A 288358-nucleotide genomic window follows, 5' to 3' on the forward strand; every position below is an offset into this window, starting at 1 on the left:
ATCCGCAACCTCATCAGGAGCATGCCCAGGCGTTGTAGGGAGGTCATACGGGCACGTGGAGGCCACACACACTACTGAGCCTCATTGTGACTTGCTTTACATTACATCAAAGCTGGATCAGCCTGTAGTGTGGTTTTTCATTTAGATTTTGAGTGTGACTCCATATCCAGACCTCCATGGGTTGATAAATTTGATTTCCATTGAGAATTTTACTGTGATTTTGTTGTCAGCACATTCAACTATTTAAAAACGAAAGCATGTCATACGATTAGTTCATTCATTCAGATCTAGTTTGTGTAATCTTAGTGTTCCCTTTATTATTTTGAGCAGTGTATATATATATATATATATATATATATATATATATATATATAATTTGAGTGGTTACCCTAAACAAGACAAATGTCAGTTGAAGAAATACAAGTGTAAAAAAAGCCCTGGTACTTTAGGGGTTAAAACAAGTTGAATGTATTCAACAATTCTAGGGAAACAATGTTACCAGATTACTTTATAAAAAAGTAATTATCAGGTATACTATTTAGGGGTACGGTGTATAGAAGACTAAGGCATCCTTAAAGATGTTTTCAGATAAACAATGTCTTATTTTCAGGAATGGTACAGCTACATCATACAGACACCATCCAGAAGGAACTATGTAATGACGCATATTTATGTTGGGTGAAATATAGCCCTCTAGTCATGCCTTTTTCATATATGTACTGACAAGTGACGCAATTCTTAACAGCACATTGTAAACACAAAAGATTATATGCAACGTTGCATACCGGTCTCCGGGAAAATGGCCGTCTCCATCAACGTTGGGAGTATTCGCCACACTAGCTACGTCCAGGTTCGGTGTCGCGTGTTTAGAGCTCGTGTAGCCTCACGTCGTCCTTTCGTAAACACGTCACAGCGCGCCAATTCAAGCAGCATAAACTGAGAGGAATGGAAATATTGGAGTGAAGCGCAAGCTGAGGGACCCGTGTGGGAAATATTGTCAGTGACCCTATATTGTCACTGTGTTCGGTAAGAAACAAGAGAAATCTAATCAAATTAAAAACGTAGAGCCTAGTGGAAGAAACCATGCATCTATCAAATGGGTGTTTTATTTTGACAGGGACTCTGAACACATTCATTCTACCACTTACGACTTTAGTTGCAATTATTCATTAATTGTGTTCAACAAAAAACAAGTATATTTTTTATTCCTGTGACAAAACCCACTCAGTATTCTCAGTAAAGATATGAACAGGACCAATTTTGATTGATTTACCCCTTTGTGACAGGGATGATTTTTTTTTTGCTGTAATTTTTTTTTATTAGTAGTTTTACTCACACAAATTTATATAATGTTTTTTTTTTCCTCAGGAAAAAGAGCGGCTTTCTTTAGATACTGTTCATTTTATCATATCTACTGTAATTTAGTATTAAAAACGTTTTTAACGTGGAAAATATTTAATGCATCTACAAACTAATGAAAAAACCTGCTCAATAGATTCCAGCGTTTGTCCTGAGTTTAGAAATACCTGATTTTTTTTTTTTATAGGGCAATACGTTCAAGTATACCTGTGCTGCATCATACTATAAAGTTTCGAGAAAAAGTGGGTGAAAAGAGTGCACTAAGCAGAAAATAGTTATTTGATCCTCTATTATTAATTTGATTTCTTTATATGCGTTTTTTTTTATTTTGTAGGCTCATTGGGGATCGTAGTACTGTGAGCGTAGTACCTGTGATCAACTTGAAGGGAGAGCAGTCTTGGAGCCTTTTCACCTTGTTTGCAGTAAGCAGACGGGTGCTGCCTTTCACTGTGGTGATTGTGCTCACTTCGTAGAGCAATCACACAGAGTCCTTTTTTTATTTTGGTACGTTACCACATTACCTTTACGCTTTATTAAACCATGTAGATAAAAAAGACCATTTTTGTTAAGTACTACCACCACCTACTGGTCGACTGATGCCCATGCCCTGAAAGTAAGAGTTTTGAAACATTCTAGGAGACATGATGGCATTATGCCTGCAATGTATTAAGCTGGAGTGGCAGAAGCTAATTAATGAAAGGTGCACTAAAGCCATCATATCCACTTTAATACAAATTATAGCGGAGTGGTCCTTTTTAAATGTATGTTGAGTACCCCTTAAAATGCACGAGGAGGATTCTGCTCTACGTAAATGCATTTGCCCAACCTCACTTATTTTTATTTTCTGTACAGGAAATGTTTCTGTCCAAACAGATCTCCGTGCACATCAATCACTTACTTACTGCCATGGCAGCTCCAACTTTGGCATGGTGAATGTCATGGGCGGGGGGGGGCAGTCTTCTGAGAGCCCCCTGTGCAAATTTCTCAATTTAGAATGAACAAGTCCAAATAAAGATATATTTTGTTTAATCACTTCAGTTAAAAAAAAAACCCACTGATGTTTAAGCAAATACTAGAATATATGCTATAATGTTATTGTGTGTTAAAACAATTTAAGTAGTTCTCCAAATATCAGTGATTAACCTAGTAAAATAACATTTCTGAGACAGCTGTTTTACGAATCTGACATGTTGTAATTCTAAATATGAAATCTAGGGCTGCAACAACTAATCGATAAAATCGATAATAATCGATAATGAAATTCGTTGCCAACGAATTTCATTATCGATTAGTTGAAGTTGAATCGATTATTATCGATTATAAAATGAGGGTTTTTTCAGAGCAAACGCTCTGAAAATCCCCCTCATTATATAATCCGTTTAGTCTGACTCACCGTCTCACAGCAGCAGCTCCTACTTACTCCCCCTCCCTGTAATCACTGTGACAACTGGCCCCGCCCCCTTCCTTCTCCCAGTAAGTATAACATTAATATTTGGGCTGCTGAAAGTTAGGGGAGGTGGGGGTTAATTTAGGGGCAGTTATGGTTAATGGGGTGTTTAGGGTTAATTTAGGGGCAGTTATGGTTAATGGGGTGTTTAGGGGCAGCTATGGTTAATGGGGTGTTTTGGGGCAGTTATGGTTAATAGGGTGTTTAGGGTTAATTTAGGGGCAGCTATGGTTAATGGGGTGTTTAGGGTTAATTTAGGAGCAGCTGTGGTTAATGGGGTGTTTGAGGTTAATTTGAGGCAGTTGTGGTTAATGGTGTGTTTAGGGTTAATTTAGGGGCTGTTGTAGTTGACAGGGTCTTTAGGGTTAATTTAGGGGATGCTGTGGTTACTGGGGTGTTTAGGGTTAATTTAGGGTAGTTGTTTTGATGGGGTATTTAGAGTTAATTTAGGGGTAGTTATGGTTAATGGGGTGTTTAGGGTTAATTTAATGATGAGGACTGAGGGTTAATTTGATTAATTTAATGAAGTTAACTTAAGGTGCAGTTAGAGGTAAAGGGGGGCAGACTAAGGGGAATCTAAATCCTGGGGGCAGTGAAGATTAACCCAGTACTTATTTATAAAAGTATGGTGTCAGTGTGCTGTGAACGGGTCTGTGACTCTATGAGGGGACTATGAGATATCTGGGGGGTATGAGGCATATCTGGGGAGGACGGAGTGACATATCTGGGGGTATAAGGCATATACGGTATATAAGGCATATGTGGGGAGGGCAGTGTGGCATGTCTGGGGAGGACAGAGTGGTGTATCAGGGTGTATAAGGTATATCTGGGGCCACAGCGGCATATCTGGGGGTAGAGTGGAGTGGCATATGTGGTGAGGGCAGCGTGGCATGTCTGGGAGGCAGTGTGGCATGTCTGGGGAGGATGGAGTGGTGTATCGGGGTATCAGGCACAGTGGCATATGTGGGGGTGGAGTGGCATATGTGGGAGGCAGCGTGGAGTGGCATATGTGGGTGGCATATGTGGGAGGCAGCGTGGAGTGGCATATGTGGGAGGCAGCGTGGAGTGGCATGTCTGGGAGGCAGCGTGGAGTGGCATGTCTGGGAGGCAGCGTGGAGTGGCATGTCTGGGAGGCAGCGTGGAGTGGCATGTCTGGGAGGCAGCGTGGAGTGGCATGTCTGGGAGGCAGCGTGGCATGTCTGGGCTCAAATGTGCATCAATTGGGGGGCTGGTTGGTAAATAAAGACAAGAAATGCATTTTATCAAAGTTTTTTTTTATTCTGCTGTTTGTATTTAACATCATTTGTTTATTAAATTATTTTAAATAAATGAAAAATTTACATTCATTTTTTTTATCCGATTAATCGATTAATCGACAAAATAATCGGCCAACTAATCGATTATGAAAATAATCTTCACCTGGTTGCAAATATTAAAGCTTATTACTGCCAGTAATATTGAGTGTTTACATTTAAAAATCATGCTTTAAATCAAATCCACCCTGAACACATTCAAATAATGGTGCAAACATAAAAAAAAATAATAATTACAATATCTTACATCCCATTGTTGTAGCTCTATATGTATAAAGAACATTAATAAAATGAATGTCTGTAATCCGGGGATGTTGCCGAACATACATTTGGTCATTATTCAACAGTGGCACCTAAAGTGTAGCAGTTTCTAAATTCTTAAAAGGAGAGGGGACTATATATTTTAGGGTTTTTACATACTAGTATTTTTTTTTTTTTTTTTTTTTTTTTTTTGCATGTTTCTGTTTCAAATCGCAACCCACGTTGTGGGTACATCAAACACGGAAAAGGAGACTCTTAATGAAACCCGTGTATGGAAAAAATGGCAAAAAAATGAAGGGGTTAATATATTTTAAAATCACATAAGTATATAATTGCGCACACTCATGTAATACCATTCCAGTTCCATGCAATTTCTACTTTGTTCGCAGAAAAACGGATTGGAAAGGTGACATAAGATTTTTCTTTTTTTCTTCCTTGAATGATAATGTTTAATGGCTTGTTCTGTCCCTTAAATTGTATCTCTTATAAGTGTCTCTTATCTCTTCACTCAGGAAGGTGCATGGAGCCGGCCCTTAACTCGGATGTGGCTATCACAGCTGCAGCATGTTGGCATGTGCTGAGTGCCCGCAAGTTTTCTTACTTCCCTAAAATCCTGGATTTCTTGGAATGTATTTATCGAACAGCACCAGATCTGTTTCATTATCGGCACTATGCGAAACTCAGCCTTGGGCTTCGTGCTAGGGTGTGTAGAGCAATACAAGAGAAAATTAACTGCCTGTATGGTTGACTCTACAAGGAAAGGGAGCAAGGGACTGTCTTAACAAAGGCAATGTGTGTAGATCATTAATACAATTTTATTTTATATAGCGCCATCATACTCCGTAGTGCTGATATATGCATGCATATCTGGTTCAATGACAGAGGACAACTATCCATGTGAATATGTGTAATACAAACATATTTAAATCCAAGAGAAAAAAGTTGTGTGTATGTGCAGTATGTTTCATTATTGTCAACTATATATCATTTGAGTATGCTTGTAGTATGTATGTCCATTACACTTTGTTTTATAGATTCTACTAGATCTCATTGCTCAAAATGGGACCGATGATGAAACCTGGAAAACCTTTCAGAAATTATTTCCTAAGACACCATCAGATGCAGTATCGTACGCAGTAAGTTGAAACTATTAACGACCAATGACATGCCTGGCCCCGTGTGATCGCTTTCGCTTTAGCAGCGGCAGGCTGCTTATAAAGAACTTTGAAAGCCATCAGCAATTACCTCCTAAGCTCAGTCGATGTTGCAGCAAGATTGGCGGTGCCTATCCCGGGGGGAGGGATCTGTGCAGCCATCCATGCAGGTCAATAGAGCCCAGCTTACCAATCACTATGTGATCAGTAAAAATTAGAGCTCACGCTACTCGGGCTGTCTCGACATCTTGTCTAGATGCAGCTGGGGTTTCCATAGACCAAATCCACAGAGGAACAGTTTGGAAGATTCCAAGCTTGGTAGACAGGTTTTGCAAGCTGCAGTTTGTGAGCCCACTCATTTGCTTTGCTGTATCTGCCACTCTATGTCCCACCCTATTTTTTATTTTTATTTTGCTTAATCAGTCTTTTGAATTCACTGAGCACAAAGTTTTGAGGATTTTGTAATTTCCTGCCCTACCTGCATAGGCAGATCCATCTCTTACTATTCTAGAAATTCTCAGGTAACAGAAGAAAAAAAAATATATATATACCGTATTGGCTCGGATATAGGCCGCCCCCGTATATAGGCCGCACCCTAAAAGTTTGGTGCTTTTTTAAAGAAAAAGTTTTTTTTCTTTAAAAAAGCACCAAAAAAAAAACATGCTGCCACTCTGTCCCCCCCCGATATGCTGCCACTGTCCTCCCTCCCCGAGATACGCTGCCGCTGTCCTCCCTCCCCGCGATACGCTGCCGCTGTCCTCCCTCCCCGAGATCCGCTGCCGCTGTCCTCCCTCCCCGAGATCCGCTGCCGCTGTCCTCCCTCCCCGCGATACGCTGCCGCTGTCCTCCCTCCCCGCGATACGCTGCCGCTGTCCTCCCTCCCCGCGATACGCTGCCGCTGTCGCTGTCCTCCTCTGCCCCCCCCTCCTCGACTTACCGGAGCAGACTCCCGGGTGTCTTGCGGGGCCGGCGAGGGACATCTACGCAATACGCGTATGCAACTTCCGGTACCGGAAGTTGCATGCGCGTATTGCGTAAATGTCTCCCGCCGGCCCCGCAAGACACCCGGGAGTCTGCTCCGGTAAGTCGGGGGTGGGCAGAGGTAAAACGCTTAGATAACCTCCCGTGCCGGCACCCCCCCCGTGGGAAGTGCTGGCAGGGGAGGCTGTCTGAGCGTATCGGGGAGTAGGATACAGGTCCCCTGCACCGCTGCGGGGGATCTGTATCTTAACCCCGCTGCCTGCCCGGCGCCCGGGACTGCATGTCCCGGGCGTCGGGCGCTAGAGCCCGAATATAGGCCGCACCCCCACTTTAAAAACTTAAAGTGGGGGAAAAAAGTGCGGCCTATATTCGAGCCAATACGGTATTTAAATGTTAAATTTTTAACCTAATAAAATGCTATATAATCACTTAATGACCTTTTTAGGTTACTGATTAATTGCTCAGTCTTTACCCATCAATAGCCAGTGACCTAATCTGATCATCCCTAATGCACTATATACTAACTGTAACCTAACCCTATTGTCTAACCGCACCTAACACTTGCACAATCAACTAACAGGACCCCAGTGCTACTCATGCTGTCCCCTAACCCTTATAATAATAGCTTGGTATATTCACTAAGCTGTTATGTTAGTTATTTGCGTGCTTGAAAGTTCCAAGACGCTAAAATCACATTTAAGAAGTTAGCCCCAAACACAGGGAGGGAACTACGGCAAACACCATACCATGTGTGGAAGAAGGGAAAAACTGAATCTCCTGTGGTTGTGGCAGTCTACTTAGAGAGGTAAGTAGGGTGTCTTTGAGGTCCACAGGCAATGTGCTTTCAGGGGATATATATATATATATATATATATATATATATATATATATATATATATATATATATATATATATATATATATATATATATATATATATATATATATATATACATACATACATACCGTATTGGCTCGAACATAGGCCGCACCCTAAAAGTTAGGTGCTTTTTTAAAGAAAAAAGTTTCTGCCCCCCCGAGATATGCTGCCACTCTGTCCCGAAGATGTACCCCCCCCGAGATATGCTGCCACTCTGTCCCCAAGATGTCCCCCCCATCAGACTTACTGGTGCAGACTCCACGGGGTCTTGCGGGGCCGGCAGGGGACACCTACACATAACGCGTATTCAACTTCCGGTGCCGGCACTTCCGCCGTGGGAAGCGAGCATAAACAACGTCCGCTGCCGGCACATCGGCGCGATGCGCTTAGACAATCTCCCATGCCGGCACTCCCCCCGTGGGAAGTGCCAGCAGGGGAGGCTGTCAGAGCGTATTAGAGTACGATACCGGTCCCCTGCACCGCTGCGGGGGATCTGTATCCTAACCCCGCTGCCTGCCCGGCGCCCGGGACTGCATGTCCTGGGCATCGGGCGCTAGACCCCGAATATAGGCCGCACTTAGTCTTTAAAGTGGGGGAAAAAAGTGCAGCCTATATTCGGGCCAATACAGTATGTATGTGTTTTGAGGTTACATTGAAATATGGGACCTCTACTGTGCCTCAAACGAAATGTGATCCTAACATGCACGTTTTCCAAATTTGACTTGCATGCATATGTTAACCTCTACTGGGGTCGAAGGACCAAAATATTTCTCATCGTTGTTACCATGTGTTTGTTAAACAATGATTCCCCTTTTCCGTATTTGGTGAACCTGCACAAGTTGTACATGATTTTGTTCACGAGAAGAAGGGCCTTCTTTTAAAATTGTATAAATACAGAAAATAATTTAGTGATATTTCATTTTAAAAAAACCTATAGTAAATTAGAAGTCTTGCTTAAATTTTCTTCTATACTGTAAGCGCTACTGTTGAACATTGACCCAATTTATGTTCAGCGACATCTCCTGTCATACCCCCACATACAAATTGTTTTATGTTCAAGGGGGCCACTGTTAATTTATGGGGCATTTTCCATAATATTTTTTCTTCAATGTTCCCAGTGCAGTATAGATTGTGATCCCTTTGGGAATCTGTCGTACAATTATTATTTTTATTTATTTTTTTGCTAGTGGTGTCATAGTGAAAGTATTTTTCTCCCTCTCCTCTGCTGTACAAGAAGCTGAAGCAAGTCACTTTGCAAAAATTGTGATCTGCCAGCAGGGGGAGCAATAGGGGAGTCCAGCAGCCCTGCTGAGGCTCTAATGTCCTCAAGTGAACTTCTGGTGGCAGTCACTTGGCATTCCTTGAATGACTGTGTACTGGCGCTCGCAGTGAGTGACATTACACACAATCAGCCAGTGCCAACAGGGGAGAATCCAGGCTGTCGATAGAAGTCAGGACGTGCCTATACGTCCTAATGGGCTTCATGCCGCAGGCTTTAAGGATGTACATGTACGTCCTAAGGGCAACGAAGGGCTTAAAATGCCCCTAGTAAAATGTTTTGGGATATCAAAAATATATACTTTTGTTCAGCAGTTTTGCTTTTTATAGCCGCTACTGGGGCCCAACTCCCAGTACTTGTTTTTTTACAAAAATCTGGGAATAGTGTATAGTTATTGTAGTTGGATCTTTCGCTCTTTTTTGTTTTCATGCTAATAATTTATATAAAACAAGTGGGTGTAAAGAAATGAGTTAGTGGGAAATCAGTTGAATAAAGACACGGCAAAAACAAAATGCTTAAGCACATTTAGAAAACCATTAACTAACCCTGGTCCTGAAGGGGTAAATTATATTTAATGTTAGATCACAGTTAATTCTGTGATTTACAAGCTAAGCCATCATACTACGGCATAATATCCCTTCTCCTAACATACATAACCTCTGGCTCCTTTTGCCAAACTTCTGTTCTGTCAGACGCATCGTGATATCCATAAGGTGCAGTCGGCTAATGCTAGCTTTCGAAGCATGGTGAAGCGGCTTTTTGAAGATGATGAGTTCCGCAAAAACTACATGAAGGTGAAATGCCTTTATATAATTCTACAGTTTTGTGATTTATTTGCATTATGACATTTTTCACAATGTTTTTGGTCCGATCATTTTGTTGTAGTAGCAGAAGTATATAGAGCGTCCAAATGATCAATATCTTGAACTTGTTTAATGTGCTGGGTAATCGAACATGCTATCTTAAAATGTTAATGCCTTTCCCCCACCTAATTAAATAAAATGTATTATGTTAACGTTTCTTTGGTTATTGCCTTGGTAATAAATCAGGCCTGGTTTGTACTAGCCCTGACCAAGTAAATTTGGCTCTCACCGGGAGTGCTGTGCCCGACCTGAGAAAATTGCAAAGGACCATTGAATAACATCTATAGTTGAGGTTTTAATATACTTGTGCTAAAAATATACAGCAATACAGAAAATCAAGCCGGGCAACTTGATTCTGCCGTTAGTGATTCATTAGCAGGATTTGCGGCTTGCTGCTGATTGACGTATCATATACCTTGCAGGAGCAAGTTGCCTTGGAATATGGAGAACCGTTTGTCGCTATGCTGGAGAAGCTCCTACGAGAATTGTTGGTCAGACTCAACACTGCATTATCTAAAAACAATAGCAAACAGGTACTTCTACAAAATACACCCATTTTTTTAAAGTCTTGACTACATCTGACTAGACTTTTACATTTTTTTCCAGCTTATGATTGCCTTAGAACGATATTTGCCATGTACCCAAGTGGATGACTCTATAGGTATGCATTAAAAGTTTGAGTAAGATCAGGGTAACTATTAGTAACTTAGTTACTGTGTTGATGCACTTTGCTTCCACATAGCATTCAACTGTGGCCTTCTTTGCAGATATGTCCCTGTAAACCTTTATGGTTGTCAAGCTTCAGTATTTCAAGATCTGAGAACTCTTACTCTGCTGTGTGGCGTCTCAACTGCACAAATATACCTCCTAGGTGCTTTCCTGTATTTCCAATATTGCAGTATTATAATGCAAACTCTGTTTACACAAATTATTTGTTACTGCATGAAGTGGTTGCTATTTCTATAGCAAGGCTATGAAAATTGCATAAACGGGTCATACAAATTAAGGGTTGTTGAAAAATGTATTTAACTTATTATTAAAATACATTATTGTTAAAACGATTTTTTAATAGAGAGCTACTTCTAATATACATAAACAATACCCTCACCCCGCAGTAGATTTTGGTCCTTTTGCTGGAATGCCAGTATAGTAAAGATAACAAGTGAGCTACGCAGTGTTGCCAGATAACATACACCTAAACTAGAGGGTTATTCACAAAAATCAGTTCTGGTATAAAGTGGCCAAAGTGGAGCAATGAACAGGAATATTCCACTGGCTGCTATGGTGACTGTACCACTTTGCACATAAATAGGTAGGTAGGCATTAACTTGGCACCAGTAGAGTTCTTGGCACAGGTCAAATGAACACACCCCTAAATATGGTTTCTTCCATTCTTAATTCATTGTAACTTTAATAATGAGGCAGCTTTTGTGTGGGTTTTTCATATCAAGAACAAGTGGCCCTTGCAGGGGGTGGTTCTGCTAGATCCACTTGTGGCCGCAGAAAAAGAAAGTCAGTAGTATACCAATCTAGAAACAAAATGAGCTTAAGACTCACTATCCTGCCATATAGTCTGCTTTCTGTGAATAAAAGCAGAAACTGTTGATTTTACTACATATACCATAGAGCTACGTGGTTTTTGTAAGCACTACATTCAAAACCTGGAAAGTAACCGCTTCAAAGGGATATGCCTTCAGTGAACAGTGCGGTTAAAGTAACTGAATGCACTTAAAGCGTTTAGCTCTATGGGTTGCTGAACACAGGGTTAAGTTGCTGGGTAACTCTAATGAAGGTGGTTCTACGACTCAGCTCCTTCAACTTGGCAGCACCTACGTAGGTGCAGGTAGAACGGATTCCTCCAAGTATGTCTCTGATGGTTCCTTCCACATCACCTCTGTAAGGAACCTCAACAGTTTTTCCTTCAGAAGCCCTAGAAGTGTAAAAGAGATTTATGCAATAGGTTAACAACTCGATGGTGGAGATTTTTATATAAAACCAGTAATATTCAGTAACTGAAGACTAATAATTTCTCCTTAAATCTGACATGCATAGGAAAGGCAATTGTAAGTGGCTGCCTTCCTCTTGAACCATGTAGTGGGTATTTTAATCTCTGAATTGATACAGAAAGGATTAATTATATGCAACCTTTACATTATCTGTTTAGGGGGAAAAGTCAGAGTATGCCTTTTGTGCAACAACTTGCTACGACTTGAAAAGGATTGGAGGTTGATATGTAACTTAGTTATGTTCTCTGAAACTTGTTCTATTAAGGCGTAAAAGTTTTTCTAAATGTGTATAAAATTATGATCTCTGATGCCATTCCCTAATAATTGTAGCATATGCAGTAAATGCGCTCAAAACTTGATTTTCCTTGAAGGAATAGTCCTGTATTTTTATTTTTTTGTCTAATTTTATAGTAAATATACAAATTCCCCAAGACTCCCAATGTCTGCACAATGTTTCTATTTGCAACACTCTACAGTGCAACTTCGTTTCAGCCTCTTCACGTTGGCAAATTAGCCAATTAGGTAATTGTGTATTGTACCTGCTTGGTGCTGATCAAATGTAATTCTAGTTCTAGCGGTGTCAAGCATACAATAAAGGACAAGACTGAAAACCATTGGTCCAAGGTCCGTGCATCAGTTAGGGCATTTGGAGCACAAACAAAAGAATTGCTCTTCCAAGCTGATTATCCATGCTTCCAAGCATGTTTACCCAAACATCCTCTTATTGTTTGATATATTTGGTAGAGGAAAACTGATTAACCAGATGGACATATCATTTATACGTGTTTTTCCTAAGGTACTTAATGAGGAGAAAGATGTTTCATTAAATGTGCTTTATAGCAAAATATGCCGTTTTGGCTTTTGTTTTGTACATGAATACAATTTATATACATTTATTACAGATGGTATGGTATTGTAGGACTTTGAATACTTATTAAGTTGATGTAGGATTATTATGCATTTCCTCGGTTGTAGGATTTGGGTGTGCGTCCAAATCCAGAGTGTGGGTGTGGGTGCAGGGCAGAGTGGGAGACGGGGTGCGGGGCAGAGTGGGAGATGGGGTGCTGGGGCAGAGTGTGGGTGCCGGGGGCAGGGCAAACTGCTGGGGTAAACTGTAAAGCTTTTTTTGGTATTAAAACTTAGTTTAAGAAATAATGTGTTTATAATTACACTTGTACCTTTTTAAAATTTAGCTTTAATTATGTCAGTAAAATAAGAAGGCGGATAGAGAAATGCCATTGTGATAAAGAGATAAGTGTTAATGACACATCTTAATGTAAATTATACGTCTTTATTTTAAGTAAACGGAAAATTAGCATGTTGATTATTTTTATCTGATTATTCGAAAAATTAATCGGCCAACTAATCGATTATGAAAATAATCGTTAGTTGCAGTCCTACACTTATGTGTCAGGTTATGTATATGTTGGTATGGAGTTTATTTTCTTTAGATTTGTACTTGGATGGAGTATGCTCTTGTTTGTTGGAATTGATTCCTAGCAACTAATGAGATTGTTCTGTACACTTACAGGGTGGAAAATCACCATTTTCTTGGGGTTCAGAGAGAATTAAATCTTTACTTGACACAAGCTTACATGCACTTAGATGTTGGGATGGGACCACAACAAATTTGTGTCAAATGCTATGTCTTTCCATACTTCATGGAGGTGCCCAAGCAAAGTTTCTTGTGAATATCTTGCTACCTTTCTTCAAACATGAGTCTCAACCATATCTTTTAGTCACGATCCAAGTTGTTCAGTGACATTCAAATCTGGTCACTTTTTCCCCACTTTTTTTTTTTTTTTTATACCTTTTCTTGTGGGGTAGGATATGGTCTATATATTTTATTATGTTGAATGGTAGTTTCTTTTTTTGAAAGGTTCAGCTACTTGTTTACATTGATTGCACCAGTCTCTGGCTTCTTTTTATAGCATTTACATGTTATGCATTTGTGATCACACATCCTGGATGTTTTGTTACTTTTGTGAGTTGAGAAACCGTTCCAGTATAATTACCTGTATTCAGCCACTCCTCCTGCATGTTTCTTCATTGCTGTCTCTGAACTCATCCCATAGAAGATTTTATATTTTTGTCCGTTCTTCTCGATTATTTCCCCTCCAGATTCTGTGTGTCCAGACAACATTCCTCCTAGCATTACAAAGTCCGCACCAGCTCCTAAAATGAAACACCCGCTGTAAGGCTCTTGGAAAACCAAAAAAAAAAAGCCTCTTGCCACAAAAGTAATACATTTGGTCCAACTGAGTACAATTTGGTGTATTACCTCATGGGGAGGGTTTGTGAGAGAGTTTAACATTTATTTTTTTTAGTGCTGATGACTTTGACCGAGCTGCATCATAGGTTGCTAAATCAGAGAGGAAAGTACTATGTTATCCAGGAATAACTTGGTCCCTCATGCTGCTGAAATATTTTGTTATTTTACAACCTCCCGGACTATTGAGTTCTCTTATTTGAAGTACAGGTTTAGCAGAATGTAAATATATTGCTTGCACGCTAGCGCTCCCTGCTCTGAAATCTCATGCGCTCAAAAGGACATTGCCAAAGAAAATAGTTTTAGTTTACGAAGGCAGAACTTGACCTCTACACTGAGCTCATGTGAACAGCTTGCGATAGATGACAAGAGAATTAAAATGTTTTAAGCTTTTCGGCACCCCTTCTGTAAAACGTCTTGCAGTTATAGGTGTGCAATACTTAAGTCCTGAGGGTGGGGCTGGAAATTAGTTCCAAATCCTCAAATTGACACAGATAAAGCCACCTCATGGATGTGGAGTTCCTTAACATGAGTTCATGTAGGACACCTTTATAAAAGATGTTAAAATCTGTTAATACTGTATACCAGGGTGTAATAAAGTGGGGGGCTTCTAGGTGTTTGCAGTTAACTTTCTGTTATGGTTTCTTTATCCCCTCTGCAAGGGCTGCTTGAAACCACCATATGGCAACCTAATTTCTAGTTATTTTTGAAAAGTCAAAGCTTACCAAATGCTTTGGCTACATCTCCTGGGCAACAGCAGCCCCCATCCTGTGAAGATAACATAAATACAATGATGTGTATAGGCAAACACACAGTGATGAATAAGAAGCACATAAAGTGTTAATATAAATGTAGTACTTCATGGTGCTTACTGAGATAATATGTCCATTCAGTCCATGAGCTGCATCTGCACACTCAATGACGGCGCTCAGCTGTGGGTAGCCGACCCCAGTCTTTTTGCGGGTGGTGCAGACGGACCCTGGGGCGACAAAAGGAAAATGACCATGACAGAGTGAAAAGAGGGCATTCATAACACCCGCTGGTAGAAGTGTGTGATCTCCACGGACATGTAATACTATGGAGCACGTTGAGTGCAGATGTAAGTGAATTTACTACCGTTAAGAAGCTTTATAAGGAATACCAGTACCTGGCCCAATTCCAACCTTGATGATATCTGCCCCTGATAAGATCAATTCCTCCACCATTTCCCCAGTGACAACATTTCCAGCCTAGGGACACAAAGGGATTGGGTAATTTTTTTGTGTAAAGTTTTATTGTAGAAAGGAGAGATTAAGCCAAATTGATATATTATAATAGAATAAGCAACAGAAGGAGACCTGTTTCTCTCCATCTCACCATGATTGTGTGTTCTGGAAATCTGGCTCTGACATCTTTCACGTGTTGAACAAACTGCTCTGAGTATCCATTAGCAACATCCAAACAGATGTAACGAACTTTAGGAACAGCAGACAGTACTGCCTCCAAATGCTGGAAATCAGACTGTCCTGTACCTGAGCTCACGGCCACGTGCTGCAAAACACAAGCTAAATGTGTAAGTTTTAACATGACACAAGCAAGCTGAAAATGTCTTAACAAAAAGCAATGGATTTCATATTTAGCAGGGTTAGAGCAAGCAAAATGAATCGCTCACCTCCAGACAATCAGGGGAACTAGTGGCAAACTCTTTCCATTCGTCAACTGAGTAGTGTTTATGGATCGCTGTGAACAGAGAAAACTGAAAAAAGACAGAAAAGAAACAATGGGAGGATTGGCAAGTGAAATATTTGATTGTTAAATGTAAGACACATAAAAATTTAAAATAAATAAAAATTTAGCCAGATCACAGGATATAGCAATATATGTCAATGCTCCTTCTATAAACAAGCCAAGTGATGATTCCAGGTAGACTTACACACTCTAGTTGCATTACAAGCAATTCATTCTCCAGTTGAATTTACATTAAATAGCACCATGTCTTAAAATATTGGCAACACTCACTGCCTTCTTTCAAACTACCACTTAAACAGTCACTGTGTGCTTATTTTTCTCCACAATAGTTGTCGTTATTTGACATACATTTCCAAAGGCTTATAGGAATTTGGCTGACCTTGCAGATAGCTCGAGCCATATCAAAGGTCCCCACTGTGTCCATGTTGGCTGCAATAATAGGGATACCTCTGTAAGTCTGACCAGAGTTTCGGAATGTAAAGGAACGAAATAGGTCCACCTGAGAAAAAGAATCCGAGACTGTGAAACCTGTCTAAATGCAAAACATTCATAGATGTTAACAAATATTAAAACACCTTGCCATTCGAGTCACTTTGATCTAGTCTCCTTGATGTGCAACAGAACCTGAGGTTCTCCTATCCGTGACTGAGGTCTGAGATTAAAACTGTGACCTATAAGTTAACATAATAGCTCAGCTGCAATGTAAATAATTATGTAAGATGTTGCTATATAGCTGCTGGCAATACTATGGTTTCTACTTTATTTTTACATATATTCCTAATTTCTTTTCTGGGTTCTTTCCTCCTATGCCTTATCTAACTGTCCTTCCTCCATGACATTCCACACAACCCTTGTTATATCTCATTAACTATTTCATTACGGTGGCTTCCTCCTTTCATTATAATGGTAAATGACCTGGCTCTCCAAAGTGATGACGTTAGCGAGAACATTAAACCGCTGCAGAAAAGGATAAGCCCCACTAGGCAACCTTTGGTGTTCTGTTGGGTGAGAGATACTGTATATAAGCTATATGAATAGGAAACTAAACTGACTGCTGTCCAACAGAAGATAAGCTGAAAATACAATAAAGAAAGCAACAGCAATGTGTTATGCTATAATGTTTTAAATCAAAAATACAGAAAAACTACTTAGTACCATTTCAAAATGCCCTTAATTAATGATCATTTTCAGTGCCGATATTAATAAATATTTGTTACTTGAATAATACCAGAGAATGACTATTTTTCTGCTGCTGACAGCCAGTTAAAGTTGCTGTTTCACCTTCTGTTTTTTAGACATTATTAAAAAAGACAAAACTTTGACACACTTTATGATGGAAATGAGTATGGATTGGGACATTTGCAGAACCTTGTGATCTGAAATAATGTTGAGATCACACATAATAGGGAGGAAAAAAAATCTAAGAAGCAGCAATCATAGCATGAATTCATTTGAAAATCCATTCCTAAGCCTCTTAGAAAACCAAAATGACAATTTCAGTTAAAAAATTGTGTGTGTGTGTATATATATATGTATACACACACACACACACACACACACACACACACACACACACACACACACACACACACACACACACACACACCCCCCCCCCCCTTTTTATATGTATATATACACATCGCTCAGATCCTGGCAGTTAAAGTCAATGGGCATATACGCAGGATCTTTTGTTTAGGTTTATAGGTATACTAGCTATGTAAACAAGTAACATCAGAGTGTGTGCGTGGGTTTGTTCTATTGGGTTACAGCCTTTGCAGTACCTGATAGTCTTGTTTTCAACCCCAATTGTGACTACTTTTAATAATGCACAAAATGCAGAAAGGGGAGCCCACCCTAACAAGCGTACACAATCAGATTCCAGGGTGCTGCTGAAATAACCAACACGTGCCCATAACAAAGCAAGCAATCAGTGTACACCCAGCAAATACTTTTTAAAAGCACCTATGTGATGCATAAATATTGGGTCAAAGGGCATTGTAGTCCCACTGGTTCAGCTCCTTGGTCAGCAATATAGCCATGTAAACATGAGATAAGATTCACCTAACTTGGGGTACTTTGACGCAGTGGCAGGCTAAGCAATATATGTCCTTATAGTGTGACGAAATCCCCTTTAATAATGTCTACTGTTTCCTAGCAACCAGGCTTTTCCAAGCAAACATAATACATGCTTTTGTACATAAACATGAGACGGTGAGAATTGCACACCCTACACCCTAAATAGTGTATTGAAGGTCACCTCCAAAATAAAAAAATCTATACTGCAAATAAAATAAAAAATACTTCATTTCATACTAAATACTGGGAAACAAATGTACTATCTTTTCAAGGTTAGAAAATCGCATTCAACTGAGTTATGCCATTGCATGCTCCGCTGTAGGTGGCCACGAGAAAGATATCTTCTGCCTTGAAATTTGCATTATGATTTTTGGTTGGCTTAGCGCAGGCAGTATATCATATCTATATATCTATATATTCTCAAGTTAGCCTCCTAGAAAGTAATCCACTTACAAAAGCATTAGAATTATTATTATTTATATATATATAGCGCTATCGTAATCCAAAGCACCATGTAATGGGCAAACAATCTAAATTCACAAGAGCATATTTAAGTGACTATTATAAATGGCATGATATTCTGAAGCAAGTGCCTGTGGCAAGGCGACTTAAAATGATTATTCTAATAAATGTGCTCACCTCACTGCGAGACTTTAAGGTACTTCTCTTCGGTCTCAGCAAAACATCCTTAAAGTCCAGCTTGATGTCGTTGTCTATGCGTGGCATCTTGGCACCTGGATGAATGGAGAGCGCTGAAGGGGAACTACAGCAAAAAAAGAGACAGAAAAGGCGGTTTGACAAGAGGGAAAGCAATAGGCGGGGGGTATGTGTACTATGCTGATTTTACTATACCCCACTGCACAATAGTGTAGTTCCAAGCCAACTCAACTCAAACCACCGTTACCCGGCTCAAAGTAAGGGCCCAGAATCATAATCGGGCGCTTGTATAATACGGTGCCCGCGTTTTACTGAACGCAGAAAATCGAGTGAATGGAAAAATACAGAGTGATCGGCGGTATATGAGAGAAATTGGCGTGGGAGCATAAAGGGTTAAAGAATAGGAAGAAGCTTAGAAGCGCGTACATTTATTGACAGGCGCCTGAATATATAGATATATATTACATACAACACACTTGCAATAGTATGTCGGCTATACAATGTGTCACGCAGTCCTTGGTCCCAAAGGAATCCTTGGCGGACCAACGTCACATCAGCTGTCACAAGCGACTTCCGGTTCCATGTAGCCCGGCACCGGAAGCTTTTTGAGTGCTCAGGGAGGCGGTGAGGAAAAAAAGAGCACTAGCGGTAGAGATTCAGGCCGGCATCATGCTCATTAAAGTAAAGGTACATAATGATGTCGAAGGAATTTGTGAATATGTCGCGTTAGCCGTAAGGATACGACAGGACGGATAAAAGGATCCGTGCCACGGCAGAGTGAATGTGGCGTGTTAATGACACCGTGTATTTATTATTTCAGACGCTGACCGGCAAGGAGATAGAAATCGATATTGAGCCGACAGACAAGGTAATAGGCCCTGGGTGAAGGCGTGCGGATAATGGCTTCTGTATAGGGCTTCACACGAAGGGATGGGCGCACATTTGCATCTTGGTGCTTTGTGATAGACTGGGGTACGTGCATTAGTACCTGGGCGGGTTGTACGCTACTGTGTAACTAAGCGAAAATAGGCCTTCCTGTCCCCAAAACCGGGGTGTACACGCACACGCTATGATAAAGTATGTGCTTACTGATGGCATACGGAACGCCATAGGAATATATCTGTTAAGCACTTATACTAGCACAAAGTATTTTGATGATAAAAGTGCAAAGGGTATTTTGACCAAAGTGATCTCAGAGCTGCACCTTAAACAATGGCTTTTTTGTTAAAATGTTTTATCAATGTACGTATGTTAAGTTTATTGGCTTTATTTAAGGTGGAGAGGATAAAGGAGCGAGTGGAGGAAAAGGAGGGGATCCCACCACAGCAGCAAAGACTGATCTACAGTGGAAAACAAATGTAAGTGGGAGAACGTATCACACCACTATGTCCAGAATGTTTTTTTGAAGGCATCATTAATAAGTGGTGTTTCACTGCGAGATACCCTTTGTTTACTTGGACTTTGTGTACACACAATACTATCGTGCCTGCTTACATGTTTCAGTACGACATCCTTCCAACTTGATGATGCGGTTGCCTACTAGACCCCCCCCCCCCCAGAATCAATGAATCTGGCTTTGTTTACCTACAAAAAGTGTTTCTGGTGCCATGTTTTAAAAGTGGTTAGGGATTTTCCTTCTGTTGGATGCTGTGTTGAGAACCCTTTTTTTCCCCCCCTAAACTTTGATGATTTGAAGATTAATGTCTGCCAATACTAACAATGCTGGTCAGCACATGAGCCCTCATCGAATCATTATTGATCCAAAATAGTGCAAAATAAAAAAAATAATGCTAAATTAAAAAAAAACACACAATATAACGTTTAATGTGTTCATCATCGATGGAGCTTGGTCGTAGCTGTAACCTAAAGCGGATCAGTGCCACAAATACAACCCTGCAAACTCTATTTCTTTACAGAGGAGGCCCTCATACAAAGGATAAGTGGTCATTTTTGGTATAAATGACATTGCAAAGTCAGTCACTAATACAACTTAAGTGGGAAGGATCAGTTACATCAAAATTAAATTAATTTTTATGTGTTTAATCGTCATTAACAATAGCTATAAATCAATTTCAATGCTTATTCTGAAGAATCCAACAATTGAAATATTTTATCTCCATAAAAATCTCAATAGATAAAATGTAATCATGAAGCCAAAATGTCCTTTAGTCACCATGAATTGTCAAGTACAAGTAGGAGAGAATTCATGGGCATCAGCAGAATGTATACCATTAAGGGACCTTTTTAATGTCCTCTTGTTTCCTATTAAAGAAATTAAGCTCTCCCAATAGGTAATGCCCATGAATAAGTGTCATTGTTGTAAATAATGTTAGGCTTTTTATATGTATTTTTTTTTTACATCTTCCCATATATTTTGTTGTTGAATGCTTTTGGATAAAGAATAGTGGTTTGAAGATTGAGTAAAGCCTGCTGATGCCTGCCAGAGTTACTCGATATTTGGAAGGCGGGGAGTATTGGCATCAAAATCGGGTTGTCCTTTTGCTCGTTTCCGGATTATGTGAAATCATCCTACAGAGTTCTTGAGTATCCCTTCTCTCAAAAGATACACCTCACACTTTCCTTCTCATTTTGTTACATATAGCCCTATTTATTTATACTTTATCTTATTCCTTTAACCACCTTCTCTAGTCCATTTACATTTTTGTATTCTCTTATTCTTCTAGGAATGACGAGAAGACAGCAGCTGACTACAAGATACAAGGTGGTTCAGTGCTACATTTGGTCCTTGCGTTGAGAGGGGGCTGCTGAAGTCGACTAATGCTGCAAGCCCAAGCCATTGGTATAACTTGGATGAGGAGCTGCATGATATGAGGGGTTTGCAGCACCGGGTGTCGAGCCCCCTCATAATTTGCTTGTAAGATATTATTATGCTGTTATGTTCATTAAAATGTTCCCTTCCCTAAATAAATGTTTACCTCACTTCTATACCTTTTTTGTTCCATGATTTATTGCATTGAGTAAATTGATGGCTTAGACCGGGTAAGTGTCTGGAGTTTAAGCATACCAACATGATGGAGAGGTTTCATCATATAAGTCTACCAGAGAGTTTGTTTCAAATGATTGATTTATCTATGCGTTTCAAAGGGCCTGTCCAATTGAGCTTCTCCTGCGAACAGGGCTGAGCTGCTCTATAATGCATGGTTAATTCAGTGACTTCACTTTGGAAAACATGACATATTCAGTGCATTATAAAGGACCTGCTTAGGACCTTTTTGAAGAATTTCACCAGGCTAAAGTGTGGAAGTTGAGAGAGCAACTCTTGCGAAATTTGAATATGGCTGGCGGAAAATCAAGGCCTGAAGATGTGTGAGATGAAGTATGTACTATAGGTAGACATTGAAAAGAACAATAAGGATAGTATCTGATAAAGAGTGAAAAGTTCAGAAGCTCCATTAATGCAATATTTCATGGGGTTCTCCTCTAAGCCTTGTATATGTGGGCCATGCTGCCACCTGCATTCAGTAAATGGACAGCACCACCCTGGGCATTGGATGTTGACGGTAGGTTGGGAGGCAATAAGTAAGAGGCAAAGGACTGTGTTGGGAGAGAATTTTAAAAGTAATACAATGGGTCGTTTACTTATGGGACTGAATATTATTTGAAATCATCAAATCAAATATAAAATGAGTATATGTGACACGGGTTTTGTATATAGAAGTAACCACTTTACACCATAACATAGGATTTTTGTGCTAGTTTGTATGGTGATTATCATACCTGGGATCATCCAGGCTCCAGCTTCCCTTTTGGGGATGCAGGTTGGCGGTCCTGCTGAAGTTGCATGCGGAGCTAGCCCCAGATGCAGGAAACTGCAGTGGTTTTAGGAGATGCGGGTAGGGAGTGGTTCGTGCGACTTTGTGGTGACCCAAAGAACACAGAGCGCTCCCAGGTATGGTGATGATCCCTTGAAACACTGAAAGTGTCACCTTCTCCATGCTGCATCTTACACTTACATTGAAATTTAAAATATTTTTTCCACTACTAATGTGATTTAAAAGTGATTTTTATTAATATGTATTAATGACACCTTGATGTATTTCCCTTTTCATATAGAATTTGATGGAATGATAAGAGCCATTTGGCCCATCCAGTATGCCCATCTTATCTTAGGCTCAGGATAGCTTTTCCATTAATCTGCCACCCTTCTCTGTAAAATAAAAACACGCTTACTTTTTTTACATGTGTGCTGGAGGTCTCATTAGACCACCTGGAACTCTTGTGCGAGAGAGCGCTGGAGCCAACGTACGAGTATAATACACATGAGACATGGCCAAACACCTCTTCCATAGACTGGGGGGGACAGAGAAAGAAGAAAACGCATACCTCCAAGAATTGTATAATCATCCACATTACATTGTTACACTTAAAAGCTGTCCTACAGATCACTGGCTGCTACTTACCCAAAAAGGAAAATATAAAATGATCAAATAGTTGCAGCAATTTAAGAGTACTAAAAAGATATAAAGCATCTTGGCTTCAGTTGAGACTTTGTAATGTTATGGTCACCCTGAGGAGGCACTGTTGCTTTGTGTTTCAAATAAATTCTGTTTTATTACACCAAGGGTGATAGTGATGACTGTCTCTGAACAGCAGATGGCGGTAGAGACTGTTTTCTTTGGTCGTAGTTATAAAACAACTTGTGCGAAAGGTGCTGCTAGATTACTTCCTTGAGGTTACTTGGAACAGTAAGATGGTGTGGGGCGGGCAACAAAAAATGTTATTGATATTTTTATCATAAAAATAAAAAAGGAAACATTAAGCATGAAAACAAATTAATGAAGGTAGAGAAAAAATACTCTGCCACATGAACAGTGTTTCAACACAGGTATCGGTGAGTAGTGGTCCACCAGTCATGCCAGGATTGGAACCATAGTCAATCCCCTCCATCATTTTACTTCTGTTTGATATAGATTGTATGTACCAAGTAATTGTAATAATGTAATATTTTTTAAGCCCCAAGGTTCAATGGCTCCACCGTGAAAAAAAAGACACAAAAAAAATGCCCAGTGCCAGTCGTGTCCTAAGGTTACGGTGAAGACCAGGTCCCTTCTTTGTTTCTTCATCAAGTGCCACTTCTCTGGGTAACGGCAGGGAAACTCGAGCGGTGTTGAGGCATGCACTCCTTCTCCAAAGGTGGCATGTGTCCTGCATCATTAATGGAACCACCTGCCCGCATCCTGCAAGGAGGGGCTCCAGGTAGCCAGAGAGTTCCCAGGTATGTCTAGCCATTCTTCAGTGATATTTGTTAGGGCTCATCATACCGACTAGATACTGACAATCATTTGTAGCTTAATTAGGGTTTTTTTTTTTTTGGCTTAATTAGGGTTTTTTTGCCTTCTTTTGGCTCAAGAATAGGAAGGTTAGGTAGAAGGGTTGAACTTAGTGGACTTAGGTTTTTCAACCTTATGAACTATGTTTGCTGGCTTTCTCTCCAATACATTCCCTTGTATTAGGCTGTATATAGGCTGTATTAGGAGATTGAGGTTATGTATAAATAGTAATTCTAATGCAAAATTCAAAAATACGTTTTACACAGAAAGCTAAAGAATGGGCCAATCAGAAAGACTTGGTCTAATATTGTTTGTTTTTTACTATGGGTATTCATTTGTTAATGTCATGAGGTTGCATAGGTATCTATCACTTCAAGTATTTTTATACAATAGGTAGGTGCAGATCTGTATGTCTGTATGTATCTTTCATCTATCCACCGATTCAAGATTGCCCTTTTAAGTTGCACTTTCGCCAAATGTGGAGGACAGGACTGTGGAGGCAGGACAGGACTGTGAATTTTGTAAGAAATCCTAAACAACAGCTTTTGGCCATTTTATTATTAAGCCGCTTGTCTTAGCAGGGGCGTAACTAGACCCCTCAGGGCCCGGGTGCGAGAATCTGTTAAGGGCCCCCCACCCCCCCAAAAAAACATGATTTTTACCCAACAATTTTTTTTCAACAAATTCAATTTACATATTGAATCATTTCTGTAAAAAAATCAAAGAAAAAGGGGCGCATGTTCAAAGGGCATAATCAAAGAAAAAGGGGCGCATGTACATAGGGCCCTTTTTGTACATGCGCCCCTTTTTCTTTGAATACATAAATAATCTTTCCACCAAAACAGCCTGACTGTGGCATTTTTGCCACCAAAACAGCCCGCCTGTGGCATCTTTGCCACCAAAACACCCCGCCTGTGGCATCTTTGGCCCCATAACAGCCCGCCTGTGGCATCTTTGGCCCCATAACAGCCCTCCTGTGGCATCTTTGCCACCATAACAGCCCTCCTGTGGCATCTTTGGCCCCATAACAGCCCGCCTGTGGCATCTTTGGCCCCATAACAGCCCGCCTGTGGCATCTTTGCCACCATAACAGCCCTCCTGTGGCATCTTTGGCCCCAAAACAGCCCTCCTGTGGCATCTTTGGCCCCAAAACAGCACTCCTGTGGCATCTTTGGCCCCAAAACAGCCCGCCTGTGGCATCTTTGCCACCAAAACAGCCCGCCTGTGGCATCTTTGGCCCCATAACAGCCCGCCTGTGGCATCTTTGGCCCCATAACAGCCCACCTGTGGCATCTTTGCCACCATAACAGCCCTCCTGTGGCATCTTTGCCACCGTAACAGCCCTCCTGTGGCATCTTTGGCCCCATAACAGCCCGCCTTTGGCATCTTTGGCCCCATAACAGCCCTCCTGTGGCATCTTTGCCACCAAAACAGCCCGTCTGTGGCATCTTTGCCACCAAAACAGCCCGCCTGTGGCATCTTCGGCCCCATAACAGCCCGCCTGTGGCATCTTTGGCCCCATAGCAGCCCGCCTGTGGCATTTTTGGCCCCATAACAGCCCGCCTGTGGCATCTTTGGCCCCATAACAGCCCGCCTGTGGCATCTTTGCCACCATAACAGCCCTCCTGTGGCATCTTTGCCACCATAACAGCCCTCCTGTGGCATCTTTGGCCCCATAACAGCCCGCCTGTGGCATCTTTGGCCCCATAACAGCCCGCCTGTGGCATCTTTGCCACCATAACAGCCCTCCTGTGGCATTTTTGGCCCCAAAACAGCCCTCCTGTGGCATCTTTCCACCAAAACAGCCTGACTGTGGTATCTTTGCCCCCCCCTTACACATCCATGCTATCTCTCACACACACACACACACACACATATATTAATTCACAAATATTTACTCACTAATTCACAGATAATCCATTCAATCATTCAGATATTCATACATTGATACTCATTAATTCCCTCATTCAGATACTCATTTACATATACTCATTCACAAACATTCATTCACTCACTCCTTCACAGATATTCATTAATTCTCTCACTCAATCTCAAATACTCCTTCATGCAGCCTCCCCTTACCTGAACAACCGAAGATGTAAAAAGTATGTGCCGCTCGGCGCTCGCAGACCAACTTGTTCAGTGCATAGGGGGAAGCAGATGCGCAGCAGGGTCATGTGACGTACGTCACGTACGTCACGTGACTGTTGGATTCCTGCGTCCCCCGGCATCCTCGTCTGCCAGTAAGTAGCGGCCCCCCGCGGAATTAATCGTGGGGGTTGCCCGGGCCCCCTAGAGTGGCGGGCCCGGTAGCAGCTGCTGCAGGGTTAAGGGGCAAGTGCCCCTTTTGCCCTGAGTTATAGACGGCCGTAGAGGCCGCATAGGCCCAGTCAGTCCGGTCCTGACTGGGCCTATGCGGCCTCTACGGCCGTCTATAACTCATAGACCTTGGGGCCCCTTGCCGCCGGGGCCCGATTTCGGGCGGCCCCTTGGCTTGGGCCCCCCTGCCACCGGGGCCCGGTCGCAGTCGCGACCCCTGCGACCCCGGTAGTTCCGCCACAGGTGCGTTGAGGTTTACACATCCACTGCAGAGGAGGGCTAGTGAAGTGGGAAGCCTAAGACAGTCTTAGGCTTCCCACTTCACTAGCCCTCCTCTGCAGTGGATGTGTAAACCTCAACGCACCTTGGTTTCCATGTGAATGTGTATCATAATACGCGAAATGGAGACAATTTATCAATCATGATAATGTGGTTTTCTATCTTAGTGTTGAGAACTCTAAGAGCGTTAGAGGACTATACAGAAAGTATCTAGCGATGTGGAGCGATACACTGCGCGTCCTGGAACGTCTTGCTGACGTGTCCTTGGTGCCTACTGAGCTGCCTGAAAGACTCAGTGTATCGTACCGGTCTATTCCATAGAATCAAATCCGGAGACTAAAAAGAAGCACAAACCCTGACGAAACCAAAACCCCACTTTAGGTTTAGGCGTGGTAGCGTTTTGTTGAACTCGGGGACCCCAGGTCCGGTTAAGTCAGGCGGGGCGGGGCAACCATATGACGTCAGGAGCGAGGAGGGCCTTGGTAACTGTCAGAGGAAACCTGGAAACAGCGAGCAGGTAGGAAGCGAATGGTGGGGGAGAGATAGAAGCAGAATAATGGAACACAGCGGGGGACGTTCCGATACAGTTATATAGGACGACGAGGGTGATGCTATATAATACAATCGGGATACCGCGCTGTACGGCCACTGGTTACCCGGAAACCGCACACAGGAAGTGGTTAATGAGTGTTGTAGAGTATTGCAGTCCCCACCAGAATCTGATATTGACAACGGAAATGGGTGCTAATCAAGGCTTTAGTTAATACTGACCGTTATGGGCAGAAAACAGAAGGAAGGCAGATATGTTGTAGCGATTTTATGGAAACGTTGTTTTAATGGACAGTTCCTCATACGTGTAAGACGTGCCTCTGTATAAACAAGTCACTTTTCACTTAAAGTAAGATGTGTGAAATGAGTTAATAATACTTGGCTTGAAGCTACAAGTCGTCTGTTACAAAAAATACACAAGACAGGGAAATGATGCATCAATTGATCTAATTTCTATCCTTTTTATACCAGCTACCCGTGGAATTCTTAAATATGCAGAATGTAACATACAATTCTCATATGCACCTTCATTTGCATAAATATGTCTCTGTAGGTTGCTTCACTCTAAGGCTTTAGCTTCATTTAAATATACTACCCCTCATACAGACGCCAACCAGTTACACAACGGCCACAAATATTTTTGATTTCAACTTAGGTATGTAACACTGAATTAATGCTTAGATGCGTGTTGCCACAATCATTATTTTATTATTCTCATTTGTTTTATATAGCGCCGTCATATACTGCAGCGCTGTACAGCGGGTAATCACATAACAATTAGTGCCTAATATAACAATTTGACCTACAGAAACAAGACATACAAGCGTGTTAGCGTTTATTACACAAATGTGCCACGCTAGTTGAGAAATAATAATAATATTGTTGGAGTATTGTCCGAAAGCAGACAAGGGACTAGGAAAGGTGACCTGATGGGGGAAGGGAGTTAATGTGTAAGCTCCTAAAGAAGTGGGTCTTGAGGCAGATGAAGCACGATTGTTGAACAAAATCGAACTTCTGTTTCCTGAATTTCCAGTATTCACCCACTGGGCGATGCAGTCCCCCCCCCTTACCTTTTCAAACCGAAACACCACACCGCAACACAAACAATATTAACTTTCACACAGATGGTCATTTAGTACAATTAGAAAGGCTTGTTTTATAATGATATAAAGGTTGTAAGCCTTAAGCTGTTTTAAAATACTGGTTAAGTAAAGTAGACATGCATTTTTGTACAGTTTTTATTGAAACATCTCTGTATAAATAATCAAAGACAACTCATTTGAGATTCTAAACTACTCCTTTAATAAAGTAATAGCGAATTCATACAAAACAGTTATACTTAAACACAGAAATCTAAATGGTGCGTTCTTCATCATTTTTCTGCTCGTTTCAACAGCTTTGTGTGTTTATATTGCTCGCGACTTCCAAAATATTGTCGCTGCAGAGGTTTCCTTACATGGATCTTGCCTTCTCTTTTTCTCACAGAAATGTGTGTTCTGCTGCCACTCACGCTGTTGTGTTTGTGGCATGTGGTCCCATATGCAACGGCGGCAGAGAGTCGATACAAGCCGGGGGATCCAGTAATGCTGTATGTAAATAAGGTGGGGCCGTATCACAACCCGCAAGAGACTTATCATTTTTACCAGTTGCCCGTGTGTGCCCCTCAACAAATCGTCCATAAGAGTCTGTCCCTGGGAGAAGTGCTGGATGGAGATCGCATGGCAGAGTCTATGTATCGGATCAAGTTCCGGCAAAATGTTGAGAGAGACACTTTGTGTGAACTTAAGCTATCCCTGAGTCAGGTAAGAGACCGCAACTGGGGAAGCAGAGATGGGATGAATGACTCCTGTCCTGGTGTGGTACAGCATCACTTTGTGAGTTAACTTTGGCATGAGAATTTGAGCTGACTGCTCAGTGCAACAAGCTTAAGAGTTTTGTATAGAATGTTTTTCCTCTAAGTGGAAGTGTGGTCTCATTCCTGGCTCCTTCCTTCTTTCTTTTACTGCAGGTAGAAGAGCTGCGCCAAGCCATTGAAGAACTGTACTACTTTGAATTTGTGCTTGATGACATCCCAATTCGTGGTTTTGTGGGCTACATGGAAGAGAGTGGTTTCCTGCCGCACACTCATAAAATTGGCTTGTGGTCTCACCTGGACTTTAATATCGAGTATAATGAAGATCGGATTATCTTTGCCAACGTTAGTGTACGAGATGTGAAACCTTTCAGTTTGGATGATGTGAGAGAGCCCCTCAGCCTAACACATACATACAGTGTTCGCTGGTTTCCAAGCACTGTACCATATGGGAATCGTGGAGACCGCTTACGGGATTCCAGTTTCTTTCCGAAAAGCCTTGAAATTCACTGGCTTTCAATAATCAATTCTATGGTTTTGGTTTTTCTGCTTCTTGGTTTTGTTGTTATCATCCTTATGCGTGTCCTAAAGAGTGATCTTGCACGGTACAATCTAGATGAGGAAGGAGCAGATGAAATGGACCAAGGAGACAATGGATGGAAGATTATTCACACAGATGTATTCCGTTTTCCTCCATACAGAAGCCTCCTATGTGCTGTATTGGGCGTAGGCTCTCAGTTCCTAGCCTTGGGAACAGGTGACAAGTGGGAAGGGGGGTAGTACTTTTTCACCAACGTATAAAACATAAGTACACATTTTTGACTTTTTTTCTTTCTTTCTTTTATCTGTTTGTTCACCAGGTATTATTGTCATGGTTCTTCTGGGTCTTTTTAACGTGCACAGACATGGTGCCATCAATTCAGCAGCTATTCTTCTTTATGCATTCACTTGCTGTATATCTGGCTATGTGTCGAGTAATTTCTACAGGCAGATGGGAGGAGATCGATGGGTTTGGAACATCATACTCACTACTAGCCTCTTCTCAGGTAAGAGAATCACCTACACAAACGAAACCCTCTATCGTTATCTCTTTCATGCTACGACCTTATATTCTTGTTTTCTGTCTCACACCTCTCTATTTTCCATGAATTAGACATGGATAGTAATTTATATATTGGCATAACGTCTTAGTTCCCTCTTGAGACTCCCAGCATTTCCCTATAATAAATTCACATTAGTATTTACCTTTGCATCAGTGTGTGTGTGTGTGTATGTATGCTATCCCTGAAAGTAAACTCTTCCACCACCCGTATCCTTTGTTTTAATGGAATGTGTAACTGTTAACCTTCTTGTACCCAAATGACACATGTCTATATGCGTACAGCTCCATTTTTCCTGACTTGGAGTGTGGTGAATTCAGTGCATTGGGCCAACGGTTCTACTCAAGCCCTTCCTGCTACCACCATCTTGCTCCTGCTCACGGTATGGCTGCTGGTTGGTTTCCCACTAACTGTGATCGGGGGTATCTTTGGAAAGAACAGCGCAGGAAACTTTGAGGCTCCTTGTCGGACTAAGAATATTGCACGAGAAATCCCTCGTCAACCCTGGTACAAGTCTGCGCCAGTGCACATGGCCATTGGAGGCTTCCTACCTTTCAGGTATTAGAGCCTGAAAATGTTCTTCCTCTTACCTCCTTTTTTGGATTCTTCCTTAATGCCCACTTCACTTACCATTTTTATAAGTGACTTCTGTTGGTCCATTCTCATTTTCTAAAAGAAATCTTATTGTCAATGTCTCGTTTGAATGATTCACTAGTTGAGTAAGAAGCGCGGAAGTTTGTGGCAGCTGCAATTCAGTGTTGATAGATGTAAAATAATGCACTCAGGACATAACAATCCAAAGGAAAAATATAATAAGATTGGTTAGTGGCAGTGACAACCGAGGAAAGGGACTTGCAAGTAATTTCTGAGGACTTTAAGGTTGGCAGTGAATAAAAGCATGGTGCTGGGTTGTATAGCTAGAGCCACCAGTAGCAGGCAAGGAGCAGGCTATGTAGGAGTATTGAGAGAGGATACTGGAAGGCGTGCCAAGAAGGGCTACTGCAATGGCGAATTGTTTGCAGGATAAAAATGATCAGCAGACACTAAGGGGATCCTATATGTATAGCTTGGAGGAAAGGATTTAACGTAGTACAAGAGTCTTCATTTCAAAGGAGGAGAAATGTTAGGACAAAGTGCCATGGCCTAATGCTAGAGGTCAGAGCATACATGCGTGGCATAGGCATACTCCAGACTTATATTAAGAATTGCTTTAAGAAAAATGGTGGGCCAAATGGTTCTTATGAATTTCTGATTCTTATTTTTTATACATTGGTCCTCTTTCTCTTATCTCTCATTTGCCTTTTACATGATGTATTCTTTGACGTACTCTCTCTGTACATTTCTTTCTTGACAAAGTTATAACCGTTCATTCTTTCAATCTTGTGTTTAGATCATACTCTTTCCCAGCGTAATACAAATCCTACTTTTCGTGTGTTGTCTTCACATTCGTTCACCAATTTCCAATTCTGACAAGTGCACTAGTCAGAATGTTATAGGGCCATCTATTCCATTCCTTCTACTTTAATTTATGTTTTTTTAATGTACTTATTTGTTTTACTAAGAACCTGAACTTTCTCTTTGCAGTGCAATTTCAGTGGAACTGTATTACATATTTGCAACTGTCTGGGGCCGTGAGCAATACACTTTGTATGGAATCCTGTTCATTGTCTTTGCCATCTTGCTGAGCGTCGGGGCCTGTATCTCTGTTGCGCTGACATACTTCCAGTTGTCGGGGGAAGATTACCGCTGGTGGTGGAGGTCAGTCATGAGCACCGGATCCACAGGAGCCTTTATCTTTCTTTACTCCGTCTTCTACTACTGGAGACGTTCCAACATGTCGGGAGTGGTTCAGAGTGTGGAATTTTTCGGTTATTCATTCCTCACAGCTTATGTTTTCTTCCTCATGCTTGGAACAGTCAGTTTCACTGCATCGCTTCGATTCATACGCTATATATACGTCAACCTCAAGATGGATTAAGAGCAAGCCATGGACCATCCTTGTACTTTATATGCTACGTATGAATAATGGACTTGGAAAAGACAGGGAAATATTGATTTAAACCTTGCTGCTGTTGGTCGATGAAGACACAGGGCAAGCACATATATGTAGAGGTTGGGAGAGACGGAAGGAATGGCCAGAGAATTATCCAGAAGCTGCAAAGATTATAAAACATAACCAAACAATAAAACTGACAGTTTATTCTCTCGTATGACGTGACAAGGTTTACTGTAGTATTTACTCAAGTCCGTGCACCATCAGGCAGCAAGGTGTTCCAGGCAGCTGCCTCGTTTCTTTCACATTTCTGCCTTTCAGATGACTCCCTGAAACTTGCTGTTAGATCTAGAACATGATTTGCTTTCTCTGAGTGTCAGTCAGTATACGGGCTCTCAGTGCTTTGCTCTGTATTGTCCAGCAATCTTTATGTAAATGAGAAAGAGAATTGGTTTGGTTTACTCAGATGTGTGTTCTGGACACAACCAGTGCCCTTCAGATAGTGGTCTTCTGGCCCATCCATTCTGGAAGGTACTCTCCTGCTCTCTATCTCTGTATGGACTCCTGGAAAATATATTTATATCTTTTGATTTTCTTTTTACAAAATAAAAAAAAAATGTTACAAAAAACTTGGTGTATAATTTAGTACATACCAGAGGTGTGTTACATAATTGACTTATTCATTAAAGCTGCTGTGCAGCCGTATGCAATGAATGGCACCTTATATTTTAAAGCTGTCTGTATAATTGTTCTGTTTTCTCCTATTCATCTTGCAGGAGATGCATGCATATATGGTGTATGTATACTTGTTGCCAACCAGCTCCAGCATTGGCTTGTGTGAGATTTCCAGTGGGGTCTAGTTACCCCCCCTACCCCCAGAAAGTGCTGCCATTGATTTAAATGGGAGCTTTTTCTTTTGACAGTGAACAGGCAGAGAGCAGAGGGTGCATCTTCTACAAGTCAGGTTATTTTCAGGTTCTAAAGAAAATGTATTTTCAGGTTCTAAATGCATAGTTACTGTTTCTTTAATTGAGGGATGCCCTAAAAGTGAGTGTAGATAACAAAACACAACTGTGCAGTTAACCATAGCAACCTAAGTTGGTGAGAAAAGTTTCTTTTGTTCACAGCCAGACCCAATGAAAGTGCTATGGGCTCAATTTAACAAAACTTCTAAACAGTTGGCAAGGTAATAGGTGATGGTAAACATTTTCTCCGATACACAAATGCTCTATTAAGCTCGAGCAACAGGTTAAACCAGTCTGTTGGGTGACGTGGTGTTGAATAGGGGTCATTCTGTAAAACATTACCTGAGTAATGAGTATTATAACTGCTTCTACTCACCTGTGACCAGAATGTCAAACCTGACAAGTTTAGTGATGCTGTAAAAATAGTATAGAAGAGATTATCTGTAAATTTAAGCAGTATTGAAATGTTTCTACCACTTAATATAAGCAGGTGAAAATATGGCGGCAGGTCTGGGATACACTAGTTGAGAAGCATGTCAGAAATAACATTTTAACTGGTAAAGTCTGATCTGTCCTGCTGACAGACTTATTAGCAAGGCAGTAGAGTGTGTAGGTAATTTGGGTTTTCGTTACAATCCTAGGGTCTTCAACGTAATGAGCAGTATTTTCAAGTAGTGGTATTTCAACACTCATGGGAAGCTGTGTAGCTCCGTGACTGTCCATATGGTCTCAGTGCGTTCTTGTTTATGGCTGTTTTTATGCCTCCAATAAAAATAAAGTAGTAGCTCGGAGACACACTGCACAGAAGCCAGGAAAGACTCTTAATTTAAGGATTGTACTAAACCTTTTTTTTCTCGTTTTTCTCAATGCATATTTAAATACTAAAAAAGATCCACTTGGGGGCGCTCATATAAGACAAAAGGAAAGAAAAACAACCATAATGGTGTAGACCAGGGGCGTCCAACATGCGGCCCGCGGGCCAAATGCGGCAATCGTGACCTCGAGGTGCGGCCCGCGTGAGATCGGCAGCCAAGATCACAAGCCCTGCTACTTACTTGTGGGAGGGTCTATTCACTGCTCCAGTTCTGCTTCCTCTGTGGGGAGAACGAGGGAGGCCGCGCCCCCTGCTGAAGGCTGTGAGCGGCATCGAGAGCTGTAGTGAAGGTAAGGTGGTGGGGGAGGTTGTTTGAATGAGTACGCCTGTGAGGGAATGAATCTGTGAATGAATGAATTTGTGTGTGTGATAGCATGGATGTGTAAGTGCTGGAACCTAGGCATGATGTGACTGTGATTGCTGTTAGCGATCACACTCCTATCATGCCAAGTCAGCCAGTACATGCTGAAACCTGGCTAGCTGCCCCCTTGTGTATTGATGCTACCAGCAGTATGGGGTCTGCACTTACAGCCACCCTGTACCAGCATGTACTGGCTGACTTGGCATGATAGGAGTGTGATTGCTAACAGCTACCAGCAATCTAACAGCAATCACAGTCCCATCATGCCTAGGTTCCAGCATTTACTGGTTGTCTGGGTATAAAAAGAGTGTGTTTGCTGTTAGCAATCACACTCCTATCATGCCAAGTCAGCCAGTATATGCTGAAACCTGGCTAGCTGCCCCCCTTGTGTATTGATGCTGCCAGCAGTATGGGGTCTGCACTTACAGCCACCCTGTACCAGCATGTACTGGCTGACTTGGGATGATAGGAGTGTGATTGCTAGCAGCAATCACAGTCCCATCATGCCTAGGTTCCAGCATTTACTGGTTGTCTGGGTATAAAAAGAGTGTGTTTGCTGTTAGCAATCACACTCCTATCATGCCAAGTCAGCCAGTATATGCTGAAACCTGGCTAGCTGCCCCCTTGTGTATTGATGCTGCCAGCAGTATGGGGTCTGCACTTACAGCCAGCCTGTACCAGCATGTACTGGCTGACTTGGGATGATAGGAGTGTGATTGCTAGCAGCAATCACAGTTTCATCATGCCTAGGTTCCAGCATTTACTGGTTGCCTGGGTATAAAAAGAGTGTGTTTGCTGTTAGCAATCACACTCCTATCATGTCAAGTCATATTGTTGATTTTGTTATCCAATTGTGGTGTGTTACTTAACTTACTTTTAATAAAAGTGTGGTTAACCCTAAAATTGGATAAAAAATACAATGCCCAGCCAACCAGTACATGCTGGAATCTGGGTATGCCTGAGATTGCTGTTAACAATCATAATATATAATTTTTTTGTACAATTTTGGTGTGTGAACCCTGAATTTTCAGTTTTGGTCCAGAATTTTTAATTTCAGTGTATCCCTAAAATAAATAAACTATTTCATTTTAACTTATCCAGAATCCTGAATTTGTAGTCACAAAACTTTCTAGGCCCAGAAATCAGTGAGAGGAAAAGTAAAGGTTTTGTGTCATTTACTTTACTTTAATCTGCATATCTTATTAAAGGCCATATTTTCTCACAGTGAGAAAAGAGTGCGGCCCTCGCACATCTACAATTCTGATGAAGTGGCCCACTGCAGAAAAAACTTGGACGCCCCTGGTGTAGGGCCCAATGTATTTGGGACCCAAAGTCTTGGAATTCTGACGCAGGCGAAGATTCTTGGTGGAAAGCCACACTTAATCACCAGGCCGAAGAGACGGAGCTGGAGAGCGATGCAGATCAGCTGCCCTCTGTTGTTTCCGTTTGGCAGCAGCGAGAAGCTGTCGCGTAGATTGCCATCTTTGAACAATGTCTCATGCCGAAGAGTCAGCCGCAGGTAAGTTGGATGGCGTCAGAGCAGAGGGCCACAAATAAGGATTAAACCCGTATGCCACAAAGAACGGAGAGTTCTTTAGAGATTCGTGGAACGAATTATTATAGGAGAACTCCGCCAAATGCAGCAAGTATGACCAATCGGAGCGATCTTCGGATACGTAGGAGCGGAGGTAGTGTTTGAGGATTTGGTTGCTCCTCTTGGTCTGACCATTGGATTGCGGATACCACGATGTCCTGCCACGGGAGAAGCGTGGAACTGGGCGAGTAAAGGTCTGATGAACCGAGGCTGGACGAACAGGCATTGACTAGGTACTCGAAGGGACATGGGTCGTGGGTATTGAGAACCGGCGATCAGTCGGGTAATATCGGCGTTGATGGTCCCTATGATGAGATCTCTGGGGATGATAGGTTCGTTGGTGGTTCCAACATTGGAGTCCTCGAACTGCCGGGAGAGGGCATCTGCTTTTACATTCTTTGACCCAGGACGATACGTGATTCTGAAGTTAAAACGGGTAAAGAATAATGCCCACCGAGCTTGTCTTGGGTTGAGGCGTTTAGCATTCTCGAGGTCCATGAGGTTCTTATGGTCGGTGTAGACCACAATAGGAGTTTCTGAACCCTCCAAGAGGTGACGCCACTCTTCGAATGCCAATTTGATGGCTAACAACTCTCTGTTACCAATGTCATAATTACGCTCTGCGGGAGTAAAACGTCTGGAAAAATAGGCGCAGGGATGAATCTTATTGGAAGATGGATGTCTCTGTGACAGCACAGCCCCTATGCCCAATTCAGAAGCATCCACTTCTAAGATAAATGGTTTGGTCGGATCCGGACGCTTCAGGATAGGTGCGGATGCAAAAGCGGCTTTGAGAAGGCGGAAAGCTCCAAGGGCTTCCGGAGACCAAGTCCGAGGATCTGAGCCTTTCTTAGTTAGGGCGGCGATGGGTGCAATGATGTTAGAGAAATTTCTAATGAATCGTCTGTAGTAGTTGGCGAAACCAACAAAGCGCTGGATCCCCTTTAGATCAGTAGGAAGGGGCCATTGAGTCACAGCGGCCAGCTTATTGGGATCCATCTCCGGATGACCCTCAGAGATGATAAAGCCCAAAAAGGAGGTACGTGATCGCTCAAATTCGCATTTCTCTGCCTTGGCGAATAAGTTGTTCTCCCTGAGCCGTTGGAGCACTGATCGGACCTGTGCGCGGTGTTCCTGCAGAGTCTTGGAATAGATCAAGATGCTGTCGAGATAAACGATCACATGAGACAGCAGCATATCACGAAATATGTCATTAACAAAACTCTGGAATACGGCAGATGCATTGCATAACCCAAATGGCATCACGAGGTACTCATAGTGACCAGACCGGATATTGAATGCAGTCATCCATTCGTCTCCCTGGCGAATCCGGATTAAATTGTAGGCCCCGCGGAGATCTAGTTTAGTGAAAATGGTTGCATCCTTGAGTTGGTCGTACAATTCAGTGATCAGGGTTATAGGATATTTGTTCTTTATGGTGATGCTATTCAACCCCCTATAATCGATGCACGGACGGAGGGAGCCGTCTTTCTTCTTAACAAAGAAGAATCCTGCGCCAGCTGGAGAGCGAGATGACCGGATGAACCCCTTCTGGAGAGTCTCCTCAATGTATTGAGCAAGAGTGCGGTTCTCTGGTTCGGACAAGGGATACGTTCTTCCAGAGGGTGGTGAAGTACCAGGCAGCAGTTGGATGGCACAGTCATATGGACGGTGTGTCGGTAACCTCTCCGCCCTCTGTTTAGAAAAGACATCTAGGAAGTCATGATATTGCAGGGGAACGAGTAGTCAGGGATTCATTCCAGGAGCTTCGAGCACAGCGTGGGCCGCACGGTAACTTCGGAGGCAAGAGGTTTGGCAGGAGGCACTCCACACAGATATCTGTCTAGCTTCCCAATCAATCCTAGGATTATGGATTGACAGCCAAGGTAGCCCTAGGATTAACGGAATGTGGGGACTGTGAAGGACGTTGAGAGAGATGGACTCTTTGTGGAGAACACCAATGGTCATCAGAATTCGGATGGTAGAATGGGACACCACTCCAGAACCGAGGGGGGAGCCATCCAATGCAGAGATCGGAATAGAGCGGATGCAAGGAGTCAGCGGAATGCCCATGTTCTTGGCCCAGGTGGAGTCTATGAAATTTCCAGCAGCCCCTGAGTCTATGAAGGCTTGCGTGACCACCCGTTAGCCTGACCATTGGAGCGTGGCAGGAACTAAAAGTCTATTCTGGACAGGGGGTGTAATGGTAAAGATGCTCAGTGGACAACCTCCAAACGCCGCTAAGCTTAGGCGTTTCTGCTTCTGAGGGCAGGAGATGACTTTGTGGCCCTTCCGGCCACAATACATACATAGTCCCAGAATCCTACAGCGTCTTTTCTCCTCCTCGAACAGATGTAGAATAGGGCAAATGTCCATGGGTTCCTCTGCAGAGGCTGTCGCGCTGACAGATGGAGGAGGTGTGCACACAAAAGGATGGAATGGACAAGGTTTTCCACCCCGTTCTCTCTCCAACTTACGCTCTTGTCCTCGGGCATCCAGTTTGAGACAAAGGGCTATAAGATCCTCTACGTCCTCGGGAATGTCTCGATAGGTCAGAGCATCCTTCAAGTGGTTATTAAGTCCCTTGCGAAATGCTGCTCTCAATGCCTCATTATTCCATTTTGTTTCATACGCTAAGGTACGGAATTCCACAGCATACTGAGCAACAGTTCTTTTACCTTGCTGCAAGTTCATCATAGACGTATCTGCATTGTCACGGCGTCCTGGAGCATCAAAAACAACCCGCAAGAGTACAATAAAGGAATCAGCGTTATCCAATAATGGAGAGTGCTGCTCCATGAGTGGTGAGGCCCAGGCCAGAGCCTCCCCTCTTAATAGATTGATGATGAAGGCAACCTTGGTAGCATGTGAGGAGAAGGTTTGAGGCTGGGTCCTGAAATTTTATTTCTTTTTGATTAAATAAAGCTGTTAATTATTAATTAAGCAGTTAGTCTGTATAGGAAAATGCTACTGTGATGTCACAGCCAGAGGTACCTGGTTACCCCAGCCTATAATATCAACTTGAGCTGTGGTGTAGTGGTTAAGGTGCGTGATTTCCATGGGCAAGTTCATGAGTTCGATTCCAGACTGTTCTCATGATATGAGAGGTAAGTATTATATGGGAGGTGTTGTAAAACTACTACAATATATAAGTTGAAGCGGATCCATAACAAAGGAGAAGCGATGTTGGAAAAGGAATCGTATCGATAGGCATGGGCTGCTATGGGAATCTTGGGGGAGAAGGTGGACACTGGATTTAAAGAGGAGGAGCACCAGTAGGGTTAAAAGGAGGAGTGAGAATGAGAACAGTGGTTGCAAAAGATAGAATCATGGGAGTGGGTTGGAAGCGGATGCGTCACAAAAAGAAAGAGTCATAATGTAGAAGGTTGAGCTATAGGCATGGTGATGGGGTGGACCCACAGTAAGGCGGAAAAAAAAAGGTGGAAAAAAAAAAAGAGGTTGGAAGAGGAGGGGAGACATTAGGCAGAAGATGGACACTTAGCTGGGGTGAAAAAAGAGGGGGAAGGAGTGAAAAGGAGGAGACTGAATTAAGGCAAAGGTTGGAGCCACAGGAAAGAGTCTTGAGAGAGGAGGGGGGACAGGAGGAGTCATGAAGAGTAAGGCATACTGAAAAGGGTGGAAGCTAAAAGTGGAGACTAGGTTGGAAGAGGAGGAGACATTAGGGAGAAGATGGACACTTAGCTGGAAGAGGAGGAGACATTAGGGAGAAGATGGACACTTAGCTGGGGTGAAAAAAAGAGTCAGGATGAGGAAGGAGTAGCAATAGGCATGGGCTGCTGTGGGAATCTTGGGGGAGAAGGGGGACACTGGATTTTAAGAGGAGGAGCACCAGTAGGGTTAAAAGGAGGACACTGGTGGAAGGTGGACACTGAAGAGGAGGAGTCATGGGGGTGAAGGTGGACACCTGGTTGCAAAAGATAGAATCATGGGAGTGGGTTGGAAGAGGATGCGTCACAAAAAGAGAGTCATAATGAAGAAGGTTGAGCTATAGGCATGGTGATGGGGTGGACCCACAGTAGTGGGATGGAAAAGTCGGGGAAGGTGGGGGAAAAAAAAAAAAAGGATTCATGAAAAGGTGGCATAACAATGTTGGAGGGGGGAGTCATGAGGGAAAAGGTTGAGACTGAGCTAGAGGGGGTGGATTGGAAAAGGAAGAGTGCTGAGGGAAAAGGAGGCGACAGAATTAAGGCAAAGGGTTAGAGCCCTGGGAAAGAGACTGAGTTGTGACAGGAGGAGTCATGAAGAGCAAGGCATACTGAAAAGGTTGGAACCACTGGAGCGAGACTGACTGTTCAAAGGAGGGGTCAGGAAGCTGAAAGTGGAGACTAGGTTGGAAGAGGAGGAGACATTAGGGAGAAGATGGTCACTTAGCTGGGGTAAAAAAAAGTCAGGAGGGAGATAGGGAAGGAGTGGCACCTGAGCAGGGGAGAATTCAGTGCTGATGGAGTCATGAGGGAGTAGAAGTTGGAGCAATAGGCATGGGCTGCTGTGGGAATCTTGGGGGACAAGTGAGAGTTCTGAGGGAAAAGGAGGAGACTGAATTAAGGCAAAGGGTTGGAGCCACAGGAAAGAGTCATGTGAGAGGAGGGGGGGACTGAGTTGTGACAGGAGGAGGGGTCAGGAAGCTAAAAGTGGTGACTAGGTTGGAAGAGGAGGAGACATTAGGCAGAAGATGGACACTTACCTGGGGTGAAAAAAGAGGGGGGAGGAGTGGCACCTCAGCAGGGGAGAATTCAGTGCTGAGGGAGTAGAAGTTGGAACAACTGGCATGGGCTGCTGTGGGAATCTTGGGGGGGGAAGGGGGACACTGGATTTGAAGAGGAGGAGCACCAGTAGGGTTAAAAGGAGGAGTGAGAATGAGAACAGCGAGACTGGGAGAGAAAAGAAGTGTCATGAGGGAGATGTTGGAACTCTAGGCAAGGTAAAGGGGTGGGGCTCCAGCAGGGGAGAATTGAGAAATTAGTAGAAGATGGAGCTTGGGGGAGAAGGTGGACACTGGATTTGAAGAGGAGGAGTCATGGGGGTGAAGGGGGACACCTGGTTGCAAAAGATAGAATCATGGGAGTGGGTTGGAAGAGGATGCGTCACAAAAAGAGAGAGTCATAATGAAGAAGGTTGAGCTATAGGCATGGTGATGGGGTGGACCCACAGTAAGGCAGAGTGGGATGGAAGAGTCGGGGAAGGTGGAAAAAAAAAAGGTTGGAAGAGGAGACATTAGGCAGAAGATGGACACTTAGCTGGGGTGAAAAAAGAGGGGGAAGGAGTGGCACCTCAGGAGGGGAGAATTCAGTGCTGAGGGAGTCATGAGGGAGTAGAAGTTGGAGCAATAGGCATGGGCTGCTGTGGGAATCTTGGGGGAGAAGAAAGAGTGCTGAGGGAAACGGAGGAGACTGAATTAAGGCAAAGGGTTGGAGCCACAGGAAAGAGTCATGAGAGAGGAGGGGGAGACTGAGTTGTGACAGGAAGAGCACCAGTTAATCCTCATGACAAAAAGCTACGTTAATGCCACAGCTAGAAATATCCAGTTATATAAACATTTCTTGATATACAGATGATTGGGGCGCAGGTACATATAGGGAAGAAAACAAATATATATAGTGTAAATCGTATAAACACTAAAAAGTGTGTGAAAATATGAATGCACTCGCAAACGAAAAGAATGCTTCAGGCCTCTCAAGAGTTGTTAAAAGTGAAATCTTTAATTGATCTTCATGTAAGATCTAGAAAATAAAACTGAACATAGTGCAGTATCTTAGTAAAACAGAATTACTTCTTTAGATTGCACTCACAGTTCATCCATGCACGGAGTGCATTTAAAAACGAAGTCCACCGGGGGGGGGGAGGGGAGTCCCGTGTGGTGTTTTCCTCGTAGAAAAAAGACCACACGGGACTCCCCTTCTTTTTCACCATTCTTATTTTTATTCACGCACACGTGATATAGCATATTATCTTTATTATATAAACATTTCTTCCCTCATGCGTGTAATCGACTTGAGCTGTGTGGCGTAATGGTTGAATTGTGTGGGTTTAATAGAGAAAGTCTTGAATTTGTTTCTTCCCAACATCCTGTGTCTGACTTGGCATTCTTCTGATTGGTATGAGCGGTAAATAATACAGCTAATTGCACTTTAAGTTTTAATATGAGTGATTCCTAACCGTCAGACAGTTTTCTTTCCATTGAAGAATAATTTTCTGGCCTTGTTGATTAAAGCGTTGCAGCCACCAGCTACTCTCTATAAGAAAAAGATATGGGGATGTCACAGCTGGCGGTACCTAGTTACCTCAGCGTTTTTTCTAACGATAGGATATGATATAGTATATAAGGGACACAGTGGGGTCTCTTTGGGAGGGATCATGGAGGTGGAGCTATAGGCATGGTGACAGGGTGGGGCCCCAGCAAAGGAGACTGTGTTCTAAGATGAGGAGTCGAAAGGCAGTAGGTGGATGAAGTGGAGCAGCAATTGAGATAGCACAGTAGGTGGGTTGAAGGGGTGGACCTTTAGAAAGGTAGAGTTGGCTCTTGTGGGAAGAGTCATGAGGGAGATATAGGAGCTATAGGTAGGGTGAAGGGGTGAAGCCATAGCCGGGGAGATTGAGTTGAGGAGTCGTGAGGGAAAAGATGGTGCTATAGACAGGATGAAGAGTTGAGGCAACAGCAGGGGAGAGTGGGCTGCTGCTGGAGTTATGACAACATTGGAAATGGTAAGAGGCATTGTGAAGGGGTGAGGTCACAGCAGTGAAGCGTAGGTTAAAACTGGAGGGGTCATGAGAGAGAGGGTAGGGCTATAGATATAATGAAGGGGCTGAGCTACAGTAGCGAACAGTGGGATGCAAGAGGAGGAGTCATGGGGAGAAGGTGGAGACTATCGAAAAGAAGGAGGAGTTATAAGGAGAAGGTGGTTATTGGTTAGGAAAAGGAGGAGTCATGAAGGAGAAGGTCGAGCTTTAGGCAGGCAGGGTAAAGAGGCGGGGCTCCAGCAGGGCAGGGTTGGGTGCGGAGAATGTGGAGCAATAGGCATGGTAAAGAAGTGAAGCCACAATAGTGGAGAGTGGGCTGCTGTGGGAATCTTGGGGGAGAAGGTGGACACTGGATTGGAGAAAGAGAAGTCATGAGGGTTAAACAGTTAATCCGGATAAGTGAAACCTACGGTCATGTCACAGCTTGAGGTACCCATTTAGCCAAGTCCGCTGTATCAACTTGGTGGAGTAATGGTTACGTTCTGTGCCTTTGGAGAGGAAGGTCCTGAGTTCACTTCCTGGAAGCACCTTGTGTCTGACTCAGTCTTCTGATTGATATAGATGCTACTAGTTGAAACTTACTTGATGGCAAGTTTTGATACCTGTTGTGAACACCCATAACATTGTTTTCTTCATTATGAAGATTAATTTCCTCATTTTTTTGCTTTATCAAATAAAGCAGTTAATTATTACCGTATTTGCTCGATTATAAGACAAGGTTTTTTTCAGAGCAAATGGTCTGAAAAATACCCCTTGTCTTATAATCGTGGTCGTCTTATAATCAGACCTCAAATAGGTCTGACTATGAGACTAAGATCCAGTTCCCCGGCAGAAGATGGACACTTGGCTGGGGTGAAAAAAAGAGTCAGGAGGGAGATGGTGAAGAGACACCTCAGCAGGGGAGAATTCAGTGCTGAGGTAGTCATGAGTAGAAGTTGGCGCAATAGGCATGGTAAGGGAGTGAAGCCATAGTAGTGGAGAGTGGGCTGCTGTGGGAATCTTGGGGGAGAAGGTGGACACTGGATTGGAAGAGGAGGAGCACCAGTAGGGTTAAAACAAAGAGCAAAAGCTAATAGTGGAGGAAGAAGAAAAACGTCATAGGTGGTAGATGAGTTTGTTGGCCAAGAAAGACTGTTTCTTTAGGGTGAAGAAGCTGGCTATCTAGACTTTGTGAAGGTGTAAAAAGTTTTAAGCTTCTTTAAATTTACCACATCCCCTGAGAATTAAAGCCCACCTTTTCCTCACTCCTATGACCGCACCCTTTCACTATGTCTCTAGGGGCTCTAAGCCTTAGTGCTTACCTTCTCCCTCAAGAATCCACAAAAATGGAAGACAACCAGCAACAAAAAAACCTAAAAAGGTTGCCACAAATGCTCTTGTTTTGGAGGAATGTTTGGAAAGTGAAAAGTTGTGGTCAAATTCGATTAGAGAAGGAAAACAGAAGAAAAAAAAAAAAAAAAAAAAAAAAAAAAAACTTTACTTGGACCAGAGAGCGATTCAATATATACTGTTCTTTTGTATGTAATAAATTAATAATCCTGAGAAAAAAAAAATATATGTGTGGTAAAAGTTTAAAACATATTGGAGGAGCATGAACTGACTGTACCGAGTGTAAAATGAGACAGACAGATGCCAAAGAAATAGGGAGAAAAAGTATGCTGAGCCGTTCTGTTCTGTCGGCCACGCGGCAAACTGATATCACCGTGTGGTCAAGACCGGGTATTGCGCGTTCCACCTGTAACTCACTTTTCTGCCTGCGCGTGTTTTCTTTGACTAATTTCTTCGTTTTGACCCGGCTTGTTGACTTCTCTCCTGTTTTGCTGATTTGGCTCCTGTTATCTGAACTTCTGGTATTGACTCGGCTAGTTGACTACGCTCCTGAATTCCGACTTGGCTTGTCCTGCTTTTCTGGTTTGACCCGGCTTGTTCCCTGATGTGCTTCTCGGTACCCTGTTCTCCTGGCACGCTCCGCTCTCCCCGCTGCCCTTTTTTACCAACACTTTTTAGTATTTTGTAGAATTCGTAGGATTTTTTGCACAGGATATGTTTTATGGCAGAGAAATCCAGCCTAAATTGGTCAGCTGCATCTCCTCATTATGGCAATACCACATCACAGAGCACAAGTTGGACCATGCGCGTTATAGATTCCACATTTCACATTTCGCTTTAGTGGCCCTAGGTCTCATTTGGGCCTGTCTAGCACCCCCTAATTCTAGATGGCGGTGTGTCCTTTAAAAAAGAATAACCAATTTGTTGAGAACTCTGGCTCCACGTGCAGGTTGCAAAATAAAAAAATAAAAAAAAAAAGTGGTAACATTTAAAATAAATATGCAGTGATGTCACCATAAGAGCAACCATCCAGTTACAGCAAAATGTAAAAAAAAGTCCAAAAAGAATAAAATAAATAAAGTTTATTATTATGAGCAAATTCTAAAATTAGCACTGTAACTTCCCCAAAATCTTGACATGGAGATAAAAGCATTTCAATTACCCAAGGGTTAAAAAAACAAATGATTGGTTTGATGGGGTAAATAGGAGTGGCCAGCTTCAAAGATGGCGCAAAGGCACAGACTGGCCAAAATTGGGAAAAAAAAAAAGCTTCCCAAATCTGGCCTTTTAGCCCTCAAACATCAGACAAACCCATGCATGGGTGGTATCACCTCAAACAAAAGATGTTGCTGAACATATATTGGTGTGTTGTTTCACAGTGACATGTACCAGGAGTTGTAAAATCACACCTGAAGTGCAATTTGTGTGATAAAATGCAAATACTACAAATTTTGACAAAGGCTGGTGGTAAAATTTGTACATGGAAAGGGTAAATATGCCATCATTTGAAATACCTTGGGGCGTCTAGTTTTCAGAAATATATGGTTTGATGGGATTAACTGAATAAGCCGGCTTCAAAGATGGTCCTATTAGGACATGGGGGCAGTAGGACCAGATGTTAAAGATACAATTTAAAAAAGCGCACTTCCCAAATGTGGAATTCTATCTCCCAACCGGACAAAACCATGCATGTGGGTATCACTGTACTCGGGAGATGTTGCTAAAGATATATTGGGGTCTTGTTTGACAGTGACATACACCAGGAGCTGTAAATCCAACCTGAAATGCAATTTTTGTGATAAAAAATAAAAAAAATAAAAAAAAAAACACACAAAATATATTACTACCACAAAGTTTGACAAAGGGTGGTAGTAGAATTAGTGCATGGAAAGGGTTAAAGTACTAGGATTTGAAATACCTTGAGGTGTCTAGTTTTCAAACATATATGGTTTGAATGGGTACATTGCATTGGCCACCTTTAAAGATACTCGAAATAGCACATGGGGAGAACGACCAGATTTGGAAAAAAAAAAGGTTTTGAAATAGCAACATGCTACTTGTACTTATTGCCCAATAGCTTGTAGAAAGAAGAAAAAAAAAACATAAAAACATTGGGTATTTTTAAACTCAGGACAAATAGTAGAATCTATTTAGCAGGTTTTATCATTTTTTGGATGAGTAAAATATTTTTCAAATAAAAGTGAGAAAAAGTCTTTTTTCACATTGTCATCATATTTTAATTTTTTATAGGAAATTAGATGGTATGATCAAAAAATAGTATCTGAAGAAAGCCCTTCTTGTCCAGAGGAAAGTAAAGAGGACATAGGAGAAGCGATCTCTAACACCATCATTCCAGAGTACGTTGCTAAGGCTAATGAAGAAACTAGATCTGATAACACCATCTCCTCCTCTGAAGCAGATCATAACAGATCACCTACTCTAACACCAAAGGTGAGCAGATGACAGAATGTGTTGGAGAGGCTGGCAATTTTTTTCTTAAAGAAGACCAAAAATGGTAGAGAACCAGCCACAGAAAAACTTACAAAAAGTTCCCACAAATAATCTTGTTTTGGAGGAATGTTTTGTGATCCTGCACCCACACAGGGTACCAAACAGCTAGGGTATTTACGCCACATCTCAGTTAGATAATCAACCACGATTTATTTGTAGTCCACGTATGAAGATATTTACAGGATTACATAGTACACAAATTCCCTACAAACAAAAGCCTAGCTTGTCTGAGCACTTCTGCATAGATGATGTCCGGATCATGAACGAATCGTTCATTTGATCCGGTTCTTTTTAGTGATCCGGATGAATCGGTTCAGTAGACTGAACTATTCATTTGTAGGGGTTCAGTCTGTGAATCATTCAGCTGTAACCTGATCCTAGAGCTGTGAGTCATCTGCAGAGCACTCAGACACAGACTCTGGGGTCAGGTTACAGCTCATTAATTCACAGAGGAACGATGACTCATAGAGTCAGAGAGTCGTTCAAAGAGTCGAATGATCCGAAGAGTCGAATGATCCGAAGAGTCGAATGATCCGAAGAGTCGAATGATTCGAATCTTACAGGGATCCGGATCTTACAAGGATCCGAATCTTACAGAGATTCGAATCATTCAGAGAATATTACTGATACCATACTTTTATAAATAAATACATTCATAATGTTCACACTGCCTCCAGGATTTAGATTTCCCTAAGTTTGCCCCCCTTTACCTATAAGTGCACCTACAGTTAACTTTATTAAATTAATTAAATTAACCCTCAGTCATCAGCATAAAATTAACCCTTAAATCCCATCAACCATAACTGCCCCTGAAATTAACCGTAAAGATACCATTAACCATAACAGCCCCTGAAATTAACCCTAAAGACCCCATTACCCATAACGGCCCCTGAAATTAACCCTAAATACTCCATTAACCATAACTGCCCCTAAATTAATTGCATGTACTCCAGATAAATTACCTAATAAATTGGTATGGTTGTTGGGGTCTTTAGTGTTAATTTAGGGGCAGTTATGCTTAATGGGGTGTTTAGGGTTAATTTAGGGGCAGTTATGCTTAATGGGGTCTTTAGTGTTAATTTAGGGGCAGTTATGCTTAATGAGGTGTTTAGGGTTAATTTAGGGGCAGTTATGCTTAATGGGGTCTTTAGTGTTAATTTAGGGGCAGTTATGCTTAATGAGGTGTTAAGGGTTAATTTGGGGGCAGTTATGCTTAATGGGGTGTTTAGGGTTAATTTGGGGGCAGTTATGCTTAATGGGGTCTTTAGTGTTAATTTGGTGGCAGTTATGCTTAATGGGGTGTTTAGGGTTAATTTGGGGGCAGTTATGCTTAATGGGGTGTTTAGGGTTAATTTGGGGGCAGTTATGCTTAATGGGGTGTTAAGGGTTAATTTTAGGAGCAGTCATGGTTGATGGGGTGTTAAGGGTTAATTTTAGGGGCAGACATGGTTGATGGGGTGTTTAGGGTTAATTTAATGGTGAGGGTTAATTTAATTAATTTAATAAAGTTAGCTTAAGGTGCAGTTGCAGGTAAAGGGGAATGTAAATCCTGGGGGCAGTGATTATTAAAGTATTATTTATAACAGTATGGTGATATTCTCTGAATGATTAGAATCCCAATGAAGGCAGAGAGTCGTTCAAAGATCCGGATCTTACAATGATTCGGATCTTACAATGATCCGGATCTTACAGTGATCCGGATCACTGTAAGATTCGGATCCCTGTAAGATCCGAATCTTTAAACGACTCTCTGCCTTCATTGACATCACTGGAGGCAGGGGGGAGGATTCATAATGAAAGGGGCGGGGCCAATCGTTAGTGTGCCTGCACGGAGTTACTGGAAAACAGTAACTCCTGTGAGTCACACTGAGTGATCCGAAGATTGGGATCATGAATCGGATCATTTCAGTGAACGAATCGAAATGATCCGATTCACTTTAATGATCCGAACTTCCCATCACTAGTTCTGCATCGAGCCCTAGTACATACCAATTCATCCAGACAGTTTTTGATTAACATCTTTGTAACAGGTTCACCAAGAGAGATGCAGTAACTCCCAGAGATCACCCACATGTATCCTCTTGTTGTCTCCGGAATCACTTCCAGGACCAGCCAGCATGCACACCTTGGAACCCTGCTATGTGTACCCAATAAGTAGACACAACTACCTTGAATTGAGTACAGCAGGAATGAACAGTTTATTGTTGTAAAACATAGACTCATATAGCCACAGAACTTCATTAACATAAATCAACATTGATAAACAGGCACATGTAGACAACCCAACCTTTAATCCCCTTTAGCTACTGAATATCCCTCTGGCAGCCATCCTGTTAATGGGATTAGTTTACACAATGGAGTTCCTGCCTGCTTGGCAGCCAGGCTGGAGCCATCTCTGATTATCTTGGGGCCTTGTATGACAGCTCATTCTGTCACAATCTTATCTGGATTTTTTAAAAAAATATAGGTCATGGAGCCACTGTGCATGTTGTGCTTTAATTCAACTATTCCTGTAACATTGTTCATGATTCATTATACCTTTACATAAATGTGTATGTGTAAGTACGTATGAGCATAAATGTGTATGTAAAAGGGGATGTTTTAGCATGAGTGAGTATCTATAGGTGTGTGTTAGTGTGTGTGCATTTGTGTGCCAGTACATATGTGAGTGACGGAGGGGGGCAAGGTGCTAGTTGGGCCACTTTGCTTTACATCTGACCTGGAGGTCCCAGCACTCCCCTGATGCTAGACCTCTTGCAGGAACAAAAGCACCAATGTCATATTTTTTGTAAGACTTTTTCCCCACAGAAGATTGTGAAATAAAGATAATGTTCTCCAAATTCTTCAGAATTTCAACCTGAGAAAGACAGAAATTAAACTCTTCCCTGGTGCCGCGGGAAATGCAGCAACATAGTTAGTAGAAATACACACAGAATCCTGTTTTTCAGAGCACTGTGGGTTGTTGTAGCAGAGATTATATCCTATTCTATAAAAACGTAATCCCACACAATTGTGAAATCAATAGTTTTTTGTTTTAACATTCCCTAATCTATCTCAGCTACAAAAATTAATGTTCCTAAGGCTCCTTTTGCCTGACATTGGTGACCAAATAGTTGCATGATAAGTGTCCAATGGCCTTTGTGAAATATTCTGGGTTGTCTTCTCCAAAAAGATGTACTTTTGTGGGGGTATTTTAAGATGTAGGCTGCTAAAGTGTGCCAACAGAAAATAACATTTGAATATTTGAAGTTTGGAAAAAAAAATGAATAGGCATGTCAAGGAGGTTCGCTAGTTGGAGGCTACTGGGGCTTAAGTCTCCACTTCATAGCCCCAAATAGAGACTCTGGGGCTAAAGCATACTTTAGCACAAGAGTCCTTGTTAGGGGCTATAGGCCATCTGGGGAGATCATACATCTTCCTCTAACCGGACCCAGACTAATGCTAAGCGTTAAAGAAGAGGAGAGATAATGATGAGGAGAAAGGGGAAGGGTGGGGAGAAAGGGAAGAGATAATGAGAAGTAGGGAAGATAGGGAGAAAGGGGAGAGATAAAGTGAAAAGGGGGTCAAATGAAAGAGGGAGAGATAAAAGAAAAGGGAGAGGAAGGGAGCAAAGGGAGAAAGAAGAAGGGAGATATACAGAAAAGGGAAAGATGGGGAAAAGGGTTGTCGTCTTGAGTACTCCCGGCCAGCAGGTGGCGCTTAGTTTAGGACCTTTTCGGTCTGCCTGCCTATCAGACAACCCACGTGGAGGAGGCAGTGAGTGGCGGATGCCGGTTGCTGTGTCTTAGGCTGCCTGTATCTGCTCCCACCTGGCTCTAATGGCTGAAATTTTGGAAACCATTCTAACCAGTCTGCTACAGCCGGACAATGCTGTTATACAGCAGGTACATGCCGTGGGCTCTCGGAAAGACTATTATCCTCTTCGTGTGCTGTACACCCATCCGCATTCCTCATATAGATAGTGAGGCGTTAGGATTTCTGGAAAGTAGTACTTAGTTACCTCAGGCAGGAGGGAGTTAACTGTCAGCTCAGGAGACGCTGTAACAGTTAGCCAGAGCTTTACAAGGTGTTATTTACAAGAGAGCTGGCGGGGTATGCCATCAATGGCGCCATGCAGCCTGTTATTAGTTTTAGTTGCCTTTTTTTAAAAAGCTTTTTTTTTTTAGCCATAATTAGGCTTATTTTACGGCGCACGTCACCTTTATCCCGACAGCCATCAAGCTGATGACGGGAACGCTCGCTAGCTTACTGTGTTTACTAAAGGGTTAAAGGGATGCAGAATGTAGGCCCCACATGAAATGTACGTTTCCTTTCACTCTCCACATTCCTATCCCGTCATGTATCTCCCATTCCTCAAAGTGCTGCCAGGTTAGGGATAGTTGTTCGGATGTCATTACTTGTGGCAGTGATTGTCCCAGCTCTCGCTTCCATTTACCGTAGTAATCAGTAACATATATGTACAGCGGGGATTAACATCAGTTCCTCATATTCAAAAAATATATATATTACTGGTATTTCTGATTGTTCAAGTTCATGACTTGTGTCGTGCGTTTTAAGCCATAAGTCGAGCTGGTGTGTGTGTATATATGTATATATATATATATATATATATATATATATATATATATATATATATATATATATACAAACACAGAGTGCACATTATATGCGGGTGTATATATATATATATGTATATATATATATGTATGTGTATATATATACATATACAGAATTTGCACAGCAGCTTGTGTGCTTTATGAAATAGTCGACTTATGGTTTAAAATGCACAATGCAAGTCATGAAACTTGAACCAGCTTCACTCTGAATACTCACTGCATACAGTCATGGGCTAAAGACCTCAATTAAAAAATACATTTCAATACATGTTGTGGCAGACTTGCATCTCCTCCAGTGGTTTAAAGTAGTTGAGGGATGAAAGTCACGCGCACGGATTGAGTGATTTTAAAGTGTGTACACTTTCCACACTATTGTGAGAGTATAAATAGTGTTGTGACACACGTCTTCAAGTTGTATTGATGCCTAAATATGTAAACGAAGAGGCACACAAGCCATACAAAGTCATGCTGTTTGTCGACACATCCCAAGTAACACAATTAGTTACATCCACAGCTAATGTGTATAAAGGCTTTTTTTCCATTTTTATTGAAACTAAATCACATTGGGTCTTTCTTCCCTTCAAAATGGGTAAGGGCATTATTATTAATTACTAAGTGGTAAATATTCCACAGCATTGTAATATGAGAATAACAACAAATACATAACAAAGAGTGCATATAGTTGAAGACCCTGTCCGCCAGCTTTTCACTTAGCTTTAAGGCACTTTCATACGTACAAGAATTGTAGGCCTCTGAGCTTACTATCTAAAATCGCTGCCCTGGGTGACAGTCGGTTTCTCCACTTCATTTTCTCATTTCAGTTTGTTATGTTTTGTTAATTTAGTTTCTTTTTATCTACCAGGCCACAGCGCAGCTGAAAGAAGCAGTTAAGGATCCACGGATTATTCCAGCATTGTGTGATGTGCTGAGAGGAGCACAAGATTTACAGGTATTGACAGCACACCGTGTGAAGTTACTGCTGGCACGGCAGGGGGAGCTATTACTGTAGCACATTTCTATATGATAATTATTTGTAATGTGAAGAAGAAGAAATTGAAATTTGCATATCTATCGCCTAAAGAGTAATACACCTTAATTATATTAAGTTCACCCGTAACTGGAAAACCTGTGTTTAACTGGTTCTCTTTTGGGGCCACTTGGAATCTATTAGGTAAGAGGTTAAGGGAGAAAGAGGTTGCTATCAGGAACCGTTTACCTACAATAATGTAGAGCAAGAACAACTTAAGTGGTTCAGTGGGCTCTTAATTTGTAGGACATTTATTGTTTTTCTTCCTTGTGGTATGGCGTTAAACATAATAACATGTATAGATGGAAATCTATTTTGGGGCACGGTTGATTTTCTTTCCGTCATTTATGCATATATTTCATTTGCATCAACTTGTGCAGTCAGCGTGCCATTAATGTGATTTTATTATTGTGGCTAATCATATTGATTATCACGATATCTTTTTATGGAGCTAGCATTGTGGCATACCTATATATGTGCACAGGCGCATCACCATTCGTTACTTTTTTCTGTCACATACATACTCATTTGTGTTAATCACTACATTGCAAGTGATAAGTATCTTAATAATGCTTTTTTTTTTATACGTGCACATGGTCGTTAGCTAAAATTTACCCCTTTACTATGTTGTGTTTTTTGATGGGTCATAGCTCAAATCAATATACTCTGTGAGTAAGGGTGGTTCAGCGGTTTGTACAGTGGCATGACTATTTTGTCTGTTTAGAAGTGAATAAAGACGATTTTTAGTGCCTGTTCTGGTGTCAATTGGCCTGACTATTTGTGGAGTGAAGTGGCGCTTATCTTTTTGATTTGTGTAAAAATTAAGGTGTGCCCAGCTCAAACAAGCTTACTGTTCTTTCTGTACATTGGTTTTTGGTGTACATCTTACAATACAGAACCAACCATATTTATTTATGCTAGTCTTTGTGGATCCTTTCAGATAAATGAACTCTACCTTTTTGTATATCTTTTTCAGATCCGACAGTTTGCTGCAGTTCTGTTACGCAGGCGTCTCGCCAAACACTGGAAATCAATTCCTAAAGAGCAGCAGGAGAAGTGAGTATAAGAGCTGCTGCCTTTTGTGTCACATGTTGTTCTTTATATGAAGCCCTTTGACTTCGACTATTTATCAGACTTGTGCATTCAGAATCATACAAATAAAAATTTTAATGACATTTGCCAATTTCGTCAATTGGTACAAGTCAGTGAAAACGAGGAAGCATCCTCAACGAAACAAAGCAAAAAGCTCAGAATTTTTGTTTGAATTTGGTTGGTTTCTCACTCACCTTCATTCACACTCTCATGCTGTTTCACACTGTTACGCTTTCACTCTCGCTCACGTTCTCTCAAAATGTCTCCCTATCTCCTTCTGTGTCCCTGTCTCCTTGCTGCACAGCACTGCTTCTTCTCTTGCATCTTTTTGTTCTTTTGTCTCCAAAAAACAGCAGAACGGTGCGGTATGTCAGTTCAGCTATTATTCCCCTTTCCTGCGAATAGTGTATCTATGTAAACTATATATATATATATATATGTATGTATGTATAGATATGTGTATACCGTGTTTGCCCGAATATAGGCTGCACTTTTTCCCCCCACCAGGGAGACTGCATTGGTAAGTCTGGGTGGGGGGCATGTCTAGGGTGCAGAGTGGCAGCATATTTCGGGGGGGGGCAGAGTGACAACATATCTCGGGAGGGCAGAGTGGCAGCATATCTCGGGGGGGCAGAGTGGCAGCATATCTCGGGAAGGGCAGAGTGGCAGCATATCTCGGGAAGGGCAGAGTGGCAGCAAATCTCGGGGGGGGCAGAGTGGCAGCATATCTCGGGGGGGCAGAGTGGCAGCATATCTCGGGGGGGGCAGAGTGGCAGCATATCTCGGGGGGCAGAGTGGCAGCATATCTCGAGGGGGGCAGAGTGGCAGCATATCTCGAGGGGGGCAGAGTGGCAGCATATCTCGAGGGGGGCAGAGTGGCAGCATATCTGCTGGAGGCAGAGTGGCAGCATATCTGCTGGAGGCAGAGTGGCAGCATATCTGCTGGAGGCAGAGTGGCAGCATATCTGCTGGAGGCAAGGTAATCTATAAGTAAGGTGCATTAAAATGGCTATTGGTTTTCTGTTTGTATGTAACATATGTTGACTAACTGCATAATAGATACCAAAAATTTTAAAATACAGTGTGTTAGTAAGAATACTGTTTTACTATTCCAATAATGTGTATTTTTTCTAAAAATCTAAATTTTTCTTTAAAAAAAAGCCCCTAACTTTTAGGGTGCGGCCAATACGGTATATCAATATATATTGTTTTTTCAAGTTTTCTTTTGATACCGTAGATAATTAGCTGAAAATTTAGGATGAGAAATTTAGTAAAAACAAAATTTTTTTTTTTTTTTTATATAGTTTCGCCTTTGAATCCTCACAAAAGTAGGTAAAGTGACAAAAAATCAATTCAGGTGTCCTGATTTCAGAAGTTGCTAATTTTTATAGAATTTCCATACTTTCCCAGCACTTATAAGGTGTACATTATTTTTTACAAAGCCGTAGAATTTTTGCATTAGGTATGATGGGATTACAACTCTAATTTAAAACAAATAAACCAAAAATACCCACAAAAGTATATATTTCTGTAAAGCAGACAACCCAGACTATCCGATGAGGTCATGCAGCTATTTGGTTACCAATCACTGTCAAAGGTGGCCGCAGAAATTATTTCCTGCGCTTTTTTTCACCAACACTTCTGTACAAGGTATGTGTTACAGCAGAGAAACCCGGTCAAAATTGTTTAGCTGCATCCCCTGATTACAGAAATACCCAACATCCTTAGTTTTCTCTCTCTCTCTCTAAAGGGCCATAATCATCCCTTACATATAGTACGCTATAGGGTAGTATTTTTTAGACTTATGGCTTCGGTGGTTGTGAACGGGGCAGGAGGGTTGTACCTTTTAGGTGTATGGTATGTAAAGGGTTTTTATTTTTTTTTATATTTTTTTATTTATTTTGTGTAAATAGTTTTTGCACTGTTATCAGTGTAGTATGGTTAGAGGTCCTCTAAGGGACCATTTGAACATGTTATTAATGCCAGTGATGTCACAATGACATCACTTAGCTCTCTTTATTGTTAATTTTTTTTGTATTTTATCTAACCTTTTTTTTGGTTTTGTTTACTTTTTCAGCTTGTGAGAAGAGTGAGAAACATGGTTTCTCCCTCCCTCCCTCCCTGTGATCCCCCTGCGATCCCCCTGCATCGTTCACACTGTCATCTCCATGCAAGTCTCCTCAGACGTGCATTGGGGATCACAGTGTCTGTAATCGGTGCGTCATCGGGGCAATCGGATATCCCATCAGGCATTTTAAATGTAACGGCTTTCCAGCACTCGCGCGGGCAGTCGTTACAAGCGATCGGGCAGCAGAAAGCCAGTGATGCTGTCTTCTGCTGACAGGGGGGAGTCCAGGCTGTCAAATGTCCCTGCCGCTGCAAGAAAGTCAGGCTGTACCGGTACGTCCTAAAGGGCTTTACTAGATGCCTTTTCAGGATGTACAGGTATATCTATAGGGGACTGAAGGGGTTTATATTTAATATATTTTTTAGCCATTGATATGACTGTTTTGTTCATCTGTTGTTCTTTGTTGTAAGTGTTCAAGGTCATGTAAGAGCCTGGCGATATCGGTAGATGAATATCTACTGCGTTTACAGTTGTAGATATTTCAGGTCTTTTGGTACGACTAAACCTCCAACACTGGCCTCCTTATTTATTAAATCCCTTTTTTTCATTCACTACAGCCTAAAGAGTCTTCTGTTAGAAGCTATACAAAGGGAACCAGAGTAAGTAAACCCTGCATTTGTTCTTCTCTCCGTTTGTGTTCACTTCTGAATGTTATTTGATTCTCTGTGGTTGTACCATGTCTAATGGCATGAACCTTAATATCTCTTTTAGCTGTAATTTTTTTCTCTGTTAATATTGGCCCTTCCCTTATCTCAGATTTTGTACATCTGTATTTGACTTAGGCACAAGGTCCGTTACGCTCTTGCCCAGCTATCTGCAGTGATCCTGAGGAATGTGAAGCTGGAAGGCTGGCCGCAGTTCATCCAGTTTGTACTGCAGATGTCCCATAGTGACGTCCCTGAGCAGCGACAGGTGTGTGGCTGTACCAGGTTCATTCAACAAACATTCTTTGTTTTCCCTGCAATTTGAGTTTATTGGTTTTCATGAGATTTATAGGGGGCCTTCAGTACCTGGTTCAAATAGCGCCTTGATTGGTCGTGGGGCCCGGAGATAGTCTGTTTCATGGCTGACTTCCGACCCGATGAAGCGTTTCAGGGCTCTTGGATGTTTTCCCATAGTTGTGAAAAGGTGGAGTTCCCTGTTGAGTGCTCACTCAACCAGGGTTAGATGGCTCAGACGCACTGAGCATTTTCGGCTTCCCTGAGCTCTAATAACCGATCAGCTTCTGGAAGTTTGTCTGGGAAGCTTAACCTGGGTTCTGGTTTGGTCACCCTGTTGCCAGGGGTACAAGGTGACTCAAACATAAATCCACCAAAGGGGAAATGATGTTGGCAATCCACACAATGATAATAGTCTTTTGTAGGAAATAGTGGATCCGGCAAGCCTAGTCCGAGCAGGGGGCTCTTCCAGGAGTCCAGGGCACAGAAGTTTCCGTGACAATGTTTAATATTTCTCTGCATGTAATTTTTTAAGAATAGCTTTATGTAATAATAATAATATACACTCAACATCTTTTGTTAAACCCCTTAGCTAAAGATGATGTGCCAGGTATGTCATGAAATGATGGCTCTACAGAATCCATAAAATACCTAGTACAGGAAAGGTTAAAATTGCAGAGACATTGGTGTCTTGACTGCTCCATGACCTGAGTGGTCAGTCTATAGCAGATCCCTGCAGTTTCATGCATGTGATCGCTTCTATATTATAGAATATTCTATATCATATGCATGGATACCATCAGATAACAGAGATAATGCTTGTAAGCACTGTCTTTGTCTCTGTTCATTGTCTCTCTTGCTCTCACTGTGATCATGAGCTGGAGAGAGAGACAGAGAAAAGCAAGAAACAGTGCTTCCCCGAGTCTCTAGATCCAGGATTTTGGAGTTTTTAAATACATTGGTTTTAAGGGTTTTTTTTTTTTAAATATATATATTTAATTGTTAGTTTGTATTGTGGTGGTTTGCATTGTTAGTAGGGATTAGGTAGTCATCCATAAAATCTAAAAAACTAAATAAACTCATATAGGGGTATAGGATGGTTTTGAAACCAGATGGTTTTGTTATTCATTCCCCATTTTTATACTAGCTATGTAAAATTTAAATACTTGTAATCCTGTGAATAAATGGGTATTGAAAGAAATCCCCAATTTTTTATATATACACTGTACACCACTAAAATGTGCTTTTTTCAATGAAAAGGGTATTTCGCTTTACAGAGAGAGGGTGCAAAGCTGTACAATCTAGAAGGACCCGATAATGTACTGTCAACTACTTTGACATTTAAAGTTTTCATCATGTAAACAGCGGCCCTTAAGTACCAATGCAAAGTCATCAGACATAACTCACCTCCATACTCACTTGCTCCTGTTGTTTTTTTTGGTATACAAAAAACACAAACTGTCTGCGCTTTTCATCCTAATAAAGTTGGCAACAAATATATAAACATAATATAAATGAGAGGTTTTGGTTATATGAATTGGCCAAAGTATAATTAAGCTCACCCACCATGTCAAGGCACACTCTCAATAGGGTGAGAACCTACTCTCACCTCCTACATAGTAGGCACACAAAGCAGTTTATACTGCTACCAAAACCATATAAATGTGTTGGGGAAGTGCAAATAAACCTCCTCCCAATTAACCCTTGGACAGCAAGCTGCAACCAGACAAATGTGGAAGCACCTAAATAGCGCACTGACATTTTTCTTTTCTCTGCTTTTTTGGTAACCTGGGTGTTTTTTTTGTGGAGGTCTTATGTAAGTGAGTTTTAGAAAACTTGTAAGAAAATAATTAAATGTGTGTGTGTATATATATATATATATATATATATATATATATATATATATAATTTTCTTACAAGTTTTATAAAACCAACTGAAACACTCTAGAATTACATATGACGATTCTGGAGGCACATTTAACTGGCTGAATCTTTTGAAAAAAGCGCCAGACTGGCGTCCCCAGATGACATCATATGTAATGGCGAAACTTGTGTCCGGTTAATTCTGTGGCCGGCAGTGGTTTGTCTCAGTCGAGTGAAAAAAACTTAGAGTAGGTGAGCTGTGGATAATAAATCACTAAATCAATATGTAAAACATGTTGTTCACACCCTGTGATATAAAAAATAATATAAAAAATAGATACATATACTTATATCCGAATGTGGAAGGATCTTCTGTCTCAGTCGAGTGAATTAGAAATCGTGTGTCTGTACTATTGTCCGCGGAGAAACAGGTGAAGAACAAAGACTTTTTGTAGCAGCGGAAGAAGACAGAAGAAAGGAGATAGTCGCACAAATCTACATGTTCATTAATAGGTTAAATAAACACTAATAAAATGGGGTACTAACTAATATTTATATTCAGTTACATTCTGTTTCCTTTCCAGTTTGTGTGTGATCCTTTGTAAATCTTAGTTGTCATATTTGTTGACTGTTTTGTAATTTAAAATCATCTTAAAATTTCCTTCTTTTTTTTTTTTATCCGTACCTTCTCTTATTTCATTCACTGTTGTGGTTCTTACTTCTCATACAGTCCCTGTATGTCACATGTAACTATTTGTTATTTTACAAATCTTCCCCGTCCGGCAGATTGGTCTCCTGGTCCTCAGGTGTGCTCTGGACTTAAGTGCTGACTTGTTCCGAAGCCATTTCTCTGACCTCATTAAGCTGTTTCACCATACATTGAATGATCTTCAGAATGCTCCTCTGCTCTTCTATACCATACAGTCTCTCACCAGTATTATACCAGAAATGGCTGGTCACGAAATTGTGAGTGTCTTCTTCTGGATTCCTGTTTGCATTTATCTTTTTCCTGTCTTGTTTCTATCTGAACACATGCTGACTTTTTTTAATCTAAATTTTTTTTACAGAATCTGTTAAAGTCTTTTATTCCCAAATTGCTAACAGCCATCAGACATCTTATCCAGAGCAATGAGGTATTTTTTTGTATTTTTTTTTTTTTTTTGCTTCTCTGGTCCCACAACCCTTTGTGTTATATCTTTATTATTTTTTATCTTTCAGGTTCAAGCATGTGAGGCAATGGAAGTTTTTGATGAGATGATGGAAGGAGAAGTTTCTGTTATAGTACATTACCTAGCTGAGGTCATTCCCTTCTGTTTGGAGGTATGGTTTTGTGTAGCCACCAGCTGTTCTCTCTGGAATGTGAAAACAAAATACTATGAACTGATTTTATACCAGGAGAGTCAGCAGCGATTTACAAAATTGCTGCTTAGACTAGAAATCTGGGTTTATTTGCTTTGCAGTGCGTTGTAAATAGCGTATTTGCTCGATTATAAGACGAGTTTTTTTTCAGAGCAAACGCTCTGAAAAATACCCCTCATCTTATAATCGGGGTCGTCTTATAATCAGACCTCAAAGTCTGACTATGAGACGCCTAAGTCTCAACTCCCCCGCCCCACTTACTGGTACTTCAGAGTCCCCGGTGTGCAGCTGGGGCAGCGTGTAGATGTCTACGCGATTCGCGTAGACAACTTCCGCTGCAGCCGGAAGGAGGTGTGGCTAGCAGCGGGGGTTGTCTGCGTGCATCACGCAGACCTTCCCCGGCTGTCAAAGATCAGAGTTCCCCACATCGGCGCGGGGAACGCTGATCTCTGACAGCCGGGGAAGGTCTGCGCGATGCACGCGGACAACCCCCGCTGCTAGCCACGCCTCCTTCCGGCTGCAGCATAAGTCTACACGCTGCCCCAGCTACATGAGAGGAGACTCAGAAGTACCGGTAAGTGGGACAGAGGGGGGGAGTGTTAAATGGGGGGCATAAGGCGTTTCTGGAGGCAGAGTGCTCTGTGAAATGCCTTTTAACCCCCTTAATGCCACTCTGCCTCCAGAAATGCCTTTTTAACCCTCTTTATGCCACTCTGCCTCCTGAAATGCCTTAAACCTCCCTATATGCCACTCTTCCCCATAATATGCCTTTTAACCCTCTAAGTGCCAGAGTGGCATATAGGGTTAAAAGGCATATCATGGGGCACAGTGGTATTTAGAGGGTTAAAAGGCATATCATGGGGCACAGTGGCATATAGGGGGTATAAGGCATTTCTGGGGCAGATGTGCATAACTGGGGGGCAGGTTGGAAAATAGAAGGAAATAAAACCAAAATATTTTTCTCAATCATAGCTTTTATTAAAAAAAATAGTTTAAATGAATTAACATTTACTGGTAAAACTTTTTTCCTATAAGGTCGTCATATATTCAGGCTTTTTCTTTTTTTCCTAAATTAATATTAAGATTTGGGGGGTCGTCTTATAATCAGGGTCGTCTTATAATCGAGCAAATATGGTAGGTCTGGTCTGTCTTTCATTATGGATAGCTCCATTAAAATCTCAAGTAAGTATGACACTATATAAGATATACAGATCAGCAATAACATTATGACCTCTGTCACAGAAGCCTCTGTCCTGAGGTCCTGAGGCCGGGCAGACTATGCGCCCTGGCCTTGGAAGGCGTTCTGTTTTTGGTAAGGGTGAGTACAGGGGGTCCGTTTGGACTGCTTTTTCCCCATGGTACAGAGTGCCATGTTTCCCTAATTATCAGAGACTGTTTTTCAGCAATTTGAGCTACAGCAGCTCACCTGTTCTATTTGACCTCATGGGCCAGCCTTTGCTCCCCACGTGCTTCAAGGAGCCTTGGCCACGCATCACCATGTCGTGGGTTCATCGTATAGTGCGTGTATATAAAATTTCTAGTTCCCTGATCCATTCTTTTCTATCTCAGAATGCATTATGTGGACAGCATTCTGTGACACAAAGCAGAGGTGTGTGTTCATGACATAGTCCTTATCTCCATGCAGTCAGTATCTCATAACGTGGAGATAATAAGGTAATTTATAAGTCACAACTTCCTTCATAGTTAGGAGAAATAACACAATCAAATGTGATCTCTAAATATATGGGGTTGATTTTCTAAAGAAAAAAATCTTTGCAGGTTAATCTGATCACTTACTATATATTTGCAATTATACTGCCAAATAATAGTCTGTGTATGTATTTATGTATCATATATAATCTATCTATGGGGGAAAGTTGATGATGCACTCTCTGCCCCTCTCGTCCAGGTGGCAGTTAACACATCTCTGTCTGATAATCTTCGCGTCAAGTCACTTTCATGTATCAGCTTCCTCATCAAACTCAAAAGCAAGGTATGTAAGAATAAGAGAACTAACATGATTTTAAAATGAAGAAAAAGTAAACTTATTCATGCAGACAGGAAGCAGTTGTTCCTGAAACATAACAAAATTTAGTATTAATTGTGGATGCCTCTCAAAGTGTCATCAATTGTAACTGCTGTGATTGGGGAGATACCTTTCCCCATGTGTGCCTGAGATGCGTAAACCATTAGTGCTTGTATAGTAATTAACTTAGCATGTCTCTAAGCACCTCCAAATACACTGCTCAAAATAAAAAAGGGAACACTTAAACAACACAATGTAACTCAAAGTCAATCACACTTCTGTGAAATCACACTGTCCACTCAGGAAGCAACACTGATGGACAATCGATTTCACATGCTGTTGTGCAAATGGAACAGACAACAGGTGGAAATTATAGGCAATTAGCAAGACATCCCCAATAAAGGAGTGGTTCTGCAGGTGGTGACCACAGACCACTTCTCAGTTGCTATGCTTCCTGTCTGATGTTTTGGTCTCTTTTGAATGCTGGCGGTGCTTTCACTCTAATGGTAGCATGAGACGGAGTCTACAACCCACACAAGTGGCTCAGGTAGTGCAGCTCATCCAGGATGGCACATCAATGCGAGCTGTGGCATGAAAGTTTGCTGTGTCTGTCAGCGTAGTGTCCAGAGCATGGAGGCGCTACCAGGAGACAGGCCAGTACACCAGGAGACGTGGAGGAGGCCGTAGGAGGGCAACAACCCAGCAGCAGGACCGCTACCTCCGCCTTTGTGTAAGGAGGAGCACTGCCAGAGCCCTGCAAAATGACCTCCAGCAGGCCACAAATGTGCATGTGTCCACTCAAACGGTCAGAAACAGACTCCATGAGGGTGGTATGAAGGCCCGACATCCACAGGTGGGAGTTGTGCTTACAGCCCAACACCGTGCAGGACGTTTGGCATTTGCCAGAGAACACCAGGATTGGCATATTTGCCACTGGCGTTCTGTGCTCTTCACAGATGAAAGCAGGTTCACACTGAGCACATGTGACAGAGGTTAGAGTCTGGAGACGCCGTGGAGAACGTTCTGCTGCCTGCAACATCCTCCAGCATGACCGGTTTGGCGGTGGGTCAGTAATGGTGTAGGGTGGCATTTCTTTGGGAGGCCTCACAGCCCTCCATGTGCTTGCCAGAGGTAGCCTGGCTGCCATTCGGTACCGAGATGAGATCCTCAGACCCCTTGTGAGACCATATGCTGGTGCTGTTGGCCCTGGGTTCCTCCTAATACAAGACAATGCTAGACCTCATGTGGCTGGGGTGTGTCAGCAGTTCCTGCAAGAGGAAGGCATTGATGCTATGGACCGGCCCACCCGTTCCCCAGACCTGAATCTGATTGAGCACATCTGGGACATCATGTTTCGCTCCATCCACCAACACCACGTTGCACCACAGACTGTCCAGGAGTTGGCGGATGCTTTAGTCCAGGTCTGGGAGGACATCCCTCAGGAGACCATCCGCAACCTCATCAGGAGCATGCCCAGGCGTTGTAGGGAGGTCATACGGGCACGTGGAGGCCACACACACTACTGAGCCTCGTTGTGACTTGTTTTAAGGACATTACATCAAAGTTGGATCAGCCTGTAGTGTGGTTTTCCATTTTGATTTTGAGTGTGACTCCATATCCAGACCTCCATGGGTTGATAAATTTGATTTCCATTGAGAATTTTTGTGTGATTTTGTTGTCAGCACATTCAACTATGTAAAGACTAAAGTATGTCATACGATTAGGTCATTCATTCAGATCTAGGATGTGTAATCTTAGTGTTTCCTTTATTATTTTGAGCAGTGTATAAGGTTGGAGATCAATGCATATTATGGGTCGCCTTCCAGTTTTTGTGTTTCTCTAACCTTATGTGGCTTGTCCCAGACTGGAGACGACACTTTTTTTTATTTTACATTGCTTGCATCTACAGAAATTGTGGCCTTAGAATGAAGCTGCCTAGGAGAAGCATTATTACCTGTAATGTGAATGGACAGGTCTCATTGTAAAGTATATAACGAGTATATTTTAATATATTATTGTATCAACTTTGTTCTTTAGTCCATTCTGAAGCAGAAGCTGCTGGCTCCAATTCTCAATGGTCTTTTCCCAATCATGTGTGCGGAGCCACCTTCTGGACAGATGGATCCTGAAGACCAGGAAGACGATGACGAGTTGCTGGAGGAGGAGGCTGAAGTGCAGACTCCCAAACACTATGCAGTGCAGGTGGGTGTTTGCTTGTACTTGAGAGAGATAAAAAGGTATTTTTATAAGAATTCCAAATGTTATCTTTTGTATTTCAGGTGATTGACATGTTGGCTCTCCATCTACCTCCTGTGAAGCTCCTGTCTCAACTGGTACATCGATAAGTTCCTAAACCAATCTCTTGGCTGTGTACCCAAATACACAAATATATGTCCTCTATGATTTTAAATGATTCCAGGTTTATCTGGCTGACGCTTCATTAACCCCTTCAGGACCGGGTTTTTGTTACTAAGGTGGCGCTAAAAGACCGGAGCCATTTTTGTGTTTTTGCTATGTCTTTCTTCAACTGTAAATTCTCTCTTCTTAATAATTATATATATACAAACCATCATTAAGTATGAAAAATATCTAAAAATGTGGGGGAAATTAGGAAAAAAAGGAAATATTTTCACAGTTTCACCTATAAAAACTTAATATAACCAGTGCAAATGGGAAAAAACTCCAAAAATGTATCTGGGTATTTGTCCTGTTTTTGGAAACACCTGATATGCCTGGTATTTTCATTTATTTTGGCACTTACAGGGTTAAATATCGCATTGCTGTTTCTGAACAAGATTTTTTTTAAATGTGCTATCCTGGGAGCTGCGCCCCAATAGCGGCCAGAAAAAGAAAAACTGCTCAACAAAAGTATATATTTTTTGAAAGATGACATCCCAAAGTATTTTACTTGGGGCATTTTAACACTTTTTATTTAACCATTTTAGTGCCAGTTTTTTCATTTTTAACAAACCCATTTAATCCACAGTATTTTTTTTCCTGGGTACATAAAATGACTGAAACAACTTGTGATTTGTATTTAGAAACACCCCCCGAGTACAGGATTACCCCATATACATGGGTAGGGCATGTCTCTTTGGCGCTGCGGGTTCAAAATTGGAACATGCACATTTCAGTTTTCAAACATGGAATTTTGACAGATCAGTTTGTTGTGGCTAGGTCTCATCTGGAACACAGTAGATATTTTTTTAACCCCCTAAAACTATATATTTCCTTAAACTAGATAGCTCAGGGAATCTAGTTAGGGGCGTATTGGCCTGTCCCATGCAGCTGATTTCACACCGGCACCTTCCAAATTTAGTCTAACAAAAAAAGAAAAACATTTTCACATCCACTTTCACCATGATTTTTTTTCTGAGTAGATTAAAAAACAAAACAAAATAGGTCTTTATTTGTGTTCAGTAATACACCCTGAGTACAGCGATACCTCATGCATAGATAAGTCATGTTTCTCAGACGTTGTCGAGTCAAAACTGGAACATGTGCATTTCAATTTTTAAACTTTTTAAAATATTTTTTTATTAGATTACTTGTAAGTGACAAGTTTAGGCCGCTGACATTGATCAGGGAGACCGATCAATAATCAGCGACTTAAAATGTCACCGACAAGTGATCAGGTAATAATTATGTATTTTTTTTTACATAATTTGTGTTTTTTCATAATTACCCTAGATGACCCCTCTCTCTTTGTAGGGCAGGGTCATCCAGGGGCTGCCATAATGATCAGATCACTCCTATTGGCCAGGAGTGATCTGATCATCATCAGCCTAGCCCAGCATTTGACCTGGAAGCACCCTGGACTTTTAAATTTTTTTTTTTTTTTTTTTTTTTTTTTATTATAACTCTTTCAATGACTACAGGACTGATCAAAGGGCTTGTGGGGGCTCGTTTTTGCTGTTGCTGATCTGCCTCCTTCAATGCCACGATTTTTATGAAAAGCGGATTTTGAACCGACAAAATCACTCCGTGGGAGTGATCTAAGGCTCAGGGCAGGCTCTGGGTGGCTGTGCTGTCTGCTCAGACACCTGGGCAGACAGCAGCAGCAGCAACGTGGGGGCATTTTTTTTAGATGACGTACCTGGTACGTCCCGGTCTGATGGTGACATGTGATCAGGAAGTACCAGGTACGTCCCGGTCCGGAAGGGGTTAAAATATGAATATTGCGCCATGCTATCTCACTAACTGGAACTGGAACCTTTTTCTATGACCTTTTTCTCATTTGCCTCTCTATACTCTGTCAGGCTTTTAACCTTCCAATACAGTTACCAGGATATCTTACCTTTTTTTTTAACCAGTTGCTTTTACATTGTTCCCAAATTCTTCTCTTGTTTTAGACACCCCTCATGGAACCCTGTCTTCTAAGTTTGAATCCATACCAACGGAAGGCCGGTCTTATGTGTCTAGCTGTACTCAGTGAAGGTTGTGCTGACAACATTCGCAACAAGTACGTGTTATAAATTTTCTGCCATGGCTAGGCGTACGAGGCATTTTGTTTTTCTTCTTTTATCAGAGAGTTTTTTTTATTGTTTGTTTTGATTTTACTACCAGGTCCAGCCAATAAAGATTGAATAGTTTAATTGTTTTGTTTCTGCTCCTTGCTGTGTGGGACTACATGTAAGTTTCTCAACCCAACCACTTGACTTTTTTTTGACCCCCTCTTGTGAGGACTTTCCATACGTGACAAGCAAGTAATGCTGCCACAGCTAATTGATAACATTGATAATCGATAATGAAAATCGTAGCCAACGAATTTCATTATCGATTAGTTGAATTGATTTTTATCGATTATAAAATGAGGGGTTTTTTTTAGAGTAAATGCTCTGGAAAAATGCCCCTCGTTTTAGAATCTGTTTCATTCAGTGAGACTCACAGCAGTTACTACTTACAGTCCCTCCCTGCAATCACTCTGACGATTGGCACCGCCCCTTTCTTTCCTCCCAGTCCCTCCCTGCAGTCACTTTGACGATTAGGGTTCACTTAGGGACAGTTATGGTTGATGGCGTGTTTAGGGTTAATTTAGGGGCAGTTATGGTTAATGGGATGTTTAGGGTGAATTTAGGGGCAGTTATGGTTGATGGAGTCATTAGGGTTAACTTAGGGGCAGTTATGGTTGATGGGGTAGTTAGGGTTAATTTAAGGGCAGTTATGGTTAATAAAGTCATTAGGGTTAATTTAGGGGCAGTTGTGGTTGATGGGGCCTTTAGGGTTAATTTAATGCTGAGGACTGAGGGTTAATTTAATTAATTTAATAAGGTTAATTTAAGGAGTTAGAGGTAAAAGGGGGCAGACTAAGGGGAATCTAAATCCTGGAGACAGTGAAGATTAACCCAGTACTTATTTATAAAAGTATGGTGTCAGTGTGCTGTGAATTGGTCTGTGAATCTATGAGGGCACTATGACATATCTGGGGGTATAAGGCATATCTGGGGAGGACGGAGTGACATATCTGGAGGTATAAGGCATATCAGTGGGTAAAGGCATATAGGGTATATAAGGCATATGTGGGGAGGGCGGAGTGGCATGTCTGGGAGGCAGTGTGCGAAGCCTGGGCTCAAATGTGCATAACTGGAGGGGCAGGTTGGGAAATAAAAACAAGAAATGTATTTTTATCAAAGTTTTTTTTATTCTGCTGTTTGTTTTTAGCATCCTGTTTGTTTATTAAATTATTTTAAATAAATTAAAAATTTTATCCGATGAATCGAAAAAATAAATCGGCCTACCAATGGATTATGAAAATAATCGTTAACTCGTTAGCTGCAGCCCTACAAGCATATCTAGTATGGCTCATGCCCACGGCCGGATTAAGACATTGTAGGCCCCTGAGCTACAGGTACTGTGAGGCCCCTAGTAATATCGAATTGGGCATTATTCGCTTGACAAATGTTCATTTTGTATATGCACGGGGCATCCGGAAATATATTTGTATATTTGGCTGCTTCCCAGAGACCCTGCTGCAAAAAAAACATACTGGGTATTGCTGATTTGCAGGGCCAGACTGGGAATGAAAAGCAGCACTGGGAACATTTGGACACCAGCCCCATATATTTTATCTCATAGTCGAGCCCTTGTACCCACACGCAGCCCTCATACGTATCTGAGTCACACTATTTGCCATCCACATCACTATAAATCATTCACTTTTATCACATTATTTGTATTAAAATCCCAGAAACCAAAAATGTTAAAAGGCCCAAATTAGTTACAGAGATTAGACATAATGGAATCAAAACATTTGTTACTGCAAAAACTTTTAGATGAAAAAGTTCCGGTTCTGCCAGAGTGTGTAAAATGTTCTCCCTTAAGGGGGAAGGACAGGGAATTGTCCCCTGTAGAGCAGAATGAAATCAGGCCTTAAAATTAAATTGGGTTTCACAGAGTCTGAAAATCCACCATCCAAGTTTCTGCAACTATACTTTTGTGATAAGATCTGCATATTGAAATAGAGCCTGCCCCCTTGAGCCCTTCTGTGAGCCCGCCCCCTTGAGCATCACGTCTTCAAAGGGGCGGGGCGAGGAGCCTCACTTCGGCACTGCCACTGTGCGGCACAGTTAGCCATGCTATTAGGTGGCTGGCGGAGGTGGTCGCGGCCGCTCTGAACCTCGCGGCCACATGAAGGCCACTCTGAATGTTGGTCTGCTGGCCCACCATGAAATTTCCCGGTTTCCTGGTGGGCTAGTCCGGGGTGGGAGGCCTCCCAGCTGGTCGATGCCCCTGGGCTGCAGTCCCGCCAGCCCATGTCTTAATTCGGCCCTAGTCATGCCTAGCTTGGTGAGTTGGGCCTTGGTTTTGATGGGCTTCAGCTGCACCGCTGGTCAGTTTTCCCACTTGTATTTTATGTCCTATTAAAAAGTTAGTTAGTGCCTGCTATATTAGGTGTTCTTTTGCTTATACGCAGTCCTAGACTGACGGTCGCATAGCATTTCACATGATATTTGCTGTCTGTCTTAGGCATCTGCAGTCAATGCTGAAGGTGGTGTGTGAAGCTCTCTCAGATGAAAGTCAGATTGTTCGTAATGCAGCTCTTTTTGCTTTGGGGCAGTTTTCTGAAAATTTGCAGGTAAGTGTGTTCTGCATCTCTAATTCTTACCACTCCATTTTTTCATCTTTTCTCATGCTCACTATATATTTGGCTCTTTCTCACCATCTTTTTTTTTCTTCTTCTATTTGTTAAATATAAGTTCAGTGTCCCATATTCTTTCTTGTGTGTCGCCCCACTGTTTTGTTTGCTAATTTCTCCAATACTTGCGTGCTAGAGTGCTTTTCCCTTTTTGCCATGCCTGCTGTTTTCCTGTTCTTTCCTTTCCGTCAGTTGAACCTTTGTTTATAGTTTTTTTTCTATTTTTCTTAGCCGGAAATTAGTGAATATTCAGATACAGTCCTCCCTCTTCTGCTGGAATATATCTCACGTGTGGATCCTTCTAACACGTCTCACCTCACTAAAGCCTACTATGCCCTTGAAAACTTTGTGGAGAATCTTGGTAAGGTTTCAGCCTGCAACCTGGTTTGGAGCTATAAGGCATACTGGGTGGCATTATTTTTTTCGTCATTAGTTAGGAACCATCTTTTCGGGAAAATTTACTTAGAATCGATTTCTAATAATTGTCTGAGTTAAAAGGAACCCCTCACCTCCCACCATATTTCTTTTTATGACATAGTTATATTGTCAATAGTTCCAGCCTTTTCCTAAGTGAATAACATGCTGTAAATCCAGTGTTAACTACAGTTTAGCGTTGCCTTTTCAAAAAGTACCCCAGACCTCAACAGACGGTTTTGGCTTGTGCTGATGCGTCAAGCCGGCATATTGTCGAAAATGAAAGCTGCATTTTTTGACAATTTATGGCTTGCAAAAGGACAAGAACGTTGGATGGCATTTACTACATCAATATTGTGTAATGACATTGCATTGGGGCAGTATTACAATCTCCAGGAGGCTTCTAGGTTGAATGGACAAGCTTCACAAGTTGAAGTGGATTAGTGGGTAGTTGAGTACTAATATAAAACACATTTTAGTGATAGTTTCAATTTATAAGAATCTTGGTGAAAACATTAAAACTATTCCTTACGTTCTTTGTTAAAAACCATTATATCCTAAATATTAAAATACAGTTTTAAGTATTTGCAGGCTAAATAAGGCAACTCTAATTATCAAATGTAGCTTACAAATATCAGTTGCTAGGTGGGGAATGTTTGTAAAGGGCCAGAAATGTCAAGATTGGGAAATGTTCTGATAGTTTCAGGTAGCTCATTGTAGATTAGGTTTAACTCAACCAGTATTTGTGAGAGTTAATGTTATTTGGCATGATGGTCGTTTAGTGAAACTCTGTTCTTCCACAGGCTGTAAGATTGAACCATACCTTCCCAACCTGATGGAGCAAATACTGATGTCTCTAAACAACTCCAATAACAACAGAGTGAAAGAGCTGTCCGTGAGTGCTATGGGTGCCATTGGTGAGAAAACAAACTGCTTTGTTATTTTTACATCTTTTGTTTCTCATCCTACCAACCCCCATCCTTTCCAACTCGCTAACTTGCCCTTTTTTCTTATGATAATTCCACTCAATTGGCTTTTATCAACTTCCTCTGACCATGGATGAATTTGTGCTTTCTCTGTAGCCAATGGTGCTGAGATGCTGCTGATGCCATACTTCTCTTCTGTGATGGAATCGTTGAAAGTTCATCTGACACAGACCAGAGAAGAGGGAAGACCCATACAAATACAGTGTCTAGGTGAGACCATTACTCCTTGGGCATATCATTATCTAAGCTGCTACTATTTAAAGGTTGTAAGATTACAGTGCTCACGGGTACTCTCAAACGATCAGTGCTCTGTTCATTATCAACAGAATAGTAGGTTGCAAGAAATTGGAAGGAGCAGGACTGCATAGTGAGTGCGCTTACTGCACTAACATGATCCAAAGACTGCAGATACGAACATGATTTAGTCGGTTAATTTCATAGCCATTTGATTAGATGGAATTATATTTTTACTTAACTTACTCATTTGTGAGGTGGCAGATCTGCTGTTAACACTTGTGCTTCAGTCTTTCCTCGGTCTCACATTGCGTGTTTTTCTAGAAACACTTGGCGTTTTGGCCCGCACCCTAGGAAAAGATGCCTTCCTTTCCTTGGCACAGGACTGCTGTCTTCTGGGACTCGGGCTTTGTGATAGAGTTGATGATCCAGACATGAGACGCTGCGCGTGAGTTAATCTTGTCTAAATACGGGTTTGTAGTTTGTGTAGGTCTTCAGATAGTGTTGTAGAAAGTTCCACAGTGTCTTTTACTTTTGGCTTTTGTTACTGTTAAGTGTATTTGACCGAAAAAAAAGTTAAGAATCATACTGAATACCACTCTCTCTGTTACCTTGCGTTGTGCAAATGTGATCTTATCGCATAGTGTATCAGAACCTAAAAGAATGCATCTTGTAAGTGATCATGTTTCTTAACATTCCACTATACCCTATCATTCCTTAGCAGATGCTGCAGAGGGGAGGTTTTATGGAAATAAAGCCTATTTTCTCCCACACACACAGGGATTAAAGAGTATAAACCTCCTGTCATTCAGAGACTTATGGTAGAGACTAATATGCATAAATACTGTATTTGCTCGATTATAAAAAGACCCTAATTATAAGACCCCCCCCCAATTTAAATATCAATTTAGGAAAAAAAGAAAAAGCTAATTCACATGTAAACTATTTTTTCATATTTAATAAAAACTATGATTGAGAAAAATGATACATTTTTTTGGTTTTTATTTGTCACTCTCCCCCCAGATATACCTTTTAACCCTCTATTTGCCACTCTGCCCCACAGATATGCCTTATACACCCCTACTTGCCACTCTGCCTCCCTGACATGCCTTTTAACCCCCTATTTCCCACTCTGCCCCAGGTATTCCTTAAACACTCCCTATATGCCACTCTGCCGCCAGAAAACTATTATACCCCCCCATGCCACTCTTACTTACCCCACCCCCGCATGCCCCCACTTACCAGTGCATCCCTAGACTTGTCCCCCATGCTTCAGACTCTCTGGTGTCTAGTAGGGGCAGCCAGTGGAGTTCTGTGCGATGTGCACAGACAACCTCCGCTGTTGGTCGGTACTTCCGCCGGGGCTTCTATAACTGAGCACCGGAAAGTCATGTCATGCCAATGCTCTGTCATAGAAGCCCCAGACGAAGTGCCGGCAGTAGCGGGCTATATGTGCGCACATCGTACAGACGTCCGCCGGCTGCCAGAGAGGAGGATCCAGGTCCCCTGCGGCGCTGCAGAGAATCTGGATCTTAGTCTTGTAGTCAGGCGACCTTGAAAATAAGACGAGGTACCTTGTCTTATAATCGAGCAAATACGGTAAATACATTGCGCTACTTCCATCCTTTAGTAGAAATAATGTATTATAAAGTGATTCTGGGGTTTTGTTGGAAAGGTGGAACAGAATAGTTCATTATACATATTCCCTTGAATATGAATTTTTTAAATCTATGTAGAAAATGAAAATTATGAATTTTAAATAAAAAAAATTACTCCAAACACCGTTACAGGTACAGCCTGTTTGCTGCTCTCTCTGGGGTTATGGAAGATACAATCTCTGTGCATCTGGAGAAAATTACCACTTTGATGCTTCTGTCTCTAAAGTCAAGGGAGGGAATAGTGGTGAGTATAATGTTAGTGTAAAAAAAAAAGAATAAAGGCCATTTTGTAGTACTGCAACTGGAGAACTGGGAGTGCTTTTTATTGATGACATACCAGTGTCTTTTAATCATATCTAAATTGAATTTCCATAAAAAACAATGACATAATGCAGCCATAGTTTTGCATGCATTGATAATGTGAAAGGGTGCATATCCCTAAGAGCATATCTGGTAGTTAAAATTGTTTAGTTTGGCCAGCTCTTTATGGGTAAAGTTCATGGAACAAGTTGTGTGATCTGTTATTGCCTATGCAGAATGCAGTCTGCTATTGTATTAACCGCATCAAACAATCAATAAAGTGTATAACAAAACCAAAAATACATCAAAAAAGGGCCTGCGACCCTTATAATAAGTAAAAAAAATAAAAGGTAATATAACCTTAAATGGGAAATCCAGTATATATATATAAATAGACCAGTCCAGGTGAAAAAAACAAAAAATAAATATAGTGTAATATGTAATGAAATAGGCTGGTAGAAGTAAAATATGAAGAGAGCTCCTTACAGTGTAAAGGGCATTAAAATACCCATAAAGAAGAGCGTAGAAAAAATTCCTCTGTGTCAGCAAAGACCTCTTCGAATGCAACCCCCTCTCAGTTGGTAACGCATGATATGGCTCAAATCCCAAAGGAGAAAAAACAGAAGGTAAGTAAAAATAAATATACTTTAATCACATAAAAACATAATCCATTCTTACAAATAGTAACTTGGATTAGGCTGTCCTCGTGGTTGCTGCAGTTGTGGATCCACGGCGAGAGTACTCCTCAACACAGTCCCTGTATGCAGTCCGTGTGTATAACATCCTTTCCGTATCCTCTGATGTCAACACGCATTTTATTTGCATTTGCCTGAGCATATAGATAAATATTAAAAGTGGAAAATTGCTTAAAGGCAGGTTTCCATAATCCACTGCCTGTATTTGCTCAATTATAAAACAAGGTTTTTTCAGAGCAAATGCTCTGAAAAATACCCCTCGTCTTATAATCAGATCTCAAATAAAGATATGACCATCCAGTGTTCAGTCATAGAAGCCCCAGCGGAAGTCTTGGGTAGTAGTGAAGGTTGTCTGCGTGCATCGCGCAAACGTCCACTGGCTGCCCCCAATTGACACCAGGAAGTCTTGAGCACGGGGGACAAGTCTAGGGATGCATCAGTAAGTCGGGGGGAAGAGGCATATAGAGGGGTATAAGGCATAGGGGGGCAGAAGGGTAAATAGGGAGTATAAGGCTTATCAGGGAGGCAGAATGGCAAATAGGGGGTGTAAGGCATATCTGGGGGGCAGTGTGGCATAAAGGAGGTATAAGGCATATAGGGGGGGCAAAGTGGCATATCAGGGAGGCAGAGAGGCATATAGGGGGATATAAGGCATATTGGGGAGGCAGAGTGGCATATAGGGAGGGTATAAGGCAAAACTGGAGGGGGCAGGTTGGCAAATAAAAGAAAATAAAAAATGCATTTTTCTTAATCATAGTTTTTATTAAATATGAAAAAATAGTTTACATGTGAATTAATATTTACTAGTAAAACATTTTTCCTATAGGGCAGTCTTATATTCAGGCTTTTTCTTTTTTTCTAAATGAATATGCAAATTTTGTGGAGCTGTCTTATAATCAGGATCGTCTTATAATACAGTATATTGGTAAAGCGATATTACATTTGTCAGTGTGCTACAATGAACGCAAGTAATCAACTCTGCTTGCAATAAAAGTATCATTTCCCTTTGGTAAATAAACAAGTACTGTGTTCTGACCTCTACCCGTCTATTTTTCCTTTGTGCACTACCCATTCTGCATCTGTGCCAGTTCTCATATCTCTATTTTATCCTTTTTCTACCCCCTCCATTTTTGTGCTGTATGTGTCAGGTTCATTATAATGAGAATCGGTCCTTCATGCTGTTTGATGATGAAGCAGACGAGGAAGATGCAGTGATTCAAGATGAAGAGGAGGAGGAGGATCCTGACATTGAAGGGTGAGTCTGAATTCTCAGATGAATCCCGGAAGGAGACAGAAGCCCAGCTGAATGAATCCAAACTTTAAAAAGTATCTTATACGCTTTGTCAGAGGACAGGAAAAATACCCATACTTTTGTGTGATCTTAAAATTAAGATTTTGCTAGAATTTACTGATTTAGACAGTTTTATGTAACAAGGTAATGGAACACCCACACTTGTAAGAACCCTTTCCCTGGCTACCGCATATACCTAATTTCACTACTGAAGTTAGTAACAAACTAGTAGAGCAACCGGTTTTCTTTCCTAGTCTCTGGCCATGACTGCTTCTTTACGGCGTTTAGATCTTGGGTCTCAAAACATGACACCCATAAACTGATAAAAGGAAATCAAACAAACTCTACTGTAATCATAAAAGCTCCTTAACCTTTGAAACCGAGGAACATATTTCAATAAAAAAAGAGCTGGATTTTAAAGCTTTATAAACTCAACCAAGCAAAATAAGGGTTCTCTAGCAATTTGTTCTCTGCTAAGGGTTCTCTAGCAGTCAGTTGACCCGGTGCTGAACACTCCATCTTCCATATACAGCTAATTAAAACTATAACATAGCCGGGTGTCTAGCAAGTGAACTTCAGTGGTCGTTGTTTTTCATAGTCTACCAAGTGGAATACTTACAGGTATCTTATATCTTATACACTGAGCAGCAGCAATTAAAGTGTATCTCCCCACATAACACAGATGTGATTAAAAAAGGAAAATAAAAGTACTTAACAAATCTAAAATAAACAATTTTAGATTTTTTTTGCACTGAATCGCACTTTAGTATGTTTCTTTTTATCTTACCTATACACTCTGTGCTTGTCTATTCCAATACGGATTTTATTTCTAGTGAGACCTAAGTAAACAGGAAATCTAAGAGCTCCAGCTTTTTTTTGTCTGTAGGTTCAGTGTGGAAAATGCATATATAGATGAGAAGGAAGATGCCTGTGAAGCTCTGGGAGAGATTGCATACAATGCCAGGTAAGGATTATCATGATAACAATTGCTCTTTCATTCCATCGCCCTCTCACTTTCTGATTTATTCGCCTGCAGTGAAATTTGTAACGTGACCAGCTGTAGAAGAATTTATTGTTTGCAATATCTGTACTTCCTCTTCAATATCCTTCTGTTACCCAGTTTATCTGCTTTCTCCATTTGCATTTATCTGTACAAACAGTTTTTATTTTACATCTCCCACAGAGATTCCTACTTCAGCTCACCTCCATTTCAGACCTGATTTCACATTCTGTCATGACAGACTCAGACTTACGTCATATTGCCTACCCATTATGTCTTTTGAATACTTAAACTGATGTTGCCCGTGTTCCCTGCCATTTTAAAAACCCCACATCAACGTGTTAACATCTTTTTTTTAATATATAATTCTGTCATGTCTCATGTAATACATTTGGTAACCGGATATCTGGAACAGATAACCCTCATGTTGTATCACTTGCTTTTCCTAACAATGTCCACCCTCTGCACCTCAATTCTCCATTAGATTGTGGTTGATTTTATATTTACTTGTAATACTTTTACTCTCTCATTTTAGCTCTTCATTTTTCCCTTATCTTGATTCATGCTTCAAGGAAGTATTCAAGCATATAGATGTAAGTGTTTAATATATCTGTAAAGCACCAACATATTACACAGAACCGTGCATGACACGAGATGACGCAGTTCTGCTGCAGCAGCAGCAGCTATCCTTCTCCTACATTGTCTGATTATTCTTGAAGCAGCCAATCAATGGCAGGAACGTCGTCCCGTTGAGATAAAAAACATAACAAGGACTGCAGCGTTCAGGTTTATGTCAGGTTTCACCAACATAAATGCGCTGCACCAAGAACAAATGCGCTGCACTCCTGGAAAACTGAAAATGGTTGATTTTTTTTTTTGAAATTATAATCCACCCCGTTGTATATTACAACAGGGGTACACCTCCTAACAAAGAAACATGAGAATAAGAGCCTAAGACATTTTGCATTAAATGTAGCGCTTATTCATAGGTTGAATAAGCAGTAAGTTTGGTGGGAAGCACGTTAGGCATTTATTCTCGTCTTTATTGGGCGTTTTAATTTCTTTTTACTGGCTTCTGCTGGGACCTCCAGCTTCTTGAGCTTGGTCCAGTCCATTGAAATCAATGTCAGCATTTTCCACACAAGTCCAATGTTTTCCCCCGAGCCAGCTCTTGAGCTAACAGGGGGTGAGTATATCACGTGCAGGGAGATGTTTAGCCGAATACATCTCCTGCACTGCATGTTGATAAATATAATGTAATGCACTTGGGAGGTAAAAGTACCAAGGCAGCATATAACATTGGGGCCACTGTTCTGTCTGAGACAAGAGAAGAGAGGGAGTTGGGAGTAATTATTTCTGAGGACTTAAAGGTAAGCAGGCAATGATGCAGTGAAGTGGTTCTGGGTTTTATACCTTAAGGCATTAGTAGCAAAAAGAGGGAGATGGTTCTGTAACTCTGGTCAGGCCTCTTAACTTAGCTACTTAAATATCTGATCTAACCTGAAGGATAAGTGTCCTGAAATAAGAAAGAAATACAAGTTTATTTTCATTTAAATTAAAGATGACAGTCTACGCCAGAGTACACGAGGCACCTGTTACTCATTGTAAACCTCCAAGTCAGATGAGAAGAGGTAGTAAAAGACAATATGAGTGTGAGCTATTCCTACAAGAGAGTGATTGTTAGTCAATCGGTGCATAAAAAAAGGGGCAAGTATTAAGCACTGGAATTGGGGGACTTAGAGATCTTCGGTATAAATACGGTAATTATACAAGTGGGAATTTGAGTATCTCCGGCACCTACCTGTTGTGACTGTCTCTGTGATTGTAACTGACTCACTGAATCCCCTTCCTCTTAGTCTCCTCATGTCAGTTTAAGGAAGGCAGCGTTCGAAGCTCTGGGACAGTTTGTACGCTCAATGAACAAGGTGTTTACAAAAAACTCCAGCGAAGACAACAAAATGGGTAAGTGGGTTGGGAAGCTGGGGGACAATGTTACAGGAGGTCTTGGAGACAGCCTGTTGTAGGTTAAAAGTAAAGAGGGAAAAGGTGATGGATAATTTGGCATCTGAGGGGGGACAATATTATACGCAAAAAAAAACAACTTGTTGCTAAATCATCATTGCACAATGTGTTGGGCTTTGCTGCCAAAATCCTTTTTTATTAGCTTACAATAGTTAAAAACGAGAAGGTCATCTGTAGTGCATAGATTGAAAAAATGTCTAGAACATGAGGCTGTGTTGTTGCCTGGGCAAAATAATTTGAGAGATTAGGAGTGTATTGATATCACAAGAATGCATATTGTATCAACAAAAGAAATTATATTTATTATGGTACTAAATTACAAATAAAAAGAAGGCACAACGGATTACTTGTTGTGAAGATAAACTGTGAAATAACCTTTTTTAAAACATTTCGTTTTTTCCTTTTTTAACCTGTACCTCAATTCCATTTTCTCATCTGTTTGTTTGTTTGCCATCTCTTCAACTCTATGCATTGTATGACCACTCACCCTTGATATTTTCCTCTCCCTTGCTATGTCCTTTCCAATCACATCCTAGTCCTGTTGAGTTTCCTGTCCATCCTGATCCCCTCCTGTCTGCAAGGCGCATTGCAAGATAAAGAGCGCACGGTGGTAATGGCCATCCTGGACACCCTGAACCAGATGCTGAGGGATGTGAAAGAGCTCTGTGTGAGGGACGCTGAGCAGTTGGAGAAACTCTGCGTAGCCATCAGAGCTGTGCTGCAGAGCAAGGTCTGACGGATCGTTACTAACAAGTACACTAGTATCCTAGACACACTTCGAGTGCCACCACAGTCAAACTCATTTAGTTCTGCATTTACAGACAATGTGTCAAGACCCTGATGGCGAAGACGAAGATGATGAGCAGCAGGTGAGTCGCATTGAAATCCATAAAGGCAGTAACTCTGTATTTCATATGTTTGAAGTTATAGTCACTTGTAGAACAGGGGCAATTTAATTACCAAGGAATGGGTAGCAATAATGTGAAATTGGTTTACTTTCGCAAAGTGCATTCTTTAGTGTCTTTTACTTATAAGGATCCCCACATGTTAGTATTGTTTCTAAGATGTCTTCACGTTCTCTATTTCTTTACCTCTACATTTTTCTGTTTGAGTTAGCTCCTGCCCTTGTACATGTCGTCTTCCCATTTTTTTGCACTGTCTCCGACTAACAATTGCCCGGTTTATTTCCTTCCCTAGTTAGATTATCTGTATAACATCTGACCATGAATTCTTGTCTTCCATACTTGTTTTTTTATGATCTTGCACGCTATGTACTGTAATCTGAGCTTCAGGGCTCTGGATTCTAAAGGTGCTACACAGACTATCTAGTGTCAGTGCTAAAAAAGAGTTGACTGCCAAAAATGGTGGCAGTGCCAAGAATGCTACTGCAGCACATAAACAAAGCAAGAGAGCCCTTGTAGAGATTAGACAGAATCGTTCTCCCATTTCCTCTTTCACCGGTGTTAGGTCTTTGTACATAATAGTGCTGCAGGACAATGTGCTCCCAAGGACCAAACCAATGCATGGAACTAGCCAGTTAGAGTGTGTAGGCTCATATAGGTATGCAAAGAGACATCTCCAGTTCAAAAGGTCACATGCTGATTCCCTTAGGGTTAGCTCACCCAAAAAATTGATTCCAAATGAGGCTGCAACCATCCAGCAAGCTAGATTGAGAAGGCTGGTCTGCAAGATGAACTTTTGCTTGGCCTCCGGAAGACAACCACGTCTGTATAAATATGAGCGTCCCAGTTCTTCATTAAGGGACACCCACGGAAGAAGCAGAGAAACACACCAGTACGTTTCATTCTGAAAACACAGGAATCGCAAAAACACCACATCCAGACCAAGAGGCAATGGCCATCCAGTATACCAGAGAAACATCAGGAAACCTGTAAGAAACAATGGTAAAATAATGTGTGAGGCACTGCCAAAGAGGAAATAAGCAAATAATTCGATTTTTCTGAGAGAGGAGCTCTTTCGATATGGCTGAAAAGTGCAGTAGTAAAAATGTTCTGCTTTTTTTGTGAAGCATCCAGTTATTGTAGGATTAGCTGGGATATTATATGTATTTATTTAATCTATAATATTTTTTTTTTTTTACTGTTTGTTGCATTTGTAATGCTTCAGTGCAATCCTTATGAGGAAATAACATGATTTGCTAGTGTCATAAAGCACCAACTACTGAGTCAACATAAATTTATGTCATCTAAAACCAAGCTGTAATCTGAACCCAAGGAATGGATTTGATGACTTGAAATACAATTTTATTTGTCACTTGTATTGGGGAAGATAACAGTCTGCACATACATAGTGTGCTTTACCTTGCCGGAAAAATACTTAGTGTGTAACGGCTGTCAAGTACCGGTGTCTTGTAGGTTGGCCTAGAAGATTATGGCATAACAAATGGTGTTGGTATCTGGTTGTCTAGTGATTCATATTGCCCCAAATCAGGGGCGTCCAACCTGCGGCCCTCCAGCTGCTACAGGACTACATCTCCCATAATGCTCTTTCAGCTAAGGGGCTGGCTGAGGAGGATGGGAGATGTAGTCCTGCAGCAGCTGGAGGGCTGCAGGTTGGACGCCACTGCCCTAAATGGTAAAATAAGAAGTATTGGAGAACTTCTCCATGGCAACTTTTATGATTGCACCCAATTTATAGTCCAAAAAATATTGTAAAGGTTTAACCCAACATGGCCAACGGTGTGCTAAAGTTTAAGGGGGATTTGTTTTGGATTTCATTTAGTGGGGTTTGAGGACCACCTGCAGGGGATTTAGATGCATTTAGCATAGTGTATAAGCGAGGGGGGGTGCTTTAACAGCAGCCATACAAAAACAAATGTCTCTCTATATGCCAGTCTGTTTGGCACCAGATAATGGATGCTAAACCCAGGATTGCAAGGGCATCATGGTATATATGCAAGTGATGCGTGGAGCCATGTTTATGATGTGCAGATGTGGGTAAAGGCTATTGGTGTAGGGCACTTATCATGGAGACCAGCTAAATGTTCAACATCTATCATGGCATTGATAATGGCATTTCATGAATATAAAATATGAGACAGAGGTCGGGTATGCACATTGAGAGACAAAACATTGCTGGGGAATAAAGTGAATATAATGCTACAAGGATGAAAACATAAATATGTGATTAGGTAAGGATGACTGAAAACCCACAAAGATCAAAAGTGCAAATCATTGAAAAATTGGACATTGGTTTTTTCGGCATGCAATAAAGATACTCATGTTAATAATTGTAGCACAACCACAGATGTAATTTACGGAAGCTCTGGATCTCTGGAGGAGGTCTCCATAAAGATATGAGGTGTGTCAAAGTCCACAGAATATGTTGCTAAGGGAAACCTTGGTTGTATGGAGCAGGGAAAATGCCATCTTCAAACAGTCGCTAATATCAGTAAATTGAACTGTTGTAAAGGTTAAGGCCAATTAGTGTTATAGAGATCATCAAATTCTCATTATATTGATTCAATTTGACACAATATATTTGTAGCATCTTTACCTGGACGCACAAGAATCCTATGTTTTTTGCCTTTCACCTCTGCAAACCAGTTTGCTAGTAACGGTACACAGCACAGTGTTTTCCCATTAAATGACTTGTGCTTCCTGTTGGGACTTCTCCCTTGACACGTATAGGTTGATTTCCCATGTATGTATGTGCTAATGATTGCAGGTGTGTTCCATGATACACGGTATATAGTATTTATTTATACTATGGCATCTAACGTGTTCACTGCTGCAACAGTAACACATACTAGTAAAGATCGCTGCCCCCCCCAAACAGAAAAGAGGTAATTTTCATTCCTAAAGACAATACGTTTTTGTTTTTTTTCATTCATTCATTTGTGTGAGTTTGAACTACAGTTTCCTACAGAGGTCACGTTACAATATTGTTTTATATACAACACACATGTACATAGTGCAAACATTCAAACACTCTCTCTGTATTAACGGCATGGCTAGAGTCACAAGCTGTTGCTCTGTGCTTTGGGGGAGGTTAACATAGTAGCCCAAGCAATTAATGTGCGTTATCTTGGTTTAAAAAAATGAGAATCTCATGAAGATAGAGCATTGAAGAACCTGCAATGCATGTTTTACTCAAATCTGTACTTTGACACTTGCCTAGTTTTTATATTGTTCGTTATATTGTTCAATCAGAATTCTGCTCATCGGCTGTTGTCTGGAAACTCCAGGAATATAATCACAATGTTATCTTAGCTTTTATTTTTATCAACTCTTTTCAACTCATTTTCTGTAAAAAGCTTACAAAAAGTGCAATGAATACAGGTTTTATAACTTGTATCCACCTATTGTTAATATTCTGTTTTAGGTAGGGGTATACTGGACGAGTCACAATCTTCAGAGATCGGCATTGATTTAAAGGCATATGGAGGATATATGGAAATAGTTGCTAGAATGTTTAACCAAAGTCCTTTTCTCGCATTTTGCCGATAAGCGGTTTGCAGCAGAGGTCCATGTCAGGCTCTGTGCAATTATTCTTTATTTGTGTCTCTTAGATTAGAGGGAAAAACAAGATGCCCTCTTTCACATGCTAAAATCCCACAGTAGTCATAGAGGTGTCCACTCAACAATGAATGCAACAGCATCTTAAAGGCATTGTGTGTATTTTCAGCAAGTAGAATTGTTTCCTTTGTGTTGACATTGTCAACAAGCCAGTTTCTCCCAGAACGGGTGGCTAGGTGGCTACCTTAGTTATTTTCATTATTTTAATTGCTAGGTTTATTTTTTAATTATTGGGTTGATATCCAGTTCAGTTTATTACTATTATTGTGCACATGTTTAGCAACTAATTTAAGTTATTTGTCAAAACTTTGGTGATTTCTGCAAATTTCCTGTCTGGGTCTTGTCTTAGTATTAGCACCAACATATTCAGCTCTTTTGTTATCTATACTATATATGTCCCTAGTAATCTGACCTTGTCCGGATCGTTATCTTTAACGGATAGGTCTCATAAACAAATCCCTTCAACTCTTCTTTTTCTGCTACGCTGACAAAACGTGTGGTAGAATTGCATAACTAGGTATTAAAGATTTCAAGGAGAACTCACAGTAGAACGTCTTTCCCGCCCGCTGGAGTACCCAGTGATACGTCCCAGAATATACCTGCTATCATACTGACTTTGCTTAGAGAGACATAACTACGATACACACAATTCTGTATGTTAGCAGGACTCTACCTTTTATGTTGTGTGTGTTTGTGTGATGGAGATTTAGTTTCAAGGACTCTTAGTATTTAACAATCTGTGAATTGCATATTGCGTATAAGGTGAGGGGTCTCAGTGCAAGACATCTTGTAGACTTACCTGTGATAGCGATATCAGTAAAGATCAGGATAAGCATAGAAGTTGCTATTGTCTGAGTCTTAATATCTCGTAAAAACAGCAAAGGCACAATATTGAGAATATTTTTTCCAACTAGGAGCGTAAGAATGGTATCTGATAAATCCATCTGTGCACTCTCCGCCATGCTTCTCTCTGCTAAATACTCCGCGAGAACGTCCTTCTTTTTGTGGGAAGGTTTGTCATCTATTTAGAATTTCCCTCCTACGATCCCGGTAACATTATATTTTAGCATCACAAATTAGAATCGTGTTCTTCATATGGACAGGCGGTTAACCGGTGTGCACAGAGTCTGTCAGCAGCCTCAGTGAAGGTGTACTGTACTGGTCCTGTGAACCCTTAGAAGTCTTTGCTTGCTGCATTCAACCAGGGTGTCACCTGCTGTTAGCCATTCTCTTTTAATGTTCCTCACACCTTGATGGGTTTTTTTTTGTCTTTGCCTTTCGTCCGTTGTGCTTTCGCCGTATATATTTGCTGTTAGGATCAGTAACCTGTAGAGCAAGTAAATCAGCCAGATCAGGTGTGGGCTGTCTTATGGTTAGAGCATGGCCCTCAGGTTGTGTGTTAGTGACGCCTACGGGTCTCATCTAATAGTGACACGCCAGCAACTGTCAGTTTTAGTCTTTTGTGTGTTTTTTTATTATTATATTTGCTGTTTCTCAACACCTTATAATTACATCAGTATTTTTCTTTTGTTCTGCCACGTGCTTATCTACCCCTCATATCTGCTCTTGCCACCAACACCTATGTCGCTATACATCCATTCTCTGGTATGCTTACTCTTTTCTAAATCTTACATGCTTACATGCACCTCATTAATATCACTATTTCTATTTTTTTTTTGGTTTTTATCTCTTATTGTTGCCTTTGTTGTTTGTGCCTTTAAGCATTCTTACAGTCCTGCATGGGCCTCGCCAACCTAATGACGGATAGTCTCACGAAGCTCGCTTGTTTTTTTGTTCAGTCGTCGTGGTAGTACCCGTTCTGACCTTTACATTCTCCCTTGCGAGTGTATTACAGGGGATTTACTTATGAAACGATTTTCTGATCGTTTGAAAAGATTGAAAAAAAAAATGTTCATTTCTCATCGTGATGGGGGTGTCCAAAGACTGCAGTCTGTTTGGCTTTGCACTAGAATTACTTCTAAATCATGCAGGCATTGTTCCTTATAGATTTATAGAAGCACCTTTGTATTCCGCAGTGCTGTGCAACTGGTAAATAGGACATAATGAGAAGTGCATCATGTAACATTTTGTATATAGAGAAACAAAAGGTGATACAAGTCTAGGTTTCAGTACATCTTGGGTCTCCTAATGGACTTTCCACGCAAAGCAGAATGCCAACACAATTTGCACGTACGTATAAAATAATCTGTGCCAAAAACGTACAGGTGACATAGCCCCACCAAAAAAATGAAAATTCGACTAGAAAGTCATGCACCATTTTTTGTTGATTTTTCCTTTATCTTGTCTTACCGTACCCTATCCATGCTATATTTTATACAGTATACAAAAATATTTTTATTCATAGCATCAGATAGATTTCAAATATAACCAAAGGGCTCATGTTTACGTCCAGAGATCTATCCTTCCCTGTCCTCTTGTTTGTGTTTCTTCTCCCCCTGTGCACTCCAGAAACGTATGCTGTACTGTAAACAAATGTATTTACGATTAATAAAATGAATGCTGTCAGGTAAGTAGACTGAAGACACCCTCATGTTGTACCCTGTTGTAAAGCACACTTTTATTGTATAGTTATTACCGAAGGAATGAGGGATTTGTCATGTATACAGCTGAAGAAGTTCTTATACCATCTGTGTTTTCCGTGTGTCTTCCCCGCAGGCAGAACTGGACTCCATGCTGATAGAGTATGCCGGGGAGGGCATCCCTCTGATTGCAGCAGCAGTTGGTGGCGACACGTTTGCTCCGTATTTTGCTGGATTTCTTCCATTACTCCTTAGTAAAGCTGTGAGTGCTGTGTTGATGTGTTTGAAGTTTTACCTACTGTGTGGGAGGTTTGAACGCACATTAGTTTGCTTTTTCAAGCTATGAATGTCACTTGGTATTGTGTGTCACATCACTGGCTGTGTGTCCATGTTGTGGTTTTTCTTGTTCTATCAATGAGACATGTTTCCTGTTTAGAAGCCCAGCTGTTCTCCAGCAGAGAAGTCCTTCTCAGTGGGCACTCTGGCTGAATCCATGATAGCGCTAGGTCCTGCAGCAATCCAGTTTGTACCACACATCCTTCCTGCATTTCTGTCCGGGGCACGGGACGAGGACGATGAAGTGCGGAGTAACTCTGTGTTTGGACTGGGTGCCTTGGCGGAACATGGAGGCCAATTCATGCATCAGTATCCTTCACTGTGTTTATATTTTTGCTCCCAGAACTCTTTCCGTTCCCATAGTGCCTTCTACCGCCTGCGCTGCCACATGCACTTATCTGCCACAGTCATGCCCTCACTACATTATCTGTGTAGCATTTCCTCATCCTGCTTGCCTTTAGTCCATGCCCTTTTTTTCCTTGATGGTCTTTCAGACATTACCCAAAGCTTCTGGCCATTCTGTCTTCTATAATAAGCTCTGAGAAAAATTCACGTGTTCTGGACAATGTGTGCGGAGCAGTAAGTCGAATGGTGCTGAGTCACCCAGCAGGAGTCCCTGTTGAACAGGTACGCGTTTCTTGACTTAGCATGCTGAGGACAGCTCTGTAGTACCACAGACACTTTGTTCATGCAGTACAGAACACCTGTTTCATATTGTCTGTTCTGTGCCTTTTTACTACACCTGCCTTCATTTCCTTTATGACCATGTAGGTGTTCCCAGTGATGCTCCGCACTTTGCCCCTGAAAGACGATTTTGAGGAGAACACCACAGTATTTAAGTGTATCACATTCCTGTATGAGAACTCTCCTTCTCAGGTAATTACAATAGCGCAAAATGATGTACCTTATGCCTTGTAAAGTGCAGCGTACGGCAAATATAGAGCTGGAATACAGAGGTTTTTCAGTACTTTGGTTGGCCTGCAATTTAACACAGATGTAAGAGCCATTAGTTGGATACAAACAAAAACCCAGTTCTGTAGCTAACAAACGAGTGCTGTGCATTGTACCAATGCGTATAATACAGTTTGCATTCTCCATTGAATACCATGCCATCTATATGTGTATTTAAAAGTTTACCACAGAAATGATCTGACCAATAAACTTTGCAACCATGAACTGTAACAAATTGACTAATCATGTGAGTCACTTACATGGTAACTTTGAAAAGAACAGTTTCATATATATCAACTTAATATTACTTGTTTGACAAAAATCCACTTATTTTATACTGTGCAAAAACAAGTTACATGTCAAGCAGTAGTCTCCAGGCTCTTGCACTCAGGTATTATTTAAAGGTACAGTGCTCGGTCCCATACAGCCTCACCAATGAAGAATGTATGAAGGTAGTTTATATGCATTCACTTAAACCTGTGAGGAAAAATACCCTGAGAGGTCCTACTTTTCTTTCCAGTCTTGACTGGTCAAACCCGCCAATGACTTGGAAGCAAGAGGTCCCATTGAAATACATTTGGGTACTTTATGCACATGCTGGAGCTACATGGCGTTGACTATACTGTGCCCGGACACGTCTCCTTCAAGCCAAGCATCTGGGGAGCTGGGAAAGGCAAACGCATAGGGGGATCTTGGGGAATCACTCTCTAAATTTACAGTTGGAAGGAGAGGGAACGTTCAGCTATGATATTCATTAAAGTACATATGATGGCTGCAGTGTCCTTTAAGCACAGTGAAATGTTAGGCCTACACTGGATACTCACTCACAAATGTATCTTTGCTGTAGGTGATTGGGAGTTTAAAGGACATTGCTAGAATCTGTAACCATGTGTTGGGAACTAAAGAAATACAACCAGGTATGGAGTTATTTTTTGCTTTCTGTTGATTATCTCAAGTATTTCTACCTCATGCAGTCTTTCTCCTTGATTCTCCTGCCCAGTCTAAAAAAAATAATGTGCTTTTCAGACACAGAGAACGCTATTATTCTCCTTCTGAGGGACATCGCTCAGAGGTTCCCACAAGATTTGCACAGTGCCTTGGTTTCTCTTCCTGCTGAGGCATCTTCTAAACTTCATACAATTCTTGGACTAGCATGAAGAGGATCTTTGCCTGTTCTTGTGAGTTTGTCTGTATTTTACCCACTTTCAGATCATATTGCTTGAATCCACTCTGCGTTTTTCTGTTGTACACCCTTCTCTCCTTTTATTCTGACAATCTCATTGGTTTATCCTAACTCTGTGTCTCTTGCTGCTTTTGTTAAACACAGAAGGCCTTGAGCGTTTAGTTGTGTTCCAGTTGCCGTTTGAAGTTGCCGTTTCACCTTTTATCCAGTGGACCGTGCCTGGCCCGTCTCCAAGTGCTATGAGTGACCTGCCACCTGGGCCACGTGCCGGTTGGTTTGTGTAATGAATTTGTACCACCACCAAACCAAAGCAATAAAGATTAAATGTTCTGTTCAGAAGCCTTATGTGTAGGAGTAATACACATATCCATATTAAGCATGATGTAGCAGGCATACAACAAAAACCCAAAAGGGTTGTTCAAACCGTGGGTTTTAGTGCGGTTACAATAATAACCTCTAAAAATTTAATCATTCTTTAGACAAAAGGGATGCATTTATTTTGTGCTAGTGGTCATTCTTATTACTATATGAACATACGCTTTCCCCAGTCACGCTTCAGGTTGGTTCAGTACGGATCGTGAGTAGTTGGTGTGTACATTGGAAATATGCAATAAACCACATGCAAAACCGAAGCGGAGCAGGCATTGTGTGCAATTTCTGAATAGGTCTAGAAACTGTACACTGTGTGTTTTTGATTTTTGCTTTGTGTATCTGTCAATGTTTGTTTATCTTTGTGCAAACCTGCTTGATCCATTTTCTGTTTTTCTACATTGTGTGTACACTTTCACAGTGAAGAAAAAAAGGATTGCATTAACCATGTGTGTCCTTCCTAATGCTGGAGGAAGAAAAACACGTCTCTTTCACTCTAGGTCTGTAAATTCTGTGTATAAAACAACATGGTACGGTGGGGCTGTGAGTGCTCGCACAGGACAGTATTGAAAAGTACAGGTTCTTCTTCTAAAATCTCTCTTTAGGAATTTCCAGCATTGTGGCATTTCAAATGTCTCGCCCTACACACACCTGACTTTTACAGACTTAGCACCAAGTTTTACAGTTTTATACACTAAATAAAATGATGTAGCGGTGTTTACTGTCAAATATATATACTTGTTAAAGGTATTCTTGATTTTCTCAGGGTCATTAGCTTATCTCTGCACTGTTCAGTTGATTATTGATTGATTCAAGCAGCTTTTACCAGGGTGGGGTTAGGGGAAGGGAAAGGACGTTGTATTAGCACATTAGTGTCATTTAATCCTCTTTCGGTTCTGATGGAATATAAAATATACATTCGATCCATGTATCTGTTCCCACAGAGACATTACTGTATTCTGGAATCGTGAGTTTCTGCAACAATCTAGAGTGGAAGATGTTCTTTGATTATTGATATGTGGTCTATGATTCTGTTGCTGGTAAATTAACACCCAGATTGAAACAAACAATTTCACTACAAAACCATTTGGTCCATTTAGTCTGCTCGGTTTCCCAGAAGGAAAGAGTCGGACCTTAATTAGTCCTTGGTCTCATTTTAGAGTTAGGATAGTCATAAGCACACCCCGTGCATGTTTACATCCCCTTACTGTATATACCTCTACCGCAGCTGCCTGGGAGGCTGTTCTACTTATCGATCAACTTCTGAGTAAAGTCAAAACTTCCTAACATCACTTCTAAGCCTCGGGATATTTGCGTTGCAAATGAGATCTGACAGCCTTATTTATCAAGGAACTCAAATCTCCCAAATCCAATCCCTCATACGAAGCCATTAAAAGGTAGGTGTACCTGGTGGAAGACGTGCCACACCTGTCAGCAGTGTAATTGTAATGGAGATAAATAATACTTTGTGAGATAAAATCTCTGTTCATTTGCATATCTTAAAATCAGGCCAAGTGGATGCGATTTCAGGTTTGGGAACATTCTTTGAAATCTTTTTCCTAACTACTGACTTTAAAAAATTGCCTTTGAGAATGTTAACTGTGGTTTGAATGCAAAATTGTGCTGAAGCTGCATCATTTATTTATGCACACGGTGTCCACACAGTTTGGGTCATTTTAACCAAAAAAGTCTTAAGTCAGTGGTAATAAAACCAACTTTAAAGGAAAATATTTATTTCTGAATAATTTCTTCCTGCTTGTAGAGGGAACCCGTTATAAACTAATGTGTCTGCTGTGACAAGTTATATACTGTGTGTGTATGTATATGTATATATATTTTAAAGACCCGTTTAAATATCTCTTCTATTCCGTCCCACCCTTGTTTTAGGACCAGTTTAAACCTGTACAGTTGTAACGAGATTTTATTTTAAAGAACTCTTTATTCGATAGATTTTATGGTTCCCCTTAACCTGCTCATGTAATAAGTTTTACTGAGTAAGTCATTAATCATAATGTTTTTTTCTTTGTTTAAAACTAGAAAATGTCAAAATCTAGAGAAAAAAAAGATCCCACACAAGTGTATGTATACTTTGGCCCTGTTTCCCCTCCCCCAGTCATCAGTGAGGCTACTCTTGACAGAACCGTGTCACTCAGAAACACTACTCTTTACTGTCCTGGTAGCTGTCGCCGGTAACCTTTTAGATCTTGTACGTGTTTTAGTACGTCCAAACCTCGTGCTTAAACGGCTTGCTGTCGCGCACAATCTTATTTCGCCTGGGATGTGCTGACATTGCAGCTTGAGAGGCTGTCACCCAGGTCTTGTGGGTAGGGAAGCCGTAACCAAGCAATAGTAGTAATCAAGCTGTATTTTGATGTTAAATGCATGTTGATTGTTGTCAGGAGTAGCCCCGTTACTAAAACCGGCAACTCACGCTATGGAATCGCTGCAAGGGTTTAAAAATTGCATTAAAATTGGTGAATTATGTCAGGGTTTCACGGTCCGTTAAATTAGGCTTTTCTCAGGATGTAAAGGTGTGTTAAGGTAAATGACATGTTTGCAACCCAAATTTTTATGCAAATTGTGCTTCCGTAGAAACAGAATAAAAGTCCATTGTCCTGCTTTCAAACCCTCAAAACTTATCCTTGCTCTTATTCAGAATAGCCTTTGGTCTTCACATACATATTTGAATGCGCTCATTGTATTAAACTCTACCACTTCTGCTGGAAGACTGTTCCATTTATTTGCCACCTTTTGTGGGAAGTAAAATGTCTTTACTAATCTCCTAATCCACCAAATTTTAGACATTTAGCCATAACACTACATACAGCAGCTGAATATAAAACATCATTGAAGTGATACAGTTCACAAGCATAACCTCGGCTATTCTTTGTATTACAGTAACTCTATAGCCCAGGCCGACTCATTTGTACTTAGTTGAGTAGCTCATAGGATGCTGTGGATGAAGAGCAAAATGGCGCTGCTCCGTTGGGACAGATACTGTACGTGTTTGTATAAGGACCCCATATCTGTGTGTGCTGTAAATCATTCATATTTCACGGGGTTCTGTTGGGATGATGTATCGGTAACCCCGCAGCCTTAATACAGCTCTGATCACCAGATGTGTGTAAAGACTTTCCGATACTGCGGGATGTGAGGATTTCGCCTCTTCCCCCGAGGCTGTTCATATATGGATACATGCAAAGAGCAACGTCTGCTTAATATATAAGTTTAAAGTTCCCACGAGATCCTTGTAAAGTTAACAGGTCGGCAAATAGGCTTATGATCCAGTTTAACGATGAAGTCTGTGTTCCTCCTCATCCAACATAACATTTTGCATGTTTCCAGGAGATTTTTTGACGTTGGCTTCACCTCCGCTCTTTGAAATAGAATATAGGGTGCTTTGCTGTATTTATTTATTGTATGCTTGCTACTGCAGAGCAAACACGTTGGCTAACATCCTGTTAGAAGGAAGCAAACAGGCACTTTAAAGGCGCACTAAGGCGAAGATATTTGTTGCATATGTGTTGATTAATTTTTTTTTAAAATGTTGTACTTTATATAGCACCCTCATATTCCGCATCACTGTACAATGGCAAGTACTATATAACAATTAGACTTACAGAAACAAGTGAAGAGGGCCTTGCTCAACAAGCTTACAATCTAATGGTAGGTATGTTGTATTGGACAGTGATGTAACACGTTACCAGCCATGAGCCCATTGCTAGTAGCTGTAAGGAATCCTTTTAAAATGTATCAAAGGGCAATACCAGCATGTGTACGTAGCAGGTGAAGTATTGGTGGTGATTCTTGAGCCCATGATAACGCACGATAACATACACATCGTACACAAACACATGTTTTATTTCATGTTCAACATCATATCGTATGTGTGATTGAAAAAGATGTCTCAAGCACATTTTTTTGTCCTTTGCACCTTTTGTCTCAATCAAATTAATAAACAAATTGTCCAAAGGGCTTTAAGCTTGAAGTAAATTAATAGCAAAGATAGAGTCCAAAAACCTCCCTTTCAGTAAACAAACTGTGTGGTTCTCTAATAGGTAAAGAAAGGACCCAGTGGCCAAGGAGAACTGGCTACAGGTTTAGTCCGTAAAACTGACTAAAAAACAGCCGAATACTCAAACAGGTTATGGCAGCTTGGTTGCGTTCTGTTCACATAGGTCAGAAAGGGTTAAAATACCTGAGGTGATTTTGCGGGGAAAGGTATTTTGGACTGGAAAGTGTCACGGTCGCTACCCCAATAATATTCCCTAACTTCTAACCTTAGGCTTGAAATCTGGTAAACTGTAGCCGGGTGTGATATTTTCCTGGGTGTGGTATTAAATGCCCCATCTCATTTCACGCTTGGGTTTCACACGGCTAAGCAGCCTCCTAAGTCTCCTACACCACTGACATGTTTAATCACTTTACACAAAGTGACGCACAGTAAAAGAGAGCTCACACCCAAGCAATTTCCCCTGTAGGAGAACGGCACTCCCCTCGCTGAGATGCCCACTGTGGAAATGTCTCTGCGCGTTTTATTTAATCCCCAGTCCATTTCTCCACCTCGCCCTCCCCTTTACTTGCTATTCAGGTTATTATCCTGTAAATATACAGCATGTTCCGCACGGCTTCATTCTATCAGCTTCTTCTACTGATGACTATGGAGCCAGGTCTACCCTGGATGGAGCCGTCTCTCCTGGCCCCATGATTGGACCGCTGCTAGTAAAGGAGAGGCAGACTGTCAATTAATACTCATCATTTTGAGCCCGTGGCAATGGTTTCCTCCATAACATAAAGATATTTTGCCCAACAAATGGAAGTTAATAGTTCATTCGTGTTCTAATGAGGCTGCAGTGTTTGGATTTCATTCAATTAGCGTTCAGTGGTCAAGTTACCTTACGTAATACAGCAAGGAGTAAGACCATTTTCTCTTTTTCACACATACGTAGAGCGTATCGTTTTTTTTTTATTCTGTAACTAAGCTGGAATAGATTTTCCTGGGGTTCTGACACCTAGCAGAACTACAAAGATGGGCTAACAGCTCTGTCGGGGCCAATGTCAGCTCAGTCTGTAGGAAACATCCTTACGTTGTCTGTTTCAGTTTGTCAAATACAATGGCGTGAATTAAGCAGGGTGTGAATGTGCATTTTATGACAGCTCATTCTCTCACTTTTATGAAGCAGTTTGCAGAAGAACTGTCCTGTGATGCATAGTCATGAACACCCCCCCCCAGGAGCAAAGATCGACCCGGACCTCTGCCTACAGCTGCCGTGCCCCAGGTGGACAAACATATGCCATAGGGCACATTTACATATTACATATTAAATGAGAAGAGAACAGTTTCAATGATTACTGTAGCTGAAATGAGATGAATGATATGATGGTGTAATGAAATAAAGGGAGGGAAATGCTTTATACCTTTGCATCCCACAGGCTGTTCCAAGACATCTGCCAGGATATCTAGAGTAACAAGGATTTCAGGTGCTCTTTACACCCTCACAGGATCCTCTCAGGAATGTAACCAAATGCTGGGCCTCATCTGTAAAGTATGCCGAGAGCCTCTATCTTCACGTTTCGACCATGTATTGGCATTTGCTGATTTAGCATTCATATAAGCCAGCCCTGCTACACTTCTGACTAATGGGTGCATCATGACAAAGGTCTCTAACAGCAGATGCCATTAAATATAGGAGTCCCTACCACAAGCTGAAGGGGCCTACAAAACACCTCTGTTACCTCCCTGTACAGACTTTATGAAGTGGTCAATTTGATGCAGAAGGTGGAACAAATTCCCATAAGAGGGGTGCGCTGAAAACAAAAAATGAGAAACCTTGGTCATTAACATGCAGAGCTGAATTTATTGCCATACAGAATGTAAACGTGCTCTTCTGAAGATGAGACTTGGTGGTTGAAGCTTGGTACAAACGTTCGGGTGGATGACATGACGCCTTCACTTGTGCGCATATTGCTCACCGGGTGTGATGAGAATCTGTCCGTACGGTTCAGCCTGCTCCAAGCGGATGATTCTCTGTGTGCAGAGCACTGCGGGAAATGTAAAGTACACAGACACGCTTTCATTACTGGAATAAACTGAATAGAAGCAGAAAAGGTAGACGATGCGGTAAAGTGTAGCAGATGCAACAAAACACTGCACTGCCACACATGCTTCCTTGCCATCCCCAGCAGTCCAACAAGACATAACATATATTAAAAGAAAATAAAGAAAGAAAAGGGAATGGGGCAACATCCACCAAAGATACAAAATCCACTTGTGAAAATATTCAAATTTTTCCAGGTAATAGGTTTATAAATTAACTCTGTGGAAACATTAACTCTCTGCCCAGGATGTTCCAACCAATCTAAAATAGTCCATAAGGCCCCAAGTAGGCTTTTTTCCATCTGAAATATACACTTTAGGGATAGCTTGTTTGATCCACCTTGGAATAGTGGTTCTGGAAGCCTTCTGCCCCTTAGTCATTACCATCTTCCCATCAGCTGTGGACGATGGTAATGACCCTGTGAACAAACTGAAGGCGGAGTAGGAGTAATCCTATCATTGAAGATGGGTCCCTCGTGGAAATAGAGTGCTTCTCATACAACCCCATAGCAATCAAAAAATTCTTCAGAAGATGCAGATGGACTTGGTATAAGTGGCATCTCCATTTACTGGTTGAAGATAGCTTTAATTGCAAGGTGGACAGAGATAAACTGATTTAAGAGAATGAAGTACCAAAGGCCGCCCAGCCAAACTTTGATCTAGAAAAACATGAACTTTTGACAGTTGAAGGACAGGGACCCTTCACAAACTCGTCCTGCAGAAAGTCCAATAATTGACAGATGGATACCGCAAAAGGGAATTTTCCAAATCCACTCATATCTCAATATAGTTTGATCCCATTTTGAGTAGCAATGACAGGGTTAAACAAGCCTTTCCTAATCGGTTAGTTCAGAGAAAGGCTATTAAAATGGTAAATGGTCAACCACATAAAAATGACCAGAAAAGACTAGGCAATGTCAGTATGTATCGCTTGGAGGAGATAAGAGAATGAAGAGAGGGAATGTGAAAGGAGAGGATAAAAGGCTTAGATGTAATGTAAGGCAGCCTCCCAGCAGAAGTGGTAGGGGTTAATACAGTAAGCAATCTTAAACAAACATGGGATATGAATACGCATATACTGACAAATCCAAGGACTAATTAAGGTCTGAGTTTTTACATCAGGAACTACATGCCGCAAATGATTCTTGTCTGTCTGCGCTATTGTATACTTTTCCAGTCCTAGCAGAGATGGGATGAAGGGAGGGCAGGGAAACAAAAAACTTTTAAAAGGTGTCTGATCATTGCTGCTATATAAATGCACAAAAGGGAACTGTCATCTTCACATCACTGAGCATATCTGGGTTAGCAATAAGATTGCTCTTACCTTAAAAGCTAATACTCGTGGCAAATGGTGGCAGGTCTATTATATAAATTAATCTGTTGTTCAGGTGCCCCCCAGCTACCAGAATAATCTGCCACCAAGGAACACTAACTCAACGAAATGGATTGAGATTTATGATGATAATTGGGAATAAATAGAAATCTGAATAGGAAGTAAAGATGGCTGCTCCCATGGTATACATATAAAGTAGATTTATGATATACTATATACTGCTTATTTGAATCATATCACACAATTGCAGAGGCTTACTTGGCGTACTGAGCTGTAAAAAGTAATATATATATATATATATATATATATATAAACCTTGAGAACCTTCTAAGGAAAGAAGAAGAAACAGCTGCTTAAATTTGTATGTGGTATGTTATTGCACTTTAGTAAAGGAACACACATATATCTGGCGTTATTAAAGCCTCCCCACCACACAGGTTTTACTGTATCAGCGGATAAACAATATACTTTGTTCCGTTTTTGTGCGCTTCATCCATAGTCTGTTTGGCATAGCAATGGCACAGTACAAAGCTGCCGAGCCCTATCACAGGTATGTAGCATATATACCCCTCTCTCGAACCAACCCCAACAGGGTACGGCTGGTCCTAGTTGCCCAGATGAGCCACATAGGGCACTGAGCCGGTGAGGCAACAGGCCGCACCTAAGCATGCATTGGGAGTATATAAACAGACAAGGTCATTATTGGCTAATTCACAGACACATATTAAGGATGGACCGAGTACACAGCATAGAATACATTTATGTATGTGCTCTACGACTAGTTAGGATGCAGAGGGAAAGGCGATGATGATGTGTGTGCGTGTGAGTGTGTGTGCGTGAGTGTGTGTTTACGCTTCAGCACTCACCGAGGCAGCTGTAAAAGAATCTGGAGACCAGCAAGCGAGACAGCGACCGAGGGGTTAGACTGAGAAACTCAGACTGTCCGAGGTTATCGATGTCAGAAAATAACTTCCTACAGAGAAAAGAAGTTTAGTCGACAAACACAAAGTAACATAAAAATAGAATTTGATGGCAGATCACAACCACTTAGCTCATCTAGTCTGCCTGTTTTTCTTGATGTAAGGACTTCTTAATCAGCCCTTGGTTTGGTTTTAGATTTGGGTTAGCCATATGCCTACCCAAAGCATGTTTACAATTCCTTCACTATATTAGCCTCTGTCACCTCTGCTGGCAGGCTATTCCACTTATCAACTACCCTCTCAGTAAAGTAAAACTTCGTCTATGACCGTGTGCACCAGCATTTGTCCTCCTTTGAAATAAACTCCCCCTGTACTTTGTTAAATCCCTTTATGTATTATGTCATCTCTCTTCTTTACTCCAAGCTATAGAATACATATTGTGCCTGGCAATTTATGGTTCGTTGTTGGCTAAAGGTTTTATATTTATTTTGCTGTTGACATAAACCAATAATTATGGCTGATGAGCAAATACGTATGTCCACACAGAATGCCAACTGTATCCACTAGAGCTTTGACAATGCAAACACCTCCAAGGCATTTTATTTCTCTGGTGTTAAATAGCTGTCTCAGCTACACCCATTGCTAACAGGTGTATAAAATCAAACACAAAGGCAGCCATCCCCACAGACAAACATTGACAGTAGAACTGATTGTACTCAAGTGCGGTGACTTTAAACATGGCAACTTTGTCAGATTGCTGCCCTGTTAGATTTGCCCTGGTCTACTGTAAGTGTTAATATTGAAAAGTGACGTAAAGCAGGAGCAGCAGCTCAGCCACAAAGTAGTAGACCACACACACTCACAGAGGGGCTGTTGAGTGTTAAGAGAGCGAAGTGAGTAAAAATAAAAAATCGCCTGTCCTCTGTAGCATCACTCATTACAGAGCCCCAAACTCCCTCTGGAAGCATCAGAACAAGCACTGCGCATCAGGATGGAAATGGGTTTCCATGGCTGAGCAGCTGCACACGGGCCATGGATCACTATGTGAAGTGCCAAGCGCCGGCTGGAGGGGTATAATGCACATCGCCACTGGGCTCCGGAGCGGTGGAAACGTGTTCTCTGGAGCAATGAATCACGCTTCACTATCTAGATGTCTGGCGGATGGAATCTGGGTTTGGCGGAATGCATAGTGCCTACTGCAAAGTTTGGTGAAAGAGGGGTTATGTTAATGCTACAGCATACCAAGTCATTTTAGACTATGCTACTCTTCCAACTTTGTGGGAACAGTTTGGGGAAGGCCCTTTTCTATGCCCACATGACTGTGCCCCAGTTCACCAAGCAAGGTCCATAAAGACATGGTTGGATGGTATGGAGGAACTTGACTGTCCGCACCTGAACTGTCCTGACCATATCAAACATGTTTGGGATGAATTTGAATGGAGATTGTGAGCCAGACCTTCTTGTCCAATATCAGTGCCTGACCTCAAAAATGCTCTACTGGAAGAACAGGCAGAAATTCCCACAGAAACAGCCCAAAATCCCAGAATAGTCAAGGCTGTCATAGACAAAAATGTAGGGGGTGGAAGATTGACTCCATATTAATGCCCATGCTTTTGGAATGGGTTGTGATGTGATGGTCAGTTGTCCATAAACATTTGCTTATATAGTGTACAAGTGAATGGCGGCTGCACTTCAGGCAAAGATCATGTCACCTTTGCAAATCTTCCATCACAACTTCATCTGTCTCAGGCAATTCCACGATGAGCTCTGGCATTTCAGAAACTATAGGAAGAAACCTTTCACCTTCGGCTGAGATAGCCCTGCAAGAAGACAGAGAGAGCACGCTGAGATGACACGGAAAATGATTATCTTTAAGCACTGGAACACTTGATCCACTGCCTTATCTCAAATGAAAACACTTGAATCAATAGATATTTACTAAAGCTTGATAAAATGAATTTAAAAATATGAATTGTCCATGGAGTCCATTTATTCCTCTTTCCTTTACCTAAGACCTGACCATTCGAGTATTAGATGGAGGATCGATGCATTCATTTTAAAGCAAAAACACTTCATTCTGTAAAATCATCATTTGGTGTAGTTATCTTTTGCAATACAAAGGGCCTCATACTGGTTCAAGGCCAAATTACTTTTAAATAAAATTATTATATATATTATATTGAATATGATGTGCAAATAATGATAAATATGTGAAACAAGCAGAAAACTATAAAATGAATCACCTTCAAACATATAAAGTGTCCTCTAGACTATAAGCTCGTTTGAGCAGGGCCCTCCTCACATGCTGTCAACTTGTTATGTTACATACTACTTGTTTATGTCCTGTCTACCCATTGTACAGCGCTACGGAATTTGATGGTGCTATATAAAAAAATAAATAATAATAAAGTAACACCAGCCCTGTCCTCCAGAAAACTTGGATCTTTCATGTAACTTTACTGTAAATAACATTCTGTATCACACACATTAAATGGCACACGCGTCTTCTCCTCTCTCACCTTCTCTCCTCAGGGGTTATGTGAAGAGGCCGAGAACGCTCCTCCTCGGACACCTCCAATGACATTTCTGTACGGGTGCAAATAAAAATGGAGACAGTATAGAGATATAAAAAACACAACTCTTTTGAAGTGATCTACTGGCCAAAATCATACGCTGCAAGAGATAGGTGAAGAGAGGCTGACCTGACGATATTAATGCGCTGATTCCCGATTCTGTGACTGCGCGGACAACCTGAGGAACAAATGCTACGGTTTAAGATCGGATTGTGCCTAGGATTACAATATTGTGATGGGCAACAGCTGCATATTGAAGTAAAATACACCATTCGGAACCTTCAACTGAAAAACTGCAGTAGAATGGGACACCCACACAGGTTTCCTTGCTGAGTTTCAGTCTAAGATGTGCCCCCTGAAGAAGGTCCCTCATTGTTGACTGAGGGAGCCCACTATTTATGGGGCTGAAGGGACGTTAACTGTACATACATAGAGTAAATATACATCCCGTGTGTTTATGGCCAGGCACAGTGGTGCATTAGCATATCCTACAGCAGTGCCATTGTAATGCCCTAAATATGACCTTGACCGCGAACACTAGTTAGCTGGCCTTTCTGCACACGTAACACCACTGTCTGAATCTATTCTGACTAAACACGGCATTAATACAATATAATGGCCTAGGTGGCCAGTTGTAACATATGTCCACTAAATTAAACCCCCGGCTCTGTATATATATGACTCTTACATGTTGGCGGCTCTTATTCCCCCAACAAGATGGAACATGTTTTAATACCAAATGGGCTAGATGTGAGGTTTGATAAAGGTTTGATAAAGGCCTGTTGAGTTAAAAACTTGCCAGACCTCACGACACACCACACAGAGTTGGGGTGTTCCATCTTTGCTGCACATGGGACTTTGAGGCACCAGTGGACCCACAGGATTATATATCCTGTGTAGTTTACACCTTCACCACTAACAGGACAGTACATACCAGGCTGGTCAAATACCTCCACGTTCAGTTCCTTTAATCTCTTACTGGCATTGTCCTATTTGGTCTGTCTCTTTCTCACTATTAATGTTGTATGTGTGCGTGTGTCTCCACCATTCTTGCCCTTTCTTGATCTCACCTCTAATTCACTCATGGTTTCCTCTTCGCTTTCCTCTGTGTAAGGTAATTGTTCTAACATGGCACCACGAGTCCACAATGCGGACAGTTCTGGAGCCATCCAGTGCGCTAGTAAAGAAAGAAACATATGGGTTACGATCCGTTTGTGAATACAAATATAATAGTCTACGGTGTTCTAATCTACAGAAAACATTACATGAAAGAGGTCAGCGGACCCAAAGGGCAGGTGAACTTACGGTAGGTTGGACGGTTGAAAAGAGTTTCTAGAGTCCTAAGGTTTTTGTGAGGAATTGCCACAGGCACCTGAAACACAGTGATACTATATAACACAATCAAAACCACACATACAGTGGTTCATTCATTATTTTTTTATGTGCTAAGATGCATCCCATAAGAATATGTTTGACTAGGTAGTACAGACTGGTGGCAATAATGTTGTGTGTGGTAACAGTTTTGAAGCGGGTATTTCTGTTCTTGGAGCAGTTTGTATGAGTTGAATAGTGTATTGTTGGTGTTTTTGTTGGAGTACCTTATGTATGTAGTCACCTACCGCTTCCTTTGTTAGTAAATGTGGCATCTTAATCTGCTCCTCCATCTTTTTACGGTCAATCTGGGTCACTTTGTCTATAATAAGATGGCTTTCTCGCACAACATGCAAGGGAACAGAGGGCTGGGAGACATCAACTTCCGGCAGCATCAGCTGGGAGAAAATGAGAGTCAGTAACAGCGGGAGACAAAATAAAGAATGGGAGCCCAGAGTGAACAGATCCAAAGAACTCAACAAAGAGTCAAAAATAAGCTACTAATTTGCTATTAAATAATCGAAAATTAGACGTTTGCTCTCCTGGAACTTTCTAGGCTATGTACCAAAGGTTAAAACATTTAAGTAAGTTTGTAAGTTTGCCGTAAATGTATGGCAACTGTGCCAGGTGAAGCACTTCCACTATAACATTATAATGAATTAAAATTATAACAGAACATTATAATCAATAAGAAATTATATATATATATATATATATATATATACACAGACACACACACATATATATATATATATATATATATATATATATATATATATATATATAAATAAAGTGGTTATAGAGGAAAAAGGTGATCATTGTTGACCTTGTTTGCATGCGCCTACCCAGAATCCCCGGTGGTTGTGGCAGGACCATGGGATTTCTGAGGGAAAAACAAGCCTTCTGGCTTGTCTGGTGTCTGTAGATGAGTGTTTAATAATGCTTCTACTACCCCCTTTATATATATATAAACAAAAGAAGTGAGAGGGTGCCACCTACTGGGCTACATTGGCTTTACGTTAATTAATTGAGACATAAATCTTGTTCCTGCTTTGGAACAGGTTATTCTACTGTACCTATCACTGCACATGCCTCGTATAAGCAAGGCCTTTGCCTCATCTTCCTCATGGGCTCCTCAGTTTCTGTATGTTGAAATAATGTGTGTTTTTATAATCCCACTACTTTAAGTATATAGTATATGGCGCCAGTCCAGCTATTTTTCCAGTAGAAGCTCACTGTGATTGTCCCTTGGTAATGCACAGTAACATAAAGGACGTGAGACCACAACTCTATAGCCCTATTTCACAGTTAGGTAACTGGTAACTAGGCGAGGATCTATCAATGCAGCCACATGGTTAATATGTTTGATAAACAATGTAATAGACTTTCATTGTAGACACTGAAGGATCCATTCACTTGGGGATACTGATGCTGAGGAAGGGTGGTAGGTGGGATATAGGAGGACAATGTTTTTTAATTATTTTTATTTACGTTTTTTTAAAAAGCTTTTTTCTTTTAATGTTGTTTTTTATAAATATAATTTTGCACATTTAAAATGAGAACATGCAGTTTGATACTCAAATATCTGCAACTGTTAAACTTTGTATATTAGGGGCATACAACCCGTCAAGTCTGATCGGCACTTAGTAAGTAGAGCAGATTGTCTTTAGGCCCTAAGTCAGCATGCCCTTGTCTAAAGGTAGGAAAACACAAATATTTTGCAGACATTTTCCATTGTGCGTGGCGGATCTTATCGTAGTACCTAAAACAACAAAGGAAGGTTTACCTGAGGACTGCTGGGACCTGTAGGGGGAAGCAGAGGCGAGACTAACAGAGGGGATCGCTCTGAGCTTATTTCTTGAAAAGGAGAAACAATATTAGATCATTAACCATAGTTTCCTCAAACGTAAGGTTATAAAGCAAAACACATTTGAGAAGACAGGCACAATATACCACCGGAAACAAAATAGGGAACAACAAACTAAATAAGTAAATTAATGAGACAGGCAGCTTGCAGCTAATCGGTGGCAGAAATTCTTTTTCGGCACACTAGGGGGGGCACAGGCAGCTGGAGATTGCCAAAATAGCCAAATCTCTCTATGTATTTGCAAGGGTACCACATAAAACCCACTCAGCTATCATATGCATTAAAGTGTCCCTATCATATGTACTTATGACTTACATCATTGGTATTATTCTGATACAAAGCAGAGCCAAGTAGCAAAGGCATTAAGCAGCCGAAAGACATTTGCTCGTAGTATAATTGTGTCCCGAACAATTTAACAATTTCATTGCTACTTCTGCAGTGTAGAAATCAGCAAGGATATTCCACTATTTGCTGTAGTAATGAGGCTACTTACAAGCAGATACTTCTTTCAGAAGAATCATTTGCTTTATTTCACCCTCTCTAGTAAATTGGACTTGAACTGAGAAAAAAATGACATTTTATCCCAAAGTCTAGAAAACATTGTGACTTGCATAAACGTTACCAACGTCAGCCATGATATGTGTTTTGGGTTCGATCCTGGAACACAAATACTCTGCTCGTATGCATCAATTATTCTACACAAACAAAGAGGAGCTTCATTTCTATAAAGACAGACTGTAAAGGACAGTTTTTCACCTGGGAAAAATAAGATTGGCTGTCCTGTAGTTTCATCCAGAAGAATAGGACCTTCAAGCTCTGGGATTGTCTCTTCTCGAAGACTACCAAGACAGAGAGTGATGCGGCTGAAAGACCGTGGCAGGAACAGATGCAGAGACAGCAACACAAACTGCCCATAATCTGAAGAGATCCTAACAATCTTGAGGTTACCTGTAGTATGCCCTTATTGCCAGAACAGGAGCCAACTGTATCCATGATGGAGGGAAGATCTGACACCGTGGCATGGACACAGTTGGCTCTTGTGCGGTCGGAGACCAGTCCTGTGCTGAAGAGCAGGGTGATGGAACGCAGGTGGACGCGAGTGTCAAAGGAAACCCTACTCGCTTATTCTCTCAAGAAGACAAGGTTTGCTTCATTGTTTCAACTGCACCTCTTGATGGTTATGGATCTTAAGACAAAGCTGCACTGTATAATGTATTTTAATAAGCAGTAGATACATTGTGCATAAAACATACAGTAATAAGTGTTACCGTGTAGTAGGAGATAGTTTGACTGTTAATGTTTCAGCTTCCATCTTGCGTACAACATCAGCAGACTCTGAGAAAACAAGATGAAAATAGATGTGTATATAGAAACAGCAATGCAGCATCCTCATATAATTGTCATGGGAACGTTTAAATAAACAAATCGCAATATATCACTGGGTGTAACAGTAGATGCCCAGTGCAATGATAACACGAAGAACCAATTTATCTAAGGCTAGTACGATAAGGGAAGCCTGAATTTGGGATTTTCTCAAATACTGAAATCCTAAAAGCCGTCCAGGAGGTAAGAACTTTATAATCTCACCACATTATATTCTCAACCTTCTCGCTATTTAAGAGCTGCTTGTGGCTTTCACTGATCCCCAGCCTCTTGCGTTCAGCACGGGGACTAGATCCTGCGTGATCATGAACTGGGCAGAAGGCAAGACGATACCTCCATCCCACGTACCCTGCGCTGACCAATGCCACGAGATGACATGTCACGCTGACATTTCTAAGAGGGTTGCCCACTTTCGCCTCTTTTATTTATTTTATACATCGAACCGTTAGCTCTGAGTATTCGTAGGAATCAGGAAATAAGAGGATTTGGTCTTAATGGTCATGAAGATAAAGTTTTATTGTATGCAGATGACTTGTTATTATTTTTGGAAGACACTGAAAAAATGCTCCCAATAGTGATAAATATGGTAGAAAACTTTGGCAGATTGTCAGGCCTTAAGATCAATTGGGATAAATCAATACTTCTTCCACTGAATCCCGTAAGAATCCCTAGGGTTGAGGGTGTTAAGATTCTGAGACAAGGTGACCCTATGGAATACTTAGGGATTAAAATCTCGAGTAAAATTGATTTGTTTATGAAACAGAATCTTATTCCGTTAGCCTCTAAGATTAAGAAGAAAGTAGCGATTTGGGCTAAACTTCCACTGTCGTTAGCAGATAGGGTGGCTCTCATTAAAATGATCGTTCTCCCTCAAGTGTTGTTTGTCCTTTCTGCCTCGCCAGTGTGGATCCCAGATAAATGGTTTAGAGGCTTAGAGGCCTCAATGAGTAAACTTTTGTGGGGCAGAGGCAGAGTTCGTATGAAATACGCTAAGTTCACGGCTCCTGAGGGTGAGGGCGGTTGGGCATTACCTTACTTTAAATTATACTTTTTAGCCTCAAAAGTTCAGAACTTGAGAGCTAATGGACCTGGACCCCTAATACAATTTCTTTTAAAATCTTCTGGGTTTTCTAATCCTATTGAAATGTTGGAGACAGATTTGTGGCTGGAAGGGGATTTGAATAATACACTTTTGGTGAAATTATATAGGAAAATATGGTACGAAATTAAATATATTTGTAAAATTGAGGGGAGCTTACCCTATACACGTCTATGGCATAATTCAAGAATTCAGGAATTTCACAAGGGATTAGGAATTGATTTTTGGTTAAAAAAAGAGATTTGTTTTGTTGACCAGTTGTTTGTTATGGGACAGATCAAGGATTTTAATATTCTTAAATCTGAATTTGAATTGGATAATAGGCACAAATTTTGGTATAACCAATTAGTACACGCATACAACTCCACGGAAAATAAGAAGATTTTTTATGTTGAAACACATGATTTGTTTGAATTCTTACAAAAAAACGTTAAGAGAAAAAAGTCACTTAGTTTTATTTATAAAATATTACTTAGAGAAATGGAAATAAGGTTCCGTGGCAACATTAAGAGGAAATGGGAAGAGGAGATTGGCCCTATTGATGAGGCTTCATGGAACCGTATTCTAAAGAACACAGGGTGTTGCACTACAAACAAACAATATCAATTTATACAACTTAAAATTATTTACCGGCTTTATTACTCCCCATTTCAGCTATGGAAAATTAACTATAGAGAAAACGCAGATTGTCCTAGATGTGGCGCTCTCGATGCGGGCCTACTACACCTTTGGTGGGAATGTGCTCTGATAAAAAACTTTTGGGATGAAGTATTTAGTTTTGTTAGAACGAAATTCAGATGTAATGGTGTAATGGTGTAATGTAAGGTCGCGATCCTAGGAGACGTGGAACATTTCGGTAGATTAAATAAACTCTTTAGAAAGATCCTCTTCTTGGGGAGATTATTGATCCTTAGGAAATGGTTTGATATTAAAGCCCCCGTCCTAGCCCAGTGGTTAAATCTGATCGATCGAATTATAAAATATGAACGATATAGAAGTTTAGAGTCGCGAAAGAAAAAGAAAGAGTTCCAACTCACTTGGAGTTTGTGGTAAAATAATTCTGCTGTGGTTTTTTTTTTTTTCTCTCAGACCTTGCCTTGAGGGGGTGGGTGATTGTACTGTAATTTTTGTTATACTTGATATATTTCTATTGGTTCTTTTTTTTTTATTGTCTTAAAAACAAAAGAATAAAGAATTAAAAAAAAAAAAAAAAAAAAAGAGGGTTGTAATACCGTATTTGCTCGATTATAAGACGACCCTGATTATAAGACGACCCCCCAAAATCTGAATATTAACTTAGGAAAAAAAGAAAAAGCCTGAATATAAGACGACCCCAAAGGAAAAAAGTTTTACCAGTAAATGTTAATTCATGTAAACTATTTTTTTTAATAAAAGCTATGATTGAGAAAAAGATTTTTTTTGTTTTTATTTCTTGTATTTTCCAACCTGTCCCCCAGTTACGCACATCTGCCCCCAGGCTTGCCACTCCAATATGGCACTGTGGCCCATGATATGCCTTTTAACCCTCTATATGCCACTGTGCCCCATGGTATGCCTTTTGACCCCCCTATGTTCCACTCTGCCTCCAGAAATGCCTTATACCCCTATATCCCATTCTGGCATTTAGGGGGTTAAAATGCATATTATGGGGCAGAGTGGCATATAGGGAGGTATAAGGCATTTCAGGAGGCAGAGTGGCATTAAGGGAGTTAAAAGGCATTGTATAGAGCACTCTGCCTCCAGAAATGCCTTATACCCCTATATGCCACTCTGCCAATTAGGGGGTTAAAAGGCATATTATGGGGCAGAGTGGCATATAGGGAGGTATAAGGCATTTCAGGAGGCAGAGTGGCATTAAGGGAGTTAAAAGGCATTGTATAGAGCACTCTGCCTCCAGAAATGCCTTATACCCCTATATGCCATTCTGGCATTTAGGGGGTTAAAATGCATATTATGGGGCAGAGTGGCATATAGGGAGGTATAAGGCATTTCAGGAGGCAGAGTGGCATTAAGGGAGTTAAAAGGCATTGTATAGAGCACTCTGCCTCCAGAAATGCCTTATACCCCTATATGCCACTCTGCCAATTAGGGGGTTAAAAGGCATATTATGGGGCAGAGTGGCATATAGGGAGGTATAAGGCATTTCAGGAGGCAGAGTGGCATTAAGGGAGTTAAAAGGCATTGTATAGAGCACTCTGCCTCCAGAAATGCCTTATACCCCTATATGCCACTCTGCCAATTAGGGGGTTAAAAGGCATATTATGGGGCAGAGTGGCATATAGGGAGGTATAAGGCATTTCAGGAGGCAGAATGCTCTATTAAATGCCCCCTTAACGCCACTCCAGAAATGCCCTATGCCCATTTAACACACACACACACACACCCTATACCCCCATTTAACTAACTAACACACACACACACACACACACACACACACACACTCTCTCTCTCTCCCCCCCTCTCTCACCCCCCTTCCCCCGCTCTCCCCCCTCTCTTACCGGTGCTTCCAGCCGGGGCAGCGGGTTGACGTCGCCTTCTGCTGCAGCCGGAAGGAGGTGTGGCTAGCAGCGGGGGTTTGTATGCGTCCGTCGCGTATACTTTCCCCGGCTGTCAGAGATCAGAGTTCCCCGCACCGGTGCGGCACCGGTGCGGGGAAGTCTGATCTCTGACAGTCGGGGAAGGTGTATGCGACGGACGCAGACAACCCCCGCTGCTAGCCACACCTCCTTCCGGCTGCAGCGGACGTTGTCTACGCGGATCGCGTAGACGTCAACCCGCTGCCCCGGCAACACATCAGGAAGCACCGGTAAGTGTGTATGATGGGGGGGGTCGGGTGAGACAGGAGGATCCAGGTCCCCTGCAGCGGTGCGGGGGATCTGGATCTTAGTCTCCTAATCAGACCTCTATTTGAGGTCTGATTAGAAGACGACCCCGATTAGAAGACGAGGGGTATTTTTCAGAGCATTTGCTCTGAAAAAAACCTCGTCTTATAATCGAGCAAATACGGTATGTTACAGACATATCTAGGAGCTGTCCCCCAATGCCACTTGATTTAAGACATATAGATTTTTTTAGCAGCCTTATATATATATATATATATATATATGCTCACATCCCTAGTTAAAAGGAACGCATCACGTGTAAGAAACACTGAAAGAGAAACGAATCACGGTGTGTTATTATGAAAATCCTTACAGATCAAAATGGAAATAAATTAGGATGGTGTGACGCGTTTCCCCCTATAGAGTTCATATGGAGTTATAGACAGTGGTCCTAACCGGTCCTAACGCTAGCGTGATTTGTGTAAGTGAGGTCCTCTTTTGGTTACCCCTCCCCAATGTTAAGTAAACTCAGGAACCCTCTTTGACAACATAATTATGTGCCATATATCAGTATAATGCAAAAATAGAGGATTTTTTTGGTAAAAAAAAATGATTGTTTAATTTGCATCCATTCACCCCCCCCATTAGAATTGCCCAAATACAGGAGGTTCTCAGTATTTTACCATCAGCTTCAAAAGGCTTCTTCTCCTGTTCTCTCTCTTCAAGGATTCTTCTAAGACGTGCAATCTCCCTTTCTGCCTCTGCTAGCCGCTCGCGATCCCGCTGTGTCTCTTGCATATGCTCTCTCTCTCTTTCACTCTCTCTGAGCTGTTCTCTTAATCTCTCAGCCTCCCATTCCTCTTTTCTTTTCTTCAGTAAATTTTTTAAACGCTCTATTTCTTTTATTTTTTCTTTCACCAATTCACTCTCGGCTCCAGCTTCCTTGAGGCGCTTTATTTCTTCTAAAGCTTTTCTCAGGCGTTCTTTGTCTCTTGCCATCATTTTTTGGTAGTCGCTTTCCCTTTTGCGCTGTATCTCTCTCATTCTTTCTCTCTCTGCTTCCCAGAGAATCTCTCTTTCTCTCAAAATTGACTTGAGGAGACGCTCTCTTTCTCGCTCTACTTCTTCCAGCTGAACATCTATTTTAACTGGTTCTTTGGGTTTCTCCTCTCTTTCCTTTGGCTTCTCTTTTGGCTCCTTATCTGGTTTGATTGTCTCTCTCAATCGTGGCTCGGGTACGACATCCTCTTGTGGGAATGGAGGGAGATCAGACATAAAAAACTCCAAATCATGGACACTCACTTCTGGGATATCAGGGACAACCTGCAAGATACCACATTGCATGCAAACTTAGACAGGATGAACAGGAAAGTAGAATGAAACTAGATACAGAACTGTACATTATCACAGGAAGAAGAGTCAGGTACTTCCCAAGAGCCAAAGCATATTTTATGACCAAAATATGCATACACCTGACCATCACATCTATATGAGCCCGGCTCGCAATTTGTGTTCAAATTCATCCCAAAGGTTTTTTAATGGGGTTACAGGCAGTTCTCTCTGCAGGGCAGTCGAGTTCCTCTACACCAAGCTCGGCAAACCTCGTCTTTATGGACATTGCTTGGTGCACAGGGGCTTGGTATTGCACATAGTGATCTTCAGATTAAGTGCAGCTTAAGTGCAGCTGGTCAGCCATAGAAACCCATTTCATGAAGCTCCTGATGCGCAGGGCTTGTGCTGATGCTTCCAGAGGCAGTTTGGGACTCTAGTGACGCATGTTACGGAGGACAGATGATTTTAAGGGCCTAATGCTTTAGCACAGAGTATTTGTTCCTCTACACCTGTTAACAATGGATATGGCTGGAGCACCTAACGTGAGTAATTAGGAGTCTCCACATACTTTTGGTTGTATAGTGTATCTATATATAAATGATAAATTATATAATTTCAAAATATTGAAAGTTTGCAATGTGACATTCTGGCCTGGGAAGGGAAAGTGTTATTGCCTAAATATGCACTATAGGCACAATACAATTGGAATAGTTATCTTGGAGCGACCATGGTAGTGGAAGTTTGACTCCAAGAAAGAACTGTCTAGAGGGGGAGTGCAATATTGCAACATGAACCTCCAGAAAAGATGCACTTGTATCCTCAATAGCTTTTCTGTGTCTCCAGAGGGTAACTATCCACACAATTAGTGACATGGACTAGTTCAAGGCAGGACCAGTACCTTTCAGTAATGGTACTTTCTTACTAGGTTTCAGTAAAACTCCCAACACAAACGAAATCCAAGAAAAGATTCTTGGCATAAGGTAACACACACACTTAACTATATATAAGACTTGTCGTTGTATACGCATTTCTATTACATTTCAGTCACTTGTGCAAGTTGTGTAACCTATTCCTGTGTCCCGTGCAGTCTAAAACAATGTTATGCTCATGGTCGAGTGTTATATTCAGAAAGTGGAGCCGAATAAATCTCTTATTTTTTGTTCTTGTTTAGAGAATGACTGCAGAAAGTCTTTGGAAAGGCTCTGCTGTTTGTTGGGAATCATTCAGTACAAGAAGAAATCTAGAATCCACAAACTAAAATCATAAACATTATATTGTATCTTCAAGGCAAATGTCCTAAAAGACATGTAGTCTACCCGAGGGAATGTGTGTTCACAGCTTTTAGCAGTCTCTTTGTTTGACCTGCTTAACCATTAACAGGCATGTTATATTCTTTCATGCAATGAACATGAAACCTGGCCTCTCTTATCTCACTATGTAAGATTATTTTTAGTTGTACCTGAGACAGGGGAAAGTAAACTCGTTGTATGGGCAAGTGGCCCTCTCTTATCTCACTATGTAAGATTATTTTTAGTTGTACCTGAGACAGGTGAAAGTAAACCCGTTGTATGGGCAAGTCGAATGTGTCTACATGATAATTGTCTAACATGTTGATCTTCAAGTGTTGCTTTTGCATTGTAGTCAGTGGCGGGACTAAACTCCTTCCTATTTGTCACAAGAGGTTCTGACCACAACTGCAGCCCTCACCTCCATTTCTGGCATGGCCACCAGTTCCACTTCTCGCAGAGTTATACTTTCTGGTGACGTCACATGGTCAACATCTAGTAAGAAGGAACAAGGACATTAAGCAAAATGTATGAAGATATTGCTTCCATGTGTTTGTGGGGAGGCACTTGTTAAAGAGAGAACAGGAATAGTAAGGCCATCACAAGCCGCTGATTGTCTTCTATAAGCAGTCAATCAGTGGCAGGACAGCACTATTATTGAGAAGGCTTTCTGTGCATGGGAGGTCTTGTTATACCCTGGCCCCCCTGCAGAGCCAGCACTAGGGCTGTCTGGTGGTAAGGTAGAACATGTGGGAAGGGGATGTGTTCGGACTCACAGCTCTCATATGAATTAGTGTATATGATGGCTGGAGTGTCACATTAATATCAATTTTCTGATGATGAAAAACAGGCAAACATGTGGCATGAAAAAAGCATCAAAATAAGGGGACTAAGATGAGAGAATTCAGAAATAAGAAGAAAGCATAAATTCTTACCAGATAATTCCTTATCCTAGTGTTTGGTTATTCATCACAATGGTAGAGAGAGTGTCTCCACCTTCCAGGGTAAGGCAGGTATCTTTTAGTCCACTTCCCTTAATATATTTGTGTAATCAATATGACATACCAGAAACTAAAGCAAAAATAAAGCCATTAGCGGGAAATAAAAGGGGCTGTCTAAGGAAGCACCAAGGGAAGGCTATTAATATGGGAGGACTACGGAATGACAAGCTACAAGACTTTCCATCCAAAAGTTGCACCACGTGATGTAAGTAGTTTATAACCTTAAGGCCTTTCCATAGACCTGAATACATGAGCAATATGTTCACAGACTTCCTACAAACCAAGGAAAGATTCACGTAGATCTCAAGACACAGTTTTCCATCCAGAAAATGCAAGTGTTTGTTTTTTTTGCTTTAAGGCGAAGGGAATAGTGTAGGAGGTAAAAATCTCCAGTGACACATGATATACTGAAAACACTTAGGTAAAATCTTGGGAGGTAAGGTGAGTACAATTACAGAAAGAAATAATTTTTGTGTTAAAAGCTCATCAAATCTTATCAAATCTTCTAGCTAGGAGGAAAACAGGCGTGATCCTAGGGAAATTCATTGAACATTTTTATAAAGATCTGAAAGGTGGTGAACTGATTCAATCCTGAACTCCCAAGAGGGTAAGCATAGATGTAAGCCAAATTTTAGAGATGGCTTTGACAAATCTGCACACCCAATGGGTGTAGGTTAAAGACCTACATCAAGTCAAACTTGCAAAACAAATGAGTGCTCCTTGTCTAATAATAATGTTGGTCTCAGAGATTCTGGATGTGGATGGTAAAAAGAGAAGAAATCCTTTCTTAGAAGTAGAGAAAAAGCATGGGAGATGAACAGCCTCATTAGATCGGGGAACTGGATTCTTTGAGACCACGCAGAGGCAGTGAGAATCAATGAAGCCTTCTCTGACTTGATCTTGTGAGTCAAGAGATCAAAGGAAAACAAAGACATAAGTCAGATGGCTGAGCAAATAAATTTTCCACTTTGCTTATCAGCTAGATGATAAAGAATCTCAGTAGCTCAGTATTTGCTATAGTGGGGCATAAGATCTATAACTGAAGTTTTTCTGCAAAGAAAAAAATCAGATGCAGGGCCCGGTTAGCAAAATTACAAGGTGAATTGTGAAATCCAGCATACAATTTAGAGACCATCTCAGGTAAACAGCCAACAATTAGGGTTTGGAAAACAAGTTGTAAATGACTTGTATAAGGAAACATGCAAAAACAATTCCCTATGCGGCTAGTGCCACTAAGGTAAAATCGCCTACAATTTGCTTCATTGATCTGAGGTGGAAGAGACACCTAGGACTAGGGTTTCCCAAGGGCGGCCTATTTTTCCAATCTTATGGATCGAAAGGCTGTCTCCTGTAGGAGCAGGAGGGATGTTCTGGTAGCTTTAGCCATTGCAGCATCAGCTTTTGGGGGGTCCCAAGTTACAGAGTGGGTATTCATCAAAAGTAAGAAATTACTAGTCCCTTTTGAAAATGTTTAAACATGACATCTCGCGTGATGTCCTTCCTATTCCAATAACACAGTGAAGAAGGCCTCTCGAACAAGTCTTGTTTCCAATTATGCAAGTGAAAGAGCATATCAGACCTTTTCTCTGGCTTATGCTTCATATCTAGGGCCACTTTTACTGCACATGTCAGCTAAAGTGTTAAATAGGAAATAAATAGTTCTCTTTCCAGTCTCTTTCCCCACCAGAAGGTCTGGCTTCTAGAGAACCTCTTTCAGATCTGAAGTAGAAGATGGTTCTTTTAGATGGCACTGCAGGGTTATCCAGTCTCCTTTCCAGTGCTCATCTTTCTGTGTCTGACAGCTTGCCAGTCATATCAGCATTTACAACAGGAACAAACAGACAGAAATAATCATGCAAATTAGATGGTACAGAAAAAAAGAAGTGAACTTGAAGGAAAGTGTACTAAGTGGGTGAAAATGAGGTAAAAAGGACAGCTTGAGCCACTGAGCTGTGATTAAAGAGAAAAAAACACTGGTATGGTGTCATGCACATATTCTGTCTTGTTTTTGCTTCCTAACCTTCTTTTCTTGCTCTCTTCAATCTTGGCGGGGTTTTCTCCCTTCTGCTGATTTCAGGGCTTGGCATTTCCAAAAGCGAGCGAATCTGTTACAAAAGTGTTAATTGTTATAGAAAGGGTAAAAGGTATTCATTTGAAACATATTCAGAAGATATAAAAGGCAAGCATGAGTGCATATTATACAGGAATACATGAATACATAGTACATAGAAAACACTAAATTAGATCCATGCTTCTTGTGCAGGACAAGAATGACATATCAAAGCCACCAATACAACTAACGTAGAGTGATTCAGTTAGCAACCAGAATGAGCCACACTGTGAGCAAGGAAGACAGGATACATTAATTTTCCAGACAAAAAAGGGGGAAAAAATATGGATGTGAACTCTGGATATTATCTGTGTCGTTCAACACTTTCCAAAGCCCGCATGTGAAAATTTGAACGGCATTAAATGAAAATGTTCAATTAACCTGTGGAGAAAGTGAACGGAACTGCCTGGCCTTGAGAGAGTCCTGGGGTGTTAATATCTACCCCCACATACAACCCATGTGACTAGGCATTTAAACATGCACGGAATAGGCAAAAAAGCTATTCTGAATCTAAGACGACACCAAGGATTGATTTAATAGTCTTTACAACAGGGGGGCATAAGCAGACTAGATGGGCCAAATCTGCCGTCAAATTCTATGTCCTACACCATCTATATTCTTCACCGACTAGGGGTGAAATTCCATTAGTTTACATCCGGCAAGCAAGGAGGCAATAAAGACAATTTAGTAAATGTACTGAGTTTCTAGATGCCATTTAGTAAGAAAGTCCTGTTTTACCTGAGGGATCATCAGTGGATCAGGGAGTTCAGGGGGAATCCCCATCATTCCAAAGAATGGATCAGGGGCATTTTCCAACATCTCCATGACTCTGAGAGGATCAGGAAGTAGAACCTGTCTGAAAGACAGAGACACGCGTATACGTGAAAATATGCCTGATTACAAGCTGCATATAGGATTTACAGTTCTCAGGGTATAGCCTTAAACTCACTGATCAGGCTGCAATAAATCGATCTTCAATTGCTTCTCTGCCCTATGCAAGCGTTCCAGAATGCTCTTTATCTCCTCTGAAATAGAGGAAAAACAGTAGTGTATGAGAATTATGCACATAAGATGACATGGAAGCAAGATCCAGAAGGTGGGAAGAGGAAAGGATAGGTATAGACCAAGTATACAGCTCTCAAAAACATTATTTGAATACCACTCTTTTGTTGTCTGCCATGACCACATTTTGGCCTTCCTACTGTCTAAATATTTTACATTTGCCTCATGCTTTATCTACTAGGGAAAGTTCTGACTATCGTACAGAGATCTGCTGGATCTCAGAAAATGAAACACCATCTGCTTTTCTTCAGCGTTAAAGTATTTGCAGTAGATTTTGTTTTGATTCTAAAACAATGTGCAACTTCCTCAGATGCCAGATGTTTTTTTTTTTAGAAATCCGTGTCTATTTGTGGCTGTAACTTAAACAAGATATATACAGCAAGCTAATGTCCAAGAAAGCACAGAGTATTGCTGGAGAAATGTATTTAGCACATAGTCTGATATTAAATGATTCTTCTTAGATCCGAGTGTGTACAATTTCCAAATATCTGTCAGGTGTGTCTTCTTTCCTGTCCTGCAGCAGGTAATCTACAGCTTCTATATACATGAGATTGGAAAGATACATGCCTAAGGTTGAGGAAAGGCACTGGAAGGATTCTCATATGGAAGGATGAAGAGGAATGTATTTCCTTGGTTCTCGTCCCTTTATGTTGTGAAATTTATCTGAGAGAACCTCAGAGGTTCTGGGGGCTCTCCAAATGGGCCTAAATTCCAGCTAGTTTATGGGATTGCTCTCAGATCATACTGCCTGAATGCATTGTGCATTTACGAAGGTCCTTGCTGCGTTTGCTGACAAGATGCAAGCCGCTTACAAAGTACATCACTCTTGAGCCTTTCTCCTTTGATGAATCACTGGAATTAGAATATTCTTTTCTAAAAGCACATCATTTATTTCTGAATCCAGCTTCCATATCTTTGTTTCGAGAAAGATCGAGAGAGAGAGACACAGAGAGAGAGAAAGCGAGTGACTACATGTGTTGCATGACTTCCTAGATAACTGCCTCAGATATAAACTGGCACTAAACAAGCATAATGTAGCTAAATAAAATAAAAATTCACTTTTTTACCTTGCCACATTTGATTCAAATGTACTTCTGATGGAAACCAGTATATGTTACCATTTGTGGTGGAGGTAACGCTCATGAGTTAGTCAAAGTGATAATTTGCGGCTATTTGAATGTATAGATGGGTACCTATAAGCAGGTCACACTGGCGGTGGTAAACACAAACCACTCCATAGCTCAGCTGTGCAGACAGGTACAGTGAGAGTCGAGGAACGTCAGAACCTATGTATGGAGCTGGGACTTGCTGGAGAATGTACTCCTTGATCTTCTGGCTGGGAGTGAGAGACAAAATAAGAGGTTAAACAGAAGTGTGAATCTGATGAAAGTAACTTGCTACAGACAACAATGCAGTTAGAAAATATCCCAAAAAAATTATAGACTTATGTGCTTTAACAGCACCGTTATCAACTACTGATACAAGTGTATCAGTTTCCAAACAAAGAACAGGGGATCGCTCAGGAACCCATCAAGATTAGGAAGTTTCAGAACACTTTACAAGACACTCCGGTGTCCCCAGGACCCCCCTAAAGAAACCTACGCATTTAAAAGAGAGAAAAATGACAGGGAGCTGCAGAGCGTCCCATCCCCTTCTTGGTCCAAGCTGTGACTGGCTATTTAGCCCCTTTTAGAGCCAGCGCTTTAAGAGCTATGGAAGCTAGCTCAATAGCCTGAAATAAAACATTTCTCTATTTATGGGCAACAAATAGACACAAATTATTGAGAGAACCAGGAGGGACTGAACACCAGACACACAAAGGATTCGGTGCAGAGAGACAGAGCACTAGGAAGGCAAAGCATAGACAAAGCAAGCGCAACAATAAACATCTCTCGTATGATACACACATGTAACTTAGTATGTGACAATAGACATCGGAAATAGCTGACTTACCACGTGTTGATCACATTCACTTTCATGTATTCTCGTTTTAAAATCTTAGCACCACGTGTTGCAGCCAACCTGAGGTATACATAAAAATAAAGACATATTGATCGGCAGAAACGAACCCACTGGCCCATCTAGTTTGCCTTTATCTCATCTTTAGGATAGCGTTATGTACATCCCAAGCTCTGCTGGGTCCATTTGCAGTGTTTGTCTGCACTACTTCCACCGGAAGGCTATTCCACGTATATACCACCCTTTCTGTAAATTATTATTATTATTATTATTCTTATCTTTTATTTATATAGTGCCAACAATCTACGCAGTGCTCAATACAATTCATATATTCAAGGGGTAAACTCAGTACATGTTTCTGCCTGGCCTTAAAGCAGAAATTCGTCCGTCTGTGGCTGTTATCTTAGACATTTTACTTTGACGTATGCTTTTTCTTACATGATGTAACCATTACACATTGTTCCTATTTTATTTTTTCTATAAGTTTGCTTCATTCATCGTTACAATAAAACAAATGTTACTGACACATTATAAAGGAGCAACTACCAAATACTTGGCAAAGCCGGTGTTGGTCGACTAAGTATGTTAGGGAAGAGAATTGATTTGCAATATGATTCACTTATAACATACCTTAGCTTTGCCATATACATTCTACAACAAGGGGTCTGCCAGTAGGTATAGCCGGTATATGCCTGGCTTTACTCATAGCGGTGCTGAAATGCAAGTAATTCTACAAATACTAAATTGAGATACATTCTAGGACAATGTGATATCATCTTACATTACAATATTGACATGACTTGTTATGTCGTGGAAGGGATAGAGAGGAGAGATTGTAATCGTGTAACTTTTACATACCATATGGTGGAGAAGCAGCCGGTGTGGCGCTGCAGCACATTGGGGTAATAAAACATGGTGGCAGAGAGTTATGTATCCCGGTATCGTTCCTCCAGCGATTCCCTTGGCTTATCTTTGTAACCCAGATGTATCAAATGTTGGCATCTATCCCTAGCCTTCAGTTTGTATGTGTGTTCTTGCTTACGTCTAGCGTGTAAACACGTATGTGAGCCTATACACTAAACACGCTGCACCCCAATGTAATGCAGGTCTAAAGGAGGTCCTATAAACAGTTCCCTCGTGTATGTATAGAATGAAGTCAATAACTCACCTACAGCAATGTAAAACAAAGACCCAGCAAATTGAACATTAATAGAATTAAACTAATAGAACATCTAATAAATAGAGTTAAAAGCCACTGAAAGACAGATGTGCGGTATGTTGCCTCCAGTCGATTAATAAATTAGTGACCTGTGTATACTGAATAATATATATTTATAAAACAATAAAAATGTACCTAATAAAAAAATCCCCCACAGAAACCAATGTGTGGGAAACCTCACGTCCAATAACCCAATCAAGTTATTAAATAGTCATAGCGCTGGACAGAACTGTATATAAGTTAACTTAAAATGATTTGTCAAATAAATAGATAAAATACCTCAGGGGTAGTAAAACTGATGTAAAAGTGTATGTAGGGCAAGTTAAAACTAGCAACACAATATATAGATAAAAATAACCAGCGGTAAACTATGGGGTCGTTGACGGTTTACTGTAAGTAACCAATATAACTAGCAGTAATACAAGTTAAGTATAGATCATGCATGCAAGGTCATATGATGTGAACACATGGAGCCCTTTCTCTATAGGTATCATGTGAATGTATACAGTCCTTGTATGTATAGTGTACAAAAGTAAGTAGCCCTTGCTTTATCAATGAATCAGTGACTTTAATGTACACAGCCTCCGCTGCAGCTGTATGGTATATATGGCTGTATGGTATTATATTATATGGCTGTATGGTGTGCGTGTATATATATATGTATGTGCAGAGCCCTTGCTGTACTCTGGCGTTGCCTTGAGGCGATCCGTTCACAGACTGTAGCGTAGGGTGACATTTGTGTATAAATATATATAACTGCATCGAAACAACCATTGGCGATAAACCACGCCCCTAGAACTTCCACCAACCACAAAGCGAGAAAACCCAGCAGCTTTTCACACGACGCTCCCAGGCAGAGCTCTAAGCAACTTATGTTAATGTAAGTGTCGCCACTAAATAGCGAAACAACTGGGTTATCTAGGATTTACCCCACCAAAACAATAACCGCTTTGCGTTAATGCAATCGTGTTATTGTCCTCCTGTGTTTAGATCTCTGCCGTGGCATGCGTGACAAGTGAGTCCCTGGTAGCCAATCAGTGACCAGTTGCTTAGGTCTCCTAAAACTTCCAACTCTTTTCCCGCGTGTTTTGCTGTAAATAGTTTCACATTCTGTGGCTCACCTGCCCTTAATATTACAGCCTAGATGTCAGTTTTAATAACCTTTTATTACCGTTCCCAAAAAAATTCTTGAGAAATATAATAAATATAAAGCTGATATTAGGCACAGTATGTCCAAAGGTGTTTTGTCATTAGGTTTAAATGTCTAGAAAACTAGAGTAAAGGTCAGACATAGGCATAAGGTGCAGGGAATGTTAAAATATTAATAAAATGTCTCCAGCAGCCAGTTTCCAAAAAACACAATTATATCACAAAAATATAGTGTTGATACAAGTAAATAGTGCATTTGATATTTATTTGTATACCTCAACTGTTCCCAAGTGTGCTGATGGTATCTGAATAACCCATTCTTTATCTAGTATATAAGAAAGTTAAATAAGATGGAGACGTGGAACATAAGGTGGCCAAAGTGTGTGGCGTTTTGCACCGGACTGGGAGATTAAAAGGTAATTGGCAACAGCTGTGCCCACATTCCATCTCTGGGTACTTTGTTGGTCAGCGGCATGGATCTGGATGTTCTGGTACAGGTATATATAGTCTGCTGCCACGTGACCATACCTGGGAACCCTCGGGGTTTTCGCCCCAGTCTCATGGTGAAGAGGCAGATTCTCAGGGTCACGCAGTCTGGAGCTGATTCCTTCCTATTCTACAATGCTGTCATCATCTATTAAAACTCCCAAATTGGTGCTTTTGCTACCAGTATGTTATGGTTGATACCCCTGCTTGAATGCAGGTGACTCAATTAAATATATATTTAAATACGAAGAAAGTTTCCATGAAGACCAGTATTAGAGCTATTTGGTAAACAGATCTGGTGAGCCACTACACAACATCTTCACAATGAGCTAAAGGGTTTCCTTAGGATCAGCTTATTTCGAAAGTTTATTTAGAGTGTTCCCAGGTATGCACATGACCTAAGAACATACCTGTGAACTCTCTGGCTCCGGCTTGCGGAATGCGGGTAGGAGGTTTATAGCAGCGACAACACAATTAGGTAAAAGAGTATTAAAACATTTATTTCATGTTTGAAATACAAGATATACATAAATAAAACAGGGAAGTCAGTGTGCCTTATGTTACATTTGAACCTATGTTCCAGACAAAAGTTATAAAACGCATTTATATGGTTTTTCATAACATTCGTAATAATGCTAGAAGACGTAGGCATTCAACATTACAGCCATTAAGGCTAATATTATGTGGCCAGTCTGATTGGGACCATTTGTTAGGACCCTATTGCAAAATGTACGGTATTTGAGGGACGAAAATATCTACAATATCTATGGATGAATATCACATAATTAGTGCACAATTCCTAGTATTAGGACCAAATAATAGACATAATGTATTTATTACTCATAGTAAACAGTACTATGAATTTAATGCTATGGACCAGTGAAGTTTCTTTGTAAGGATAAAAAATAATCCCATAACCTCAAAGTAAACCACTAATAAAGATCTGTTAGCGAGAAAACGCTTTAGTTAAACACTGTGATGAAAGCCATACTGCTTATATCTGCTCTGTTTTTTTTGTACATGGAGAGAACATGCAATATAACCTTTACACATAAAAGGTGACTGCTGTGCAGTATAACACCCATCATTGAAGATTTCTTAATAACTCGACTTGTTCACTCAAAGCTCAATGAAGTAATATGAATCATGAAACAATTTCCCCCACACTTCACGCCGCCTTCAAGAAAGTTCTTGGCTCAGCCTCGTGCTGCCATACATTCCATTCCATGATTAGAGACACCGAGTCTTTCGGGTTCATTGTGGAACATGCTATACTATGTAAGAGGTATATCATCCAAGCAGAGGTCTACCTTTTCATACTGGACCTCAATAACCTGAAAACAGTTGGGACAAGACATTGAAAATGGTCCACCAACACTGGATGTACATTTTCTAGCACTGTATAGAACTCTTGTGGCATATGTGTGTGGTCCATATTCCTTTTAATGCTTAAAAAATGAGTCCACTTATTTAAACCTACTAAATCACAGCAGAAGGTAGCAATTGTGAAGCTTCAGATATAATTGGACGCTTCCAAGTTGGGTAATAACCAATATAAACATATTTTTTTAAAAAAGCTGTGTGCTATGGAGCTATCTGTGCTTGGTATAACTAATGGAACTAAAAACATTATTTGACATTTCATTTCCCAATCAGCTGCAATCTTCACATAGACGGCACTATGGTATAGTATACATCCTTACAACTGGGGGCTTTAGTGGTATTTTCCAACATATATTAGTAGTTGACAACAGTCTTATAAACTGGCTTTTTCACACAAAGGTCCCAATCTCCAGTAAGTTTCCTCACTAACATATCTATCTTCATGAATATGTGACCATGCCTTTGAGAGGAAAAAAAGGATCCGATGTTAAAGTTCTGCATAGAGATGATCTTGCATTTCTTGCAATTCCTCAGAAGCTAGGGGAATCAGGTAGGTAGCTGGGAGACTCTGTACGAGTGGATTTGAACTCTGAGCAATTTGGAAATGGCTTTCAATGGCTTCACCTACCATCTCTTTAGCCATGACTTGTTCAATCTGCAGGAGCACAAAATGGGGAGGATGAGAAGCAAGCTTTAGGATTGACACATATTTGTTATGGACAACTGTAGCTCAAGAAAACTCATTTGCATTTTGGTGTCCAGATTTGGACCGTGTGCCTTGACAAGAAACAATAGTGTAGGCATGCAGTCGTTATTAGATCCTATTGGTAATATTAGGAGGGTGAGATAATATTTTAAGGTCTCACAAAAAAAGGTGAGATAATATTTTACATTTCATTCTACATCCCCTGCACACATGTTCACAATTTGTGGACAGAGGACACAGAAACACTCTGCAAAATATGGCTAGGCTGGCTGGTAGATGGGAGAGAATCCATAAATGAACAGTCTTGTCAAAAGACAAGACATGACTTCACTATGACTGTAAAAGCGCCATTCGTTTATGGGATAGATGTGTGGCCAAGTAGACCCAGTAGGCCAACTGTGTATTTTTTCAGCTTTTTTCTGGAAAATACTTTTTGGTAGTCTACCTCCTGCAGAAAGTCTTGTGTGTTTTAGTGCACACATGATGTGCCTCAGGTTAATTCTTATGGGCAAAAGCTCAGATTATGTAATTGAGAGGCTGCTGATCGGTAAGTGTCAGATCATCAACTTCTCTAAAAGCGTGAAAAAAAATTGATGTGATCAACAGGTGTGATGTGTTCCCTGAATGTGGTTCCATGTACAAAATTGAACTATTGTTAGTTCAACTTGTTAGCATGCAGGAAAATTGTCTGATCCCAGCTAACATTGTGACATCAGGAGTGCTCCACACCTCCTCTCTCATAAATTAATTAAAACAACAACAAAAAACATATATTTACCAGTATTAAAATGTAAATTAACATATTAAACTTTAAATTAAAAAAGTACTAGAATCAGCCAGAATAATTATGCAGGTCATGGGAGTGCGCCCAAGGTATAGTCTCTTGTAGAAATGTGTATTTTCTCCCTAGATTTCATTCCATGTTAAAGTGTAAGTAATTTTTAAGGATGTCAACTAAATCTAACTATAGCAAAAATTACAATAATTGGCATGACCTCCAGGGTTCATCATGTTTAAAATGACTCTGGCACTCAAAGGTTCACATGTTTATAGCATGCTATTCTAACATACACACATACCTAGGTATAGTGTACATACAACATAAAAAGCATTGCCAGTATACACTCTCTGGTGAATTACCTGAGCTGTGATAAGTTTGTTGGCTGAAGGGTCAGAGTCTGAAATTTCTTCCCCAAAACATAGAGTGACTTGATAACCAGGAGGTATACCTCCCTGCATGCGATATAATTCGAGTTCTGGAAGATAATATGACAGAGGAACATCACCCTCTTTCCATCACCATCACCAACTTTTGCCTGTGATCTTGCTACAATCAAACCTCCTCACCCACAGAGTTCCTCACCTTCTGTCTCAGACCCCTTAACCTCCCAATAGACTGTAAACTCACAAGAGCAGGACCCTCTACTACTCCTAGTGTATTACTCTTAGTGAAGGATTTTGGAAATCCATGTTACCAGTTTTGGTAATCCCATCCTTCTGCTTATACTGTACAAAGACATTTGTGTCCTTTAATGTTCTGTATCGCGACATGTTCCTCATGTCTAATCACTCATTGTTTTTCTGGTCTGTTTTTCATGTCAAAGAAACCTTTACTTGCTCAAATCCAGTGCATGGTACTTAATTCATCTATCCACTTTCATCACTCAAGTAATCTGCCTGCCTCAATCAATTGGTTCATATGCTTCTCGTGTTTAGCATATCACTGCTTTACTTTTATATAGTTTACCTACCTACCTGCCTAATTTGTTCAAATGTCTACTTTTCCTTATATAGTTTATGTGTCTGCCTAGCCTCACCCATTTCATCTGCCTGCTTTCCATTACTTAATTCCTCTCCTCCCTTCCTTCACCCAATTGACTTGCCTGCCTTCCTTCTGATCACTTATCTACTCTTTTAGGTTTACCTCTCAGGAAGTTTTGGGTGTCAAAGAGTTTTACATGTGCATCTCTTTCCAGCTTGTTTGGCTCCCCTCTTTGATTTGCACAAGGCCCCATCCAGAATATTCGCCCTGAGCACGATCTTTGGCGCTGAGCAAAAATCCCATGCACATTACTGGCCAGCATAACTCCAGCTTGAAGGAACTTTAACAGCTTCTTCGTTTGATCACGTGTCTCCACGTCAAGCTTCTCATCTGGGGCAGGCAGGAGAACGTGTTCCATATGACCACCTACTGGAGGATTCCCAGCTGATAATTTACACTCTCCTTTTTGGATCAGGCACTTTGATACCGTAACGCCACTGTACAGCACTGTTACTTCCATGTCTAAAGCAAAAAACAGAAAGTGTGTGCATCAAATAACAGCATTCCTGGAAGAGGTGTATGAATGCATGGGCCTCTAAAAGTAGAGAGTTGTTGGATGCAATTATTCCTACAAACATGCATTATGTTCAGACACACATATTGTTAAATCACTTTAAGTATTTAAGGAAATAAGTGCGATGAGTTGAATTTTATTCCACTTTTGGCGCATGGTTTTTTTGCATTCATGTTAGAAATTCACACCAGAACGAATTGATTTTTAAAGATAGGAGGAAAGATTACGGTAGTTATATATATATATGCTATCATTACAAAATAAATAATTTGCTGCTATAAAATCAAAGAGAGCAGAACAGTTAGGCAAGCTAATTAATCATGGAGACTAGTTACTTCTTAGCTGAAACCAAAGACAACAAGATACATAGTACACGGTAATATCTGGTAAATTACAAATAATTATATATATATATACACACATATATATATATATATATATATATATATATAATATGAAAATTTACAAGCCTTCTTCTGTTTCCCTTTGTTTCTGTCTTTTAAGAGTTTTTTTTCTCTCTGTTACTCTAATACTTATACACATTATGTTAACTTTTAGATTTTTTTTTTTAATTTATGTTAAATGAATAAACATGAATGCAGCTGGCTGTAGTGGGCCAAAGGGTAGACCACTTCCTCAAATTTCCTATTACTTTACCACACTCTGGTATTCTTCATCAGCTGTTATTCTCACAGTATTATCTTGAACGGCTGAACATTGTACTTTGTTCTGAAAATAAGGTTATTTAAATAGAGTTCTAAATAATGATCTAAATCGCTATTCTGTAATTTTTTAACTTAGACCCATATAAAGCTGTGACACATCTGGGACATATTGTATTGATTTAGGGCATACGTTGTAATGGTGAGTACTCCTATTTGTGTTTTTCACCTGAAGTGGCCCACCATTTTTTTTATGTGTTATATATTTTCTTTTGCTATGGAGTTACAGTCCTCACTTTACCTTTAGGGCTATATAAACTAAAAGAAAAATGAAAATATATAGGTGGGGGATTTTTTAGCTCAACAGCCCTAAGTCACTTCCTCTGGTCTTAAAGTGAGCACTGCTGCTCTAGTTAGATTGAAGAGATAAATAATTCTATACAAACCCTAACATCTAAAATGAGTTACTCTATATATATCATTTAGCAGCTTATGAAATTAGCGTCTGTTATTTTAAGGTGACATACTGCTATCGGAAAGGATGGTGGTAGAGCATCCCTCCAAATAGTTCTTGGTGCAGAGCAGTAGCTTGATACCTAGATGTACTTGCTTTCATTTTCGTTCAACAGGCTTACACTACGAATGTATACGCACACACACACACTAATACATTTCTCAGCCTCTCTGGGATACGTCACTTACATTCAGGGTTGTAATGGGTGTTAAGCATCTCTGTGCTGTTCGTGTCACTTCCAACCCCAGAATCTTCTGTGGAAATAGTACTGGATATATTTGTATCCACAAATGGAACTATTTCCTGAAAGAATCAGATAATGAAATAACATAGTAACATAGTAACATAGTTCATAAGGTTGAAAAAAGACCAAAGTCCATCAAGTTCAACCTATATACATATTGTGTCCCTACCGTGTTGATCCAGAGGAAGGCAAAAAACCCTTATGAAGCAGATGCCAATTGCCCCATACCAGGGGGAAAATTCCTTCCCGACTCCAAATATGGCAATCAGAATAAATCCCTGGATCAACGTTCTGTCCCTATTAATCTACTATCCATAACTTGTAATATTATTGCTTTCAAGAAACACGTCCAGGCTCCTTTTAAACTCTTTTATTGAGTTTACCATTACCACTTCCTCTGGCAGAGAGTTCCATAGTCTCACCGCTCTTACTGTAAAGAACCCCCGTCTGTGCTGGTGTAGAAACCTTCTTTCCTCCAGCCGTAGAGGATGTCCCCTTGTTATAGATACCGTCCTGGGTATAAATAGGTCCTGGGAGTGATCTCTGTACTGCCCCCTTATATATTTATACATAGTTATTAAGTCCCCCCTAAGCCGTCTTTTTTCCAAACTAAATAACCCTAATTCTGATAATCTTTCTGGGTACTGCAGTCCTTCCATTCCCCTTATTACTCTGGTTGCCCGTCTTTGAACCCTCTCCAGCTCCACTATATCTTTCTTGTACACTGGTGCCCAGTACTGTACACAGTATTCCATGTGTGGTCTGACTAGTGACTTGTACAATGGTAGAATTATTTCCTTGTCGTGGGCATCCATGCCCCTTTTGATGCACCCCATGATTTTATTTGCCTTAGCAGCAGCTGCCCGACACTGGTCGCTACAGGTAAATTTACTGTTAACCAAGACTCCTAAGTCCTTTTCCATGTCAGTCGTCCCCAGTGTTTTCCCATTTAATACATATTCCCAGCCTGGATTTTTCTTCCCCATGTGCATAACCTTACATTTATCTGTGTTGAACCTCATCTGCCACATCCCAGCCCAAGCCTCCAACCTATGCAGATCCATTTGTAATCGTGCAGTGTCCTCTATTGTGTTAACCACGCTACAGAGCTTAGTATCGTCTGCAAAGATTGATACTTTACTATACAATCCCTCTACAAGGTCATTAATAAATATATTAAAAAGAATAGGACCCAAAACTGACCCCTGTGGTACCCCACTAGTAACAGTCACCCACTCAGAGTATGTACCATTAATAACCACCCTCTGTTTCCTATCACTGAGCCAGTTACTTACCCACATACACACATTCTCCCCCAGCCCAAGCATTCTCATTTTATGTACCAGCCTTTTATGTGGCACCGTATCAAATGCTTTGGAAAAATCAAGATATACGACATCCAGCGATTCTCCCCGATCCAGTCTAGAACTCACCTCCTCATAAAAGCTGATCAGGTTAGTTTGACAGGACCGATCCCTTGTAAACCCATGCTGATATGGAGTCATACATTTATTTTCATTGAGATACTCCAAAATAGCATCTCTTAGGAAACCCTCAAACAGTTTACATACAACAGAAGTTAAACTAACAGGCCTATAATTCCCCGGGTCACTTTTTGTCCCCTTTTTGAATATTGGCACAACATTTGCAATGCGCCAGTCCTGGGGAACAGACCCGGTCACTATAGAGTCCTTGAATATTAGAAATAGGGGTCTGTCTATTACATTACTTAACTCCCTTAGAACGCGGGGGTGAATGCCATCTGGACCTGGTGATTTTTCTATTTTGATTTTTTTTAGGCGGCACTGTACTTCTTCCTGGGTTAGACAGGCGACATGTATTGGGGCATTTATCTCATCCTGCTGTATATTACCTGGTATTTCATTTTCCTCTGTGAATACAGCAGAGAAATAAAGCAACATATAGAAAGATTGGGTTATATATTATATATTTTGATACATAATAATAATGTTATTTTACCAGAGTGAAAATCTGTGGTTTCTCCTCTGTTCTGGTTGTCTCTGTTTCATCAGATGAACTGTCTCTGTGATCTACGTTGCGCTTCCTTTTTCGTGCTTGTTTTCCAGAGCTTGGGATTACTAGGGGAAAACACCATATCATCAAATACTTTTTCACAATAGCACACCTCTAAATAATGATATGTGTCCAATGAATAAACATATATATTCTGAAATTAACAAAAATCACTGTAAGAAAAAACAGTTTAGATATCAAACTGTAATAGTTCACCTAAAATCGCTGCACAGGTGTTTTGGCCACAGTATTAAAGTATGTACACTGACTACTATGTCTTTTTCTCTTAGTCTTATTCATTATGACTGCTTCCAGCACACACTGCTTCCACACTCCTCTGCTTGTGAGGGTGCAACTGGTGTAAAAGAAACAAATAACACATACATAACCTATATGGACAAAAGTATTGGGACCAACAAGGACTTTGATGACATTGCATTTTAAATACATAGAGACTAATATGTAGTTTGTCCCCCTTTGCAACTATAACAGCTTCCACTCTTCTGGGAAGGCTTTCCACGAGATTTTGGAGTGTTTCTGTGCAAATTTTTGCCCATTCATCCAGTAAAGCATTTGTGAGGTCAGGCACTGATGTTGGACGAGAAGGCTTTGGTTCGCAATCTCCATTCCAGTTCATCCCAAAGGTGTTCGATAGGGTTCAGGTCAGGACGGTTCAGGTGCGGCCAGTCAAGTTCCTCCACACCAAACCCACCCAACCATGTCTTTATGGACCTTGCTTTGTGCACTGGGGCACAGTCATGCTGAAACAGAAAAGGGTCTTCCTCAAGCTGTTCCCATTAAGTTGAAAGCATAGCATGGTTCAAAATGTCTTAGTATTCTGAAGCATTACAATTTCCCTTCACTGGAAGTAAGAGGACAACCCTTCAAAAACAGCCCCATACCATTATCCCTCCTCCACCAACTTTACAGTTGACACATTGCAGTCAGGCAGGTAATGTTCTCCTGGCATCCGCCAAACCCAGACTCGCCAATCAGACTTCCAAACCGAGAAGCGAGATTTGTCACTCCACAGAACACGTTTCCACTGCTCCAGAGTCCTGTGGCGGCATGCTTTACACAATTCAATCTCATGCTTGGCATTGTACTTGGTGATGTGAGGCTTGTATTTAACAAAGTTTTTGTGCTGATATTAATGTCAATGGAAGTTTGGAACTCTTCACCTATGGAATCAGCAGAGTGTTGGCGACTTTTACACACCATGTGCCTCAGCCCTTGGTGACCCCGCTCTGTGGCGTTACGTGGTCTTCCGCAGGGATGATATTTTACAAACTGACTTATTGCGAAGGTGGCATCCTATTACAGTACCATGTTTCATTTCACTGAGCTCTTTTGGAGGAGCTATTTTTTGACAAATGTTTTTTAAATGCAGACTCCATGGCTAGTTGCTTAATTTTATACACCTGTGGCAATGAGTCGGATTGAAACACCTGAATTCAAAAATTAAGAGGTGTGTCCCAATACTTTTTTCCTTTTGTGACTTTTGTGGTGCTGGATCTCCTTTTCTGCTAAAAAGCATGATAATTCTCAGTTAAAGCGATGGCCAATCCAAGATCTCAGGGAGGGAGGTTGGGCTGATTATTTTTATTGTGGCTGCTGGGGCTGTATGGCACCAGGCCTCCATGTAGATATTTTTATCTATATATTATGCATTTTTTACTAATATTAAAGGTATTTGGAAGTTACTATACCACTGATTTGGCTCCCATATTCCACATAAGTATATCACTGATAAGCCAGCATTACAATGATACAACTACTTTTTATTTGCTTCCTTTGCATGTGTTGAACCGTCACAAGTAGTGGAGACTAATTCTTATGATTTTCAGTCAATTTCCTGTGGGCCTGCTTGTTTAAGCAGACTGACAAAATGCTCTTCTTAACAAATACAAGGTGGAAAACCTTAACCCCATGGATGCCACTTACACAATACATGCATGGTTACTGCAAGCATTTTCTGTTGCTATGGGCTATACCTGTTGATTTAGATAAATACCAGGCAAGTTCTAGAGATATCTGTGCACACTTTAGCTGATACAATAGAAGGTTTCTAAATTAGGTTAAACATACACCAGAGTGAAACTTTCAATAACATTTCCCTTCTCTGTACAGATGTACTGTTTTTTGTGTAAGGGCATACAAATTGTAGTCTACAATTACAACATACTACAAACATACTACAATTGTAGTCTTGCTATCACTTACCCTGCTCCGCAGGAGGCACAATCCTGTACACTTTATATGGTTCCGATATGTCCAGCTGTGACCTTTCTGGGACCTCTTCGAATTCTGGACTCTTGTTTAGAGCACAGCGCAACCTTGTCTTCCAAGCTGCAGGGTCTATCTTGTCCTCAGGACGAAGCTTGTTCTTAAATAGTGCCCAAGCCTAGGGACATCAGACAATGTTACAAATATTAACAGTATTATACAGTATCCCAACATGTCCTATGCTATAAAATACTCTAAGAAGTACTTGCATCTAAACCACCATTTATACAAAAAACAAAAACTATCTGCGCTTCTTACCCTAATAAAGTTGGCAACAAATATATAAACATGATATAAATGAGAGGTTTTGGTTATATGAATTGGCCAAAGCATAATTAAGCTCACCCGCCACGTCAAGGCACACTCTCAATAGGGTGAGAACCTACTCTCACCTCCTACGTAGTGGACACACAAAGCAGTTTATACTGCTACCAAAACCTTATTAATGTGTTGGGGGAGGTGCAATTAAACCTCCTCCCTATTAACCCCTGGACAGCAAGCTGCAACCAGACTGATGAGGAGCCAACAACCTCAAATATGTGTGCCTTGACGTGGCGGGTGAGCTTAATTATGCTTTGGCCAATTCATATAACCAAAACCTCTCATTTATATTATGTTTATATATTTGTTGCCAACTTTTTGCAGCATTTTTTTTGCAGCATGCTTACACCTGTTTGGTAGGCCTCGTATTATACATTTGTATAATTTGAGCCTGTGACTAGCTTAGCGCACCGACATTTTTTCTTTTCCCTATCTAAACCACCATGTACAGGTATTTGTATGGAGGTACAATATGATATCACAAGACACTAGTCTCTCACTAATATGATTCTTATCATCTCATTATGGTTGGCAGTGCTGCTGTCAACTAAAAATTATTAAGGCATAAGATGTATCTACTTAATTTGTACACAAAACTAAAAAAGTCCCCCAGGGTTTCTTTGGCATGTTTCAAATACTGTCATGACCAACCCTACCTTATACCTATGTGGCTGTCTAGGGTACTGAGCTGACAGTGGGCACCGGGCACGAGGATCCTTCCAACATTAGCAAGCAAGTGCATGCAAAAGGGGGTGCCATGAGCATAGTTTGTGTAGGACAGTAGAAACTGCAGAACTGGCCCTGCTTACTGTGAACTTAAAGTTACTGGGAGTAGTCTGTCACCTTAAATATGGCAGCATCCTCATCATGCCTGAAATCCTGTTTTCCAGCATGTTTCCAAGGAATACGGAAACAGTTTTTTTTCTCATCATCCCAGACTAGTCCTGGAAACTTGCCACTCTCCACCTGTTCCACAAGCCATGGTTTCAGCTTCCGCGTGGAGCGTGCACGACCACTGGCCATCTGCGAAAACATCTCATGATAAAACTTGAAGCACACACTCGTAATAATCCCTATTGCAAATGATTATACAGTGGGCCTCCACTTCAATGTGTTTTCTACCCTTCACCCTGGGGGATCTGCTATTGTGATACTTCCTTCGGAAACAAAACTCTGCACCATGTGAACCAACTCCTGCAATCTTTCAATGTATAAACTGCAAAACTGTTACACGGTGACAGCCTGTACTTGCAGTCTATTCTATAGTAACTCAGTTCCAAACAGAAAATGCATTTCCTGTAGCAAGACATTTTTCTTTCTGAAGCAGATTGTTTCTATGTTAAATTTCCAATGCAGAAAATAACACTGTAACCCCTATCTTCCACCAGCCTCCTGTACCGGAGGAAAGGGTGCCTAACTGTGCAAAGTAGTGAACAGTTCATTATCCTCCCCCTTGCAGAGAATTTTTTGTACCCCTACCCTGTGCTTGTTGTTTCTTCTCACTTAATGTTGTTGTTTCTGCTTCTTTGTATTATCTCTACCTACCTACGTGTTTCTCTCCTGTACAGTTTCACCCAGTTCTTTGTCCTCAGTTTCAATGTCTGTCTCCAATGCTTTCTCGCTTTGCTGTCTTGTTGCTGCTTCCTCCTTTTCCCAGAAATCATGTGATCAGCAGAGCTCTGCTCACACACACACCCACTTGAACACAGACTCACACGCAAACACTGTGACCTGCAGACTGACACTTTCACATGCTGAACATCTGCCACAAACACACAGAGTGATTAATATACGTACATTGGAACTTTCTAAATAAGCGGACCCTGAGACTCTTAATATTAACCCTTTAATAGCCCATCAAGAATTTTCTATGTAGTGATTCAACAAGCGTGTTAACTAAATAGGCATGAAAAGTGGTCCTCATGAAAACCTTGACATGTCATTATTGAAAGATACACCTAATTAAGTCACCTGTGTTTAAGCTATTATATCAACAATTAAATCACTAACTGGGAGTCACATATGATCACTGCATGGTAAAATAAGAAGAAGCCAGCTGTAGACTGTGTGACCCTGAGAATCTGCCCTTTACCCTGAGAGCTCCCAGGTATCCTAATGGACATCCCAAGTATCCCTGTTAAGGAGGAACAATACATATGGCTCCCATTAAAAAATAAAAAAGACCCTTCTGAGAACTCTGCATGTTAAATAAGGGTATTGCATCCATCCATTCAAGTCAATAGAGCCTAGCTTACTAATCACAATGTGATTAGTACAATAAAAAAGAATATGGATAAATAAAAATGTAGATGTAGATAAATAAAAATGTAGTAACATATACTACGTTCCCCTGATCATAACATCCCCACTGATGTTATGATCAGGGGAACCATTCCGTTCCAAAAAAATACTACCAGCATTTGAAATACCCTGGAGTGTCTAGTTTTCAAACATACGGTATATGGTTTGATGGAAGGTAAATGGAACTGACCGGCTTCAAAGATGTCCCAAATAAGACATGGGGACAGGATGACCAGATTTTAAAAATGGTTTTGAAATAACAATATGCTACTTATACTTATTTCCCTATAAAAAAAGCAATACAAACCCCCATAAAACATTGGGTACTTCCAAACTCAGGACAAATATTAGAATCTATTGAGCAGGTTTTTTCCACTTGTTTGGGTACAGTAAATGAGAAAGAAGGGAATTACAGCTAAACAATTGCAGTGTATTAAAACAATACATGCAAAGTATTTACCTATCTATCCATCTACTGAATTTAGCTATAGCTAAATGAATCTTTCTGAATTCAAATCTGTATCAGAAATCAATATAATTGGTGGCTCTGAAATTGGGTTTAGTTGTAATGGTCCAAGATAAGTCTGAGTGTAGTTGATAACTTTTGTTGCATTTTCATTGTCATCTTAGAAGACTTTACAGTGCCACATAAGCTTCCAGAACCTCTGAAGTATTTGTATGTGTTGGCTCAGCATAAATAAATGGTAGGATCAATATAATTAAAATTAAAACAGCTATTTGCCATGTTGTATGTTAGGATTATTTATCACCTAACAAGTGACTATGCTAACTGCATGTTTCCCAGCAGAGACCTTGTTAGTGGCCTCCATTATCGTTAGGATGAAAACACTGCCCTGTAAGAACGTGCACTCCCCTGCATACCTGCGTTCATAGCAGAGTTAATCTGCCTGGTTCTCATTGTGCAGTATTATTCCCAAAGTAAAACCCAAATAAATCTTGTGGTTAAAATAACGTGGTTAAAGCAAATCAAATATTCTACATATATTGTGTGCATATACCAGACCAGTCCCCTAATTGGGACCTAATTGGTAAGTTACATTTCAGAGGTCACTTCTTTGCTTACTGTAATGGATAGCTTTATAAAAATCCCAACTAGGCAATATTTTTTACTAAATAGTAAAAATAACGTCAATGATAATGAATACACCAACTGGCATATTGTTAATTTTATCCTCTCACACTCACATCTGCTACAATACCATGGACTGTAATCCTAATAGCTATGACCCTTGTCCCACTTTGCAAGTTGAAGAATTGTTGTGATTGGCCACACAGTGCAAGAGCAAAAATAAGGGTCTCTCTTTAAGAGAAACAGTTCTTTTATGGGACCCAGAACCCATGTTTTTTTTTTTTATCAGATTTTTTATTTTATTTATAAAAATGCCTTACATATATCTATATGGTTTAAAAAAATCAAAAACAAAACCCACTTGCTCTAAAAAATATGTATATAATTTGTGTGGGTTCAATAAATGAGAAAGAAGGAAATAACGGTTGGCGACATAGCAAAACGTGATAAGGTGCATATGCCCCACTGGCATGGTTCTTAAATGTGAAATAACTTTGAAACAATAAACACAATGAAAAACCGAGGATTGTCGCAAATGAAGTCTCTTTATTTATTACACATAAAAACAAGAAGTCCCCGTATAATGCTGCATTCTCTCTCCCCGAGGACAGCTGCTTTGTCAACCTGCATCTGGCGTGGCGAGTGGGTCAGAGGGGCAAGCTAAGAGCTCAACTAGCACTCCACCCTTCCCCTGGAAACAGATAGTGAGCTGGGCCACTATCAAAGGGGAAACAAGCCATACCACAAAGTTAGTGCTTGCCATTGACCGATACCATCAGCAGAGGGGTATGCCTGCACCCAGCCATATGCCATTGCCAGGCCCAACCACAAAATCACCAGTGATGGCCCAAAGCACAGCAATAAAGGGTGTTTGCTGGCACCCTCGGGAGGAGGGGAGGCCGCATTACCGCAGGGAAGCAAGTTGACTGGAGCGTTAGTGTAGCTTGAGACTTCGTTGGCCCCCTCTGGTGCTCTTGAGACTCTGGTGATGGGATGGGTGGATTAACAAAGTAGAAAAAGTGAGTAATGCAGACCTAACATTATGACCACCTGCCTAATATTGTGTAGGTCCCCCTTCTGCCACCATAACAGCCCTGACCCGTCGATGCATGACCACCGCTAGACCTCTGAAGGTTTGTTGTGGTACCTGGCACCAAGATGTTAGCAGGAGATACTTTAGGTCCTGTAAGTTGCATCCTGGTGTCTTTGGGTAAGCGACACACGCACCCGGCCATTCACGTGACTAAAAGAAAACAGGATTCATCAGACGAGGCCACCTCCTTCCATTGCTCCGTGGTCCAGTTCTTATGCTCACGTGCTCATTGTATGGGCTTTCAGCAGTGGACAGGGGTCAGCAAGTGCATCCTGGCTAGTCTACGGCTATGCAGCCCCATACGCAACAAACTGCAATGCAGTGTGTGTTCTGACATCTTTCTGTCAGAACCAGCACTAACTTTTTCAGCTATTTGAGCTACCAGCCTTCGCCCCCACATGCCTCAATAAGCCTTGGCCGTCCCTGTTCACTGCTTTTCCTTCCTTGGACCACTTTTGATACTTCCGCTTGCCCATTATTCATGCTTCGAATACAATGTTCACTTGCTGCCTAATATATCCCATCCACTGACAGGTGCCGTGATGACAAGATTATTAGTTTTCACTTCACCTGTCAGTGGTCATAATGTTATGGCTGGTGTATTTGGTGAGTCACTACATAGAATTCTCAATATGGGCTATTAAATGGTTAATATTTAAATAGTCTTAGGGTCAGCTCATTTAGAAAGTTTCCAGGTATGGTTATGGTACTTTAGCCTTCAATGTTACAGTTAGCTGTATAATACTGATTCAAGCCGCTGGAAGAATGCACACTCCCAAAGACCCGCATTCCTACGTGCCCCACATAAATATGTATTGTTCTTTCAGTCAGTGACCTTAAAGTTTTTAAGTAGCTTTACTGGCAGTAATGTCAGAATACCTGGTGCTAGTGCCTAAGGTTATCAGCAGCCAGGAAATAGAATAAGCAATGAGTTAATGCTTTGATTTCACTGTATTTAACAATCCACCTTCTAAATAATTTTTAATACTCACGGTAATCCCAGAAACCGAATGCACGTGCTGTAGGGTATGACTGGTAGGTGGGGTAACACCAGGCGGCACTTTTGAAGGGGCGGCACTTTGCCAAGCCCCCAAGAGAGAGAAAGGGGCGCAGAGTGGTTTTCACTTACCAAGCTGTCAGTACCCGCTCGGCGCCCCTCTCTCCTCTGCGGTGAGTCTCCCTGTTCGGTCTCGGTGCCGGCTTGTAATGCTGAGTGCCGGAAGATTACCTCATTTCCGGCGCTCAGCATTACAAGCCGGCACCGAGACCGAACAGGGAGACTCGCCGCAGGACTGCTGAAAGGTAAGTACAAAGGGGGGGGGGGTAGCTAATAGGGAGGGAGGGAGAGGAAGGGTAGATAATGGGGAGGGGGGCGGCAGGGACGGAGGGAGAGGAAGGGTAGATAAGGGGAGGGGCGGCATTTTAAAATTCGCCCCAGGCGGCATTTTGCCTTGGGCCGGCCCTGGGTAACACAGCAAATTGTTAGTTGCCTATTGGAAAGCTGTATAAGTGACCTGTTTACCTCAGTTTATAGACATAGTGAAGGAAAGTTTATTACTATGGATATTCTGCGATACCCCATACCCACCAAAATGCTAAGCACCCAGCAAATGTGAACACCAAGCAGGGTAGAATAAATCAGACTAGGAGTATATAACATGTCCATGTGCTTAAATCTGTCCTTGGGTGTAACAGCTGCCAAATTGGAACTTTTGTACACATCTGTACAGATATTTTAATTACACAATCAATTCTTGATTCTCTTTATAAGTCAATGCCGTCCACCTGGCACTCTTGGCTGTATTTTTGTTTAGTTACCTTTGCTTGTCCAAGGTTACAATCTGGTTTTTCTGCATTCCTTGAAATGTCAGCTAGTAATTGGGAGTATGTATAGTACAGCACTTTAGTGTACAGAACAACCTTTATATTTCATGATGTCATTTCCCCGTATTATGCTGCACCTTATTCAATTCCAAAAGAGACACTACATTCAAGTGCAGATTAACCCCTTCACTAAAAAATTGATGTGCCAGGGGTGTCACGGAAAAAAATCCCGTTGGCGACAATTGACGCGCCTGGCATGACTTAAAGAGGCTAAACAAAGCAACCAATGTCAAGGCATTCAGCAACACCGAGATCGGTAGCAGGGGCCCTATGTGGCCCCTCCCCCAGGTGTCAACATCCGCCAAATATAATACCTGATTTAAAATAGCTATCACTGTACTCAGGAGATGCTGCTGAACATACATCGGCTCCTGGTATATGAATATATAGCTCCTGGTATATGTTACTTTGACAGTAACATATAACAGGAGCTGTAAATTAATATCTAAAGTAGAATGTGTGTGGGGGAAAAACACAATAATACTACAGCAAACTCTTTAAAATAAATTTAAAAACACCCTGGGGTGTCTAGTTTTCAAACATATATGGTTTGATGGGTGCAGAATAGACAAATTTGAAAACAATGGTTGTGAAATAGCAATATGCTACTTGTACTTAATGGCATAAAACATACAGAAAAACATAAAAACGTTTGGTATTTCTAAACCCAGGACAAATATTAGAATATATTTAGCAGGGTTTTTACCATATCTTATACTTTTTATAGTGAATTATGAGACGATCAAAATAATGGCATCTAAAGAAACCCTTTCTTGTCCTGAAACCCCATAATATATAACCATACCTGGGAACACGGCCCGCTTCCCGCCCATTTCCCCTTTGGTGTGACTGGGAACACCCACCGACATCAGCAGGAACGCCCTCAACGTCCCGCAAGGGAAGGCTCTGGGTAGCCGGAGCTAAGAAGTTCCGAGGTATGTCTTTAACTCTTGTTGGTATAGTAAATGAGAAAGAAGAAAATTACAGCTAAACATTAGCACCACAGAAATGTTACATCACCGATCGTCAGTAGAAAAAAAAAATCAGTCATAGAAAGACATTAAGACAGCAGCAGTGGGCAAGGGAACACTAGCTGCATAGCAGTCGGACATGATAAATGTTTCTGCATTTGCACCTGTCAAGCCCATCCCTAGAGTGTAAAGCATATTCGAGTCTGTATTTGCATACCAGAAAAATATGCCCAAGGTACTTCTACAAGGTACTCAAATTACTTGGATGGGCTGTTGTATCGTTACTTTACCTGTCCTTAACTTGCGTTTTCCCCACTATAAGAAAACATTTTGTGGATGCCTATGTTAGATATTCCTGAAGCCACAAAACGTGTGAGAAATGTTCAGAGATATCACTAAGTAATTCAGGTTGTGAGACTGTGAACCCCAAGGAGTTGATTGGCATGGCATCTGGGTACGGCTGCTATGCAGATCATACATATGGGTCCCTGGGGTGGAGCAACTGGAGAGCAGGGTGGGCCAATGCTCCGTTCCCCCATTCTGTGGAAATGCCAATGCCGGCTTTTCCAGGAGGCTAGAAGTCTGCAGGATCTGGTCTGGATTCCTACAGGTGCTGGGATTAAAAACCCCTGGAGCCTGATACTCAGAGAGACTGTTGGGGAAGAGGAAGTTCCCTGTGCTCCCAGGGCAAGGAGGGCAATGAGAGGCCCTGAAGAAGACTATCCCTGAGCCAAGTGAGGCAATACCTGCCTGGACCTTTTGTGTTCTGTCTGAGGGAGGTTTTCCAGAGCCTGGCGTAGCTGGGACTGGCTGGGAGGTCGAGTTAGTGGGTCATTAGGCTGGTCAGTGTGGGCCAGCATAGTTTAGTTAGAGAGGGCTCCAATTGGGAGCAAGGTTTTCTTTTTATGATTTGTTTTGGGGGTTTGAGCAGTTAAAATAAAGCGCTGCTTTGTTACAAGCTGGTGTTCGTGACTCTGATTGCCCTAGAGGACTGTGCTTAGGACCCCTAAATGTGACATGTATGGCCCTCATGCTACAGGGTTTGTCACATTAATTAAGGGTGCCTAATTATAATTCTTCAAACACTCGGATTAATTTGCCAGCAGTACTGCTGCTATGTACACATACAAGATATCGGAAATGCAGATCTTACATCCTTGAGGCGTCTAAAAATGGGGTTGGCTAAACTACATAAAGTATCTTTATAAAGCTGATATGAACTTTTATAGCGCAAAAATCTACTAAATAAACAAAAAATTGGTTACAAAGGAGAGAAGTGAAGGGGAGGTGTATTGGTAAGTAACAACACTGGGTAAACCTGACCAGTTAACACTTTTGTTGTTAAATAATTTCTTCTAGTTCCTATAAATTTCTGCATGCATTCCATTTATTTTACGTTTATCGGCTAACCACTAACTACACATCACTGTGTCTCCGATAACATGATTGCAGGTGCAACCTCCATAGCATGAAGCGAGAAATGTTCCTTTTTAGTTATTTATAGCACAGTATTACATTGAGCTGAAGAATTTTCAAGGGCAAGTTTCAAATATGCAAAACGATGAACACTATGTAAATGGTAGGGGTTTAATTGCTCGGTATAGTCCTCAACCAGAACATGTACAATTAAGAGCTTAATAGATATTGCATGTACCTTCAGTGACTCATCACAATTGTTTTCCCATGAGAGTACTACAGAAGGGTGCTTTGTTTTCCCAACGTTGTGTGAGCTATATATATATATATCTATATATATATAGATATATATATATATATATATATATATCTATATATATATATCTATATATATATATATATATATATATATATATATATATATATATATATATATATATATATATATATATATATATATATATATATATATATATATATATATATATATATATATATATAGATATATATATATAGATATATATATATATATATATAGAGAGAGAGAGATATCTCTCTCTCTCTATATATCTATCTATCTATCTGTCTCTCTTCGGCTACCACACAAACCAGATTCAGTTTAAAGGGGGATTTTTTTAGATCAGATTAAAAATAAATTTTCAAAAACACTGCACATTTTTTCGTAATATAATGTATTTAGGTAGCTGCTTATGAGCCATTTGTATGTTTTCAAACTCTGTTATCTTAGCCCAATCTACTAGACCAGCGACATCAGAGTTGGACCAGCCCCTGTGGGACCACAATGAGGTCAGTTAACCCCGTGGTAATACTATCAGGAAGGGTCTCAACCAGGTAAGGCTGTAAGTGTGCCTTAATGTCAGTATGCTGGTGTGTATGCGGAAGTGCATTTGTGCGAATGTGCTAATGTGTATTTGTTTGTATGTTAGTATTTGTAGGTTCGGCCTCCCTGTTTGTTGGTGTGACAAAATCCAGCCCTCCACTGGATGACATCATAAGGGGAATCATCCAGTTCAAAGAAAGTATGCCCAACAAATGTAAACAAAAGAAATATAAGAAATTTTTAAGGACAATTCCTGAGGTGTCTAATTTTCAAAAATATAAGATTTAATGGGGTAAATTTAACAGACCGGCTTCAAAGATGACCCAACTAGCACATGGGGCAGAATGCCAAGCTTTGAAAAACAAACATGGTTTTGGCCTATAACTTGCAAAAAAAAAAAACCTCATACCCCTAAACACATTTTTCTAAACTCAGGACAAATAGTAGATTCTATTTAGCAGGTTTCGTCATTAGCTTTTGTAGATGAGTAAAAGATTTTTCAAAGAAAAGTAAGGAGTGCTTTTTTTCACCATATTTTATACATATCTTTAAATAAAAACAATTTCTAATTGTTTTATTTATAATCATTAAACACCATCTAATTTGTGTGGGTTCACTAAATGTGAGAGAAGAAAATTACAGCTAAACACGAGCACCGCAGAAATGTTAAAATTGTTACAATGACATGATCAAGATAATTGCATCAGTAAGCTCTTCTTGTCAAGAAAAAAACAATATAAAACTATGGGTACAGTAAATTAGAAAGAAGAAAATTACAGCGAAACATGAGCATCACAAATATTTTAAAACCATTGTCACAAAAGGGTACAAAAAATAAAAATCAGCTCAGTCCTTAAAGAGTTAAATTGCTTGAGAATCTCTTTTGTGTTAAAAGGCAATGCAGTCCCACTGGTTCAGCTCCTTGGTAAGCAATATAGCCATGAAGAATTATATAGGACTCTCCAAACTTGAAGTTATTTGACATAGTGGCGGTTAAGCAACATTAATCCCCAATATTTATATCTTTGATGTTAGGTGTTTTTTGAGTGGTATTCGCTGGATATGCACTGAATTATTGCTGTGTATTGTATGCTTTTTGGCCATTATTATTCTAGCAGCGACCCGGGAATCTGAAGGCTCGGATCAAGGCAGGGAGGTAAAGCTGTCACATGGCATCATATTTCAGTCATGTGCAGGGAGAGCTCTTTGAGAACAAGGACGTAAAGGGACGTAAAGGATGTTCTTTGAGGACATATTATTACGTCCTTTGTCCTAAAGTGCAAATTGTCTTAGTGCAAACGCATTGTTTGGATTTTGAAAGTTCACAGCAAGGTACAACCACATCTTTTGCGATACAGAAGGCAAGTAAAATAAAAAAAAAAGCGAAGCCAAAACCAAAGGCTTGTCCCATTGTTAGTACGAGCAGTATGTCCAGGCACTGTATTCGTCATAATTTAAAGGGCAGTCATGCCTAATTCTTTAATCAAAGATCAGCTAAGCAATTAATGTGTCTTCCTTAAGCATTTTTGTTACTCCCAAATCTTTGCCCCTGGTAGGTGTGTTTAATGATGACCCCAGTGACACCCTGTAAATCTATGTAACCCTTGGTTAGCCTATAGCACGTATAATTGATTAACGGTCACATCGCAGTTTCTTAGGATGTAGCTATTTTTTTTACTGTTTTCAAATATTTCTTGCCCACATTTTGAAATACATAGACATACCGTAAGATTGGCTCAGTGGGCCATGCATAATATATGGTTTATGTTGGAAGAGTTCTAAGGTAGGACGGAGTAGCTTTCTCTACAATTCTTTCTCCCCTGTATTCAAGTGGCCTTGCTTAAACTAAGTAGGAAATAAGTAAGGGGGTACTGTTTGGGACAGCACACAAAGCCACCCAAGCAATATAGTGTATAACTTTTAATAACTGTTTGAATTGTACAATGTATAGGCGTCTCAGAATGTTGCCTCCTCAGCTCACTGGTAGAAGGATGCGCCTATTTTGAGTCAGAAAGTGAAATTATGGGTGTTGCTTCCTTTGGCTGTTCATGCTCAGAGGGACCTCGGTGATTAGAACCTTGGTAGAAAGCAAAGAAAGAAATACACTATTAACCAGAGAGAGCAAAAAAAAAAAAAAAAATAAGAATGTTCCAGGCTGCATGAAAGAAAGTCCCATCACATGTGAATCATCTAAAAGTCTCTGAGGAGTGCTCCCTAACTTTAGGTTCACCACAAAACAGGCAAAATGGCTTGAGAAAGATGTAACAAGGTTGAAGCCTCTGGACACTTGGGTAGCGGCAAGCGGGATGAGTCTGGTGTGTGTTGCTGGTTTAAAAAAGGGGTATCACTAAGGCCCACACCAAAATCGCCAGCAACTACATCCCTTTTATGTGAATCGGGACTTAAAATGTGTGAGAGAAAGGATACAGAGGAACCCACAGGCAGGCCCGGACTGGCCATCGGGCACACTGGGCATTGGCCCGGTGGGCCGGGCCGCGGCAGGGCCGGATTGACTTAGGGGCTGATGGAGCTGCAGCTCCAGGCCCCTACCTTAAAATAGGCCCAATCAGGACCGGACTGACTGGGCCTATGCGGCCTCTACGGCCCGCATTAACGCAGGGCATAAGGGGCACCTGCCCCTTAAGCCCGCTGGAACTGCGACCGGGTCCGCCACTCTAAGGGGCCGGGAAGCCCTCACAAGTGCCGGCCTTACGGGTGTGCGGCCGCACAGGGTTTACATTAAAACATCGGGGGGGGGGGAGTTACTTTATTTAACATCCTCCATGTTAAATAAAGTTTTTGTTAACTTTATTTATTTAACATGGAGGTTGTTAAATAAAGTAAAAAAAAAAAAAAAAAAAAAAAAAACCCCGATGTTTTAATTTAAGCCCTGTGCGGCCGCAGACCCCTAAGGCCGTCCCTGGTGGGGGCTTCCCGGCCCCTTAGAGTGGCGGACCCGGTCGCAGTTGCGGCGGGCTTAAGGGACCCTGCGTTAATGCGGCCGTAGAGTCAGTCCGGTCCTGATTGGGCCTATTTTAAGGTAGGAGCCTGAAGCTGCAGCTCCATCAGCCCCTAAGTCAATCCGGCCCGGCCGCAGGCCCGGCCGCAGTTGCTGCTTGCTCCGGCAGCAAGGTAAGTAGGGTGAGGGAGGGGGGTGCAGTGAGAAGGGGCAGAGGGGGGTTAGATAGTGAGAAATGGGGAGAGGGGATAGATAGTGAGAGGGGGTACATAGTGAAAAGGGGGAACATAGTGAGAAGGGGCAGATAAGATGGGGAGAGGGGGTAGTGTGAATGCGTATGAGAATGAATGAATAAATGTGTGGATGAATTGTGTGAATGCGTATGACAATTAATGAATTCATGTGTGGATGAATTGCTTGAAGGATTTGTGAGACTGCATTAATGAATGTGTTAATGATTTGTGTGAATGAGTGAGTAAATGCAAAGATGGTACATGAAGGGTGGGCTTTAACAATGAATAAATAAATATTTTTGTCCCAGTCCGGGCCTGCCCACAGGCATGTAGACATATAATTTGACAGCAGATAAGAACCATTTGGGCCATCTAGTCTGCGTGGTTTCCCCCCAATACAAGACTCGGCTCTTAATCAGTCCTTGGTTTTGTCTTTATGCCCCAGGAAAGAAACTGTGACATTAGAGTGGCCAGGTAGAGGAATTGGGAAAAGAAAGAGATGGAGCAAGATGCATGGGTGGAGGTGAAGACAGACAGACCATATAAAAAGACCTTGAGTAAAAAGAGAGTGGGTTTGTTGGGAATGAATGCACAAAAAAAGTGAATACAAAAATAAGAGAAAAAAGCAAGAGATGAACAAAGACATTGTTTTACAGTGAATCACTCACTCTCACAAGACGATCTCTATAGCTTGCATTATCCTCATGGTTTTCTTGAGCTGGGAACGCAGACAGGTATCGCTGACATACATTGATAACCTCTCCCAAATCATAGAGAACGCAGGGGTCCAAAGACAGAGCATTAATCCGGCTAACAAGGTATTCCTTATAATGAGACCTAAGAGCAAAAACAGTATTTCTCAAAACAAAACCAAAAAGAATGGAGTGTTGGAGAATAAATTAACCCATGAGTAGGAGGGAAAAAATTAGGCATAGTTATCATGGTGGATGGCATAGCATGAAGGGATTAGAAAGATACTGGAGCAATTTCAATCAATTTACCTGGGATATCTATATTGCATGTCATAGACTTACAACACACAGGGCCGGCCTTTGGGGTGTGCGACCTGTGCGACCACACAGGGCGCCACACTCCAGGGGGCGCCGCCGCGTTGTCCGCTGCCGCCAGTAGCGTACCTAGCGAGGGGGGGGGGCGGTCCGCACTGGGTGCCGCTCATCAGGGGGCACCCGGCACCCCTCCAGAGACGGACAGTAATGTCCGCCGCTGGAGGAGCAGGTTCGCAAGGGAGCGGTATCGGAGGTCTTTAACAGACCTCCGGCTCCCTTGAGTGATTTTAAGCCGGTTCAAGGGATTAGTGTATGTGTGGATTGGTATATGTGTGGATTGGTATATGTGTGGATTGGTATATGTGTGCATTAGTGTGTGTGGATTAGTGTGTGTGTGGATTGGTATGTGTGTGGATTGGTATATGTGTGGATTGGTATATGTGTGGATTAGTGTATGTGTGGATTGGTATATGTGTGGATTAGTATGTGTGGATTGGTATGTGTGTGGATTAGTGGATTGGTGTATACGTGTGGATTAGTGTATACGTGTGGATTGGTATACGTGTGGATTGGTATACGTGTGGATTGGTATACGTGTGGATTGGTATACGTGTGTGAGTGTGATGGGTGTTATGCTGTACCATTCCCAATGTCTTTTTCATGATCTAATTATGCTCTAAAAGTACATCATAACTCCCATCACTCTATACTGTTCCATACAGTGGCAGAGCTGGGAGGCAGAGGCCTTGCACCCCCACCGCAGGACTCCTGAAAGGTTAGTGAACTTCAAAGAGGGAAAGGGTAGATAGTTAGGAGGGGGTAGATAGGGAGAAGGGAGTGAGACAGGGGAAAGGGGGTAGATAGGGAGAAGGGTGTGAGAAGGGGTATATAGGGCAATCATACTCCTATCATGCCAAGTCTGCGAGTACATCCTGGAATCTGGGTATGCCTGGGCATGATAGGAATGTGATTGCTGTTAATCATATATATATATATATATATATATATATATATATATATATATAATATTGTTATTTAATTGTTTTGTCCTATTTTGGTGTGTTACTTACTTTTAAATAAAAGTGTTAGATTTTTTTATGGTGTGGGGGGGTCATATTCGGTTTTGGCCAGGTAAATGCTGCACTTTCGGTTTCAGTCCAGAATTCGTTTCGGTGCATCCCTACTACTAAGCCAGACAATGAAGTGGTAGGCCTACACCACATCAATGTTTGGCGTAGTATATAGTCAGGGCCGGACTGGCCCACCGGGATACCGGGAAATTTCCCGGTGGGCCGGAAGGTCCGTGGGCTGGGCGGCGAGCAGACTTACCCTGAAGACAGCCGCTGAGCGGCTGCAAATGGCATTCAACGCCTCCCTCGGTGCCAGGGGCGGGCTGGGCAGGGGGGGCAATTGCCCCCCAGGCTGCCCGAAATCTAATCAAAGCGGCCGCTGGGTGCTGATGCGGCCGGCCGGCATCAGCACCCAGCAGCCGTGTGCGATAGCCGCCTAGTGATGGGAGCAGCGTGAGGGGTGAAAGCTCCGCCCCCTCGCACTGACCTTTCACCCCTCACGCTGCTCCCACCCCTCACGCTGCTCCCACTATGCGGCCATCAGATTGCTGGGAATGTAATCTGAACGGCCGATGCGTGCTGATGCCGCCGACCGCCTCTGCTTTAATACTTTTTTTTTTTACTTTATATGGCAAGCCGATCCAGCTTACCATATAAATAATAAAAAAGTGTTAAAGTAGCTCCGGCCGGCGGCATCAGCACGCATCGGCCGTTTAGATTACATTCCCAGCAGTCTGATGGCTGCATAGTGATGGGAGCAGCGTGAGGTGGAAGCTCCGCCCCCTCGCACTCAGACTGCTGCAGCACCGGATGTCAGGTCAGTGGCATCCTGTCATCGTAGAGGAGAACAGTGTGCAGCTACCAGGAAGTCAAGAGAAGTAGAAGGTGAGTAAAATAATGTATTTTTTGTACTGTATAATGTGTTTTGTATTTGTTAAAAACAAAAAAAAAAATCGGCATGTGTGTGTATGTAAGTGTGTCCCCCTATATGCCACTCTGCCTCCAGAAATGCCTTATACCCCCCTATATGCCACTCTGTCCCATGATATGCCTTTTAACCCCCTATATGTCAGAGTTGCATATAGGGGTATAAGGCATTTCTGGATGCAGAGTGACATATAGGGGGTCAAAAGGCATATCTGGAGGCAGAGTGGCATAAAGGGGGTTAAAAGGTATATCATGGGGCAGAGGAGCATATAGGAGGGTATAAAGCATATCGGGGAGGCAGAGTGGCATATAGGGGGCATAAGGCTTTTCTGGAGGCAGAGTGCCCCATGATATGCCTTTTAACCCCCTTCATGCCACTCTGCCTCCAGAAATGCCTTATACCCCCTATATGCCACTCTGTCCCATGATATGCCTTTTAACCCCCTATATGGCAGAGTGGCATATAGGGGGTTAGAAGGCATATCATGGGACAGAGTGGCATATATTATTTTTTATTTAATATGGCAAGCTGGATTGGCTTGCCATATAAAGCAAACAAAAATGTCCCATGATATGCCTTTTAACCTCCTATATGGCAGAGTGGCATATAGGGGGTTAGAGGGCATATCATGGGACAGAGTGGCATATAGGAGGGTTGAGGCATATCAGGGAGGCAGAGTGGCATATAGGGGGGTATAAGGCTTTTCTGGAGGCAGAGTGCCCCATGATATGCCTTTTAACCCCTTTTATGCTACTCTGCCTCCAGAAATGCCTAATACCCCCCTATATGCCACTCTGTCCCATGATATGCCTTTTAACCCCCTATATGCCAGAGCGGCATATAGGGGTATAAGGCATTTCTGGGTGCAGAGTGACATATAGGGGGTCAACGGCATATCTGGAGGCAGAGTGGCCTAAAGGGAGTTAAAAGGGATGTCATGGGGCAGAGGGGCATATAGGAGGGTATAAAGCATATTGGGGAGGCAGAGTGGCATATAGGGGGCATAATGCTTTTCTGTAGGCAGAGTGCCCCATGATATGCCTTTTAACCCCCTTTATGCCACTCTGCCTCCAGAAATGCCTTATACCCCCCTATATGCCACTCTGTCCCATGATATGCCTTTTAACCCCCTATATGGCAGAGTGGCATATAGGGGGTTAGAAGGCATATCATGGGACAGAGTGGCATATAGGGGTATAGGGTATTTCTGGATGCAGAGTGACATATAGGGGGTCAAAAGGCATATCTGGAGGTGGAGTGGCAAAAGGGTTAAAAGGCATATCACGGGGCAGAGGGGCATATAGGAGGGTTGAGGCATATCAGGGAGGCAGAGTGGCATATGGGGGGTATAAGGCATTTCTGGAGGCAGAGTGACATAAGGAGTAAAAGGCATTTCTGGAGGCAGAGTGGCATATAGGGGATTAAAAGGCATATTATGGGGCAGAGTGGCATATAGGAGGGTATAAAGCATATCAGGGAGGCAGAGTGGCATATAGGGGGGCATAAGGCTTTTCTGGAGGCAGAGTGCCCCATGATATGCCTTTTAACCCCCTTCATGCCACTCTGCCTCCAGGAATGCCTTATACCCACTATATGCCACTCTGTCCCATGATATGCCTTTTAACCCCCTATATGGCAGAGTGGCATATAGGGGGTTAGAAGGCATATCATGGGACAGAGTGGCATATAGGGGGTATAAGGCATTTCTGGAGGCAGAGTGGCATATAGGGGTTAGAAGGCGTATCAGGGGGGCAGAGTGGCAAGCCTGGGGGCAGAGGTGCATAACTCGGGGGTAGGTTGGCAAATAAAAGGGAAAAAAATGAACATGTCTCAATCATAGCTTTTATTAAATATGGAAAAAAATAGTCTACATGAATTAATAAAGAAATAAAAGTTTCTTACCAGAATATCGTGAAGAATAATGTGATCAGTGTTTTGTTCCACTGAATAAAATGGAACTCTTTCATCTAAAAATGTTCGCAGTAGTAAATGTTTTGATCCCATTATGTGTAATATATTTCATTTATTAGGGCCTTTTAACACTTTTGCTTTCTGGCATTTTAATACAAATAATGAGATAAAAAGAATGGCACATAGTGTGACTCGGGTGTGTATAAGGGGTGCGTGTGGGTATAAGAGCTTCACCGTGAGATAAACTATATGGGGCTGGTCTCCAAATTTTTCCAGGGCTGCTTTTCAGTCCCAGTCCGGCCCTGTATATAGTGATTGGGGTTTTGTTACAAGTTTTTATTCCTTTCTTTTTTTGGGATGGGGGGCGCCAGAGGAGTAGTCCGCACAGGGCGCCAGAACACCTAAGGCCGGCTCTGACAACACATGCACATGTTAGGGCATTCTTCATGTATTCGACTGTTTCAGTCCTTACCATCTCTGCTGGAAATCTATACCATGCAACCACAATTCTCTATAGAAAAGATTTATTGGTACCTTTGAATTTTTAACCTTTTAATTTCCAAACGCAACCATATTTCTAAAAATAAAGTTTCTCTCTTGTTCTTTAAATTAATATATCTGCACAAGTATGGGAAAGGAATGACACTCACTCGCACAACCCGGCATAGCCAGGGGCTGTCATCTTCCCACAGGCTTCATCTGTTAGACCCTCAAGAGTTTCCTTCTGCTCCATAACTCGGCACCCTCCTACAAAGAAAAGGTACAGAAAGTTGAAAACTCACCGAGATCCGTTCACTAAACCGCGAGTTGTGAGTGAGCTGCGGTGTTACCATTTCATCAAACACAGTTCGTTATGAATTATGGACCCTGGAAAGTGTTTTCCAAGAATAAGTGGTCAGATGGTACAGCACAATGTATAGTTAAATGGATGAGACTGCTTCTTCTCGTAACTTTTCATTACAAATCATGATTTACTGGATAATCCTTTTAATCAGTATTGACTTTTCAGATATATTTAGATATTCCAAAAAGATTGGGAACAGCGTTGCTTTATTTTATCGCCACACTTGACAGATTCAGATGCTTTATGGACGCAGCTAGTTCTTGTACTGTTAGATACTGGCTCCGCACAGACGAACAAGGAAAAGACACACAGGAGGAAGTGATCATTAGCAGGTAAAGGACTTTACTTTTTTTTTTTTTTTTAATAAAAGTAAGGTTTTTATTATTTTTTCAGACAGAAAAAAAACTTTAATGCGACTTTGATAAGGATATAGGTTGGTAACACTCAAGCTGCTTCTGGTCTTTGGTTTAGGAGTAACAGGTATGGCATTAGTTGTTCTTCCTAAGTGTGCTACGTCGATGTGTATTGATCTGGACCTGAGATTTATTGATATATTGTGGCTGTGCAGAAGACAGGACAGTGTTTCTGCCCATGGTCTTTTATCTATGAGGCATAAGTGGATTGACGCACATGCTTGTGCGTTCTGCCACGAGTTCCCCAGATAGGATATGTTGGTATATTGTTATTCCTGTCAATCTGTATATTCTGTGTTTTTTGGATCTTTTTTTTTTTTTTTTTTTTTAGTAAAGTGTTTAATGTGGTGCATAAAATCTGTCAATGTTTGAAAACTGGTGATATTTTGAGTTCTAATTATGTTCATTTGATCTGTTGTAGAATTTCCTCTGTCTCTTACTCAATTTTTAAGCTTACTGACCAAGTCAGTCAGGGCACTCTTACTTGTTCACTGTTATAGCATTCCATCCAAGGGGAATTATTGGATGAAGTCATAGGTATCTAGTATCCACTACACAATATAGTAATATATACGAAATAAACCCGTATAAAGTGTTGTAAAGGCAGCAGAACACTGCAATAAATTTGTTAGTAAGAATAAAAAACACTGTGATACTCCACAGATAAGGCTCAATAGGAGAATAAGGTAGGAACGACTAAGGTAGTTTAGGAACTATAAGAAGATGAAGAGTGAGGAAGAAGAAAGTTGACATAGTAGGAAAAATAAAGAAAACCATGCTAAAGGAAAAAACTGTTTGCAAGATCAAAATCAAGCAAGAGGGCTGATAAAGTTAGTTCATAAAGTCCTAAACTTTATTTTTTTCTGGGTAATGAAAAAAGGATTCCCATTCCGGCTTAATATATTGAGTAGAAGAAATGTTAGTACATAACTTAGGAAACGGAGAATCAATTATACCTGCAGGGTAACAAACATGTAGTGGTCTATTCACTAAAGGGTTGACAGGATAATTATGTTTAAACATGTCAAAGGCTTCAACTACACTTGCCTACGTACTCAACTAGATTTTGGTGGCAAAATAAGCATTTGCTTACTCCAACTTTTGGCGATAACAGTGACTTATCAGTCTTCCAGTGAGTTAGGGTTCACCCAAGGGCAGAATCCACCAAGCGTCTTATATTCTGCGAGTTGCTCTACTTTCTCTGTGGTTCACTTGGGTTGGGAGGCCTCTTGTATTGAATCCCTCAGTGCTTAAATAGCCAAGTTAAAAGAACTGGGCGATTTTCTCAAGACTATCTTTTATGTTGATGGTTAACAAAGTTTCTTATTTTACCACCTAAAATACCTTTCAACACCTGGCTTCAGTCTTACTGTTCATGGTTAACTCTGGGTTAATCTCTGTCACAACCCATATTAAAGAATTGACTTAAACATACTGCTTCTTCCTTAAGAACAAACATTCTATATCCAACTATTTCTCTCTCATTCTACAACCATAACATTTATGCAGTCACAAATCATTTCCCATCTGGACTAATGTAACTCTTTTCAACACCACTCATCCCTACACTAAAACAGATTCCTTGACTACTTATAAAACCATGCATCACCTCCAAAATCCACCTTCTTACCTTCAAAGCTGTTTAACGATCATCCCAATCCTATATTAAATATTTGATATTGGGGCTCTATTCATAGTGTCCTCTTGCTATGTTACAATGGTAATAGTGCCGTCTTCTCTTTGAACAATAGCCCCGCAGAATCCTTATGAGTGGATCATACCAGGAGACCCAACACCTTATGCTGCCATCTTGGATTGAGGATGGCCACGTCTTCCATACCTCATAGTTTTATTCTCAATTACAAATTCAACTGGGATACTTGTATTAAAAAAAAAAAACACACACACATACCAAATCTTTCTAGCTTACCTCCTGGGCCTGTCTGAGTACCAGTCGGGGGCTCTGTGTTAAACTGCACTTGGGACACCTAGTAGAACAAAAAGGAGAATCAGACATGGGCTGCTACAAATATACCAACAACGAGGAGGTGTGCAAGGAGGAGATATATGAAAAACGCTAATGGCTTAGCGCACCAACATTTGTTTTTCTCTCTGCTTGCACATATGTGAGGTTGTTGGCTCCTCATGAGTCTGGTTGCATTTTTCTTTTCTCTGCATGACATAAATCTTCACTGGTTACTGAAGTAGGTAGTAAAAAAAATATAGTGCTACATTATGTTTAGCAGATTGGAAATTATGTACTTTAAGAGCAGGGTTTGTGGAATTTAAGGCACTCACTTGAAGGAGTCTCTGAAGACGTGACACTTCCCAGTCCCGCAGATAGAAGAGACAGTCTCTAGGATGGTGAGCATGAAGAGATGTCCTCACTGTACAGGAAGGTACTGCGCATTTCTAAGAGAAAAGTACACCCAATGTCACAGAAGAAATACACATTGAACTCACAGTGAATGACGCACACACAAAAAAAAAAAGTCACCCATTGGTTATGATTTCATATAACTTGTGACTAAAATGTTAGCTGTACGAATATCTATAGAAACATGGAAGCAGGTTGTGACCATTCTTGAGCAGCATGTGGACAAAAGCAGTCAGATAAATAGATTAAAATTCATTGTAATTATTCTGTAGCATAAACAGCCAACACTCCCATACAATATACTACCAGCAAACAGTATATCATTATTGCAGTCAATAATAATTGACAGGTTCCGTATACAGTATCTTTTTGTATTTTGGATAGGACTGGATAGTGCAAATAGAGCATGTTGTCTGCTACAGTGTTTTGGGCCATGTTATAACCGGGCCTTTGTCTGGACCTGCCCCAAGGCTGAACGTTGCCATCTCTCCACTGACAGGGCTCCACTTTCACCTTCACATAACTTGTCAAGTCAGGAGGAGGGGAGGCAATTGAATGTAGTAGAACTAAGGGTAAAATGGAAAGTAATTTGCTTTATTTTGTGGTGAAAAATAGCATTAGCATTATAATTTAAGTCAAAAACATATTTCTTTGGGGTAAACAAATTGTGCATTGGGATTCGCACAAATGTAAATTTGGCAATTTCGGTAATTTGTACGAAAGTCCGAAAATAAAGAGGGACGCCAACGAGACAAAAATGAAGCAGAGAGCTCCGCGTTTTTGTTTGCATTTTGTTTTTTCTTTTTTCACTCTTCACTTATTCTCTTGCCTCTTCTTTTTTTCTGTATTCTTTCTTGGTCTATTTCTCCCTGCTATTCTCTCTGTTAACCTTACTTCCCAGAGTGCTTCTGCAAAAGGCTGATTTGGAGCAGTAGGGAGAGCCTGTCAACGTTCATCCACCTCTCTTTCTCCATGAATCCGTCTGCAACCTTCTGGCCTGTACTTCCACAAAAGGACAGAGTCACGGCGTGCCCCATGGAGAACAGCCAATGCCTTATCCCTCCAATCAGGGAAGAGGGTGTGTGCAGGGGCTCTGCCCTTTTGCAGAAGCGCTCCAGGAGACCTGGACAACGCAGCAGATAGCAGGATCAAGAGAGAGGAAAAAAGATGCAAAAGAACAAGAAGAGGCATGACATAAAACGGAGCTGTGGAAAAGGAGACAGGGAGACACCAAAGCATTTGGCACAGAAGGTACAGAGACATTGAAAACAAATGGACCACAAACAAAACTAAACATCTCTCTGAATCATTTTTGACCCATGTGCACTAGTGTCTAGTAAACATTAATTTTTGCTTGGGGCTGACAAAATGGTGCATGCAACCTGGTTATTATAGGTGTTGGTGCAAGTTGAAGAACTTACAGTTCTTTTAAACACTCCTAAATAATTTTCAGTCACTTAAAGTAATTTCTACAGTGAGCAGACTATATGAAGCCTCTGAAAAAGCCTCTGAGATCAATATCTTAAGGTCCGTGATAGTCTAATTGGCCTCTGTGCTAAATTATACAAAACATCAATTTCATATCAGAACAGGAGCACAACAATTATGTAAATAAATTATATGTAGAGTATTTCTGTAAGAAATGAATGAGAAATATTGTGACCTAGCTCAACGCAGACAGCATAAGTAGTAAGATAACCCAGAATTGCAGAAATATGCTACAAAAAAAAAAATCTGCTGATTTATAGATGTTGTCCTCCATTGGCATTATATAAGGGATTATTTCTAAACTGTCCCGCACCTATATTTTAACCATATATAACAGCCAAGTATGGTAGACCTATTAGAGAAACCACTCACATTCTTGGGATGGAAAGTGTTATAACAGCCACTGCAGAACTGGTGTCGGCACTGGGAGCAGATGAAGTGCATGCAGCCTCCCCGGGCCAAGGCGTAAGAGAATTTACAGTGGGGGCAGGCTGTGTAAAGAGCATATACAAATATATTTTAAATATTTACACACACAATACACAATTTGGTCTTTTATCATACATGACCAGATATCTGTGCGCAAATATACTTACTTATCCCGTTCTCCTGCAAGTATATGGCCAGTCCTTGGGCTTGATACTCTGCATCATTTTCTCGCTTCCAGCTCTGAAACTCCTCACAGTTTAACGAGCGGTGCTGCTCTTCCCACTGCATGATGAGAAACAGGACCAAGTTGAAGAAGGGCATGGGATAGATATGGTGAAAAAAGTAAAAGAGCAAGACTATGAAGGCAGGGTTTTTATGGTACCGCATACAACATCTTAAGATCAACCAGTCAAGTGTACACTAGGTCCATTTCTGCAGGGCTTCTCTCCACCTCCAAGATGCACGGTCTCCCACACAAGAAAGTGTGTTTAGGCAACATCACAAATACACAACGTGTGCCAGCCATGTATTTTATCTATAACTCCCTACAGAAGTGCTTTATTTCCCCAAGTTTCTACCAACTCTAATAGCACTTACCGGCCGCTTACAGTTTCTACAGAAGCTGCACCCGCATTGAGGACACTTCACATCCAGCTGATCCCTTTCATAAATAAACCCAAAGGAGCACTGTAGAGATAATAATTATATATCGTTAGATGATACATGTCAAAAACAAAGCTACTTATCTTAGTTCCAAAATAAAATGCACACACATCTTTGGAAATGGATTAATTGCGCTCAATTGGGCTTCTTTTTTTCTAACTTTATATCGATAAAAAGGCAATTATATTACTGAACATAACGTGTAGGACACAGTAATTTTACTGGTCGGGGGGAAACTCAGTTTAAATCATGCGAGTATGTTTAAAGTGTATACAGTACAGTGTAAACTCACGTGAGTGCACCACAGAAATTTGGGGTCTTTCATTAGTGTTCTTTCCGTCAGCTTTTTATGGAACAAATTATATGCATCAACCTCAAGAGTGTCTCGTAGCTAGAACAGAAGAAAAGAGGCGGTAATTACATTCTCTGCCATCACATGTTATACACACAGTGCCGGGTTCTAATCTCCAAGGCCTCTCAAATAGCAGGGGGTTCATGGTTAGGAGAGGTCTCACTTGAAACATATGATTACATGATAAAGTTACTATTTAAAAGGCTTTTTGAGACAAATAACACATACATGTTCCTTACAATCACAGGACATATGTTGGGAGCCACCCTTTAAAGTTAGGAAAAGAAGAGTCTACCTGTATTAAACATTATGCACATAGAGCAGCAGATGGTATAGCCGTTTCTTAACTTGTTTGAAGATTGTCTTGAACTGTAGATCAACACTAGACCAGGGCTCCACAAATCCCAGGCGCCAGGTCGCCATGGCGACTCAGGATTTTGTCCTGGCGCCTAGGAGTTTGTCAGCCTCTTACATCCACTAAAAAATGCCCCCGTGTCACCACGCGGGGGCGCTGCTGCTGCTGTCTGCCCAGGAGTCTGGGCAGACAGCACAGCCACTCCGAGCCCGCCCCTGAGCCTGAGATCACTCCCACGGAGTGATCCTGTAGGCTGAAACCGCGATTGCAGAGAAACCTGCAATAGCGTTTTCAGCTGCCACAGGCAGCTTCAGGAAAGGGGGTTCAGTGTTGATTGGGTCCCCACACAAGTGTGGGGACCTGACACAACATCCCCCTGCTGCCTGATCGCTCCATGAGAGCGACAGGGCAGCGTTAACCCCTTCAATGCCGCGGCATTTAGGGGTTAATTGCCGTTTTTCAAGGGGCTCTGCTGCTGGTGGCCTGCCTGGAACTCCAGGCAGACCAGCAACAGCAAAAACGAGCCCCCACAAGCCCTTTGATGACTCCTGTAGGCATGGAAGCCTACAGCAGTCATCAGAGACTCCCCCTGCAATGGCTGGTCTATAGACCAGCAATTGCTTCCCAGCTGCCAGAGGCAGCTTCAGTGACAGGGGGAGAGGGTTCTTTGGTCTCCACATGAGTGTGGACACCAGCCCCAACACCCCCCTGCTGCCTGATCGCTCCATGAGAGCGACAGTGCAGCGTTAACCCCTTCAATTCCACAATTGTTTATAACACATTCGTGGCATTACAGGGGTTAACATTTGTCCCCACAAGCTTGTGGGGACTAAATATCAGTCAATGCTGTGCTCCAATGGAACATCAGCATTGAAAGTGTTAAAATATATATATATATATCAAAAAAAAATATTTAAAAAAAAAAACCCCAAAAAAACAGCACTGACCTGAAAGTCCAGGGTGCTTCCAGGTCAAATGCTGTGAGTTTAGTAAGTGGGCTGATGATGATCGGATCACTCCTAACCAACTGTTAGTTTAAAAAAAAATCCTGGCTCCTAACTTTTTTAGCTGGCGCCTAGATTCACAACAAATTTGTCAAGCCCTGCACTAGACCATACTAAGCTCTATAACTACGAGAAACAAAATAACTGGCAATCCCAAGACTCGAGAACACCTAAAAATAAGTGATGAGAAACCAGCAACTTGTAGGCTCTAACTAGAAAACATGGTGTGCCAGAATGTTCACTACCGACCAGCATACCAAATATCTACAAAGTACCATGTAACAGGACAATATCTACACATCAGCAGGCCAGATAAAAAAAAGTGAATTGTGTAACCGAACTACCACTGGCTAGACATGGGGTTGTCAGATGCTACAAAAACATATATTCACCAACTACAGGCCAACGGCCATAATTACCAGAGAAACATTGAGAATCAGATTACCACCTCCTGCAAGTTCAAAGCACCAGGTAACTTTTAATCATCAGAGCTAATCGGAGTTTGTCAGACAGGATGAGAAAGACTCTCCTAACGAAAAGGGAGAGAGATGTTCCTGCTAATATGCAGGGATAATTAAATTCTGCCAATGGACAGGGAAAGAAAGAGATTCTTGGCTAATAGACAGGGAGATATTTCTGCTAATATACAGGGAGTGAGAGATTTCTGCTACCAGACGGGACAAAAGAAGTTCCTTATCCAGAGAACACTTTTATATGTTGACAGATGTAAATGTGCAGTTATGTATACATACTTACCAGGATATCCAGAGTAGAAAAATAATGAATAAGTTCACCCTCGTCGCTTATCTCAGGTGCCTCGCATGCCGGACAAACCATGTCCCTGATGTGCTTTTCTTTTATTGCCACAGTAAAATGTATCCGGAAACAGTCAGGGCAAATACAGCATTCGCATGAAGTAAGAGAGCGCATCTACATTGGGACACAAAATACAGGAGATCACAAGCTCGAAAAAGCACAGCCTTCTTCTGCTTCTGTCCTATGCTCATGCAATTTTTTATTTTGCATATCATTAATTAACATCATGGAACCTGTGGAAGAAAGAGAGCCTGTATCCACATAACTCCAGCTGTAGAAGGTGAATTATTGAGTCAATGAAAAATAGGTGATCCTGTACATAAAATAGTGGAATACAGGGACAAAAGACAGACAGTATGCAATGTTGCCCCTATAGAGAGATAACTTCCTATATGATGTTCTCTTAACAGATTTCTATTGAATCGTCAAGTTTATGCATACCTAAATGATTTCGAAGTAAAAAAAAAAGAGAGGAGATCAGCATGTTGCAGGATTACCTTGTTACGTGGGAGCTCCCATCCACACACTGCACACTCCTGTGTTAGCATCCTCTTTATAAAGTCGCGGTCCTGGGATTCTCTTACTGCTTCTACAACATCCTGCACATTATAACGCCCTTCTCTTTCCTGAAGCAAAGTCAAAGCCAGCTCAGCCCGGCCCCAACTAGGCAGGGAATATTCTGCAAGCAATCGTCGGAGAATTGCCTATGGAAATACACAAAAAGGGTAATTAATAACAAAAACTGGTACCATTTTCCCCAACAAGTGGTCACATATATACCTGTCTGTCTCCGGAGAATACATTTATGGCTGGCTGTTGGTCTGCCCATATGCGTGCGAGGAAAGGCTCTACAAGGGGTCTTTGTAATATGCTTAGAGCTTTCCCAACATCCCCAGAGCTTTCAAACAGAGCTGCAACCACCTTGGCATGATCCATGAACCCCAGGGCACGCAGTTCCTCCACCTATGAATCGGAGGCAGAATGAGAAGACAAGTCAATACCACAGGTGAAAGTCTATAGAAAAATAGATGTAACAACTAAAAAGTGATTCTGGTGCAAAGTTTGGAAAGTGGTCTTATCACTGTCAGGAGCTGAAAAAAGCAGTTTCTATACAACACAACAGTGTGCGGAATGGCTAGTTTAATATTTTATGAGGATGAAAATTCAACTGGTAAAAATAATAAAATAATTGCCTTAGACATAATTCCATCTCGTTTGATCATTTGTTTATCCATCACGTTACCTTTCGCCTTCTCTCGATCACACACTGTGCAACAGCATCTTCTGTGTCCCCGCCGCTTGCAATCCAAGCAATGCGAGCTTCATCAGGTGTTAAAGCCCCCACTTCGGCTCCCGCTTTCTGTGATACAGCATCAATTACATGCTCCAGCACATACGGAAGTTCAGTCTGCAGCCACCGCAGGGGCACCTCGGTACCTGAATATTTAATAGCGCTGCATATTTCTTCAGGAGAAGTACCGCACCTCTCCCCTTCCTTTTCAGCATCAAGATAAAGAGTCAGAGTCCAATGGTCACCTTATATTAATTACATGTCAATCAACGTACCCACATCATGTGTCTAAATAAGAGCAAGTGGTCACTGTCCACCTACAGGTCTGGTTGGTTGTTCTGTAAAACCATATGTTAAATATGATACGTTTAGCTGATAATTAGCAAAATATATTATTCGTATTGTCTCATGTATATAGCCCAAACAATTTATGCAGCGCTTAAAAAAACATATCTTCAAAGTGCATGACAAATCTAGAACTGATGGACTAAGAAAGCATGATGCATTAGGTAAAGAGAGTATATATATATTTATCTATTCAGTTTTTACCAACCTAGAAATACGTGCCTGGTTTAAATTATCTATGTACACAGAGGCAGGCTTGCATCTATCTATTTTTTTTATTGTGGAACCCTGCATCCCAATCTAAATGTGATTTTTGGAGAGGCCAGCGATCACATACCATGCTTTTTGAAAAGCTACATGAAAGACCTACGCAGTCTACATTGAGATTTTTCCCAGTAGAAGAAATTAAACAACCCAGTATCGCACACCCTCTTGTGAAGCACACGCGTTTTACCCGTATAAGTGCAACTAGTTTGGCTCCATCCTCGCTTAGCTTCTTCTGCCTCATCTCCTCTTGGTAGTGTGAGAGTTTCTGTGGATCCTGGGTTTTGTGCTCATCCGTAGCAGACAAGCCTTCGCTGGTCCTGTCACACACTTCACAAACACATCCGTTCCGAGTGTTATAGAAGGTACAGTGGGAGCACTGCCAGCCCTGCATGTCACAAAACAAAATAAGCGTGTGTGTATAGAGATACATGGTAATCATGTAGCAGTCATGTAACTGAATTATGATATATTACCTCCCCTGTACCATTGCTCTTGAGGAAGCCCACTGTGTTATGGCTGCTGTGAACTGATATAGCTGTATTCTTTACGCTCTCTCTTTCTGAAAAGGCAACCGATTCATGTCTCTCCGTCTTTGGAAAGGTGAGCGTTTTACTGCTGTAGCTATCGGGGAAGACCAAATTTTCCATGAAAAATTCTGCGTCTTGGAAATCTCTCAGGGGCAAGGCAGTGGCCTCAGGGCTATCTTGAGATGGTTTACTGGCTAGCCTAGGCCGTTCACACACAGCACACAGCACAGCAGAGGAAGGATTTTGCAGGGTGCATGCCCGACACTCCCAAGTGTCCTTTTGCGTAGTGCTTGTTGGTGAATGACTGGAAAGGCTGCTCCCACAAGCGCGAGGGCGTTCACATCCAACACACAACACAGAGGCCCCCCTGTTTAGAGTGTGGCAAGTCAGACATTGCCAAAAAGGACGAGAAGATGGGAGTGTGAACGCACCCTGACCTGCAGACCTGCAAGGAAAATTAAAAAGGGATCTGTCACCTTCAAAAGATTATCAAATAACAAATTTGTTAAAACTGTCTACCTCTTACTTCTTGTTTATCAGTCTAGGACATTTGGTATTAAATTAAGGGGGTATACATCTCAAGGTTATCGAGACCTGAGGCAAAAAAGATGGTACAACTAGCATATTAAATACCTCATTCCCATCTCTTTACCTCACTCTACCTCAAAAACACTGAGAACTAAAATAAATTGTGAACAATAGCGGCTATACACACACATACTACCATCGAAATGTTTGTGGTCACAATGAAAATAAAATGTTGGCCATTAATATAACATCAAGTGTATCAGAAATACAGTGTAGATGTTGTTAATGTTGTAAATGACTACTGTAGCTGGAAACGGCTGATTTTTAATGGAATATCTTCATAGGTCCTTTATCACTCCCATCACTCCTCTGTTCCAATGGCACGTTGTGTTAGTTACTCCAAGTGTAAGTTTTAAAGGCTTATTTATCAATAGAAAGCTCTTTTGCAATTATGTCACCAGATATAAATTTCCTTATCTTCATGAATAAGTCTTTTCTGAAGAAAAGACCTGTGAGCTTTTGAAAGGTGTTACTTTACATCATTTTCTGTGTTGGCCCAGTCGAATAAAGAACTCACACCAAAGGCTGAGTACCTGAGCTTGGATGCCGCGTCGATGGTTGTGCGCTGATGGTGAGTGCGACTGGGGTGTATGTGTACTCTGTGATCACAGGAAGCACAGAGTGTCTCTCGGCATGAGGGGCAGTACACGGAGATCATGAGCCCACCACAAAGGCAGCATCTGTCAGAGAGAGATTCTAAAAAAGAAAAGCAGAACAGGTAATGTTTAGGAGATGCATTGCTCATATAATACAGAGCTATGAAAAAGACACATCAACACCCTGACACATAAGACATTCAATTGCCCATGTCCCCTTGGAAGCTTCATTGGTGGTACAAATAATATACAATTCCATAACAAAAGCTATTTTCTAAGGTTACATCATCAGAAAAAGCCAGACTGCTCACAAGAAATCCCTCCTGAAATCCAGGGGGACTGTCACTATAGTTTTATATCATGGTTGTATCGAATACAATTTATCTAATATTTGTGGTAGAAGCCACATAAATCCTCTGCTATTTGAGAGCCTAGTTCCTGCGACCTAGAAGCCTATTAGAGGTTGGAACACAGCCACCACGGTCTGGAGGTCTGAGCAGCTCGTAGCACAGACCACTCCAGTAACACTTCTTCCCTTGTGGCCTGTGCACCACCTGCTGGTGCCAAGAACCAGGATATCATGTCATATCCCCGCATTCTGCATCAGGCAGCACCCAGACCGTGAAGGAGAAAGCAGTAGTGGAGTGGTCTGTGTTGGCTGCTGCACAGATCTCTGCAGGCGCCATGAGGTACAAAGATGGCACTACTTTAATCAATCCCCCATATGCCACAGACACTCAACATTTTACCCACAACATTTGAAAGTCAAACACAGTCAGAGAACACAAGTAGCAGTACCTGGAGGACCTGGAGGTACAGTTGGATACATTTCTTTCGATCCCAGAACAGGAGACTGCTAGAGGAAGAACAATAAAATATGGGTTCAGTGGGTTACCTTTGTTAAAATCATTTGCACACTAAACCAACCCCTAATCCATCCAAAACAGATTTTTTTTTTTTTTTACCTGTGAAAGGCATCCTCCCAACAGTTCCTTTGCTGCCTCTAACTGGCGTGGGTGCGAGTTCTGGAATAAACACAATATTATAATAAAAGGAGCTCCAACTTCCCCCAAAGGAAAGAATTTTTAAAAAAAATATGCATATGCCATGACTCCTTGTGTTAGACCAGAAGGTGTTTGTGGTGACATGCTCCAATTATTTTTCTGATCCAAAACTAGAAAATTACAAGCAGGGACACAAAAAGTAGCTGGGCAAGCCTCACCGAGATGAGCAGGTTAAGCTCGTGATGCAGGATAATAACATCAGCAGTTACTTCAGCAACTGTAGCCAAGTCTGGTTCCTGCACAGAGTCTGGAAAACTGAGACCATCTGGAAGAGCACATGAGTATCCATACAAGGATAGCACAATACGCCCACCCTAAACAGAGAGAGTATGTATGTATGTATGTATGTGGACAAACACGTAAAAATATATCTTAACACACTTAATGAGAGCGTGAGATGCAGAAGCCAACAGAAAAAAAAGACTAACAAACAAAGTGCAATTAAGAAACAACACAACCTCAAAGCCATTGAAAGGAGAAAAAAAAAGACAAAAAAGTTAAGAAATGCAAATATTGAAATGTTACCTCAATGGCATCCACCTGTGCCTTAAAAACAGGGTTATTAAACTTGACGCTTCTCCAAAACTTGGGGCGAAGCGGGGACAGCAAATTCCTTCCATATTTCTCCAGAATATTTAGTGCAGTAATTACAGATCTTAAAGCAGGAGGCTGAGGATTTATTAAATAAATGTTACATATCATTTATTATATTAACTAATAATAATAATAATCCACTAATGCATTTTCACTGATCTCTGTGCATGGTTGCTCCTTTAAAGAAGAGGACAAAATTAGGGTTCCCTGACCTACTCCTGCACTCGACATTAATATTTCTCGCTCACAGTATGGCTTTTCTAGGGGATGTACCTCTGTCCCACTCCGAAGCAGGGTCTCCACATTCAGCTTCCGGTAGCGATCTTTCAAAGGGGCCATCAGCATGTGATTCAGGCGTTCACACGTTATAGTCTCTGGGTGATGAATCAAATCAATTTCCAGTGCATCTCTTTGCTGCTGCTGCTGCTCCTCCTCCTCCTCCTCCTCCTCCTCCATACCTTAAGCATTGACAACATTAAGGAATTAGACATATGGCATATATACACACAATGTTATTTGAATAGATATTGACTGTGGTACAACATAACTCCCAGTGGTTTAACAAGTCACCCAAAGTAGGGTGAATTCGACAAGAGACACACTTTGGCTTCAAAGCTTAGAGATTGGATAAAAGCAGTGGCGGAACTACCGGGGTCGCAGGGGTCGCGACCGGGCCCTGGAGTTCTGCCAGTCAGGGGGGCCCAAGGGGTGCCGAGCGGTCGTTTTCAGCAACCGCTCGGCACCCCTTGGGCCCCCCTGACTGACAGAAATCCAGGATGCCTCTGCTCCCAGCCGCTGCCGCCTCTGTCGCCGCCGCTGCCTCCGTCGCCGCCTGCCTCAGCGCTGCCCAGAGTGCAGTGTTGGGAGCATGAGGCGTTTGTCTCAGGTGCCGGCGCTTCACGCTGAGCGCAGGCATATGACGTCATATGCCGGCGCTCAGGAGTGAAGCGCCGGCACCCCAGACAAACGCCTCACGCTCCCAACACAGGAGTTGACGGTAAGTGACCTACAAAGGGGGGTAGATCTTGAGAAGGGGGGGTAGGGAGGGAGAGGGTAGATCATGAGAAGGGGGGTAGGGAGGGAGAGGGTAGATCATGAGAAGGGGGTAGGGAGGGAGAGGGTAGATTGTGAGAAAGGGGGGGTGGGGAGGGAGAGGGTAGATCGTGAGAAAGGGGGGGTAGGGAGGGGGAGGGTAGATTGTGAGAAGGGGGGTAGGGAGAGGGTAGATCGTGAGAAGGGGGGTAGGGAGGGAGAGGGGAGATTGTGAGAAAGGGATAGATGGTTTGGGGGTGGGGGGCCCTTAACAGATTCTCGCACCGGGGCCCTGAGGTTTCTAGTTACGCCCCTGGTTAAAAGGGCCAAGAAGTTGGGGTATAGTTGGTAGCCCAATGACTGTTAATATTTATGTGCTCACCTGTGACAAGGTGAGAGACACAAATGATTCATAAGACTAGAAGGAAAAATTCTATATTCATCAGAAATATTTACCAAAATTGACATGTATTAAGTAATAACCGATTTTGGTGCCAGAAGTTATCACATCATCATTTGGTTTAATGTGAGATTGAGGCACACTATATATGTTTTATGTTGACAATTATACAAGGCCATAACAGGTCTACCTTAAGTATAATTAAGTTGGAAGCATCTCATGTTCTAGATTGGCTTACATCATTGTATAAAGTGTATTGTAATGTCCTGACGGGTCTAGAGTACATCTGCCACTAAACAATGACACTCAGCCAGAAAACACCAGGAGAAGTATGACTTTCTATAAATGTATGCATGAGTTACACAACTGATTGAGGAATAGTGTTACTGGCATAACCTTTTAGGAAGGGATCAGATATAATGCTAATTAAAGAAGCCATCTGTAAGTTACAACTCAAATTGTAATTACATTTCCAACCAGTTGCCTCTATCACGTCTATGTTCCACATACAAGTGCTGCAGGACACAACACCCATCATGCCTAGCCAGCCACTGGAAACTAGATCCACATTCGTTAGCAACACAAAAAAAAATCAAATTCTGCTCCCAGGAAACTTGTCACAATTATCCTAATATGCCTGTCCCCCTCTCCACACCCGGGCCGGATTACTTACCAGACTATTTACAGAACTGTACAGTCTACGTTATTACAGTGGCGGCCCCGCCCCCGACCACACTGCTTTCCTCCCTGCCCTCCTGACTTCCCTCCAGTGTTAGTGTCACTTGACTCTGTGCCCCTTTCTTATCGCACCTACACCTCCCACTTACTGCTATAACGATGTCTCTATGCCCGCAGCTCTTCTTGCCCAGGAAGTGTCAGCTTACTGCCCAGTTTAGATCCACCCTGGGCCCGGAAGTCAAAAGTGCTGTCGCGGCCAGGTAATTGCAGCCACGATGACGTCATCCACTAGCTTGGCTCCGTTGAATCGGTGATCTCTAAAGAACGGGGATCATTCGCTAAGCTGCAGGAAATAAGCAGGGGAATTCTGCGCTACCTGTAAACGGAGTGACAGTCACGTGTTGTGTTACGCAATGGTCTTGTGCTAGGAGTGGGCGTCTCCTTAACGATCTAGGAGCAATTCTTCCGGACATTTAAACAGCGCTTCTATTGAGATTACATGTATACATACATACATATGTATATATATATTATACACACACACATATATATATATATATATATATATATATATATATATATATATATATATATATACACAAATATAAATAATACAAGTGGGACTGAAACGTTAATGTCTCCATTGTTGCATTAAAACGTGCAAGTCCTCAAAGTACTCCCTTATATTGAAGATCCAGGCTAGCATCGATGTAACGCTTTGGAGTGCAGGATGCTGGATTTTTGGGGGTTTGTTTTTTTTGCTTATATAATTACTATATATAATTATGGCTCTACATTTCCCTGTCATTATATGTTTTATGGATCTAAATTCCCCTGTCCATCGAGTCGTTTTCATTGATGAGGAATAGTGGTGGTTATGTATGATGTTTTAACATATGATCTTTTGCCCACAACTTAATAATAAAGTAATAAAATGTTCCAGTGGTTTAATTTTCTCATTTCCTAGAAGCAGCCAATGGCCTGTTGGTACTGATTGTGGTCTGCAAATCAAAAACAAATAAATGTGTCCAATAAACAAACACAAATAGGTGGAGCAAATAAATAAATAAGAGTATATACCTTTCCCTTGTGGTATAATACTCTAAAAATAAAAATATAACACAATAGCGCAATATGTTTCACAGATAATATGTGAATAAATATTGGTGATATATACACTCACAGCGGTAGAGCCCAAACTCCTGTGGGTTATATAGTTAACCCCACACTCTCCTCGTCAAACGGCAATGGTGCTGACTCAGGGCAGCACTCCCATCTTTAGCCCTTAGGCGGCCGGATACAACCAGAAAAACGGACTTTGCAAATATGGCTAAAGGTATTTATCACAACAAATACATTAAATCAAAATAAACAAATACCAAATACTGCTAAAGTCCCCCGATGATGCGTTTCGCCCTGGATGGGCTTCCTCAAATCGGTTTCGATATGAGAGCGTGATTACCATAAGGGAAGGGTATATGCTGTTATTTCTTTATTTGCTCCACCTATTTGTGTTTGTTTATTGGACATATTTATTTGTTTTTGATTTGCAAGCACATATTTTTTATATCCTTATTTAGTAAATTGTTTGTTGAGAAATTCACAGGTGTTTTAGCATTCATTTGGGTTAACGGTCACACAAATTCCTTTTTTTGTTCACATTACCAGGTCCAGACTGGCCATCTGGCTCACCAAATGTTTGTCTAGTGGCCAATAGGGTCTTATACTTATCGATACTGTTGTTCCAGCGGCAGATCAGCTGCCGTGGTGGATAGGCCCAGCCACACCAGTATAAAATTTTAATTTGTGGCTGTGAATACCCACACATTTGGTGGCCACTTAATCAAACACAGTGTGGCCTTGTGTATTACTACTAATAATTAGTAGTCTTGAAACACGTGATTGTAAGGGATATGCGCCAACAACAAATAAACCAGCTTAACAGAAACTCTTTTCATATCATAAATAAATATAAACACTGACAACTTTGTATTGGATAAATAGGCCGTGGTCTTTTATTTCGCTTACAATGTAACATCAACAAATTACCTACATCAACAGAAACTTTATAACCATAAAGCACTCTTGGCCCAAGCCCCAGAGTGCCACCATACTTAACTACTTAAAGACCATCCACCCTAAAGACAGGACAGTCAAATACAACTGGTTCACCCTCTTTTCTCATTTATTTATTTATTTACACAAAAAGGGCAACCTTAACCCCAATAAAAGCCACAACAAAAATGTTTTTTTTCCTCCATCTTCGTACCCTTGGCTCTCCCGCTATGCTACTGCTTACCAGACGCTACAAAGAGGTCAGTGCAGACAGCTAGCAGTTCGCCGCAGGTGTGACAGAAACGTACCTCAGCAGGTTCTATTTATAGGGTGAAATCCCGCCCTGAGCGCAGCGCGAGATACACTTTACCTCAGAGTAGGCAAAAGCGCGGTTAAACTAAGTGGCTCGAGACACCCTCGAGCGCAAAAAGCACGGCAAACTAAGCGGTGCGAGCACAGCTAGAATCTTCTACTCATGGTTTAACAAATGGTAAAAAACACTAAAAACTCCTTTAAGGTAGGAAAACGCTTTAGTAATGAATGATGAAGTTCTGCTAAATGCTGCAACAGAGACAGTTCCCCTTTAAGTCCCAAAAACGTTTCCGTAAACAGCATACATTTCTAAACTTCATACCAACCCGTGCAAACTCAGCTGACAAACAGTGACGGAACTACCGGGGTCGCGACTGCGACCGGGCCCTGGAGTTCTGCCCAAGGGGTGCCGAGCGGTTGCTGAAAACGACCGCTCGGCACCTCTTGGGCCCCCCTGACTGACAAAAATCCAGGACTCCTCTGCTCCCCGCCGCCGCCTGCCTCAGCGCTGCCCAGAGTGCAGTGTTGGGAGCGTGAGGCGTTTGTCTCGGGTGCCGGCGCTTCACGCTGAGCGCCGGCATATGACGGCATATGCCGGCATTCAGCAGTGAAGCGCCGGCACCCGAGACAAACGTCTCACGCTCCCAACACAAGAGTTGACTGTAAGTGACCTACAAAGGGGGGTAGGGAGGGAGTGAGTAGATCGTGAGAAGGGGGGTAGGGAGGGTAGATCGTGAGAAGGGGGGGTAGGGAGGGAGAGGGGAGATCGTGAGAAAGGGATAGATGGGTTGGGGGTGGGGGGCCCTTCACAGATTCTCGCACCGGGGCCCTGAGGTTTCTAGTTACCCCCCTGCTGACAAACCTTACTTAAAGTCACACAGAGCATGAAATAAACAATCATTTGTATAAGTCTAATGATCTATCCTTCAAAAATGACTAAAAAGTGAACCTCAGATAAAATGATCTTCAGTTCAGTTGAACAGGAGCTACATTAGACTACACTGTGAACCCGGAGTAGAGTACAGAGCAAATATTCACAACTGTTTACCTATAAACCTCTCCTCTTTTTTCTAGTTGGAAATCCCCTCTAATAAGGCTGTCTCCTCCCCCTCCTGTCTTTTAATAGATATCAAGGAGTTAAAGAGAAAGTGAAAGGAAAACAGCGAGCACAAAAAAACTAGAAGTGCAAGAAAGCAGTAACAGCACAGACGAAGGGAACAGAGCCTCCTAACTAATAGCCATGTCTAGGGCGTGTACTCTGAAGGTTACAAAAGACAACCAAGAGAAGGTAAGTGAGTGACCACTGCAGTTCGGTCGGTGGGCCAATGTCCTAAGACAGGGCAAACAAGTAGGGCTGCTGGTGATTGTCATACCGGGGAACTCTCTGGCTCTAGCCACCTTGTCAGTGGGCAGTCCTGTGGCCTCAGATAGCCAGAGAAAACACAATTTTTAAATGATGATTTCATGTATAAAAGAAAAAGCCACCCAACCCTACCTGCCGCTATGTTACAAAGTAATGGCCCTTTAGTTTCTGGGTTGCAATGCCACGTCTAAGGTTCTGGAACTCCAGTAAACCAAGGTGAGAGCAATTACCGTATTGGCTCGGATATAGGCCGCCCCCGTATATAGGCCGCACCCTAAAAGTTTGGTGCTTTTTTAATGAAAAATTTTTTTTCTTTAAAAAAGCACCAAAAAACATGCTGCCACTCTGTCCCCCCCCGAGATATGCTGCCACTCTGTCCCCCCCGAGATATGCTGCCACTCTGTCCTCCCCCTCTGAGATATGCTGCCACTCTGTCCTCCCCCTCCGAGATATGCTGCCACTCAGTCCTCTCCCCCTCCCCGAGATACGCTGCCACTCTGTCCTCACCCCCCTCGAGATACGCTGCCACTCTGCCCCCCCCCTCGAGATACGCTGCCACTCTGTCCTCCCCGCGATATGCTGCCACTCTGTCCCCCCTGACTTACCAGAGCAGACTCCCGGGTGTCTTACGGGGCCGGAGGAGGACATCTATGCACAGCGTGTATACAACTCCCGGTGCCGGCACTCAGCGGAAGTGCCGGTACCGGAAGTTGTATACGCGTATTGCGTAGATGTCTTCCGCCGGCCCTGCAAGACACCCGGGAGTCTGCCCTGGTAAATCGGGGGGGGTTAGAATGCATCGTGCGCACGTTCACCGGCAACGGCGCATCGCCGCTGCCGGTGAACGTCCGTGCGATGCGCTTAGACAACCTCCCGTGCCGGTACTCCCCCCCGTGGAAAGTGCCGGCAGGGGAGGCTGTCTGAGCGTATCGGGGAGTAGGATGCAGGTCCCCTGCACCGCTGCGGGGGATCTGTATCCTAACCCCGCTCCCTGCCCGGCGCCCGGGACTGCATGTCCCGGGCGTCGGGCGCTAGACCCCGAATATAGGCCGCACCCCCACTTTAAAGACTTAAAGTGGGGGAAAAAAGTGCGGCCTATATTCGGGCCAATACGGTACCTACAAATGGAGAAAACTTGGAACAATGGGCAGCCTACCAAAATTCCTCCAAGAGAGTATTAACTTCTTATTCAGGAGGTCACAAAAGAACCCAGAGTACATGCAGACAACTATATGCCTCACTTGTCCTCCGTTAACCCCTTCAGTCCCTGGGTTTTTTTGGTACCTCACATTTTTATGTTCTAGAGAGCCACATCCATCCCTTAAAAGGTAGGGTATTATTTTTAATACGGTAGTTATGGGTTAACAGAGGGGGTATACTTTTTACATGTAGATTTTTTTTTTTATCAGTGCAATATGGATAGATATCCCTATAGGGAGCTCTCAAACATGTTATATATGTCACAATAACATCACTTTGCTCACTTTATTGTTTTTTTATTATTTATTTGATTGTTTTTTAGTATTTTTTCTCTAAAATAGTAAGAGGTAGAAACATTCGCACTCCCCACAGACATTCTTTGGGGATTGCGATGCATGTGATGGGAGAGTGATCAGATACCCCAGGAGGGTCAAGACAGACCTGTATGGATATCTTCTCCTCCTGTAACCTTCCAGTTGACATCATTAGTGACATCTTTCAAAAGGGAATGACCGATTGCGCGATCAGGCATTCTATAGGTAAACGCTTACCGGCACTCACTCCAGCAGCCATTACATCGGTCAGCAGGAAGCCAACAATTTGTGAAAAGACAAGCTGATCTCGTGTAGTAGCGACAGGGAGATGTCCCTGTTGGTGCAAGAAAGTCAGGATGTCCTAAAGGGCTTCTAAGCTGACCTTTTTAGGACGTACATGTACGACCATTGGCCACTGAAGAACCCTCCAATGTTGCTGAAATAAAACAATTCTGCCAAAAGAGTGGGGCAAAATTCCACAACCGTGATGCCAGTCATCACAAATGTTTCATTGCAGTTATTGGGTTGGGGGGAGCAATGACTTTTTTACATGGGTAATACAGGTTTTGATTAACTCTTTACCTTCAATAAATGAAATGATCATCTAAAAGCTGCATTTTGTGTTTACTCGGGTTATCTTTGTCTTATATTAAAATTTGTTGGATCACCTGAAACATTTAAATGTGACAAGTAAGCAAAACTAAAAGACATCAGGAAGGGGCAAATATTTTTTCGCAGCACTGTATATGCTCCTCCAACAGACTTGCTCTCTATTTTGTACTCTGTGTTAAGTGTCAGGTTATAAAATCAGATCCTGGTAGTATGCATGATGCAGCCACACAAGTAAGGATTTGTCGAATGAAGGTAGCATGTCATGGGTATACGTCACATGATCGTTACCAACACTAACAAAATAAAACCTGCTAACCAAATTGAGAACAAAGGATGGTAAGTTTCAGTCTCCTCATATCCAGGAGATGGCTTTAAAGTTGAAGGGTCCCACCCGTTTCTCCCTGTCATGCATGGTTTATTAAGCTTCTGGCTCCGGTCCTGGAAGAAGAACTGAAATAAATTATATACTTGGAAAAATAGTTTTGTCATATTAAAACTAAAAAAAATAATTGATTTTGCTTGCTGACTGCCATCTGCCCTGACCTTCTGGAATTGCCTCACTATTCTCCAGCTCTCTGGTGATATGGTACCTCACTGTGACCCTGTGGGCCTTGGACTTGAATATTCAGTCATATTTACATCTGTCTATAAATGACTAAATAATAAGAATATTTGTGTGGTGATCACGCTGACTGTTTTAGGGTAAATATATTGCATTACTTACATTTTTCCATAATTCACGTCTTTTTTTTTGCTTCACAGGGTGATCTTTTTAATGTGAAAGACCTGACATCTCTGCATTGTGAGCTAAATATTCCCATTCCAGAGCCTCCTGCTCCTGAGGGCGAGGTGAGGGGAAAGCTATTAAATTCTTGAGGGGACAAGACCTTGAGATTCATACTGTAGGGTTAGGAAAAACAAAATACAGTAGTGGACTGCATAAAAGGACCATATGACTACATGTAGACTAGAAAGAGATTTATGGCAGTCTATGTACAGGTGGTAGACTATGGCTTTGGAAAATATAGATATGATTAGATAATGACATTTTGCCAGGGTAAAATGTAAAACTTTGGTTTATTCAAAAATAGTGTTTAAATTACATAAAAGGACATTGATAACAAACAGATGTAAAGAGCAGAGGGTGGTAGTTCTAGATACAATATTGTTGGTCCAAATATTTTTTTTCCTTTATAGGATTCATCGAAGATGGAAACAGACAAAGATGAGAAGAAAGGTAACGTGGCCCCTATGCTTCCCAAATGTACTGACTATCATGCAGCATACTGACCCCCACCTGCATTTTGGTTTTCCCCAGTTCCTCGTTGTGGCTTCCTACAAGAGAATGAGAAAATGCACAGAATCCTGAACATTGTTCAACCTGAGGTCCGATCTCTGAGAGAGGGTTGTGCACTGGTAAGGAAGGTTGGAATACTAAAATGCTATTAAAACAATGCACACATAATCCTTAGCAAAGCACTAATGTCATTATACAAGTCATAGAGCATGCATCTGGTGAGCAATGCCTTCTACATTGACACAGTGGTATTTCATGCTTTTCTTTTTTTTTTTAGGTTATCACCTGGATCCATCACCTGATCCCAAAAATTGAAGATGGGAATGACTTATATAATATAATAAATTATATACTTGGAAAAATAAATTATATACTTGGATAAATAAAAAACTTTTTTTAAATTATATCTGAAACAATGTGTAAATAATTGATTTAAGTTGCCAAACATTTTTTATTTGCGTACACTAGAAGGAGGGGTCTGAGGAGTCACACAGAAAATTTCAGTAATATACACTACTTGTTAGATAGCTGTATGATATGTTTGAGGCAGGCCTAGACATAAGCAGGTTTTTCAGGAGTTTTAGGGTCAGACATTCCCTATGTCAACCTATTATCATTATCCTTATTCTCTTTTATTTATATAAGACAGCGCCAGCAACGTAGACATTTCTTACAGTACATACATTCAAAGGATATGACAAAACTACAATACAGCCTAGAGGGGATAGATGATATTTGTGTGCGTAAACTTATGTTTTGTATCCTACAGGTAAATGGATTCCGTGAAAATCTTTTCAGCCAGGTAAACTGAATGTTTAAAAATATTGGGTCAGTTGAAGCGCATTCAACAAACCAGCTTACACTATATATGGACATTAAGACACGCAACATAAAATTTAAATTATAACAGGTAACTGGCAGTGGGAATCAATATCTTTGTTACACAACCACATTTCTAACCATCGGAGCCATTTCTTTTTAGCTGCTATCCCTTATAAGATATAACATTACTGATACTGTATAACAGTAACATCAGCAAATATGTCTCTCAACAGATGCAGAATTTCCTGTCTGATTTTCTTCCAGAGAAGATACAATATCTGGATGGACTCCTGAAGGTAACCTGGTTTATGTAGCGATGCAGATTAATGCTGATAAATGTAAAATAATGCACTTGGGAAAATTACCCCTTAAAACCCGGGCTGTTTTCTTCATTTGGTACTCTTCGTGACTGAGGCTGTTTTAAAATGTTTGCAGTGCTCGTGCTTAGCTGTAATTTCCTTCTTTCTCATTTGCTGTACCCACACAAGTTATGTTGTTTTTTTCAGGGCAAAAATAACTTTCTTTAGATACCATTATTTTATTCATATCATCTCATTTACTATAAAAATGATAAAATATGGTGAAAAATTTATAGTTGAAAAGTCCTTTACTCATCTACAAAAGATAAATAAATTCTATTTGTGCTGAGTTTAGAAATACCCAATGTTTTAATGTTTTTTGGGCAATAGGTACAAGTAGCCTTTTTTTGCTATTTTTTTTCCTTTGAAATCTGGTCATCTTGTCGCCACGTCATATTTATAATTTAAGGCCGGCCAATTCTATTTAGCCCCATCAAACCATTAAAAAAAAAAAAATTCTAATGCTGATATTTTACCACTTTACATGCATTTTACCACCAGCCTTTGTCAATTTTGTGGTACTCATTTTTGTGGGGTTTTTTTTCGCACACTTATGTAGAAATATGTAGAAATAAATACGTTTGAATTTACAGCTCCTGTTATATGTCACTTCAACCCCAATGTGTATTCCGCAACATCTGAGTACAGTGATACCACCCATGCATAGGTTTTCCTGGTTGTTTGGGGGCTAAAAGCCCCATTTGAGACATGCACAATTCAGTTTTTCAGCTTGGAATTTTGACATCTGACCATGCACATGTCCTATTAAGGACATCTTTGAGCCCAGCCAATTCAGTTTACCCTATGAAGCCATATATATTATACTAGACAGCTCAAGGTATTTTAACTCCTTCCATGACAGGACTTTTTGGGAAGATTAAAACTTTTTCTATTTATAATTTAAGCAGGGCTTGATTGACCTGCATGGTTGTATTCAACCTACAGGGTCTGGACAGACCCTTTGGAAACTCGTTATTTTTTCATGGGAGACGCAATCTTGTAAGAGGCAGTATGGTTCTCGCTATGGCGCTTGTAAGAGCTCTCCCGAGTGATCACAGAATGCTCTGGGGTTGGTTTTTGGTGTCGCTGAATGCCTCAATATCCATGTCCATGGAACACTCTACAGTAGACTATTAATCTTTTATGTCATTTTTTATGTACATGCTTGTGACGGTGATCATGCGCTTGCCTGCACACGGTGATGATGCGCTTGCCTGCCTGTCATTTCCAAATTGGTTTCAGGGTGGACTACGTAAACCTATGTGTCCCGGCATTCCTTGCTTGGTTGTTCTGACCTCTGTGCCTCTTCCTAGAGTTTCCGAGTTCCGTTGATGTATATTTTCCTACACCAGCTTATATTTGGCCTTGCTTGTGTTGCCTGGTATTACTTGATTTTGCTTGCTGACTGCCATCTGCCCTGACCTTCTGGAATTGCCTCACTATTCTCCAGCTCTCTGGTGATATGGTACCTCACTGTGACCCTGTGGGCCTTGGACTTGAATATTCAGTCATATTTACATCTGTCTATAAATGACTAAATAATAAGAATATTTGTGTGGTGATCACGCTGACTGTTTTAGGGTAAATATATTGCATTACTTACATTTTTCCATAATTCACGTCTTTTTTTTTGCTTCACAGGGTGATCTTTTTAATGTGAAAGACCTGACATCTCTGCATTGTGAGCTAAATATTCCCATTCCAGAGCCTCCTGCTCCTGAGGGCGAGGTGAGGGGAAAGCTATTAAATTCTTGAGGGGACAAGACCTTGAGATTCATACTGTAGGGTTAGGAAAAACAAAATACAGTAGTGGACTGCATAAAAGGACCATATGACTACATGTAGACTAGAAAGAGATTTATGGCAGTCTATGTACAGGTGGTAGACTATGGCTTTGGAAAATATAGATATGATTAGATAATGACATTTTGCCAGGGTAAAATGTAAAACTTTGGTTTATTCAAAAATAGTGTTTAAATTACATAAAAGGACATTGATAACAAACAGATGTAAAGAGCAGAGGGTGGTAGTTCTAGATACAATATTGTTGGTCCAAATATTTTTTTTCCTTTATAGGATTCATCGAAGATGGAAACAGACAAAGATGAGAAGAAAGGTAACGTGGCCCCTATGCTTCCCAAATGTACTGACTATCATGCAGCATACTGACCCCCACCTGCATTTTGGTTTTCCCCAGTTCCTCGTTGTGGCTTCCTACAAGAGAATGAGAAAATGCACAGAATCCTGAACATTGTTCAACCTGAGGTCCGATCTCTGAGAGAGGGTTGTGCACTGGTAAGGAAGGTTGGAATACTAAAATGCTATTAAAACAATGCACACATAATCCTTAGCAAAGCACTAATGTCATTATACAAGTCATAGAGCATGCATCTGGTGAGCAATGCCTTCTACATTGACACAGTGGTATTTCATGCTTTTCTTTTTTTTTTTAGGTTATCACCTGGATCCATCACCTGATCCCAAAAATTGAAGATGGGAATGACTTTGGAGTGTCAGTGCAGGTTAGAGGAGAAAATTCCAAAATATTATTTCAATTCTGGGAATAAAGAAAAATGTTTTAATTGTCATTTTTATAGTTCCATCAAGCTCCACCAATATTGTGAGTGACATAAGAGCAAAAAGACTCTCTGGACTGTCCTAACTAGTTAAACACATTTACATTTTTTTGTTTTTCTTTAACAGGAGAAAGTCATAGAACGTGTAACTGCTGTTAAAACCAAAGTGGAAGCATTACAGACCAACATTTCAAAGTAAGAGACCACCATCCTTTTGGGACATATTATTATTATTATTATCTTTTCTTTATATAGCACCAACAATTTATGCAATGCTTAATACAATACATATATTCAAGGGGTAAGACAAGATGAGAATTGACAGACTAAGACAAACCGATATATTCGGTGGAGAGAGCCCTGCTCGCAAGCTTACAATCTTGAGGGAATGGGGTGACAAACATAAGGCACAGAGAAAGCGTGAGAGGTAGTGTGGTGGTTGTATCGATGACAAGGAAGTTCTAGCAGCTAAGATGGTATGCTTCTCTGAAGTGAGCTTTGAGATGTTTTTTTAATGTTGGGAGGGAGGGTGAATGCTGAAGGTTCGGTGGAAGTAGATTCCAGAGATATGGGGCAGCCCGAGTGAAATCTTGTAGACAGGAAAAGGAAGAGGTGATAAGTGAGGAAGAACCTTAGCCCATGGGAAGAATGTAAGGATCGAGTAGGGGAGTATTTGCTTATGAGGGCAGAAATGTATGGAGGAGCAGTGTTATGGATGGCCTGATATGTTAGTACCAGGATTTTAAACTTAATTCTAAAGGTAATTGGGAGCCAGAGGAGGGTTTCACAGAGTAGGGAAGCAGAAGAGGAGTGGTGTGCAAGGAAGATAAGCCTAGCAGCAGCATTTAGGACAGACTGTAGAGGAGAGGGTCGAGATTCTGCCAACCAGAATAGCGTTGCAGTAGTCAAGGCTGGAAATGATAAGTGAATGAACCAGAGATTTTGTGGATTCTTGGGTGAGGAATGGGCGGATGCGAGAGATGTTCTTTAGGTGCAAGCGGCAGGATCTGGCGCGGGACTGAATGTGAGGGATGAAAGAGAGGTTAGAGTCAAGGATGACCCCAAGGCATCGGGCCTGGTTAGAAGGAGAGATAGTCGTGTTGTTAATGGTGATAGAGAATTCAGGTAGTGCAGTGGAGATGGAAGGAGGGAAGATAATGAGTTCAGTTCAGTAATCTTTTTAGAAAGATTACGTTTCAGGTAGCGTTGTGACATCCATGAAAAAATAGCAGACAAGCAATTGGTAATACAGGACATGAGAGATGGAGAGAGGTCAGGAGAAGACTGGTAGATTTGGGTATCATCTGCATATAGATGATACTGGAGGCCAAAATGGGTTTATTAGAGAGAGAGAACAGCAGAGGGCCAAGGACTGAAGCTTGGGGGACGCCAAAGGAAAGTGGAAGGGTTAATGATGTCTTGCCAAAGAAGCTGACAGAGAAGTAACGGTTAGACAGGTATGAGGAGATCCAGGTGAGAGCTGTATTTTGAATGCCTGTAGAAGCAAGTGAGTCAAGAAGAAGGTGGTGATCAACAGTATTAAAAGGAGCAGAGAGATCCAAGAGTATTAGAATGGAAAAGTGACCTTTTGCTTTGGCAGAGAGCAAGTCACTGGAGACTTTTGCAGATACATCTTTCAATCATTCCCTGGTTCCTAGTTCCATCATTCACTCCCTACCGCCATGGTTCCCACTACTCAGTACTTAAAAACATTGTGTCATCTGTTGTCGTCATGTATTAATACATGAAAAGGATTACTTTTGCCATCATATCCTCTACTCTTATTAATTTAAACATTCAACCATTATTACTTCCAAGAAACTCAGTGCCTATAACCATGTAAAATCCATATCTTGCTGTCCGAGACAAGCAACATGAAAACGGGTTGCAGAATGTGCAGGATTATTGCTGGAGGCCCAAAGAGCAGCCTCAGTCAGAAGGAAGCACAGGGGCAACGCCACCATGACGCTCAATTACTCCCCTCGCCATGCAGCACTTGGGGTAGCTGCCTGATACCCACTGTTCTAGTTACCACTTTGCATACCAGGCCAGAACTGGCCAGCTTGCACATCTTGCAAATGCCCAGCATGACACTGGCTGACACCACTCCATAGTCACATGCTACAGTGTGCCGCCACTGGCTGGGTATGGCCAGCTGTATTCTACCTGAACCTAAAAATGTAACGTGTACCCTCTCAGATCCAGTCATCGGAGCCACTTACGTCATTGGTTTGCAGCCAGCTGTAAAGGGCCAGGCTGCTCATCATCTACAGTTCAGCCCTGTTGCATACCCTTGTGCTTTTAATGTCTTGTGCCAACTCTGATATTTCCATGTCAATGAATTATACCCATACTTAAGTTTCCTTTTTTACACTACCCTCCACTGTTCGATGACTTGTGTTCAGTCTTTTTGGTTCTTGACCTCTTCTTCTTAACCACTATATTTCCTGGATCTTCATTTCTTACAGTGTGGCTCCATGCCCTTCACTCCCATACCCACAGTTCTGTGTCTATTACATTTCCAAACATCTCATTTCAAATGCCAATGGTTTACCACGGTCTGTTATCGTAAATTATGGCTAATTTCCTTATTGCTCCAAGACTAAATCCTTTGTAATACCGCTCTTATTATTTTAGATACTTCACCGAAAGAGGAGATGCTGTTGCAAAAGCTTCAAAAGAAACACATGTGGTAAAAAAAAATGACAACCCCAAGATAGAAATGAATTCACTGAGGCTTTGTCTGCTGTTACCAGGGGTCTGCTGGCCCGGGCACAGTTGTACTCCCTGTGCTGGTCTAGATTCTACAAACAGGACCAGTCCAAATTGAGTAGTAGTAACACCATGTGCGAGCTGCTGTGACCGCAGACTCTGCACAAGGTGAAAGAGTGAGTGAGGGTATGAGATGTGAGTTGTGGTAAAAGAGTGAATATGTACTAGCCTGTGTGTTAGTGTTAGTTACGGTGTGGGGAGGTTGGAGGGTCCCCATGACCAGAAGGTGCCAGCCTACGCCTGGTTTTTACTCACCCTTATCTGCATGGGAGGGCTCGCACCTTCTGGCCTGGTGCGCGGGTAAAGCCAAATGGCCCCATTGACCCCTTATGCACTGACACACAGGAATTCACACGAGGAATTCATTTTTCATTTGTAGATGGATTATCGAGCTCTTGTTCATGAAAAAGATGAAGCTGCATTTCTAGAACTGAGACTATCCCTGATTGAAGTGCGGAATTTCTATGTAAGTGTACATGGCCAAATTAATTAGTTAATGCATTTCAAGTTCCTGTTGCAGTAGTCTAATTGATCAGTGGTATGCAGATCCTACTCGGCAAATTTGTTAATGACAGCATTCCTGTTTTATTGTGTGGTTATACAATTATAATTGGGAACTATCCCCGGAACCAGGGAAGAGTTTAATTTATATCTTTTTCAGGTTGAAATATTTGACATTATTCTGAAGAATTTGGAGAAGATCACAAATCCAAAAGGAGAGGAGAAGAGTCCAATGTACTGATACCACAATAAATGGACCAGTTTCCACTGGAGCAAGGTCCATCTTAGCCTACTGTGTTCTAGAAAACATTGGTTTATTCACTGATGAAACAAATAAAGATATAAAAGTAATTCATCGAAACAAATGACTGCATTTATTTATTACATTTTAAATATACCAGCCGGTTATGTAGGGCCTTTAATGAAACCTTTTTATGTTTTTATTTTTAAATGTCAGATTAGCAGTGTGACTGTTCTGACTGCAGAGATAACAATGAGAACCAACGTCCACTAATGTATCACAAAATTCTGAGCTCTCATGATTGGCATGTGCCTGATCAGCACAACGGGTGTTTAACAGAATAACTGATTCCTATCTGTAAGTGTATCCATCCTATGTACTTGTATATAACATGTAAAATTATGTGTGTCCTGAAAAATGTAACTTAGGTAGTCATCGTGTGAAACACTAGCCTGCCAGACAGACTAACCTTATCAAACTTGAAATTTAATTGCCAGTTTCCTTTCCAAAAAATCTGCATAGCATGGAGAGGCTAGGGTGAAATATACCATATTTATACTAAATTAAGAGTATTTTATAATACACATGCCTACACATACTCACAGACTCTTACACACACACAAATTCATGCTTACACACACTTAAACATATTCATGGTCAAGGTAAAATGAATCAGGAATATGTCTATTAAAGCACAACATGTGTAGTGGCTCTATAACCCTGAAATCCTGTCTGGATGAACTGGTATAGACTGGGGCTAGAGGCAGAACAGGAAAAGAGTAGACCTATATCAACCTATTTTCCTATCTTATTTCTTTCTAAGGTCTGGCTCATTTTGCACTCAACACAGTCAGTTTACCCACATCTAATGTTTTGTTAAACTTTTACCACACATAAGCTGTCTTGAATATTACATTTATTACACAAAAATGAACAGTATACATTGAATTGCTCTCTGGTCCAAGTAAAGTATCTGAGTGTTTTCTTCTGTTGTTTTCCTTCTTTAATTGAATTTGACCAGACCTTTTACTTTCCAAACATTCCTCCAAAACAAGAGCATTTGTGGCAACTTTTTTTTAGGTTTTTCTGTTTCTCACTGTCTTCCATTTTTGATCTTCTTTAAAAAAAAAATTGCCAGCCTCTCCAACACATTCTGTCGTCTGCTCACCTTTGGGCTTGGAGTAGGTGAGCTGTTATGATCTGCTTCATCAGAGGAGATGGTGTTATCAGGTGGTGTTTCCTTGTTAGCTTGAGCAACGTCCTCTGGAATGATCGTGTTAGAGACGGCTTCTTCTGTGTCCTCTTCGCTTTCCTCTGGTGGAGGAACAGCATTGGTGTAAAGGTGGTTATCAGATCTAGTTTCCTCGTTAGCTCGTGTTAGAGATGGCTTCTCACTTTCCTCTAAAGGAGGAACAGCATTGGTGTAAATATTACCAGGGACACATTCTTCTTTATTCTCCTCCAACTCTTGAATTGAAGATTGTCTGTCTTCTGTCTTGGTGTTTTTATGGGTTTTGAAAGTTATGGGGCACAAGATGCCAGCCATGATAGGTTTTTGGGCCACTTTTATTCATCACAACATGGAATGTAATTTTGTGACCAATGATGTACCAGGTATGTCATGAAAAGATGTCCTTAGAGTACCAATGACCCAGGACCTGGTCATTGTCCCACATCACTGTGATCGTAGGGTCATTGCTCTAGCTGAACGCTCTAACGGTCAATTGCTCGTGCTAAAGCAGATCCTCTAATAAAACCATTTTCTTTAATTATATTTTACTTTAACATAAACATAATTTGTGTGAAAAGAGGAAAATAACCGTAATCTGTAAATATTTATTTGTAATGTGTCTATATCTTCTAAGCTTTTTGTCTTTAAGGCGAAACTTGGTTTTCTCTGTTAGATAAATTCTCCTTAAAATGACGCCCCCACCCATTATCTACCCTTCCTCTGCTTCCCCCTCATTATCTACCCTTCCTCTCCTGCCCCCCCATGATATACCCGTCCTCTCCCTCCCTATTATGTACTCTTACTCTCCCTCCCTCCCTATTATCTACCCTATCCCCAGCCTTTGTACTTACCTTTCAGCAGTCCTGCGGCTAGTCTCCCCGCTCGGTCTCGGTGCCGGCTTGTAATGCTGAGCACCAGAAAAGACGTCATCTTCCAGCGCTCAGCATTACAAGCCGGCAACGAGACCGAGCTAGAGGGCTCGCAGAAGAGAGAGAGGAGCGCCGAGCGGGTAAGCAAAAACCACAAAAAAGGGCTTGGGGCGGCAAGCGAGTCATCTGCACAGCACTCAGATTCACATTCAGTGACTCACTGAATCGTTCACAGGAACTGAGTCGTCAGTTCACTGAATAGTTCAGAGTGACTCTGAAGTACTCTTAACTGTCCCATGGATTTACATTCCCTTTAGTTTACACCCTTTAACTCTAACTGCACCTTAAGTTAACTTTATTAAATTAACCCTCACTCCTCAGCATTAAATTAACCGTAAAGACCTCCTTAACCATAACTGCCCCAAATTAACCATAAAGACCCCATTTACCACAACTGCCCCTAAATTAACCCTAAAGACTTCATCAACCATAAATGCCCCTAAATTAACCCTAAAGACCACATCAACCATCAGTGGCGTCGGCAGGGGGGGTCAGAGAAGTCCATGGTCCCCTACATCATGCTGTGCCCCACCGCACTGATTGACACGGAGGAGAGAGAGGGGCGCCAAGCGGTCGCTCAGGAATAAGTTTTCAGCAACTGCTCGGCGCCTCCTCACTCTCCTGCGCGAGGCCTCTGTCCTGGTCGTGGTGCCAGCATATGATGTCATAATGCTGAGGACTGAGGGTTAATTTAATTAATTTAATAAGGTTAACTTAAGATGCAGTTAGAGGTAAAGGGGGGGCAAACTAAGGGGAATCTAAATCTTGGGGGCAGTGAAGAATAATCCTGTATTTATTTATAAGTATTGTGTCAGTGTGCTGTAAAAGATTCTCTGACCAATTCTCTGAATGCGGTTGCCGAGCGGTTGCTGAAAACGTATTCTCTGAAGAACTCTCTGACGTCGGGGAAACACCCCAGAGAGTCAAACCCAGAGAGTTCCCAGGTATGGCCATATCTATCCCTTACATATAGTACGCTATAGGGTAGTATTTTTCATACTTATGGCAACAGGTTTGATGGTTGTGAGCGAGGGCAGGGGGTTATAACTTTTAGATGTTGTGCTATGGCAATGGGATGTAAGGTTTTTCTATTTTTTTTTTTTATTTTGTATCATTTATTTTATTTTTTTATCATTTTTTTAATATTTTGTAAGTGCAGTACTATTAGAGGTCCTCTTAGGGACCTCTTGGCCATGCTATTTATGCCAGGGGGTTAAAAGGCATATCATGGGCACAGTGGCATAAAGGAGGGTTTAAGGCATTTCTGGAGGCTGAGTGGCATATAGGGGGTTAAAAGGCATATCATGGGGCAGAGTGGCATATAGAAGGGTATAAGGCATTTCTGGGGGCAGAGTGGCAAGCCTGGGGGCAGATGTGCATAACTGGGGGGCAGGTTGCAAAATAAAAGGAAATAAAAACAAAAGCAATTTTTTTCTCAATCATAGCTTTTAGTAAATATGAAAAAAATAGTTGACATGAATTAATATTTACTAGTAAATACGGAAACTTGTGTGGTTACACTAAATGGGTGAGGAGAGTGGGGCATGTCAGGACCCCACAACCTGGAAGATTCAAGTGTTGACTCAGGGAACCTAAGAAGCGACGCTTATCCTGGAGTTCTCCGGGCCAAACCCGAAGAGTGCCCAGGAATGTTAATAGTTTTAAACTGTCAGTTTAAAAGGTCAGTGTCAGTTGCATTTTAATAATTTGTCAGTTTTCAGACACAGGCTGTGATGCTGTTGGTGTTCTGTGCTCAGTCTTTATGACATCATGTGTTTTGCAGCACAAGGTTAGTGAGTGCAGGGCACTGAACATTTGTTCCTCTGCCAGTTAGTTGAGAGGAGCTGCCACTGTCTTGGATAACTTTATATTCAATTTTGCAAATTTTGTTGATATATTCTTCGGAAATATGTCTTACTGGACACTAATTGATTTTACCGGTCCTGTACCATATAGCGCTTTGGGTTTCGTTGACAGAATTGATGATGGATTTTGCTGCTATGAATGGCAGTCTGTAATAGTGAGTTGCTTTATTGGAGATAATGTGATAAACTTTACAATTAATGATGCGAGAAACATCGAGAGAGATCACAGACAATCTTCAATTCAAGAGTTGGAGGAGAATATAGAAGAATTTGTCCCTGGTCGTGTTTACTCTGATGCTGTTCCTCCACCAGAGGAAAGTGAAGAGGACACAGGAGATGCCGTCTCTAATATAATCATTCCAGAGTACGTTGCTGAAGCTAACGTACAAACTAGATCTGATGACACCATTTACACCAATGCTGTTCCTCCACCAGAGGAAAGTGAAGAGGACACAGGAGAAGCCGTCTCTAACATAATCATTCCAGAGAACGTTGCTGAAGCTAATGTTCAAACTGGATCTGATAACACCATTTACACCAATGCTGTTCCTCCACCAGAGGAAAGTGAAGAGGACACAGGAGATGCCTTCTCTAACATAATCATTCCAGAGTACGTTGCTGAAGCTAACGTACAAACTAGATCTGATGACACCATTTACACCAATGCTGTTCCTCCACCAGAGGAAAGTGAAGAGGACACAGGAGAAGCCGTCTCTAACATAATCATTCCAGAGAACGTTGCTGAAGCTAATGTTCAAACTGGATCTGATAACACCATTTACACCAATGCTGTTCCTCCACCAGAGGAAAGTGAAGAGGACACAGGAGATGCCTTCTCTAACATAATCATTCCAGAGTACGTTGCTGAAGCTAACGTACAAACTAGATCTGATAACTCCATTTATACCAATGCTGTTCCTCCACCAGAGGAAAGTGAAGAGGACACAGGAGAAGCCGTCTCTAACACAATCATTCCAGAGAACGTTGCTGAAGCTAACGAGGAAACACCATTTGATAACACCATTTACACCAATGCTGTTCCTCCACCAGAGGAAAGTGAAGAGGACACAGGAGAAGCCGTCACTAACATGATCATTCCAGAGAATGTTGCTGAAGCTAACAAGGAAACACCATCTGATAACACCATTTACACCAATGCTGTTCCTCCACCAGAGGAAAGCGAAGAGAACACAGGAGAAGTCGTCTCTAACACAATCATTCCAGAGTACGTTGCTGAAGCTAACAAACAAACTAGATCTGATAACACCTTTTACACCAATGCTGTTCCTCCACCAGAGGAAAGTGAAGAGCACACAGGAGAAGCCGTCTCTAACATGATCATTCCAGAGAACGTTGCTGAAGCTAACGTTCAAACTGGATCTGATAACACCATCTCCTCCTCTGAAGCAGATCATAACAGCTCACCTACTCCAACCCCAAAGGTGAGCAGACGACAGAATGTGTTGGAGAGGCTGGCAAATTTTTTCTTAAAGAAGACCAAAAATGGAAGACAGCCAGCCACAGAAAAACCTAAAAAAAGTTCCCACAAATACTCTTGGTTTGGAGGAATGTTTGGAAAGTGAAAGGTCTGGTCGAATTCGATTAGAGAAGGAAAACAACAGAAGAAGAAAACACTCAGATACTTTACTTTACTTTGACCAGAGAGTGATTTGATATGTATACTGTTCATTTGTATGTAATAAATTAATAGTCCTGAGAAAAAAACAGCATATGTGTGGTAAAAGTTAAAACATTAGAGGAGGGTGAACTGAGTGTATTGAGTGTAAAGGTGTGCGAGGGGCCACTGGGGCCAGTTTGCTTTACACCCCACACCTGGAGGTCCCAGGCTCAGTGAATTGAATTGAAATGGCAACTCTAAGGCAATTTCCTATCTTTTGTAAGACCCAGGGCTTTTTTGCGCCTCAAGTCCCAGAGCAATATTGCCATTTTTGGGGTATGTCGGTTCAGCAACCCACCCCCTTTCCTGCGCAGAGTGTACCCATATAAACTGTGTATTGTTTTTTTTCAATTGGAGAGAGGGCTTTCTTTTGATACCATAATTAGATAACTAGCTGAAAATTTAGGATGAGAATTTTAGTAAAAACTATGTGCGTTATAGATTCCACATTTCGCTCTAGTGGCCCTATGCCTCATTTGCACCCCCTAATTCTAAAAACCCTCCATAAAAGTACCGTATTGGCTCGGATATAGGCCGCCCCCGTATATAGGCCGCACCCTAAAAGTTTGGTGCTTTTTTAAAGAAAAAGTTTTTTTCTTTAAAAAAGCACCAAAAAAAAAAAAACATGCTGCCACTCTGTCTCCCCCCCCCGAGATATGCTGCCACTGTCCTCTCCCCCCGAGATATGCTCCCACTGTCCCCCCCGAGATATGCTCCCACTGTCCTCTTCCCCCCGAGAAATGCTCCCACTGTCCTCCCCCCCCGAGAAATGCTCCCACTGTCCTCCCCCCCCGAGATATGCTGCCACTGTCCTCCTCCTCCCCCCCCGAGATATGCTGCCACTCTGCCCCCCCCCGACTTACCGGAGCAGACTCCCGGGTGTCTTGCGGGGCCAGCGGGGGGCATCTACGCAATACGCGTATACAACCGGAAGTTGTATACGCGTATTGCGTAGATGTCCCCTGCCGGCCCCGCAAGACACCCGGGAGTCTGCTCCGGTAAGTCTTGGGGGCAGAGGTAATACGCATCGCCCGGACGGTCACCGGCTGCGGCGATGCGGGTAAACAACCTGGAGGCTGTTTACCCGCATCGCTGCAGCCGGTGACCGTCCAGACGATGCGCTTAGACAACCTCCCGTGCCGGCACCCCCCCCGTGGGAAGTGCTGGCAGGGGAGGCTGTCTGAGCGTATCAGAGAGTCGGATGCAGGTCCCCTGCACCGCTGCGGGGGATCTGTATCCTAACCCCGCTGCCTGCCCGGCGCCCGGGACTCCATGTCCCGGGCGTCGGGCGCTAGACGCCGAATATAGGCCGCACCCCCACTTTAAAGACTTAAAGTGGGGGAAAAAAGTGCGGCCTATATTCGAGCCAATACGGTATATATTTCTGTTAAGCAGACAACCCAGATTATCTCATCAGGGGCAGTTGGACATTTTTCATGCAGCTATTTGGACATCAATCACTGCCAAAGTTGTCTGTAGCAATCATTTCCTGCTCTTTTTTTCAGCAACGTTGTTGCAAAATTGTTTAGCTGCATCTTCTGATTACGGAAATACTTCACATCCATAGTTTTATTTTTCTTTCCTAGAGGGCCATATCCATCCATTACATATAGTACCCTATAGGGTAGTATTTTTCATACATATGGCTTAACGGGTTTGGGGGGTTTAAACGAAGGCAGGGGGTTATACCTTTTAGATCTTGTGCTATTCCAATGGGATGTAAGTTTTTTATTTTTAATAATTTACTTTATTTTTTATATTTTTGGGAATTTTGAGATCACACACACAGGTATAATTATATATATATATATATATATATATATATATATATATATATATATATATATATAAATATGCGTTACACATGAATCGGTTCATGAATCGATTCATTTCAATGAATAACTCGAAATGAACCGATCCACGTTAATGATCCGAACTTCCCATCACTTATAGTCACAAGCAAGCGAATATCTATACTTATAACGCATAATATTCGACATAAACAAAAGCCCGGAAACAGGAGATATTAACCATACTGTCAGATAGGTCCCCACTCCGCCACAACAGTTACAAACGCCAATCGTATCAGCGGTGCCCTTCACCCGGAAGAAGAACCTTATTGGCTTGTGGCATTAGGACGACAAATGGGCGGGGATTTAACGCTCTTCCGCCAATCTTGGGGCGGTGACCGTCTGAAGCTGCCGTATGGGTCTGGCGGAGGTAGGTAGGTATTAATACCGATAACGATCAGTACTCTATTATTATTATTACTATTAGGTATCAGCAGAAGAGAACTCACACTATGAACTGGCATTGTGCTGAAACTGAACCGATCGTCCCAACTTACAGTAGTACGTTACCTAAAGTATTTCAGCGCACCGAATCTCCTGTCTGTTCTTTTGCGTTAAGCGATACAATACTTTTGCAGTCTCGACAGTCGTTTTATTCACGGTAAACGGAGTGTTGCAATGTTCCGCCTTCCAGCTGCTGGGGAACATGAACACTACGGTGTACGGCCAATGAGCATTATGGGAGTTGTAGTGCTCAGCTGACGATTTTTTTTTTTTTTAATGTTAAGGTCATTACTTGTCATTACTACTACAGGATGTGTTATTTGGACTTCCCTTTCCTTTTCGAAAACATTAGTATTTTATGCTACTTATAACAAGACAGGGCAATGTGAGGTGTAACTACTGTATGTTAAGTAGCATTGTCTTGTAAAGATGTTAGTTTAAATTCTCAAGTACTAATGATATATACATTTTTATAAACAATCTTAGGTGCCATTATTATTATCGCTTCCTACTGAGTGACCAGATGTGGTGTTTTTGATTTATTGCTTTTTATGTGGATGAGAATACATTGTCTATTGCATAAAACCTTTACAATATCTCCGTTATTTACTCAAAGCCCGTCTTGCTCCCAGTAACCCCAGTTGTTGCAAGTCACTGCGTAATTGAATAAAAGCATTGTTTGTGGAAATTCATGCTGCCCGCCTTAGCTTTACTACTTAAACTTTGTCCTGTACTTTTTTTTGTAACGTTACTATGTCCTAAATCTCTATAAAACAGAGACATCCGGGTACAGCTGACTGGTCTATATGGTGGAAGTCATTCTCTTTGCCAAAAGGAACTTTCGACTGCTTCCAGACTAAATAACAGGTAAGGAGACACAAAATGTTGCTTTTATTATTTGACTACAATTGTGGCTGAGACTATAGCATGCATTTCCGCCTTGAAACATGTTTTTTTTCCCCAAAAAAACTTAGTTTGGTGTCCAGAGATTTTGGGAATTGCTTTAAAGTCCTCTGAAGCTGTGATGGCGAATGTCATTGACCACCAAAAATAAATTTCACCGTAGCCTGTCCAAAAAGAATCAAATGCACAGGGCAAGAACCTATTGTAGTTTTGTGCTGTAACCTGCTTCTTTCCAACAAGGGTCAGATTTGTTGCCCTTCTGAAAATATTTAAATACACAAAATGTCCGTTTCTGGGGAAGTGGGAGTTTTTTTATTGCGATATTCACTAGAAATAACTACTAGAAGCAGTGCCTCGAAAGAAAAAAACATTTTTGTGCTTTCTTGTATTTCAGGAAGATGTGTGAAGTAGAGATTGGCACTCGTGTGTATGCAAAGATGTGTCTTCATGCTGCAAGGTATCCACACTGCACTGTTAGTGGGGCCCTTGTGGGCCGCAGAGGGAATGGATGTGTCACCTTATGTGATTGTGTGCCTATCAATCATCTCTACCTTCCCTTGGCGCTCAGTTTAGAAGTGGCTCTCACACAGGTACTAATTTTTCCAACATCTCGGTTCATCTCCATTTCTTTCACCTGTCTCTTAAAAGTCAGTGTTTCTCATTTATTTTCTTGCTTGTCTTTCCATTCTTTTTTTTTTATCTTTAACTGTTTGATGCTGACTTGTGCCTGTCACTATAGTGCAAGGATGTCTATTCTTTCTCATTGACAGGGAATTTAATATTATGTCACAACTGACATGTTGCTATATAATACGCTAGAAATATTTATAATTTACACTCAGATAATGCAAATGAAGCTGTGAATACAGATTTTGTATTACACAGAAAAGCATAGATACTGATTATGTTTGTAAGCTTGCGAGCAGGGCTCTCTCCACCTAATGTATCCGTTTGTCTTAGTCTGTCAATTCTTGTCTTGTCATACCCCTTGAATATATGTATTGTATTAAGCAATGTGTAGATTGTTGGCGCTATATAAATAATATTATTATTATTGTTATTGTTTCTGGAATAGCAGTGTTAGTATACCTTAACCTGGAAAGGTAATAGAAACCAGCACAACAGACCTAAATAAGCTGCTTTCTCTTAATCATGACACTGAAATCTTGATTTGTCTATGGCCACATTTAACTCCTCTGTAAATTAAAATCGTGATGAGTCTTCCTGTAGCCTTTTGTCCTTTCACAGACAATAACTTGCTATTTGTCACTGCCTTCTTTGATTGTTTCACAGATTGATTCATGGTGCGCTCCCCAAGGCTTGGTTATCGCTGGTTATTACCAAGCAAACGCCGGGCTGAAGGACAACAGGTATAACTTGAGTTACCGTGCTTTCCTTGTTTCCCCCAACTACATGTATTACACCTGACGCTAATATCTACTGTTCACTTAAGGAAAGTTTTCCATGGGAATGGTGATTATGACCTCTGTATGGTTTGCTGTGCATATCAAGTTATTTGCCCCCATGAGAAATGCAGAACGCACATGTTGCATGATGAGCAGACAGCCATAGACAATGCAAATGAATTATTAACTGACTAAATCATCCCCCGGTCACACTGCATGTGTGTAGTTGGGAACAGTCTGTTTTCTGCCAGTGTCACTTCATCTCAAATTCACAATCACGTTTATGATCTTCGAACATCCCTTTAATAAAATCCTTGCTACCGCGTACGTATTCTAACACCCTCTTTCCTCAATAAAATATTCTACCCTCTCTCAGTCCTGGTTGTGCTGCTCAGCGTACGGCGTCTCTAATTTCAGAATATCAGGAAGATGCTGTGTTAATAATGGTAAGTGATTTCAAAGGCCTGTCTCTTTCCCTCTCCTTACCAATTGTTAAGCCGCTCTTCTCTTCCTTGTGTAGCTAGATAACGAGCATCTGTCTCTGAATCCCGGGGTCCCTCCCCTTACTGTTTTGCACCAGAACAGCAGCAAAGACTGGGTACCCAAGGAAAAGACATTGTAAGTACCTGTGCTTTCTATACTTAAACTGCTATCACCCTAATTAGCGTCTTTACTTCCCACCTCTCCACCGGAGAAACATTTTTTTCTAATGGAAATTGATCATGATTTACTTTATCCTAAATGGGCGGCACAGCCAATGAGAAGCAAGTTGCACAGATATATTCCGTTGGAAAATGAGTTCCCCCGTAACACCAATCTGATCTTTAAGAACTTTTTTAAAAAACTTATTTATTGCAGGGTCATGTGGGGTCATTGGGAGGAGACCCAACGAATCACAAGGCAGCTTCTTCACGCTAAAGCCTATCAACGACTGGTTGACTTTGACACTCACCTGGATGACATCAGGGCTGACTGGACCAATCAGGAACTGAATTTGGAAATCGCACGTCTGTCTGCAGCAGCAAACGGCCGCACCTAGGTTTTAGGATTCCTGCTTTGGGACAGGTTTGGGTTTATCTGTCCGCTGTCTCTGCCGCTCCCATTGATGGGTGAATGTACTCGTACATCTATACATTTTGCACATTTTAAAGAACAGAAACGCATATAGAAGTATTAGCCCAAGAGAGGATCTGGTCTTAAGTGAAGGTTGATACCTTTTTTTTTATTGGTGAGTCAAATGAAGGCACCTCTGTGTTGCAGATCACAGAAATAATTTCCCTTCGTTCTTATGTTTATTGTCTGGATTTAAGAAATATGTGCATGACAAGTATAAAGTATATTTTAACGGCCACTGTCCTACATGCACTGTAAACATGCATTCAGTTGGGTTGACTTTTTAACCATAAAACGTATAAAAATTTTATTTCATGTTTAACCCATATTTCCCTGAACAGTTAATGGAACTTATATCTGTGGACATATATGAAAACTTTTAAGGTGAATGAATATCTCACCTGTGTTTAGGTACTTATGTAGAATGAAACACAATTTTGTATATAAATTGCCTAAGGTTAATATAGGGTGCCAGATTGGGTTACAGAAACATTTAGGGTTTTGTTTTGTATTGCTTCCTTTGATACCGTTTCTGTTTTTTTTTGCTTTCATCCATTGTTAATATACTGTTATTTATTTCTGGCCTCTGCAGCTCAGTATACGAAATAAATGGGACACTATAGTGTAAAAGAGGCTTTGTTTGTGAAATAGTTTTTTGCCGATCTCATTCTAAATATTGCAAAATTTCAAGTACAATGTCTGAGAACACCTGAATAGTGAATGCATAGTATAATTTTTTTTTTTTATTTACGAATCAGACCTTCAAGCACAAACTCCAACCAATACTCCAATCTTCATGGACCAGTTGCTGTTTTACCTGTTTCTAATGGACCTTTCCAGTCTCCTCACTTGCCTGTGTATGAAATATCATACCGTCTTATCTTTTCTCAGTCTCTTCATCTTCTAACTACCATGCTGTACATGCTCTCTGCATACCAGCACCACCACATATTATATTGCTCCCTCATTGCTTTCTACTTCTTTTCACATGCACTTCCTCTACTATGACACCCCCTGTCCCATACTTGGTAGCTTGAAAATCCCTATACATTCTCTAGCCTCTAAATTAATTTATATTACGTATTTCTTTGGTCTTGCACAGTTTACTAAATCCCTACTAGTAAGAATACATACTCTGTATTTTATTTAAGCCTGTGCTCAATATCACCCCCCCCTTTTGACATTTGCCTTATGATGTTTTCTTACCCTCTATGTCTCATGAATCTCATGTTCCCAATCTTCATCAATTCATCTACTTGATTCGGATCTTTGTTTGTTTGTTTTGTTGGGCCCCACCTAATTTTCAGCATTTGTATGAAAATTGGTATAGTATAGTTTTACCATTTGTTTTTCTTTCTTCTCAAACAAACACTACCTGTCCTCTTAATCTTGTCCCCTCTGATCCTACTGCATAACATCCCTAAAATGATCACCTCTCTGTTCCATTTTCAACACTAACTTCATCCCCACCCCTTCTTGACTTACCCCTTTTACTTCTCAGCCCAACCATGTCTACCTCAATACCACCTCACTCGAGACAAAACGCCTGGTTGTCAGAATTTTATTAACGTAAAGAGGTTGCGAAAATACAGGAAGGTCATAACTAAGATATGGATTGGAGTCGTCCAGTAATCCATTGGATTATGAAGCAGTTAGTAGATGAGTTGCTTGGCATCTCCACGAGGTCTCTTAATCTTGGCATAATTCTTACTGATAATATCGTAAAGAGTGGCCTAAGAGAAGGGTAAAAAACAATAAACTGTTCAGGACAGTACCTCAAAACCACTTATCAGGCAGTTTACAAAATTGCAATGAGTTAAGTGGGTGCAAGAAATCATGGTAGGGATCGGAGCCAGACAGGGATTAAAATTGGTAAATTTGTTTTGAATATTTCTTAAATTGTCTGCAAAACTAAATGATCAGACTGCCATTACTTGCAATGTGGTCAATGTAGTGCAATATCCGATCAATAAGTAATGTGCCCATAATCCATGCGCTATGGATCTGTTCAGTGAATCAGGTAGTAATGTTGAATTCATAACGGGAAGACCGACTGACTAATGTTTAGGAAAAGCTCTACAAATGTTCATATCATTTATTAAGATTACATTAAAGCTAAAGATCACATTTTAAAAGCTTTAAAACAAAGAATACGGTAGGTACTACTCATGATATCTGTGGTCACCAAGCTATCGATTGCCTAAGACCTCCAGCATGCCAAGAACTTGATTGTCAGGTTTCTAGATGCCATTCTCATCAAATACTCACATAGAAGTTCCTTATCTCCCGGGCTGTTATCCGTAGCTCTAAGTATTGGGATTCATCAAGCTGATGGACTAGAGCACGGTAATCACCCTAGAAAAGGAATAGATACTGATAAAGGAAAATCATGGGAGTTGCAGTCCACAAAAGTGCATTGGTCCATTTTTTGTTTTGTTTTTAAGATAAAATCAAAAAATAATAATTAATAAACAAATGTCCTTGTCTCCTTTTTATTGATAGGAGGAGGGGGGAGATTTCACATCACGACCCCCGATTTCAAAATAGATCAGCAGGTGGCACGCTGTCCCTTTTAGTTATTTTTAAAGCTTCCTTGCTACCACGCAGCCATATTGGCCATCTGCAATCATTCTTTTCTTGGAAGCAGCTATATTGGCTGTCTGCGATCAGACTTCAGCCATGGGAGGTGGTTGCCAGGCCTAAGGTTCAAAAGGATGGCCCTAGAATAAAGTCCTAACTCCAAACTTTAGTCCATGTTTCCTGGCAAATGAAAAAGCCAGGAGGAAGGTGTTGAGAGAGGAAATGGAACATATTGCATATATATGTCTTAGCTTCAATACTTAAATTGGGTGCCAGGCAAATAAGAAAGTCACTTACCACATGAGGACTTTTTGCTGCCTTGGCCACAGCATCACCTCGATCAGAAAGGTATCTGGGTAGATAATGATAACATTTTCATTTTGTTTGAACAGAGAAACAGAACAATAATTCCATCAAACACTCTCACTGGACTCAATGGGTAACAGTACATCATGCACTACGGAACTTCCACCTGTACTTTTTCCTCAAGCCCTGCTCTTTGGACAGGCAGGAGCTTATATATTATTATAATGCAAGGAATTCTGAGGCCATTGGCACTGGTTTTCTTTATAAATGTGTACTCATCAAGTCCCACTGTCTTTCATCAATATATTATCCATTTTTATGTATTTAGAGCTTGAGTATCATTAAAACATTGGTACAATAAGTATGAATATATTAAGAAAGGATGTCCCTTGTCCTGTAAAGCTTACATTCTCCGATTTTAGGTCGGGTAGGTTCAGCATTTAATAGGAGACCATTCTGGTGGCAGAGAGGGGGGAAAGAATGGACCACCTGAAACATCAAGGTGAGCCACCTTTTGGGGAACACAAACTTTACTGGCCACTGGGGTTCTAGTTGATTTACCGCTAGGATTTTCCACAGGTAAAGCACGGGATTGATGGTATTATAATATTAAATTCTGCATTTCCACCCACCTAGCCAAAAAGTACAAATTGAAGATTTCTTTACCTGAGCTGTGCAGGGTTTTAATGATGCAGAAAAAAGCTGATGAGCAGTGATGAACCCTTCCCTGCAAGGCCATTTGAGGATTAATTTGACATTTTTGGAAATTTTACTCACTTTGCTATCTGGGTTTGGGAGGCGTCTAATTTTGTCCTTAGGTTTGTCATTAGTTCAAACACTTTCTCCTGAGAAGAGAACACGAATTAGATCAAATAAGAAGGCAAAACAAGTTATATGTTGCAATCGTGACACATTACCTGAACCGCAACTCCAAAGTTATTTCCATCTTCAATCTGAGGAATCTGGAGCTGCAGCCAAAGAGAAACCTGAAAGGAGTAAAAGGAGCCATTTCGGGGAAATTCCTGGTATACTCAGGCTCTACTAACCACTAGACCTGTAATCCCCTGGATTTCCTGTAAAGTACTCTTTAAAATAGACATAACCCTAGCCTTAATGAAATGTGTGTTTTCTCTTTGCGTAACTTCTCAACTCTGTAAACATTTATTTTTTCACCCCACCTTTTTTCCTTCTCATTAAACAATTATTACCAAATTCAGGTTTTCTTTCGATTCTTGTATTTCATTCCTGATTTTGCTTTGTAGATTTGTGATTTTATCATTGCAAGCGATGGGTCCACAGGGAGGACCTGTATAAGCAGAAATGGTTGCCAGTTTGTTACGTGTATGTTTAAAGGTTAAATAATAGTTAATTGAAAATCTCTCTCAATCATAGTGCATTTACACTTGTGCCCTGATTCCCAGAAAGCTTTAACATTAGAAAAAAAGGAATTACTGTTTATTATCCATCTAATTAACATGCTGCAACTATTGTGTTTGCTAATCCGCAGCTTTAGCTAAAGAGCTAGATATCAGCTAACATAGGTCTCGGTTGGTCTTAGAAGACCCCCAAGCTTTCTTGGTGCACAACCTTTGAAGCTGACACTAATGACATATGGAATTATTTATTAACAAACCAATAGTCCCATGTCTGGTATCATATAACTGGTTTGTTCCGGGGCTAAATTGTACTTCTGCACTTAAGCCGTCTAACCTAAAAACACAGGACACTTTAAGCTTCCCCACATCAATTATCGAAAATATACGAAGATATATATACGAAAATATAAGAACAGAACAACATCATTTTACCTTTCTCCTCCTCGTCATCATCTTTCTTCTTGTCATCCTTCTTTTTCTTCTAAAGTATAATTGTAAACAACATATCAGAAGAATGCACAAAAAGATTAAATTGCTGAAGACATTCCCCCAAATGATGTTTATATAGATATTCATATACAGGCAACCCCCCATGACTTCTGAAAATCTTTACCCTAAACACTTGGTTTAGTGACTATGTATTTAACTTGAAGTCATATTAATGAGGCTTTTTTCCATTTGTGTTGGGATTCATTTCTCACCTCTTTCTCCTTTTCTTTCTCTGGGTCTGGTATTGGAATATCTAGTTCGGCTCGAAGTGTTTTGAGGTCAGAAATATTCAGTTCTGGAGTCTGGAACAATCGTTAAAATGAACAAAATTTTGCTTACTACAAAAATGAAACGTTAGATGGAATCTTGTAGAAATAGAAAATAGCAGGTGATCTTATATATTTAGCGCATGCCTCCTACATCACACGCTCTAGACCCAGAGGTAACTTACTAAGGAACATGCAAATCTAAGAGACATTCAATCCATTATAGCACCCTTATTTTTGTATGTCTATTTTATTAATAATTTTGTCTTAAATTACTCTGTGCCCTGCATAGGGTTTCTATTAAAAACTCCAGGGAAGACAGCTAAGCAGAATTTAGTTGCCAGATTGGCTATTTTACTCCTGCAACCTATAAAATAGCCATGCTGCAGTTCTGACAAAACAGATTTGACTTGCGCAACATATAAATTCCGTGTTGACACTTTGTCAAGGGATGGCATGCCTCAAATTCATTAGAGTCTTAAATGGCAACCAGTGTTCAGAGACACTGTACATGGTGGGATGAAAAAGAAATGCATCCATACTAAAGTACGGTAAGTGTAAAACAGAAATAAATTGGTATGAGATATACACTGAATAATATGAAAAATATTATTGATCTTATTTTTCAATAAAATAAATTGCTGGGGATTTTTGTAATGTGCGTGACTAGGGTAAACACCTTTTAATCACATAATGCTTATTTGTTCTTTGTGTGATTTTCTTTACACTGTATCAAGTAGTGTTCTCTTCATCTGCCTTTATTATCATATAATAAACTCACATTTTCCACAAAGATGTACTGGGTTACTGTGTATAAGATCACATGACACTATTCTAGGGTACCATAAATACAACAATAAAAATATTGAAATAAACGTATACATTAGTAATTGCCATTCCTGATTATAAAAGCCTAACTTGAAAGGACGACCAACTAATCGTGTAATCCTGATGATTCCATGAAGAATAAATTGCTAGCAGATATTTGCTTTCTGAAAAGAACCATTTTTTCATCCTAATCTTCAGCTGTTCTGACTGGGTGTACATGGCAGTTGAATCTACTGTCTGATTAGCATATGAATTCAAGCAATGCCATGTGGATGACTGCCATTTGGTCTCCATTCCTGCCTTCAATGAGGTCACATTCACCTTTATTTTCCATGCGGAGATACTGTGGAGCTAAAAAGCTTTGAAAGATCCAACGAGTAATTTTAGGTTGGGGCCGTCATACAACAATTGCAAAGAAGAGGAAGCTTGCGGCTTCTCTGTGGCTGGGTCTGAACCTTGAATTTTGGATATTTGAAAGCCATTTACCTTTTCCAAAACATGTACAATAATGCACGCTTAAGTATTTATAAGAACAAGATCCTGGCTGGTTTAAGCATAATTGCCTGAACTTTTTATTTATTTATTTTACAGATATTAGGTGCACTTTTGCCCCTGCGTAATCAATTTGATGTACAACAGTACAGTGGTTCTCAAACCAGTGCTCTGGTACCGTGTCAGACCTGGATTTAAGGATTTGAAAACTGTAACGAAAACGCTAAACAGCAAGTTCACTATGGTTAGCGGTTCTTGAGGGCCTGTCTGGAAAACCACTGCTGCCATCTTGACTTGCTCTATGTTGAGCACAACCCAAATAACATAGAGTTGTAACATGATAACTAAACAAACAGGAACAACTTTCTTCATTAAACATATTAAAGTGCAGATCAAAAACCCATCTCAAAGCTACGTGATAGCACCCTTTGAGGTTATAGAGCAGTCATACCCCTGTATTTTAAGTAAAAGTCAAAAGTACCACAGTTCCAGCCTTGGGTCTGTGATCGGCGGACACTCCGGTTATTTATAAAGGCTTGTAGAAGCAGCTGTGGGAGTAGCTCTGGCCTTCCCGCTCTTTAATCTGTCAGCTGCCAGGATTCTGAAGCTTTCAGTATCTAATTTAGTGCTGCACTGGTAAATAGCATAATGCTTCAAAATGTGTTTTTCTGGCTAGACTTATTTAAAAATTATATAAAAATCTACACTGATATGTCTTTTTGTGTTGCTCCAGCTGTTCATTAGGCACTCACTATGTCTCCCATCTCACACAGCTTTCCTGCCCTGTTGGATTATTTAAAAAAACCAGGAAATTAAATTAGAACAGGAAATATTTTAGCCATCAACATTCTAGCTAGGGATCATGGGAAAGTCATCTAATCAGAGATACCCAACAGGTGGCTCTCCATCTGTTGAACTATAATTCCCATGGTCCTCTGCCAGATTATGGTGCACCAGGCTCTGAAAGAGTGTCATAAAAGACACAACACACAATAAAATAAACAATCTCATGAGTATCCCGCATGTGTGCACTGCTGAGCTGGAGATGCGTTTGTTGATTCAAGGCAAATAGGTGGCAAGCAGGCACGGTATGCACACTCAACACAGGGGCGTCCAACCTGCGGCCCTCCAGCTGCTGCTCTCCCATAATGCTCTTTCAGCTAAGGGGCTGGCTGAGGAGCATGGGAGATGTAGTCCTTCAGCAGCTGGAGGGCCGCAGGTTGGACGCCCCTGACCTAGATGAACACTTCCACAGACATCTATATTTTCTATACACACGGCTTCCCACTTTCCACTATTCAACATAGACGAGAATACACCATTGAGCAAAATCGGCATTTTGATGCTCATGAAGGTGAAGAAATGGATAGCAGTGGGAAGCAGGAGAAAAATCCTGCACACACACGCTATGACAGGTGTTGAAAAGTTTTGAGTAACAAATATATACTAAGGGTAATTATTTGCTTCCCTGTAAAGCGGAGAATAAAGGAAAATTCAATTATAGATTGAATCCTGAGCCCTGCCAAAAGCTGATAAAGCATTGAATATGGATATTTTTGAAACACTGTTCAATGGTAAGACAACAATGATGACTGGGGGGGAAAAAAAGATAACATTTGTATCTTTTGAGCACTTCACGGCATTGCCTAGTCTTCTCTCCACCACAAAATATTCTGCAAGCCATGCTTGCGTTTGCTATATGCCAAAGAATGGCTGCTTATGTCCAAGGGACCCTTAAGGCTAAACGGTAGTTACTTCTGTTATTAAATTTATTACCTGGCATGCACAATGTGTTTGTTGGTTAATTCATTTTTTGTTGGTTATTTTTTGGTTAGCTAATAATACACATAGGTGAATCCAGATTTCACTAAAGTGGGATCCATACACTGAGAGGAGGCCCCAACCTTCTGAGGCAAGCAACTGCTTATACCAGGTAGCTGTTCATCCTTCCATAATGACCACAAATGTGTTTCCATATGATTATTTCTAACCTAAAATAGTTACTGGCTCGGTGGCAAACCTACCCTTATCCCACCCCACTTACACTTAGGAACTGGTCCAACTCAGATATCTTCTTGGGAAATCCTGCTGAGACCAGTTTATCAGCCTGTGGAGAAAATTGTAGTAAGCAAAACAAAAAATTAATTGAAAACATATGTAACATGTTTCAGAGATACTATAGTGGCCAAGTCACTGGCTACATAATTACAATTAATATTGTCCATAAATAAATTACAGCTACATCACAAAACTAACTGTTGCAATGTCTAATTATATATATATATATATATATATATATATATATATATATATATATATATATATATATATATATATATACATACATACATACATACATACATACATATATGGTTTCAAGGTCAGCTACTAATCTCATACCATCATGATGTGAAACATATGTACGGCCGTGACACACGACCCCTCCTGCTTAATGTACACATTGCTTTAATGGAAGTATTACCAATTCCCAAACAAGCTCAAGTGTCGTACTTGGCAAAAGTGACAGGAAGCAATTAGCCTACAGACCCTGTTCCAAGGGTTCAAAAAAAAAAAAAAAATGGTGTGACCCACAATTCCTCACCTCCAGACAAAGATGGTTTCTGAATTCATCCACCTGTACAAAAACAAAAAAAAAATATTTCTGGACCACTTTGTTACTAATTTAAATAAAACATATAAACAAGAATATACATAACTACTCCAGGATCCCTATGTTGAGGCATTTGTGATTCAGAGTACCTGCAAAAGTTTTGCAGCAATATGCTTCGGGTGATGACTAAATCCAGAGTATTGCTAGCCGAACATACCACCTGGTCCTGTATACCACAAATGACACTGCTTACAATCAAAGTCTGTAGCAGAAGAGCGGAGCTCTCCAGACTGGCCACGGCAAAATTGTATGGCGGATGGATCCCTATTTATTCACATTACCTGCGGTAATACAGTACATTTTAAAAGGCCAGGTATGTTATTTAATACAGACACTGCTTCCAAATCGACACTTAATCCTGACTTTTTGTTGACATCGGTTTTTTAATTCAAGGTCAAGTTTCCAGGATGTGTTTCACAAAGTTATTCCCAGCCAAGTACTTGACGTTTTCTTTCACTTTTAAAATCTATTTTCCATTCTACTTAAGAAAACTGTCAAAGATCATTGTTATTTGTAACTAATTCTTACAGTCATCCCCCCCCCCACCATTATCACACTTGGTTTATTATCATAGAGCTTAAAAAATTCCACACTCTCCCCAGCCTGACAACACTGGATCCTTTAAAACCTTTGAGTGCCTGACCATCTGCCCCACTGGCATTTATAGGGTTTAATTTTGATACATAGGATTCTCATCCCTCCCAACATTTCAAACAGCCGAAAGGTACGTGTTTGGATTAAAGATTTTGGTTAGTGGTTCGGCCGGGGCTTTACCTGACCCATTATTAGGTGCTGTCTGTATGTAACCAAGTACAACATTTACAAATAGAAGAATGCGCTCTGTTTACACAACCTGATTTAGACTCGCATTTATTTTATAAATACCGTATTATTGGTATTTCTAGGGCTGTAGAACACACACACACACACCAAGTTCTGGATAAAGAAAGCTTTGGGTTCGTAAAAAGTTCTGTCTTGTGCGCTATAGTTTTTTGAGGATAATTTTTATTATATTATTTATTTATTTATTTAGGTGAGACCATTCTGACCATTACAAGCTCAAGGTTATTTTGAGTCATAAGGACTATTTCAACTATTTTATCAGTAGGGTCTTTCTCTATGAGAAGACCACCGTGATGGTATTGCAGGCAATCTGAAGCCATCAATGAAGTTCGTGGCGCTGTTTAGAAGATTTTTCCCTGAAAGTACTTCTACAATTGCAAACAGCAGTAATTTGCTTAAAAAAAATTAAATCTGACGATAGAATATATGTGAATGCTTCAGGGTGGGGCCATTACCAGACAATCACATGAATTAGAAGAGGTTTATGTCAAAAAGAAGCACCAGCAAAGCCAAACGGAAAGAGGAAGGCCTCGTCTTGTAGTTAACAATGTACTCTGTGGCTCAGAATTTAAGGTTGCCATAGTTTTCAGTACACATGTAAATTTAACATGATGCTGCCCACCTGTAGTTATAGGATGCATTATATGTGATGTTTAAACTAAAAGGAGGGCATTAATTGCTTCAGTTTATACGTTTATTATAATGCAGGGAAGCACTTTGTAGGTGGTAGTCAGCAACATGTGAAAATTAGATGAATCCAGGTAAATTGTCGATACTAGGTATCCAATTAAAAGTACAAATTCAGTTTACAAATTCTCAAGTATATATATATCTAAGAAAGATAAACCGTTCATGTGAGTGCAGCATGCAGCTGTATCTACCAGACACTAAATAATATAAACGCATACACACAAATAGAAACATTTACACACTTATGGCTCCCACCTTGTCCTTGGCGGCCTGTGATATGTACAGCGTTGCCATTGCAGAGAAGCAGTTACCAGAAGTATGTCGTCTGTCTGCTTTTGTGTCCTGCTGAGACGACAGAGCTGTGAACTAAAAGTGAAAGTGAATAAAAAGGGGACTTCCAGCAAATGATGGGAGGAGATAGAGAGCTAAAAACAAGGTGGAAGGGCGATGCAGCTCTGGGAAACGCAGAAGAAAGAAGTGAAAAAGAGAAAAGAGGGTTAAAATAAAGGAGGAAAAAAAGAATATAGCCTTTGGGTATGGGGATGAGGAGAAATACAAAGTGCAATCTAGAAAGGGTTGAATGCAATATGATCTATGCAGCTATGGAGTGGATAAAATCTTGCCAACCCCCCCAATCTTCCCCACTTTCACTCACCTTAGCTTACATATGTGAAACGTCTCCATGTTCGTCACTAATTATTTTGAGATACACTAATGAGCGCATTATATGACATGTAGAAATATTTTAATTACCGGTATATGAACGTAGAATGATTCTCACTCTCCTTGCTGCATATCCATACTATACATACATACATACATACATACATACATACATAGTACCAGGCATGATCGCCTGTTTCAGTGGAATCCTATAAACAGGTAAACAGGGTTCTGTCTTCAGAGCGCTTCTCGCATCATTTTGCAAGCAGCATATAAATAAGCACATTTAGCTCTTCTAGTCTATGGGCGTTGAACATTGTCCTAGATCCATGTAGCCTTCTCTGGTGTTTAGTATCTTGTAGTTGCTTGATACTACATAATTCAGTTATCTCCGATCCTGACTTTTTTACCCATGTAAAAGATTGTTACTATGGTTTGTGGATGGATGTGGGATCTGTTATAATGTTGCCGCATCTCACGTTTTGATTGTATGAAATTTCTAGTTCTAAAATAACACAAGTTAAGCACAGAAGGCATATTACAATTTCCCTGTTCTGCCGATAGTGGAATATCACCAGTGCTGTTTCAATAAAATAAAGGAACATGTCACTGGCCCCCCCCGGGGGTTTACAGCTCAGCAGCCCGCAAATTAAATGATGTGTTGATCAAATGATATATGTTGTCTGCAACCTAAAAATAGGTCCTGGTCCTGTGGAACAGCAGGCATTTGCCCTTAGTGCCAGTGAAGGCGTTCTAGCATGAAATTATCCGGCCATGTCTTTGGTGGTCACCGCTAGAAATATAACGTGATGGTTTCAGTGCTGCATACCTCCCAAGTATCCCTTTTTAGAAGGGACAGTCCCTCTTTTCTATTATCTCTGTTTGCTGGGTATGCCAGTGGTCTACAGTTTTAAAAGTTACAATAATGTATATTGAAAAAAAAAAAAGCATAAAATGTGGTTTTATATGAAACCGTGTAAATAAAACACATTAATCTTCTTCTAAATTCCTTACTCGTTGATATATATCTAGAGATTACCAAGTCACATAAAAATTCTTGGTAATGCCCCATAGCCACACTCCAAATCACACTCCCTAAAACAAAGGGTGTCCCTCTGTGGCCTTTTGAAATGTTGGTATGGTGCTATTCAGTTATGGCTAAATATGACATCTTGTCTTTAGTAAAATGTGTGGCATAGCATTAAAAAGGACCTGTTACGTCTGGTATAAAAGCATTGTTGAATCCATCATTTGAAACCATCTATCGCTGAAAACACAAGTGACAGGATATCAAGCAGCTCTCTCACAATACACAAATAAAAGAGATCTTTTATGAAAGCATACGTGGAAAAAACATGATTAATATATTGTATATACGTATAAGAATTACATACCTCCTCAACATTTCAGATGTTCAAATTAGGACAGCTGTGCTGTGGGATGGTGCCTATGAATCGTGACTGCCCTGCCATTTGTGTAGGGTAACCTAGAATGTGTCAGTTCCCATTGTTTAAGCGTAGGCCTGGATTTGCCATGGGCTGCACTTGGAACATAACCAATACCTTTAAGGCTGCTCAGGCCCAGATGCACAAGACTGCACTCTCCATCTCTAAGTCTATTAATATCTGCTCATGCAAAAGTGTAGAGTGCCACTCCATGTATCCAGGAGATCCCTACATGCATTAGCAGCTAAATGATCGGAGTCTGGGGTGAATGGGTAACCTGTGCTGTAAATATGGGATACTGTGCCTATATTTGGTCCCAGTCCAGCCCTGGGCGGAAATAAAAAGCATACCGGTGAACTCTTGACACTGGTTAAAGTGCTGCTTCTCCGGGTCTCCAAATCAGTTGGCTGTACCCACATCCATCCCCCTCCGCACCCAGTAAATGTGGTCTGGGACTAGCTCCACCCTCATGCATGTTAGCTCCACCCCTTCACATAGAAAAGGGTGATGAAGCTCCCAGGTGTGATGCTGCACGTATGCACAAGGTATTTGCTCACTAGCCTCCAAATTAAGTTACACATCATGTTTTGGCATTTCAGTTTTTATTGAGCAGTGAAAAGATAGGGCAAGTGATAGTCCAAGGCAATCAGTTAATATTTGGGGTCCAAAAAGATAAATCCTAAATGTCATGTTGGATTATGGATTTTGGTGAATTTGGAGAAAATACTTGCTGAAAGAATGGAAAGGAGACAAAGTAAGATAACATTCTCTGGTGGCATTCCTCCTCACTCTATCTTGTTTCTGGGACTTATCACCTTTCTGGGGAACATTCCATATCCAGGTGGTCCAGGTGAAAAATACGTGCGGTACCAGCCACGGTACGTGAGGTACCAACACAAGGTGCCTGTTGCTGTCCCCACCACACTCTGGGTGTAGTTTGGAGCATAAAGTGCTGTGCAGATCAAAAGCAGATTGTACAGTCCCAAAAGGCTGGCATTTAGCAGAAACACAAGATGCAGGGCAGTATCAGCTGGGAATCCTCTCCTCAGGTAACGCACAAACACAGCCAGCTCCTCTGCCATAGACAGACTGCATAAGGTGAGAGTGAAGGTTTTCGGAGATATATGATAACCTTCCCACTTATGTCCTTCAGCCAGGCAGCTGTACCTATCTTCCAAGCGATGGAGGAGCAGTGTACCAGGTGGTAGTGGCTGGTGACAGGAACCCGTTATGTCCTCCAGGAGCTGGAAAAGGTAGGGAACTCCTTGACACACAGCTGTGCTCACTGCCAGCCTTGTTAGGTGCAGCAGAGAGAGAAATGGACGACCTGTGGGCAGCAGCGTCACCAAGAGAACGAATCCAGACAGAAGGAGAAAGGTCCAGCCGCAGGAACAATGCACGAACTTCCTGTGGAGGGGTAGGGGGAGTTAGAGTGCGTGCTCCTGGGGGGAAAAGGGAAAGTGGTGAAAGTGAAGGCAACTATGTGGAGGTAAGAGGGTTAGTGTGCAAAGGTGTGAATAAAGGTGGAAGTATTAGAATGCAAGCTTCTTGGAGGAGGACATGCTAGAAGGTGCATGCCTAGGGCCGGAGGGGGTTTTCCTACTAGAAGGTAGGATAGCATGCAGGTGTGGATGTGAAAGGAAGATGGTTACACTGCAAGCTTGGAGACAAAATACAGGGTGTGAAAAGAGGACAGGTGAAAAAGCTTTTAGTGTATACATTCACTTCGGGAAAGCTTACGTACTATTGGTCTTATATAAACACGAACATTCCCAATATAACCAGAGGATGGTTGGCACCGCTCAGAAAGACTGCTATTACTGCAGCCCAAAATTCAAATGTAGCTCGCAAATGTTGAAACCAATCACTGGCTAGACCTTTCCAGTCTATATTAACAAGTCACAGTACAAAAGCCGGCCTAGAAACCTTTTTTACACACACATTATTTCAAAGACAAGGCTAATGAACTAAATGCATCAAAACACAAATGCCTCCCCCCCTCTATCTCTATATAACACACAACTTTAGCCTGTGTAGTACTACGCATTAAGAAACCCTGTCTGTGAAAAGGAATATCTGCACAACACAGAGTGGGTATTAATTGTAAAATGGTTAAAGGGTTCCTGCATAATCCCTGGTGGAATTCAGGGAGAAAAGTGCATAGGAATACGGTAATAAAAATTGTGGAGGTCAAGAGTGTGACATTTGGCCATTGCTGAACCCAAGTATAAATGAGCATGCAAGCTTCACAAGGCCTAAAGTGCTGAAAGTCAGATGTAATAAAACTACAGTACCTAAGCTGATGGTATACAGGGACAGCACTATATAGAGTTAGCCCTACAACATCTGAAAGTGTGATAGATCAGATAACAGCCTGTATAGAGTGAGCAGTATACCAGGTATTGGCATACAGAGACAACAGTGTACAGAAGAAGATATGAAAAACACACAAAGGTTTGTAATAATGGTAAATGGGCCAATGGATGCCAACCAGACCATGAAAAACACCAGGATCTCCACACTGCAGCCCTTTCCATTGTATTTCCTTTCGTTTTCTGATAACTGCTCAAGAATTAACTAATCGCTGTCACTATGTTCAGGAACCAAACCACCTGCAGTAGCAGTGATGAGATGACAAGACACACAAGCTTACAGTCTTATCCAAACAAGAAGAAGACATATGTCATTATGTAGAGCAGACAGAGTATTCAAACTGAAGCCTTGTCTTGTAACGTATCATATGTAATGAGCAAACAAAACCCAACTAAAATAAAATGAGTTATTGTTGCTTGTATCGCTATGATGATGAAGATGCTAAGGTACCCTGTATAAATTACAGGTTTATTCTACAACATTGTTTACTAACATCTAGCCGAGCTGCAGACCTCCAGATCCAAGGTCTTTCTGGACAGGCCAATGCGGGCTTAAGCCAGCAGAGAGTTTCAGGTGGGTTGCTAAAATAAAAAAGCCGCGGAGATCCAGGTGCTTATAAAAGGCTCCACAATCGTTTGAAATGAACTATAATGATTTGAATTGTGGCTTTTCTTTTAGAGAGCGATTCTGACCTTACTTTGACAACTCAAACAGATCAAGTCAGGCAAGGAGGCCAAGAGATGATGAACTGGATTGCCTATAAATAACTTGCTACTGGGAACATGAGGTTGCAAAACTAGATGGTATATACCCCGCATGGTATGCACGCAGGAGGGAAATGAGTAAAGTGATACTTTAGTAACAAAAATAAAGGATCCCCTCAAAATACCACCCAACAGATATCTATCCTGGCAGGCAGCTACCTTTTACATCTTCTATAAATACACAGATCTCATTCCCTACAAGTAATTTATGCATTAGGGAAAGAAGAAAATAAACCATTATACTTACAAGCCTTATAAGGCACTAATTGTTAAATTAGAATTTTTACTAAAATTGGTGCATTGGGTTACACCACTATTCAGAGTCAGAGGTACCCTAACTGTGGGGGTGTAGCTCATAGAAAGAGCACACAAAGGACCCATACCAAATGGAAAAACGTGTAAAGTGCTGTCTACATCTTACTCTAGATACCTTGGTGGCTACATGAGGCACTGCAAGCAAAGGGAAGATGTTTAAAAAGTGATGTTATGGACCCAAATCATTAAAATCAGGACAGAGAAGGGGTTGTCACTAGTCACCCCAGTACCCTATCTGATAACCTCCCATGGTATACTAAAAATCTATAGATGCCCAGAGTCATGCAGATGATAAAAAAAAAAAAGACATGATGTATGTATGTTGTAAACTGGGAGGGGAAGGATATAGATGATGTACCGTACACTGTGTACAAGAATGCATACTGGATGAATAATATACTGAGTGTAACAATATAAGTATAGTTGCTATAATGGATACAGAAACCAAAATATACAAAACATGCTTTAAACTGGGTAGGAGTATTAGAAATCCATGCAGGATATGTAGTATGTTCTCAGCAGAATACAGAGATGTGGGTATAAGAAATAAATAGTACATAGGAGTCAGATAGATAGATAGATATGCTTGTGGTAAATAACATTGTATCTAGAAGGGAAAATTAATAAAGGAAATTGGTATAATAGCAACCATGAAACAAGAACATGCCAGGTAAGGACTGTACAAAACGATTTAATATTTAGAACTGTCAAATAATTGTGAATGTCTGACGTATTTTTAAAGGCTCTTGTATGTTTACACATAACCGTCTCTGTATAATAAGACAAGCAGCAGGCACCGGCAGTTAAACACTCAGAGCAATGTCATCCAAGCTTTAGGGGTTTCCGCAGCCTACCACTTGTGGCAATTAGACACCGAGAGCAGAATTTACCGGGCAATAAAAAAAATATCAGATGACATTCTAGGCATAACCTGTTCCTTTATCGATACTTATTTTCAAGTCAATGAAAAGGTTCCATAGAATTAAAGGATATAGCGACACACTAGTGACTTCAGAAGATCCAGTCCTATTCCCTTAAATATCCATTGCCTCATGTGCAACTGCCCATGCTGTTCTTGCTCATTAACTACCCACTATTCCTGTAATACATTTTTTTTACATATAATACTATGAATATATATATATATATATACTTACACATTGAAGAAGTTATTGTTGTTGGAGAAAATGCTTCTAGGGTTGCTAAGTCCGTGCAGGAGCGGTGTCAGACTGACAATTGCTGCCAGCCAAAGATGATACCCTCTTCTCACGCATATGCTCCCCACCAAGCGGGCGCACAAGTCAGAGCACATACATACAAACGCACAAGCATAGTTACTGAGAACAGCCATCCGCAGCCACTGGGTGAAGAGTTTACGGCAGAAAGTAGGAGAGAACGTTAAGAAGGAATGGAGAATGGAGAATGCAAAGAGGATAAATTAGGTCAAATGGCGCTTGGAAAAGTTGCCAAAGGTAAGCAAGACGGAACAGAACAAAAGGGTGATACAAGAAGTGAAAAAGTAACTGCAGGAAAGGATAGGCATAGAATGGAGTGACGGAAATAGATTCTTAAGCAACACAACTAAACGGATTGGAGAGAGAAAGGGGGGGTGACAAGATATACAGCACAAGAACAGAAACACACACATATAACAGACACCTCTTCAAGCCAGCTGTCATCCTGCCCTTCAACCCCTAGGAAGGACAGTTTGCACACCCTCCCCCAATCAGCTGCCGAGTCCCTCACACATGATACCAGGACCCTTCCTTTCTTCACATTAAAGCCATGTCACACAGAGCTGCGATGTACCACGGGCACTTCCACAAACAAATACCAGGCCCCCTCACATTGGCACAAAAGCTCAAAGGGGCAATGTTATACCAATGGTTTGACATAATGTGTCGGACAGTTAGATGACAGCTAGATTAGCGGCAGCCAAAAATAGTACTGTATATAATAGGACTGAGCAAAAGCTGCCCTCTGCCTGTTAGACAGCACACAATCTGGCTAACTATACAAATTAAGAACATGAGACTTAGCCAGCTACGAACCAAAACTTCTCAACCGGTTTACTTCATGGGGCGACCAAACCTCCCTACACTTCAATATATGTCATAAGTGAATGCAATATTATAAAGAACATCTTTTATTAGGGGTATTGTTATATAACATACATTAGAAGTTAAGCATAAAAAGTGGTTCTAGCACCAAAGTTTAAGATCCGAGTTTAAAATGAAAAAAAAAAAGACTGTACTGCTTGTATTAGGAACCATACCCTGCCAAAATCCCCAAAAAGACACCACACTGAAGATTTAAGACATGTTTATTACAGAAAATGAAACTGGAGCATAATATTTGCAACATACCAGTTATAATTATAATGAAAACGGTCACCTATGACAAATAGCACTTCTGCTGTCCGTCACGTCACTACTAGCATCCCACCCCACCCCACCCCACTTGTTACAGACCCTTATGATCAAGACACTTGTCGTTTACAGCTCCTCCGGTTCTATCACCTGTCACAACCACATGTTAGTATCGATTGTTACATGCCTGCAGTCATCTGTTAATTTTCTCACTCAGCCCATAAAATCTACCCATATGAAGCATGCCTACATACATGGTACACACAACATACATACACACCTCCTTAACTATTATATAAATCAAATGCTGTGCCACACGGGAAACACACAGACTCTGTCTGTCCTACACAGATTTAGAGTTAGCGGCCAGTACTGGGGCTACCAGGAAGAGGAGCTGCTTGCTGGACTGCCCTCAGAATCTAGTAGGGGGGTACGCAGATCCTCCGGGTAAAATTCGGCTTGGCGGTGTTCCCACACACGGAGGCTGCCATCCCACTGGTTGGGGCAAGGAGAAATCACAGTTACAAAATACAAACAGAAAGGCTTGAGAAAATACAAGATAAAAAAAGTATTTTGAATTTCTTTTTCCCTCAAGTGCCCAAACCTATCCAGTTTTACTTCACGTAAACCTATTCAGCCATCTGCTGTTTAAAGTGGGATTCAACTTTTTCCTGCAAACCTTAATATAAGAAAAATTTTCTTAAAGTGACACTCCAGCTATCAAATTAACTTTAATGCATATTTATTGTTCCCCTTAATGTATGTTCTGCTCATTGCAGATGTGTTCAAACACATCTCCTGCTTCCTGTGAACACGTTGCGTAATCATTGCCAGACAGTTCTAACAAGAACCCTACATGTGCAGACATTGCTTCCATTGATTTCAAAGTGAACATATTCTTGTCATTGAATCTTTTAATTTATCCCAAAATATCTACTCCTTAAAATAATTGACCTTCCCCATAATATCGCTCTTTTAGTTTATATCTACAACCCACATTTGAACATAGTCTCCTTCACCATACTTTACTCCATTGCACTTACGGAGCTGCTAACAAGCCTGTTGTCGCATGGATGCCAGCTGACGTCTCGCACACAAGCTTTGTGATTGGCCAGCTTCTTTACTATCTGACCGGTTAAGAGGTCGTAAACTGGAAAACAATGTAGAGAGACATTACAATTGAGCATTGACCTAGGAGAGGCTGAAGAAAATAAAGTGTTTTTTTCCCTAATCATTGCAGTCAGTTGTACGCTCAACTTAGTAAATATTTTACTCACTTAGCAAGCCCCCCGTGCTGAGCCATTTTTATGTGCGCATACTCACTTACGACTCGACCTGTGGAGCAGCCGCTGTACACATACTGCTGACCAGTACTGTACTCTGGTGAAAAGCGGCACCGGATTAAAGTGTGAAGGACACCGTGACCACGGTATGTCATTAAAGATGTGTCCCCGGGGAGGCGTTTCTTTCTGAGGGCTAAGAGATTATAAATTATTACAATTTCAGAGAAGAAAATCATGGGGCTTGTTTCAGTGAAATCTGACAGCATTTAAGTGAAGCAGCTTATTATTACCTAACAGCTACATCTGGATGGCAAAGGAGAGGCATCTGTCTATGTGCAAGTCTATACAAGAGCCAGAAAGCTAGGCAGACTAGCTGCTTGTGACTTCTTTATTGGGGTCAAAAGGAAAAATAACCTCTGTGTATTGCTGCTGCTACTACTACAAAGAGTTACCACTGCTATGGTTGACTTACCTCTTTTAGGGACCTGTTGCCAGCGGTAATCCCAGTTCTGCTGGGTCACCACTCTGCGTGAGGCCTCCAGTGCCTCTGGCCCTGAAAATCGCCTGATATCCCATAGCTTAATACTCTGATCTTTGGAATTAGATAGCAGGTACCGAGCGTCACCCTAAAAGAAAATATCAGAATTTAACAACAACAACAACAGACAGATCTAGCTAAATTAGAAGGGGATGGCCTCGCAAGGAAAAGGAAGAGAGGCTGTCAGAAAATAAAGAAAGTTGGATAACATGATGCAGAAAGAGACACAGACAATACAAACAAGGCTGACTGACAGCCGTTTCATACAATTGATCATACTCTCTTTAACTCTGCATTTTCAACAGTTTCTGAATACATCCATTATATTTCAGTGCAAAGGTCCAAATAAAACAAACAAAAACACAAAATGGGGGGGGACAGTTGGCGCGCCTTCTTCAGTCTGTGTGGTGTTTGGTGAGAGGCTGGCCATGCCCTTTGACACTTGCCCATATGCTATAGTAATACAGTAATATCAGCCTATTGCTATGTATTATTATAAGCTTGGACATGAAGGTTCATGATGTCAACCATCCATATGTATAAAAATAAAGTTAAGTGATGAATGTGTAAACTGCGTAAACTGTTGGCGCTATATAAATAAAGGATAATAATAATAATAATAATAATAATGTGTTTTCTCTGCTTCTGGTAACCTATTAATATATGTCCTACATGCCTGTCATGTTTCTATTGTTAAGTAGAAGATAAGCAGACGAGTCCACCTGAGGAGGCTGAGCATCATTCCTTCAGTTAGGGAAAGGAACTAGGTACTCACAGGGTCCAAAGTGTGTAAAGGAATGCGAACAAGGGAAAAAAAGGTTTGAAAGGTCATCTAATGGAAGCCAGCAGATCAACAGATGGAGAGGCTGCCACGTTGAGCTTACCTTGCTGTGTATAAAAGTGATACCATCTTGATGCCCAGCTAAGATGCCCACAGGCTTGGGGTCATCCTCCCGCATAGTGCGGCGGTCCCATACTTTACACAGAGCATCGTCGCCACCAGAGTACAGGATATGACAGCTGTCATCGGCAAATGACACGGCATTCACATCATCTTCGTGAGAGGCAATCTGGGAGGAAGGGTAAGAGAAAAAGTAACACAAGAGAGTGAGAGATGTCATATTTATACAGCTTTACTGGATATAAGTGTACAAGAGAGAGAGACAGAAATGTTAACATGCAAAAGCATAGATGGCGAAGGGGGGGTGATTTGTCAAAGGGAAGGAGCACAAAAATAGCACCAAAAGCACAATTAAATGAAATTATTCAGTAGGGGAAAGAGTTAAAATGAAGGTGGAGGCAAAAAGTGACAAGTAAATGATGACAACAGATAGCATAAGTCCATCCCGGTACCTTGAGCGTTCGGATATTCTGCTCCCGGTCATACACATACACACAACCATCGTTGGCTCTGTAAAGATCAAACAAATAGTAGGCATTTATTGTCTAACGAGTGCACCTTCATCTCAGTTTAATAAACTCTCTTGGAACATAGATGGAAGTCAAAAAACTCACACACTTTACAGATTAGTAAAACGAGTACTGTGACTGACTTGTCTAAAAAAATGTTTCTTCGCTGTCTCAGCAAAATGAGTGTTGTTTTGATTCCAGTTAAAGGGGTTATCTAGTCACTCTGCAAAAGAGTAATATTTGTGGTTTGCAGACATGTCCTCAGAAACAAGCGACATTCAACAACATAATGCATTAGGGGGCTAGTTCAGCAAATTCACTTCATCCATCGAAATCAGCAGAGTTTATCTTAGTGACCCCAGAGTTTCAACAAACCTGGATTTATCTCCTGATTAGGCACTATGCAATTGTTTGCAAATGTCAGAGAACAGTAATAGTTGGAAATTACTTTTCTCACTCTAAATTACCCCATGTAAATAACCCCTTAGTTTATACAATATGCACCTTAACTTGGTTTGATTTACAAAATGATGTAATTGTACTTAGCCCATAACAAAACAAAGGCTAATTTTGAACTGCATAACTAAACCACTTACATAACAACTGCAGGTACCTTCAACAATTCACAGCAAAAACACTTACCCTCCAAGAACTTCCCGGCCATCACAAGACACAGTAAGAGAAAAAACTGCAAAGCGGCGCTCTGATGGACTGTATAGGAGATGATATCAAGAAAAAGGAGTTAGTGTTTGGGGAAGGAGAAGGAATAACATAAGAAAAGTGAGTAGGGAGAGAAATTTGAGATTGATATTAAGTAGCACACATCCATGTTTCTGCATACATTACACAGAGATCACATATGCCCCTTTGTGCCCGGAATATGGCATAAAAAGGTTTGTTTGACTTCACCCAGATCAATGAAATCTGCATTTCATGTCCGACATAATCATGTATATACATGATGTACCTGAGGTCCAGAGCAGTGTGCGTCTCTGTTTCCCCATATATGTTACAGACGTGAACTGAAACAGAGAGACAAATGGTCTGTTAAAATAAATCTCTACAGAAATGAAAATAAACAAAAAGAATGCCAGACCATTCAAAGCAATGAATTCTAGGGATAGTTGAAGAATGGCTATTAATGCTATATATTTACTTTAATATGAATCCCATAAACAAAAAAAAAAAATGACCTGACACATAAGCTACAGCTGCCCTCCTCCTCCTTGGTCTGACATTTCCTGCCACGGATTGGCTGCTTGAAGCACCCAATCAGTGGCAGGAAAGTGATCCTATTGAAATCAACAGGAGTGCTTGCAGTGCATGAGTATGGGGGACTGCATTCACGTAGCCAGCACGGGAGCTAACTGGAGGTGAGGATATTATGTGGAGGGGGATATGTTCAATATGCATATCACCTATGCATACTACATTATTAGTTCAATAGATAGGTCAGTTTTTCCACCACCTGTGAAGACATAATAGGGTTTCTAATATGCTGACAGTGTGAAAGTTACACATCGCACTTCTTTTCATTTAGGGGTCCGTACGTGGTAGCTGTTGCCAAATGTAGAGGTGATTATGACTTAATTGCAGGCAGGTGACAACCTATGATTACCTGGGCTAAACCCTTCCTATTAGTCTAAAGCAGCTGGCTAAAATGATAGTTCTCTTCTTCCCATAGTATGTATACTGACTGTAGTCTGACCAGCTGGAATACAAGAAATGCCCTCCATCCGGGGTAAAAGCCACATCCAAAACACTCCATCCAACATCACGGGCCTTCACAGTCCGAAATTTCTTGAATCTACCACGTCTGCAATCATATAGGCGGATGTTCTGATCTAACATACAGAGGTAAAGTAAAAATGAGGTATCAGAAGGTAAATAAACAAAAGACAAGACTAAAAACTTGAACAAAAGGGGGGGGATATAAAAGTGGGACGAATAATGAAGAAGAAACTAGTAAGAAAATGCTATGAATAAAAAGTGAAGGAGAAAATAGAGGTGTCATGGAACAAGATTAATGTTAAACATAGGCAGGTGACATTACATGTGATGTAAAAGAAAGTAAAGCAGTGAGTATAGGAAAGAATCTGAATTTACCTTGGCAAGCAGACATGAAGACTGCCCCATCTGTAGAGTACACACCACAGAAAGCCTTCTGGGTATAGGAGTCTGTAGCATAGACATGATTTGGGAGGAAGCTACAAAGATAGAGAGCACATTAAGATCAATTAAGAATAACAACCCTCCATCACAAACATCGGTACTTTACATTACTCACTGAGATGTTACACGGCACCGCTCCCCTAGAGAGAATCCACATCCCGTCCTCTCCCTCTGCACAGAGATAACAGTAAAAAAAAAAAAAAAGATTAAATCAATGAGATATTTCTGGAGGCACAAAAGCAAAGAGGAACACAAGTGTAAGAGAAGTTGCCCATTTTACTTGTATCCCTCTGACTTAATATACTTTCTGATCTTGCGAAGACCAGAGTTTGTCTGAGCAACTGTATGAGGGCAGACAGTTTCATCATTTAATGGTTACCTGCATATATTTATTTATGCAGGCTATTTTGCCTTGCATTATTGTAACGTGGATTTAGGATAAAAGCGTCATTTGTATTCTATTATCATCATTTGTATATCCCTGTCATAAAAACACTACTGTGCCCTTTTACTTATTTGTACTTATTATGTACATCTTAATCAAACTCTCTTTTGATGGGCTTTTTTAGGTGACCCTACAAGTAATAGTTTAGAACCCTACTACTGGAGGAATATGTATGACGTTATCATACCTCTCGTAGTAGTCGTGTGATACTGTGCTCTCTTCGTGATCCTAACTTTCCAGTAGCAAGCAAAACCTGTGTCCTGATCTGGTTCTGATCCAGTATAGCGGTGTCTGGAGATGGATCAACTGCAGGAAAAATGAAACGCCAGGTATAGTCCCTTGCAGAGAGTTCCAGATAACTAGATACTGGGTATCATGTGCATAGTCTTAAATTAAGCACACAAGCAACTTCAATTGTTTTCCGCCTATAGCACTTTGGGTGACAAGGACAGAATCCTATATTCTCCTAGAAGCCCAAGTACGAAGTATGAGCTGTTATAGGTAAATGCGAGTGGTGTACCGTAAGTTTTTCGTCATAGTAGTACAGCGTGTATTAAAAAAGGTATTTTTTTTTGCTTCCGCCTCAGGGCTTCTTGAACAACACAGGAAAACACAGGACAGGCAAGTCCCATAAGCTTTAAATACTTGTTTGAACATCTCTCTGCATGCTCAGTGTATGCAATCCATAGACTATAAAATTGCACGAACAGTACTTACATTTCAGAAACATTTTTTTAAGACACTTAGAGATGGGGTGAGTATGATACTTGTTAAAATTAAGAGGCCCTGTACCTGAACGTTTTGTGAAATGTAAAGCATACATATCATGTTAGACCTCCAGTGCCCCTCTGTGGACGGGTCTCGTAATACACCTACTGTTCCTTTGCAAATTTGCAGGATTTGGCTTGTTTGTAAAGACCATCTTATCTGCTTCAGTGGTAAAAGGCTCACCTAAAGGAAGCTATTGCTGTCAAATTGTGCTCCCCTATATGCACATGTCAAATTAACCCATTAGATGGGACAGCGGGACAGGTTACTCACCAGGAGGGGTGTAGCGGTCCCCTAGACAGCCTTCCCAAGCACTGTCGTTGTCATCATCTGAGTCGGACAGGGACTGCACCAGGTGTAAGCTGGCAGGGCCTGCCCCCTGCACTAGACGCACCTGCCCCCTACATGGGCAGAGAAGTCACTTTGCATAACCCAACACAAAAAATACTTGCACAAAACTGAGTAGTAGTTAAGAATCTGTTGTGGTACATTACATGTGCTGACTGAGAAAGTGTGATACACAAGTTGGAGATCTTAAGGGCAATAGCTCAATATTGATTTTTCCTGCTTCAGTTATTTTCATTGTTGGTATGTCTTCTGTGCTAAAAGTTAGCTAGAGCCTTATGAACAGCTCATTCCTGAATAATCTGTTAACGCAATGGAATTTGGGGTCAAAATATGATTTTGCAAGTCATAAGGAGCACTGGGAAGTGTTTTTGGGCAGCAGGGTCATTACGATGGGAACTGGCAGAGACGCTCAGGGTAGGGTTGTTACCTGCGCAGAAGATACGCCAATACCTGCGCCAGGTCAACGTTCTCCTCGTCATCATCATCCTGTGTTCCACGGGACTCTGAACTGCTGCGGGAACTTCCCAGAGAATCCCCTGGAGCTCTCCCTCCGCCTGCACTGCTGCTACTTCGTGTACCCATGCTCCATCCCCCTATACAACAGACATTAGGCATGCGTCTGTGCATTATACATATATTAATACATACATACAAACGCAAGCAATACATTCTTCTATTGTTTTTTCACTAATATCGTGTACAGAATGAAAGAGTAAAAGCCTGACCAAAAGCAGCACCCCTCCCCAATAAAATGAAACTTACCTCATTTAGCTGGCACTGACATCCATGACTGTTTCCCTCTAGTGCGATGTCAATATATGACAACATAGATTAAGCAGCTGATCAAGAGAAGAACCAACAGTTCTGGACCTGAGCCCATACATTAGCTACCTATCGGGCTGCTGTATATGACAGCTGGTTTATGTTGGTTGGTGATATTAAATCATATCAGCTTTAGTATGGCAAGACAATGCCTCTTTCTCTCTTTACCTAATGTGTCAGTTTGTCTTAGTCTATAAATTCTAGTTTTGTCACATGCTTTGAATGTATGTATTGTAAGAAGCACTGCGTAAATTGTTACGGTAATAGAAATAAATGATGATCATAATGCGGTCTTCAACTGCACTTTTTGATGATGACATATTCCCAAACACGCTCTGAAAAACTGCCCTATGACCTCATCAAAATGCAATTTTATTACCCTGAAGATTTATGCAAAATGCATGTTTGGGTGAATGAAGATGATTGTTTTGTATCACAGGGTAATACATCTGTGATACAAAACAATCATCTTCATTCACCCAAACACTGCACTATTAATATCTATAAGTAACGTGAGAATTGCTTATTTATGTAATAAAACTCCAGGAAGCATTAGATGGGAGAAAGCATTCCAACAAACTTTAAACTTCAAGAGCAAGGTAAACCACAGTGACGGTTGGAAACCTTGTTTTAAAACAACTGAATGCTTTGATTACGGATTTCTCATCTACTGCCATTTCAGGTCACCTCATCGAAACCGGACACCCATGAATTCAACATATTGCATTTTAGTCTTTGACAAATGCAGCCCGGTACTATGAATAATCCATTCACGGATTACAAAAGGTATGAGTTCCACATACTACCGGCCTCGAATTAGCAAAGGAGCTCTAGCAACAGGCAGAATTCACGTCTCCAGTTTTAAGAGGCCGTTCTGACAACTCAATCCAAACACACAAAAAATATGCCCCTAAACCCGGGATTTGCGCCTATGTTAGATATATAATGAAGAACTAAACATACATTAATTAATATATTTACACAATGGCGAACTAAACATGAACTAATATACATACACTCAATGTTTACATCTCCTTCAGACGTCTGTAAGCCACTTCCGCTTACCCGATCAAACACGTGACCACCATGTGATTCGGCAGTGAGTTAGCCGGAACACCGATACTGTTCAGCGGTTGGTCCGCTGTTATCCTGCCCACTTGTTTATGAACTTTCTGCCGAAGGCAGAGTACGTTTCCTCTGATTGGTTGAGGCTGTTGCCGTGGGGATATTGTGTTTGAGAATCAAACTGAGTTATAAGATAACGTAATGGAAAGTTCTTGTGGATGTGATAAGCTAATGTACTATACAAAGTATGATTTTTATGTACTCTAGTCTAGCATCGTTTAATATAGAATCAGAGATTTCAGTAAATAACATTACATTTACTTATAGAACCCCAGCGGATTCTGTAGGGTTATTACAACAGAGTAAGTGAATTGACATTGACAATACGATTAACACAGGAGATGACATACTGGTATATAAGCAGAAGAGGGTCGTGCTCCTCTGAGGCGAAAATCTTTTAAATGATGGTTTTTATCAAATATATTAGAAAATCATAATAATTCTCCTCCTGTGGTACATACAAGATGCCCACATTTTCATTGTTGACCCATCCAATGTTTTTTGAAATGTTACTATAACCTTAAATGGCTACTAGGTACAGTAGGACGAGGTCTCTTTAACAGCATGTAATTAATTAGTTTAGTTATTAATTCATGCATACATTCAATAGTTATTAATTCATGCAGAATGCTGCTTTGTCCTTACAAGAAATAAATCTATTGGCGGCCCCCACATTATAGGGGAGCCCTGTCCAGTGGGGGTCCCCAATTCTAGCATCTTGAACCCCCACCCTGGGTATACTGCTAGGCTGGCAGTCCAGCTGTCCCTCTGTCAGCGAGACCTCCTAACCCCATCCCGCAAGGGGGCTCCAGATAGCCAAAGTAAGAATGTTCCCAGCACCGGGTTATGACATCATTTATCAGCGTGTGTGAGGACCACAAGGGAGCAGAAAGCGTATTAGTATGTATGTGCAGGGGTGTAACTTGAAACCACTGGGCCCTGATGCGAAAATTCCACCCCGAGCCCCCTAGCTAGCCTGTGCCATAATTGCCCCTGGCCCTCCCTCCTCCTAACATAAAACATATGTAAAAAAGCAAATTACACACACTCCATTTCACCACACTTACATATCCGTGCTCACACACACACACAATTACACATCCATGCTTACACACACAATTACACATCCACGCTGACACATACAATTACTTATCCATGCTCACACACACACACACAAAAGTACACATCCATGCTCACACGCACACACAATTACACATCCATGCTCACACATACAATTACTTATCCATGCTCACACACACACTAACACAAGTACACATCCATGCTCACACACACAAGTACACATTCTATGCTCTCAGCTACACACAAGTACACATCCATGCTCACACACACACATACACAAGTACACAGCAATGCTCACACACAAGTATACATCCAGGCTTTACTGTCTGGAAGTCTGATGGACCAATCTGGGTTTGGATAATGCCAGGTGAATGCTACCTACTGGAATGCATAGTGCCTGCTTTAAAGTTTGGTGGAGGAGAGGTAATGGTATGCATCTTAGGTCAAGTGAGGGGTAATGTTAATGATATAGTATACAAAGGCATTTTGAACAATTGTATACTTCCAATTTTGTGGCACCAGTTTAGAGAAGACAAAGTAAGGTCCTTAAAGACATGGTTTGATGAGTTTCATGTGGAGTAGCACCAGTGGCCTGCATATGACCTTAACCCACGTGAACACATTTGGGATGAATTGGAAAGATGGGAGCAACTCTATATTAACGCCAATGGGTTTGGAATGAGATGTCCAACAACTCAAATAGATGTAATGGTCAGGTGTCCACATACTTCTGGTCATATAGGTGTCAGTTTGGTGGAAGGTAAATAGGAAGCTAGTTGGATTTGTTCAAAATGTGTGCAATGTACGTAAGACCAGGTGTCTACCTAGCAAAACCAAGTGGTAGCTAATACCCCTTCGAGTATTTATGATGAAGCCAAGGTTTGCCCATTTAAATTGATCATTTAATAAGAAAATAAAGTGTAATAAGAAAATGGAGATAAGATAAAGTACTTAACAAGAAAAAATGTCTCTCTGATCCATATGCACCAGGTTCAATAGGAATTGCTCATAAAGCTCCTTAAAGGAGCTGCACTTCTTGGCTCACTTATGCAAGATGGTGTAGAATGTGTAAAAATGTGTAAACAAATCGACACATGAAAAAGATTGCCCAGATTGGAAGTGATTAACAATTCCAGTGATATTTCTAGCGCCCAGGAAAAATCAAGAGGTGCTGCACTCACAAACTGTTAAAAATAAAGCAACCATCTCAAGGTTGGTACTCACACAGAATAGCATTCGTATAATACTGTTCCGTGTGAGCACCAACCCAAGATGGTTATTTTATTTTGAACAGTTTGTGAATGCAGCACCTCTTGTTTTTTTATACTCCGTTGCATAACATAGTGGAATCTAAGAGCTGTCCTTTGTACTTTAGCCATCACACAGGCCCTGCTATCGCCAACCTCAGCTCAAACACTAACCCTTCTGCCCTCGGGTCCAATGTTTGTCTCAGTGCTTCATAACAACTTAAGCAATACGAGTTGCCGTGTTTAGCCTTCTCCTGTTTTCTTTCCTGGTTAGGTACAGTGTGACGTCAATGTAATCTCAGCTTTGCTTGCTTTTTGCAAAGTCTAAAGAGTCAGCAAACAGCTAGCTGGCTGAATTATGCACTGTGGTACATCTGTATAGAGAATCAAATGTGTGATCACTCATTAGTTGACTATTAGTATTCCCTGTTAAGTAAGATCATTTCACATTGAATACCTATCTACTGGGGCGTTGCTAGTAGACTTGGGCACCTGCTAAGTATTCGTGTTCGTCTTTGTGTAAAAAATATATGCCCGTACCTGTGGAATATTCGCCAGTTCTTTTTGGGGCGAATATTCGTGTACGTTCTTCGTGCTTGTTTTTTTGCCATTGCTCTTACAGACCTTTAACTGTTGGAGCAGGGAGCCCAATGATCTCCCCAGGCCAAGTTGCTCTGAGGTGTACTTTGCCCTATGGTTTGCCAGGAGGACTCAAATCTCCTTTCCTCTGAGGCCAAGTTTCTCAGGGCAGTTGTCTCAGACTCAGACAACTGCTCTGAGCAACATGGCTTGGGAGGAAGAGGGATTTTAGTCTCCCTAGCAAAGTGCAGGGATAAAGGTCTATACGAGCGACTCTATTGGTATTCAAAAGGGGCCACCTCTGGCATCAACCAATAAAGGGCAGCTGCCCTTAATTGGTTGATGCCAGAGGATTCCCCCTGTCAGCGACCAATAGAGTCGCTCTTATGGTCCTTTAACTCCTGATGCTGAAACTTGGCCTGGGGATGGAGTTAAAGGTCTGTACAAGCGACTCTATTGGTCGCCGGCAGGGAGCTCCTCTGGTATCAACCAATGAAGGGCAGCTGATTTCGTCATTTCCAGCATCCTCTGTAAAATATGCAACCAAGTCTATCTGCTTTTAGTCATTTAATTTGAACTCAATATTATGAACATAAGATTAACCCTGCACTCACATGGTACCCATAGACCAGCCCTTTGTGAACAATTTTGGACCAGCCTGGGAAGCAGTAACAGATCATACCACCCCCACACGTATGCCACAGGACGCCAGAGCATTATAACCTGGCGCTTGGCATTAGTCTGGGTCTGGTTACAGAGAGAACTATGATCTCCAAAACTGACTTATAGACCCTCATACAGATTTTGGGACTAAAGTGTGCTTTAGCCTAAGAGTTTCCATTCGGAGCTATAAAGTTGAGACTTGGGGCTTTAACTTCAGTAGCTCCCTGCTAGTGAGGCCTCTGACATGCCTATGTCTCTTTTCTAAACTTGACATTTTCAAATTGTATTTTCTGAAGCCTGAGTGTGACTTGGGGCTGTTTAGCAGCCCACCGGTTTAAAATACACCCACCAAAGTACATATATTGGACAGAAGACAACCCAGAATATTTTACAAAGACTATTGTACACTTATCATGCAACTATATGGTCACCAATCTCTGGGAAAGGGAGCCAGAACATTAATTCTCATGATTGAGAAACTCCTTTCTAGGCAATGTTAAATAAAAAAAACCAATCGATTTCACAATTATGTGGGATTGTGTTTTTATAGAATAGGATATAATCTCTGTCACAGCAACCCACAGTGCTCTGAAAAGGAGGATTTTGTGTGAATTTCCACTAACGATGTTGCTGCATTTTCCCAGGGAAGAGATGAATTTATATATAGTTGAAATATTGGGCATTATTCTGAAGAATTTGGAGAACATTAACTGATTTATGAGCTAATAAACTTTATTTCACAAACTTCTATGGGGACAAAGTCTTACAAAACATAGGAAATTGCATGAGAGTTGCCATTTTAACTCAGTTCACTGTGCATCAGGGGAGGGCTGGGACCTCCTGGTGTGGTCCCTTGCAAATGGCCTCTTGCCCCCCCCCTGCTAATTCACATATGTACTGGCACACATATTTAAACATGCACACACTATGTAGTGGCTCCATAACCAAAAAATCCCAGATATCAAACATACAGCTTGAAAAATTGTCTGAATCATTGGTACGGACTCTGCAGAACAGAACGGCTCAGCATACTTTTCCGTCCTATCTAAGGTCTGTCTCATTTTACACTTAATACAGTCAGTTCACCCACCTCTAATATGTTTTAAACTTTTACCACACATATGCTGTTTTTTTCTCAGGATTATGAATTTATTACATACAAATGAACAGTATACATTAGATCGCTCTCTGGTCCAAGTAAAGTATCTGAGTGTTGTTTTCATCTTCTGTTTTCTTCCTTTTCTAATCAAATTTGTCCAGACCTTTCACTTTCCAAACATTCCTCCAAAACAAGAGCATTTGTGGCAACGTTTTTTAGGTTTTTCTGTGGCTGGTTGTCTTCCTTTTTTGGTCTTCTTTAAGAAAAAATTTGCCAGCCTCTCCAACACATTCTGTCGTCTGCTCACCTTTGGGGTTGGAGTAGGTGAGCTGTTATGATCTGCTTCAGCGGATAAGATGGTGTTATCAGATGGTGTTTCCTCGTTAGCTTCAGCAACGTCCTCTGGAATGATTGTGTTAGAGATGTCTTCTCCTGTGTCCTCTTCACTTTCCTCTGGTGGAGGAACAGCATTGGTGTAAATGGTGTTATCAGATCCAGTTTGAATGTTAGCTTCAGCAACGTCCTCTGGAATGATTGTGTTAGAGATGTCTTCTCCTGTGTCCTCTTCACTTTCCTCTGGTGGAGGAACAGCATCAGAGTAAACACGACCAGGGGCAAATTCTTCTATCGTCTCCTCCAACTCGTGAATTGAAGATTGTCTGTTATCTCTCTCGATGTTTCTCACAGCATTAATTGTAACGTTTATCACAATTTCTCCAATAAAGTAACTGATTCTTAGGGTCTGCCATTCATAGCAGCAAAACCCATTATCAATTCTGGCAACGAAACCCAAAGCGTTGTACGGTACAGGACCAGTAAAATCGCTTAGTGTCCAGTAAGACATATTTCCGAAGAATATATCAACAAAATTCGCAAAATGGAATATAAAGTTATCCAAGACAGTGGCAGCTCCTCTCAACTAACTGGCAGAGGAACAAATGTTCAGTGCCCTGCACTCACTAACCTTGTGCTGCACATGATGTCATAAAGACTGAGCACAGAACACCAACAGCATCACAGCCTGTGTCTGAAAACTGACAAATTATTAAAATGCAACTGACACTGACCTTAAAAAAACAGTATAAAACTATAAGCATACCTGGGAACTCTTCGGGTTTGGCCCAGAGAACTCTGGCAGAAGTGTTGCTTCTTAGGTTCTCCATGTCAACAGCTGAATCATCCAGGTCACGGGGTCCTGACATGCCTTACTCCTGTTCCATTTCCCCTTTAAATGGGGGTGTTTTCCCACAACATCAGCAGTAATGTCCCCCACATTCCCCCACATTAGCGGGAACACCCACCAACGTCAGCGAGACCGCCCGCTGACATCAGTGGCAAGTCCTAGCCATGTCCTGCAGCCGGAGCCCACAAGTTCCCAGGTATACTATAATTGATGATCAAAGACTGATTACCGTTTGTTGTGTAAATAAACCTATCCGTTGCATATATATATTGCTGCAAACAACCTACAGGTTTTGTATTTCATTTAATGGATACATTATTATTGTTAGTAGTGTATGCTATGCAGGCCTATCCAGTAACATGTAGACACTCATCATGCAATCAGTTTGTCACAATCCGTGGCAAAGGGAGCCATAAAGTAACCTTTTGCTGCTTTTTTCACCAAAATGTCCATATTTCTTTGACTTGCATGCACAGATTACGTGTAACTACAGGAAAACCCACCATAATGCATTCAGTTTCATCTGTAGGTTACAGAAATACCCCTCATGCATAGCTGTTTAATGAGTTTTGGAAGTTACTGGGCACAATATGTATAAATATGGTTCCGAGAGAAAGGAAACTGACATGCATTGTTCTAGGGGAAAGGACCATGAAGTATTACTTGTTATGTTTAGTTTCTCTACCCCTTATATGTGTGCCCTTATATTTTTCCAGTCAACATCACATTCAGTTGATGATATGAGCTGCATTAGATATGCCTTAATGATGATTTGTGATGATTGGAAGCGTGTGACTAACACACTTAACAAATTGGTTCCTAAAAAAATATTTAATTGCTGAATTTAAGTTCTTCATTCAGAATCATAAAAACCTTATTTATATACATTTATCATTCTTTTGACAACAGATACAGTATCCATCTCATGCAGGTATCTCAGTCCCTGTCGTTTGCTTGGCTTTGGTTCTTGTCCTTAGATAATTTCTTAAGGTGTCAAATTACTCAATGGGCTAAAAGTTGAAGGCTGTAGTAAGACTGGCGCATGAACTTTTCATTGTCATATAATAAGGGAATGCAGATCCACACCCTCTTGTGGGCAATCATCATTTAGACAGACATCTATTTCTCAGGTGACCCTACCAAGGTCTAAATATATCATCTGAGGGATTGCGCCTCATTTACACCACATGGATTCTTGGGTATAAAAACTATTGGCACTTTGCTACCCATGAAGGTGAATAAAAAGTAAAAAAACTGGGCCATCATTTAAACTTGAAGAAGCGGCAGTGCCTAGTGAGCTGTGTGAGAAATGTTAGCCATGAATACTTTTGAACTTTGCCACAGGTTATTATTTAACTAAAACATGAGCCTTCAAAGCTAACAAGATTGGTTACAAAAACCAATAGGGGTCCTTTCAAACTAGTCTTACCATCACTCGATCAGATTTACAGCATATGATAATAAAAGAGAACTATATAATGGTAATCACTCCGGCTAATTAATTGTGTGCTAATTGCTTACCCGTTATTATTTTAAACAGGAAGTAATGTTTTGTAGACTCTTACCTCATGGTCTTTTGATGACACAGCTTTAGTAAATGAACCCAATCAGCCACTTTACAATGATGCTATTAGTCCATGCCCCACAGCTGGCATCAGTGCTACATACCTCCGACCTGTTCCTATTTTAGCAGAGACAGTCCCTCTTTGGGTCCCAAATGCCTCTGTTCTTTTCTACTATCCATCTGCCCTCTTTTATAACAGCTAGTATGATTTGTTGGAAAATGTTTGGTGGGTATGAGTATATGCAATAATGTGCATCTTACAGCCCAAACTCTGTTTAGACATCAGATTGAGCAAGTAAAATACAATATGCTTCTTATGAATAACAAAATTGCATAAACAGATATTAGTAGGTAACAAAGTCATATAATTTTGGTTTCATCTGACCCTTCTAACCCATCTTATATAGAAGGACACACTCAGAAATATTTTTACTTTAATATTTTTTTAATTTTCTGCTAAATGACAATGAGTCCAATCAAAACTTTTACCTAGAATGGCTTAAAAAGGCAACAAATACACATTTACAATGTGCCATATTCTTTTTAAATTAAGGAAAGAAAGGTAAATAAGTAACAAGGATAATAACACTGATCATGTTTATTCAGGAGGAAGAGTTAATCTGTCTCTTACTGTTTTTTTTATAAATGTTGTTGCCCAGAAATGATACGTGGGATACGTATTACCGTATTTCAGAACATATTTACTCAAAGTAAGATATACCGTAATTCAGGACAAAACAATACAGCCTAGTGATAAGGCCAGATAGTTTGATATAGTGAATTTGATCAAAAGAATACATAATGATTTACAGGCTTTTGTCTGATGTAGCATTTGTTAATCAGTATTGTACAAACATGGCAGTTTCAAATATAAATTAGGAGAAATCGTTAATAAAGCAAAAATCCTAGGTATGAAACATTTGCAAGATGTTGACAATTTCATACATTAAAAAAGGGGCAAACAATTCATATTTTATATAATGTAAATATGTAATACATACTGTATCACAATTTGCTTAGCATTTTCTTTACAAATTTGACTAGTTATTTATTTCAAGGGATGCTCCAGTATCCCATGCAGCCTCACCAACGTGAGAGTATTTTAATATGTATTCTTCAAAATCTTTAAAAACGATAAAGGCCCTTAGAAGAAGCTGCAGCTCCCAAGCTACAGCTTAACTCCCCCTCTGTGGCCCCCTTTTGATTAAAATCAATAAGAGAACAGATGTACAGTGAAGGAAAAAAATATTTGATCCCCTGCTGATTTTGTACGTTTGCCCACTGACAATGACATGCCCGGTCTATAATTTTAATGGTAGGTTTATTTAAACAGTGAGAGAAAAAATCCAGAATAATGCATTTCAAAACAGTTATACATTGATTTGCATTTTACTCCGTGAAATAAGTATTTGAAGCCTTTGCAAAACATGACATAGAGGTCAGACGTCCTGTGCCCTTAGCAGAAAAACACCCCCAAAGCATAATGTTTCCACCTCCATGTTTGATGGTGGGGATGAATCATTCAGACGGGCTGTACATGTGCTTTCTTGGGCAGGGGGACCTTGCGGGCGCTGCAGGATTTCAGTCCTTCACAACGTAGTGTGTAACCAATTGTTTTCTTGGTGACTACGGTCCCAGCTGCCTTGAGATAATTGACAAGATCCTCCCATGTAGTTCTGGGCTGATTTCTCACCATTCTCATGAGGTGAGGAATGGAGCCACAGCACGAGGGAGATTGACAGTTATTTTGTGTTTCTTCCATTTGCAAATAATCGCACCAACTATTGCCACCTTCTCACCAAGTTGTTTGGTGATGGTCTTGAAGCCCATTCCAGCCTTGTGTAGGTCTACAATCTTGTCCCTGACATCCTTGGACAGCTCTTTGGTCTTGGCCACGGTGGGGATTCTGATGCTGATTGATAGCTGGTTTATTTCTGCCATCCGGTGTTTCAATTACATAAGATCTTGGCTCAGGACCAACAAATAATATCTTTGCAGGCTGCCAACCAACGGATGTCTCGATACGCACTGCATCCCCTTTTTGGAAGGCTGGTAGTAACATAATAAACTTTCTGCCTGCGCTGAATGTCTCTCAATCCCCGGTGTGCATTCTTTGGAATCTGGGGCTTTAATGCAGCAGCCACAACAGGTAACTTGGTTCGAAGAGTCCGACCCATTAAGAGCTGTGTGGGGGAATAGGCCATTCCAGTGATTGGAGTGTTGCGTAGCTCTAAAAGCCCAATATGAGGATCCACCTCCGATCCCCATGTCTTTTGGAGCATGAGTTTAATAGTTTTTACTGTCCTTTCTGCTAGTCCATTAGATACCCAGGACTAGAGGGAGTAAACTTTATCCCCCATGCTGCAGCAAATGCCTTCATCTCGGCACTGGCAAAGGGTACATGATCACTGAAGTGGCTTTCAGTTTGCCAATAACGGTTGTTGATGACTTATCAGACATCTTTAAGACTTCAGGGTATTTGGAAAAATAGTCCACTATCACAAGGAAAGAGCACCCTTCCCAATCAAAAATGTCCATTGCCAGTTTTTGCCAAGGAAGGTGAGGAATTTTGTGCGAGAGTAATGGCTCTTTTTGGTTGGCAGGTAGGTAACTAGCACAAATCTTGCAGGTCTCTACCATCTGATGAATGTCCTTGGACATGCTGGGCCAGAATAGGATCATCCGAGCCCGCATTTTGGTTTTCTGTATACCTTGATTGGCACTCGTGCAGACTCTCCAGGATTGTTCTGCGAGCATTCTGAGGAACCACAATCTTTTCACCCAGCAAAAGGAGATCATCCTCCTTGCGCAGCAAGTGCTTAAATTGCCAAAATGGCTGCAGACTTGGATGAAGTTGCTTTTTGTCTTTGTGGGCAACCATGATATAGAAGATGTTTAATTTCCGATAAGCATTTATCTTCTGCTGTGGCCTTCTGTAAATAAGATAACATCTCAGTCCCTATAGTTTCTGATGCTGAAAGTGTATAAATTACCTTTTCTTCAGATAACATATCCGTTTCTGAATCTGGGGGATCCACAGTGGCCGTGGAAAGGGTGTCAGCAATAAGCATGTAACGCCCAGCAGTGTAAGAAATAACCAGGTCATATCTCTGCAGTTGTAAGACCATTCTTTGGAGTCTTGCTGGCGCTTTGCTTAGTGGTTTAGTAAGTATGGCTTCAAGAGGCTTATGGTCAGACTGCACTGTAATGGTTTTGCCAAATATGAACTGATGGAACTTTTTAGTAGCGTAAACAATTGCCAAGAGTTCCTTCTCTATCTGGGCATAATTCTGCTCTGCGGTAGTCATCGCTCTAGATGCATATGCTATGGGGCAGTTATCTTGAAGTAAGCAAGCCCCCAGGCCGGATTTCGATGCATCTGCCTGAATCACCACTGCTTTTGTTGGGTCAAAAAATCTCAATATTGGAGCCTCAATCAGTGCCTGTTTTAAGCACTGTACTGCTTTAGCAGGCTCTGGGCCCCACTGCCAAACAATGTCGTTACAGAGTAACTTCCTCAATGGTGCTGTAATCTCTGCCTCCCCCGGTGTATATTGTGCAAGATACCGGACCATGCCCAAAAATCTTTGCAGAAATAATTCTGTTGAAAATTCTGAAACATTCCTTTGGTTGCTATGGTAGTAAGAGCACTAAGTTTGCAGCCGATTTTTTCTTTATGAAATGACCCCTCTAATTGATGAAATTCTTCTGTTTGTTACCACAAATCACTGTTAACATTTTTGCTTAAAGCCAGCAACATCCCTAATACATAGCATTAGAGTTTGTTGGCTCTGACAAGAATATATTGAATGTGCGTAATTGTGGTTCATACGTGTCATGTTGCTGGTTCATGCAGTTAACATTATCTTCTTAGATAATTATTAATTTTTGTTCTTCCATGTGGAAACTGTTGGAACGTGTATAAAGGTCTCTGCAACCTGACACAGGAGTTTCTCTATTAAGCCATAAACGGCTTTATTAAAATCCAACAAAGCCTAACTAACAAGCGAAACCAGCTGTAATGCCTATTCAAAATCTCAGGTTCTGGAGCTCTGGGGCTGGAAGTTTTGTACCAGGTACTCTGCATCCTTAACTGAATCACATTACAAAGGAATAACCATATAGATAGCATACCTCTCAACTTCTACCCCCGGGTGGGGCTGTTGCGCTACTGTGCAAGAGTACATTCTCCAGTGACCTAGACTCCTGAAACTGAATAGCAATGGCAGTAAAGAACATAACTCACCCATCTAGTCTGCCCTTATTCAATCTGTTTTTCAATTATAGAGTCTTTAAGATAGCTTTATGCAAATCCCAACCATTCCTGAATTCCTTCACTGTGTTTTCACTGGAAGTCTGTCCCAGGTATCAACTTGTCAGGTTACTTGTCAGCATCAGTATCTGGGTCCACTATCAATATATGCACCAAGCTAGGAGTCTGCAAGGAAGTGAAAAGGGTGAACCTTTGCAAAAAGGGGCTGACCTTGTGTAATGCACAGCTAATAAAGGGAGATTCATTTAAAGCACTTTTGCGGATTGAGCTATGGTTTATGCAGTACTAGAGTAGCCTTTCTTGTGGAGAAACTTGAGGTGGACGCTTAGTAGTGCCTCAGTATAGAACACAGGTGGCATGTTCACGCAACGTTAATTCTAGTAGTTGTGTTCTTTTTATTGTTTATATTACCAAGTCACACAATTCTCTGAGAACATTTCTGTAATATGCAGATTAATATTATTATTATTATTATTCCAGTGGTGTACAACCACAATCTGTAAGACGTTAGTGGAAGTCAAGTTATAAAATGGAACCATACTTATTTTGATACAGATGATCTTTATGAAGAGCCTTTCATTTGAACTAGCAACCTCTCTGTTATATGTACCGTATTGACTAGCGTAAGAGAATCTTGTCATCTTCTCTACTGAACTGGATGAAACTGGAAGTACCACTCCCATCCGAACCACCTTTTACATAATTACTTGCTAACAATCAGATGTGGTGTGTATGTGTGTGTGAGAGAGAATAGAACTATTCTACAAGCTGTGACAGTCAAAGTTTTGCTACATAAAGACTTCAGGAGTAGTAAAAGGTAGGGACTTCATTACATACACAGCCCAAACTGAGAGCTTCAGACAGAAGAAGCCCGTGCACTTAAGATACATTTTTAGTACATTATATATTTTACTCTGTGAACACGCTTACACAGGTTTATTTTTCGCACTGAACTCTATAATGTTGGATTTGGGAAAAGTTGCAGGTCTGCTTGAAACAATCAGATTTTTCTTCTCCCTTCAACACACTGATGAATAATGCACTTAAGGGTAGCGTATAATCTGAAATATTGCTCTATTCCTTCTTATCAACTCGACACTTTGTGGCATTAAAAAAAAAGTTTATTGGAATATAAAACCCCCCCACAAAAACAAATTCCTGAGTTCACCTCGTCAATGAGTGGTAAGTAGCCATTCTTTGGTTGCTTTCAGGCACAAGGAATAGCCAAATAAACCATTATAGCCTAGGTATATATCTCTATCAGCTTTTGACTAGCAGTCATCTGGAAAAGAGTGCAAGCTGAAGTTTTGTGAAGTACCCCACACAATAAGACAGGCACCCTACAGTATTTTAATACAATTTGCACAGTGATCCATAGGTATAAATGTTTGCAGGCCCAATCTATAAAGTTAATGATGGGCACGGATAACCGAATAATTGTATCCCATTTTGGTGATGATAACCCACAACCATCCTTCATGGAACAGTAATTGAATGGGTCAATGAGACCCTTGTCCCCCAGTGGTACTTCTAAAAGTTAAACCCCTTCCCCCCAGTAAACCCATCAGAAGATGACCCCTTAGCTGCAGTAAGGCACTAGTTTTCTCCCATGATGCATAAGGGAGGAAAATATGAACATGTGCAGTTTAAAAAAAGCACTTGTTCCCTTCCCAGAATTTTAGGGTAACCTCCACATTGCACTTTATCCCTGCTGTTTCACCACATTTACATGTGCTTTACTCTTCCTTCAAGCCCCTCCAGCTCTTGCATGATTTGCTGGGGCAGATCATCAGTCACTTGTTCAGACAAGTAGGTCTTCACATCCTGTACCTCCTTCTCCCAGAATCCTTTGGGTAGTGAAAACAGCTGTTCTGTGTCTACCCCACCCAAACCTTCTAAGTTCAGAGCCCCCTCTGCCGGAAGGTACCCAATGGGACTCGCACGGGCACTCTCTTCTCCCTCCACTCTGCGGAAGATCCAGTCGAGTACTCGTGCATTCTCCCCAAATCCAGGCCATAAGAAGCTGCCCTGCTCATCCTTTCGGAACCAGTTGACATGGAAGATTTTGGGAAGACGTACACCTTCTCGTTGCTGCAGACTCAGCCAGTGAGACAGGTAGTGTCCAAAATTATAACCGAAGAAAGGCCTCATGGCAAACGGGTCATGCATGATGACTTTTCCTAGGAAGAGAGATGAGCAAAATGAGCAAGGAAAAGTATCAAAATGAAGGAGATAATAAAGAAAAAATAGGGCAGGTGATTTACTACAGCAGCAGATAAACAACAAATGAGAGTTCTGGGATAAAGGTTGGTAACAAAGCAATGTTATTATAAACAAAAAAAGAAAGAAAATGGAAACAGTAAGTGGACAGGGAAATCTAAAAGCATAGGTTGTATCAGCACCTTTGTGCTCTGCAGCAGCTGTGGCCTCCGACCTCATAGAGGCTCCAACAAACACGCCGTGGTTCCAGTTATAGCTCTCGTACACCAATGGCACTCCTATACAATGCAATACAAAATGTATACATTATTTTAAAAATGACAACGTTATATATTATGTAAGATGACTTATACCAAATCAGTTATAAATACACGAATGGTGTAAATAGTTTACTCCATATAAATAACAGAAGGGAATAGCTATGTGCATCAAGTAATAACACGAGGGGCAGAGATTGCTTAAAATATTTTTAACACTCAATGGTGCATGCACAGATGTGTTGCTTCTTGGCTTCTTTCACCAACCTCTATTGAGTCCAAGACGTTTTAAATAGGCAGGTTTTTTGAGCGTCAACTATGTGTGCACTTAATCAATGGCGTAATTATCAACAATTATGAATCATTTAATTACAGGCCAGGCTATTGTTAAAGTGTACCACTTATTGGTCCAGTCGTCACCAATTCTCTTGTGAAAATGAATAAATATGCTCTCTGCATCAGGGGATTTAGTTGAGCATTAATCTTGAATCTGAATTATCTGGAAACAGAATTGTTTGTGCTATATACTTTATAATAGGGGATTAAATCAAATCCCTATGTGGTATATAGTGTTAAGCACTTCTCCAATAATATATTTTAAACGTAAAGCCCATTTTTATGACTAAGTACTCATGGGATTAGAAGCAATACAAGAATAAATGTATGTAAGGAAATTAACCACAAGATGACATATGCTGTTGGCTAGGGTCCCTAAAAATGCAAGGGTCACGGTGCCACAACAAGGATATAGGATATATAGGCCTTCATTTTGGTGGCTTGACTAGAGCTTTGTGAAATCTCAATTTAGCTTGTTGAAAAGGAAAGCATTAAAAAATCATGGATTTAAAAAAAAGAACATACAGACAGTGGCAGCCTTTCTTCACTACAAAATAAAATCACATTTTTTCCTCCCGGAGGGAAGTAATTTATCAGTATTTTGCCATGTCATCCAGAGAACTGGGTTTATGTGCTCACACTAAAAAGGGTTAAGTGTCTTGGACTTACCTTCTGGCCTTCGCCCACCGAATATAATAGCATCGATAGGGACACCCTCAGGAGACTCCCAGGCGTCATCCATAATGGGACACTGAGCAGCAGGAGCACAGAAACGTGAATTCGGGTGAGCGCAGGGCTCCTTATCACCTGTAGAGAAATTTGCCATAAAAACATACTTAGGAAGTAGGAGAGATTCTGACAAAAGAGACACGGATTCATTTATTAGCACATACAAGCCCTTTTATAATTTGTAGATTTGGTGTAACCTGACTGGATAAAACAGAGTAGTTCTTTAGCAAATAACACACCCCATGTCCAGATGCATTTGATCTAGCACAAAAACTAGAGGGTCAGGGGCTTTTATGTAATTTAAGTATGTCCTACTTTACTGAGAGAGTGGTAGATACATGAAAACCATCTCCCAGCAGAAGTGGAAGAGGCCAATACAGAGAGGGAATTTAAACATGCATGGGATTAGCATAAGGTTTTCCTGACAATAGGAGCGGACCAAGGACTGAATGATGTTTAAGTCCTTACATCAGGGAAAAATGGGTAGACTAGACTGGTCGACTGGTTCGCCACATTCTGTTTCATTACAAGTAACTAATCATTAATGGAGCCCCCTGCTGTGGTTCATTATAGACTTCCTCTAAGGGTGGCTTGCCTCCCTCATCGTAAAAGGCCATCCTCAACTTCTCTCTAAACAATCAACGGCGGTGATTTACTGAAAAATCAACAATTTTGAGACAATTTGTACTTCAAACCCATAAGTAGACAAACTTTAAGAATGTGTAATCCTTCTATCAAAATAAGAATTAGGTTATTTAACCCCTTAATGACAATTGCCGGTCCTGGCACGGCACGGAAAAGCATGTGCTTTACGACAATTGACGTGCCAGGACCGGCACGTCTTTAAACGGGTGCAGAAAGCGATCTACTATCGCTTTCTGCACCCAAAAAGCGTTGCTGAATGCCTCGACCTCGAGGCATTCAGCAACGCCGCGATCGGCACGAAGGGGCCATCTCTGGCCCCTCCACGGGGCGTCAACATCCGCCATACTTTGTATGGCGGCGGACGCCCGTTTTAAAAGCGTTTAGGAGGCGATCGACGATCGCCTCCTAAACTTAAATGGTGTCGCTGGAATGCCTCGATCAGGAGGCATCCAGCGACACCAAACACTAACCTTTTGATGGGCTGTGACCGCTCCGGAGAGCGGTCACAGCCGCAGCTACCGGCAATCTTCGCCATCAAGGAAGATGGCCGCCGTCCTGTAACAGGAACCAACAAATTTTAAAATTTAGCTAGATGGTCCAGACCATCTAGAGAACTTTGGCTCCACTTGCAGGTTGAATACAGGTACTGCATTCACCATGCAAGTCAATGGAGCCCAGCTTTCTAATCACAGTGTGATTAGTAAAAATAAATTAAAAAATAAAATAAAATTAATAATAATTAGAAAAAAATAGTAAAAAAACAGTAAAATGTAAAAATCATTTCCCACTGATGTCACTATCAGGGGAACCTCCAAGTTGAAAAAAAATGTTAAAATTTTTTTTTAAAAAAATAAAAAAAAAATATATATATATATAAAAAATATATTTTTGTGAGCAAGTCCTAAAGTTAGCATATTAGCTTAAAACAATTCTCGCATGGAAAGAGTTAAAATACTGGCATATTAAATGCCCGTGGGGTGTCTACTTTTAAAAAATGTATGATTTGATGGGGTAAATTGAATGGGCCAGGTTCAACAACGTCCCAATTAACACGGGGGGAAGGATGGCCACACATCTAATTTCCAATTAGAAAAATGCACACGTACCAAATGTGGCCTTTTAGTTCCCCCAAAAAATGACACACCCATGCATGTGGGGTATCACTGCACTCAGGAGATGTTGCTGAACACATTATGGGGTGTCGTGTGACAGCGGCATATACCAGGAGCTGTAAATTCATACATAAAGTAGGTGTGTGGGGGAAAAATACACACACAAAAATATTACTGCAAACTTTGAAAAAATGCTGGTGGTAAAATGTGTGCATGCAAAGAGTTAAAATACCAGCATTTAAAATACCCTGTGGTGTCTAGTTTTGAAAAATATATGGTTTTGTTGGGCACACTGAAATGGCCTGGCTCAAAGATGTACCAAATAGGGCATGGGCAGTGGATCCCCAAATGCCAAAGTTCAACATTGAAAAAAGCGCATGCACCAAATGTGGCCCTTTTGCCCCCAAACAGCCAGGCAAAATCATTCATGTGAGGTATCGCTGTACTCAGGAGATGTTGCTGAACACATATTGGGGTGTTTTGTGATAGTGACATATACGAGAACATTTTAATTCATACCTGTATTAAAATGTGTGTGGAAAACCAAATGCAAAAAAATGACTACCACAAAGTTTGACAAAGACTGGTGGTAGATATGGTGCATGGAAAGAGTTAAAATACTAGCATTTGAAATACCCTGGGGTGTCTAGTTTTCAAAAATATATGGGTTTATTGGGCACACTGAAATGGCCCGGCTCAAAGATGTACCAAATAGGGCATGGGCAGTGGATCCCCAAATGCCAAAGTTCAACATTGAAAAATGCGCATGCCCCAAATGTGGCCCTTTTGCCCCCAAACAGCCAGGCAAAATCATTCATGTGGGGTATCGCTGTGCTCAGGAGATGTTGCTGAACACATATTGGGGTGTTTTGTGATAGTGACATAAACGAGAACATTTTAATTCATACCTGAAGTAAAATGTGTATGACAAAACAAATGCAAAAAATGACTACCATAAAGTTTGACAAAGACTGGTGGTAGATATGGTGCATGGAAAGAGTTAAAATACTAGCATTTGGAATACCCTGGGCTGTCTAGTTTTCAAAAATATATGACTTGATGGGGTAAATTGCATTGGCCGGGTTCAAAGATACCTGAAATGGCACAAGGGGGGAAGAATTACCAGATTTGGAAAAAATGGCTTTGAAATAGCAAAACGCTACCTGTACTTATTGCCCCATAATGGGTAGAAAAAAGCAAAAAAACATAAAAACATTGGGTATTTCTAAACTCAGGACAAATAGTAGAATCTATTTAGCAGGTTTTTTCATTACCTTTTATAGATGAGTAAAAGATTTTTCAACTAAAAGTTAGAAACAGTCATTTTTTTCTAAATTTTTCACCATATTTTATAATTTTTTTAATAGTAAATAATATGATACAATCAAAACAATGTCATCTAAAGAAAGCCCTTCTTGTCCTGAAAAAAACAATATCTAATGTGTGTGGGTTCAGTAAACGGGAAAGAAGAAAATTACAGCTAAACACAAGCAGCGCAGAAATGTTAAAAAGGCCATTGTCACAAAGGGTACAAAAAGTAAAATCAGCCTTTGTCTCGAAGGGGTTAAAAAGGTATATATGTTTGTTTTTTGTTAATGTTCATTAGATGGCAAGATTCCCCCGAAAGAAAAGAGAATCAAAAGAATTTCTGACCTGGCTTCCAGGCTTTTCCTAGCCAGGAGGTGACAGTGACCCCTGGTGGCAATGGTTGATCGAGTCCCTCCCAGTAAACGCCTCCATCACTGGTCTCTCCCACGTTGGTAAATATTGTATTGCTTTCCACTGTGTTCAACGCATTGGGATTGGTCTTTGCTGAAGTCCCTGGAGCCACTCCAAAAAAGCCATTTTCTGGATTAATGGCTCGGAGACGACCTGTAACAAGGTAGAAATTAGATCAATTTGGAGAAACCATCATCACCTGAATTCGGTATACTCTTCCATTACCAAAACCAACCTCCAATCAATACAGTGTCATATTTTCTCCTGTACCGCATCCAGCACCAGTCCATGCTCACAAAACTCCCACACACCACTCTTTCTTCTCAATATCAGTCCCTACAAACATTGTCCCCTTTAATGAAGCTCCTTATATTGATAACCAAAGCTGCAGGATCTACATTAATACCCAGTGTTACATGCTACATAACCCATTACACTCTTGGGTGCATCACTCACATATTTCATAATACACCAACGTGACTTTTTCTCATTACATCCACCCTCTTACTATTTCTTTCTTCTATTTCTGTCCCATTTAACCATATTATCAGCCCACGTAACCCAGCATTATCTTCATCTTACATCAAAAACTATTTTATAAGAAGCACATCATGAGATATATATATATATATATATATATATATATATATATATATATATATATATATATATATATATATATATATATATATATATACACACACACACACACACATATATTTCCTTAATTCACATAATTATATATTTTGTTCTTAGTAAATTATGTTTATATATAGCATCATGTGTGGCTGTCTTTTATATATTTATAATCAGTTGTAATTAATCAGATTAATTAATGATCAATTGTAATAATTTTGTTATTGGACGTACTACAATACATTTTATATACTTTGGTGTATTTGCATATTTAAGTTTCCAGAGTGATTATTTCCATATTTGTATTATTTGTTATACTCCACTGGGATCCAGCTTAAGGATTGTCACTGAACAACTGTCTCCTCTTAAAAGAGTTTCTATTACCAGGTGTCTCGGTATGAGAAGTTATTTAATTGATTTTTCACATTGGAGTTTTTATTCTTCTTCTCACCTTGACTGTCAAATTTCATCCAGGCGATGTCATCCCCTACACACTGTACCTTCCATCCAGGCAAGGCTGGACGCATCATGGCAAGATTAGTTTTCCCACAGGCACTAGGAAAGGCAGCTGCGATATATCTCTTTTGTCCAGCAGGGTTTGTGATCCCCAAGATCTGACAGGGGATACAGGGAGGGAGGAGAGAGGAGTGCATGAGAGAGAAAGCGTAATGCATGGAGGAAGAGAGAGTGGACACAGGAAGCAGAGATATCCTCTCTCACCAGCATATGCTCAGCCAACCAGCCCTCATCCTTGGCGATTCGAGAAGCAATGCGCAGAGCAAAGCATTTTTTCCCGAGGAGAGAGTTCCCTCCATACCCACTGCCAAATGAAACAATTTCACGAGAATCAGGAACATGGGCAATGAGGGTCTTCTCCGGGTTACAGGGCCAAGAGTTCACCAACGGGGCTGCAAAGAGAGAAGAAAATGAGCATTATTTTAAAGGCATTTCTGGATGAACATTTTTTATTTTATTGAGATAAGTGCAACCAATGCCATTAGCGGTACATTTACCTTTCAAGGGAAGGGGTTGTCCAACAGAGTGTAGACATTTCACAAAGTCTCCATCCACCAAGGCATCTAGCACAGGTGCACCCATCCGTGTCATTATGCGCATGCTGGCAACTACATATGGGGAGTCGGTAAGCTGTACCCCATATTTAGACAGTGGGGAGCCAACTGGGCCCATACTAAATGGCAGCACATACATGGTTCTACCTGTGAAGACAGAAAGTAAAAACAGAAAGATGAAAGACACTGGGAATACCCACGAAAACTGTAGAGCTGTTTTTATTACTGCCATCTACCATTACAGCATTACATTTTCGGAAAGAGGCCTTTCTAGGCCTGGGAAATCCGACATGCCATAGGTCTGCAGGAGGCCTGAATACTTTTGATGGTGGTCCTAAATTAAATGAAGTCTCTGCACAAGCTTGCAGAAGCGACCTTGTATTCTCTTTCAAAGGATATTTTGGAGAGTGAACACAAAGAAAATTTAGATGCTATACGCAATACAAAAAGGTAAAAATAGCCTAATTGAAAGAAGATATGCTTAAATAAATACAGACCTCTCATGCAGCCGGGGAAACGCTCACTCTTTGCCCTCTCGAATTCTTGAGGAGCCATCCAGTTCCCAAGTTGTCCTTTAACTCCTGGTACAGGAATCGGTACAGTGTCCCTCTGCTTCTCTGTCACAATTACAGTCTTACTCTCAACTCGAGCTACATCTTTTGGGTCAGTTCGTGCCAACCAGCTATTAAAAAGGAGGAGACAACGAATATTATATTAAAGAAAAAATAATGAGCGGAGGGACAATAAAGATACAGTTCTAGGTTTATTTGCATGGAAACATACATATCAATCTCTCTCCAACGTTAAGAGTTTCCATAAAAAAAAAAAAAAAAAAATTACTAAAAAAAACACCAAAGTGACCTGTTTCACCTAAGCCCAAGAAAAACAGAGAAACAGCTACATTGTTCGACTACATACAAGCTTGGAGCTCAGGTAATACAGTTGGAAGATAATACTCACCAGTTGGGGTACTTATGCAGTTTCTTCAACATCCCCTCCTGTTGCAAAAGAGTTATTATGGTGTCATTCTCTGCTGTGGATCCATCACATATGTGGATGTTTTGGGGATCGCAGAGTTCAGCCCCTCTCACGACAAACTCTCTCACGGCTGGTGGAAGACGCTCCATCTGCCCACTCAGTACCCGCAAAGCGTGTGCCCTGCGGCACGTACCCCTCTGTGATTCTACCCATCTTTTAACCGTTCTGGAGCACGGCCTGTGTATGAGAATTAAAGAAATTAAGAAAATATAGACTTCTTAAAAAAAGGTGCCTACTACATCAAACACATTACACAGACACACTTAGCAGTTTTATTAAACAGATGTACAACACCCCTTATGTACACAAATACCAGGATATTTAAAGTGCCAACATCCTTCACAATGGTAGCCAAGAAATTCACCATCCCCAGACAAACACAGGTGAAGAAAAGTAACTTTATGTCCAGTTAAGGCAGGAAAATCATGCTCTGCGCACACACACACACTATATATATATATATATATATATATATATATATATATATATATACATACAAATTATTGTAAGAAAATGTGGTATTCTAAAACAATAAGCCACAGGGGGCCTGGAAGTGAAGAATTCACCAATAATCACAATGTGTCACAGGCACGAATAATTAGACTTGCAAAGTGAGGTTGCACCATATACAGAGTGTTCACACACTGCTCAGAAATTATAGCCAGATGCTCTGGTTCCATATTCATTTTGCTATGATGTACTCTCTTATTAGGAAATCATATCAGTTGCCAGTGCCTGTAGGAGTTCATTTCTGCCCCTGGAGGCTACATGAATACACTGTATCATGAAGTAACAGAGGACTTCCAGAGTTTAGCAATTAGTGGGGAGTTGCTCAACCCCTCCCAAGTGCCTACTGCCTAGTCAAACAGAGCATGTATTGCATGCTTTTGAAAATCACAATACCACTTTGGGGTGATAGAAAGACAGTAAATACTCCAAGGCACTTTTAATCTTCTTTAAAAAAAATAAAAAGAAATAAATAAAAGTCCCAACACCTCCTATTTAAGGTTTTTACAACTTGTATGTTAAAGATTGTAAAGGTTGTGCATTTGGCCTTTTTTTTTTTTTTTTTAATTTATTTATTTATTATACACCTTCCTTCGAACCCCATGTCTACCAATTGATACAGCCATTTAACTTTCAGGAAAAATTGAAGTTTGGGAGAAAAGGCCATAGAGCTCATAAATACAAATACCCAGATGCAAAATAATTTTACATGTACACGGAAATACAGTTATACATCCAGACACACACTCATAAACACTATGTTGGCCCATTACACATCAGGGCTGGGGATGAGAAGGGCAGCCCAGGTACTTTCCAACCAGCAGCAGCCAAATGATGTAAGTGTTGCCTGGCTGTATATGCATGGCATGTAGCGTGCGGCTCCGTATATATCCAGTCGGCACCCCCACACTTCAGCACCCAATCTGCGACAATAAGCGAGCCACATGGACAGTCTGGGCCTGTCAATCATACACATACAGCCATGCTGCTTAATGTCCATGCACAGAGTCTCCATAAAGAGTGATCATTGACACACACACTTCCAAAAAAAACCCGCAATCCAGTCCCAAAGTGATTTCTGGTGTATATATGAGCAGTTCAGAGTGAAAGCAGTAGAAAAAGGTATAATATGAGGTGTACATTCACAAACACACAGCTTCTAGGGTCATTTCCACTCATAAGCACAGTCATCCTGCTAAGACGCCTATGGCAGGTTCTGCCAGTTGTTGAACTACAATGTCAATGAAAAGCTAGTCTTTTGTTTAGGGATACATGTTGGCCACCCCCACCCAGACACTGCAAGCATTGTTGAAATGCAGAAAGCAATGCTGATATGATAACCTGCACATACAAATATATACACGTAGCAATATACTGTTCAGGTAACTGCCACGCAACACACAATTAAGTGAGAAACTATGGAAAAGCACACACACACATATATATATATATATCATAGATACAGAAGAAAAGAGAGAAACCACCAAAACATATAACAGGGACGATGGCACTCCGTCACTGGGACCATCATACCTTCATTTAATTCATAAAGTACCACCAAAGTCTGTTAAGCAATTGCCTTGAGGGCACATAGCAAAATAAACCACACAGAGCCACTCCAAGGGGCCTAAGGCAATATGCCAATTTAGGCCATTAACCTTAAGCTTTAACCTTTTACTTCCAGGTTGGGTTGGAGTCCATGGCCAGCACCCTCAGTGTAAGGGGTCTCCACCGACAGACTCCTCCAGCCAAGATCCTTACACATAAAATAGCAGTGCCATCGTCATTTCAATGACGAAGAGCATTCACACATTAGCTCTCTCACACACACACACACACACACCTTTTCAGAATCTCTGTTGCCCAGGTTAACCCACAAGCCGGCAGTATTAGAGATAGAGAGACTCTCATAGACATAGAGTTTAATTCAATAAAGAGTGCATTATACGTGTTTGGTGTATTACTTAAGTAACCTCTTGATGAAAGACCTGGGGAGGGACTGAAATATCAAGACTTGTATGATAAAACACACACACACACATATATATATATATTATGTATGTCTCTGACACATACAAAAAAAAAAAAACCACAGTATTCAGAGCAAATATAATTTATAGGATTTGTAAAAGTCATAATTCACCCCACAGGTCCTGGGAGTTCAACTTTGAAGTATGAACAAGTTCATACATCTCTACCCGTAAACAAGACAATAAATGAATAGGGATCGTGCAAGTCACCAGTTTATCTTGCTCTGCTGAAGTCTCCAATTACACCTCCAGTTTCATGACCTTTAACCCCAGTTCTGGCAAAACAGCACGTACCCACAGCTAGGATCATCCAAAAGATGCAGACGCATAGGAAATGCTTCTGCAGAAAACTTTCTTAATAGTATTTTACTGACTATTCCACAGGCTTAGTTTCTCCGACCGCTCAAATAAATAATCTGGGAGGCTGAAATACAATGGTTTTCCGAAAACACATAAGCAGTATATAGGCGATGAATGACCTGATCTAGTTATAAACAAGGACTGGCTGCCTAACGCAGGGGGAACTTTTCATTTCTAGCAAAGGATCAGCGCATCTGTAGCCGATCTGCCCTTATAATACTTAAACTGGACATCTACCTATAGTAATTATATATATATATATATATATATATATATATATATATATATATAATCTCTCATCTAGATGCACCAGTGATATTTTTGATATGTGCAACATCCAGCATCATTTATGAAATACACATTAACTATATTTTTGTTTATTTTGATTGAATGAGTGGCTTCCTCTACTTTGTATTCATTTAATAAATAAATACTGTAACGGAAACATCCCATGACAAATAGAAAACAAAAAACCCCACATAGACCCATAAATAAGTGCATGAGACTTTGCACTATAAACAAAAAGTCCATCTCACTGGTTCTTTTTAATTAGAATTTCAGATTGACAGACTATGGTATCTAGAATGCCCTGGAAGTCTGTAATCAATAGCAGTCAGTTAAGTTCACGTTAGATATAAACTCAGGGCTATAGTTTGCATTATTACCCTGCAGTAAGGAGGTCACACTGACTTTACTGATACATCTAGAGCTGATCAGATCTGTCCAGATCCATGAAGCCAGAATACACTGAAACACAGCCACAGACTTTATACATTTGTTCTGCGGGTTAGTCCAATACATTTTAATGCAATAGCTGTGAAGTTACTGAAACTTCTGGGACTTCAGATCTGAATAAGAGACTTCTGCGGGCCAAAAAGCTTATGTGACTTCCCATCTATTTCTTCGTTGGCCCAATAGAAGTTATCAACTTTAAAGACAATTTCCCTTTTGGGCTATTAGGACAATATCATTGTTTCTTATTCAGTAAATTTAAATCGAATAGTAATAATCCTGCTTGATAATCTGATAGCAGGAGGATCGATTAGATCATAAAGAATCCAGCACGATGTGAGGCTGTCCAGCCGTGCGAAGGTCGCGACTATCCCGATAACCTGTGACCATGCTTTCCCTTTAACATGTGCCTATGCACACCACGTGGATATTAGTCCGGGGACCACCCAGCCGTGCACCCCGCACGCTCGCCTGACTCGTGTACCGCTACGTTACACTCACCCCACGGCACGCAAGTAGAAGGACGGCATGACAGCAGCGGCGGGAGCAGACAGACAAGAGCCGGTCAGAAGGACTCTGCAGTCTGAGATTGAGGGGGGAGGTGCAGAAATACAGAGTCCAGGGACGGAAGGGGGGGCTCGGGGAGGAGCGGGGCAGGAGGGAGACCGCCTGGGGGTGGAATTGGACCGAAGGTCTGATCCTGTTTGTCTGTACGTGTATTACATCCTGTATCAGAATGAAGACGCGCACACACACCCCGTGTCACCGTGTCACCTTTTCCGCCCCTCCCCCAGCATGCCTCTAACTTCCTAGAATAGCCGGTATTTTCCTCTTCGCCCATTGGCTGCTGATCACCGAGCCCCTTGGGCTAGCACCACCTTCTGCCCAGTGAATCACCATCCCACGTAGCCATGACGCCCTCCGAAGTGAGATGCTGCGCTCGCGCCTCCCTAGCTGATGTAAGAACACATTACTATTAAGAGATACTTTTAATCCGCCCTTCCCCCATCCTCTACCCCCCTCGGACATGCAGACACATCGCTGTGTACATACCAAGCACATGCAAGTGTACCACACACATCATGTACTGTGCAAAACAGCAAATGGGTGAAAGGTCATCTGCTGGAGGCTGCTTCTCATTACAATAGCATCCAGTCACAAAATCAGTATATATATATATATATATATATATGTATATATATATGTTATAATCTCATGATTAATGTATGACGTGTATGAAGTAGAGGGCTATAAATCAGTGTTGGCACTAATAGGTGTAGTCTGACTGTATCAAAGTTCTAGGCTACTGAACAGTCATTATCAGAACCCACAATATGGCACTCCAAATCACAACCTACCTCTGTAGTTTTATCATATATTTGCATAGCGCCAACAAGCTAGATTTGTCTTAAATGTTTAGAGGGACATTTAAGAAATTAACTAATAATGGCAACCTTATACATATTATGACACTATGGAATCTGCTGGTGTTCTGTAAATACAATGTAACATAGTAATTATATATAGTTACATTATGGACGCTACGTTTCAGACTAACATGAACTTTAGAACTAGGCCCATTACTTCAGAAGGTGCACATATACCCACAACTACCCCAAACAAAGAAAACCAATGAGATATTAACCCTTTTATTTCTCAAACACATTTCAAAATGCACTAAATTTGCCACAAATACCTAAATCAATACACACTACATCAACTGAGTATTATACAACCTTACACTTCACACTAATACACTACATACACAATGTAATGGGTTCACCAAGAGAGTTGTAGTAACTCCCAGAGATCACCCACATGTATCCTCCTGTTGTCTCCGGAATCACTTCCAGCACCAGCCAGCATGCGCACCTTGGAACCCTGCTATGTGTACCCAATAAGTAGACACAACTACCTTGAACTGAGTACAGCAGGAATGAACAGTTTATTCTTGTAAAACTTAACCTGTTGTAGCCACAGAACCTTATTAACATAAATTAACAGATACATGTATTCAACCCAACCTTTAATCCCCAGGCATCAATCCTATTGATGGGATTAATTACACAATGGAGTTCCTGCCTGTGCAATCTTTGTTTGACAGCCAGGCTGGAGCCAGCTCATTCTGTCACACACACCACCTGAAAAGATCCTTGGCCACAGGCAGCTCACTCACATAATATATTTACATATATTTGCATGACACACTTCCACGCCCTCTTTAATTGCCCATCCAAACACATAGCCCAGTGCTGTGGAAGCTCTCGGCCATTACATTAACACCTATGGATAGGGATGTGGAGCAGGATGTACAAAGAAGAACGTGATTTATAGGGAATTCTTCACATGTAGATGCTAAAACTACTTTAACATTTTTAACATGAAATTCCCACATTAACATCTAAGCGTTATGGACCTGCTAACCAACCCTTACCATCTATCACCTAAGGTGCAAGACCAGTATTAGTATACTAAAATATTGACTTTGATGTTGGACACGGTAACCAATGAATAAAACCATAAACCACATGTAGGCAAAGTCCAATACAAATACATTTGTAAATATAGTGTACGTGTTTCAACTCTGGAAGACCTTTGTCTTGTATGTTGAGGTTCGGGCTGGTTTTGCATTCTTTGAGGACGTGAAGCCCTCAAGTAGCTGGTCTGATCTGTTAATCTGTTTACGGTGTCTATTTGGATCTATGACTGGTCTCGGTTATCTCCCCTGCATCTCTCTTGTGATAGAAGACAAGGTGCTGATGCTATCATTGCTGGATAACATTCATACAACCTGGTACTTGTACATGCTGCAGAATGTCCTGCATGTCCCACATAGGAGCATGAATGTGTCTCTAATAGTTCTCCTGCCTCGGCCTTCTCTGTTGTATATCCAGATACCTCTGCGTCAGACGTTGAGAGAATGTCTTCCCTAATGCAGGTGACACTGGTGGAGCAATTGGCAACTGACTACTACAGCTGGTATTGTGGGAGGATCAGGAAAGGATAGAGAACAAGGCAGGGCCTGAGTTATGCTACATCCAGCTTCTCTCCATCTGATGGTGATATTGGAGTAGCAGCTGCACTCGCTAGTGGCAGTGATTCAAAAGCAGCAGGAACATTGGGTGGTGGGGCGAGTCCCCTGAATGTAGAGTATACCAGGGCAGCCAGGGACCGGGGGATAGAGCAGTGGTGGTGGGCCCTACTTGAAATTGGGTACAGCCAAGATGCATAGAGGGATGATAAGGCCAAGATTCCATTGGTGGTTGAAGTGTGTCCCCGTATGATCCCTGCCAATGGTGTACAATTTCCAACTTCTCCCTTTCCTCTGGAATAGCAAGCCCAATGTAGAAATGAAGTGTTAAGTGCTGTTTAGCCGTGGAATATTATGGCACTATATAAAATAAATAATATTCATAATTTGATTAGATGTGCTTTTTCTGACTGTGTACTGCACACATCATTTTTGAGTGTAAATACAATACCCATATGAGCTGGGAATGGCTAATTGCTGATGTTTTGGGTTTTTTTCCTCATTGAATCACTAACCCAGGTAACTAAAATTACAAATTGTTTCTATTTCGAACCCTGTGTTTAGTGGCAATTCATTAAATCGGGGCCTGTGTTGATAAAAACTTTAGGGTGGCAGGTGAAAAAGGATTAATATCGACTTATTCTATTAGGCTTTGGAACTGGCTGCTCCCCCCATGAACGCATTACTTGTAGAAGTTTTTAAAGAGAAATAATGGTACCATACAATAGACAGGGGTCAAGTTATGTTTGTAACAAAGTTACAAAAGTGGAGTGCTTATGATATCTGTAATGGCTCAGAATAGTATGTTACACAACCTTCCTTTAAGGACACGGATGTCCCTTCTTCAGGCATAGTCTTAAAAATCAGTTTCAAAATATCAGTGTTTGTTTCAGTTGTTTTATATCCTTGCAAAAAGCGGCAAAGGTTCTGCCCCTAATGCAGTATTTCTAAACTTGGCCCAGTTTCTTACCGTGGCAGCCAAACCTCTTTCACATGCTGTGGGAATGTAGGATTCCCATCAGGTTTAATTTTCAACAGAGGCACTGGGAAAATGCTTTGAAACCATGCAGCTGTACACAAGGTCTCCTTCCTGAAAGGGTTATAGTTCAATGAATGCACGGTATTATTACACCCATGCTTCTGAGACAGAAGGGAAGACATAGAAATATACTATCTCTTCAAAAAAGGAACCCAGGGCCATTCCACTAATCATTACCTTCTTCACATTCAGTGCCAAGGCTACTTTGAACCCCACCCTGCTAATTTAGTTGCTGTGCATGTCTGCAGAGGCAGATGACCTGGTATCCATGCAAGTGACAGCAGAAGATCTCACACCTATGGAATAAACATACCCATTGTATGCATTGCTTGGGATATTTCTCTTACTTCAACATACGCCTAACTTCGACATAGTCTAGGACCGACACATGTCCACCATGCTCTTCTGTCTAGACATAGTGCTAATGTCAAATTATATGTTCCCATGTGTCTATGCTTATCCTTTCATAAAATCTCTTAATTACTGTGGATTTATCATCCTATACACTTGTGCAATATTATGCCTGTATTCCATAATATATTTTTATGCGACATGCTGGCCATCATATGTACCTTAATGCATATGATAACCACATGGTTCCTTAAAATTTACTTTTTGGCCCTTTTGCTAATGTATTGAGGGGGGAGGATTCTACAGAATCCCCCAGATGAATTTGTCCCTTTCTCCAATCCCACTTCCCCTCATGCCTGTGATATTCTTAACACAAGTCAGCTCTAGTGCTGGGTGCTGGCTCGGCAAAGACCAAGAATCATTGAACCATGGAGGAGAAGTGCAGTTGCAGCAGCAGCAGTAACGCACTTGTCACATAAGGTACATACATTTATATACAATCTTCCTTATTGAAACTGTCCCTTTACATGCACATATCAAAAATCTTTTTAAACCAGAATTGAGGTGTATGCTAATTTTTTAAGAGTCCACAGTCATCTAAGCTCCTAAAGGCATTTAATCTTTACGGCCCATTAAAGTATTGGGAGGTATGTATGCCAGCACCCAGAGAGGTCAATCAAGTCAGATAAGTTCCTCTTTAGCTTTTTTAAAGCAGTGAATGGCTTACTAAACCTTCCAGGGCGTGTTACTCCAGAATAAATATACAGTGAGCAATAACATATCCTGAAACTTCCTTCTTTGTAATTCTAATTTGTAGTACTTCCCCAGTCTCCAGACATGATCTACATCGTCGGCAGGTATCAAAACGTAAGTGAACCCTTGGATTAAATAACTGGTCGAACCACCTTTGGCAGCAATAACTTCAAACAAGTGCTTCCGGTAGCTGCAGATCAGACCTTCACAACTCTTAGGAGACTATTTTAGACTATTCTTTCTTACAGAACTGCTTAAGCTCAGCCATATGCTTAGGATGTCTGGTGTGAATGATCTAATGGGTTAAGGTCTAGGCTCTGATAGCATACACAGAAACAAAGGTTGGAATACAGCACTCAGTTGTGAGATGGTGCACGAGCCAGGGTACCACCAAGTCCTTCAATAAATCCAAAATAAAGAAACCGAGGCTCAGCACTCAAATGGCAAGGTGAGTTTATTTAACACGGGCAACGTTTCAACACACAGGTCTCAAGCTAAGGCTTGAGAAAGACGTGTGTGTGTCGAAACGTTGCCTGTGTGAAGTAAACTCACCTTACCATTTGAGTGCTGAGCCTCGGTTTCTTTATTTAGGCTCTGATAGGGCCACTTGAAAAAGCGGAATTTCTTTTTTTAAGTCATTCTATAGTAGGTTTATTTTAATGTTTATTGTCATTGTCCTGCTGCATCACCCAGCTTCTATTGAGCTTCAGTTGGAGGACAGCCACCCTGACATCCTGTATGATACCTTAATACACTGGGGAATTCACTGTTCTCTCGATGTTGGCAAGCAGCCCAGGCCTGGAAGCACCAAAGCAGCCCTAAATCATGATGCTCCCTCCTCTGTACTTCACCATTGGGATGATGTTTTCATGTAGGCATGCGGTGCCCTTTTTACTCATATGTAGTGCAGCTCAACTTTTAATCCTCAGTCCACAAAAGTTTTTCCAAGTGGAGGGTCAAGGTGAAATTTGGCAAATTTCAGGCATGCAATATATTCTTGGAGGGCAGCGGCTTGGTCTATGGTGTCCTGTCATGACTCCATGCCTTTTCAATATTTTGCAAATGGTAGACTCATGAACAGAGATGTTAACCAGTTCAAATGATTCCTTTAAGCTTTTCGCTGTTACTGTAAGGTTCTTTTTTTACGTCATTGAGCATTCTATGTTTTGCCCTTTGAGTAATCTTGGCTGGGTGCCATTTATAAACAATTTGTCTAACTGGACTGATGAATTTATAAACTCTTTGAGATACAATACAATAATTTGTGTTTTATTAGTTTAAATATTTTGACGAATAACACACATATTTTAGGACATAATACACAAATTGTGGTAATTGCGGGTTCATTTACTTTTTTCTTCCCTGTATTAGGCACTATCACCTGTGTGGGCTTTGCATGCTATGTGTATATATGTACATACACATATATGATACATTTAGTAAGGAAGGTAGGGGGCCATATTTACCTTTTACTATTTGATTTGCTATACATGTTGGAATAATGGGAGCCTTAAATCTCTGTACAGCAAAACGTACCCTGGCCTCCAAAGGAGGAAATTGTGTCCTGATGTCAAAGGGTTAGGATTTTTATGTGTTGGTATCATAACACCATGCTTGGTAATATCCTATTTTCAGCCAAGTTACTACCTGCCATTTGATCCAGATCTAGTGTGAACAGATCTTCTTTAGACCTTTGAGAAACAAAACAAATAAAAGCAGATATTGGAGGCCTAGGTTCTACAAATAATAAGAGATCACTCCATGTCTGTTACACACCCATTTATCTAGGAAGAAAACAAATCTTTATTTTCCGGTTAGATGCCTGGTAAATAGACAGCAATTGGCGAGGAAGACATCTGAAAGCAATGGTACATGTTTACACTTTGCAGCCTACCCACAAGTCCAGTGTGTTCCTTTGATATTTTTCTATGTTAAAGGTAGAGGTAAATAGGGTTCTAGTATAATTTGAAAGATACTACAGTTTAATGCATTTGAGAACATAAATAAGAACCAGGAATAGGGTACAGTGGTAGGTACTACATACTTACAAAACATTAGTTCATGTTAATGTGTAATGTTAAAAGATAATATGGATAGTTTGGGTTACAATCACAGCCTGTACCCATGGTCAACCTATAAGGGCATTGCCACAGCTTTATTTGCGCAACTAGTAAACCATTTGAAATAACACCTGGTGTGCCGTCGGCTGCTGTCAATACCACCTTTCTAAGCCCATTTTGGGTGGGGGAAAAAGAAGCAAGAACAGGTGCGCCCATTAGCATCCGTTGTGAAAAGAGGGCAAGTAATAGACTTAATTAGGTTATAAAGTACATTGTATTGACCATAAAGTGGGACAGACCTAGAGGGCATCTGGGTCTTTTTTTGTTGTCCTATCCACTACTGGTTAGCATTTTCACTTTAGCTGGAGGAACAAATAATGCTTACAGACGACAAGCATATTTTCATCAACAGGAGTGTCCAAAGTTCATGATGTGCCAACCTCTGCTATCATGCCAGCATTTCAGGACAGTCAGAGACTTAACTGTGTTAAGCAATAGTCTTCCGAGTGTGCAACTTTCATTTAGTCAGACACAGGACAGCCATCAGGAGTTTTGAGGCCGGTAGCACGGAGTGGGCATCACCCTTTGTGGATATTGAATATCCCATATGGCAAACTGTGAAGGCTCAAACAAAACTGTAGCTTGGATTTGCGATAAGAACGTGACATTACACTGGATAGATTTAAGAAAAAAACATTATAATGCTACTGTGGTTTCATTGAAAGAGAGGGTAGATAACACCAACAGGGAACATATTCTTAACAACACCAGGGAGAAAAAAGATGATCTTCTGATACAAGTTATCAAATTTATTACAAGATACATAGAAGGATCCTCTGAATATGTAGGGATCCTGCCTTTACAAAATGTTATAAAAAAATAAAAGGTACACACAGAACAAAGCCAAATGTTATTACCCCAAAGGGTGTATCCTGTTTCTGTTACTGCTGACCAGTTCACCAATTGTAACGGTCGCTTTGTAGTCTACAATCGGGAGTGTGGGCAACCATATATAGGCCATACAAATAGGAAACGTAGAAATACATTTAATGAGAACCGCATGGGTATTTTGGCAGGTGTCGGATAAGTGTACGGTTCCCCTCCCTGAGCTTAGGGCTCTGTGTGGGCCAGTCAAGTTCCGCCACAGGGGTAAAAAAGGGAGAGGAAAGGAGAGGGCTAATAAAAAAGGTATAATGATACATCAAGGAGAGGGTTAATAAATATACACCTGGAAAATAATCTAGAACCCTCCCACCCGGAATTCATTGCCAAGAAGACTAATACTAATAAAGTACTATCCCCCCAGATTTTTAGGGGTTCCTACGGCCTACGCGGTGAATATTTGTTCAGTAATGCTTCAGCTAGGTCCTTGCCCACGTATTTGTGTCGGGTGTCTTATTGGGGAAGAGTATATATCTGTATGGATGCTATAGGCCTAAGCACTCATGCTACAACTCTCATTACCACCCCACCGGTATTATCATATGTATTATCATATGTAATCTTGTGAATATCCACGCCTTGTTCCCAATAATTGTATTCCTTCTCAGTCAAATAGGCAGACAAACATACCCAGTTAAAAACTAGATTCCTATAATCTCCTCAATTGAAGAGCATGTCTTCAGAGCACTCCTTGTTTACACTTTATACCTGTATAGGTCAGCAGTCAGAGATTAGAGCTGTTAAACATTTAAATAGAACAAGCACTTTACCTGTATGCCAAAGGTCTTTTATTAAACAGCATTTCACGGAATTGGATACGGTCTCTGTTTTTGCTTAACTTGTCTACAGGTTTGGCTATGGAAGCCTGTTTTGCACCAGGCTGTGTAGGTTTTTTTGCAAGATGTGATAGGATTTGTAGAAAAGTATCTATTTAAAGCAGAACGGATATCTAAATGTAACCTGCTCTCAAATCATTGATAATGTTTTTATATGAGGAAGCCTTCCTTTACAGATCATATTAATTAGCATGGATTAGTATTAGTACAGTATTGGATTTTCACCATGAATAGGCTTTATGTCGGAATTCCTGTCCTTGGTTTGGTTTCCACATTACTACATGCCAGGGGATGTCAAACGTAGGGCTGTAATTCTAAGATTAATCCACACAGCCCTTCTTCCATGTGGTTCTGCCGTCATGGCCTCCATACTACTATGTAGAATATAGCAATGAGAGCTACTAGCCCTGTAAGTCCAGGCAATTGCTGGATATGCTGGGATATGATGTCATATGTAAGGACCATCAAGTCTAAGGGGTCACACAAATTCACAGAGCGAAAAGTGACTCCTTGAATCCCTTTTTTTCTGCTAATTCCTACTGTGGTAGTGCTTTCTTGTGGACTATTTTGCCCATGCACAATAGCAATAGAAAACAGAGGAGATGAACAGTTGGCCCAACAAACTCATTGGGGCTATTCTTCACTTAAAATTGTTCTTGTACTTTATAGTCACAAAGTACTTGTGTACAACATGTTTAAGCCAGGCCACAAAATCCCATTAAAAACATCAGTTATTTGTTGTGAGGTGGACTTTGTGATGTAGTCTCAGAACTAATAAACTGTCTACCAATAAAATAAGAATTTGTCAAAACAAAATTTCACCTGGAACTGGTGGAAAGTTACCGATGTTCAGGCAAATCCATGTTATATTTAGAACTATTTCTCTAATTACACATATATAATATGTACGTGTTCCACTGAAACAGACCTTTAAACTTTGGAATCAGGTCAAACAGGTTTCCCAAAGGAATTGTTTATTTCAGTGGACAGGGTTAGCCAAGGTAGTGTAATCATAAGGGGGTATAATGGGACTTGTCCTCTGACGTATGCTAGTCTTTGGCAAAAAAAAACCACCATCATTCATCAAAAATCAGACCCCAATATCAACCCTATAAAATGGCAGAAAGCAGATGTGACCAGTTCATCACACGTAAGTAGTAGGCAAGCACCCTTGGGTGCTAATATCTTGTTTTTATTTTACATCTGTAAACTAAAGGAAATTCTCTAAACTGTTTACTTATTCAAAAGGCCAATAGGTGTATGGCTTTCAAGCTATAAAATTCATTATTTGAAGCATAGCTCCAAAGATCTGGAGTGACCTTAGGGACACTTTAGTGTTAGGGTAAGTAGTAGCAGACTTTTTCTGACTAATGGATATTAATTTATGACTAAGACAAATGAAAATATTTTTTATTTGCACAGTATTATATTTTTTTAGCTATTTATTATTATTACTTTCAGAACTGTAGAACATTGTGATACACTCATACTCATATCTCCCAGCAGTGCATTAGTTGAGAAGAAATGGGGTTAAGGCTAGGTGGTAAACAGGTTAGCCTTACCTAATGCTAATGTATCTTGTCCCGTACCCTTTTGGAATGTTTTGCCACTGGCCAACATCACTTCGACCAGCTACGTAAGCAGAAAAAAGTAGTGTGTGACCGCACATATCCAGCTGTCGGCCGCACTGATTTTTTTAGGACGCCTTTGAAAATGCATGGGATAATTCTGCAGAATCCTGTCATATGCATTTGCTACCTTTCTTACTTTCAGCTTGACGTGAAGGAGATGTCTTCAACCAAACTCATCTCTTGCTGTGTATGCCCATGTGTTTTATTCATCATCAGTAAACTCCAGCACTAGCATAGTGAGCAGGGCCGTGCCAAAGCGAGTGCACTGTGTGCACGGCACTCAGGCGGCAGGAGCAAAGGAAAGGGGCGCCGAGTGATCGCTCATGAAAAAGTTTTCAGCAACCGCTTGACGCCCCCCCCTCTCCTCAGCTCCCTGCTGCCACAGCACTGCCATGATCATGGTGGTGGGGGCACGAGGCCTCTGTCTCAGTCGCGATGCCATGCAGTGCCGGAATATGACTTCAATGTTCAATTCTTTGTTGATGTTTCTGACTAGGACAATAACTCATTTGAATAACACACTTTATTTAACAGATAAACATTTCAGATGAACTTCTAATAAGCAAATACAAAATGTGGTTTTGGCAACCAAAGCAGGATAAAAAACATTACAGTTTACTTCACCAGGCAGGTAAAAATAGCCTCATCTCCCCTTTTTTAAAGAAGAAATCTGAAATAAGAGTTTCCCGTATAAAAGTCTGTTTATGTATTTTATAGATTTCTTCACTTTCTTCTCTCCTCTACATCCTTCTACCCTCTCTTTTCTTCTTCTTTTTTTCTTCCCTGCTTGATTATGAAAAATTAAAAAAATCCTGTGAGATCCTTCTGACATGACACGAGTGTTGTACCAATTAGTTGGCCATGTTTTTTTTTTTGTGCGATGGTATAGTCAGTGTGATGTCCAACTCTATTCTACTTCATGTGACATTGTTTTTTCTTTATTGCTTGGATGTCATTTGTATTCATTTTATGTCCGATCTTAATAAATATTCAGTGACAAAAAAAAAAAAGAAAAACCACGTGGGGAGGGAGAGGAATAAAACTTTTTCCATGTATACCAATACAGGAGGGTGTATTAAGCAGGAAATATATATATATACTGTATATATGTATATACAGTAGCGTACCCCAGCGCACAACACTGAAGCCGCACCCACCACACCGGAAGGAGACAGAATAAGCCAAGAGGAAGAACAAAGAGGAGGAGGTGGAGTAGAAAAAAAAACAACAGTGACAGAAGAAAGGTAGGGAGACATTCAGAGAGGGAGAGGGAGTGAGAAAGCATTTGTAAGTGTGTGAGAGTGATGGTAATCATGTTGTACTACCATCAGTGCCTGGCTCAGTATGCAGTCATGAGAGTTATGCTCTAAAATAGATCATAACTCCCATCACTTTATACTGAGCCAGACATTACATTAGATGAATGTATATAGCGCCAGCAGATTCAATAGCGCTGTTACAATCAGTAGAATCACAATCAGTAAAAATCACATAACAAATGGAAACAAAAGGAGAACAGGGCCCTGCTCTTGCAAGCTTACAATCTAGTTGATGGGGGTACAGCATAACTCCTATCACTATATACCACCATCAATGTCTGTTTCAGGTTGACCACATCGCCCATGTTTTCCAGGACATGTATACGTTTTTCATATTGATGACCAGCACAGGTAAAGTGTGGGATGTATAGATTTATGGAAGGGAACCAATTAGTCAGTTATACATCATCCATACTGCAGGGCAGCACTTTATCTGGTCTGGTCTGAGCAATGAAGCTCAGTTGTTCAGTGTTTTAAAGGGTGAAACTCCACCCTTTGGTTGCTAAAATCGATATCTTCCGGTGTCCATGGCTTGTTCTGAAGCCATGGACACCTGGGGAGATTGGAAGCCATTCCTCTATCGTTTAACAGCTGTGTGTGTCACACTGGCATCTGTGGTAGGATGGCTGCCAGGGGGATGTAACGCTGAGCGTGGGGGGCGGCGCTCTTCCTGGTTTGTCTCCCCGGTGTCCCTGGTTGCCGGGGAGACGCGTTGTATTGAGACAGGTAAGTTGCGCGATGCATGACACTAAGTGTATAATGATAATGATAGTACTTATGCTGTTCCACTGTAATGTATGGCTCAGTATATAATGCTAGCTGTTATCCTGTACCACTGTCAATGTCTGCCTCAGTATCTAATGATTAAAGTTATACCACCGTCATTGTCTGGCTCAGTGTATAGTGATGGTAGTTATGCTGTTCCGCTGTAATGTCTGGATCATTATATAGTGACAGGATTTATGCTGTACCACTGTCAATGTCTGCCTCAGTATCTAATGATTAAAGTTATACCACCGTCATTGTCTGGCTCAGTGTATAGTGATGGTAGTTATGCTGTTCCGCTGTAATGTCTGTCTCAGTATATAATGATAAAAGTTTTGCTGTACCACCTTCAACAATATCTGTTTCAGTTTATAATGATAGCAGTTATTCTGTACCACCATCAATGTCTGCCTCAGTATATAATGATAGAATGGGAATAACATATAGATCGTGTAGTGGGACATTTTGTTATAAGGCAGAAATGTATGGGGGAGCAGATACCAATTATCTACTCAGATTCGATGTATAGTGTCTGATTTCTAATTTGAAATATATTTGTAAGCTGCTAACACATTCTACAATTACAGAAAGTGGATTACAACACAGTAGAAACAAAAGCAGTGAACAAGATGATGAATTGGCCCTAGCAACTAAGAAACAAAAAAATATAATTTTGGCAATATCTACATCTGAAAACATCTGTCATGGATTGTCTGACATTGTTTTCATGTTGCCATCCATCTTGTAATCATAGCCTCATGTGTTGGAAATGTCTGTATCCGATTTGCTACTTACCTGCATTTCTACTTATTAGATGTGCAGGAACATATACATAGCAAAAGTTTCTATGGTTTTTAAAATGTGATCAGATTTTATTTGGGTAATACAACTGTTGTTTACCAGTTACACCATATTGAGTTTGAAAAATAATAGTAAATGCAAAACTAGCCCACATGTATGTGCACTTATAAGCCTGCAAACAACCTGCTAAACCCGAATGGCCGTTGCCCCGTACTCAGCCCAGTGTGATGCAGCAGTGTGTGACCACCAGCTGGTTATGTTCGGCTGTATGCCACATGCCTCGCATATCCAGCTGTCATTTCACGTCATCAGACAGCCACTGGCCTTAAATTTGCCAGGGCTGCCTCGTCATCTCCAGTCCCTGATTCCGGTTATTAGTATACTTGTTGGTTTGCCAAATGCCAATTGCTCATTATAGTTAAATATATTGCTCATCAGTGAGTTTGCATTTATGCTTTGTTTGGGTTAATATCTGCCAGTTTATTTCCATTAGTTATGGGTATGTGAAGCAGCATAATGTTTTTCCTGATACCGCTTGGTAAGCCAGAACAGAGCAGATAAATTGGCTGTTTTGCATAGAGTGCACATAGTGACACGGATAAACACAAGAAAGTCACATAATAAAACAATTAACCCTGGCATGCTATGTGAGGCTTTTTCCTTCATCTATATCACTTGAACTACTAAAAGGGCTTTTTTAGTCGTTTTGGTGGGCATTGCTCAGATGCCACTTACTAACTAGATTCATTACATCTCAACAAGGTTGCCTTATTGCATGTTTGCTGAAATGCTAGTTACAGGTGCTCTTACTATCACTCTGCTGAATTTTGAAATTAGAAACACAATAATTTTTATTGTTCAATGCTCAAGCCCTTCCGAGAATCAATCATAACAAACGTTCCATCATTCATATTTTTTTTCACACAAAATCAAGAATGAAGCCCACAGGGGGCCAGAATGGACTAGAGTGGGCCCTGACAGAGTGCTGAGCAGGGCTAGGCTAAGGCAGGAGTTGTGGATTTTAGGGGAGGAGTTTTGGTAAGAGGATATTTATGTTTGGTGATCACAGGGGTAAGGATCCATTTTGTTTAACCTTACCTGGTGTTGTTTGTCCCTCCCTCCCCTTACGTGGTTGAGTTTGTGCAGTGGTGTTGCTGCATTAGTCACAGTCGTGGGCGGTACCTTGCCAGGTATCCAAGGGGTTAATGTGGTGGTATAATCATTGGTGGTCATAACCGGTGGGAGGTTCCTTGCAAGGAGTGGTGCTCGGAACCTCAGGTCCGGGTTGGGGCATCCTGGTATGTCCCCTCCCAAAATTGGTGTGTGGTATGGTACCTGGATAACTTGGCAAGCTAGGTTGGTTTTGGTTACGTCATTGTCTCTGTTAACGCATCTATGTTTACTATTTCAGGTTTTACGGGACAATGACTGTTAAATAAAACGGCTGTGGCCTTTTCAAACCCATATTGTGTGTTGGTGTTTTATTTAATTGAGCAACTGAGCTGAGCCTGGCCCGTGGGTCGAAGCTACATCTGTCACTGATTTTTGCCATACAAAAAATTACTTCTTAATGGTTCTTGTGTTGTTCTGTGATTAAACATTCAAAGTTTATTCGCTGGACATGCTAGAGGAATCAGTTTAGCAAAATCAATTTAAATTTTTGAGAAGCTCAACAGAAATCCGTGATGAGAGAAAAATACAGGCCTGGCAGGGCACCAACTACCACCTCGAAGAACCTAGTGGATGTGCAGCGTGCCGAGCATGGCTCCTTGAAGCATCATTTTTATGGTTTCCCTGCTGCTTCTTCAATTCTTCAAGGGACCATTGAATGCTATTCCAAATGAAAGGATTGTCAGGAGATTTTACTGTATTGTTACACTAAACATTCTCCTAAAATTCATCAACCGTTGAAATGAAATCTTGTGTTCATCCTGCAGTATAACCCCTCCACATCACATGTCACATGATTGTGTTAGAAGGACTCAGTCGTAATGAGTAAATATCTATTTTAGAATCCCAAAGCGGTAAAAGGGAAGGGTGATCCGTACCTTTGGTCAGAACTCTAGCAGTTCCACACCTAAAAACTTAATTAGTGGATTAGTGTGACGCATAATGTTTTTCTATGTGACCTGTTCATGGTTAGAGAAATATCAAAAAATACTCCTAGTAATCTTCAGTAAATTGTCCTGTGACCCCTGTGACTGTTTCTCATGATTGAACCGCAAAGGATGGCAAGCAACATACAGTAAATCTGCTGGGTCTGACACCAGATTTTATGTATTCTATATGTTTATATAAGTACCCTCTATTGTAAAGTACTTATTTAGAAACTCTGAACATTACAGCGATTACAAGGTACAATTATCATTAATGTTTTGAAGTAAAAAAAAGTAGAGAAAAAAAAGAGGAAAAGGGAGGAGACAGGATGACAGTAAATAGAAATTACAAGAGAACAGTCATATGATAACAGTGAAAACATGTATTCAAATGTTCTAGATGAAAATGGAAATCATTCATTAAAAGCGTATGCTTACCTACCCATTCTTTGTTTCCAGACACTTTATTCTTTACACAGACAGCCTTGAGGCAGTACCTACAACCCAGATATCTGAAGCAGTGTTTGCGGTTGATCAGCAAGTCTCTCTGGTTCCTGAAAGCACCTTATCACTTGTTTACATGCATGGCTTTTCTGAAGGTTGTTAACCATTTTTTGGTCTTGCACCTAAAACATTCCTCAGGTAGCGTTTTGCAGTAAATAAAATCATCTTAATAAAAAATCATAATAAAATTCCAATAGAAAAATAAAACCTAAAATATAAACGTTTCAGATATTATCTAAATAGTTAGTAGGACATTTTTAACCCCTTCAGGACCAGGTTTTTGTTACTAAGGTGGCGCTAAAAGACCGGAGCCATTTTTGTGTTTTTGCTATGTCTTTCTTCAACTGTAAATTCTCTCTTCTCAATTAGTGCACCCACACAATTCATATATTGTTTTTTTTTCAGCACAAGTAGGGCTTTCTATTGAAATAATAATTATATATATAAACCATCATTAAGTATGAAAAATATCTAAAAATCTGGGGGAAATTAGGAAAAAAAGGAAATATTTTCACAGTTTCACCTATAAAAACTTAATATAACCAGTGCAAATGGAAAAAAAACTCCAAAAGTGTATTTGTGTATTTGTCCTGGTATTTTCATTTATTTTGGCACTTACAGGGTTAAATATCGCATTGCTGTTTCTAAACAAGATTTTTTTTAAATGTGGTCTCCTGGGAGTTGCACTCCAATAGTGGCCGGAAAAAGAACAACTGCTAAACAAAAGTATAAATATTTTTTGAATGCTGACATCCCAAAGTGTTTTACTTGGGGCATTTTTTATTTAACCATTTTAGTGCCAGTCTGTCCTAAACATTGCAGTAAAATTTCATTTTTTTCATTTTTAACAAACCCATTTAATCCACAGTATTTTTTTTTCTGGGTACATAAAATGACTGAAACAACTTGTGATTTGTATTTAGAAACACCCCCCGAGTACAGGATTACCCCATATACATGGGTAGGGCATGTCTCTTTGGCGCTGTGGGTTCAAAATTGGAACATGCGCATTTCAGTTTTCAAACATGGAATTTTGACAGATCAGTTTGTTGTGGCTAGGTCTCATCTGGAACACAGTAGATATTTTTTTTAACCCCCTAAAAGTATATATTTCTAGATAGGTCAGGGAATCTAGTTAGGGGTGTATTGGCCTGTCCCATGCAGCTGATTTCACACCGGCACCTTCCAAATTTAGTCTTACAAAAAAGAAAAAAATTTTCACATCCACTTTGCGGTTTCACAATGATTGTTTTTCCGAGTAGATGTGTGACAAAACAAAATAGGTCTTGATTTGTGTTCAGTAACACCCACCCGAGTACAACGATACCTCATGCATAGATAAGTCATGTTTCTCAGACATTGTGGAGTCAAAACTGGAACTTGCGCATTTCAATTTTTAAACTCATGTGAAGACCGAAGAACCCTGTCTCCCTGTCCCTGAAGCTGCCTCTGGCAGCTGGGACACAATCTCCCGTAGACCGGTGATTACAGGGAGGCCACAGCAGCAGCCCCCGTACAAAACGGGTATTAACCCCTAAAATGCAGCATTGAAGGGGTTAACGCTGCACTGACGCTCCCATGGAGCGATCAAGCAGCAGGGGAATGTTGTGTTAGGTCCACACACTTGCCTGAAGCTGCCTGTTCGCTCCATGAGAGCATCAGTGCAGCGTTAACCCCTTCAATGCCGCGCTTGCGGTATTTTATGACAGCAGTGCCCCCGCGATCACCACGAATGTGGCAACGTGGGGGCGTTTTTTTGACGTCCCGGTCTCAAAGGGGTTAAACTATTTTGTTTGCAAGGCCAAATTAAGGAGCTTTGGGCCCTGGAGCAATTATACAGGAAGGGCCCCTGGGCTGTACATACCATCGGTTCAGAGAGTTGCACTCCCTGCACACTGAGTCTGAGTGATGGCATATGATGTCATTTCTTGTACTTAGTGTGTATGTTACTGTTTGTGCATGTGTAAATATGTTACTGTATGTAATCATGTCACAGCTATATCATATCTTCCACTCTTATGGGAATTCTTTCCACAAGACTTTGAAGTATTTATATGGAAATTTTTAACCATTCATCCAGTAGAGGTCAGGACTGATGTTGGACAAGAAGGCCTGGCTCGCAATCTCTGTTCCGATGGGGTTGAGGTCAGGGCTCTGTTTGTGACAGTCATGTTCTTCCACACCAAACTCATCCAACCATGTCTTTATGGACTTGTAAGAGAAAAGAGCCTTCCGCAAACTGGTCTCGCAAAGTCCTCGCCCAGCCAACTCTAATTTGAGGTCCAGTGCATAGATTTTTGTTAAAAAAACGGATGGAGACTTTGTCCCCCAGGACAGCCAGACCCTTGCAACTCTAATGGCTGCACCCCCTAAGCGCAGCCCTGGGAGCTCAAGGGGGAGGATGAGGCATCAGGAAGAGAGGTTGCTTCATGAGGAATACAGGGAGGCATCACGAGAGGTGAGTTGTAGCAACATCTTCATCAAGTGTCAGACATGGAAGACTGTCAGAAAGGCAGATTAGTCACCAAAAAAAAGCCAGGGCCAGTGAAGCGATAGTTGATTAAGAACAGAAGGGAGAAGAGGATACTTCATTGCAGCTGGACCATGGGTGACAATTACTAGCTGATCCATGGTCTGAGCAGCAGAAAGACACTAAGCAATGGCATTAGCTGGGCAAGGCAGAGCTGGAGGAAGCAGATGTGAATGCCAACGTGGTGCTGGGAGGAATATTAATAGATTAGGTGAGCTGGTAAATTCTTTAGTTGAACGATGAATATATTTACATTTATTCGCTATTACCAGGCTCTTAGGAATTTTTATTAAGGCAGGATAATGAAGAGGATCTTTTTGTATATTCACTAAATAAAAAATTGAGTTTGTTCCAGCATTTGTAAGTAGTCTTGGAAGCATATAAGAATTTTAGAGGCTTGGCATGGTTTACTTATGATGAATGAATGCTTCCACAAAAAACACAGACAAATATAAAGTCACAAAGTGTGAACAGTTTGGGCCAACAAGTACTACAAAAAGGCATTTGTTCGGCTCTTAATGATACATAGAGTAAATGGTCTAATTTGTACAAATTCAGGCATGAGGGGCTTTCCAGGTAAATGGGCGGGGAGTGGGATGCGTCAGGACTTCCCTCCCGTGACCCAAAGGATTCGAGTGTTGACCCAGAGAACTGGAGAAGCAGCACTTTTGCAAAAGTTGTGGAAAGAAAGGGTCATTCTGAAGAGCTCAGTGAATTCAAGCATGTGAATGTAATAGGTGCCACCTTTGCAGTTGTGAAACTCTATCCATGCTAGTTATAACAGCTATCTGAATGTCCAAACACAACCAAGTAGCTATTAAAGAAGACAGAATAAAGAGAAGGTTTATATAGGATATGACCATGGAATGCAGATATAGTGTTTTATTCCCTGTGCTACACTTCACATAAACGCCAAGTAAGAGGCACAGCCACATACATTCATGCAAATACATGTCAAGATAAATATATACACAAATACATATAAATATGGGTGTTGATTAAGTGACCTGAATAAACCTTAATTAGCAGCAGTGGAAAAAATACAGTAAGTAATTCAGTGGGTAGGATAAATCTCATAGAACGATCTTTTGATGATATACAAACGAACAGAAAATGCTGCATTGAGCACCAAAAATGGATACATTTTTGCCTGTGCATTTTAGAGCATCAAATCTTTTTCCTAACTTTATACCAGACTAAACTAAATGTAGACACCAAAACACCCCAAAAATAACCCATTAAGCATGCGCCATATGCGCAGTCAAGCATAAATAAACCTTACCAACATGGTAAAGTTCTGGTGGGCCCTGGGCATATCTCATATAAAAAAATATGTATAAAATATAATACTGGGCCCCCCTCCCATTAATACCCAGCTCTGGTTACAACACATCCATGCTCACACACTTACACATCCTTGCTTACACACACATGCACATCCATGCTCACACACACATACTGTCAGGTGTGTAGGGGTTGGAGCACAGCGAAGAAAGACACCAGATAAGTAGCAGATGCAAAACCAGGGAATGGTATAACAGCAATGGTTTATTCCATTGTGCAATCATAGACAAAAAGGCAAAAACAGTACCGTACAACAATCCGTTGTCTGGGGAAGGAGAGTATCAGTCAAGGTCAAAGTCCATATAATCCAAAAAAACGAGTATCCAGCAATGAGGTATGGGACATACAGGAAGGGACTTGAACAATCAAGCAATGATGGATCACTGCTGGGAGTGTAAATAGTCTGCCAAAAACCCACAGCTCTCAGAAACCCTCGTACTCCTATAGCTCACAGTCAATGGTGACTTGTCAGTCACCACTTGTCCTGTCCCCGGTCTGTCCTAATGCGTCATCGGGAAACAGGACACACCCCAACGCTATGAATCACTTCCCGGCACTCGTGCTGCGCGGCGCACACCATAAAAAAGGCCAGGGATGCAGTCTGGTGTTCGATCATGCTGTCCACGGAGGGAGGTGCGGGTGCCCAGCTGTGTCCCTGCCGGGTCGAAGACACTCACAGACGGCGGGGAGAAGAGGTAGGTCCCTGACACATACACGTCCATGCTCACACACATACACATCCATGCTCACACACGTATACACATCCGTGCACTTACCCTCTCTCTTACTCATCCACTAATCACAACTGCAGCTTTCCATCCAATCGTGAGCAGCCTCACCTTTAACTACAAAATCACGTAATCGCGTGTTACATGACCCCGTTATGTTACGATGCCACACAGGCACACCCCTCCTAAGTACACCACTGCTACAGGTGCACTTTCACAAAATGGTGGAGCTTCTGGGCACACCCTCTCCCCCGACTGGAGAAATGGGGGAGAGGCTGCACCCTTTTTGCAGAAGTGCAATGAGAGGCCAGAATAATGCAGGAACGCTTCTTTTTCTCTATTACCGGTATTATATATTGACACACAATAGCCAACCAGGACCCATGTAAGATCTGGCTTTGGTTGGTCATGGTCATGTGCCCACTTTGCCCAATTGTTATTTAGGCTTATCAAGGTCTTTTAACTTTTTCAAGTTACGTGTATAGTAGACTTCAATCAACTACTGGGCCATCAGCTTGCTTAATTAGAAACATGTTTCTCTTGCAATTTATGTTGATGTTATTAGTGGTTAAATGGTTTGGCTATTCTCAGGGCGCCCTATGCTGTGATTAGATGATACAGTTGCTTACTGCTTATGTGCATTTTTAGCCAGAAGCATTAAATTCCTCCATGCATACAGTGTATATGAACAGTTGTTCTGTATTTTCTAATTACTACTCAAGTCACTTTGTGACCTTGTAAAGATTATCAGGACTAAAACTGCATCACTATGAAAAAAAACCTACCCTATTCCACTAACCTCTGAGCTACATGATAGGCTTCAAGGCTGTGCCTTCACTAAGTTAGACCTTGAAGGATCTTTCAGCTTGATTAGAATGCGTCAACAGAATCAATGGGAAACTACATTCAGAGCACTACGAGTGTATGTGATACCATTTGGACTCTGCTAACCTGCTGTCTTTCTGGAATTTGTTAAGTGCTTTGGAGACTACTTACAACAATTAGTTATTTTGTATCTAGAAAATATTGTTATCCACTCCTTTGAGCACTCTACTCACTTTGAACAAGTTATACAGTTGTTACAGCATCTGGAAGATTACAGACCTTACACCAAGCTAGAAAAGTGCAAATGTTAAGTTTCTAATGTAAAATCAGTTCACTAACTACTATTGTAGTTGCATTAAGGAATTTTCTAGAGTAGTCGAACCATTTAGTGCAATGATCAACAAGGGAGCTATCCCGCATAATTGGACTACTGAGGCTACGAATGCCTTCCATAAACTAAAACACTTATTTGTGTGCTCCTGTGATCATGCATCCAGATATATGTATCAACCTTTTGTTCTGGGAGTAGACATCAATGACATTTGAGCAGGAGTGGTGCTCTCTCAGCGCAAAAGTTATGATGAGCCATTACATCCTTGTGGTTTCTTTTCCAAGAAATTCTCCCCTACTGAGAGGAATTATGACATCAGGAATAGACGTAATTCTATCCTGGAAGGAGTGGAGACACCTGCTGGAGGGATCCCCCTCCAGCAGGTAAATGTTCCATTTACTCTTCTTACTGATTACAAGAATCTTTATAATATTATTTAGGCCAAGCGACTATTTAACTATATCATCTCTTATCGCCAAGGTTACAAGAATTTTAAAGCCCTATCTCGTATGCTTAGTATCGTGGAAGAGGGTCCTCCAAAAGAAGAGCCAATTGTCCCTCAGGATCACATTGTCACATTGTTTCTAGTATTGCTACCACCCTATTTTCTCCCCTTCTAGACAGTATGAGAGAAGCCCAGACTACAACTCCAGGGAACACTTCGGTCAGGAAATTGTTTCTTCCCTCGCTCATAGAAGGAAAGAGATGTCTAAGTGATACTAAGACTGGTCACCCTAGGAAAATAAATACCGGTTCTGGTGGCCCACTTAGAGAAAAGACTTTGTTTTTGCTTGTCAGGTCTGTGTGTCCACCAAAACACATCCTTTGTTGCCATATGGAATCTTACAACCTCTTCTGATTTCAGAATATCCATGGTCCCATTTAGCCATTAAATTGATAGTACATCTGTTATCCTCTTATCATAATACTACAATACTCACCCTAGTAGTTGCTTCTCCAGGATGGTTAATCTAGTTCCTCCCTGTAAATTACCTTGTGTTGAAGAATTGGCTATGATCTTTATCGAGTGATACGTTTACATGGCCTACTCATGGAAATAGTCTCCAATTGTGGCACTCAAATTATCTTGGAGAGAGCTAACATGGGCATTATCCTGGCTTTCTCTACTGTGTACCACCCCCAGTTGAATAGAGTAGCAAAACAAGAAAACCAGAATCTGGAACAACACTTACAGTTCTTTTTACTCCAGGAATCTACTATTGTGTCTCGATTTTACTGTGGTTAAGGTTACCACATTGTCCTCTTTCTACTAAATTCTCTGATTCTGGTTCCTAAATACATTTACATCACCTACAATGCCTAGGTACAATAATTATAAACAACTTCCAGAAAGCAGAAGATCCAGGTGGACTGCAAAAACCACCTCATGCTTTTTTGCCTGGTAAAAGAGTATGGCTGTCTACCCAACATCTCAGTTTACGAGTCCCCTCCATTAAACTTGTGCCTACAGTTATAGGTCCTTTCTGCATTTCTAGATGTATTAACCTGGTAACTTCTCTAGTATATTCTCTACATAGGAATCTCCACATCCCTGGAATATTTCAAGTGTCTCTCTCCTTAAACCTTTTGTTTGCAATCACTTTGCAAAGACTTCACCACAACCAGGACAAGTGAAGACCATAGTAGGTGATGAATCTGAAATTTAAAATATTTATAATTCCTGGTTCCATAAGAGCTCTCTTCAATATTTCGCCCATTTCCATGGAAAGCACATGCACAAATGACATAACTAAACACATTTACCATGCCCTGGCCTTTATAATTTCTGTTACTATTTGTAGTATTTCTGGTAATCCCATTTGCTCCTGCATCCAGATTTGGCTTTGACATTCCCAACCTTGGCAATGTGCTTGTATCCTGATTTGGCTTTGACATTTTACACTCCTGATGCCTGACTTGGCTTGTTTTGATCCTGTGGGTTGCTTTCACACACTGTGCGAGCAGTGTCTTTTGTACCGTATCCGTGAATTTACTTCACATCACATTACTCTGCTCTATTCTTGCTTCCTCTGTGCAGTACAAGAGAAGTTGCTTCCACAGAACACGAACAACGCAGCGGGAAGCAGCGGCCCCTGTGGAAGTCTGAGAGCGGCAACGAGAGAGCTGGAGTGGTGTAGGCTTGTGTTATAAATATAAAAACGTGTCTGTATTTTATGAATCTTACTATAATTATTGAATAACATTTACTGTATGTATATATATATATTTACACTGTTATGCTATCAATAACCACTATCGAGTGTAAAGTCAGAGTCCACACTCCTTGTTTTCTGCAATTAACAATATTTATTAAGAGAGGCTAAACAAATTAACAATACATATACAAATTACTATAAGTTAGTATATGCTGTTACCAAACTAACTATTCATTGATTGAATGGAAATAACAAAGAAACAGCAGGATAAGCCTGTAAACACGTGATACAATTACCACTCCCTTGTGATCATCTCCACGCAGACTCAGAGAGAGAGAGAGAGAGAGAGTTGGCAGGACTTTATAAACACAATAAGTCCTCCTTCTGCTGGACACTCCCCTGGTAACCTATCTTCTCCAGTGACCCTTAGAGACCAAGGTGATAGAAAAGGGAAAGGACATTGCACTGGGGGATGGAGTGGAAGGTGACCAAATGTCCTATCTGATTTGCCATGTGCTCTGCAGAGAAGAATCTCCATTAATGTTTGAGACCATTTTAAGGTCTTGTATAGAGAGGCTTTGCCCATTGGATCTCTGCATCAGAACACCATTACACTTCATTGGCATACAGTTGGTTGTCAATCATGCCTTCCTTTTTACATCCCTCCTTTTGACAATGAAGTGGATGAGACTCCTGGACTCTATAAAACCCACTGGAGACAAGAGGGATAGCATACCTCGCAGTGTATCTACAATGTATGCATGCCCAGCCCGCTATTCACAGAGTTCTTTCCATTTGCATTCCATAATGGAGGTGATATACTCTGGCAATCAATGACTTCAGGTAACAACACATACAAACTTGAATAACAATACATACTACAGAAACACACAATACGATAATAAATGGATGTATGAATAGGTTCCCCAGAGCAGTACCCCATGTTGATTAGAGAAAGTATTAGCTAACTTTTGCCACCAAGTTGTACTAGGAGTGTCAGTTAACAACTGTAGTGCTGCTGTCATACTGGCTATGTCTACTGCATTCACTAACCCAACCCAGTTCCTACACCTCCCAGAACTGTGTCCACAACCCCTCTTCTATATCTACTTCTACCCCTTTCTGCCCACCTTAGCTCTTTCCATAGTACAGGTAATTCTGGAAAAATTTTGAAAATGTGTAGAAATTTGAAATGTGTAGACACTAACCAGTCAGTTTTACATCCCTACCACATAAAACTACAGATTTTCCCCAATCTGACCATTTACATTCCCAATCATCTTAATTGCCCTGGTTATCTACCCAAAATCCCAGAATATAATTCTTTCCCCAAAAGTTTCCCCATCAATTTTTAACAACACCCCCCACCCCCACTGAGTATTACATATAAACACAGATCATATACATTGCCACCACTCTCGTATTTCCCTCTGCGGTCCCGAGAGGGTGGAGTGATGCCTAGATGAGTCCAAGAGCTGTTTCCAGTATGATTGCCTTCAGGATGTTGGTCAAATTAGTTCAAGTATTGGAAGGTTCATTTTTGGTATCTGTATAACTTCCATTATGTTGCTGAGTGGATGGAGTTGCATTCAGTTCCAATAGGGAATTATTATCGGATTCACATGTCCTGAATTGTTTAAGGAAATGCAACATGACCAGAAAGATGTTGAGCTTCATTCTTCTTAGAATATTATTTCAGGCTGTCATACTTCGGGCACCTAAAAAGATCAAGCAGAAGCATCAATCCTTAGCAGTTAACTCTGTATCTGGAGCACAAGTCCCTTTATATAATTTACACTGATCTACATGCACCCACTTATATCCAGGCTGCCTTCTGGCCTTTTTGGGGTTAGACCTCTGTACATGTAGAACTGTTGTGCCCAGTGTATCTCGAATTACATAGGGCCCTTCCCAATTTGCATCCCAGGGAGAATTTTTCTGAAAATTTTTAATCATTACCAATCCCCCCTTCTCAAACAGAGTTTGAGGTGTGCATAAAATTTTGCAATCTGTTGGGGCCATATTGGAGGCAGCAAAGTAAAGCAATGAGTTTAATTGCTCTTGAATTTGGGAGAGATACTGGTCTCTAGTCACAGATTCTCTCAGTGGAGTTGAAAGTTGTGGTTCACCTGTATGGCCTAGTGCCATTTTTCTCCCTGTCATTAATTCATATGGAGAGCACCTAGTGGCATTAGAGGGTGTAGCTCTGATAGCCATGAGTACTGCTGGGAGATGGTTAATCCATGATTTGCAATATTGTACCAGCATTTTAGATAACCTGGACTTCAGAGTACGATTCCTTCTTTCCACTATACCGGATGACTGGGGATTATATGGTATATGAAATCTCTGCTGTATTCCTAATAGAGAACACAGGTTTTGCATATCTCTCCACAAAACATTATTGCAAAGGTCTACCAGCATTCCTTCTGTTCTCATTATATCTGCACCCAGTATGGTACCTTCAGTGTTTTTACTTTGCCAGATCAGTATTTCCTTACTCCACTGAGCACTTGAAGTCAAGGTCACTTGTGGAATAAGAAATGCCTGAGACTGGGAGCCACCAAGTCCTACAAAAAATGTATTTTTCGCCCCAGAAGGAGGACTTAATGGTAGATCGGTTAATGTCACTGAAGCTCCTGTATCAATCAGAATCTTAGTGTGATGTCCTGCCATAATACCATGCACGTATGGACGTCCGGAATGGTCCCTTAATGTTTTACAAATAGGAACCATATCGTCCAGTGCTAGTCAATCTGAAAATAAAATTAGAGGAGCCTCATCCCCTGGTTTCAGTTTGTGGTCATTAGTAACCGCTCCTTGTACTGCCATCATTCTCAGAGCCTCCAGCGCCGGACCATACAGATTGGTCCTAGGCAGAGGGTTAGAATGATGTTCCTGACCTGCCTTTTCAGGACTGTTATTTCTTTTCATCTTTACAGATCCTCTTTGATCACTTTCTTTGACAGACCAGGGGGATGGGCTAACATGCCATCCCTTAGTCACCCTTTGGTCTCTCTTGGCCTTTCTACATTCTTTCTGTCTATGACCATTTTTATTGCAATAATAACAAATACCTCTGAAGGGAATCTCAGGTAGAGATTGCTTCCCTTCATTGGTAGTTACAATCGCAACCTTGCTCTGTCCTATGACTCCTTTCCTCATTAAATTCTGCCTGGCCTTTCCTATGATGGTCAATACCCCTTCCAAAGTATCTTTTTCCTCGGCCATCATCTGCACTCCAGGGTCTAAGTAAGTGAATTTTTTTACTAGGTATTGCAGTAGATCAGGAGGGGTTTGATCTGGTGGAATGCGGTGGGTTAGCCGATAGACTTGCTCAAATTTGGAAGCAAAAACCCACGGATCATCTTGTAAATTCACCTTCATCTCAGCAAGGGAATGACTATCTAAATCTCTGTCTCCTGTTACAAATTTGGAGACAGCTCTAAGTCTGTCTCCCTCTGTACCCCATTTATCATCTTTAAACCAATCTCGGTCTCGATCAATAGGGCCATTTATGGGTGGATTCAATCTACATGCAATGCTGCTTGGGACCCACATTTTAAGCATCATACATGCCTCTTTAGGAGAGAGCATATATTGTTTAACTGCTGATTCGTAATTAGACATGTTTGAAAGGACATCTGTTTTGCAGTCATATGGGGGAAAGAGGGGCTTTAACTTTATCAGCTGTTTCATCACCTTATCTCTATCCTGCTGCTGTAGAATTTTAGCAGTTTGCAGAGTGGCAGATGTCCTGCTTTTAACACTAGGTGAAACAGATAAAGGGTCCATAAAATGTGGTATTGCTGGCTTTGTTACAAGAGGGGTTAATACAGGGATACCACCATTATCTAGCTCATCCAGTATACGGTTTCCTATGTTTGTTCCTGGGTTCTCATTCTCTACAATACTTTGTGCCTCTTCTTCTTCTGCACATGTTTCCCCCTGGCTGCATACAGCAACTGGGGTTTGCGTGGCTAAACATGTCCTAAGGGATGATATCAACTCTCCTCTCGCTTCGTAATTGTCCTCTAATGTGCTTACATAATCTCCATTTAATCCACAGGTTGGACAATCACTATATTTACTTGTGTTGTTTATTATGGAGGCCACAGGAGTGTGCCCCACAAGTATACGGTTCAACTGATTCCTCAATAACTTCAGCAACTTCATACAGTTCTGGATTTTCAGTCTATCTTTATTCAGGCACCACTTCTTATTGTCTACTCTGCAATTCTCTTTCTCACATTGCAACCACAAACTATGCATTTGTTTAAATTCATTTTCATTTTCCATCATTAATGGGTCAAAAGTGCTAGCTTCTGCATACTGTGCTACAATTTCCATTCTTATATATCAAAAAACAAATTATAATTTACTCACACGACTTGTGTCTTCAGACTGCAGGCAATCAAATGGTATGCACCCCACTTTGAATCCTCGGTCTGGATAAAACGCGATCCTCCAGAAATGATGTCCGGCTTACTAATTGCGTCTCACTCTGGTTGCCTCTTAGGATCTCTCACGTCTTGGCCCGAGACGTATTGCAGAAAACGCTTCCAGCAAATAAAACAAAATCGGTTCGGTTATTTTGTCCCTTTTAGCTCACTTGTATCTGGAGAAAACTGGATTGTCCCCCCTTGCAAGTGAGCAAAAAGTGGTAAAAAAATAATTACCTGGCTCGCCAAATGTTATAAATATAAAAACGTGTCTGTATTTTATGAATCTTACTATAATTATTGAATAACATTTACTGTATGTATATATATATATTTACACTGTTATGCTATCAATAACCACTATCGAGTGTAAAGTCAGAGTCCACACTCCTTGTTTTCTGCAATTAACAATATTTATTAAGAGAGGCTAAACAAATTAACAATACATATACAAATTACTATAAGTTAGTATATGCTGTTACCAAACTAACTATTCATTGATTGAATGGAAATAACAAAGAAACAGCAGGATAAGCCTGTAAACACGTGATACAATTACCACTCCCTTGTGATCATCTCCACGCAGACTCAGAGAGAGAGAGAGAGAGAGAGTTGGCAGGACTTTATAAACACAATAAGTCCTCCTTCTGCTGGACACTCCCCTGGTAACCTATCTTCTCCAGTGACCCTTAGAGACCAAGGTGATAGAAAAGGGAAAGGACATTGCACTGGGGGATGGAGTGGAAGGTGACCAAATGTCCTAACTGATTTGCCATGTGCTCTGCAGAGAAGAATCTCCATTAATGTTTGAGACCATTTTAAGGTCTTGTATAGAGAGGCTTTGCCCATTGGATCTCTGCATCAGAACACCATTACACTTCATTGGCATACAGTTGGTTGTCAATCATGCCTTCCTTTTTACAGCTTGTATGAATGAGTATGCATGATTGAGGGAATTCATCTGTGAATGAATGTGTATATGAATGAGTGTGTTTGTGTGATAGCATGGATGTGTAGGTGTGGGGAGGGCATGACACCGGGAGGCTGTAAATGATGTGCAGATCAATACACAATGGGAGCAGCTAGCCAGGTTTCAGTATGTACTAGCTGACTTGGCATGATAGGAGTGTGATTGCTAACAGCAATCACAGTCCTATCATACCCAGGTTCCAGCATTTACTGGGCATGATAGGAGTGTGATTGCTGTAAACAATCATATATATATATATATATATATATATAGATTATTATTGTGATTGCATTTTTGTCCAATTTGGACAAAAAATACAATAACAATATTAATTTATATATGTTAACAGAAATCGCATTCCTATCATGCCCAGGCAACCAGTACATGCTGGAATCTGGGTATGCCTGAGATTGCTATTAACAATCGTATATACCGTATTGGCTCGATTACAGGCCGCACCCGATTATAGGCCACACCCTAAAAGTTTGGTGCTATTTTAAAGAAAAAATATTTTTAAAGAAAAAGTACACGTTTGTTGAAATGGTAAAACAGTATTTTATCTATTATGCAGTTACTCAGCATATGAGCATCTTACTTATAGATATGCCCCTCTGCCTCCTGATATGCTTTATGCCCCCCAGATATGCCACACTGCTCCTCTGATATGCCCTTCTGCTCCCCAGCAATGCCCCTCTGATATGCCACTCTTCCCTCTGATATGGTTCATGCCCCCCAGATACGCCACTCTGCCCCCACAGATATGCCACTCTGCCCCCACAGATAAGCTTTATGCCCCCAGATATGCCACTCCCCCCAGACTTACCAATGCACCCCCAGATTCCCTGGTGTCTAGCACGGCAGGCCGGTGGACGTTTCTGTTATAGAAACCCCGGGGGATGTGCCGGCAGCGGAGGTTGACTACACGGATCACCGCAGCGGGTGAATGTCAATGTGCTTAGACCACCTCCGCTCCCGGCACTTCCGCCGGGGCTTCTATGGTGGAGCACCAAAAGGTTATGTCACGCTGGTGCTCCACCACAGAAGCCTGGCGGAAGTGCTGGCAGCGAAGGTTGTCTACGTGCATCGCTGCAGCTGGTGAATGTCTGCGTGATGCACTTAGACCACCTCCGCTGTCAGCACTTCCGCCGGGGCTTCTATGGTGGAGCACCAGAAGGTTATATCACACAGGTGCTCCACCATAGAAGCCTGACGGAAGTGCTGGCAGCGGAGGTTGTCTACGTGCATCGCACAGACTTCCACTTGCTGCCAGTGAGGAGGATCCAGGTCCCCTGCAGAGCTGCTGGGGATCTGGATCCTAACCCTGCTGCTAACCTTACAGTCCAGAAGTTTAATTTCGGTGCATCCCTAGAATAAATAGAACTGTGCGTATATGTATGGTGCTAGAGTCAGTGTATGTTTACTGTAGTTTCAGTGTGTGTATGTGTATAGTGCTGGAGTAGGTCTGAGAGAATCCTGAAAGTTTAATTTCAGTGCATCCCTAGAATAAATAGAACTATTTAATTTTTACTTATCCAGAATCCTACATTTTCAGTCACTTCAGATGACAAAACTTTCTAGGCCCAGAAATCAGTCAGAGGGAAAGTAAAGGTTTTGTGTCATTTACTTTATTTCAGTTGGCATACCTTATTAAAGGCCATATTTTCTCTCAGTGAAAAATGAGTGCGGCCCACTGATTTAACTTGGACACCTCTGATTTAACCAATAACCATGAACATGGGCTACCATTCTCTTACAGTTATCACTAAAAGGAGGCTCTGTGGTTGCTGGGATTCTCCCCCATGTCCCCATCAAGTTTGTAACAGGTCACACCTGATACATCAGATAATCAAGTGCCCAGGGACGGACTGGCCCACCAGGATACCGGTGGGCCTGGCGGCCCGCAGACCAACATTCAATACAGCCGCTGAGCGTCTGCGAGCGGGATTGAAAGCGGCAGCCGGGCTGCCGGCACCTAATGAAGTTAAAGGGGCCGGCGTGCACACACCACGCTGCACAATGCCCGTGCCTCAGCACTTCGTCCCACGTCTTGGGTGGGATGAAGAGCTGAGACACGGGCATTGGGCGTCGCGGTGCGTGGATGCCTGCCCCTTTAACTTTGCTGGAACAATGCCTTCCTGGCTTCAGATTTTGTCTTGGTGTGTCCATCTGGTCTTTGTATTCTGGTTTTTGACCCCTGAACTTCAATTACTTTCCTGTCTTCTGAATTGGTACCCCATTTGGATTGACTATCATCTTCTTATTGACCTTGGACTTAGTGTTTAGTTTATGCCTCAGTCTTATACCATTGTTCCATAGTTTGGCCTTATCATGGATGACCTTCCAGTCTGTTGCTATCTGCCAAGTTCCCCAGTTTGCCATGTCTGAAACTCCTAGCTGTCTTCCTGTTCCTATAAGTTCTGTGTCTGTGGATGGTGCCTTAGAAGTAGCTTTCCTGAAGAAAATCCTCTGCAAACCACCATATTACCAGAAAAAGGTATTCAAACTCATTTGTACTACTTTGGTAGCAAATTTGTGAATCTATATTTTGTCTTGTTATGCATGTTTTTCTGTATATACACCAAATATGTATTTTGGAGACATTGTTTCTTGTTGTTCTTTACCTTCAAATGCACATTCCCTCCCTTCTGATCCACTCCACTTCTGGCCTGCTAAAGCAATGACTTTCAAATTTTCTTTTCTCTTATTCATCTCTCTCATCCCCTCTTTTCTGAAACACCGCAGTAGCCTCGGACGGTGTTACCGCTAAATTTTTTTTTTACTGTGTTAAAAACTCACAGTGCCTACTAATACATAATATACCGTATTTGCTCGATTATAAGACGACCCTGATTATAAGACGACCCCCCAAAATCAAAATATTAATTTAGGGAAAAAACAAAAAGCCTGAATATAAGACTACCCTATAGGAAAAAAGTTTTACTAGTAAATATTCATTCATGTAAGCTAATTTTCATATTTAATAAAAGCTATGATTGAGAAAAATATATTTTTTATTTCCTTTTATTTGCCAACCTGCCCCCCAGTTATGCACATCTGCCCCCAGGCTTGCCACTCTGCCCCCAGAAATGCCTTATACCCCCCTATTTGCCACTCTGCCCCATGATGTGCCTTTTAACCCTCTATATGCCACTCTGCCTCCAGAAATGTCTTATACCCTCCTATATGCCACTGTGCCCCATGATATGCCTTTTAACCCCCTATATGCCCCTCTGCCCCATGATATGCCTTATACCCCTATATGCCACTCTGGCATATAGGGGGTTAAAAGGCATATCATGGGGCAGAGGGGCATATAGGGGGTTAAAATGCATTTCTGGAGCCTGGCTGTGCGAGCAATTTCTCTGGCCCCGCCCCCAGAGGAAGGAAGGGGGAGGTAGACTTATGTGAGGACTGTGCTAGCTTCCTGTTTCCTGCTGCTAATAGCAGAGACGCCGCTCGCGATCAAAGCCCGGTAAACAGAACGGCCGAAGCAGAATGAGGTCTGATTAGAAGACGACCTCGATTATAAGACGAGGGGTATTTTTCAGAGCATTTGCTCTGGAAAAAACCTTGTCTTATAATCGAGCAAATACGGTATATAACGTAATTCAAGTGTTATTTTTTTCTTCCACCAATTACTTAAACACACAATTTGTATAAAACACTATCCACAACATAGAGACCTTTACATGTTTATTAAAGGATAGAAAATGTAGGAGCGGAGCGGCAGGTCTCCACGAGGAGAGAGGGTGAGTAGTGTATGTGAATGTGTTTACTGTAGTCTCATAGTCAGTGCATATATGTATGGTGCTAGAGTCAGTGTATGTTTACTGTAGTGTCAGAGTCAGTGTGTGTATGTGTATAGTGCTGGAGTAAGTCTGTTGGAATGTCTGCAAGCAAATATGTTTTAGGCACTTCTGGACTCTTTACTTTCAAACATGTTCAGTTTGTTCTAAAATTACTTGAATTTGTTCTCACTCACATTTTTTTCTGGAAATACATCAAGTATTCTTGTAGGTTGGGACAGCTATCATTCTGTTTCTTTCGATTTGTTTTGAGCAAGATTTCAAGCGAAGGGCTACATCATATGTGGTTAATGAGAGCATATAATAGGGCGTAATGTGAGTAAGATTGATAATTATGACTTCATTTCTTTGGAACCTTTGATAACAGTTGGAACCCAGTTTTTTGAAACTTAGACGGTTTTGGTCAAATTTTGGTGTCTGATCCATTTTAAGCCATGGCGGTATCATGCTTTTATTATTGCAAGATGTGCTCAGTCACTGTAAAGCCTTTTAAGAATTTTTTTAGTATTAAAACAGATTAAACATTTTATGAATTTCAGTACCGCCTTGTAATTTATTCTATAACATGTACTTACTATCCGACCATTTAGAATCAGAATTCGGAGGCATATAAATTGAGTAAAAGGCTTGACTGATACAACCATTAACGTTAAAATGTAAAATACAGATGACCCTGAATTACTTTCTTTCATAGCAATTGATTATTTGGAAGCAAGACTTCGTAAAGGAAATTTGAAAGTTAAGTTACTTCAGAAATAATTATTCCAGATTTATACTTTGTCCACTTTAATTAATCAAACAAATATCCATCATATTTATAAAATGAGAAAATGTATTAAAATGGAACATATAAAATACTGATAATGTAATTTATTGTAATTATATGTTTATACATAGCTACACCATTTTAAGGTATAATGTTGGTGTCTGGTTAGGTTACCTTATATTGTATCTAGTTGCTTGGTTTATTCCTTCTTCATTCATCATTCTAATTCATTCTGTCTTTATATTTAGTCACCACTAGAGGGCTCCTCTGGTTCATTGCATCTGGCTGTGGTACAATATTATCAACAATGTACAGTACTTCATTCATAATATTGCATCCTGTGTTTTCACCAATTGGGTGGAAGTTTGTCGCTCCCACCACTTTAAAAAGCAGTGGGAAATTCCCTCGCTTTTGATTCATAACCCTGATGAAGCCGTATGTTTGGGGTTTTTTTTAGGTGTATGCAGTGTACTTAGTATTGGGTATTCCAGCTGGTGAAATAGTGCTCTGTTAGGGCTTAGGGAGTTTGGGGCGCTCTTTTTACATGATTGCCCTATATAGCAATATTAGTTAGGGTATCTACAGATATGGGCTGTTTATGCCCCAATAGTTGAATTATAGAAGCATAGTTAGATTAGATGCTTTGGCTACTGTTTTCTTTTTGTAATATACACAGATCAGCCATAACATTATGACTACCTGCCTAATATTGTGTAGGTCCCCCTTTTGCAGCCAAAACAGCCCTGACGTGTCGATGCATGAACTCTACCAGACCTCTAAAGGTGGGCTGTGGTATCTGGCACCAAGACGTTAGCAGCTGATCCTTTAAATCCCCCACACAAACTGCAGTTTTGTAGATGCTCTGACCTAGTCATCTAGCGATCACAATTTGACCCTTGTCAAAGTTGCTCAGATCCTTATGCTTGCTTGATTGATTTTAAGCCGCTTAAGGGGAGATCGTTGATCCCCCCGACAGAGTCTTCTCCTCCAGTGGCGGACAGTAAAGTCAGCTTCTGGATGTTGGCCTGGTATCACCTCCCTGATGAGTAGCACAAGTTGCGGTCTGCCCCCCCTCCTCTAGGTACGCTACTGGGTTATGCCCCAATCTAAATTGGCCCTGTTTATATACAAGGTTTTCACCAATTACTGCTGAATATGTGCTCTTTTGTCCTTTTGTTAGGCTAGAGTGTCATCTTTTGGACAAGTAATGCTCTTTTTTTTAAAACAAATCCGAAATGTCCTGCCACACATTTACTTAAATTTGCTAAATGTAGTACTTCACATTTACAAACCCTAATGTAATGGTCATTTTCTAAAGTTTTATCTTTATTAAGTTATTTAGACACAAAAAGAGTATGAATTTACAAACATAGAATAAGAAAGACAAAACACTAAAAAAAGCGCTTTATAGACATGAGCGAGATAGGGGCCATGTTATAACCAAAAACAAATTCTATCTTAAATAATTTATGTTACTGTGTACTTTATGATTTGTGATATTTTTTACGTATTACTATCTTGCTCGTATTAGTTAACAACCTCGTAAGAGGAAAAGAAAAACAATTCACATGCGCCCTTTGTTACCCAACTCAAGTGTGACCCAGAGGATCGAAGCAAGGCTTGCCCCACTTAACTATTCTGAAAGGGTTAAACCTAATGAAAATATGAGATTTAAATATTGCAGTTGTGATTCCAGTCAGCCCAGATTTTCTCGTAAAGGCATAGATTTTCCTGAAATCAGAGATAGCTTGCATATTAATTTGATTAATGATTTTTGCCCGTTCCTGTTTTTTCCACTATCGGGCCATACAAATTTTACAGGCTAATAGTATATTGTATTAATAAAAATGTTCTATACTTTGGAATCTGAGGTAAGTCCATATGAAACAGTAATGGTCATTTTCTAGAGGCAAGTTCTAACATTCCCAGAAACTTCTCTACACATTGCTCTTGCATAAAGTTACGGATAAATACCAGGAACATACATGCTACCACAATTTTGCTTTGGTCAAACAAGTTCAATAAATAAGGTTCTGAAATTTCTGGCCAAAAGTTGAGCAACAACTCACTGCTCAGGAGCATATTCTGAATGGCATAGAATATTTCTTCTAGAAGGTGACTCTGTCCACTAACCAGCAACCTCGAGAAACTATAGTTTAAAGTCAAAATTGTGGACTCATGTAATTACGGTAATTAAATACCCTTCCATTTTAAATGCCTCAAAAATTACTTTTAGCAGAACTTTTTTTGGCTACTAATGCACTCAAGAACATAAGCCCAGAAAAACACAGATTGTTGGCCAATAAAAAGAAACATATTTGACTCTGTTATAAGTAGGGCAACCCTCACCATATGAGAAAAAGAGAACCTGCCCAAGGCCCACACAGGCCCTCAGGGTGACCACACATCCCCAATTGCCTGCAATGGAACTTTAAGTCCCAGGTCCCGGGCAGCCTCAGTCCGGGATAATGCATTGTCCCCGAGTTGAAGCACCGTCTTCCATATTGAGGCATTCGGCAACACCAAAACATTTTGTAGGGGTATCGTTTGACAATCACATTTGTCATATTGAAAGGCAGTATCCATTCAGCAGCACCCAGAAAAAAAACAGGTCGCGGTGTGATTGCTCTCCGGAAGGCAGCATGCCTTTCCCAAAATGGCAGCACACTTCTGCTGGCCAGAGTCTATGACAGTAAAAAGGTACTGTGACACGCAGGGCAATGGAGCCATGTAGAGCTTATATATATATATACATATACATATATATATATATATATATATATATATATATATATATGTTAAAGAATAAATAAAAATGTAATACAATTTTAAAATAATAAAGACTCCACTGATGTCACCGTTACATCATAAGGGGAACCATCCAGTTCAAAGAAAATGTAAAAAATGTAAACATTAATAAAAGTGTATATAAAAATATGAAACACTTCCTGCCCCTCCCGCTATAAATATACATAAAAAACCCTTTCTCAAAAAAAATGATAAAAAAATAGTGTAGAATGTAAGGGAGCATTTTACACATGTTATTAAAAAGGCAATACGCTACTTGTACTTATTGCATTAAAACTTGCAAAATAAATTCAAACATTAATATTCTAAACTCAGGACAAATATGAGATTCTATTTAGCAAGTTTTTTTGCTTTTTTTAGATGAGTAAAACATTTTTCAAATCGAACTTTTTTTTTTCAATTTTGGTACTTTTTTTTAATACATTATATGGTATGATCAAAATAATGGTATCTGATGAAAGCCCCCAGAAAATGTTAAAACAGCCATTGCCACTAAGGGTACAAACTTTCAAAAACCGGCGGATCACGAAGGGGTTAAAATATTCTGTGGGTACTCTGATGGTAAGTATCATGCACATGAAAAAAACATCGGCCAGAAAACATCTCCTGCATGGAAAAAGCATGGGGAGTGGGGAAAGGGACATTAAATATGGAGGGATTCTGCAGACTCCCCATGCATTTGCAAGGGGGCCACAACAAAAACGTCGTGGGCCACACACCTATCATATACATTAAAATGAATATGAGGACTGGAGTGTTCCTTTAATTGGTTATTTTGAAATAAAAGTGCAGGTATCAGAGGTCTGTACTACCTATCCAAATAATAGATCTATAATGCTTAATTTTGATGTCGTTTTCCCCAAATTAGAATTACAGGTGTAATCATTTTTTTTATGACATTTTCCTGACATTGGTTGGTTTAATGTATTGCCTTTAATGAGCGAATTAAATGACACAAACATGCAAATGTATCTCTTACTAGATAATGACTTGTAGTCTTGTCCCACCTATATGTTATTTGTGCACAGAAAGCTCACATATGTTAGGAAAACCTTCTTAAAAAATATGCCAATAGTTACTGAAACCACTTTGACACAATAAACGGAGCTCCCTGCCGGCGACCAATAGAGTTCGTCTGTACAAGCAACTCTATTGGTCCCCGGCAGGAAGCTCCTTCATTGGTTGATGCCAGAGGAGCTCCCTGCCGGCTACCAATAGAGTCGCTCTCACAGACCTTAAATTCCTGGAACCTCCCAAGTTCCGCTGCCAGGAGTTAAAGGTCTGTACGAGCGACTCTATTGGTCGCTCGTACAGACATTTAACTCCTGGAGCGGAGAGATGGAGTTTAGCCATCAGGAGTAAAAGGTCTGTATGAGCGACTCTATTGGTCACTCGTACGGACCTTTAACTCCTGGAGCGGGAAGACCAGTGGTCTCCCCAGGCCGAGCTTCGGCGCCAGGATTTTAAAAGTCCAAAAGAACAACTCTATAGGTCGCCAGCAGGGGACTCGTCTGACATCAACCAATGAAGAGCACCTGCACTTCATTGGTTGATGGCAGAGGAGGCCCCTGCCGGCATACTGCATACTGCGTTAACCCTGTATTAACCCCTTCTAAAAAAAAAACAAAGATGATGCATCTTGTGGCTACAGTCAATAACCTATTAATGCAGTATGTTATAGATGCTGCTCAAAATGTACTTTAAGAAAATAAACTAACTATTTAGTACCAGACGGTTATTCTGAAAAATTCAATCTTTCTTGGGAAAATATTTAGAAGCCGGTAGTAATCTTTTTAGGATAGACTTAATAGTCTGAGATAACATTGGATTGATGACTTTGCAGTCTCTCATAATTTCTTTCATATGTTGAGAATAATCTATATCGAGATATATAGATGGCTCTATTCATTAACCCATGAGCTTGCATGAGAGTTAACATTTCATCTCCAGTGCCTATTATAAAGGGTCCAGTGAGCTTTTTAAGAACTGTTAAGCTGTCCTCTCTAAGGCAGAGTCAATTTGGAGTCAACTCACTAGCAGTACATTGCATTTGCTGAAGACACTCACTTGGATTCAAGGAGGTGAAATGTTCTACTCTTGTGAAAACATGAATAAACACATTCCATTGCCCATTGCCCACCAGGCAGATACTGCATTCAATCTACCCCTAGGACCGGTGGAGTTTAATACAATAAACATATTTTACCCAGAACTGGAAACCACTTCTCCTCTTCTTAGCCTGGAAAATAGTATTTCATTTTAAAACAAGTTGCGCAATTTTTAACGTGTGGTGTTGGGATTGTTGGTTTGACTCACAGACTAAAATCACGCAGAGTAGTAGTAAAATAGACCTTTTCCTTATATGGGCAAAATGTACTCTTTCTCTTTATCTCCCCGCATCTATTTCTTGTTCCTTCCATCAGATTACGAGACAGCGGCAGAATTGACATTCAGACACTGATAGAAATTGTAGCATACAGAGAAACACACTCACGCAATTAGAGGTACACTGTTATGAGTTGAAGTGTGTGGCATAGTTCACAAGTTCTTCTTGCCACCTCTGCTGCTTGGTTTTTGACACTCTTGGTGTATTCTTTTCAGTTTATGTAGAGTCCTGTCTCTAGAACATTGAAAAAGGATCTGGTGCAAAGTTTAAAAATGTGTTTTTATGTTCATAGCATAACCATTCAAATGTTTTGCAGGTGCTGATGTCACTTACACTGGAGTCAATTTTGTCCTATAATCCATGATAATCCATGATGCATTTCCATTTAGTAGCAGATTACCCTAAACTCACTTCTGTTTCATAATTAATTGAAAAGTAACTAAGTTTCATATGATACAAATGTGATGACACCAGTAGGTGTTGTTAGTAGCCAATTTAGTGATGTAATTGTATAAATGAAATCAACACAAGAGCTTTGCTTCTCTAGCTATTTGCCAGGGCAAGGGGCAAGGGAATTTCAATACTTACCTCAACAATCAATAAACGTTTAATGGTGTGTCTAACAAGCAAATATGGGACAGTTGATGAAGTCATTTATTCAGCACGAACACCCAGACAACTAAGTTCTTGAGTCCATGCTTTTGAACCAAAGTCTCCACAAAGATGGTCAAGCTATAGTAGACATTTTTGGGTGTAGCCATTCCAAGAAGGTTTTAGTCAAGTAATTTAGAGCGACTCTGAGCTCATGAGTGCTACCATTGTAAGTCAACGTATCGGCGTTATGTTAGAACATGAAAACCCTATTTTTTCCATGAAGGGGGCTCGTTTTTATCCAGAAATCGGTGAACTAAACCAGAGGGAACCAACCAGCAGCTGACCGTGCTATTAGTAGTACCACCACCTAAGATATTCTAATGTGCTCTTCTAGCCAAATGTATCTGTACAGTGTTTTACATGGAAACAGTATCCAGGGCACAATTAGGCTAGGGTTGGTCTTCAAATAAAACATGATAAAGCTGTCATTAGTATTCCTTCAACAAACCAAAAAAATCAAGTACTTGGAACTGCACACAAAACACACAATAGCAAACATCTTCATCACATGCCCACTAGCAACATCGTTATCCACCCCCCTCGTTTCTATCTACACCTCCCGCTAACAGGATGATGGAGTAATTCTGTGGTCAAAATTTTATGCAAAAAATAATGTTGAAATAATAGCATCTCCTTTGACATTTAGAAAACAGTAGAGGATGAGGAGTGACAGTGAAGAGAGAAAAGGAGGGCAGGTGTGAATGTGTGATGATGTGACATAGGATAGGTAAGGCAGAGATCTCTTCAAAGAAAGGGAATCCAGGGAACAGGCTAACCAAGGAACCAGTAACAAGATGACAGGGGTGTCGAGTGAGCAAGAGAGAGATATAAATATTCTGTAAATATCCAGAGAAAGGTCCCAGGGCACATACTTGTTTCACTTCTTCTTGTGCCTTTTCCTGTCCCTATCTCTCTCTATATATATATATATATATATATATATATATATATATGACACATCATTCTATATATATAAGACTGTATAAATATAGAAATATCACAGTAATTTATATATATATATTAATATTTCTATATTTATACAGATAGTCTTACATATATAATGATGTATCATATTTTGTATATATATATATATATAGATATAGATATCTATATATCTATATATATATCTAGATAGATAGATAGATAGATAGTTAGATGATAGATAGATAGATAGATAGATAGATAGATAGATAGATAGATAGATAGATAGATAGATAGATAGATAGATAGCATATGGAGTAATATGCTGGGGCTGATTGTAGTTTGTATTCACCTCACCTGTGGTATATACAATATACTATAGATATATAGATAGATCTCCCAAACACAATGCACAACACCTTCAGATGTCTTATTGATAACACTATATCAATTTAGCCATATTTATTGACCATCAACTCTAAATGATGATGATGTGTTTTTTTTCCATTTAATCAAGAGGTGGGTGCTAAACCTTGGTCTCACTTTGCCACATTGGCTGCTTTTTCAGGACACATATACATTCCACACCTTGATATCTAGCACCTGATAAGTACTACCATGTAATATTGGAGATGAGTAAATCCAGAAGGGAACTTGGTATTAAATCGTGATGATTCATATATGATCCCATCTGCTTTGAATTGATTAACTGATTCTCACATGCATCCTACATACCACAGGGTAACACTTTATATGGGTTGGTTAGCACCATGTATCTCAGTAAAAAGAAAAATGGCTATAGTGGTCACCCTATATAGTCCACTACAGCTTCAATTACATCAAAGTTCATCCTACCTTAACAAAGCCACCCTATTTACCACTACCTCCATGTTTTTGTAATCCACATTTGACCATCCTATCAACATTATTACATATTAATCTTTATTACATCTTTTTCTTTTCCTTAAAACCAATTATTTACAGACCGAATTGTGTATTGTGTTTGACATATCAGATTAGATTGCATATTGTTTATGATGTATTTTATTTTGTTAAACACAAATCTCAGCGACTCTCAATAAATGCCTCTTTCTTGTGTCTTTTATTTCTACTTTATTTAATCATGCCTGCATAGGAAAAGCCCTTGCGTTAATATAAAATTATTAAGTAAAATAGGATTGAATTTTCATATACTTGGCTTGAAATGAACAGTAGACATCTTTTGAACTAGAATGATATGACATGATATACAATGAACAGTAATGTCTGTAATATAAAAATAGGAATAGAAGCACACTACATAATCTCTCATTCTTTATAAATCTTATTAAGGAGTTCTGTCTGGCCAGAATCACATACTTATTAATAATTAGGTGTCAGGCACCAGAACAATATTTTTGGATCACTAACCTAAATTCATTATAGCGGAGTATCCTCCACTTACTGCACACATGCTTGTTTCTTGTATTCTGTTAACATATATAGTAATTTGCCCTAAAAACTATGTCCTGTGCATGAACTGTTTAGGGTGGCTATCACTCTCAAAAAAAACTCGGCATTAGTGGTTCTTTTCTGCCCACTGTTAATATTATGTATAAAATTCATAACTAAATGCAGCATTCTGAACATCATTCACAATATTGTTGAATGCTTAAACCATTTCCAGAAACTATTCCTAGTTTTAAAATTAAAAAATAAGTAAAATTATCTAGTAAAAAATGTATATACTGAAAAGGCTTCTTTGAAGCCTTTGTGTTGTTTGTATGTGATTAGACCTTTGTATGTGAATAAAATGAATACAATCTACTAAAAATTCTTTCTATAACATGCTAGATAATTAAAGTGTTTTTTTCAACAGCAACTTTAATTAACAGACTATAAAAGACTGCTCGAAAGTCGTATATGGTGGTAATTAAGATATTTGTAAAAGAACATTTTGAAAAAATAATTTCTTTTGGGCACTGCACGCAGCCATCTAACTATTCTCCCTTTTCCTGTTGGTGTACTAAAAAAAACAAAAGGTAAAATAATTGTATTATGGGTTATATTACTGTATCAGCATAGGAGTCACTGAATGCAAGGGCAGCGTTTTATTACAATTTCTATGCCATATGCTGTGTTACAACACGTTAGCGTAACATGTATTTAGTTTCGTATAGTCTACTCAATAATGTCAAGTTTATTTTTGACGACAGCCACTCTAAACCTGATAGGGCAATTAACAACTTTCACCAAATCCTTTGTTTTGGGGCCACCCAAAATTAAAACTCAGTCCTGTTTGACTCTCTGCTTCCTAATTCTAGCTCTCAGCTGCATCCCCCAGAGCCCTTGCTCAGGCTGGCGGATTCAGGGATTTGTCTAAAGACACCCCTCAAGGCATCTAGCTCCTGACTCAGCTGCTGGACACGGTTACGCAGTTTCTCATTCTCAGCCATGAATTCCAACGCACGCTGCTGAGTTTCTAGGTTCCGGCGTTTGGCTTTGTCTCGGCTCTTGCGCACAGCAATGTTATTCCTCTCACGGCGCAGGCGGTACTCAAGGCTGTCCTTACTAATGCATTTCTTCCCTTTAGAGTTTGGGTCCTTTAAAGGAGGAGAAGACATCATCCCCGAGAAAGAGCCCTGAAAATAAGGTGCATAAAAAAGGAAAATCCATGGGATGAGTATTAAAATGAGAAAGGAGAATATGTGCAATGAGGCTTGTAAATAGTCGTACAACTGACACCTACCATATTCTATATATTACGTATTACTGTGATATATAATATAATAATAATATGGGAATATTATTTTTGAGGCACATTTGAAAAAGGTTGTGTTAATAAAGTGTCCACCAAATTGATGGTACTTTATTCAACGGATACGTTTTAAAGTGTATTGTTTTTAGATACATAAAAGTGATATTTGTGCTATAATTTATGTGTAGTGAGTACGCATTATCTGCTGTCCACAGCTTTAATACAACATGAATGCATTATTATGTGAAAGTAAAAATATCAATTAAGGAAGAAATGAGTATTCATTGTAGCTGAGGCTTCCATGATCAGATGAGATTCTTCTTTTGCTATAGGATCTTTATCATAGTGACTTACAGCCTCTATGGCATGGCTGTGGCTTCCGTGGCCAAAACATCTGCCATGTGCAAAACGATATATATATATATATATAGATATATATATATATATATATATATATATATATAGTACTGAGTAATCTAGAGCTATCAGTAACAGCTCATACCTCTAGAAATGTATTAATCAATGGCAATATTTCCTCTTTAATAGTAAAGGGAAAGAAGAAGATGAGTGAGAGACAGGTTTTCTTTCACAGTATAACAATAATGGAACCTGTTGTGCCATTGAAACTATTATATTGCCATAATTTCTGGTGTAAGCCAGATTTTCTTTGCCAAGTTCCATGTACCAGTGTGACTAAACACAACAGTCTGTGCCTTCCTCCAGACTTTGATGACTGTGTCCCATATCTGCTAAATATTTAAAATGGCAATGTCATGGAACACATGTGTGACTTTGACACATTTTGTGTTTTGTGTAACACAAAAATGGCTTCATTGTACGTCATGTGTGAAAGTTATATTAAAAATTGCACTTATATTATAGAGCAAAACAATTTTGCTTAAAATATGAGCCAGTGGCACGTCACCAAACACCTTATGTTTGCTCACTAATAAGATATAGTAATTATAATTAACAGCAGAATAGGGCGGTTTCAAAAGGCCTACTTCTGCACCAAGAAGCCATGAGACGCACCAAGACCAGGCTACACCCCTGATTTGATAAATGCCACATCTGACTGTCTGCCACAGATGTGCCAGGTATCTCAGCTTATTATTTGGCCTCTGAGACAGCTCTTATTTCTACGAGTGTAATATTTGTGATGTAATATTGGCTAGACAGTCTCTAATGCAGCTAACCCTGCCCGAAAGAGCTGCCTCGAAAATGACATTAGGATCAGGAGAGGTAGGACCCTGGGTGAGGCAGCATGGGTAGTATGTACATGCAAGGAACATGTTTTGCAATATCCCATTGAAGCCTTTCTTGTTAATGACTGGCAATAAATAATTATAGAATGTATTAGCAGCCATGTCAGCGGCATACTATATATTCTTTAAACTAAAGGCCTGTGGTTTCATTTCACTGGAGGGGCCTATGTTACACCATTGTGGATATCATAAAATGGTGTGGTTGTAGTAGAGTGTATAGTGAAGAAGTAAAGAACAAAAGATTGGGAGACAAACATTGAGTATGGAGGCTATCTCACCTTGATCACCCGTAATGCAGGGTGTACCCCCTCCAGAGGGGGAGGAAGGTGCGCTGCTGACTGTGCACACTGTGCTGCTTGGAACTGTAGAGTGTTACACACACCTCTGTGAAGTCCTCGTGTCTCTTCCTTCACAATAACTCCGGTTTCATATCCCCCCAACCTGCGCTCAGGGGCCATGCTGGGTGGATATCCATACAGTGCTGTTGAGGACATCCCTTCAGGTGGCAGGTATGAGTATGTCATTTTCAGTCTTTCCTGTTTCAGTGGAAATAGATCAGATAAGAGTTCTTCTCCTGTCTCAATGTAGGTTGACAAATCCACTGAGGTCTCGTGGTCACAGAGATTGCCCCCCACAATCTCTGTTTGGTTCCCCCCCAAACGAGAAGGATATCCTGAACTGTGACCACGCTTCTCGCACTCATAGTAACTGCTTTGAGACATTGTCTTTTCAGGTTTATAGGACAATTTATCTTCTGGCTTATACTGATTGTCAAGGATCCTATCTTCACACTGGCACCATAGGACCTGAAAACAACAGAATATAGGTTAAACCCCCATGTTCAATGTTCATGCAAGCAATGATGTATACAGGGGACACTGCACAAAGGCCTTACCAAAAACAAATCTACTACATGAAAATAGGCGAAAAAAGGTAAAACAAGTCTTCCTGTAACAATTCCCACATTTGCTATACACAGCTGGCGCTGGTTCTACCATGTTGGAAGAGAACTGTTCTTTTCTGTCCCAGATCCATGAAACTGGACTGTGAAGAACATTGAGATACAATTTCAGTGCAGTATGGAGTGGAGTATGGTAATTTGCCACAATGCCAGTGCCTCTCCTATGCTTAAGGGGCCAACTCAGGTATCAAATAAGATATCTTCTATATGCCTTACCTAGCTCCACATTTTCTTCCCAACGCTGAGCAGAGAGGATGATCACCGTGGGGGTAAGGGGTGAAGGGTAGATGGGACACAGTTCTGGGTCAAGCCAATGGCAGCCCAACCAGAATGCATCACCGTAGTCAGGCGAAGGATACTGTAGGATAATGGCCTCTAACTCTACAGCATTAGGGCCTAAATATGCCACTAGCTACAGGTAAGAAAACCTGTCATATAATATTACATTCAAGTATATATATATCAGCCACAACATGGCACTTTGGTACATGCAACTGTTTGCAATAGTTTGCAACAGTTGTTTTGCATGCACTATTTATCATTCTGGTGAAATCTCGCACGTTGTACTAGGAAAGCTCATTTTGGGGTAGGTGGCCAATATTTCACCACATTGCAGATTTCCCAACATTTCAGCCTCTGCTCACAGCAAGCTAGACTCTCAGTATCTTTATAAGTTACATATAGCTACATAGTTGTAAAAACCCAATTGTGACTCTTTCCAATTTTGCACAAGCTAGGGGGAAAAAAATCCTTCATGACCCCAGAATGGCAGTCAGATCTCTCCTTGGATCAAGTCAATGATAATATAACATTATGGTGTTCCTCTTCCCCAGCTAGAATGTTCTTGTTCCATTACGCCATTCTTTCCACCCACCAAGTGCACGCAACTTTAAGTTATGGTCTTTGTTCCCACGACACACTTCCTTATCATGTTTCTGTTCTTTTGAATGATTTCTCCATGCTCCCCATTATGTCTGTCTGTGTGCGCAGTCTGTCTTTCTATAATATATGTCCTATTGGGTCCTGGTGTATACAATCATATGTCACATAAACATTAAAGCAAACAGGTAACTGAAGGAGGTATTGTATTTCCCTCAGATTTCGAGAACATCTGTCTTATTTGAAGAATAGAGTAAATGAACTTGAAATGGTGTACTTCTGTAGTATCACGTCTGACCATAGAAGTACTCTATGATATATGGATCATCAGAGGTAACTAGAAATACGTTTTGTAGAAGACATTTAACTAAATGCATCCTTGAACACCAGTCGCTGCCACTAGCGTCTTTCTTGATAATTCTACGCCTATGAAATAGAAATGACCATTGTAGTGTGAAATAATACCTTTTTTATTGGACTAACGTACCATTTTAAGTATGAAATTTCTTGTCTAGTCAAAAGCAGTACACCTACACTAACGAACTAAAACAGCTATCATACGATACATCCCAGTGACACCATAAATGTGATGGACATACAACAGCAATGAATCATTTGGGGATATATACATTCCTAAATGTGGTGCTGTCTTAGTTTAAGAGAAAAGCAATTTCTAGTCGCAAGAGAATATTCATACCAATCCTGGTGTTAAAAGATATATTTTACACGACTAAGTAACCTTATAACATTGCGCCTCTGAAGGACCATTTATATTCTGCTTAACCTTAACAAAGTTTCAGGAGAGAAACCGTAATGTTTAAATACAAAGGAACCATGGATCAATTTGTTTAACGCACGCATACTTACAATATACATTGAATGACTTGGTAAATTGTGCGTGCAAAGCAAATGGGGTAAGTTAGTGAAGGGGTGTTACCTGTCTCCGAGAACTGTTTTTGGCTTAAAGGTGATGATTCTTTTTTTCTTCTGTGTGCCCCTGTGATCACGGCACCCAGAAAGTGCTTGGGGTCACACCTGATGACTCAAGGACCAGTGCATGAGAGAGGTGGTCAGCTCCTATATCACTGTGTTTCCCCTCCCTATAGCTCATAGATTCCGCCCCCCCACCTCTCATCAGGAAGACAACAGATTTCCCAACGGGGCTGGTGCAATCCAGGCACTGCTATGAGTTTATCAGCTATCAACACCCGGCCCAAACAGCACCCAGTAACGGCTGCCATGCAGGGGGTAACTGCACAAACAAGATATTAACCACTTTCATGCCAT

At 40.9% G+C, this 288358-nt stretch overlaps 15 protein-coding genes and 2 long non-coding RNA genes across 22 annotated transcripts; 7 read left to right on the top strand and 10 right to left on the bottom strand.

Annotated features, from left to right (window-relative positions):
• The first annotated feature begins 1723 nt into the window (after nt 1–1723).
• Nucleotides 1724–10587, top strand: TINF2 (TERF1 interacting nuclear factor 2). Its single transcript, XM_053467908.1, has 7 exons — nt 1724–1781; nt 4893–5083; nt 5415–5516; nt 9366–9467; nt 9959–10069; nt 10143–10197; nt 10304–10587. Exons 2-7 carry the CDS (start codon nt 4901–4903, stop codon nt 10315–10317), a joined length of 567 nt encoding a protein of 188 aa, XP_053323883.1. The 5' UTR covers nt 1724–1781; nt 4893–4900; the 3' UTR covers nt 10318–10587.
• Nucleotides 10539–18849, bottom strand: GMPR2 (guanosine monophosphate reductase 2). Of its 3 annotated transcripts, none has more exons than XM_053467889.1 (10): nt 18749–18849; nt 18255–18378; nt 15919–16038; nt 15463–15546; nt 15168–15341; nt 14959–15040; nt 14684–14790; nt 14537–14579; nt 13558–13717; nt 10539–11466 (listed from the first exon to the last, which is right to left on the bottom strand). In XM_053467889.1, the coding sequence occupies exons 2-10, from the start codon at nt 18339–18341 to the stop codon at nt 11280–11282; spliced, it is 1044 nt and encodes a 347-aa protein (XP_053323864.1). In that variant the 5' UTR covers nt 18342–18378; nt 18749–18849; the 3' UTR covers nt 10539–11279. The 3 variants fall into 3 exon arrangements, with proteins under 3 accessions (XP_053323864.1, XP_053323869.1, XP_053323876.1); XM_053467894.1 differs by having other exon boundaries at nt 18753–18839; XM_053467901.1 differs by having other exon boundaries at nt 18699–18800.
• Nucleotides 18839–21218, top strand: NEDD8 (NEDD8 ubiquitin like modifier). Its single transcript, XM_053467916.1, has 4 exons — nt 18839–18959; nt 19093–19140; nt 19548–19630; nt 20957–21218. Exons 1-4 carry the CDS (start codon nt 18942–18944, stop codon nt 21039–21041), a joined length of 234 nt encoding a protein of 77 aa, XP_053323891.1. The 5' UTR covers nt 18839–18941; the 3' UTR covers nt 21042–21218.
• A 5407-nt stretch (nt 21219–26625) lies between these two features.
• Nucleotides 26626–32284, top strand: TM9SF1 (transmembrane 9 superfamily member 1). Of its 2 annotated transcripts, none has more exons than XM_053467940.1 (6): nt 26626–26678; nt 28196–28512; nt 28719–29319; nt 29423–29608; nt 29947–30220; nt 31247–32284. In XM_053467940.1, exons 2-6 carry the CDS (start codon nt 28198–28200, stop codon nt 31638–31640), a joined length of 1770 nt encoding a protein of 589 aa, XP_053323915.1. In that variant the 5' UTR covers nt 26626–26678; nt 28196–28197; the 3' UTR covers nt 31641–32284. The 2 variants fall into 2 exon arrangements, with proteins under 2 accessions (XP_053323915.1, XP_053323908.1); XM_053467933.1 differs by lacking the exon at nt 26626–26678 and adding an exon at nt 26779–27059.
• Nucleotides 32285–49793: 17509 nt separating this feature from the next.
• Nucleotides 49794–87012, top strand: IPO4 (importin 4). Its single transcript, XM_053467923.1, has 31 exons — nt 49794–49932; nt 51527–51613; nt 52668–52747; nt 55469–55510; nt 55694–55823; nt 58499–58678; nt 58780–58845; nt 58931–59032; nt 60981–61064; nt 63135–63299; nt 63377–63430; nt 65450–65559; nt 68064–68172; nt 68464–68593; nt 69450–69563; nt 69729–69842; nt 70191–70314; nt 71657–71768; nt 73668–73774; nt 74697–74774; nt 75346–75403; nt 76667–76772; nt 77369–77562; nt 77654–77701; nt 84047–84172; nt 84347–84555; nt 84741–84873; nt 85018–85122; nt 86045–86114; nt 86224–86375; nt 86525–87012. The coding sequence occupies exons 1-30, from the start codon at nt 49867–49869 to the stop codon at nt 86352–86354; spliced, it is 3234 nt and encodes a 1077-aa protein (XP_053323898.1). The 5' UTR covers nt 49794–49866; the 3' UTR covers nt 86355–86375; nt 86525–87012.
• Nucleotides 78077–83013, bottom strand: LOC128497821 (uncharacterized). The gene is made up of 2 exons (XR_008354339.1): nt 82170–83013; nt 78077–78721 (listed from the first exon to the last, which is right to left on the bottom strand). It is a non-coding gene; the product is annotated as an uncharacterized LOC128497821 (long non-coding RNA).
• A 5568-nt stretch (nt 87013–92580) lies between the features above and the next one.
• On the bottom strand, nt 92581–116065 carry REC8 (REC8 meiotic recombination protein). The gene is made up of 19 exons (XM_053467984.1): nt 115823–116065; nt 114959–115027; nt 114199–114341; nt 112893–112968; nt 112682–112799; nt 111854–111938; nt 109254–109327; nt 106898–107537; nt 102179–102245; nt 101667–101749; nt 100830–100900; nt 99292–99441; nt 98978–99044; nt 98743–98849; nt 97802–97850; nt 97619–97685; nt 96812–96919; nt 95046–95152; nt 92581–92791 (listed from the first exon to the last, which is right to left on the bottom strand). The coding sequence occupies exons 1-19, from the start codon at nt 115876–115878 to the stop codon at nt 92700–92702; spliced, it is 2229 nt and encodes a 742-aa protein (XP_053323959.1). The 5' UTR covers nt 115879–116065; the 3' UTR covers nt 92581–92699.
• A 3218-nt stretch (nt 116066–119283) lies between these two features.
• Nucleotides 119284–130068, bottom strand: IRF9 (interferon regulatory factor 9). 2 transcript variants are annotated; one of them, XM_053467959.1, is made up of 8 exons: nt 129854–130068; nt 129148–129327; nt 127921–128101; nt 125644–125762; nt 123608–123722; nt 121832–122191; nt 121048–121163; nt 119284–119856 (listed from the first exon to the last, which is right to left on the bottom strand). In XM_053467959.1, exons 2-8 carry the CDS (start codon nt 129325–129327, stop codon nt 119689–119691), a joined length of 1239 nt encoding a protein of 412 aa, XP_053323934.1. In that variant the 5' UTR covers nt 129854–130068; the 3' UTR covers nt 119284–119688. The 2 variants fall into 2 exon arrangements, with proteins under 2 accessions (XP_053323934.1, XP_053323925.1); XM_053467950.1 differs by having other exon boundaries at nt 129850–130066.
• A 9737-nt stretch (nt 130069–139805) lies between these two features.
• On the bottom strand, nt 139806–162518 carry RNF31 (ring finger protein 31). The gene is made up of 22 exons (XM_053474151.1): nt 162264–162518; nt 160295–160441; nt 159953–160096; nt 159586–159741; nt 159329–159388; nt 159162–159219; nt 158301–158463; nt 157126–157624; nt 156840–157037; nt 155993–156244; nt 155530–155712; nt 155247–155453; nt 154690–154863; nt 152515–152613; nt 152157–152246; nt 151727–151841; nt 151503–151621; nt 149564–149677; nt 149196–149253; nt 146659–146755; nt 141761–141929; nt 139806–139977 (listed from the first exon to the last, which is right to left on the bottom strand). Exons 2-22 carry the CDS (start codon nt 160364–160366, stop codon nt 139921–139923), a joined length of 3084 nt encoding a protein of 1027 aa, XP_053330126.1. The 5' UTR covers nt 160367–160441; nt 162264–162518; the 3' UTR covers nt 139806–139920.
• A 3120-nt stretch (nt 162519–165638) lies between these two features.
• PSME2 (proteasome activator subunit 2) lies at nt 165639–176679 on the top strand. The gene is made up of 11 exons (XM_053467972.1): nt 165639–165786; nt 170054–170086; nt 170340–170402; nt 172107–172193; nt 172542–172581; nt 172663–172760; nt 172919–172987; nt 173169–173236; nt 175679–175733; nt 176193–176279; nt 176475–176679. Exons 1-11 carry the CDS (start codon nt 165739–165741, stop codon nt 176553–176555), a joined length of 729 nt encoding a protein of 242 aa, XP_053323947.1. The 5' UTR covers nt 165639–165738; the 3' UTR covers nt 176556–176679.
• LOC128497815 (uncharacterized) lies at nt 168748–169595 on the top strand. Its single transcript, XR_008354337.1, has 4 exons — nt 168748–168836; nt 169185–169224; nt 169306–169403; nt 169562–169595. It is a non-coding gene; the product is annotated as an uncharacterized LOC128497815 (long non-coding RNA).
• A 7758-nt stretch (nt 176680–184437) lies between the features above and the next one.
• Nucleotides 184438–188075, top strand: EMC9 (ER membrane protein complex subunit 9). Its single transcript, XM_053456813.1, has 7 exons — nt 184438–184482; nt 185330–185419; nt 185850–186045; nt 186749–186825; nt 187238–187307; nt 187382–187479; nt 187720–188075. Exons 3-7 carry the CDS (start codon nt 185854–185856, stop codon nt 187898–187900), a joined length of 618 nt encoding a protein of 205 aa, XP_053312788.1. The 5' UTR covers nt 184438–184482; nt 185330–185419; nt 185850–185853; the 3' UTR covers nt 187901–188075.
• A 1444-nt stretch (nt 188076–189519) lies between these two features.
• On the bottom strand, nt 189520–198922 carry PSME1 (proteasome activator subunit 1). Its single transcript, XM_053468010.1, has 11 exons — nt 198771–198922; nt 196914–196946; nt 196356–196418; nt 192938–193027; nt 192669–192717; nt 192069–192166; nt 191778–191846; nt 191638–191705; nt 190852–190906; nt 190243–190329; nt 189520–189707 (listed from the first exon to the last, which is right to left on the bottom strand). Exons 1-11 carry the CDS (start codon nt 198807–198809, stop codon nt 189627–189629), a joined length of 732 nt encoding a protein of 243 aa, XP_053323985.1. The 5' UTR covers nt 198810–198922; the 3' UTR covers nt 189520–189626.
• A 2286-nt stretch (nt 198923–201208) lies between these two features.
• Nucleotides 201209–205800, bottom strand: FITM1 (fat storage inducing transmembrane protein 1). The gene is made up of 2 exons (XM_053468130.1): nt 205233–205800; nt 201209–202030 (listed from the first exon to the last, which is right to left on the bottom strand). The coding sequence occupies exons 1-2, from the start codon at nt 205424–205426 to the stop codon at nt 201409–201411; spliced, it is 816 nt and encodes a 271-aa protein (XP_053324105.1). The 5' UTR covers nt 205427–205800; the 3' UTR covers nt 201209–201408.
• A 580-nt stretch (nt 205801–206380) lies between these two features.
• Nucleotides 206381–215358, bottom strand: DCAF11 (DDB1 and CUL4 associated factor 11). 2 transcript variants are annotated; one of them, XM_053468073.1, is made up of 15 exons: nt 215247–215358; nt 213836–214001; nt 213334–213461; nt 212480–212598; nt 211963–212018; nt 211782–211882; nt 211373–211519; nt 210643–210697; nt 210318–210386; nt 209619–209676; nt 209150–209335; nt 208200–208353; nt 207768–207920; nt 207488–207594; nt 206381–206939 (listed from the first exon to the last, which is right to left on the bottom strand). In XM_053468073.1, exons 2-15 carry the CDS (start codon nt 213988–213990, stop codon nt 206823–206825), a joined length of 1605 nt encoding a protein of 534 aa, XP_053324048.1. In that variant the 5' UTR covers nt 213991–214001; nt 215247–215358; the 3' UTR covers nt 206381–206822. The 2 variants fall into 2 exon arrangements, with proteins under 2 accessions (XP_053324048.1, XP_053324058.1); XM_053468083.1 differs by having other exon boundaries at nt 215296–215314.
• A 12559-nt stretch (nt 215359–227917) lies between these two features.
• PCK2 (phosphoenolpyruvate carboxykinase 2, mitochondrial) lies at nt 227918–241050 on the bottom strand. The gene is made up of 10 exons (XM_053468022.1): nt 240936–241050; nt 236728–236982; nt 236265–236449; nt 235711–235914; nt 235418–235605; nt 235149–235311; nt 233996–234214; nt 230526–230663; nt 229446–229541; nt 227918–229223 (listed from the first exon to the last, which is right to left on the bottom strand). Exons 1-10 carry the CDS (start codon nt 240962–240964, stop codon nt 228769–228771), a joined length of 1932 nt encoding a protein of 643 aa, XP_053323997.1. The 5' UTR covers nt 240965–241050; the 3' UTR covers nt 227918–228768.
• Nucleotides 241051–283088: 42038 nt separating this feature from the next.
• CEBPE (CCAAT enhancer binding protein epsilon) lies at nt 283089–288169 on the bottom strand. Its single transcript, XM_053468143.1, has 3 exons — nt 288009–288169; nt 285510–286037; nt 283089–283850 (listed from the first exon to the last, which is right to left on the bottom strand). Exons 2-3 carry the CDS (start codon nt 285951–285953, stop codon nt 283536–283538), a joined length of 759 nt encoding a protein of 252 aa, XP_053324118.1. The 5' UTR covers nt 285954–286037; nt 288009–288169; the 3' UTR covers nt 283089–283535.
• Nucleotides 288170–288358: the final 189 nt, after the last annotated feature.

Source organism: Spea bombifrons, chromosome 1 (genome assembly GCF_027358695.1).
Source record: "Spea bombifrons isolate aSpeBom1 chromosome 1, aSpeBom1.2.pri, whole genome shotgun sequence".
Lineage (NCBI taxonomy): Eukaryota > Metazoa > Chordata > Amphibia > Anura > Pelobatidae > Spea > Spea bombifrons.

Coding starts and splice junctions, on each gene's coding strand:
- TINF2 (XM_053467908.1), top strand. CDS start 4,901: ATGGAGCCGGCCCTTAACTCGGATGTGGCTATCACAGCTGCAGCATGT. Junction 5,084..5,414: donor GCCTTGGGCTTCGTGCTAGG/GTGTGTAGAGCA, acceptor TTTGTTTTATAG/ATTCTACTAGATCTCATTGC. Junction 10,070..10,142: donor CTAAAAACAATAGCAAACAG/GTACTTCTACAA, acceptor ATTTTTTTCCAG/CTTATGATTGCCTTAGAACG.
- GMPR2 (XM_053467889.1), bottom strand. CDS start 18,341: ATGCCACGCATAGACAACGACATCAAGCTGGACTTTAAGGATGTTTTG. Junction 15,041..15,167: donor TTCCAGAACACACAATCATG/GTGAGATGGAGA, acceptor TTGTGTCCCTAG/GCTGGAAATGTTGTCACTGG. Junction 14,580..14,683: donor TGAATGGACATATTATCTCA/GTAAGCACCATG, acceptor TTATCTTCACAG/GATGGGGGCTGCTGTTGCCC.
- NEDD8 (XM_053467916.1), top strand. Junction 19,141..19,547: donor ATATTGAGCCGACAGACAAG/GTAATAGGCCCT, acceptor GCTTTATTTAAG/GTGGAGAGGATAAAGGAGCG. Junction 19,631..20,956: donor ATCTACAGTGGAAAACAAAT/GTAAGTGGGAGA, acceptor TTATTCTTCTAG/GAATGACGAGAAGACAGCAG.
- TM9SF1 (XM_053467940.1), top strand. CDS start 28,198: ATGTGTGTTCTGCTGCCACTCACGCTGTTGTGTTTGTGGCATGTGGTC. Junction 29,320..29,422: donor GTTCCTAGCCTTGGGAACAG/GTGACAAGTGGG, acceptor TTTGTTCACCAG/GTATTATTGTCATGGTTCTT. Junction 30,221..31,246: donor GGAGGCTTCCTACCTTTCAG/GTATTAGAGCCT, acceptor TTCTCTTTGCAG/TGCAATTTCAGTGGAACTGT.
- IPO4 (XM_053467923.1), top strand. CDS start 49,867: ATGGCTGAAATTTTGGAAACCATTCTAACCAGTCTGCTACAGCCGGAC. Junction 69,843..70,190: donor CATACAAATACAGTGTCTAG/GTGAGACCATTA, acceptor GTGTTTTTCTAG/AAACACTTGGCGTTTTGGCC. Junction 77,702..84,046: donor ACGAAGATGATGAGCAGCAG/GTGAGTCGCATT, acceptor TCTTCCCCGCAG/GCAGAACTGGACTCCATGCT.
- REC8 (XM_053467984.1), bottom strand. CDS start 115,878: ATGTTTTATTACCCCAATGTGCTGCAGCGCCACACCGGCTGCTTCTCC. Junction 99,045..99,291: donor ATTTACTAACAAAGGAAGCG/GTAGGTGACTAC, acceptor ACTGTGTTTCAG/GTGCCTGTGGCAATTCCTCA. Junction 97,851..98,742: donor AAACCATGAGTGAATTAGAG/GTGAGATCAAGA, acceptor TTTGTTCCTCAG/GTTGTCCGCGCAGTCACAGA.
- IRF9 (XM_053467959.1), bottom strand. CDS start 129,327: ATGGCCAGTGGTCGTGCACGCTCCACGCGGAAGCTGAAACCATGGCTT. Junction 128,102..129,147: donor AGGATGCTGCCATATTTAAG/GTGACAGACTAC, acceptor TGATGTCCCTAG/GCTTGGGCACTATTTAAGAA. Junction 125,763..127,920: donor TGTGCCTCCTGCGGAGCAGG/GTAAGTGATAGC, acceptor GTTTTCCCCTAG/TAATCCCAAGCTCTGGAAAA.
- RNF31 (XM_053474151.1), bottom strand. CDS start 160,366: ATGCTGATGGCCCCTTTGAAAGATCGCTACCGGAAGCTGAATGTGGAG. Junction 159,742..159,952: donor CACAGGTGGATGCCATTGAG/GTAACATTTCAA, acceptor CTCTCTGTTTAG/GGTGGGCGTATTGTGCTATC. Junction 151,842..152,156: donor GTAGAAACTGTAAGCGGCCG/GTAAGTGCTATT, acceptor CTCATCATGCAG/TGGGAAGAGCAGCACCGCTC.
- PSME2 (XM_053467972.1), top strand. CDS start 165,739: ATGTCTAGGGCGTGTACTCTGAAGGTTACAAAAGACAACCAAGAGAAG. Junction 172,988..173,168: donor ACTTTGGAGTGTCAGTGCAG/GTTAGAGGAGAA, acceptor TTTCTTTAACAG/GAGAAAGTCATAGAACGTGT. Junction 173,237..175,678: donor TTACAGACCAACATTTCAAA/GTAAGAGACCAC, acceptor TTATTATTTTAG/ATACTTCACCGAAAGAGGAG.
- EMC9 (XM_053456813.1), top strand. CDS start 185,854: ATGTGTGAAGTAGAGATTGGCACTCGTGTGTATGCAAAGATGTGTCTT. Junction 187,308..187,381: donor AAGATGCTGTGTTAATAATG/GTAAGTGATTTC, acceptor TTCCTTGTGTAG/CTAGATAACGAGCATCTGTC. Junction 187,480..187,719: donor GTACCCAAGGAAAAGACATT/GTAAGTACCTGT, acceptor TATTTATTGCAG/GGTCATGTGGGGTCATTGGG.
- PSME1 (XM_053468010.1), bottom strand. CDS start 198,809: ATGGCAACGCTGTACATATCACAGGCCGCCAAGGACAAG. Junction 196,419..196,913: donor GAAACCATCTTTGTCTGGAG/GTGAGGAATTGT, acceptor TTTTCTCCACAG/GCTGATAAACTGGTCTCAGC. Junction 189,708..190,242: donor GGGAGATAAGGAACTTCTAT/GTGAGTATTTGA, acceptor CCCTTCTCTTAG/GCCACTCTTTACGATATTAT.
- FITM1 (XM_053468130.1), bottom strand. CDS start 205,426: ATGGCTGTTCTCAGTAACTATGCTTGTGCGTTTGTATGTATGTGCTCT. Junction 202,031..205,232: donor AACAATAACTTCTTCAATGT/GTAAGTATATAT, acceptor ACCCCTCCACAG/GAAGTTCGTGCATTGTTCCT.
- DCAF11 (XM_053468073.1), bottom strand. CDS start 213,990: ATGGGTACACGAAGTAGCAGCAGTGCAGGCGGAGGGAGAGCTCCAGGG. Junction 213,462..213,835: donor TTGGCGTATCTTCTGCGCAG/GTAACAACCCTA, acceptor CTGCCCATGTAG/GGGGCAGGTGCGTCTAGTGC. Junction 212,019..212,479: donor TCACACGACTACTACGAGAG/GTATGATAACGT, acceptor ATCTCTGTGCAG/AGGGAGAGGACGGGATGTGG.
- PCK2 (XM_053468022.1), bottom strand. CDS start 240,964: ATGCCGTCCTTCTACTTGCGTGCCGTGGG. Junction 236,450..236,727: donor CTGCATAAGTACCCCAACTG/GTGAGTATTATC, acceptor CCTTTTTAATAG/CTGGTTGGCACGAACTGACC. Junction 235,606..235,710: donor ACAACCCCTTCCCTTGAAAG/GTAAATGTACCG, acceptor CTCTCTTTGCAG/CCCCGTTGGTGAACTCTTGG.
- CEBPE (XM_053468143.1), bottom strand. CDS start 285,953: ATGTCTCAAAGCAGTTACTATGAGTGCGAGAAGCGTGGTCACAGTTCA. Junction 283,851..285,509: donor CTGCATTACGGGTGATCAAG/GTGAGATAGCCT, acceptor CCTTATTTTCAG/GGCTCTTTCTCGGGGATGAT.